This window comes from Plectrocnemia conspersa, unplaced genomic scaffold, assembly GCF_051122295.1.
Source record: "Plectrocnemia conspersa isolate PC_06_02 unplaced genomic scaffold, ASM5112229v1 ptg000007l, whole genome shotgun sequence".
Lineage (NCBI taxonomy): Eukaryota > Metazoa > Arthropoda > Insecta > Trichoptera > Polycentropodidae > Plectrocnemia > Plectrocnemia conspersa.
Genome location: NW_028277171.1, coordinates 4,346,245 through 4,634,602, shown reverse-complemented (window position 1 = coordinate 4,634,602; position 288,358 = coordinate 4,346,245). Strand labels below are relative to the sequence as shown.

Here is a 288,358-nt window from a genome sequence, read left to right as displayed (position 1 = left end):
AAACCCTTATCTTACACCAAGCAATATTTAAACAGCAGCGGAGACGAAGACAACGCAGAAGAAGACATAGACGTAGTGGCGAGTGATCAAGAAGAAAAAGCGTCCGTCGGAAGTGCCGAGAAGGATAATCCAGGAGGGAGGTTTTTGACAGAGCCGTCGGCGAACTCTCCGCAGGGTATCCAATATCCTCTACTCGGCGGCTGGGGTATGTTTCCTGGTTTAGCATTAGATCAAGCTTTAGTCGGAAGGTATTACGAACAATTGGCAGCTTCTCAACCCGTGAGGCGCGGCCCGCCCCTGTCGAGTCCCAATTTATCCGCGAGCGATCTGACAAACAACTCCGATTTATAGATTAATATATCATAGCAGTAGTGAGATTCTTTGTTCGAGCATATCCAAAAATTATATTTAAGATTTCGAGAGGACCACGAAGATAACCAAAAAAGTTTGAGAGTCGCGTATCGCATGGGTAGATTTTTATTTGCTGTGTAGATTTAACATTTAACTCGATACGCTTAATATGTTGTTGTTTGTTGAACTAATTGAAATTTTGAATGCTGTTATATACTCCCCATGTAGACTGCCATAAATTAAATGTGTATATATTATATATTATGAAATTAAATAAAATTGTAAATTGTAACAAGATATTAGTAATAAATTATTTAACATAGTTGAAACACTGATTTTATTTTTCATTGAGATATTAATACTATAAAAAATGTGTACCTATATCTACCACAATAACATAATGGACAGTTTGGACCACCGAGAGATAATCCACAAATCGGCTTAAGAGCATAAAGTTTAACACGTTCGTTCTATTATATATGCTACTGATGTTACTGACAATAGAAGAACAGATAGATGGACAGGCGTTTTGTATTGTAGATTTCAACAGAGATTAACTCACTTTATTGTGTAAATAAACATAATCCAGACGCCACCTTACTTGAAGTAAGTACATGTGTGAAACTAATAAATTTATATAAAACTTAAGATGAAATCTAAAGTAAATAAATACAATAAAATACAACATAAATAAAGTGCACCTAACGCTAATGCTAATTTAATAAAATAAAAAATAAATATCTTGTCTTAAAGCAAGAATTTTATAATAATCAATCTTTAATTATAAAATTTTAATTATATTTATAAAAACTCATATAACTATAAAAAAAAATACATTAAAGTAATCCTTTTAAGAACATTGTATATAAAATAAAAAGGGACAAACGATAAATGCAAAATAAGGGTAAGAAAAATAACTTTATATAAAGTATATATAATTGGCAATAATTTGTATAATTTTAACAGTTTTTGATTTTCATAGAATAAAAATTAAAATGATATCTGTCAATTAAAAATCTGATTAAAATAATATTTAGATATTTTACAAACAAACTAATTATTAAATCGCGGTAACACAAAAACTTTTGTATATTTTTTTTGTTTCGCACAATATTAGTCATTGTTTAAAGCTTAGCAATATAATTACCATTGTTTTGGATTTTCCTAATATGCGTAAATCTCTCGGTTCTTAAAAAAAAAAACCAAAAACGCAAAGACGAGCTTTCCATTGTCAAAACTCAAGAATGAATTTTGCCAAGTGAGTACACATTTTGTCCGAAACACTAATCCCTTCTCAAGACAGGAAGTTTGCTGCGAAAGGATTAACTCATTGTCGTCTGATGTAAACTTATAAACAAATAATATTTAGAAATAAATTACAACAACCGCAAATATTGGTTTAAAAAAGTCTCGAAACGATTTTTCAAAATGTTTGCGCCATCACAACAATTGACTTGTGCTAACAATAGATTCGAAAGGAATAAGTGTAGCGTATAAAGAATAGTTTATTAAAATAAACAATATGTTTCATTCAAACAGAAACATTGCTCCAGGGCGCGGCGAACAAGAGATTACGACGCTTCGGCGATTGTTCACACTTCATGTTCACGGAAGCGCAAGTTAGATTTGTTCGATTTCAATGCACCACAACACAGCACGCGCACACATGCTCGAATTCGATTCAGATACACATGTAAATAAAAATAAATTAATATGCTTTTGTGAGAGGTGAGAAATACAGTTTCAAAATAATACACATATAATTGAATATGTAATAATACATGTAAAATATTATGATTTTTTAATGTATTGCTTATTAAAATCATTCGCAATCATAAATAGCAAGAATAAAATATCAAGTTAAATTAAATTCAAATAAAGACAGAATCTCAGAAGTAATTTATTAAGGATAATAGAAATTTTAATAAATAGAAAAAAGATAATAAATAATGATATTAAATTAAATGTTTATAATGTTTCATTAGCTTTGATTTTTAATGACAAAATTTTAATTAAGTTTGTTCCTAAAGTATATATATATTTAAAATAATGAGTCAAGATATACTATATAATTTTTAGAAAATTTTAGTTGTAGAAAATACATACATATTGCTAAAAGTATTTTTAGAAATAAAATACATGAAAATTAGTCTACAAATATTTTTGAAAATTTCACATGTACCATTAGTAAAAAGGCATCAATCCTATTATCATTTTTTCAGTAGTTCTTCTACGATTATATATGTCATATGGAATATAAGAAATAATTAATTAAAATTACCATAAAGATTTTAAACAAAATTGAGTAATTATTAGAAATACTAATATTTTAAGAGAAACATTGATAAATATTTTCTGATACATTATACAGTTATTTGTAAAAGTATTATACTATATTATATAATTAAAATAAAATATATATATTATATAATTAAAATAACTAAAAGATTTTCTACTAACAATAAATTCCCTTTCTTAAATATGTTTAATCTGTAAACATTTAAATAAAGGAAAACCGAGTTCTAAAAATAAAAATATATTTTTTTTTTGGGAAATTCTTATACATATATTTTAATTAAATTGTCATTAAGCATATTACTAAAGCATTTTAAAGTTTTTTTATCTATTTTTTTCAGTAGTTCTTTTATGAATATTTCAAACAATTTTGATGTTTAAAACACTATTTCTTTAACATTTATAATTTTTAAAAACCCTTAAAAAGGAAATGCATTTTTAATAATACTGTTCTAAAATAGTAGATAGGTTCGTTAATAAAATAAATATCAAAACATGTTTTATTATAAAGCACAAAATACTTAATACTATAATATAAATTATAATATTAAATACCAAAAAATGTGAATAAAACATTAATAAAATAGTAATATGAATACATATATAATTATGTATGGCAGTACCTGCATTAAAAATATATAAGATAACAATTAATTAATTAATATTACAAAAAAGATTTTAAACAGATTTATTCGTAACAGATTATTATTAAGACTATAAATCTATCTATTTCAAAAGAACCATTGATAAAGATTTTCTGATTTAATATATAATTTGTTACACTGTTATTAGTAAAATTGTTATATATTTAATACCTAATATATTATTTACTTACAATAAATATTGTTTTAAATAATGTTTAAAATTGTTAACATATTTATCAAGTGTTTTAAAAATAAAAGGAATATTTTTTGGGAATTTTACATTAATTTTAAGTAAATAGTCATTAATCATTCAACTAAATATCTTAGTTTTTTATATATTTTTGGCAGTAGTTTATTTTTTAGCATTTTTTAAAACCGTTATTTAAAATGTATTTAACATATATAACCATTTAAAACCATTAAAAGTATATGAATTGTTATAATATTGTTTTAAATAAATAAGTAAATAGGCTATGTAATAAAATACAAATCCATAAATGTTTTATTATATAGCATAAAATACTTTCTCAAAAATGTAAATAAAACATTCATAATATAGTGAAATAAATAGATATATGATATATTGCAGTACATAAAAAGGTAAAGATTTCAAGAAAATTTAGTAAAAAAAATATACTTTTTATTTTAATAAAAAAAAAATATTTTCCGATTTATTATATGAATTTCCATACAGTTCTAAAGCATTAAATTTCATGATATATTCCAATTTGTTCTCAAGTCATCCGCATATTTCAAAAATCAGTAAAAAACTTTACACCGATACACAAATGGCCTGTATTTATTAGGTAAGTAGTTCGATTTTGGTTAGTAATTTAAATACATATTTAATATTTATTAAATTGTCTGATTTTTATAATAATGTTTTTAATTAAACGGTTATTTATATTTTGATCAAAATTTTCCAAAGATATTATTTTCTAAGTATAATATAAAATACGTTTATATAAAATGTCACATTTAATTCTTAAATAAGTAAAAAAAATAGTTATTTTTTTATATTAAATGTTATTTACTGTATCAATTTATTCATTTAATTTTTTGTTGTAATCGATATGTGTAAGCCCAATGCGTTACAACAGAACAAATCTGTACTAACTTTGTAAGATAATGAGATATAATAAATACCTACAAGTAAGTATTAACATCGAGACTGAAAGCCTGGGAATCAATAATATCTATATAATTAATTTAAAAATATTTGTGTGATATAATTGTTGAACAATACATGTAATTTTTAATCTAATGCCGGTTTTTAATAATAGCGCATTTTTATAAATAAAAATTTGAGTCTGCGGCCTCTAGGATACCAGTCCGAAACGTAAAGGACTGCACTATTCCGAAATTATGTTTTTAAATTTTACGCTTATTTATATTTTCACTAAAAAAATATAAAACATGTTTTATCTCCACGTCACTATAATCACAGTTGGTTATTATTACTGAATATTAATAATGATTAAACGACCATATAATAATATTATTAATACTAATTACCTAATTTGTTGCTAATAAAAATAACCATCCGAGTAACATCATATTTAAGAAAATAGTATTGTCTTAATTTGTAATACTTATAATAGCAACAAAATATATTTAAGATCATTGATAATAAAAGCTATTAAATAATTTGTATTTATTTATATGGGACACTGTGTAGATAATCGACACAAGTACACGCCGTCGGCATTGTTAGGGGTTAAAAAGAATAATAGGAGCCAATAAGGCGGATAAATAGAATCAAATTTGGCAACATTTTCCGATCGCAATTGGAGTGTAAGCTTGTTAAACGGTCGTCGAGTCCATATAGACGATCTCGAGAGGGTGGTTGGATAATTGAGTGTTGTCGAGGGTTGGTTGTTGTGGGACAGAACATGGGAATTTACCAAGTGGAAGGCGACACCATAATATGATGGCTGAAGATGAAAGCTCTATTCTATTGAAATTTATTATATTATGATTGTTTTACTTTGCTCTTTTCTACAACAACAAAATTCAATACATTATACAATAAAAATAATTTTAGTAATAAATTAAAATAATCATGGAAATGCTTTAATAATATTAATAAAACTTACTAGTTTTTTCTAAAAATATTTTCGGAAATTTAAGGCATAAATAACGTGGTCTATGGATTCGATTAATGCAGTAGAATTATATTTTTATTTGTAAATATAAACATAATTAGGATAGCGTTAAAATTATATGGCAACATTACAATAAATAGATAGAATATCCGTTATACTATTTAATGTATCATAAAAATTATAATAACATATTGTTTTTCTTGAAATTGATACCAATTTCTCAATAAATTTATACATGAAAAAATATATGTACAATGTGTATTTATATTATTACAAAATATTTTAATGATTTAATTTACAACAATTTAGGTTGTAAGTTAAATCAGTAAAAATATGTATAAAAATATAAACGAAAGCGAATAATAGTAAAACATATATTAAAACTTACGAGTTCATAACTGTCACATAATCGATTTATTTTAAATTATTATATGAGATAATATTATAATTCTGATTAAAATATTTAATACTTCTTTATTTATTAATAAATATATGTAAGTCAATAATATTATTATAACTAATAATAAAAATATAAACAAAAGCGAATAATAGTGAAAATATTTATTTAAACTTACGAGTATGTAAATATGACATTAATAATTTATTTCAAATTTATATATTCTTCTGACTAAAATATTCAAGACACTTGATATTTTCCATCGTATTTGGAAAAAATAACAATATTTTATCGTATGATTAATATAGCATTTACATGAAACCCTTGACTCTTGTTTAATTAAGTCATCGAACAAATCATTGCCAAAGGCTTAATAATATAATCATTCTTGAGATATTAATCCTAGCATTTTTAATATTATTATTGACCGGCAAATGTTTTAGGAAGAAATATTTGCTAATCGTAATTCCTATAGTCGGTCATAAAACTATTGTCAAACAATGATTTCGGAATTTCTGTTCCTTTTCGAATTTTTTGCTCTAAATGCAACTGTTAATCTATAGGATTAAAATTACTATTTATATGTAAAATATTTTTTAGAAGAAACACTATAAAAAATGTTTACTAAAGGAACCGTATTTCATATCCTAACAAAAAAATCTTTACCATGTTTAAGAGTATAAACATATGGTCTTATACTTCTAATAAACTGAGTGGAAATGTTGCTGGGGATCGCAAAATTAAACTACTTCTAATTTAAACTAGTGAAAACGCAAGGGTCTTAATAATTTTATTTTTTTATATGATGAGTATTGATGATTAAATTCATTTTTAGAGACTGGTTTAACATTTTTTCCAAGAGATAGAAAAATATTATTTTGGCAGATAATGCACCCTATGATAATATAAAATAAAAAGAACGTTCTTTTCTTCAAATATAACACACATTATTCAACTAACGGATCGATATGTAATATAAACAAAACGTCAATTCTGAAAGAGTATGACATTTATAAAGCTGTTAAAATAATGTCTAGAGTTAATTTTTTCTATATACGATAAGTAACAAAGAGTTAAAAAAATTCTTCAGTATATTATTGAAGATATATTTATATAGATGTGTAAAATATATACATGTTAAGTGCTGAAAGTAAGTGATAAGAAGTGGGCGTGCGGAACGCATGTAATACACGCTCTTATCTCTCACTCCCTCTCGTCACTTAACACGCGAGCGAGCGAAAGGGAATGTTTCTAATCGTACGGCCCTGCTTTTGAACTATATTAAAAACTTCAATGAAAGCATGCTTAATTCAAACATCTAGTACGGACCAATCCGTTCTTATGCAGCGATATAAAAAAAATCAACGGTTGTTAAATATTTAAAATATTCATTCAAATTTAATTTTTAGCAATGAAATGCTTTATAAATAATTTGATGAGAATTCTCAATATGTCATTTTTCTCGATAAATTCTTGAGAAGAAACGCTAGTTGACTTGTCATTAGCGAATTAGTCAAAATTTCAAAAATGACTTGTATTGGGGTTTTAAACAAACAAATATACATAGTATATACATATGTAGAATCATTTTATTTTCACAAATTCTTTGATTCTAACTATTATACATATATTTATTGAAAATTGCTCAAAATAAAACTAGAATTTTCAGTATAAAATAAATCAAATTTAAATAAATACAAATTCCATCTTTTAATAAATTTTAGAAGAAAATATTTTTACGTATCATACGATTTTTTTAAAATTTATTAATTAATTTTAAATTGCAGGAAATACAATGTAAGTTTTATTTTTTTAACGAACTCGTTGAGGAACTGGATGGTCTTAGTCAGAAAAGAGTTCTAATCAACACTATCACAATTTTAATACATATTCTATCATTTGATATTTAAAATAGGTATTTCAAATTGCAACACCTTCTACATATATAGCACTAACATCTACATAGATTCGTGTATGCATGTAATGACCGATCTGAACGTTTTCCGCCAACAATGGGCGGTACATTAGCAGAAATCGTTCATCGACGGCATTCACAACGTCGCAAATGTTGCCATTGACGGTCAGTCAAGTGGATTTATTTAATTGCGACGATTTTTTTCCGTTTCACCAGATCGCAGTCTCCCCCCGGTTCCGCTCCCGACGTCAGCCCCACGCGGAAAGACTTCCGAGCAAATTGCTGGGTTATTTGCACAGTTGGGGTGGTTGGTTGCCGAGGCTCCGCTTTCGCCTGTTTATATACTATACCCTATATATAAGACTAAACACTCCTAAACATAAAACTAAATACATATAAATAAATTGCCTAGTAAACTCATTGTCTTACAGTAGTTCATTAACCCCCTGAGAAGAATATGTATTATAAAAGGTATATTTGGAATAAATTGAAACAATGCTAAGAATACATTTTAATTTGGGGCTAAAATTATAATATAATGAATTAATGAAAAATAATTACTCCTTTCTACAAATTAAGTAATAGTATCTTAAAGAAAATTTTCCCTTCATCTCGCGTTCTTTACTCTTTCACTCAAAATATAATAAATCGGTGAAGGTGGAGAATTGTGAAATAGAAAAGTCTCCAAACTATCCATTCATTGGATCGTTTTTTTTAACCAGTATTCAGCTTAATAAACTACACTGTGTTTTAATGTTTATTGTTTAAGAACTCAATGATTTAATTAAATACAATTTGATTTTTGCAATTGTATTGTTACTCCAAATCGTTGTAATCTTTAACATTGCTATTTTTATTTTAGAGTTTTAGAATATGCTTAATTGTGTTATTTAAAAAAACGTATAAATGTAAAAGTCATAATGATTTAAAATGCTGATTATAAACTCTTCGCGCTGAATAATAGCCTCGATCCTATGAAAACATTGTCAGCTTAATATTGTTGTTACCAGGAAAACACAGATAATAGATGAAGATATGTGGAACTTATCCATTCAAGATGGAGGGTCTGCCCATCGATATTGGCATTCCCACACCTTGAATGTTATTATAGGCTCAAGGGTTGATTTTCGTTTTCAACAGGTATCCCAGATTTGGACCATAGAAATTTATGTAGAACAAATTCAGAAAATATGCTTCACTCTACATTTTTATATAATAATCATACTATATTGAATAAGAACTAAAACGTCGTGGAATTAAATTAAAAATAAGTTTATTTTTCCAAATTTATAATATGCTACTAAATGTTTCTCTCTGTGTTTAAGAATTAATATCAAGTTTTGTAAGCGGTTTGTGGATTTAATAACAGATTTTATAATAAGAGGTTCTGATTAAATAATATTGTAGTTGAAGAATGTATAATGATTTTCATTTAAATAAAACAACAATAGTGATAATATATTTAAGATGTCTTTAAAGTGCTTTGCACTTTAAAGACACCTACATATTACATATTATTTTAAGAAGAAGTTTTATAGTAAAATATGTAAAAAAATCTATACGCGGCTAATAAAGTAAATAAATTATATGAATTGCTTTTCTTAACTCTATCATTTCAAAAAAATATGATTTATTCTCACTTAATATTATTAAAAATACTAAATCTTTAAAAACCTAATCTGTGAAGATTGACCGGAATAATAATTTTATAATAATCACTAATTCTGATCTCCCAATTACAATAAGAATTAAAAACACAAAGGTTCATTTGAGATTCGAACCCAGGTATTTCGAGTATTAAGTCACCGACTATAACCAGTAAGTCATATAAAGTTTGAATCCTTTTCCACAGCATTTAACTATACCATTTTTATCATAAGTTGCAACTGCACAATATGCGAACTGATAAAAACTATATTTCTGTTTACACCTTCCGAGAATTCTTTTGATAGAAATTGCTGAAAAATATTTATACAACCATATTCTAAGCTCAACATATACATTAGTAATATTTACTTGAGATAAACTTTAAAAATTCACTTATCAATGTGAAAGATTTCATTGCCGCAAAATTAATTTAATTGTTAAAACACCACAATAACGTTGTCACAATCGGTATCTATTTAATCTTAATAATAAAAAATTACTATTTGTTCACTCTTAACAATTTTAATTATTATGTACAAGGTAATTGCTATAATTGAACGTGTAAAATGCTTTTAAAATATAGTAATCTAAGTAACGTTTCGATTGAATTTTCACAACTCATTTTATGATCATTTCGCAAGATATATGTATATAACAATATAAATACATACTCATTCAAGTAAGTTACATTAGATGACATCTACACAATGAATACGTTCTGTTTGTATTATTAACATAATGCGGTTTAGAATTGCATGCTTCAAACTGTGTAAATCCTTGTAAGATTGCATTATTAGCATTGTGTCATTTTACCCATTGTTGATATTATCGTCTTAAATCCTTTTGCAATAACGTGTGTTTCCTTCCCTGATTTTGAGATATGGTCACCCTAAAAAAATATTTAGATCAAGATTGCTTCGCACTTTTAGCAATGTTTGTTCACCTTCACGCACCATTTGTTCTATATTGGCAAATTGATATTGGTGTCGAATTCCAAAGTAGATTGTAAAAGTTATTTAGGTGGTCAGCCATTTTGGTACGAACAAACAATAATCAAACGCCACCGGGGATATGTTTGACTTCCATGCTTCAAGAGGGACTCATTTCAGGTTTCGTGGTTGACAAATAAACCCATAATGTGATACTATGGACCGAGAAACGAAGAAGCTTTGTAAACACCCTGCGTATGTGGAAATATGTGTTTGTTAGACGAAAAAATAATATTTATCATAAATTCATTATTTTTACGGTACTGCTCATCTAATAAAATACATTTGAAAGACGTTAAATAAGGAACACTTATTTTATAAACTAAAGTATTTAATGTTTAATGATGCATTATAATTTATTATATTTCCAAACAACATGTCTAATAATTTGTATTTTTGTTAAAAAACATTATTCATTGAAAAACGATACATGCGGATATTTTACAGAAAATTTTTTTATGTAAATTTAATCATTTATAAGGTATTATAGAATATATTTTCTTGACTTTAATATATATTTATTTAATACAAAAATTTTGCGAAAAATAAATTTTAGAGTTATAAAGTTTCATTGAGCTTTTAAAGAGCTTTTAAGTCAGAATGATATAATAGATAATATATTTTTTTTAAGACTTGCTTTTTTAATATGCTATAGTTTTGAAGAAAATAAAATACAATTTTTAATTGTTTCATCCATTTCATATGCAAAAATTATTGATCACCATATTGAGAATAAAAAAATATTATGTAAAGATTTTATGTTCGCTGAGACAGTCAGAATTTAAATCATTTTTAAATGTTACATTTACGGAAGCTTACGGAGCATATTATCCAGGGGCACAGACTCTCAGCGACGCGTCATCTAGGGTTCATTAGTAAGTGGAACGCGTTATTGAGGTCATCAATCTCAAGAAAACGAAGTGGCACAAACTCCTAGCTGGTTCGGTCTATGGATGCATGTTTGAGACTGCAGTCTCAAGAGGGCTCGATAAGGCGACCATGCAAATGATGAAAGTCTAACGTCGGGGTATTTGTTTTCTTTATTTAGTGTAGCTAGTCAAAAATAAAAGCTTGACAAATAGTCTAACAAAAAACTTTAAATTATTTTTAACGTTTATAGAAGCTCCGGTGTCAAGCCATTAAACTATAAGTAAAAACCCTCTACTCTGGCTGATGGCTCAAGATCAACTTCCTGGCATTACTCACAACTGTGGAAGCACACAGAAATGTGTAATTAATTTAAATTTCGGTTGATAATACAACGCTTTCTATTTTTTAGATTTTTTTCTTTCTTGAAATATATTTTCAAAGTAAGTCGAAAATCATTGGAAAACAAAAAATAAAATTTAATAGTTCTAAGAAACGTCGTTATTTTGTATTACGAACGGTCGCCACAATTACACTGTATACGACTTTTAAATTTTTTTGCTACAAGGATAAAATTACGTTTAAATTGTTGTATCCACAACATTATATCGATAAAGTTTTTGATCAATTTTATTTTTTTAAATATTGAGTTGTAAAATAATCGGTTTTTAATTAATTGTTTTTAATTTATTATGATATATTACTATATATAATATTTATTTAATTTTTAAAAGGTAAGTTTATTGCTTTTATAATTATGGAATTTTAAATTAAAAATCAATAAAATCACTACAAAAAAACGCTCAATATTTTTCATATACTTATAGTACACAAAAATTAAATTATATAAAAATAAATATAATATAAATATATTATAAAAATACAATTATAAATGCTTTGAATGTTTTCTATTATTCTATATTTAAAAAAAACAGTACTTCTGTTTAACTGATAAGATATATTTTTTTAATAATATATATTTATAAAAATTGTTAAGTATTTTGCTTAAAAGAAAAAATATACTATTGTATATATTTGCTTTTGAATTAAGGACAATGAATCAAATGTCTTATTAGTTATACTAAAAAATAATATAGGTGTAGTAGTTTCTCATGGGATGATATTATAGCAGCAAAATATTTATTTAAGTAATAAAAAAAATCTAATGTTGAATTTTAAAGATTAAGAGCCACGTTATAAAACAGTTTAATATTAAGATAACTGTAAAATGTAACAATGTTATTTGAACACTTTTTTAATAGCTTACAATGATAACGTGAGTACATGATAATTTTTATAAAGCTATAATAGAATCATGTTATGTTAAAAAAAATGATTTACCTCATTATTATTATTAAATTATAGTTTAATTTTAATTAGTAGTATAAATATACAAACAGAATTTAACATCGAATACTTAATTTGCTTTTCATTTATCATAATGAAATATTTCCTTCTTACATATGTTATCAATAATCAAGGAAACATTGCGCATAGCAAACTTATATTATCATATTGTATAATACGGAAAAAAAATGTCATTGCCTTGATACAAAATACACAAAAATTAACTGTCAATGCATTAAGTGTTAAACGCCGATGGTGTCCTGTTGCTCTTTGTTTACAAAGTAAATTTGTTTTGATTCGTTTCCCTCTCATGATACATCAAGGATCTGGCCGCGTGAAGTAGCATCACCTGCGTATCCCTTTTCACTTTTGAGGTATGTACAATGTATACATCACACAAATTCCATACTCTCCACACCACAAATAATTACACACATATGTTTCGAAGATAAATTAATTATCGGTTTCACAAAATACACATTTGGTGAATTGTTATCTTCGATCGCAGATAGCATCTCGCGGTCACACCTCGAATGAGGCAAAATTGCATTTCATTGAGTGTGTGCGTCCGCCTTTATAATATTTTTAAAAGGCCAACGCTGAAACGCAAACAAAAAGTGATGCAAAACTGGCGGTAATTGCCGTGTAATTACGATTTTTAATTAATCGAATTATGGCCCGCAATAAAACGATCATAACATGGAATAATGTTTAAATATCCATATTTGTGTGGCGTAAAAATCAATTATGAACGTTCGAATGCTCTTAAAAGCGATAATATTTTCTTTGGGAATTTTTTGTTTGAGAGGCGAACCAACTGTCGTTCAAATATTTCCAAAAAACACGCGACTGTTGTTTGAAAATATTTTAGAAATATGTGGCTGTGAGCTAAGGGCCCTCCACGAGCCCGGACGCCATTTTTAGAGACCCTCTTGGAATGACCAATGATTTTTATTTTTGTGTTTTATTTAGAACTTATATATTTCTATGATACCTAAATCTTAAATACAATTCCTTGAACAATACACAAATTGTATTATTATTTCTTAAATGATTTTAAAAATCTATGTTTTAAGTAAATTAAACCAGTCTGACCTGATTGTTAAAATTTTTACTCTGGTGTAATAAATTAATTAATAGATTAATAATTTGCTCGAAATCAGTACTGTATTCAATTCAAAATAAAATAAGTTTGACTCTAAAACATGTGAATTGACTTGTTTAATTCTTAGCAAACACTATCAAATTTAAGTTTGATGGTTCGAACATAATGATTTCGATTTCTCGATCAAAAAATGACTAAAAGGCTTGTGACTTTTATTAACATATGTTTAATCTTTGCAGAGATATAATAATAATATTTATATTTTTATATATAATATAGAGATACAATATTTCTAAACTCATTCTAAATAATGGATCAGTGGTGTAAATACAATAGATGACTATCACATGAAAGACCTAAGTTTGAATCCCACACGAGTCCTAACGTTTTTAAATTTATATCGTGCCTAATCTAAGAGATCCGAATGAGTAATTAATATAAAATAATTATTTGGGTTTCCTATCTTTTTCTAAGCCCACACATGAACATCGTAATTACTAACGTAACAATCTAGGTCGTGCATATGTATTTGGTTTCAAAAAGTTGCATTATGTAGCAATAAAATATGCACGCTAAGTCATGTCTCAAAACGAAATAAATAAGTGGGAGTCATTCTTTTCTGAGAAATTTTGCTTCTTAAAAAGCTGACAGGTGTATTAACGGATTAGAGCCACGCCATGGGCAGTGGAGTTTTAATCGTTAATGAGGAAGGACTGGGCATCAAAGAGAGATATTATATCCTCGGACTAGTTTTCAACTATTCGTATATTGAATAAAAAATTGATGAAGTATTCGAATATTCAAATATATTTGTAATTTTTTTATTGGTTTTTATCAATATTAATTTATTTAACCATTAAGTGCAAAAAATTAAAAAACAAATTGCCTGCAAAATAATATTTAATTAAAAAAAATATTGTTTTCTTCGACAAGCGTTAATCGATAATAAAAGATGCGTCTTTTCAACATTTTCCTTTGTTCAACAAGCGAATTCTGCGAATTTCAGTCATTTTAGACACCGCGACAAACATTCTATTCACAAATGTTTTAAGGCGTAAAAGCTAAAAATATAAATATAATATTTAAGCTGTAGTTAAAGTTTCCAAATATTTATCTTTTTTAACCAATAGAGTATAGAATAGAAAATATTTAATACTCGAGTACATTACATAAGATGAAAGAAATTCGAAAAATACAATTTTATTTATGAACATTGATACACACAATTATATGTTATAAAACAACAAAGAGTATCAAACTGTTTATATAGTACAATAGTTTTTAAAATATCAAAGCATTACTAAATGTTTTAAACTTCAAATCAGCAATAAGTTTCTTTTTAATTAAGCCTATCGCCATAAAGTCTACAACTCAGTATTCTTCAAAACTATTACAATAATAAATTAATTTCGACAGACTTATAATAAACCATTATTTGTATTGATTTAAAAAGAGACAAAAAAATTGAGAAATTTCACGGACTCACGATACTAACTCGTAAATATGAGTAATTTTTGGAATTTCGGCAATTAAAAAGTATTTTTTCTTATATCTTATTCTTGTTGGTTATTAGTTGTACATAAACATAAATATATCAATACAAATTTTACAAAATAAAAAAGGCAGAATTGGACTGTAGATAATGCAGCGATTCGTTGAAGAAAAAAGAACTACCTGCGTTGTTGTAAATAAAACACAACTGTCTCTAGTTTAATAATGTCTCTTTAATGTTTTAATTTTAAAGAGCACACAAAACTTATTTGAGTAAATAATATAATTATTTTTTGACAAAAATTATTTAACTTATTCATGCCTTGAAATCTGTATATATTATTTTTTATTCCTAATATATGTACGATTTTAAAATATTTTTCTAAGTATATGTAGCAACAAGCAACAGTTATGCCAAATAATGTAGAAGTCCATGAATACAAATTCTCGATTCAAAAGATGAAGCCAGTATTTACTTAATTGACAAGATGATTAACAAAAAAATAACTACAAAATGTCCAGTTGAATTCATAAATTCCTTAAAGCTGTACTAAATTACGAACATAAGTAAGATATATATAGCATGCTGCTAAGTAATTTGGACGCAGTGGTTAATGAAGGTTTTGAACAAATATGTGTTTTTTCCTATTGATTCATATAATATTGATTTTCAGCTTAATGTCACATGCGTCACCTTGCCTCCATCGTGATAATAAATATCTATACCGCTTTAAGCCACTTAATGAGCAAATTTATCAAAAAACATCCTCGATTAGCCTATGGCGAATCCAGATACGAAAGTCAGTTTTTTATGAAACGAGTAATAAGAGATGAAAAGTAGCCCTTGATCTCATGTTTATTAAATATATTTATAGTTCGAATAATTTTAATTGTTATTAAATAATTATTTATATTATAAAACATTACAATCCAATCGTTTTGATATAAAGAATAATTGTAATAAAATAGGTTTACTCTCTTTTTAATTTTAAGATGAAAGCAGACAATGTTATTTCTAGTTCTATTATAGTATTTATAAAACATATAATAAAAAAATCATTACATGGACTCAAACGTATGGGCTGTGGTTTTAGGATTCGTAAATAATACCACGTTAATTAAAAATTTGGGAAATTGGCAAAGATCTGGGTTCAAATCTATACAATTTCTATTGTATCTGAGAGATAAAAATTAATAACATTATATTATTAGAATTCTGATCAATGGTAATAAATAAGGTTTTCCTTGATTTTCCTAATCTTACGGATTAATATCATGATGATTAATTCAAATCGAGCTAGGCATTAAAATGTCTAATAATGAGCACCTTCAGCTCATATAAAATATATAATAAATAATTTTCTGTTAATCATATTAATGCCAACTTAACACCACTAAACCTTCTGCGAGTAACTGTGTGTATAAACGTAAGCGTGTATATTATATCTTTCATGGTGTAGCACGTGTTTAAAATACACAAACTAATTAGCTTTTGGTAGCTGGCAAAGTGCTTGTACACATTTACATAATTACTGGTTTGCTCAAAACTAACGGGCGCGACTGTTAACTCCATTTGGATATTTTTTTTTAGTAATGTATTTATTTTATGGAACAAATAATAATGAAAATACGGCGACAGACAAAAGACATTATCGACCGGCTGCAGTTCTTTTAGTGTGATTAAAATGTAATATACGTATTGTTCTCTGAAACTGGGGACAACCCTCCTGTGGTTTCAAAGCTGGGGAATTAACTTGTGGATTTGCAGTCGCTCGATTCGTTTATTAATTAAAAAATATATAAGAAATAATTTGCAATTAATTAAAATACTTTCAGAATCTATAAAATATTGGAAGCATGTATATGATTTAAGAAGCTTATATATACATAAAATATTATATAAAAAAAACTTTTTTAATAAGCTAATCGTATTATAGTTATTATCAGAACTATAATGGAAAACATATTACACATAGCTTACTGTAAAACTGTTATTTTTTACATATTAAATTTTAAATGTTTTTTTAATATAACACTAATCTATATACTCAAGCGCCATTTAAATGCATGCAACACAATTAGTTAGCAATTCAATTTAATTAAGCTATTTTGAAAATTTAACATAATTCAATCAGTTAAAAAATCACTTAGCCGCATCCTGCTTTTTGTAGCGCGATAATGCGCCTGTTTATTTATATTGATTTTATTTATTCTCTTCCGTCGTGTTTGTACGGAAAATAAATAATACGGGCTATTGCTTTAATTATTGTATTTCTTGGCCCACGCGACCGGTTGTTTTGTTTAGTCGGTGATGATCAAACATCCACTCATCAAGAGACTGAGATCACTCAGTCATCTCCGAAGACTTGGAGATGAACCTCTAGTGGCGTGTGGCATTTGACGAGAATCGTTTTTACTCTCACCAGTATGCATATGGTTCATACAAGAGAGGTATCGGAAAATGATATCATCGTTTTTTTATACATAAAAAATAATATGAAAAAAAATCAGGTATGATTAATGGCTTAGTTATAAGCTGATATGTATATATTTTATTAAAATGGCAATCAAAGAAGATGTGCGTGATAAACTAATTGCTATGAGCCCAAACATGTTAATAGATGTGGTTTATTATTTATACCAATATTATATTAAGATGTTATTAAATTTTCCAGCAGTTGAGAATATAATCGTCATTATAATCTAATAAATCAAAAAAAAAAAATTAAATAAAAATACCACTGTTATTAATATAAAAGGCGTTTCAAGATATTTAAAATTTTATCGATATTTTCATAATAACAAAAATACACTATTGAACTAAAGGTTGATGGTTTAAGATTTTATTAAAACAAATGGATATTATAAAATTACTGTCGGTACCTCACGACAGTGAGGTTCTATCTATTTTTAAATTTAATGGTTAAAATTTAGAATTTTTAATGATAGTCAAAATAGTTTAATCTATAAAACAGTACTTAAGATTTTCAATTTATTTAAAAATATATATTTATAACTTTTAATCCTCATACATACTAAAGATATTTTACACGTTCGCGTTTAAAACGTACCTGGTTTATTTGCAATTTAAGTAAATCTATTTAGTCAAATCCAACGTATATGTGCATTAAATCGGAAGCAATGATAATGTTTATGTATTGTAAAAGAAAAAACTCACTTTTCTGCCTCGGAGCCCGTCGCAGGAATTCAAAATTTGAAGATTTCATTATGATTGTCTATCTAGTTTAATCAATGTTTTATTAAAATCCTTACACACATTATGTATATATTTCATTTTAATAGTTATAACATACCTAGTTAGTTTGCAATCCGAATATTTGTATTCAGTCAAATCGAACAACGCACATGCCAAAATAAAGAAAATTATTGTCGCTTAGCAAAATTATTTACAACCGTTGTTACGTTACTGTCGGCCATCTTGTTTTATATTTGAATGCTTATTTTTCATTGGTCGACAACAAAAGAATCGAAAATCATCGTGCCAAGTCTATTTTTTTTTAAATAATTATAATTAAATATATTTCCTTTGTTTACATTGCCTAGTATTTTAGTTATATAGAAACGACTTTAATTAACCTCAACGATATTCATCCGTGAGCTCTGTAAAATCGAGGTAACCTGATCTTTGATGATCGATCAGAATTCTATTTATATAATAATAACTAACACGATAGAAACGAGAAATACTATGGTTCATAATTGTTTCGAAACCAGAAGTCAATAAAAAAATAGTTAAATGGAAAAATTAAGATAGTAATTAAATTAATAAATTATTATTAATTTACTCGACTTTCTTGTTATAAATCGAATGATTTAGTTGTAGTTACAACTAAATCATTATATAATGTCTTCTGTGAAAATAACATATTTAGTTTTAATATTTATTTATATAATATAAGAATCATGTATTTTTTTAGAATATAGATTAAACATAAATAAATGCATCTTTAACCTTTTACTACCTACTAATATAATTTTTGATCTTAAAAAGACATGAAATTATGTATTGTAGTTTGACATATTAATTTCATAAATTATATATTTGGCTTTTGTAGAGTATTTACTGTATGTATTTATTAAAAAAGCACACATTTCTTAATCTTGATGATATTGTAAATAATTTATAATAAAATGCCATGTTCTTACTTTGATGAAGTAAAATTATGAAAAAAAAAATTGACTATGAGGTAACAATTTTTTTGCTCGTTTTTGCACTATTTTATAAAAAAGCTGTTCATACTTAATTTGCCATTAATAAAGTAGCACTATGTTTACTTAATTTTAACATAGTTTATTTTGTAAAAAAAAATGTAGTTTAAGAAACATTTTATTTGTTTCTACTTAGAAATAAGTTGAAAATTAAAATTTTCAATACATTTTATTGCAAATTGTTATCCTTATATTTAATTTGGAATATTTTTTGTGAATAAATATGTGAGAAATAAGTTCTTTCTTAACTCGATGCTTAGTAGGTCGATGCGTTTTGTGAAGTGCGAAATGAAAATGAGAATTCTAATTTCTCGAGAAATGAAAAATATTGAAAAACTAAAATACTTAATTACAAATAAAGGTTCATTCAAAATGGCATATATGTCAATATAATAAAATAAACTACTTTCCAAATATTCCTTCAAATTTTAAAAGAAAATATTTAATGAATATGTAGTTACGTACATATATTTGTATACTATACGATGATGCATACTCGTCGTTTTTTATAAATCCCCATCGTCAAATTCGCATAATTAATTTGGTACGAAACACGATAGGTCCAGAATCCCTCTTCTCCCAGATGACGCGAGCCACCCTTTAATACTGGGGGATTAGCTGCGCAAAGCAAACATTAAATCCCCGAAATGCTCGCTTGAATTCCCTCTATCGTCACGTTTGAGAAAATGAAATAATGTTTTCTAAGGATTCGTTCAAAAGGACTTGTGCACAGATTACCGAGTGGATTTACAATGGTGCTAACGGACGGTGCACGATACACGCGACATAATGATATACATATATGATAATATTTTTATTATATACAAATTTTAATATACATAATATATTATTAATCCCTAAGCAATAAACATACATAATTGATATAAATTATTGGTATATCTTAGACTGTGATACATCAATAAAAAGTGTGTTTATTATTTATTTAACATTAACATTATTTTAATACTAATTAGCTAATTTGATTTTTGTGGTATACTATAAGTATTAATCTATATATGTTTTTAAAAATACTTATAAATATGACGCATAATATAGCGCAATTTCTTGTTATATAATTACATAAAATATATTGTTTATGACATGAAGCTATTTTTTATATATACTGCAACACAATGAACCATTTATAATGGCATAATAAAAGCAACCAAGGATGATGATTTCATACTGATTAATTTGATAAAAAAATATATGTTTACAGTTATCCAACTTTGTAAACAAATAATTCATTCATGGGTAATAAAAAGTAATGAGTCACACCTTACAATATCCATTTAATATATTTAAGATAAATTTTATTATAAAAAATATTAACAACTATTAGAAAGAGGAGTTGTCTCAAAAGACAGATGATACTATACTGTTTTGACTTATTTTCAATATTGCGCCATCAAACAAAATAAATTATTTTACTTTTCTTTTCGCACATCTTCATTTAACACGTATCAGAATAATAACAATGAGCGGCATTTAAGCTGTCACATCCGATACAATATTAATATTAACCATTTATCGAGTTGTGAAGCACAATGAGCTGTATTTTCAGTCGGTTCGATTTGACGGCGGTTCTTTCGAGGGTACTTCAACTGACATAATCTTTGACCGCGCTCATTCGAACCCACACTCGCATGAATTGTGTTTTTTGATTCGGATGATAATAGGAAAAAATATACACACAACAATATCAAAGCTGTGCGGTGCGAATCTCGACTTGAATATTTTATTTGTTAATTAAAAAAACATTGAACTCTGTACACTTACGGTTAGTTCATATTTATGATTTGGGTAGTATTTTTTTTATTTAGTGTCTATGTATAAAAGCTTCTTAAACAAAATCGAGTGGCTAAGGAAAGTTAGTAGATACAAATTGTGGTCGTGAGCTGAATTAAACGAGGAGATTGAGGAAAATGTATACTAATGGAGGATAAATAAATAATTACTTCTTATATGTTATATCACACCCGATCCAGACAGATGTAGAATCACGAAATATATTCACATTTTTTATAGTGATACAAAATATTAAAACAGTGCTATCTACAATATAAACTTTCATGCAAATCTTATCAGTAATATTTAAAAATGGGTGTAATTAATAAATAGGTTTGATTATTGGCACAATCTAGCTCTTCACATTTAGTTTAGATTTAAAACACTCCGTATGGGATTCGAACCCAGGTCTTTCAGGTCAATAGTCGGAGACTTATACAACTCGTCTATCGTGCTAATTAATTATGTAGATGTCACCAATTCTCAGACTAAAAAGTCTGATGGTTAATACTTACTTTTATGTATTCATTACATCAGATTGACTCATTAAGTTGGTACAGATCTACCTCGTTATATAGCTGATTGGGCTTACGAATAGAAAAACTCTAAAAAACGTATAACCAAGATGATATTAGTTGCACTCATCCTTAAGATTCTTTAGTTACAGCCGCTGAAAAATGAAAAATGTCTATGACAAGTCCTTTTCTGGTGTTGTTCCAAGGCGATACGATGGGGAGGTGTCATGGCTGACAGTCGGGGCTCTTGAAGCACCAATCGGCGGCAACAAAGGGCCGCATCAAACGATCCCCCAATAAAGCAAACATTTGTGAGGCCCCGCATTGTGAGGAGACCCTCATCAGGGCCGCGGCTGAAAAGGCACTAATTGTGTTTTGTTTGTGGCCAGACCGCGGCCCGCCAGTACAAACAAAGCCTACCTGGAAACGGTGTCGATCGGCCAATGGTGACTGTGAATCGACACAAAAAACTCAATGTTCGATACAAGCGTAAAAAAATATACGAGTTGATTTATAATCACTTATCGAGCATTTAATGTTTAATAAAATATTTGTGAACGATTCTACTGCGGAATAATTGTTTCGTTACCATAACAAAGACGCATAAATTTAACTTGTGGGTTAATTTAAATTTGATAGAGAATTGACCCTTGTCATTTCAAATAATCATATTTTGGTAAAGTAATGGATTAAATTAATTAATTCAATTCGTCAAGCTGTTGAATTACTTCTTCAATATTTGAATAAATATGTTTAAAAGTAAATGTCGAATTTCTCCCTTCTGTAGCATAATGTACCTACACCATGTTTGATTAATATATGTTGATAATAAGAACAAACATTTGACTCTATGGTGAAAATAATTGTATTTATTAAATTAAGTGATATTTACAACAGATTTTCACTTCATTCCGTCGCTAAGAAAAAATCATTTTCTATCTAAAATCTCTCTGTTAACAATTGAAATTGGACATAAAATGATAAAATTGGCAAAATAAATTTCATTTTTCGGTTTAAAATATTAAAAAACCAAGTAATATATATTAGAATTCAAAGTTGTTACTTTTCTGAAAAAATTTAATATTAAAGTCACAGAGATGCTACAACTGTGTATGCTGAACTATTTAGTTTATAGGTTAAATACTATATTTAAATTATCCATATTCACTTAATACTTAAATAACGTAAAAATATGTATAAGCCTTATAAATTTAATATTGAAAAAACTTTTCTTATGAAAAAATGCTACGATTTTTTTAACAACGACTTATTAAAGAAACTGATTAAAGTTCTAATAAAGAGGATATAAATGTTAAGGTTTGGTAACCCTAAGGGGTGTGACTTCGCAGCCACAAAGAAGCAGGTGGAAATTGATAATAATTTATTCGTTAAAAGTAAATATGTTGCGAGTTACTATGACGGGCGAGATCGTTAATCTCCTAGTGGTGGTGGAGAAGCTGGTGGAGGGATGATGCCAGTGGAAGATCCTTAGAGTTCTGATTGGTGTGGCAGCGACAGTATTGCAGAGGTTGATCCCTCTCTGCTGCGGTACCCGGAGTCCCTCTCAGGATGTAAGCGACCATGACCGTCTTCGAATCTGCCGGCGGGGCCGCGTCTGCCACCGGGGTGAATCTGATAGTGTCTGCTAGTGTCGGTTAGTATTCAGGGCTCCTTCCGATTATAAAATTGTGCAACGGGAATATTACGAGCCTTTTTTCTTGTCAGTGCGTTTTGTCTTCCGGTGATATATTGTTTCCCGTGACCGTTTCGTAACAAACAAATATTTATTCAATGCACCGGAGAATCCTTTTTTCTAGTGTTGTCTCATCCTTTACACTATTGTCTAGTTTATCTTTATTGGTGAATGCTTATTTTTGGTCACACTCATTAACGCGAGTTTCAAGAATAATATTGTAAAAAAGTTTATTGAATTTTAGCAAAATAAAATAATTAAAAGTTGACAAATCTTCAATTTTGATATTTATATAAAAAAAGTAATGTTTCTCCAAATTTCAATCTGAACAGAATCCTTAACTTTGATTTTTCCAAGCTGTGTAAATTGTCAAAATAGTTAAAATACTACAATTGTTGTTCTTATACATATTTTAATATATTTTTATATTATTTTTCTACTAACCTTTAATAGAATTTAAATCGTAATTTATGACACGATTGATGTCTTTAATCTTGATTTTAATGAAATATATGTATTTCGTTTAATTTAAATTTACTAATATTATAAAATAAACTTTTTAACCTTATTTCACACCTTGTGATACACTATTTACTATTTATAAATAATGTTTTTTGTCCTTTAAGTGAACGTTCAATCATGGCTACATTGTTGCAGTTATTTCAATAATCAATGTGTTTATTAAATCTCAACTCATTGGTTTTTGTTACCTTGACTAAAATTTGTTTTTAAACATTTATTGATAAGAAATAAATTTGGAATACACATTTAATATCTAAACAGTAAAAAATCGATAAACATTTTCATTGTTCAATCATCCCCATTTTTTTGTTTTATATGCAATGCAAACTGGCATAAATATATGTATATACGTCAACGCGTGCGATATGTGTGTATGTGTGTATGTTGAACCGATGACAGTTAACGTTCCTGTAACTTCGCATGTCGTGCCCGCTGGAAAAAATGGTAATTCTTTTACGATGTCACCCCTGGCAGCCCGCCGGGGTACGACTGAATACAAATGCGCCCCCGAAGTGGAAATGGAAGTGGAAAAGGGTGGTAAAATTCGCCCAAGGCTTCCGCCACCTTCGTTTCAATACACAAATCGTCTATTAGCGACGGCCGCCATTTTGTTTTCTCAGACTCGAAGGTTCGATTGATTGATTTGTTTGAGTGTTTTGCGAATCTTGTCTATTTATAGCATAAGTATATTAAATTTTACATTTAAAAAATCTTACAAGAATTTATTATATATTACAACTACATTTAGATATATATACTGTCTATCCTATTACAAAATAAAATCTAATAATTATAGTTGTTATTTCAGTACTCACAAGCCATCCAATTTTTGAGAAAAAATGTCTTTAAAAAATTAGTAATTTGTTAGTAATTTTTTTTATACAAATTTATAAATATGTTTGATGCAAAAATGTATCTCTTGTAGAATTACAATTTTCATATATAATAATAAAGAAGCTCACAATATGTTTTAGACGTATTAACCAGCACGATATATGAGTGGTATAAGTCGCTCACTATTAACCTGAAAGGCCTGGGTTCAAATATCAAATGGACCTTATTGTTTTTCAATTTTTATTGTATCCGACAGATCGGAAATAGTGATTATTATATAATTGTAATTCCGATCGATTTTGACAGATTTTTGTTTTGGGCTATTTTTTTGTCGTTGGACAAATCGCCTTTAATCACCTAAGATTGGTAAATAAATCGAGAAGATGAGGATCGGTATTTTTTAATATTACCTCGATCACCGCCATTAAAAAATCATTCATTTTAAGACTTTTCAAGTATCAGGCTTAAGCTCAGACCGTAACTCTCATCCAGTGGAGGTAACGCCGAATTAACACAGACGACAAATGTTTCAGAGAAAACGACTGTTTCAACAGCCACATGGAAGCTCTAAGAGTGTAACCTAATTTTTGAGATGACTTAACGAAGCAGGAGGTATATATATTTTACTATCCATTTATTGCACAAATTTAAAGGACGTATTTAAGCCATTGTTATTGAAATATAATTAATGAACTTTCGTAATTTGAACTTAAATTTAAAACGGTGGGTCAATAATAAACTATATATTATAATCTTTCTAGTTTTATTTATAAATAAGTATATATAAACTTTTCATCATTATTTTTATAATGATGTAGCATAAATAAATTAAAAAATAGCTAAATACATTAAAACAATATTACTACTTGTTAAAAATATAAAAACCATGATCCTTGCAAATGTAATCTACATATTTTTCCAATTTCCATACAAATTAAACGATTACAATTATATATATTTAGAAGCTATTCAAGAACTCAAAATTATATTTTATCACTTCTACGGTTTCAGTAATATACATGTTTACATTATAAAAATACATATACATACCTGTATCCCGCATTTGACATTCAAAAGGAAATTCGCTTTCCACATTTATACCTACATCTACAATAATATAACACATACACATCGCGAATTGTACGTAGATATGTGCGAAAGGGATTTTATGTGGGTGGTTCGTTTTTAGGTGTTTTCTCTACAGTGTACATACACGCCGAAGTACTGCCGCCAACCACCCTCGTTTCCACCCCTAGTAGACTCACACCAGCAGCTCTCAAACGCGGTGGCACGCGAGCGTGTATGCGAAATGTAATTTGCCGGATAGGAACGATGCGCGCTAGTGGCAGTACGTACTGTACATACGGGCATATAGATACTTTTTGGGAGGTTTTGTTTTTTTTCAGTAGGTGTGTGTGTTTGTGTGGAACCGCTGATTATAACGATGTTTTCGACGCTATGGGAAAATGGCGAATTTAGAATGCGAAAATTGTGGCCGCACCCTCCACCAAAACGTAAAGCTCGTTTACATAATACGGAAATGGTTAAAAATCAATCTTTAGCCCTCATCTCTTATTCCATATTAACTATATCACTCGGCTTCTTCTAGGGCAAACTTTTAACGTTTAACATTTGTTAAGATAAATTAGTTAAATATCCATTTTATTAGCTATTTTTATTATCGTAAAATAGGATGTAGTACTCTTTATAAATCACTGGAGTAGATTCTTTTACCAATGTATTTTTATTCCTGGTTCTTTCTTGTATATTGCAAATGTTATACAGAGCATGCAACGACTTTGGGTCCTTAAATTGAAAATCTTCTTAAAATCAGGCACAATATTAGAAAGCTGGTGTGGCGTTCATGCAGTATAATAAGAAAATCCTGTTTCACGTGAATATGTTGCAGTAAATGGAAGTAAAAAAATAATAGCATAGCTTGTTTGTGCTTTTCTGATAATCATTTGGTGACTGATTTTTGTATTTTGGTTTTAAAGTATAGTCACTTATTAAATAAAGTAGGTTTTTAAAACTAATTGCACTAAATTTTTCTGTCTTAGCTGTCACGTTAAATAGATTCCGAACCCAAAATCGTCCTATAAATACATTATAAACTTCTTTATCTACTATAACATTTAATTCAATTAAACATGTATGAGAAATCAATCAAAATTATTCTGATTCCTCCATATTTTATACACCGGTATGCTGAATTTCAGACGTATTTTAAAGCTGTTCTTCTTACTAGAATGAAAAATATGTATATACAAAAAAATAACAATTATATCATATTTCCCCATTTTACTTATTGTGCGACAATATTAGATATGTTTAATAAATTAGATTAATAAATGTTGTAAAAATTACAAAATAGGGCAATGAGAGTAATCTTAAATAAAAATAGATTAACTAGTTGTAGAAGTATGTGTGATAGATTGGAATGAGTAAATGTTCAATAAATATTGAAGATTATTGTTTTACTATTTATATATAAGTTAGAAAAAAAGATGTTACCTGAGTATTTTAATAAGTATTTAATAAGAAATAAAGATGTACATTAATTTAATACTAGAAATAGAGAAAATTTAAGGATAGATAGCTATAAGAATAGGAATTATATAAGGAGGTGTTAATTTGTATAATAATATTCCTAGGAAAATCCGCAAAAATAAAACTATAATGGATTTCCTAAATGGAATTAAAAAAACACCTTCGTGCATTAAGAAATAAATTATAATATTAGGTAATTTTTTATTTTATGTTTATGTTATATATTATATGTATGTTTAGTTAAAATTTGTTTGATGTAAAAATTAGCTATTAATCTAAATAAATAAATAAATAACAATGTGATGCAGCAACTACAAATTGTTGTGATCAAAAATATATTATAATTAAATTACTTTAAATAGACATATAATTATTAATCATTTGTATTGAATTAAAAGAGAATAAAAATCATAAACAGCCATTTAGAAAGTCCACAGCTACATAATAATAACTCGGAAATATGAATAATTTTGGAAATTTCGGCGATTACAAAGTGTTTTTTTAAAAAATTATAAGACTGCTTTTAGTAATAAAAACCGGCAAAAAGCAGTAATATAAAAATAAATGTTGCAAAGTAAAAAGGGCAAAATTGATTGTAAATACTTTAGCAGTATATGGTGAGAAAAACTGACTACACGAGTAGCATTATTTATCTAGAATGTAAAAATTTCAAAATATTTTACTACATACATATACAAATATTCAAATAAGAAATGGCTTAAAAAAGGGCAATATATTCAGGCACTGGACTATCCATTCGTCTATGCTCAGCAGCACTTTTTCAAAAATATTTTCTGAATAAATGTTAAATATCATAGGGGATATAATCAATATGGTCTCATCTTCGCTAGATTTTGATATCTATTTAAGACTTAAGTTTAATTAAAACCTAATTAATTTATTCAAACTAATATATTGGCTATGTTTAATAGGCAATACTCATTGTCATTCAAAATGGCAGATGAACATTTTTGCTTTTATTTTACTCATATTTTTAAATTAAATTATTTATTAAATATATAATCACACCAAGCGCTGAATCTCGCTAAAACCATTTTAACAATAAATTTTAAAAATGCGTATTTTACAAAATATATCATTTTTTATAAAAAAAATATTTTTCAACGAACCTTTTTTCGGCGCTCGTTATATTCATGAAATATTTCTGTTATTCATGTTATTTTTTCCAGCAGTGGAACCGAAGCTCGTTTTACTGAAAAGCGGCACTGGGGGGTGGATTTGCATTTGTAGATCTCTCAAACCGACCCACCCTCGTTCGGTGTAGGTTTTTCGCGTCTCCACCCCCGGCCTCTGTCCCTATCTACCGACGAGCGGGGTGGTTTCGGAGGTGGGCGAAACAGGAAGAAATGAAGCATCGCAGCGCAGCTAATTTCGGCTCACATCGAATCGCTGTGCACCGCATACAATTTGCTTTGAAATAACCGCACACATATATACATAGGCGTAACATAGGTACGTTATTATTATTTATTATTATATCATGCTACATCATAAATTCAAGCGTATTTAAAAAATATGTACTCAACACATAAAAACCTAGTTTAATAATTAATGATTTTTTTCCATATAGACTATGTAATAATAATACCTTGTTTTAAAAAGTCACACATGTTTTATAGTGTATTCATATAATTGTGAAACATATTTAATTTACATCAATTTTTAAACTACATATCCTTTTTATATGTTATATAACAACATACATAGTTTATTTTTCATAATATTTTCTGTGGACAAACTTATAGATTGCGGTGTATATATGTGTGTGTATGAACTCGATGAAGACGTCTTCGGCATCCATCAAAAATAAGACCGAGCTCTGTAATTATCTTAACACCGATACTTTGGACGGCTAAAAGCACATCTGTGCTGCTGCCATTCGCCGATTAAGGGTTTTCAATTTTTATTGTGAAGAAAATAGTATCGTGTGATAGAATGTGCAGCAATTAATTGGACATTAGTTTTAATTAAAACGCATGTGGACGTCATTCATGGTTAGAACTGTATCAAAATTCTAATAGATTTAGGGTTATTGATAATATTTGTACTGAATTTAAAACAAAAAGAGTATAAAACTAGTTTATATATTAAATATACTGTATCGTAATTTTGTTATAAAAAATACAACCTTGTGATTTTCCAGTTTTTATTTTATATATTTTGATTATTAGTCGTTTTTAGTAATAATTGCTTGATACATTTTAGCTTAAATTTAATTAATCAATCTTGATATTTATCAATGAGATGAAAAAAAATCTAAGAAAAACTTTATAAATAAATCTAAAAAGCTCATATGAATTATTCACGGCATTTAAAAATATTTTTAATACTATTTATTTGCAGTCAAAACAATAATATTTTGCCAAAATATGGTATATAACTTAGCATAATATAAGATGAAATCGATATTTTTATTGAAAACTCCAACAAAATATTAAAATAGACTATACATATAGACTATTGTAGTTAGTTTAAGGTCTAAAGGTATAACTCTGAATTTTACATATAAACAAAAAATTGCTACCATAACAAAATAATTAATATAGCTAAGCTTCAAAAATATTAAATCATCAAATATACTAGCAATAAATAATTTAAGCAATAGATTAAATGTATCACTACAATACCAAAAAATGAGAATTTATTCTAAATATATTATTTGAGCCTAAAAATATAACATACATATTTGTTGATGGAATGTATTATAAAAACAATGAATTTATAAAATTTATAAGCTGAGAGCTTTTAGATAAAAACTATTGAGGAATATTTAAATGAGCAATATATAACCACCAAAAACTATAATATGAGCTAAAACGAATAATATGTGCATTAAAATATATAAGATGTGCATTAGTGTAGGTGTAGTTTTCGCAACACAATAAATTGTAGTGTGTACTAAATCAAGTTATTTATGCATTCAAATAATAAAAAAAATAGTTTTAAAAAAAGTATTTTTAATAAAAATAAAAATAAATTGAGTAAATTTTATTTGTAGTGTGCATCTATTAGACTAATATAATAGTAGATTTAAGAAATATCAGTATATATAATAGTAAGAAAAAAATATATATATATACATTGTACATATATATTATTTTTTCTTAATTAGTTTTATAACTTTCATTAGGTTAGGTTTGAGTTTGAACAACAATTGTACGTTTCGCAACTGTTACAGTGTAGTAACATTTTCAATAATATAAATATAATTTATTACTCATTTTTAAATATTTTAATGCACATCAACAAATAAAATGCTGCTCAATCTAATATTTTATTGAACATAGATATAATTAATAAATTATATTATTGTAATTCAAAGACAATTCGTTTTATGGGACAAAGTATTTATTTGAATGCACATATCTCTTAAAATATTTCCCTGTTAAATCGCACCCAAAACTATTGCTACAAATAATATTAACGTGTAGTTCATATATAAATATTTGTGATAAAAAGTACAAAGGTGCATTGTTTTTAAATATATAGTTTAAAATATTTTTTAAAAGACAGCAATATTTTAAAAGTGTAATAATTAATTTGCACTTGAGCAAAAACTCTTTTTCATTTTATTTATTTGCACTGATTTATTTGCACTAATTTAAACTATTACTCTTAAAATAATTATAAAAAAAAACATTCCATTCGTGAGTGTGAACACCCTGGCTGTCAATAAAGTAAACGTGTCGGCGAGTTCCCACTGCGGCGCCGTAAGTGTTAGGATGACTTTCATGTTTTCATATTTTTGTTAATGTGTAAATAAAAAGATATCACATTTTGTTTAATGCAGATAACAATTTGTTGGACGTTCTTTCATTAGCGATAGACCGGCGGATTCAAAGCTGTGGCATCACAAATAATTCGGATCAATTTAAGATGACCGGTTCGCGTGTGAAACGTCTCACCTACAGCGTGTACCAAAAATCATATAAAGTGCATACAGTTTTAATACGAGTATGAACTAATAGATTACGGTAAATATACATTATTTCATTAGGTAATAGTAATGAAATATAAAGTAAATATGTGATATTGTAACATATTTGTATCCTCAAAAATAGTATAGAAACGACTTTAATGAATTATAGCTGATTAAACATTGTAATGTTTAAATTAGTCTATATTTTAAGACACAAAGACAAGAACAATTATTACCCGACCTAATTGTAGTTTCTTGATGTTTATAAAACACACGCTTTGAAACAAAGTTTACGGAGCACATTGTCTGTGAGCGCAAATCCTCAATGACATACTATCTAGTTTGAGAAAAGAATGACGCAGACTTCTGTCTGGCTTTTTAAGGGTCTCACTACATGGTTGGAGCTAAAAAGGCAGCCGCCTTGATGAAAAATGCCATATATATTACCTTATAAGGAGAGCCTCACTGCGAGAATGCAGCCTTTTTCAAGTCTAAAGCTAGGTGTCACACTATTTGAGGTGAAGTCTTCAATGGGGTTGCCGGCCAAAGACAAAGGCTTGGCGAATGGTGATGGTGACGGCTAAGATGCTCGGCTAAAACGGTCGTCGCAGCGTGTTAATTTGATTAGATTATCAGATTGTATAATAAATTAGAATTAGATTATTAAAATATAAAGATGAATATGAAAGTGATACTTGAAATTTGAGTAATGAAAATTAATCAATTAGAAATAGTATTTTACAAAAAAATAAAGTGAATGATTTAACATTTTTTAAATCAGATTAAAAAAATCACTCATTAATTTGATGATTAATTGTATAATATTAAGAAAATATACAATTTTAAATTATGAATTCACTGAAATATTGTTAAAATAACTATCGAATGTCAAACATAGAGAAGATTTTGATTATTTATGTGCAAAAGCAGTGCCTTATTTTTTTTAATTAGAAAGTATTGCTAGTGAAATGTGTACAGAGTTTATTACTGAAATTAAAAATAAAATTATCAATAATAAGGTTTTTTAAACCCCATATTAAAAAAGAAATATATACAGTTTAAAAAATATAACAACGAAAAAAATTAAACAGAATCTTTAGAAGATGCTATAATAATTCTGATTATATTAAAATCTAATTTAATATTGTAAATTTTCCGGTAGTCCCATGCGTTACAACAAGATAAACAACTTTAACGACTACTAAGTAAGTAGCGAGGTATCAAACTAAAATTAAATCAGTGACATTACTAAAATTCCTAAAATGATTAAAAAACAAAGATGCAAAATCTACGATTAGACTTAGATACAGCAAAATTGCACAACTTTTAATTTGTAACGATATTATCACAAAAAAAATAGGCCGATTCAATATTAAATACAATAATATACTGTATTTTAATATCACATATATTAAACCAAATAAACTAAATATTTTTATTTTATTCAAATTAATTTATTTCTGTAAAATTTATTTTCTCGTAAAATGAAAACTGTTGAGAAATCATAATCATTAATTGTATTTTAATGGAAAAACAAATATAAAAGAATGTGCCTTTTCTTCCAAAACTCATATAAAAACACTTGATCTGATCTCTCAAAATTTGGATCACTGAACTCATAAAGTGTTGTATCAGAAAAGAATAAAATTTAAATTTTGTTTATAATTAAATTTATGAATAATTATACTACACAGGGTACAGCTAGCTACAGTATTTGCATAATATGCTAAAATACACAATTTACAAATTCAACCCGACGATCTTTATCTCCGTCCATTTTCTATGGTGGCGTGGTTAGATGTAAAGATTTTTGTTAACATGAAACAAATGTAAATAACGGACCGTTCGGTGGAACTGTATGGTACGAAACGTTATGTCGTTATGTAATCCGTTTGTTGTTGAGCGTGTTACGCGTCATTCGTTACGTTTCGATAATGTTTCGTCCGGATTATTTTAAAATGAAACAATAGCGAAAATTGCAATTCATCGGTGTTTTTAGTAGCAGGTGTAGTCAACTTTACATATTTAAAATAGCTGAAATCAGTCAAAATATTTTGACTGTGAACTATTTGTGAAAAGTACTATTAAAACTGGTAATAAAAGTATTATTTAAAAATGAAAGACATAAATTATGCATACGAGAAATTCATGCTAGAAAAAATGCTCAAAATACGTAAATATATAAATAACTTATCAATCATTGAAAAGCTCTAGATCACTGAAAAACTGTGACAATTGAAACAGAAGCAAGAATAGCCTTAAAATCGCATTTTTAGTAATATATATATTAAATACACTGAACATAATTATATATGTAAAATAGTGTTGTTGTTTTTTGTTTGGTCAAGCTTTATTTTTATTAAGTTATACAACTTATATGCCAGAATCCTCAGACCCAACATTTTTACTCTTTACCGAAAACTAATTTAGTGTTCATGTATAGCTTTTAAAACAAATAACAAAAAGCTAAAATCAATCGATATTACTCTACTAGCATAATGCATTTAAAATTATAAGCAAGATTATTTTACAAGACTAATGATACAAATCAAGACGTATATACATGGCAGTGTCAGAATCGGGTGGCGGTGTCGAAATATTCAGTTGTACGATAGACTTTTGCGATACATTGTTCATTGAAATATTCAGGATATTATATATAAAGGTTGACTTCAACCAACTTCAGTTTCCAAACCAATTTAAGAAAACATACACAAATTTAAAGATATCTTCGGATTTTTTTTTATTATTCAAACATTTGATGTATTTTATTGCTTGAAATAATACAAATTAAATTACCGCTTCTGACCGATTCTTTTGATAAAATTTTCGATAACTTTTTCGTACATTTCGGGCGATATCTCGACTATAACTTGGTGGATGTAGATTTTTAGATGCTCCAATGGCAATAAATCGCATGATATTGGTGGCTAGTTGCCCCCCCCCTCACTTGAAATTAGCCAGAAAAACATATAATTTAATGAAATACTACGAATATTAATGAAATCGAAATATTAAAAAAATGACCACTGACCAAGCCAACTATCCCCCCCCCCCCTCCGTTGAAAAAGCTGAAATGACGTTCCTTATTCTAAACCAGAAATTCTCGGGCTGTCCCGCAAAAAAATATTCCAAAAATATTTTTTTAAATATGTCATTTCAGTGAAATTATATCGGAATTCTCATTTTCCCCGGTAGATATTTATTTTTACCAGTAAAAATATAATTTATCTGGCAGGTGCTAGTAAAATTATATGAATTCAACTTTTACATACGTAGTAATATATACATTTACAAGCTCATCATGCGATGTTACAGTGAAGTTATATTTTTACTTGTGAATTCCAAATTAGTTTTCACCAGTAGATATATATATTAATAGTAGCGTAAATTTAATTTATCTTATAGGCGCTAGTGAAATTATTTACTGCTCTAAAATGTCTATAAACCTTTATTTCATAGTTACGAATCGTCCATTTGCTGTTCAAACCCAGTTCTAAAACTAATTATACCGTTAGAACTTTCATTAGGTCAAGTCCAAAATATTTCTCTCAGGGTAAAATAAGAGAAGGAAAAGTATAATAGACATCGCATCTCGCATATTTCTTCATAGTATGTCTGCATTTCGATATTACACTATGTTTTAAAAATATGTTAGCTATCCTTTAAGATATTACTACGAACTTCTGATAAAAGAGTGCTGGAAAAAGTATAATCAAACCGAATTTTGGTCAATAAGAGAGCGCAAAAAAAAGTATTGCTTCTCAGAAGGCAAAAATCCACGTCAAAAGCAATAAAATCGCGTCAGCGCCGTTTCAGTGGAAACGCACGGTAACGAGCGTTCCCACTCAAATCTATGAAAAATAGTTATGTTACATTTTTTTATATTATATTTTTACTGCCGAGTTGACAACCCCTGAGAAGGTGTTGCGTGACTGTGTCATTAAAGTTATTTAGCCTCTACTATTTATAATTATTTACAAAACATGTTGCCGTATATTTTTTATGACTTTCCTTTATTGAATTTGCGGTCGTGAACCGAGCTCGATGCACACTCTTATCGCATTTCTAAAAGCATTCGCCATACAGCGACCGTTTGGAATGTGTCCGCGATCGTGTTAATGCGTCGGCAACACAAAATGTACCGAAAGCTTTCATGTCGGCCGCCTGTAATTAGGTTGTCAAGATTCGATCCAAGATTAGCTGTTTCTCATACATTTGCTTTTTATTTTTATTTATTTTTTTGTCGAAACGTAAAACTCATATTCATGTATGGAAATGGAAGGAAGGAAGAAGGCATTAGAGAGCGTCAAAAATTTTAGAATTTGCTTATTGGAAGTTACTGGAATCCTATAAATACATAAGTGAAACATTTTGATACTTTTTACAATATCAGAACGTGTATTTTTTTATATATGATATTTCTAAATGCTTTCAACTTATGGTTTTAAGAAAATAATTAATAATAATAACTTCTTCCGGAGCTTATTGCTGTTAGTTTGTTGAAAGCTAATAGATTCCTTCAAGTGGCACAGGGTAAATAAATAGGTATGGTTTAAAGTTGGGCTAATTTCACATTAAACATGTCGTATAAGTGAACACAGAGATGACTGTTCATTTTTCAAAGCTGTAATTACGGCAACAAATTGTATGAACATCCTGCCCTGAGGGTGAATATTAACCTCTATAGCGGAATGTAAATAACCAATTTGACTTACACAGTGTTTACTATGAGAATTTAAAAAATCATTTTAAATTAATATATGTATCTTAAATATTTACCCAAAAAAACTATTGTTTCACAAAGATTGTGTAGTACTAAATTTAAAAAATCGCTTGTCCAAAAAACATATACCTATCTGCTTTTAAAAAATCGAATTTTTCTTGAAAGATTTATTCGGTAGCGTAACGAAAATTTTACGAATTCTCTTATTTTTTTGTAAACAGAAATATTATATTTATGCCAAAATATACTAACATATAATTACAAAAAAATACTCATCAAATAAACAACTATAACACATAAAATTTTAGAAAGATATTATTTATGATAGCTAGCTGTAACTACATGAATTATATCTTATAATTTAATTTATAGACACTAGTGAAATTATATGTTTCTTTAAAATGTCTATGAAATTTAATTTGACAGTTGCGAAACGTACATTTTCTGTTCAAACCCAAAGCTAACATTGCCTTATTGAAAAATCTAAATTTTATTATAGTTTTAGAACCATCATTAGGTCAAGTCTAAAATACACACTAAGCCAACACAATTCTCAGGGGAAAATAATAAGTATTATACAGATAGACATATCTCGCACATTGCTTCATACTTTGTCTGCATTTCGACATTACATTATATTTTAAAAATATGATAGCAATCCTTACCGATATTACTATGGACTTAAATAAACGGAACACATATTTAACTACCGAATTATTGCATTAACTATGAGTATAAACTGTCATATTTTTTATGTATAAAGTCAAACGAAATATTTTATTTAAAATCATTTCAATGCTTAATGGTTTGCCCGTTTTTTGGTGTTTCACCATTACTAAAAAATATATTAGATATCCTTACCGATCAGTCATATTATGATGGTGATCGTGGCGATTTAATATGTTTATTTAAAGTATTGATCGAAGTATATTCAAACCAAATTTTGGTCAATAGGAGGGCACAAAAATAATTATCACTTCTCTGAAGTAAGAAATTCACGTCAAAAGCAATAAAATCGTGTCGGCGCCAGAAAAATGAATTTTATTTAATGAAATACTATGAATCTTAAAGAAATGGTAATATTTAAAAAAACGACCACAGACTGGTCAACATTTGCCCTTCCCCCCCCCCTGAAAAACCTGAAATGACGTTACTGCCCTGTATTACACAGTGAGATGTTATTTTTTTTAATTAGCTTTTTGATTTCTCTTTTTTCAATAATAATTATGAAGCCATCTTAAAATGATTTCACTTATGGTTATTATTTCAAAAGCTCTATTGAAATCAAGTAAACTTATTATATAATAATTTTGTTTGTACGACAATCATATTGAACTACCCTCATCTGGCTTTCGAAGGTTTCCTATCTACATCACAAATCAGAATTATATCGAATATGAAGCGACAAAGGCCCCGATGCGGATATATAACATTATAAAAGCTCCTCCTATTTACCCCTCCGACGCTTTGTAGCGATAAAACGCTGGAAATATAATAATAAAATAAAACAGGGGACATAGCACCTCCACGCATAGGTAGGTATAATGTATGAGAGAGTGTTAATGGCGCGCAAGTGAATTACGTATCACTTCGCTCCTAGCGTCGCTTTGTCGGCGTCACTTTGCGACGCCAAATATTGCACCTACAACTTTTACAAACACTAATTCGATTTGCGCGTCTCCTCTCCCATCCTATTCGGCGGCGTTCGCGAATCCGCGCGGCGATTTTTCACCGTTGGTCACACCGGCGGAGCGCCGCCATTTTGAAATGCGACCGGCGTTTGTGGCGGTCGCCTAATGGACTCACCTTTGACCATAATCCGCTCATGGTAATTAAATCGTGACCATTGCTCAAGTGACAAGTTCGATTAGTTAATACGTTTGGTCTGAAGTGACAACCAGCGGCCGTCTGAATATTGTCAATATTGCTTGGGTGAAGCTTTGATATACGTACTAATAAATACAGGGGAAGGAAAAATAAAATTTTACCTTTTAAGAAAATAAAGAAAACATTTTATAATATATAAATTACTGTCCAATAAATTATCTTGATATTCAATAATGAAGTTATATGATTGAGCAAAATTATAAAGAAGTATAATCGTTAACCCAATCTTTCAGACATTGTAGCAAATTAAAAACATACAAATGCAGTTTTAAATCTTAAACTCCGATTTCCAGTACTATGACATGTTTATGAGCGAAACGATTTTGCGATTGCTGACTAATTGCTCTTACTACTTCTGCATTTTCTGGATAATCATAATGGATCTAAGTCTGCATGTATTTTTTTCAGTGTGAATCTAGTTGCCAGAAGATTAACTATTCGTTTAATAATTGTTTGCCGAGCATATGAATTTTGGTCGAACGCGAAGCATGTACGGAACGTTCTTTATTTCGTTATCACAGAACGGTTGTTCTCATAATACGCTTGAACAACAAAACCTCGGTGTTCACCAGTGTATATTATAATATTATTGCAGACTGCTTTTTTCTTTACTGTTTTTAGAAATATTGACTTCATAAACGACTTTTTCAATTGAAGAAAATTTTGAATTTAATTCGAAACCAATTTTTAACAATTTTTGTTTATAAAAACATAGATTGAGTTATTATTTTGTGTAACTATAATATATTATGTTTTTTACAAAAGCAATTTTAATGCAGAGTGGGCCTCAAAACACTTGTCCTTTCTTTGATAAATCAGTAAAATATTTTTCTGTCAAATTTCAAGACCCTGTATATTTTTTATTAAATTAAAAAAATATCTCGAGCAAATTCCCAATCTGCCAAACTTTCGGCATGCCCTGTATCCGTATGTGCACACAGCAGACGTGACCCGGTGTTGGCGAAACAAAGTGCAAATGGATTGATTGGGCCAATTTGGCGTCACAAAGGGCGTCGAAAATCGCATTAAAAGCGTCAGCGCCAGCCACCGACGTCTGTCGACATAACGCAGTTATGTAAAGTGGCTGCTTTCAACCAGGAGTCAGGAGTCAGGAATTTTAGGGAAGAGGCCCTACCTCTCTGCGCGGCGCCTATGTACAACAAAGTCAACAAATATTTGGCGACGGGGACTCTGTCTGCAAATTGCTTTTAAGCTCAAATATAGAATCTTGTGATGTTTAGAAATTAATGCATAGCTTCATAATAATAACTAAAATTAATTTAGTATCACTTCTACTATTCTCTAAATAAACGAGAGAAAAAAAGAAAATATATATGATGTAATGAGTATAATTTATCGTGTGATCCAATAATAATCGTATTTTCCCATGTGCTATAAAATAACAACAAATAATACAGCAACTATTGTTATATTATATTCTTTTAAAATCTAAACAAAACAGTTATATTGCCATCAAAATATGACAAAAATATAATCATGAATCAAATAATTAAACCCCAGATTTTCATGAAATAAAGTGACAATTAATGAAGAAAATATCAATACCCCAAAATGTATATATGTATCTGTATTTTAAAACTAACACATTTACACGAATACAATTGAGGATGATATTAATTATTTTAAAACTGAGCAAACTAAAATATCTTCGTTCAGACGCGTAAACATACTTTTAATAAAATTGAATATGATAAATTAAAAATAAATTAGGGACCGCAACCAAAATCATTAATAAATAAATCGACACGATTTTCGCGTAAACCTCAAAATTCTAAATATGGCTGACAAATTCATTTGAAAATTAATAAAATAGTTTAAAAAAAAATACTTTTACCCCTGATTGTGGCTGTTTATTATTATAAACGAAATTAAAGCTATTAGCATATTAAATCAGAAAAATAAAATAAAAACGGAATTGCAAAAACAAATTAAGGGCCGCAATTAAAAACTTTGATAAATAAATTGCTACACTTTTCGTATAATCCTAAAAATTTGGCTGAAAATCCATTAATTTAAAAAATAGTTTTACCGTTAAAAGCATTAAGTAATATAGCAAAAACCAATCTAAAAATGGATGAAATGCTAGCCAGTGTTTTTTTTATGTCTATAATTTGACACAATATTACATATACTCTCAAACACGCACGTGACAAAATTTCACACGTGTGATTCGTAAAATGGGCAAACCGGTGATATATATTTTAACTATTAGCGTAATAAATCCGCTTATAATTCAGTCAAAATAAAAAACCCGGTAAAGAAGCATTCCAATCAATTATCCAAATCCCATTAACATATTACCTTCGCTTAGTAAAAAAATATGTATTTATTTTATAGATAATTGTTTACACACTAAACAAATATAAGCAAAACATACATATAAAAATAATTTATTTCTCTTAATGCATGAAAATGTGTCTTTCAAGAGAGCTTCTTCGAAACAATAGACAGAAGAATAAAGTTGAAGAAATTAGAGAATATCGGTATTTGATTAAAAAAAAGTATTCGATACAATGTAGACCACGTCGACTTGATAAATTATTTAAATATAAAACAGCTGGAATTTTACGCGGTATCGAGAGATAATTATTTAGCGAAACAGCATAGATTCGACCTATTGTGTACGAGAAATGTGTATAATATAATTATTACACACATAATATGCCCGTACCTAAAAGGTCAAAGCTATGTTGTTTCGCTAAATAATTATCTCTCAATACCCAGTAAAATTTTAGCTGAAGTCTAGCAGAGTAGTTTTCTCGGACGGATACTCTTCATTCCATATACTAATGATATTCCTATTTAAGAAATACTGACTTATCAACGTATGCTGACAACAGTCGTCATAACCAGTCCTTACAGTCTAAACCCAATTGAAATTAAGTTACAAAAATCTTCAGAAAACCTAAGTAATTAATTTATTTAATGGAAAATCAAAATAAACCAAGAGAAAACTGAAGAATAGTTTTTTACAACTCGCAGACAGCGAGTTGTAAAAAACTATTACTATTAAACTAAAACTATTAAACTGAATTAAATGGATGGCAAGCGTTTACCACCTAGGTATTCACGTGAATTTCTAGCTTAAATTTACTTAACATATTGCGGAAATCGGATCTAAAGGGCTTGCTGCTATTGCGACTCTAAAAATTATATTTGCGAAAAGAAGCGCATTAATAATAAAAATATTTTTGCATTAAATTAATGGTTATCGTAACCTTTTAATTCAATTTTGTAACTAATCGAAAGAAATTTTGATACTTAATTTGATTTATACTATAATACAAATATTGATTAACTCTATAATTTATATCAAATGCGACCCTACCTCAAATTATTCACGTCGAATTTCACCTGAGTGTATTTGGATTTTCTTCGGACGGAACTCGGCAGCCGTCTTTCTTTGATGTTTTCTTCGTTTCCGTTTCGGCTCACGTGTGGTGCCTGCCCGGTATAAAATAGTAAATTCTCAGCGGCCATTTTCTCGCGTTCTTTAACTCGCCAAACACGGTTAGAACGGCGTCGGGACGCTCTATTTGTAAACTGTATTCAAAGGCACACCGTCGATTTGCCGCCGTCCACAACTCAAAGCTGTTTGGCATTTCAAGTTTCTGAAGTCGGTACGTGACGCCCCCGCGGTGACGAGATGGAAGCTCAAAGTTTTCCTTCGGTAGCTTTGGGTCAACGGATTGTAAGGGGACTTTGTGTGGAAAAGCAAACGTCTAAGAAATAACATATATATATATATTTATTATTATCCGATGAAAAATTAATATTTTCTTAATTTTATGGTTTATTTTCAAATTCGTACCTATATTTTTTGCCTCTCACTTGAGTAGCGTATTCCATATTTCGTTCTTCTTGCCTTGATTTAGTTCACCATTTAATTTTGAAGGGTTGCGAAGTCAGTCTCACTACTCCTCTAAAATTTATTTTTGATCTGATTCTCAAGCCGTCATCATTTCTTGATCTTTAGAAATGCACAAAAGTCACCCATATAAAAAAATGAGAAATAGTGGGAAACTTTTTAATAAAAAAAATAACACTACATTATTTTCGAATGGAGATAAAAATATATAAATAGTAAAAAGAGTTTCGTGTATGCAATACCTGCTTTTGTTTTCACTTCGCCAGCCATTACTATCATAAAAAAAGTGTGCGGTCATTTCTCTCTTATTCTCTGTCACATAACAAAATTGCTGAGAACTGCTGGGTACCGTTATTTTTGCCTGTAATAAAGTAAATATATTATTTGTATGTTGACACATCACGCATATACAAAAATATCGAACATGTTACATTAAATTTAAAAAAATTATACCGAAATATCGGCCGATGGGATTTTTCACACATGTAGGGTGGATCGATATTTCGGCCCTATTGGACTAAAAGCGATAATATATTAAATTATTCTATTATTTATTATTCAAAGTTTCTTCAAAATTATTTAAATGCATTCGATTTGTTACAAGCTCCTTGTCTTTACATAGTGATTTAAATTCTCTATGGAGACGGGCTTCCGTCAACTGTCTGCCCTTTAGTGTCAGAAAACTTTCTCTATTCCGTTCGCCATAAAATTATTCTTACGATCTCGGTGGGAACGTTTTGCCTAAAGAAACTTCCACCAAAGATCTCGGGATCATTTTTCGGGTTTGTAATCACGTCACCTTCTGATATCTGATCGTGGGATGGTGCTGCTTCTCGTCTTGACGTTGGTCTTGTCTCTTTGTATGAGCGTCGTCTCGCCGCCAAACTGAATTGTCTCTCGTCTGATCACTGGATCGTCTCTCTGCGTAGTCAGACCTTTTGTACGGTTGATTTGGGACGTTCCCGGCGAATCACAACAATGCAAAGATCAGTCGACCAATTGTTGCGCTTGTATATTCGAGCAACAAAATTGAAAGAGCTAATTTTTTTTAGATAAGTCCATTCCGAAGATCGATATTGCAAATCGGTAATACTAAATAATGATGTTTTTGTCCGGGTGGCGTATTATTTGTGCAATCCATTGGCTATTGTTTGTGCAATGCCAATTTAAATTACATCATTGGCAATTCTAGCAGTTTTTTATTAGTTAAATAAATATGTATTAGACAATAATAAATAGTTTGTTTTTGAATCGAATCTTTGTATTGGACAGACTATCAAGAACTGAAAGGACTACGGACTTCCCCTAATTCTCAAAGACTCAAAAGTATATTTTGTACTGAACTCACTACTTGAAACTTCAATCACTTCGCTACTGACTTGGAGCAAACTAGAGTTTAGCCAAATTCGCACCAAATGGAACTAACAATACCATATTATCCCGATTTCCAAAATTATTTAAAAATAAATATTACAAAAAAATTCAGAAACGCTCTCTTTTCAATTGGGTTGATTTTATTCAGCGCACATCTCATCTTCTTATCCAGGAGGAGAGTTGGTGTGTATATTTTTAGACAAAGCAAGGCAAACTTGGCCGCTCGGACTCGGCGGCACGTGACCGAGGTACCAACGTGGCCCGCGGGGCCTTCCACATCCTTTTGAATACCAGAATCAATACGGCACGATTTGTTTTCAAAGCTCCTTGCTTGCCAAACCTTTGCTTAGGTGTTTTTAGGTGCCTTTGCAAAAGAAGTATCACTCTGACCGAGTAGCGTGTTTTTGAAAACATCACATGTAGTAGGTACCTGCAAACGGAAAAAATAGTTTAAATAAATTTATATATTTAATATAAAAAAACGTACGATATGTGAGAGTCCATCATCATATGAGTTATAAATAATATATAATAGTTTTAATTCACTTGGGAATAGTACAGTAATTCGGCACGTACAAAGTGAAATTGAGAAAGATCAGAAGTCGATTGAGTTATAAAACGATAGAATCGCTCGGGGGGTTGTATTGGATGTGTGTATAGTTTACAACCTTTTGTCAAACAGTGGTAAAGTCTTGAACGATAATTTCACACGTTCAAGTAATGTTTTTTAATATGATAGCGCTGGTCTTATCGTACGACCGTATAATGACATCATTTTGAATAATTAATTATTATATTTTGCCATCTACAACGATTCGATTGACTAAATTATTACTGTAAATCTACTGTTGTGACATGACAGGCACAAGTCTGATGTTCTACAGGGACCCCATTTGGGGGATACATTTGAATTTGGCCAGAAAAATGCATGACATTTAATGAAATACTATAAATTTTACTGAAATCGAAATATTAAAAAAACGACCACTGACTGGCTAACTTTTGCCCTCCTCCCTGGAAAAAACTAAAATGACGTTCCTGGTTCTTTAGCAGAAATTCTCGGGTTATTCCTCAAAAAAAATCTAAAAACACGGTCTCGAATCTATCCCAAAAATATATTTTAAGATATGTAATTTCAGTCAAATCATATCGGAATACATTTTCACCGGTAGTTATATATTTTTACTAGTGAAAATATAATTTATCTGACAGGTGCTAATAAAATTATAATATATGATTCAAACATTACCATACGTAATAATATATACATTTACATACTTATCATTATTAATTTAGTCTTAGAAAGTTAATAATTTTAAAATTAATGATAACATTTTCAATATGAGGTTTTTGCCAACTTTTTCTCTACTTAAACAAAGATAGCAAACTTAAAAACGTAACTATAACAAATTGTACATTCACATAATCAATGATATGATTTATACTAGATACAAATTTAATTGTATATCAATTGCACCTGTAAATAATATGTTAAATTAAGAAATTATTCATTTACATGGGATATTCAAATGTTACAATGAATGTGTATTTTTCAGTATAGTTACATTTTCTCTAGTGAAGTCCAAATACATTTTCAATATTAGATATACATTTCTATTTGCGAAAATATATTTTAACTGATATAGATAGTGAAAGTATAATATATGACAATTGCGAAACGCCCATTTACTGATAAAACCCAAACCTACTCTAATGAAAGTTCTAAAACTAACTATAAATTTAGAACTTTCTGATATAAGAGTACTGGTCAAAGTATATTTAAACCGAACTTTGATCAATAGGATTGCGCAAAAATGATTATCACTTCTCAGAAGTCAAAAATCCACGTCAAAAGCAATAAAATCGTGTCGGCACCGTCGCACAGTGGGAACGCTCGGTAACAAGCATTCCCACTGCGACGGCGATAAAAAAACGTGATTTTTCGAGTAATGTTCTAAATATTATTTTCTTCTCCCTTTATTCACCTAAATATATAAAGAAGAAAATAATATCGGTTTTTTGAACAACTTTTAAAAAAAGATTCAGGCATGAAGTGGTTAATCCGCCTATCGATTACGTCACCACAGTAAATTGTCCACTTACAAGTCACGAGTTACAATAATTAATTTTCGCCGTCTTAGTATTAGATTTTTAGGACAACCAAAGATTAAAAAATGTAATTCATCAAAAGTGCTTTAACCTTTGGACCTCATTAATGTACAATAAATAAGGCATATTACTAGCTGTTAAAAATATTATATAGTAGAAGTTTGTAATAATACAATTAGGTATCACTATTATACTTGTTTGTGTAACATATTTTTGTGACTAATATATGAATATCCAAAAATTCAGAATTTATATTACATGGGTCAGAATGTATATTAAGCGACCAGAATAAATATTAAAATATCAAAATTTATATCAACTGGTCGGAATTGTCAGAAACAGGAATTCATATTTAATGGTAAGAATTATTTTGAGAAATGGCCAGAATCATTTTTTAGTCAGCATTTATTACAGTTCATTGGTCAGTCTTTATAGAAAATTACCAGTATTTATACTATATGACCTGTATTTTAACCTTAAGGTTAATTGTGTGTTGACAAACGGTCAGAATAATAATATTTATATGGTTATTAGCAAGATATTTTAGGGCCAACTTACTTGATTGGGCTCACTACATTGTCAGATGTAAACACATGCCAAGCATTTCCCCGACGCCGTTCTGTCGTTATTCCCGCTTCGATGAGAGTTATTCATGGTGTGTTCAATGTTCTGACCAACGTTCACTCGCACCTAGGCTGTCCAACAATGTTAGTGCGACCGAGATATTTTTAAAACGAATCATTCATTGCCCATTTATGTTTATAAATGTTACAATTTTTTTTTAATTCACATTAATCGTCCTAAATTTTTATTTTGACCGTATGCTATTTTTATTTTAACCATTTGATATTTATTCTCACCTTGAATACTTTAGGTATAACCAGACTGTTAATAAAATTCTGAAATTTGATTTTTATTCTGACCCAAAGTTGACTTAGATTCTGACCATTTAATTGGTTGCCTTTTTGTACTACCTAGCTATTTTTCTATAAAAAAACTACCTACTGCAGAAGTTTTAAAGTCGCAACTTTCATAAAATCTCAATGCAATTATCTGACTATTACATAACCACCTGCAGGCAAAAATTTCAATCAATATATCCAAAGTTTTCAAAACCTTATAACATATTAATCAAGTTTATTTAAAAAAAAACTATTTTACGAGCTGAAATTCCTAATTTTGTGGCTAGTCAGATTTTTTTAATCTACCTTGGACAATGAACTTTAAATGCTAACGATTAAATTTTACAATTTCAGAATGTTCAGTACAAGAACAAGTATGGATGTGTCTTCAATGCGGTATAATGAGCTGTGGCCGATATATCATTGGACATGCAAAAACTCACACCGATACAACTCAACATCAATTGTGCATGAGCTGTGATTTGTATTCAGTTCATTGGTGAGATTACTCTCACAGAGCGGCAATTATCAATAGTAATCATATTTAATTGGAATTATCTTATTTTTTTCCATATTCAATAATAATCTGTATTCCTCACCTTCAGGACGATTACATACAGGACAGGATGAAAAATGAAATATCTTCTTCACTTCGTTAAATTTTAATCATTATAATCTTCAATGCAATTTCAAATCACAGTAGGTAAATTTCAACGCCATATTAACCTAAAAATATACATACATGATAGACAAATGAGCAAACATTAAGTATGCAGCGAATTTACTCTATTCACTCACTCTATTTAAAGCAAATTTATTTATATATAGTTAAACTTCACTCAAAATTGTAAAAACAATAAAATGACCGAACGCATAGTGTATCATGGCTCATCGATTATGCTACATAGTCAGATCATTCATTACATATCAAATCACAGGAAACGCGTTAAATCACAAATACATAAACAGGTGTGAGTTTTGAAGTGCAATAACTTTAGAGCATTCTCGTTTAACCTCTACCATATTTTAATGAACAATAGCAGTATTTTTTATTTAAATTTCACCTATTTAAAAAAAACACCATTTATAATAACTTGATTCAATAGTATGTACATCAATAAAATTTTGACAATTCAGAGCAACGATGAATATCGACGGGGATAAAACAGGAAGGCAGAGTTAAAGAAAAAACATATAAAAAATATAAAAGTGAAATAAGATTAATAATTGATATCGAGGAATGGTTTTAAATAGCGATAGATATACTTCAACAGGTACGACGCATGGGTGGAATGAAAAACGTATTATTTGATACATAGAAATTAAAATAAGGAATTAAAACTGAACACCGTCCATATGGTGTGTTTGATGATAAATGCGATTAATCAATGGAAAACAATACATATAAATAGGCATATTTCAAAATATGTAATGTACCAATTTTATATATCACATCTAAAATCATATGAATACATAATAGGGCATCAATCCTAGCACTATTGATTGTTTTTTTATAGTGTATTTCATATATTTATAATCATGATCATTATCGTTCATTAATTTGATATCAAATAAAATATAACGAATATTGTAAAAAATATAGTCGGAAAGGAACTGAGCGGTGATCTATCATATGCATGGGTAAATACAATATAATTAAAATAAACTTTACAATTATTCAGTAATGAAAGCTCGCGATGTAAACTACTTTCGTGAAACGAATATAATCATTTGTGAATATGTCACAATGATCCAATCGTCTAAATTACACTAGCCACTTTAATACTATCAGAAGTTTCACTTCAAGGACAGACCGCTCCTATATTTACCACTATAGTCAGATCCAGCAGTGAAGATTATATGATAGTCGACGAATTGTAATCAAAGTTATTACACCGGACTACCTATTCAACAAAATTTGACTATAAAATTCGTTTTTCGAATCTGACTTTAAACATAAAATAATGAGTTACTCTAAAAATAATAATTGAAAACGGATCCAGGATAGAAAATAACGTAATAGATAAGCGTATTTGCTTTCAGCAAAATGTACTTTTTAGTGACATATATTTGGCATGGACAGAGGTCTAAAAGAGGGAAATGTGAGCGAAAACCGACGGAGCCCCGCTCGAGTACGGTTTCATGATGCGATCAAATGTTGCGGCGTGTCAAAGCTCCAAGCGAAGCGGGCTTTACAACAGTCTTTTTGCAAAGAGCGCTCTAAATGTCAGTCGTTGAGGGCGGTGGGACCCCTCTTTGGCTTTCTGCGTCATGAGTCTTGATCCATGTTCTCTTCGGATTGAGCCGAGCCCCCGAATTGACTGGGCAGCGTAAACTCCCTTCGAATATAGAAGAGGATATACGCCTTGCAAGACGCAACAGTGCGGACGTCAGTAGGCCTCACGGTAGAATCGTTGAAGTGGAACCACTGACCGTCGTTGATGGCAAACGCTGTGTAGTGTCCGGAACCAGCTCTACAATAATAAAAATACAATTATAATCCAAGCTCGTATTTATAATCACGATAAAAATAAAATATTAACCCAGATCCATGATGTACGATAACCGCCGCCAAGTCGTACATATTGCTACCAGCTCCTGACCTCCGAGTCTCGGGCAAATTGCTTAAGACGAACTGAGACATGTCCAGACCCGTAATTGGAAAAGATATATTGGTGTCTATTTTTGTCCTAAAAAAGTTATTCCATCTAAATCGCTTAATATGCAGACATAGAACGTTTGGTAATCGTCTAATCCAAAATCGCTTCGTGGATTTCTGTTTGCTCTTGCAACTTCCACAAAAATAGAGTTCCGTATCGGCTAATTCTTCAACCTATAAACAAGATTTTAGATCAATATACATGGTAAAAAAAATATATTATTGTATTAAAATATAAATTACATACTTCTACAAAGCTCGTTAAACAATCAGTAATACTGCAAGCGGGCGTTGAATTTGGAGAAAGATTACCATCATCGTTGAGGGAGCCCAACTTTCTGGTTGTTACTCCGACAGTATTCGAAATTCTCTCAGGTATATCTAACGAAAGATCTAAAAACGGATCGTGCTTCTTACTTTCAGTCCCACACGCTAAGCATTTAACCTGAAAATAAAAAATTATCATTAACCAAAATTGTTAAATTTATAGCTACAGTAAATAATAAATAAACACTAACTTCGCTCTGGAGAGTTCCTCCAAAGACAGTCGTAACAATGGAGTTTCTTCCTCTCTGAGCTAACGAAAAATATCCTCCATCTTTCAAGCCGACATCGGAAGGCAACAATTGTAATAATTCAGTATGCAACCTATCCAACATATATCTAAGAAATTCGTGCGCATCCTGCTGCTGATACCCTCGAAATCTAGGAACCACTTTCCATATCACAAGAAATAAGCATTCGGGAGAAATAGCGCCTTTATTCCCGCACCCGCCGGTATTTAAATTAATTAAAACCTTCCTAAGTTCTTCCGCCATAACAACATCCTGAACTTCTTTATAGCTCCGCGAATGGTAGACTCGTCTCCCGTTATTTTTTCCTTCTAAGCACGGTAGAGTACTAAAGTAACAGCTAAACTCTTGTATATTACTCAAGCTCTGGAGAACAGCATTCATAAAACACGTATTCCCTAAATTTCTCAACCCGACAACTTTCTTCTCTCTCTGCTTTTCTAATTTGCCGTTTCCGTTTGGTGAATGAGGATTTTGCCTCTTTTGCATGCCGCCGCTGCCTGTTGACGAAGTAGAAGAATTCTCAGTGGAACTACTGTCTTCGGAGTGAGATCGCTTACGAGATCTAGGTCTTAAATTGCGCCCAGTATCTTCGGCTTTAGCTCCAGTTTTCCATTCGGAACTGGGTTCAACGTTCTCAGAGACCCTCGTCACAGCAACGCTCAAAGATGAAAAGCTTCTATGATCATTTTGCGATTTTCTACGTGGAGATATCTTAGTGGCGGCACTTTTAGGTGAAGACGGCTGTGCGTGTAAATCGTCGCACGTAATCGGAGACGGAGGATTATCGCTACCGCTGGTGGAATTTTCATTTTCGGGAATGTTGGTTATGTCCGGCTCGATGTCGCTATGAGACATGATAATGTCGGCTTGCGATATGTCCGAGTACTGTTTGCATAGCATCTGCCGTATTTTGTCGATCTGATTGTCCACGGTGTCGTTGACGACGTATTCATCGCATTTGTAGCTGAAACGATAAAAATTCCAATTGAAAATGATTGCTATTGATTATTGTTTGTCGCTCTGAGTGATAAATCTTACCAATAAACGGAATACAAATCACAGCTCATGCACAATTGATGTTGAGTTGTATCGGCGTGAGTTTTTGCATGTCCATTGATATATCGGCCACAGCTCATTATACCGCATTGAAGACACATCCATACTTGTTCTTGTACTGAACATTCTGAAATCGTAAAATTTAACCGTTAGTATTTTATAGTTTATTATCCAAGGTAGATTAAAAAACAATTTCGCGTGTAAAATATTTTTTTTTTAAATAAAGAACATTAAAGAACATTTTTTAAACTTAATAAATATGTTAAGGGTTTTGAAAACTAGATATATAAATTTAAAATTTGCCTGCAGGCGTTTTATTAATAGTTAAGAGTCTGCATTGAAATTTTATGAAAGTTGCAACTTTAAAACCTCTGCAGTAGGTAGTTTTTTACAGAAAAATACGTAATACAAAATAAATAGTCAGAATAAATATCAAATGGTCATGTGAATAAAAAAATTATAAATATAAATAACCAATAAATTATTTATTTTAGAAATATCTCGCTCGCACCTAAACTGTTCACTGTCAAAACCGTGAACACCCCCATAAATGACTCTTATCGAATCTATTTAATTGTATGCAGGACGCGAAGGTATTCGAGCGACAAACGAAACGGAAATTACGATAGAACGGCGGCGGAAAGCACGCTTGGCTTGTTGTTGACTTCTGACAATGTTGCGAGCCCACCAAACAAATTGGTCCTAAAAACCTTGATGACCATCTGTCAACATAAATCTGATCTTGAGGCTAGAATAAAGATCATATAATATATTTACTGGTTATTCATTATTAATACTGACTGATGAATTGTAATAATACTAAACTGAATAAATACTGACTGAAAAATATGTTACTGACCATCTGTTAAAATAATTCTACGGACCAATTAACCCTTTCACTGCGGATGGCTTCTATAGAAGTCATGAAGAAAATCGCCAATACTCATTGGGCACCCAAAGGTGCCATAAACCTTTGAACCTAATAATATGATTACTTAGCATAATTTAAGGCTGTAAATCACAGGAATATCTGCCCTCCACATATTAACAAATTTCGAAATGGCGCGCAAAAATATCAGCCACGGTTAAAGGGTTAATATAAATTTTGACCGCTTATATTCTGACCAATGTATTCAGATCTTTTAATATAAATTTTAACCCATGAATTATAAACTCTAAAATTCTGAACCAAAAAATCTGAGCCGTACAAAAAAGTAAATTATATGCCGCAAGAATTAGATACTATTTCTTTATATAAAAATGTGTAAAATAAAGTATTTTATTTTTATAGAATATTTTTACATTTTTTTTTTTGAATAGCCGCCATTTTGAAACATGCTATTGGCTGGATAATGAACTTAGCCGAGATAATAAATCAATTTTTAGTAAAACTATTAAAATTTATATTGCACAGAAATCGACAATAATTCAACATAATGGTTGTGATAAATAATTGAAAATAATAAAAAAAAATGAGGGCAAAACTACTTTGTTGACGTTTGGTTTAACACTTTGCTCAAGAGTATACTATTTTTTTTATAAACTAAGATAATACCTGGTTCTAAACTATGATAAAAATAATTTTTATTCAGAATAATCAATTTTTATATCATGTCTATATTATAATAATTTGTACATTATTAACATAGCTTTAACCTCTCGTAAGTGTTTTTGTACGAAAATATATTTCATACACTTATTTTAAATCAGTGGAAACAATATTATATGGTATAATTAAAAGTTAAATGAAAAGTAAATTATGCTAACTTAGACAAATAGGTGTTTTTAGCGATATCATCAAAGATTGCGAACAAAGCCAAACAATGACAGGTCATATTGATGCAAACCCAAGGTCAATGCGAATTTCATTCAAAATGGCGGACCAGAGCGTAATTTTGTCTTAGGAAAAAGATGGCCATTGTATGAACGCTACGATCCATCGATTAAAAAGTGACAATCGATAGGTTGCAGCAGCGTCCTTCGCCGAGCCGTCGGCGGTGCGACCGTCTCGTTCGAATGGTGCGTTTTGCGCGAAAATGAAAACAGACTGAAGTCAGCCATTTGAGGAGACGCGGTCCGCTGTTCCGCATCGCGCCGAATAAAGCGACCCGCGCACGCACGACGCGCACCGTAAAAATATTGCGCAATACCAGTTGCATCGAGACGGCAGCGTCCCGATCCATTTTCCAGCTGTTTGGACCAAATTTAAAAAAACAAAACCGAAAACCGGCATCCATGTTTTTCGTCGGTGCGCGTACGATAAACATAAGATGGCGCTGACCTGTGCGAAGTGCGAATATAAACACGTATATTTAGACGCTATTAGAAATGCGGATAGTGTGTGGGCGTCGGCCGCGTAACAGCTGATCGGCGCGGCTATCGATCGCGGATCGGGGGGGCGAAGCCCTACCTGAGCACTCGCGGCGCCCGAACGATCTGAAGCGCGCCCCGTCGACGGCGAGGCCGAGGCTGAGATTGCGGTCTAAGTGGGGACAGTCCATGTTTACGACCGAGACCGACGGCCATACCACGGCCACCGCACCGCTCGCCGATCGCGCGCACACTACGACGCCATCTTGCCCCACCGTGCAGGCGCGCGCAACCGACGGTCGGCGCTGCGCAAATTATTTACGCACTACTAACAAAAATCGTTTTTACGTTTACAATTAATTTCAGACAAATCTGCAACATTGGGGTTCATTGCTCAAATCTGGTTGCAAACTATTAATATTAAAAAAAAAATCCACGTTGTCCGAACAACGCCGGCGAACTATATGAAAATTGCAAGTTTTTTACAAAAAGCAAAATTTAAATTATGTTGCAACGAGTATTTCTCTCATTCTAGAGCATAGCTTCTTAACCGGTGGTCCGCGAAGACTTTTTGAATAAAATTAATTTCACTGATTTTACAATTGATTTTGTAATAAAATTAATTTCACATCTGTTTTGTATTCGCTTGTATTTGCGTAAGGGTTTTTTAGAAATCGTCTTATCGCAGGTAGTCTTATTTTTATTATTTCGATAAACAATCGAATTTTATGCTGTATTTTATGGATTTTTAAATTATATTTCTTGTTACTGACTGTTATAATACACTTAAATATGGTTATATCAGCATACTGTGTTGCAAAATTAATTGTTTTGAAAAAAAAAATCAATTATATAAATATTTATTATTTTATTCCAATGTTGATGGTCCACAAAACATTTTTTGATTTTTTTGGTGGTCCGTGGATGTAAAAAGGTTAAGAAACTATGTTCTAGAGTACTGCAGATATACACACCGAGTCCGTTGTTCTTCATTCGCTATCTTTACGAAAAACTTGGAGTCGCTGTGGAGGTGATCGATCAAATTCCGATCACACTGTTATATTTACTCTCCGTAAAGTTCGTGTAAATTTTCTTGTGTGAAATGAATGTGCCACAGCAAATAAAAAAAATCACTTGGAAAGTGCTTATATAAAATTTTAAATAATATTATATTTATAGCAAAATACAAAAGTATTAAAATGTCATTTACATTATTTTTTTCTAAAAGGTGCTTGTATGACTTATCTTAGCAAATTCTTGCCGCAACACATATATATTAATAGATTTGCTAATTATTTTATACTGAATGTTTGATCTCAGATCTAGATTAATTTTTATTTGGAAAAAAAATACATTTTCTTTAGCCACTGCAACGAGTGAAATACAATCGCTCTCTAAATTATTAAAAACACTTTTTCATTTAAAACAAAACTGCGAAAAATGGTTTTAATTTTTAACACTTTTCTAGCTCTGTACCAAAGCCGATTATTAAACCCACATATATTGTAAAGATTATTCACGAAATATATTTTTAAAAGGAATCTTCTCATTTCAACGCAACTTGATTATTTTTTAGTTAACAATTTACACACAGTAATATAATTGTATCACTATACCATCTGGAATCAAAACCAAAAACTGCGTTAACCATTGGTAGTTATTTGTAGTATGTCAGTTGGTAATGTCACATTTCTACGTGTTTGAAAAAAATATCCGTTGATTGTGTACACGTTTTAAAAAATGTAACGAGAAACATTGAATATTGCTAAGTAAAAATGAGAATATAGTGATTAATTTTACAATCGTTATCATATAATAAATGAGGTTTTCCATACATGTCATAATTATGTATGGCTATATATTTTCTCTTTTTGACAAAATGGTTCCAAACATTTTTTATTGACACAAATGTTTTCTTATCATACCTGATACAAGCGAAGGTGAGTATTAGTCAATTGTTTTAACGATAAAAATTCAAAAGCATAAAAAAGATCCATGCGGTAAGTAAGGGGTTAGAAATGCCAATGTACATTGATCGCACAACAAAAAATGATATTTACGAAAATATCAGTGTTTTACACAATAAAATGTCGGCCACGTTGTTAAAACTTTTTTAATAAATTTTATCGATTTTACTATAATTTTTTTTTTACGTTTTTAACGCAATGGGAAATCTTACAAAACAATCTCATTAACTGCTTGAAAATTACATTGTCATCTCATAAATACATTTTTGGGGAGTAATAAATTATATAAAAAAATTGCGTGTTAAGCAATACTTTTCTTAATTCCAACATATTTTTAACTTTTACATTGGATTGTAAAATCGAAAGCATGCTGATACAAGCAATGATTTTTTAGTATTCTATTCAACAGTATATTATTTAAATTTATAAGAAATACCGAAGTATTATATCAATACAGCTCCCAGACATTGCATTTTATTAATTTCTGGTTTCGCATAGCAGTGAATTCTTATTATAACAAAAAAAGAAGCAATTCAAAAGCTCAAGAGCGATATTTGCGACGAATTAATAAATTTGGGGCCTAAAATCTATTGAAAGTATCATGTTAAATAAAAATCTTATTTGTGCCACATGTTACTAAGTAATTGAAAGCTAGAACCAACTAAACGTGTGAATATTGAGTGTGATAATATCATATTTAACACTCGTACACCATAGCTTAAAAAATCTATACACCTGTTTATTGTTACATGTTTAGAACATATATTGCGAGGCTTAGAACAATTATATATAAATAAAAAAAAGTGTTTAAAATTCAATATTTAGATATGATAAAATAAAATTGTTACTTTACCAATTATTTTCTGTTGTATTTATATTTAACATTTAAAATCAGTCATTGAAAATATGTTTAAAAATATCGTTACAATGGCTCAAAAAAAATTGTAATTGCTATAAATCAAATCAGTTAATATATTTAATGTTATTGCAACTTGAATCAAGCATTAGTATAATAAAATATATTTGAACTTCTCCAATGGTTTGCGACCCCAAACTCAAACACACTTCTCTACATGATGCATTGTCACAAATATTTTTATAAACAAAAACATTATTCAAGTCACTATTTTATGAGATATCAGCTTAAATTATATGGGTAAGATTTACCAGGGAATTATTTTAAGATATGTGCATTAAAATAAATACTTTAATCCATAAAACAGATCCTTTGTGCATTTATGTTAGGTAATCTTCGGAAAATGATTCGTTGTAATTATTCATAGGGTGTTGTTCTAATCAATGCTCGCTCACCCAATCTGTCCAACATTAATGCACAAACAATCCGTTTTATGGAATAATTATCTTTAAATTATATTACTGGTAAAAGAGAATGAAACCCAGAAATTGGTGTATATAATTTTATTATAAAATTATTTCAGCATTATAATTTAGTTACGCCTATTGAAAGATTGTGGTTGTTGTGTTAGTTGAAGACCGGTGATGTTTCCGAAGTCGAGCATCTTCAACATCTCCTTGGTGTCAGGATCGACCTCGATGACATCTTCGATCTCAAGAGCGGACACTTCGGGTACGTAGTTGTCGCGACGCTCACGCTCTTCCTCCTGGAGCTTGACTGAGATACCTCCGACCTGAGAGTGTCTCAATCGTCTCATCAAATGGGTGACGAAACTGAAACAAAACACAACACATCAGCAAAACGAAAAAAAGGTGCTAATTAACCGCTAAATCGAGCTAATGTCAGACTGCCAAGGTGGATCACCATGAAACGTAAGATATTTACGAAACCATTGTAAATCAAAATCATCATAAAAGCCGTCCTTTCTATAAAATTGTTTTATAACTAGCATACTTTCACTATGAATCATTCATCTTGAACTAAATTTAGAAAAGTACGTCACAATAATATAAACAACACGGCTTAATCGGCTTCAAATTAACTTTAAGTAAGATAAATAATATTCACTTACCCGGCAATTTTATTCCTCAAGGGTTTGGTGGGAATGTTTGCAATTTCTTGACATAACCTCTTGTTGGTGTCAAAATCAAGGGTCAACTTCGAGTAGTACTTCTCGATGATGATCTTGGCGTTCTTTTTGATCGTCTTCGTCCTGACGCGACCCTGGAAAACAAATAATATGACACATGAAACATCGTATACAATTTTAGGTTAAGTATCAGATTTGATGCAATATCGAGGCGAGACGACTTCGCCATAGATCGCACATATAATAATACATCAAATTCGATAGATAAATGATATATAAAGTGTCCAATAGCAAAGGATTGCGACGGATTACAAATGCGAAACGTCGAACGTACCATCTTGACGAGGCGGCCTACGAGAAAGAACGGGAGGCGCCGCGGTGTTGCCAGTCGGTAAAATTCTCCGGTTTGACAGTATGCAAAATGAACAAAATTAAAGTTAAAATTAACACTCGAGATAAAAGAAATACAATATCAAACATATTTATTTAGTATTTAATAAAAACTATCAGTGATTATGCTATTTATTATTTCTGAATAAAAAATAGTTTGTATATTTATGTTAAGTAAAATTTATCTATTACTAAATTATCTAATTATAGAATTGATAACTGACTGGTAAATCTTTAATTTATATAAAGTGTAAGTCATTTATTTTTAGTGAAACAAATTAATAGATAAGTAATAAATTCATTAATTTTACACAAGTTTCAAGTAATATAAAAATCTTTTATTTGATAAAAATTGTAATTTAATTAATAAGAATAATATTTTTATGTCTCTCCTCCCTCCCTCCTCTTTAACACCTTGAAATTGATGGTTAATTAAATATTTAAACATATTTCAAGTTTTTTATATTCATCTTAAAGTAAGATTTATATTTTTCTTGTCGCAGTTAAAAATATATATTGTCATCGAACTTTTTTCTCATAGATTTATGTGTTATTTATTATATTCAACTTTAATATGCATAAGAAAGACATTAACTATATCTCAAACTGTCGGATGAGACCAGAGCCGTAGAAAAGGGGGGACAGTTAAACCCGGGCGTAAGATTGAGGAGGACGCCAAAACGAAGTTGGTAATAATCCATATTCAAATAATATATTTGTATTTATATTGTGAGGGCCTATTTATATATTCATTTATTTTATTATGGCCAAAACATGGCGGCACTCTTGTAATACGAACGTAACGGCGATACATTCTCTTCGTGGACTTCGACGGATAAACAGTGGCGGTGGGACCTCGTCTACCATTCACTTTCGTATTATTAATTTGTCAGAATAAGCTTAGCTTGCTGATTAATCGCTTACAACCTTTCAATTGGTATTGAAAAGCTAGTGCAATAGTTTAAAAAATCTAATGCCGTAGTTAAAAAATCTGCATTTCTGCTTAATAGTTTATCAACACAATAAACGAAACGACAACTTTAAATTCTTGTTATATAACGAAATCACTAAAACAACCAAACTCTACTATTCGAAAGTTAAGAACGAAATGACTGAAAAACACTTCCCGAAGAAAAAACCGTGTATGTATATGGATATTTCTTAAAAAAGGGCAATTTACTAAGAGAGTTTCTTGGCTTTTGTTACTAAAATGCAATAACGAAAACGTCGAATCGGAGAAGTTTAGATTTTAAAAATTCTCCGTTCTGTACGCTTGTTTGATTTTTTTGGAAAAAAAATTATGCAAAAATAACAAAGAAGAGAATTTTTAAAATAAAATATTTTGCCAGACAAATGGTGACGAGTAGCAATTAGACACAAATTAAGCCGCTGTAATAGTATTTTATAGAGATATTGTTTAAATATTATTAATAAGAAAGTGAACGGTAGACAAGGTCTCACTGCCACTGTCTATCCGTTGAAGTCCACCAAGAGAATGTATCGCCGTCACGTTCGTATTACCAGAGTGCCGCCAAGTTTTGGCCATAATAAACAATGATAGCGAATCTAAGAGACAAATCTAACCTCACCGGCGAACGGTTGATGATGCTCGATTTATATAAAGTTAAAAAATATAGAACAGTGTACCTATTCAATCAATGACCAGTATATATCAAGCTAAGTCGATTAACAGCGAACTTAATCTATGTATGATCGCCATTGGCGTTCTCTCCATACTGTTAATCTTTCAACAGCCGACTTCGCATCTTCCCCCCTCTTTAATTCGCATCAAATAGATATATTCTATTTAGGTTTTTATTGCTTTCCATCGAATAGCTAAGGTCAGCGCATCAGCGCTCAAATAATATCAGATTATATTATTTAACAATATTGTTTGATAATTTTAAATTAATATTGCGCCAATATATGATAGCATGGCGCCATAGGCGATCGTACTTGTACTACTGACTTCCGTACTGCGTGGACGCGGTGGCGAGGCTACGTATAATGATACTTAAAATTAAATACAACAAGTAAAATCACATTAAGTGTAGCAATTATGGCCCTTTGAGCCCCGGTAAGACAGCCTTTCCATGTTAAGGTCACACGCATGAGAAAAAAAAACACCGATTTCTCATTGAGGAGAGAAGTTAAATAATAGTTAATTTAGCTATGTAGAGATAAATTTCAATAAATATTGCTGTTTTGTGTTAGGTTTAAAGTATGTATTATTTTAGTTAAAAAGATAAATTCGCCAACCGCTCCGTTTTCCACTTATTTTATCACATTCTATTTTGCGCCGTGAATTGATAGACACCTCTTTATCATTTTCATAGGTGGCAACATTATTACTGAAGAATAAAACAATGCAAGCCTCGGTTCTTAATGTGGTTGCCATGGCTTGTTTAAATGTATTTTTTTTAAATTTATTTTCGTGTTTTGTTTATTTTCGTGTTTGTAGTGTTTTGATTCCATTTTTATTTTTGTAAAAAATATATTATTCTTGTTTAAATTGTATAGCGGCATCTCTTAGTAGTATTTGAAAAATAATATTTGATGCCATCTGTGATCGTATACATAAATTAATAATATTTTGCTACTGTTTGCATTCTAAGCTTGTTTTGAAAAAAGCTTAAATATTAATTCTAAAGATGTCCAAATTCTGGAGTAAGTTGCGCAGAAGCGATGACAAGTAAACAAATGTCATCTGTCACTAGAACGACTAGGTTATGAAACAGTGAGTATACATTCTATTGTCATTCTTATTGGAATTGAATGCAATCCGCGCATAATTAATTCTTAGCAAATCGAATGTTGCCATAACGCACTCGAGTGCGACATGTAAATTGCTATGTTATCGATAATTACATTTGTTGTTATATGTTTACATTCATTCAATATTGTGATGCAGCTTTTGGTTCAATTGTCACTAATGAAAGCTTATAAAATGGCTTTTGAGTGAATATTTTTGTACAAAGGGAGTAAATATTAATTAAAATGTACCAAATACATGTGTATGGATTTTGTGTATTGTGTGCGGATGTCACGTACTAAATAAATTAATATTTTAGGAGGTGCTTCTTATGCCAAATAAATTATTAAAAAAAAAACAATAATATTTTTTTGATACACATATGAAATTTATTTTCAGATGGTGTTGCAACGCAAAGAAAATGGCATCATCAGCATCGCACACGCCTCGGACGTGTTTATTATATCAATCTTATAGCGGTGTTGCGAAGGTTAAACATCATTCGCTCGCCGCGTTTCACATTTGTGTCGGAGGCGAAAGTGGGTTTGGTGTATTTCAGTCTGTCAGGCGAATTTGACTCGTGCGGTTCTTTGCTCAATCTCGTCTTGTGCGCTTCCGTTTCCGGCTCGCGAGTGCTGTGTCGTGTGTGAGTCCGGAGGACGCGACCTGTCCTTCCGGTGTCAGTGTTGGGTGCAGTGGGGAGTGAGGTACGCGGGGATCGTGTAAAACATGACCAACGTCAATAGATAACGACTACTTGATTTGCCATCTACAAGCAACGCCGACTAGTCTACATTGCAACGATTGACCACTTTAAGGTAAATAACGTTTATGTTTATAAAAGTTACTGGCGAAAAGGCGATGCACTCTTATAAAAATCAATTAGGCGTGTTGATCAACACGCGTTGTTTTATGACCATTAACATGGCCGTCAGCGGAAATTTCATATCAGCTGTTCGCGCGCAAAACAACCGGAAATCGATTACAGTTAAATTAACGTTCAAGATAATCATTATTTAAATCGGTGAACGTTTTTATACGATGCGATAACGTTATTATGTTATCCGTAACGTATTAAATAATAATAGTACTTAATAATTGTAGTAATTCGCGCGGAACCGATATAGGAAAACTTATGTATGAAATTCATCAATGAAAATATATTTATCAGAGTTCAATGAAAAAGCTGTTTATCTATACTATAAGAATTTGCGAGTTTGTTCTTGTTTACATTATGTCAAAATGTTATCAGAGTTAGATAATAGGCATTCATATTAAAAATATGTATTTATCAAAGCAATTGAAGACAAAACGGGACTTTATAAGTTGACCCTGAACTTTAAAAGCTTCTGTCCCAATTTCACAGTAACTTGATTGGTCGGATTTTAGACCTCATGCTGCTCTTATCCTCTTAAATTGTTAATATCAAAATATACGATCGGTTTATATGATTTATTTTAGACATCATACTTTTCCGAGTCGTTTGATACAAAGAAATAGCTTTTATGGTAGTATTTAATCGGTCGGAAAACAGTTATGTTATGTGAATATCATTATAGAGGGGTAAGATAGTTTTTAATTTGTATCTTTATACTAACTAATACTGTACTTAATATCTGAATTATTGTTATACGTTGCCAGTTCATGATCTTAAAATAGCCTTGATCATGCATGCACACACTTATGACGACATCGCTAAAATTTGCTCAGAGATCTTTGACGTTCTCTTAGTTTATCCAAATATTGCATGTACAAAATCGTAAAAAAATAAGCTTACACAAAAACGCTTCATTGACTCGTTACATTTTTAAACTAACGTAAACGTTTACGTTACAACCAAGCAGCGATAAAAAAAGAGCCCAGCCAAGTTATACTATATACCTAAACATTTCGTAACAAGGAACGTTTTTGTATTGATTTTCTATATTATTTTGAAAGTTTCAGAAGTGGTCCATAACAGTTACGACAATTTCGAGCAACCTTTGCGATTTCGCTTTATGACTCCTTTTTATCTACTTTTATATTTTACTATATATTATCCCCTTTCATTTGTGTTATGAAACCGCACATCAAATCCTTTCTATTCACGTTTTCGTGCTCACAAATGCTAAAAGGACAAGTTCGATCGTTGATCCGCTTAAATACTAGTTCTAAAATTAGTGCTTGATATTCGCATCATCATGTCGTGCCGTAATTATACGTATTTTAGCATATAATAATGTGTGTTATCGTTTCACGTCATGCAAAGACAGATGTTCTCAAACTACTAGGCACAATGGAATAATGAATAGGATCGCAACCACCGAACCGTGACGTTCGAGACACTTTCTATTATCACAAAAATAATATTAAACAGCGACCAGCGATACGCAATCTTTTGACGTAATGTGATTTTAAATAAAATCGAAAGTCGATCAAAAGTCGTGAATTGTAAAAAAAGCAAACAAGAATCGTATTAACCCAAATTGAAAACTGAAATTTAAAATGTTTCAAATTGGCGAATGAATAAATTAACATTTCTTTCGTTTTTTATATTAAATGAATAAATACAACTTAATAAATAACCAACTTAAGTTTAAAACATATTAGAAGTTAGATGTAATTGACAAATTTATTGCTTTAGTACAATGTGTTAACAACAGAGACGTCATTTTAGATTTTTCGTGCTGACGCCGACACGATTTTATTGCTTTTGACATGGATTTTTGACTTCTGAGAAGTGATAATTGTTTATGCGCCTTCCTATTGACTAAAATTCCCTTTGAATATACTTTTACCAACTCTTATATCATAATATCCAACTATGGAAAAATATACGAGATGCCACGTCTCTCTGTACTTCTTCTGCTTATACGTCAATGTTCGATTAATAAAAAAAATCCGATGATATTCTAAAATTTCTGTTTTTCTTTTTTAAAAATTTCGAAAACTGAAGTTGGACCAACCTTTATCAATAGATTCTTTTAAAAACTATTCATCATGATATTCATCTATAAGATTAGGAGAATCTAAGAATATTTGATCTGTGATGATCGATCGGAATTATTTTTATATATTATATTATCACTATTTTCTGTTTTTTAATTTCACACGATAGAAATTAAAAAAACATATGGAATTTAAAAACAGGACTTTCGGGTATTAGTTACTGATTTATACCACTGGTCTATCGTGCTATTATAGAAGCTTAAGAGGCTATGGTTTTAAAATAAACAAAAAGTATGATTTTTAGGGCGCTGGATGCGATAGCTAGTACTGACATTCTGGTTCTAACGCGTAACAGAAGAGGATGCGATCGTGACCCTCGAAGGAAATCCAGCACTCTACAGTAATTTTAACTATTAGCGGCATACAAATTTCTGTGAGAATTCAGCGAATCGAATCTAAACGCTCCTATAAGATAGGTGTTGGGATACAGAAACGGATAATAACCAAATATTCTCATATAAAAATATTTCAAGCTCCTTTTCAGAAATTTTTAGATTAAGATTAAGTATTTAGTTACTCTGGGATTCTAAATTATAAATCTCAATTCAAAAATGTTGCGATATATGTGATAGAGGTCGCGAATTACTGACAGATTATTAAAGTGAAACGCGTTCCTAATAACAAAACTAAGTATATTGGAAGATTTTTGCCAGACTTCGTTTACGTTTAGTAAGAACTTTCTCTTGCTCTCATATGCGATTCCTAGATCATAAATGAAAGTTTCTTTAGATTCTGATAGAAAAAAAGAATAGGACAATTTTATAGCATTTATTGACACTATAAAGCAGGTGGTTAATGGAAGCTCATTTCCACATATAAAAAAATCTGAAATTTCGAACTGCCATATTTATGTCGTTAATAACTATGTAAAATCTTATTAGATTATGTGCATAGTTTTGCAAGTCGTTTCAAACTCTTGGCTGCTATCTGGTGGCTGCGTGGCTCTCAATTCAATGATAATATTGTAGCTAGAGTAATTTTTTTTCTGAAGCGGAGTATTGGCTTTTGTTCTAAAAATCTCGCCATCCACTTAAATTAGTAAAAGTAGAAGCTTTTAGAGATTCGAAAGAGGGTAGAAGTCAAATCTGTCGAATTATTTTATTGTCACCGCTTTAATGAGTAGGTTCTTTAGCATTGTTCTTTGAGGTCTATATTATGCATTTTGCTAATGTAAATTTGTTCTCTAATTTTGTAAATCTCTATTTTTTATGATATTATTTGGGTCGATAATTAAACGCACTTATTTCAGGTTTTGAGGGCAAATGGGTGCGACCTTGCAGCCAAAATAGACACTAGAAAAACTGGTTACAATTTATTGTTAATAATTACAACTTATCACAAAGAAATAGTGTTAAGTTGTATTTCATAGACTGAGCGCTGATGGATAAATTATGTCCTCTGGATGATCCGCTATTGTCTCTCATATGGATGCGGCTCTCTCTTCGTTTGTCTCGAATGTCTGCTGTCTGATCTCGCTTCGAATTGTGTGATTGTTTCGTCCCAAATTGTGACAAAACGTCATATCCTTTATATTGTTGGTTTGAGACAACGCAGTCGAATCACATATGCGGCTGTTGGTGGCGCCATTGCATCTCTCGATTATTCAATTAACGATATATGTGGAACTGAAAGGTGAAATTTTAAAGACCGGGAATACAAGAAACCATAGCGGTTTTTACGCTGGAAGACGCATTGTCTATCGCACATAATCTAGGCACAAAATGATAGTTTTTATAGTGCTTACGAATTGGTAATGTTCTAGTAGGTAGTATGTGGTCTGTAAAACTATAATATTTATTATTCTTTTATTCTTATTTAGCCCTTTTATTAAAACATGTTAGTATTTCCATTTCATTATATTTTAAATGGTCGTTTGAATGACCTCAGCGTTAATGGTGCAGCTGATTGGATCTCCCACATTTATGTAAATATATTTTAAGTTCAAATTTATATTTTTTATCTTAATATGTATTTACAGTGACTAATCGATAAAATATCTGAGTTCAAAGTCCATATTACACCCTTCTATCGTGTCTAATAAGTGATGTCTATATAATTATAATTCCGATTGATCGTCACAGATAAGATTTTTTAATTTATATAACTTGATTTCAGTGGTTGAGTTTCTCCCGCTGTAACGCATTAGGCTAACGCCTCTCATGTTGTAGTGGAAGTATTTATACAATATTTTTTTAACTGAGTTATTATGAATAAAATCTCAAATCTTTCATGGTTATTAAATACATCGGTTTTTCAACGGGTTAAATCTCGATATTTTAGTCACAAAATCTCAAAGTCGTTTGCCACTCGAGATATAAAGATACTTTGGTGCTTTGTGTATATGTTTCAGTGAATGTGAATTTATCAGTGAAGTTTATTATTTTCACTAATAATATAATTATAATTTCACTTATTGTTTTAGTGAAATTATACTGGAATACATTTTCACTATATTTATATTAGAAAAAAGTTAACTGATGAAATGTCTATGAAACTCAATTTAAAAGTTGCGTAACGTCCATTTGCTGTTAAACTTCAACCTAAAATATATATGTACATCAGATTTGGGTTTGAACAGCAAATGGACGTTTCACTACTTTAAAATTTTTTTACCGGTGAAAATTTATTTAGATATAATTTCACTGAAAAGCCAGTGAAAATATAATATCACTGGTAATACATATTCACTTTAAAATATATGTTAACATTATTTTTCACAGAGTTTTAAAATATAGTATCATATATACCTGGTGAGAAATATATATTTTTAATTATAACAATGTTGACTGTAAGTTTATAAAAAGTAAAGACACTATCAAATTTCGGTGAAAACCTGTCATATATTATCTTTGTGTAGACATCTTTTATGCCAATGTCTGTATGGCTTTAAGTATGAGATTATATTTTTTATTAACAGTACATATGTTTTTCTTGTTTATTCTACACTTTTGATTATTCTCTACAATGTAGAGTTTACATTCAAGTATTTTTTTAAATTAATACAAATTGTATATCGAAATATAAAGTTTTAAGATAATGTATGAATTCTTAACATCATAAAAACTACACAGAAATTATACTGTTTGAAAGTCAAGGCTGTTTCGTCGCATTCATAAATTTAATCGTTTCAACGTCGCCAGTTTGGCATTTTAAACATTTTCGCACACTTTGAGAACATCTTTCGCTATGACTGCATAGCGCAAATCGACATTTCCCCGCGATTTGCTCAATGACCCGTGGCTTTGGGTGCATATGTTTAAAATGCCATCGCGGCCTTTGCATTTGTCACATGTCTCCGAATGTGAAATCGCTCAGGCGCCGTGAAATTTCCTCCCATTCTCCCCAGTTCTTTATTCCTTCGCCACTTCTGTTACTTTTTCTCTTTCCTCATCGTCACCCTGACTCGTTCACGTTCCGATTGGCATTGTCTGATCGCCTTAGCAGCACATCTCTCGCTTCTGGTCGCTTCCACTTAGAAAGTTGCCGACCGAGACTACCGGTTTGGTCGACATACTGAGACGCTTTGCGAATATCGAGATCTCCTCTCTTATCTATAGAGACTGGTCTCTCTAATCCGCGTTTTGACCTTTACGAGTGGTCTGATTTTGGCACCGACCTTGCCGAGTCTACTTTTTTATATTTTAAATAACCACCGCGTCGACCATAAAAAGAAATGGTAAAACTACTTTTTTCCTATTGAGTGCAGGCACACGGTTTATGACATCGTCAAAACGATACTTTATTTTATATGAGAGAATCGATTATTGTGTAGATAAAAATATTGTTTAAGGAAAATTGCTCGCTATTGAAGCTAATGGGTTAATTGTAGAATAATAAAACTGATTGATCGATTGAAATGGAACGATTGATTTCAATTATTTATTAATTGATTTGCACGTGTTCAATTCAATAGTGAAAAATGTGTCATTAGACTGAAAATCATATAAATAAATTTGTTTTTAATTAAGCGTATTACTTTTTCATGTTGGTATCACAGTCTGTAATGCGCAAATCAATTATCAGCTATATTCAACGCGTAGTTTGTGTTTGACAGCTTAGTTTTGTAGACCCATTTTGTCACGTTAGGAGATTCCTTTAATTTAAATATAACTGTTGTGTTGAAATGGTGCATTTAAAAAGGCTTTTGCCAAGAATCGTTTTTTAAAGCGAATGGTTTATGAATAGTACCAATCTTTCCATGAGGGCTGTCTTAGTACTTGGCTGACTACAGATTAAAATGTGAAACATTTTGGGAATGAAAAAGGTAGCAGCTAAATTTATTCAAAACTTAAATTAAACACAAATATATGAGCATAAATAAAATAATAAGCAATTTTTAAATGAATTCGCTGACAACACAGAACTGCTCTAATGTATTATCATAAATGTATAGTGAACACCATTGAACAAAAATCTAATAGTATCAATGTAAGTTCTAAACAGTAAAGAGCAAAAAAGAACGCGAAGTTCGATGAAATGTCAAGGTTTTCCTTTCTGTTTTCTTCGATTGTGATTGTGATCGAAGTCTTAATACAAGGTCATACGAATTAGGAGTATCACCTTGAATCATCATTTTTAAGTTAGCAATCTTTCACTGCTTATTTTTGAATTTTTGAAAACTTTAATACTTCTTTTTAATTTAATAAACAAAAACTTTATGGTTCCGCAGGTCGAATTAGCGTAGACTACTCTTGATTGGTAATATAGAAGCCGCGAGTTCGAACTACAGACTTTAATTTTTATTTTATATAAATGCGCTATTATAATATTAAAAACCGGCTCCAGCTGCAAAGTGGCATCTATTAATTGTAAATTATAATACCAAGGTGGTACAGATTTAGCGCGTTTTAACGCATTTGTCTTATGCCTGTAAGGTTACATTGGAAGATTTAATAAAAAATGGATAACAAATAAAATATGTCTCTCTGCTACCTTTTTCTGTTTTCGCAAATTTGTTTTGCGACTATATACATATATAGGAGATAAAATCAAAATCGCTATAAGGCAGAAACATGACCACAAAAAAATAAACATTAGCTGTACTGTCTGTCTGTTGGTTTCATTCTAAACTGAATTTGTTGTTAGTATTTGCTACCTTCTGCTATAACCGCATTTTAAACTATTATTTTATATTCATAGCGAGCAAAATCTACGAAAAGAAAATTCGAAAGTCGATTAGCAATTTGATTTCAGATGTTCTAAATCTGCCACGGATCAACTAAATAAAGTTGTGAGATATATTCAAAAAGGCTTTGATAGAAAAATTATTATAGGAGCAGTGTTTTTTGACATTGCTAAAGCTTTCGATCGCGTTTGGCATGCAGGTATTATATATACAGTTTTTAAATGGTGGAATCTTTCGAATTAAAATTGAATATTATTTGGCAACTTCTAGATCTTTATCTGTTTGAATCCCTTAAGGTGTAACATAAGAATTTCACAACTAAACCTCTATGGGAAAAATAAAAAAGGGTAAAAAAGTAAAAAAAGAAGCATAAAAAAACATTCAAAGGTTATTTTTGTCAATAGAATCATCCACTAAAAATGGATACACGCTTAAGAGAGACCATGGGCTGGGATCTGTAAAACACATTAGAGAGTATACATATATTGTTTAATCTCTCTCCTCGAAAAAAAGTCGGTTTTTTATTGTTCTTCGAACGATCTTATTGCTCGGGGGCCGAATAAATAGGTTTACCACCGTGTCCGCGTTGATTGGAAGCCAACAGTATAAAGACGATCGGGCGGGAGTTTCCCGCTCGGGACAAAAATCTCTTGGCTATAATGACATTTTTAAAGGCATGACCCAGATAAATCAGAACAATGGTATATTTCTATAAAAGTGTAACGAACTATATGATATACAGAGAGATTTATACTTTATGTTAAATATTTTTTTAATAAGACTATTTTTTAGTAAAACTAAACATAATTTATTTGATAATGTATTTTAGAACCAGTCACTTTGGAATTCCATTTCGAATTCAAACCATTAAGATCTTTTATCATTAAACAAATTATGTATACACTGCGCTATTGTTGGTTTGGATTAAATTTAAAATAGGCTTGCAAAGATATTAATATTTTATAACATAATATGATATGTACGTGTATGTATCATATGCTTAGAATTTTTAAAAGTGAAAGGATAAATAAACTGGAAGCTTTATAAATTTATATATACTTAGAAAATATAATTTATCTATAATGCATAATTTATAAAGTGAGATTATTAATAAAAAAATAATTATTTTGGTATATTTCTGATCTTGAGATTTTATTCTGCTGCTGACGTACAACAAAAGGCAAAGCCGAAGTCCTTGTAGTGAAGTAGTGGTTCAATATATGAGGAGTAGTAAAGTCAAATGTGTGTAGGCCTGTTTTGGTACTGCGTTATATACTTAGTCGTGTTGGTTAGCCGTATCCCCATCATGTACGTTGGTAAGGATCGGAAGATCGCGGGCACACGTCTCAACGGCTATTACTAGTTCAGACGTACGTGTGGCGTGCGTATCTTGGTTTACGTATCACAAATTGCTACACTTGTTATTAATTTCATGCATTACACTCGTATCTGAGTATTTCATTCTTAATGTAAATTGTATAAATACCCTTGAACCGAATGATGACGTGATCATTGACGTGCGTTTGAATAATACATAATTATGCTATACTCTATTCCTTATTAAAAATATTACTATGTTTAAAACTTTAACAATTGGTTACACAAAGAAATGAAAAATTACTATTAATTTGTTTTTGTAAAAACTATAAAAAAATTATAGAAATACGCAATTGAATAGTTTGAAATATTATTTAAGTCTTAGATAATAATTGCTACGCTGTTTTAAATAAATATTATATTATGTAAATATATTGTGATTTTAAAATTAAATCGTTTATTTTAAATACATTTATTTTATGTAAATATATAGTGGAATTTTATTTTGGCTATAAAAAAGCAATGAAAGTAAAATTAATGCCATTCTACGTTAAAATATTATGATAATAAAAAAACGTGGATATCCTTTTTTTTTAATGTGTCTTGCGAGTTTTGTGTTAATTAATTAACGAAAATATATATTAGCTTAACACTAAAAGGAATGTCTTCTCACAAAATAGAAGTTAAAGTCCGTACTGTGATAATATATTATACTAGTATTGAAGTTCAGGTTATGAGATCGATTTTATTAATTAAATGAAAAATAACACGTTTGGATTATAGCTGCATCCAATTCAGAAATAAGCTTTGTTGGGTTCATCAATTGAACCACGCTTTTATTAAAAAAAATAGGACACCATCGTGAAAAATCTTTTTACAGCTTAAGTCATAAAGTACATGCCATAAATCATAAATGATTTAAATACCCGTTCTCTTAAGAAATATTTTGTTTAAAAAATACAGCCTTTCATTATTGATCGTTTCATCGAAAAAGTATGTAAGAGGCCACCAATATAAATACTATTCATAAATTAAGAATATTCTCTTATCAATTCTCAATTGTTGCACATTATATTAAATATTTAATAACAAACTTAGTCTTAAAAAATAAACTTCCTTGACCTAAAAGTCAGGAAAATTTATTTAAACATGTATGCGCAACAATGAAATTAGCTAATGCTAAATGGAAATCAATTTACCATATACAATGATCTAAATTTTCAAGTAGAAACGATGGTTCGGAAATCAATTGTATAGTTTTACATGATTAATTCGACGTACGTCGCTAAGTTTGGCATTCCTCGAACTTTCCTCCCTGACGTCCCGAGTAATTTAGTCCAGGAAAGTCCGGGAATCTACCGACCCTGCGGTTTGAGAAGCCCATTACACACATCTCGAACGAAAATTTAAATCGTCCATTTCGCACATATAGATAAATCGCGTCGGAATTAGTCGAGTGTGAACGCTCCCTAATTTCGCGTAAGGGCCTCCATACATTATCAGCCGATTCGCGAACACCCCCTTAAAAAGTCGGTGGGGTTGGGGCTGAAACAAATGGCGGGCGGGAATTAATTGCGATAAGTTTTGTGGAGAATTTAAGAATCGCCAGCGGGAGAAGTGGAGCGTTTTGGACCGTCCATCATGCGCTAGACATTTGCATAATGGTCCGGCGAAGAAAGGGGTCGTGTTTATCGCGCGAAGGTGGAATGTGACCCGTAAATTTGGACCTCGGCCAGCCGTATCTTGTTAATTGACGATCGGAGTGCATCTAGATATGGGAGACGATGCTAATTGAATGAGGGGCATGTGTCTGTGATATTCGCATGCTTATGCTTGTGGCTGCATATATCAAGTTAATATGTATGATATGTCTGATTTCCTTAATTGTTAAATTCGAGACTTGTTATATATTTAATATCTAACTTTAGTATTTTCTATTTATTTATTGTGAATGCACATCATTACTCTTTCAAACGTATATTTTATTTTGTGATTTTTCACATACATTTTTGTAAAGCGATGGATGTATTTGAATAGTTTAGTTGTGAAACCAATGCGACGTAGACAGTTCAAAATGCGACGTCGTCTTTGGCAAGGATGTGGCTAATGAACGCACAGTACGTTAATGGTTTAAGAAGTTCTTGCGGTTTCAATATTGAAAATGAGACACGTGGGCGACCAATGTTGAGTTGGATAGTGATGAGTTTAAAACTGCAGTGAAAGTAGATTCATTCCAAACCAAACGCGCAATAGCAACAAGGTTACTGTTTCAACAATATTATAAGGAATTTGAAAGTATTTACCAAAGCATAGAAAGTGTAAAGATTGATATTCCTATACTTGAATATTCATATATCGAATATATTCGCCCGTTTTTTAAATATTCGTTCATATTTGTGGTGAAATATGACTGATGTTTCAACTCTTAAAATATTTAGCGTAGTTTCAACAACCCTTTTTTGTTTTGTCAAATTTATTTTTATATTATTTATAATAGCTAAAAGCCAACAAAAAGCGGCCTTATAAACAATATAAAAAAAATCTTTTTGTAATTGCCGAAATTTCAGAAATGACTCATATTTCGAAGTTATTATTATGCAGTTATAAAGTTTCTATTATTATTTATATTTTATTACTTTATTTAGTTTAATAGCTAATTTTTACATATTTTTTTTTAAACTAAACATACATATAATATAAAGTATTAACAGAAAATAAAAAAGACTTAATATTATAATATATAAATATATTTAATATATATTTATTTATTAATACACGAAAGTGTTTTTTTATTCCATTTAGGAAGCTTGTTATAGTTTTATTTTTGCGGATTGTCCTAGGAATATTATTATTGAAATTAACGCCTCCATACATAATTCCCCTAGCCGTACTCGTTTCCTCATACCTAACTATCATTAAATTTTCTCTATTTCTAGTATTAAATCAATGTAAATTATTTCTTATTAAATACTTATTAAAATACTCTGGTAACATATTATTTTCTAACTTATATATAAATACTAAAACATTCATCCTTAATATTTCTTGAACATTTAACCATTCCAATCTATCAATCATACTTCTATAACTAGTAAATTCATCTTTAAGACTACTCTTTTTGCAAGGGTTTTTTTTATCTAATTTATTAAACATATCTAATATTGTTGTACGATAAGTAAAATGAGGCAATATGATTTTTCATTCTAGATATTATAACTATTTTTTTTTAATATGTAATTACAATGTTCCTTAAAATTTAATTCTGTATCTACAATCACTCCTAAATATTTTAAATTATCAACTATTTATATGATAGAGTTATCTGTAACTATTTTTATATTATTATCTAACATATTTTAATAATTAATAAAAATACATTTAGTTTAAGTAGGTACAATATTTTTGAACCATATTTCTATTACATTTAATTCATTATTTAAATTATCTACAACTTAATTTTTATTATCACAAATGCAATACATTAATGTGTCATCTGCAAACATATGTATTTTACACTTTTTCAAAGTATCATTAATATATAATATAAATAACAATGGCCCAAATTTAGACCCCTGTGATACACCGTGAGATATTAATTTCTCTCTGGAATATGCATCATTTATTTTACCTTTTTATTTTCTTTTTCTTCAATAATTAATAAACCATCTTAAAACTATTTCACTTATACCGATACTCGTTACATTTCAAAAGCTCTCTTGAAATCCAAGAAAACTGCTTCAATGATTTTGTTCGTATCCTTTTTCATTTATCACTATTTATGCAGTCTCAGTGGAATATTTTTTCTCTGAATCTCGATAGTTGTTCACAAGGTCCAACTAAAGCAATTATTGTAAAAATTATGGAAATATTACTGCGTTATTGATATTTAAAAGGAGCGAACGTATGGTGATAGAGACAGGTCGCTCATCTCATAGTATGCATTATATAGTATGCATTGGAATAATCCAAAACCATGAGATAGATTATCGAAGCAGAATAGAATTTTTATTTGTAATAAAAACATCACAGATACTTTTAGTAATTGAAAGGTATTTTATATATAATAGTTTTGAAGTTATACACAGGTGTTGTTGCAATCGTATGTATTGATTATTACCCCATTTTGTGTTACAGCGATAGTTAATGCATTTTTTTATTAATTTGAAAGTGTTTAATTAAGTATGTTTAAATAGAATATGAAATTTTACACGGCAATTTGCCGCTGAATAAATTAATATTCGATTTGTAAGTTTAACCATAACAGATTTATGCTTTTAGTTTCGTTCTATAATATATTCAATAGCCAGTTAAAATTAACAACACTGTCGATATGATTAATTATTTCATTTACAAATACTATATGCAATTCTATTTAATTTCACAAATCAGAACATTGATTTTAAAATTATTAAAATACACGAATGTAATACATGAGTGTAATTTTGTGCACGTCATCATCGTTAAAATTTATACATGAAATTTATCTGCCAACTTTTGACAGTTAACGAGACTTTCTACGAGCGCTTCCTTTCAAGTTATCTCAGCCAGGAACTACCTATATCAGATTTCGCATTACGGTTTACTTTGTCCTTGTATTATTGTACAGCGTGTCCACGTTGTGGTTCAAATTAAAGGTGTGTGTATTTTGCAATTTACTCTATAAGCACTTAAGACGAGAAGTTAACGTCAGATTTAACTATGACCTATAATGATAATCTGATCACGTCACAACGCTTGGCTACGATGATGAATATTTTTGTACGTTGATTGCTTGATAGAGCATTTATTCAATAAGTAATAATACGTTTTTGATTGTACAATTGGAACTCCAAATTGCAAGTGTACTCGGAGCTTCCATTGACATGCAAAAAAGTGAAATCAATTTTGCACGCCCCTCAAATAAAATATATCTATTTAAAATGGCCAAGCGATTTCCAAACACGGAAGCCGGACAGAATACATAAAATATAGTCAAGTGTAGCAATGTTGTATTGAATCAAATTAAATCTTTGTAACAGCGACATTGAAAGTTTTTTAAATGCATTTTAATGAATGTAATTACAGTACTATTAAATTTGCAAGGATGACATATATATAATGCCAAGCAATGGAATAGTAATGATATGCTTCATTCATTCAAATTCCAGTTCATTTTTGTTCATTTGAAGTCATTGAGGTCACCTAGACTTCACGTGTCCGAATAACATTAATAAATTAATCGATTTGCTTGTGTTGTCGAGTTGTGCCACAGTTAGTAGTGTGCACCCTCTTTTATAAATTCATTCTTATAATATTTTTAACTCGCTCTTAATAATGATCATACATTGATAATGAACGTAGAGATAATGACGGGTTAATGATATAAGACTGAGGGGGTAATGTTATTCATAAGTAATAATCTTTTGACTAATGGATTCCTTTACCTATACCTACATCTATGATTTATTCAAATAAAACAAATATTTAAAATCAGTGGATAATTTATAAACAAATTTACTTTAAGGCATAGAAACATATTTTTATTGTTATAATCAAGGAATATTTTTTTTTAAATTCCGTTTGGTATTTTATTTAAATAAATAAATATAATATACAAAATGGCGATTTATTTAAATGTATTATGTTCTATGTTTTATTTTATTATTGATAAAATTTTATGTTTTATGTTAATCAAGCAGTTAAAGATTTTTTATGTTTCTTCGTAAAGCTTATAAAATATTAGTACTAAAAATACAAAGCGATCGTAAAAAATAAGTGCAACATTAATTCAATGTTTCAGGCTACTTTTAAATGCGCGATTTTTGCTTTTTTATTTATTAATTCTATATTATATAGTTAATTCTCAATATTTCAATTAAAATTGAAAAGTACATACAATTCAATAATATATGATTTCAAGCAAACTGATTAAATATAAAATACTATAAATATGCTAAATCTACTAAATTAATGCTAAATAATTTGCATATTTTTTATTTGTATTCTTACTAACTTTCCCTTTTTATTTGACATTTTACTTTTACGCTTCAGAAAAATTGTAAAACATTTCAAAATTACGTTATTAATGTTGATATTTTACATTTATTATTTAATATATTAGAAACGGCTATTTGATTTATATTTACTTTTCTTATTTATATATATAAGCTGTATTATATAAATATTCACAGTTTAATTCATTTTCAATAGGTTAAATATTATCAATACAATATGTTTAATATTTTAAGAAAATTGCAATATTTAGAACAGCAATCAAATAAAGAATACTCATGTACAAATAAAAATAAATATGCAAGGCTGTTTAAGTTTTTAAATATTTTTTAAAATTAGAATCTTCCGTCAAAACGTTCAACACAAATAACACCAAAAAAACATCTGATTATTCTTATACTATCAAATTTTAACTGCTGTTGTATAGAATATATGGCCTTCATCATATTATATTTAGAATTAATAAATGGTTTAAAAAAGATTTACGCGTTTGTGAATCACAGAGCTTAATAAAAAGTATATCCGTAGTGCAAGGTTAGTAGTTTCACACCCCATTGCTTCCGCGAGCCCCACTACTGGAGCAAGGTCGCTTACTCGCGCTTTTGAACAGTAAACGTAAACCAATTTTCGGGTATTGTTAAATTTTTATATTTTATATATGTAAATACATATATTAACAATTTTTTTTATGTTTAAAGTTATTTATATGTTAACTAAAATAAAATAAGTAAAAATGGCGCTTTCATACATGTCAAAGTCGTGTCCGAATATTATTATTGTGCGACCCAGTTATTTATGTACCAATTACAAAAATATAAATCATCTTTTATTTAACAACAGTTGTTTTTGCAATACATTACTATTAACACATATACATGTTGGTTAAGTCATGTTGATGCAAAGTGACGGTCTGGCTGAATCAAATCTGTCGATTATAGTGAAAAACTTGTCTTTTTCAGGACTTTGGTAGTGCTTTAATTCTACTGTTGATTAGTAGCGGTCAAAATAAAGCGATGAGCTAGTAATCAATTATAAAAATGTCATAAGTAGGTTGGAACCGACTTTCATTGCAAGGTTGAAAATGATTTTCTCATGGCAGCGTTCCAGCTTATATATTGTCAATAAAATGTAAAGCGATCGATCATTCTTCCATCTGGTCTATTTTTGACCAATCAACTGCGATTTAAGCGGTGCTAGTATTTCATTATTATAATATAAGACTCTTAACGCTTGCAGGTGTATTGTGTTTAAATATTTGCGTTACACTTGCATCGATGGTTTTGTGTTTCGCTACCTGCTCGAGAGAACGGGTTTTATTAGTTTTCTTAAAAGCGTTATTTAGTTATTGGAACAACACTAGACCGCAATAAATACTCGTTTTAAAAGCGTTAATTGCTCCGTTAAATTAATTTTAGTGTCATATCGCTAGTACATTGCCTTCAAAATTCTTAATGTTGTATTTTCATGTTCATCTTTTTATGATTTCCACCTTGGAAATATTTTCGGTAAGGATAGCTTTCATATTTAAAAATATGATTGCTATTCTTACTGATATTACTATAGACTTCTAATATAAGAAGGCTGATCAAAGTATTTTCAAATCGAATTTTACCCAATAGGAGAGCGCAAAAAACAATTATCCCTTCTCAAAAGTAAAAAATTCACGCCAAACGCAATAAAATCGTGCCGTCACCGTCGCAGTGGAAACGCTCGCTACCGAGCGTTCCCAATGCGACTTTATTGCTTTTAACGTGAATTTTTGCCTTCTGAGAAATGATAATTGTTTTCGCGCTTTCCAATTGACCAAAAGTCGGTTTAAAAATACTTTGATTAGCCTTCTTATATTAAAAGTCCATAGTAATATCGGTAAAGATAGCTATCATATTTTTAAAACATCGTATAATATCGGAATGTAGACAAACTGCGGAGCAATATGTAAGATTCGATGTGTGTCTGCATTTATTCTTTCGCTTTTTTACCCCTGCGAGATGAGTTGGCTTAGTCTGTATTTTGGAGTTGACCTAATGATAGTTCTAAAATAATAATTAATTTAAGAACTTTCGTTAGGTTAGGTTTGGGTTTGAACAGCAAATGGACGTTTCGCAACTGTCAAATTGAGTTTCATCGACATTTTAGAGCACCATATTAGCGCCTATCAGTTAAATTATATTTTCGCTAGTAGGAATATATATCTACTGGTGAATTAGCTAGTGAAAATATAACTTTATCAAAAAATTCGCTGTAATATTTATACATATTACTACATATAGAAAAGTTGAAATTATATAATTTTATTAGGACCTATAAATTATAAATTATATTTTTACAGGTAAAAATATATATCTACAGTGAAAATGTATTTCGATATGATTTTACTGAAATGACATATAATAAAAAAAAATCGGGATAGATTCGAGACTGTTTTTTCTAGATTTTCTTTTAGGAATAACCACATGAAACTGAGTGTATTACTTATTTATTTTTCTGCATTAAATCTAGTTGTTAAATTACCGATAATACAATCTATAAAAACATTAAATTTATATAATTAAGGTATTCGATCCAAATTTTTAGATTGTATACCTAAATTTACTACTACTAATTTACATTCGTTAAATATTTTCTCTCATGTCTAATATTTTTATATATATAACAAAAATACTTAATACTAATAAGTGGCGTTTAAAGTGTTTCATGCCTAAAAAATGACAGTTTAGAGCAGCATATAATTATACTAGCACCTATCAGGTAAATTCAATTTTCGCTAGTAAAAATATGTATCTACCGATGAAAATATATTCCGATATGATTTCATTGAAATGCTCATGAAAATATATTTGCACTGCTATTACACATTTACTGTAAAATATACATATAATACTATGTATCATAGATTATTACAACGATACATCGATTGATGATTTACAAACGTTTTATCAAAGCAAAAGTAAAAGTAATCGATGATATGTAAAAAATTAGATCATATAGAAAACTAAAAACTAATGATGCTGATTCTAATAGCTGCTAATAACTGATGATAAATACATACATATTTTTTTGAAATACAATACATTCAGGGTATTGATTCATGTAAATTTAATTATATAAATTATATTTTTATGACAAATATAAATAGAATATATAGTACAATTTGGTGGTTTTTCAACGGGTACAATATACAGTTGCATGTTATTAGAGTAGCTTTTATCACCAATTCGCGTGCCACTGTGTAATCGAAAGACTACACATTTTAAAGACAGTCGATCATAGGTAAGCAAAGCAAAGGTCGTGTCATCCGATAATGGCATCTGGCTAATCATATTTACCATCGCACACAGCACGTGTCAAAAAACCGGCTTGGGTCAATATTGACGTTTAAATCTGACCAAAAGTCCGGTCTGTGTAAATAGCTCGACATACGAGGGGCCGGGAAGGTCGGTATGGAGGATTTTAGCAATTTAACCTTTTTCGGCAAAACGTTTTTCTCATACGTTGCGCAACGCTTTCAATTTATAAATCTATGCAAAATCGCAATCGTATTATTATTATTATATATGCATTGTCCATAACAGAACGTTGTGCAATACCGGAATAGACAGTACGTAGTGTAGCGCACTTGCATAACAACCGTTTTAATTATTGTGAAGCGTGTGCCATTATTTAACGATGTTTGTTTTGACAAAGAAAATACTGAATGTCCACTAAGTTCGTGTCAGTATAACGAGGAAGTTTTTAATTGACGATATCTACTGTGCAATTTAAACCAGTGTGGTAAAGGAAAACTTAACTGATAGTGAGCGATATAGTGACATGACAAGCTTAACATAACAAGCATTATGTATTATATAAAATATACAAAAGTGATAATAAAAATTATTTTTTGTCTATATAAACATACAAAAATTAATTTTGATAAAGTAGTACACAATTGACAAAGTAATACACAGTTGTTTTACAATATTTTTGTTGCATAAAAATGATGCTAGCTAAATTTTGTAATTGCTCTAATCGATATATTATCAAACATGAAAAATTCAAACGTATTAGAAAATTATTGTATGACAAAAAAGATTTAGACCGGGTATTGCGGGCTTGGTATTTTTACTGGAACCCGGCGGGTCTAAGTCCGGGTAACCCAAAAACCGCTACAAATTTCATATGCCGTCCGGACGGCAGCAGTGAATGACGTCCGCACGGCGGCTGCTGTCACGTACAGCTGGCATACTTGCGCGTGATCGAAAAATGTGCCAAATAATCGCAATTTTTAAATTGTCATTTTATTAAGTTTGTGTGGGCACTCACCAATAATATATCAGTGAAAACTTTTCGGTCGTAAATAATCAATGCATAAAAATGATACTTCAGAATACGAATACCACATCTGTGACTATCATAGAATTTGTCGCTATCAATCTTTGAAAATCTTTGTCGGCTTTGTCTGATACTTTAGAATACGAACACCACACCTGTGACTATCCATCGACTCTAAATAAGAATTCGTTATGGTGTGACATTTATATAAACCGATCTAAAAAAATACATAAGGATATTCGAAACGATTTTTTTAACAAAATCAAGTATCACTAATTATTTTTTAATTATTTAATTTTATATGAAAAAAAATATAATAACGATATCTGTTAGAAGAATATACTATCAAAAATATATTTAATCCTTTTTGGTGCCCTAAAATATTCAAAAGTCAGTAAGAGTCTGTTGAAGTCCCCGATAAGAATGTGGTATTATAACTTGACCACGTGACCACGATGCAGCGCTCGTCATGCGTGTTAACCATAGGACGCCTACGCGCATACTGAAATTGAAGCGAGTTACTCGTTCTATCTCAGTTTGCGAAACATCATATCATTATCTCTCTCACTCTTATCACTTAACACGCGAGAGAACGAAAGGGGAAGTATCTCACTGCTCGCGCTCGAAAGAACAGCTCCGACTTCCGTCCCTTTGACTTTTGCCGACAATGTTCGGAAGCGCTCGAAGCTGGACAAGTCACTTTACCTCCCATTCTCGGTAGCCTCGGACAACTTCTGAGAGGTTTTAGAGCGGACAGAACCAAACTCGACCGAAGTAACCCACTATATTCTCCGTCCTTGGCCAACCTTGGCTAACTTCCAGAGAGTGTAGTGCAGGCATTAGAATCACTTTTAGGAACAAGTGAAGACGTAAACCACGTCTGTAAAAATCTTCTAAGATTCTCGGCTTTGCCGTCAGTTATTCGTGTCCTTTGTGATACTTTAGTTCGCAGTATTCTTAAATCGGGATCTATAATTTGAAATTCCAAATACTTCCTCTTAATCGAAAAAAATTAGAAAAGGTTTTTGAGACATCTTTATAAGAGAATATTTAGTTATGATACGTTCTTGTAGGCGCGTTAGGATACGAGTTCTCGCAGAAAGTTGCTATCACCATCCGGCTCCTTAAAACGCTCAGCTACTAAAAGCTAGTTCGTTTAATTTATTTATCATTTAAATATATTTTTTAAGATTTGTTTTCATTCTAACTATGTATTATTTTTTATTTAACTTTTTTGTGCATTGAAATAATACTATGCAGTGTTTTTAGACTATTTGTAAGGTCTCGATAGTTCTAATTTAATTTTAATATATAAATAAATAATGTAAATGTTTATTTGCAGACACATTTATAATTTAATTAAAATATTTTTTTTGTAATTAAATGTGCTGGTTTTAAAAGCTTAACAAGAATTTTGAGATATTTATACCTTTAAAAAATTCCATTTATTTTTATTCCAGTTCAACGATGTAGGTCAATGACTACACTTGAAAGGGACACCGATTCGAATCTCATATTACTTATATATAAGTATTTTAAAATTATTTATCGTGTTTGGGAAGTTGGAGTTGGTAATTATTTTATTATACGTATATTTTTTTAGAGATTGTGTTTTTATAATAGAAGTGCTTCTGTTCCTTAAGTATTTTTCAATTTTAAAAAAACACAACTGTACCTTATATAGTTTATAACATTTTTATGATTTGTATTTGACTCACAAAAAATTTCAGTTAACATGTTCTTTACATCTTTGAGTGTGCTGCACTGATTTTTATAGAAACATCAGAACATATTATTGCCTTGCATTCGTCTTATATAATTTTTAAACTATTCTTAATACAATCATACATGATCCATATAAAGTTTGCATATCCTAGAACCCTGTTCAAAAATATGTACATTCTTACATCTCCTTGACTCCTAACCTTCGTTGTAATTGTGTATTATATTAAAAATTATTTGTTAAATTATTAAATAATATTTTTATTACTGGAATATCATATTATCGATCCATATTTTATATTGCTACGTATCATATAAAATACATCCTTAAGATTATTTGCATTTTTCATAACAAATTTGTATTTAAATTATAAATATCAATCTATATAATTAATTGTTAAAATATACTTTCTTTAGAGCTATTAGTAAAATGTAAATATATGTAATTCAATGCACATTAAATATTGATACGTTTCAAAACTGAATTCTAAATTATTAAACGTTAATCAACATCGTTGGTAGCCAAGGGGTTAAAAGGTCGGTCCATAATGAGTTATATAAGAGTTTATTGTTCTATTTTTACATTTTCCCAAATTAAAAACCGGAAACGGGCAGTTAATGGAGGGCGCCCCTTTCATCTTTCGACGGCCAATTTTAATTCGCCGAGAGACACTTATTCTTCGCAAAAAGCCGGGGCCCCCTCGACACCGGCCGCCCGTCGCCATTGTTACGGGGCGTTTGCGTGTTAATTAAAAAATCCCACCAAACTTCCTGGCCGTGGAGGCTTTGAGCTTTCGCGTCGATTCATTAAACGAAAACCGGATGGAAGGATTCGCTGTTGATTTGTTATGCGGGCTGTTGAATATTTGCGGTCGGATTTAATTAATTAAATAACTTTGGGATCAATTGTTCTCAGAGTTTTTGTATGTGTACGTGAAAGGGATTTACCTGAGCACACAGGACCTTGTTTGTGGGTCAAGGGCCCGTGTGTGAGATTTGCACCGTTATGTGAGAGAGTAAAGAGCAGAAGGTAGACATACTACCCACGTGCTGACTGCAAAACCAGTTAGTTGGCATGACGTATTAAATAAATATTTATATGAGATAACAGTTATATTTTTATCGGTTAGGTTTTTAAAATGTTACTTTTATATAGGTTGTGCTAGGATACATAAATATACACGGAGTCGTGAAGTCGTTGTACAAAAGTTTGAGGAAAACTGGTTTGGCATGATGTCACTTTGCATACGATGATTGCGTTCTCCAGTTTATCAAACTGTGTGTACGTTATATAAATATGCTTAATATTCGTAGCTCAGAGGTATATTGTTGTAAATTGCATTTAAAAATAAGATAATATTTATTATTTTTTACATATATATATATTTGTATTAAAATCCATAATTATTACACAAAGTCATACTAATGCTAGACATACGCGTCTTTTATTTTAATTTAATTTTTTATTTTAAATATTATTATTATGACTTGATAGGTTTACCCAATGCGTCATGATAACATTACAAATAATAATTATACCATTAAATATTTATAAAAAAAAATACGGTGCACACCAAAAATAAATGAGCACCATGACACAGAAGCTTGTGTTTGGCAAGCTCGATGAAATGCTGGCTGGCTTATGCTAAAAAAGGGTCCTCAAGCGCTAATGTCCTGGCCGCCAGGGGTTAGAATAATGGACGCGATCGCGACTCTCTAGGGCACTCTAAAGATAGCAACTGAATATCGCTGAACATTGACGGATTGTCAATACCGCCCCTCACTCTTCATTGCGTAGACGCTACGCCTTGAATGCAATGAGTTATATACCAACGCTCCTAGCAAAAAAGTACTTGAATACAAATACGGACACAACCCGTATGTAGAAATATTTTAAAAATATAATTATCTTTAACAAGTAATTCGTTTCACTTGAATTCCAAACAATAGAATCATATTCGAGATGCTACAAAATAGCGCATCGTACAAAAGCGAATCAGCAATAAATTATTAAAGTAACACCCGGTCCGCATAAATAAGCCGAGCATCCGCAAGCATATCTTATATATTATTCCAAGTAGAAGCAGCTGCGTTTGTTTGGACTTCTGTGTCATCTGTATCGATTAATTGGGATCCACTAGTAGTAAAGAGTAGTAAATATATGTTGATGTGAATTGACATTCGGGGAAATGAGAAGAGATCAACGATCTTTTCCCTCCCCGATTCTTTGATCAATCATGAGTATTTTGGGGCGCAACTTAAATCTCTGTTTTTATATTAATATTTTTTCTTGCGCCGAAAACAAAATACATATTGTCTATTGTCTTGAAAATACATTTTAACCAGGCTGCTAAAACGCCTTAACGTAACGTAGATCTCTTATGAACTTTAAATTGATACTAATATATTATATTTTAATTTATTATTCAATGCTGAATTATATATATATATATTTTAAAACAAGCATTATACAATTACAGTTCACGAAATATGAAATCTTAGGTAATCTATTGTTTTAATTCCCTTTTTATATATATGTATAAAAAATGTTGAAATTGCAAACGGCTGACCTCAAATTAATTCAACGCTTCGTCGGTCGAATTTCTGCACAAAAAATATACGGGGCATTGACGAAAAATTTAAAAATGTCACCTCCCGTGCGATGACTGGTTTTGCGCAAAGGCGTCCGTGTTGTTGCCAACGGTGATTTTATTGCAAAATTTCGATCTCAAAATCTGCAACGGAATCTGGATACAGCGTAAGAGCATTGAATCGGACGAACGAATCTACCTTTCTCTTTAGCCTCAATATTACGGTGATATAAATATTGATGATTAATAAAAATCTCTGACCTTAAAATACTTATTCACTTTGTTTATTGTAAATGTAATTAGCTATGCTTAATAATATGTTTGATTAGTAAAGTTAGCGTGCAATGAAATATTTATTGTTCTGCCGTATAATTTATGGCTTTTGATATAAATCATCTTGTTCAGTAAATTATATTTTTTGCCACCTCTAATAAACGATTATGTTAATATTACTAGATGTCAAAAAGTGACGGTCTTTTTATATTTAAATGTATTTCTATAGTACAGTACTATTAATTAACGTGAGTTATAAACGAGTTTAGATTTGTCTCTATCCATCATAAATAATGCATGTCATTAGTGTAATAAATTATGATATGAATGAAATTTGTGTGCGTAGGCGTGCTTTTAATTTTCTGGTGGTTCAAAATATTCTCTCTTAGTTTTAAGTGTTAAAATCGAATATAAATAAATACATATATTAACATTTTATAAAGGTATTGTTGCTTGCAACCATATGGTAGATCTTTTACATCGTTACATTAATAGTTACACAGTAAGTTTACAAGAGAATGGAATACAATGTAATCATTTCCCATATTGCCTTTTAAGCAGGGAAGAATAAACAATATAATGAATTCTTAGAATCTTTTATGATAGTGTTTTCATTAGAAAAATATATTATTTATTTTGCAATTTTTTATTTTATCGTAGTATATGACAACCTAGCTCTACTTTTGATTAACTCTTTTGCTGCCGCCATTCGTGATGAATTAGTCTCTAAATCATCACAAATGGGGGCGGCAAAATGTTACTTTAATAATTAGAGTAACCTTTCAATTATTTATAAACAATGTTTTTTTTATTGTTATAAATTGGCGATTTTCAATAAATCAAAAGGATGCCATCAATTTGATGTTGTTATTTTACGTATCGTTGATAAATCCTGTTGTAAGAGCAGTGGGGTAGCTATGGGGGGCGGGCCGCCCCGGGCGGCACTTGCTTGGGGGCGGCATATTCGCGATGGGATCGTCTAGTGTGGTTCTTAACCCTGAATGCACTAAAACATATATAAATCCACGAATAACAAGGGCTTAATAATAACCAATTTATTAGTTTAAGAAATGCTGATTTTATGACCCTGCAAAAATGTATGGGGAGAGGGGGGGCGGCGTTTTAAATATTTTTATATATGTAACTTAGTAAATTATTTTGTCTAGTATAATATCTTATTAAATATAGTTTTGTGCGTATCTTTCAATTTTTATTGCTGCAGCCCCTCCACTACAAATTCTTACGGTCCGTCACTGGTCTTAAGTCTTCGACGAAACTCAGTGACTCCTTTCAGCTTCCAGATTCAAAGTTTATAGCAGAAGGTTTCAAGGAGGGTTTGAAGATTTCTAATTATATTCAACAATTTGATCCCCCAATAAAGATAATAAAACTGCAGGTATATTATGCGATAAGCTCGATACGCTTTTAGACATTTTTATACAGTGGTGAGAATCTGAATTGTATGCTATTAAATCTAAACCCTGCTGAAAAAGTCAGTCTCGGCATATGATATACAAAAATAGGGTTTGAACGTCTGAGATAAAAACGGGCTTTTTTATTAAAACGGGACACCACCGTGAGACAACTTTTTGCAGATTAAGTAAAAATTTCCGCCATGAATCATAAAATTAATCTGTAGCTGTTCGTAATCTGTTATTATTTTTGTAATTGGACGGCCTTCTTATGTGAAAGAGGCCATAGATATGTACATACAGAAATGCAAGCAATCGATCATTTTTTTTAAGCACTCCTTAAGAGACTTTCTCTGGCAATTTCCCAACACAAGGACGTGCATGTCTGTTTTGTATTACTATTAAAATTCTGTTGACAGGTGCATGTCTTATTTTAATTCCTCATGCAAGCGATCCAGCTGATCACAATATAAGCTTGCTGTTATTGTTTTCATAACACACATTTATTACCATATCTAGCATAAAAGCATAATGTGTTATATTTAATAAAAAATAACGTTGAACAATTGGGAATGATAAATACATGCTGACGTTTGACTCATATTTGCATTGTATTTTTTATATTCAAGTTCTACGAATCTCTTTGAAAAGAGTCATAAGTTATGAGTCATAAGATAATGTGTACAAATATTGAAAAATGGATATTTTTTTCTGATGCTCTTTTGTGTAATTATTTTATTACATTATTTACGAATGAACAATTTTTAAGGCGTCCTAATGCTCACTTAAATATGTCTTGCCACTAAGCATAAAAAATCACTCTCGCTCTTTCGAAATGTCGATTGCTCAAAGCATTATTTATTCGACATATATTGCCAAAAAAAATCATCAGTTGCCGAGTGCTTCTCACTCTTTGCTTTTTAGCACATTTCTGTTGTTTTTCACTATCCATTATTCGCATACAATCCGAGTAATTGCTCTAACTGTTATAGCGACAAACACGAGAGACGTTGGACCATTTTAGTTTTTTGCACGCATTACAATAAGTGGCTTTTTCTTTAAAACTAGTAAATAGGTTTAGATACGCCTATGAAGAAAATGCGTGAAATGTGTTTTTCAGTATAAATTACGCAAGTGTTTTTATTTTAGTTGGACCGATTCATTTTAACAAACACTTTTATGAACTGATAATTATTCCATGTTATTAAAATAAACATTTTCTTTGTTGTTGATTTGTTCGAAACCAAATTTTCTACATTTATTCCTATCCTTTTCTTTAAACTTTTTGCGACTTTATTTTCTCTGACCCCATTCTGCTGCCTTTTTGTCTTTATAAAGTTGCAGTTTCGAACCGCAAACATGCAACAAACGATACGTCAGCATGTTTCTACATTTCGAGATAACGTGACCGCTTAGCGGACCTTTGGCGCTAATGACATTTTTTTAGTCAAATCGCATTGTGTTTGTGACTGTAAAAAAATATGCACATAAATTACACAACTTCAGTATAGTTACTGGCAAAAATCAGCATTAATTTAATATTATTTTGTCTTGATTATGCCTTAATGTTATGGTTATTCGAAAGTCACACTTTCTAGTGCGATGCTAATTAATAACGGTTTTATCAACGGTAATAATCTTGCAAAAATTATATAATTTTTAAAAATGAAATTTTTAAATTCATGATTATTATTAAAATGTTTTATAAATATGGAAAGAAAGAAAGATTTTGCAAAAAGATAATATTTAATTACAGTCCGTTTCGGTAGTAAATAACTGCACATATACATGTACATATTTTGATTATTATTCTTCTTTTTGCGTCGTATATTCATCGCATTCATTATATAAATACTTGTCTTTTAATGTAGATTTTTTTCTTTATCTTAATCCTTTATATAATATTAAAACTATTTTTAATAAGAGTCCTTTTATTCATTTAGTTAGCAAGCGCTTACTTGCTTTTATATTAGGCTCACTTATTTTCCTCTCGCAGCAATTACATATGATATATAATCATTTGTAACATATAATTTTATATTAATAAAACTTTTTCTTAGAAGGATAATTCCAGTCTATAGGTTCTCATGGTTCAAGTTATTATTCCATATACAGGTAGCAGAATACCGCATACAAAAGATAAAATAATAACAAAAATACCCATTAATTTTAGTTCTTCCCTATAAGTCTTGTTATTTAAATATAATTTGTTCTCGAGAAAAATTGCTGATTTTTCAAAAATTTTCATAGAGCCTTTTTTGCTAAAAATTAAATTTGTATGAATAATTTTAAATGTTATACAAACGCTATTTTTTTACACTGTTGCATAAAAAAGGTTGGGTCTATGTCAGATGTTTAAATATATGCATGTTTAATTGGCAATAAATTGTTTACTATTTTTTCAAACTACTTTAATCGGACTTTTCTTTGCTTTGATAATATAATAATTACATTATTAGAAGCTTAGCTTAGAAACATATATAACAGAGGTATAACTACATAGAATCCATTGCGTGCATCATTACTATTACCGGAAATACGACCATACGGGTCCAACCCTTCGGGTGGGCACCCAGCTTGTGACGGCCGGATGAGCGTTTCCCTACCCCCCGTAGTATTAAATATATTATTGTATATATATTAGTTTTTCTTTAGAGAGCGCTTGGTTAAAATTACAACGTTTCAATTATTTAAATTTATAATATATAATATACATATATGGGTGATGTAGTAATGCGCCGTTGTCTTAAAAATTTGCATAGATTCTTGCCACTTTAAAACGGATAATTAGAGTTAAAGCGGCTGCTTTACTCTGTACTTCGAACGTGTAGTAAGCTCCGCTGGTTATGAGTTCAAAGCTAAACTCTGGTGCTAAGTAAGAAGTTCATGTGAAAATGTTTTATTCACTAGAAATGGTAGGTGATCAACCTCAACCTCATGAATGATTTAAAATATCTGTTTTTATTTCATTTAACCTTATAACTGATTAGCAGGTGTTTTAAGTAGATTACACCTGGCAAAAATTTAGTGAGTTTCACTACCCACTATTTGTTTAAAAAAACATTGTTCTGTCAACTTTTTTATACTTGAAGTAGCGGTGGGTTATATTTCAAATTTTTCATTACTTGTGACGTTTACAATAGATCTATTTTTAGCCAGATTGTGTCATTGTTAATAATTCTTTTGAACAGGGCTAACAAAACGCTGTTTTACCTCTACGTGTAACGTAACAAAAAATCCATTAGTTTAATGACTCGATTAGTGGATCTTGTATTATGTTTATTGCAACGCTACAATTGTGGTTGTATTTTTTTAATATTGAATTAATACAGAATTATAAATTAAATTTTAGTATTTTATTAAAGCACACGTGAACTTTTAACGTTTATTTAACTATTCAGGTATTAAAAATGCTACATTTTCTCAGTCCATAAAAAGCTTGTCCATTTCCATATGATTAGATTTATTAATGCTTATTCGTTTTTAAATATTATTTATTTAAATTATTCAGAGATCTCCATTCAGCATATATATCCGTGTCATCAGCATAACAAATGTTGTTAATTGTATCATTGTGAATTTAATTTCATTTTGTTCTTAAAATGCTTCTTTAAATATGGAACACATCCTTTTCTGACACATATGTTTGTTTTCCTTCGATGATTGATTCCAATACAGGTTTTTGAGAAGTCTTACGTTTCTTTCATCTTAGGCCCTTTATAAGATGATTGTGTTTTACGCAATTTAATGCTTTTTCATTTATTCAAAAGTTATGTACCGTAAGTTATTTTTTAATGAATTTTATGAATATGTTTCATTACAATAAAAATTCTACTGTATAGTTACAACAAAAACACAACTATAACTTACATAAAAAATTGACAATACTGAATGCCACAGAGAAAAAATATTACTTTCTGGATATAAAGTACATAAAATCATTATTTAGAGGACCATACAAAGCTATGATAAGTTGAAACGGGACCGCAGAAGTCTGAGTTAGAATTTGCTATAAAAATGTCAAAGAACAATAAGTGAATCGGACCTGATTCAATACCAGCAGAGTTTAAAAAATATCTAAACGTGGAAAACTGAAGCTTTTTCATGATATATGATTGTTTGAAGAATAGGGTATGCTTATAGTATTATACGTTATTCGTTGCATCTCGTCTCGTGTTAAATGTGACCCGAGCAACATTGACACTCGTCTCAAACACCCGTCTACTAGATTCATTCCTCCTATGTCTGTCTAAACTTCACAGTTTGCACTTTAAGGTTGTATGTATATACATGTATGTGTATTTTGACAGCCAAAATAAGGTTTGTGTGCTGAGCTCAGACATGTGTAACTCCGAGGAAAGCGTTGTTCGCGCCCCAAAAGCGGCATAAATCAACCGACTGACTGCACTTGGCGAAACGTAAATATGCTAATTGACTGAGCTGACTGACTGGCAAGTTCTCAGATGCCCCTCGACATGCAAATGACAACACTAGACTAGACATTACCCGTCGTTTATAGCATAACACGTGTTAGTAAATTATGGATCAAGTGCGGTCCTTAGTCAGACGCAAGGCCTGAAACTGCACTGTACACAATTTGCGGTGATAAACTCACGTTAAAACATTATAGACCTCCAAGGGGCGGATATGTGACGTTTCAGTGAAGGGAGAATGAGTAATTTACATTATTTATATTTAATGATGAACGATTATGTAACGCGTGGTTTACGATATATGTACATATTTCTACATATAGTGTGACTTATTTTATAATGCTCGTTTTAGAAATGTGTGTACATTCCTTAAGTGAGGACTATCAATCTTGTCTTGAACCATGGTTTAATCGATATTTAAAAAAAACGTTAATGAGTGACATATTTAAGCTACAAAAAACATTTATAATATGATACACACATTAATAAAGATTTACAGGCTGCAAAACTAGTATTTTATAAATTCACGTTTAACATTATATTAAAATTTTCCCAAAATTCAACTTTTAAGTAAATACAATTAAAAATATTCGCCCATATTTTGTTAATAAATTGCTATTTTTTTTTACGGATTATTTAATTAACAAAGTGTTTAATCAGGAAATCATTTGCATGCGAAGCGAATTTTTTTAGATATTTTATTTATAAAACAATTAACCAACAGTGTTATAAGTCTGACCAATACCTGCAAAAGCTGGGTTCAAATCCCACGTGTTTTTCTATTTCTATCGAGACTAGGAGATCGGAAATAATTTTATATGCTTATAATCGATCATCATAAATTTTTATAATTTTATGGATCCATATTTAATTAAGCTAGGCCGTATATTGATTGATTGTATGCTTTAATTATTATTTATAATTAATTAAATATATGACATTCACAGATTTGTGTGTTTCGCTACTTACTATTTTTTTTTTGGTTGTGCTTATTCCAATGTATAGATGCTGTAAAAAATACAGTTAATTAATCAATAAAAATTGTTACTTATGTCAAATTTTAGCTAGGTATGTTTTAAGTAAATTTTTTTATAACATAAACGGATACGATGCTATAGTACACACAAAGATTTTATTCAAATTGAGTAACCGAATATTTATAAAACCCTATGTAATATATTTATTAAAAAATCATATTAAAAATAATACTTAATTTTTAAAATTCAGTTCTTACATATATATATGTCAGGTGCGTACAGTGAGATAATTTTTTTTCGCTCGCTTGCGTTTCAAGTGATGAGAGTGAGTGAGAGATAAAGGCGTGCGTTACATACGTTTCGCACGCCCGCTTCTTCTCACTCACTCTCGTCACTTATCACGCGAGGGAGCGAAAGGGAACGTATCTCATGTACATGTAGATTATGTAATAAATACAATCACTGTTTAACAGTATTTAACATCTGGTGCCTCACTACTTATTTAGTAGTTGTTGATTGTGCTTACCCAATTAAAATCCCTTCGTCTAACGCTTGTTCTATTTAATGAAAAATATAAATTAAATTACCTTTTTCTCGAATAATACCTTAAAGTTAAATTATATTTTTGCAATTTATTACTATTTAAAGCAGGAAACCGCAACCATTTTTTACTTACGACACAATAAAGTTATTCTTAGAATTCTGCGGCATATAAACAAAAAATATATGAAAAATTCGAGTAATTGAGATCGTTTACAGAATTTTATTATTTTTAATTTTCCAAAATAAAAATGCTATAATAAAGCAAATTGGCGGATTGAAAATAATAAAATAAAAATATTTTATATCCAGTTTTTAATATATCATGTATACAATACTATTTAGTATAAAATTTGAAAACTGTAGCAATTGATTGCTAGAATAATTCCTAATTTTTTATTATTTTAGATAATTATTTTTGCTGATTATAAAAACAAAGGTTTTTATTATCAGCAAAAATAAAATATTATTCCTAATAAAATATTATTAGTTGAGTGGCAGTCAAGTAAATTTGCAGATAATTGCACTGATTTCTAAAATTACGGTTAAAGTAAGAAGAAATATTATTGGTTATTTTTTTTATTGCATTCCATATTATATTGTCTTCAATAATATTTTTAATCTCCATTTGAAATATGTTTTAAATTATCTAATAGCAAAATAATACACGACAATATAATTTCAAAGCAGCTTAAATTTTTAATTCTAAATGCATCTCTATGTTCTGTTTTATCGCTTTGTCAAACACACAGTTTTACTCCCGCAGGGTGTACAGTACTTCGTGGTTCACATCTTGGTCATTCCTGCTTTATATAATAATACACTGAAATGTATTATTCAAATACATTTCGTAACTGTTATGGATAAACTGTATTATGCACTGTAAAAGAAAGAGTTAAAGACATTACTTCCGAAGAAATCAATATGCAAAAATGTATAATTTCATCGGAATTTTCGAATATATTATAAAGAATAAACAATAACTTGTCATACTTTTTGCTTATTTTAAAAAAAAAACTTTCAGTACAATGCTAATTAAAAATCGTATTGTAAAGCAAATTTTAGATTGGCAAAGTTAACGAAAGAATTATGATATACTCATTAGATAAATGTCACGGATCCAAATAAATTGATTAACGGTCCTATTTATAAACTATCTACATATAAAGCCCCTGATTATATTATACACATAATATGCTTATAAAATCCAACTGGAATCCCTAAGGGTCGTTTTCTTGGGCCGCTCCTCTCTATTCAGTATAATAATGACATTCCTATTTTATTAAATACTGACTTAACATTGTAAGCTGAGGACACAACCGTCATAACTGCATAGTTCTTTTTGTTTTTTTTTACGAACTGTAATGAAGTTACAAATATCTCTTAAAAACATGAATAATTATTTGCAAAATGAAGCAAAATAAATTTGTAGACAGTCATATTTTTAATATGACGCAGGAATAAATTTATATTGAAGCGTATAAATCGTACGTAGTCACTGTGATATGATATGATGTTCATTCAATGGGCGAAGTAGAATACGTCCGTGGAGTGAAGTAATACTGTGGATTCTAGTGTGTCTAGTCCGGTTTTGTGCAGCGTTATATACACTGTCGTGCGCGTAAATCTTATGTTAGAGAGAATCACAAGAATGCGGGCGTACTTCTGCTGCTAGGTCTGCGGTCACGCTCGCGGGATTTCAGACGCGCATGTGTTGTATATAAGTCGCTACAATATTATTTCTAAAATATTCTAAATAAGAAATTATTTTTGCTTAGTAGTTGTGAATATAACAGGATCTTTATTGTGTGCTTTCTAAATCATAATAGATTCTTTTCATTAAAAATATTGTTTATTAAATTTAATCTAAAGTTAATATCATAGGTTATATTGCTGCAGCGTGAAACTAATATCACACGTGTAGAACGCACCAATGACCTGGATATAACGCGACATATTGATTCAAATTAGTTATCGTCCATCATCAAAGCCCGCTGGCAATCTACGGTTCGATTCTGTCTAATAGCTTGTGTCACTATCCAATATAATATGCATTAAATCCCAGAGTGCATTAGCGACTTATATAGGTTTTAGCGTGCACGATAATTGCATTAACGGTGTACAAATATACCACAATTTAAACTTTCAAAGCGCTATTGAAGTATAAATATATACATTTCATTACATTAAAATGTCACTCATTTTTCCTATTTGACATAAATATGTATATGGTACAATTAGTTGGAAATTAAAAATAACAACATCAATACCTTTAATAATTGGGATATTTATTAACAATAAACGTTAATGAAACCATTCGAAGATATTCGATACAAATTATATTATAGAACAATTAAGTATTGTATTAATGGGAGTGAAATCAATGGTGATTGTGCAGGAAGGAGCCATTGCCTTGCTTTAAGTATTAAAAACATCTTTAGAAACGCTAAATCTTGTCGATTAAGTTAATATCTGTGTTTAGCTAAGAGATGAGCGCATTTAAGATGATGAATGAGAGCAGATCTTGACTAAGCGAAGAAGTCAAAGCGTGGAGCCAATACGGAGCGTGATGGATTCGCTCCATGCACGAAGATACAAAAGGGAGTGTGGCATAATATAATTTATATTTCGTAATTTATAAAAGGAAACTTGTTAATTTCATGGTATTTAAAATGTACTTAGTTGTCTAAATTAGTATTGCCTGTTAATATTTGTACAGATACATATTAAATAGTGAGCTGGTCGATTAAAGATTTCTATTAAAAATAGATTAATCAGTGAAGAAGTGTAATAGTAGCTAAAGGTACATACTAGGTATTTCGGAATTAATTAATTTACATTTATTTATTGTAATAAAAATATTAATACGTATAGAGGATTTAGTGTCAGATATTAATTATCTAGTTTATAGTTTTTGATTTCAAAAGGTTGCGAAATCAGACTCATTTTCTTATAAAGTCGCGGTTGTCAATCTTTCTGTCCCCTCAGACCACTAAACTCAAAATTTTGTATCCCGTTGGCATCATAAGATTCCCTATCGAGCTCGACAGTTTTCCGTTGTATTCTAATTAGAATCCACTACTATTTGCCTCTCAGCCATACACCGTGGAGCTGTTACCTTGCGTTTCTAAAGAAATATTTACCATTTTATTTTTATTATATAATAATGCTCTTTTATTATAATAAATATAAATATTTTATTGCTTTTGGAAACAACAATAGTAGAAACATATTTAATTTTATTTATTTAAAAGATCGTTAAAATTCTGGGCAAAATTGAAAAAATCAGATACATAAGTAGCAAAATTATGGAATGAAGTTAGTGGTATTGTAGGTTAATCGAATTTATTCTTTTAACAATCCAGGACTGACGCCCAGCCCCTAGAAATAAAAATGGGAGTGGTGTCGCATGCAACGAAGAAAAAGATAAAGCATGCTATTTCGTGTAACGGTACTTCGTCCAGATGACATGGGAATCTTATGAAGCATCCCGTTGACCACTACCATGATTTTTTCATACAAGTAACATTCTAAATATTAAACGATCGCGTCTTATTCTTATGCCTATAAGCGCCAGTACGTCCACAATAATATCAATAGTATCACAATCATTTATAAAGTTATTTTTGCGAGTTTATTTAATTGTATTTTAATATTTCAACACACCTATTATTTGTATTAGTGTTGTCTTAAGTTTGCAAGTTTAATTATTGTACGGTATGTAGTTAAATGCGAATGACTGTTCACCATACATAATATAGTTTTCCCATGACACCAGTTAGATATTTAACAAAGCACAGTCGGTTCAATCAATGGACAAGTCAAAGAGAACTAATTACTGCTATACTAGCTAATATTCCGCCTTTGACGTTATTGTGAAATAAATAATTCATCAAGTATGACACGCAACCACTTATATACTTTACAACGGATAGAACTTGTTTATAGATAATAAAAAAGACGATCGCTTAGTTTTAGAAATTTACCAAATTATGTTGAAAAAAATTTACCTTTAAAATTTGGCAATTCCTCTTAATCGGTGTCCTATGTATTAGCATATATGTTCGGGTTTGTGTATGTTTAGTATGTAAATATTACATTAATTAACATACGCGATCCATGTTGACATTGTTACATATATTCATAAAGTGAAAGTGCTTATGATTAATTATGCAGCGTGGGATAATAATTATATTTCAATGATCTCATCTTGCGCATTAGGATTGAAACGTTTATCATAATTTATCATATATGATTTGTATTATGTTTTATGTGCTAACATGTCGTATGAATATGTAAGTTTAAAAACGAGAGTTTTGTTCTTGATTTTCCTTGAGATACAATTAGCATAATACATCGTTTACCAAACTTTTTAAGATCACATATTAATGTTTGTAACAGTTCACCTTAACATATTCAACAACTTTTACTTATTGATCAAAAACAGGACCGGCTCAAGGTATTTAAACGTCCAAGGCAACCTCTAATTTCCTTCCCTGTTCTCATTATGGTAATTCAAAAAAATGGTAACCATATTTAAATCATCTTTGTAAAAAAAAATTGGGCTTCAAACAAAATAAAATTTCATTGAGTTTTCTTGAATTGTAATATTTTACATTAAAAATCATTAATTTGGTTACAAAAAATATGTGTAAAATGACACTATTTTGATACTGATTTCAACTACATAATTTTTTTTATCTTGTTTCTTAGATACCGTAGATTATTTGTGAAAAATATTGTACTACTGGTGTATAATTGATTATGTTTAGGTTCATAAGAGATTTTTTTTTAAAAAAAGGGAAAATTTTCTGTCCAAATATTAATTTTCTTATTCTAATAATTTTATTTTATTATCAATTACGACAAATTGTTTTATTTTAAACTTTTATTCTATTTGCCAAAAAAAAATCAGACAATAACCACAATTACCAAATATTAGAATGTCTATTAAATCTTACTAATATCAAATATGATTTTTAAATCTAAACCAATAGGTTTAGATTGAAAAAGTCGAAATTACCATCTCTCTATATAAAGGTTTTTTTTATTAAAATTTTGGTATTTTATTATATTTTTTATTACAAATCAAACAATCATGTTTTGACATGTGTCATCATGCTCTTTATAAAAACAATAATAATAGCATTAAATTAAAAAAAATATTGTGCATACCTAAAATAGATGTGTACCAACTAGGGATTCTGAAGTCTCGGGTTTTTTCGATTCCCGGGACTCGAGACCCAAATTTTTAAAGTCCCGGGAATTCCCGGGACTCGAGACTTTGATTATTTTTCGTATAATCATGAAAAAAAATTATGTTAAAAAATTAACTTATTATTATTAACTTTATTTAACTTATTATTATTAACTTTAATTAATTTATTATTATTAACTTATATTATTTTTGTTATAGGTACGATAGGTGAAAATTTATTGAAACAATTTAAAAACACTTTATTCGATATTTATTTAAATTTAATTTATTACAATTTTTTTAATCGAAATATTTATATCAATATTAAGTTAAAACCTTTACTTTTGTAAGGAAAAATATGTTTTTAAAAACACCAAGGCGTTTAATGAGGAATCACATAGCCTGTTCCTGGTTTTTGTGGCAAATATTCCAGATGTAGAAAAAACTCTCTCGCTTTCTGTAGATGTTGGCTTAATTGTTAGCAATGATTTGAATAAAAGCTCTAGATTCGGAGTTCGCTTGATAGTTGAATCTTATATCTGAAACTCCTTTTTAAAGTTAAATATTTTATTTCTAGTCGTTGAAATATTTTGGTGGTTCGTGCGACAGAGTTGTGTTGATTTCAAATCTTTTTTTTTAAAGGAAATTACCAATAATTTCGGAAGTTAATAAAGTGGCATCTCGACGACTTAGAGCTTCAACTGCCAGTTTTATAGGAGTGAGTACTTCACAAATATTTTCCAATACGTGAATGTTCGATTCATTCCAAATTTGGCCGATGCCAAGATCAATTAATGATTTTCTAATGCAATTTCGTAACTTTCAAAATCTCGAGATTATGGGTAATAAGGAATTCCACCTTGTCATCATATCGAGAGATAAATTAAGCTCGACATCAAATTCGCTCTTTACATATTTTTGTAAAATTGCACTTCGGAAAGTCTCGAGTCCCGGGTTATTAATTTTTAAATTCCCGGGACTCGAGACAGCAAAAAATCTTTGAATTCTCGGGAATAAATTCTCAGGTTGTCTCGACACAGAATCCCTAGTACCAACCCACATATTTTTTCTATTTCCACATCACTGAAAGCATTTTCGTGTTTGGCAAGCTTGTAAAGAAGCTGGATGGCTTGTGCAAGAGAAGGGTTTTCGAGCTCTTATATCATATATAAGGATGTAATCGCGACTCTTAAAAAAACTTTAGACACCATCCTTTTGCGACTTGCAGAAGTGCTTAATTGATTGGACACTAAACCGATAATATTGTGAATTGTATCCCAAAGTTCATAGCAAAAAGGCACTAGGATACAAATACGAAAATGACAAGTAGAAGTATATGATATATTCATATTATTATTTTTTTGATGGCATGAATAAATTATAGTTGATATTTTGTTTTTAACGACTGTCTGTGATGCGTTAGTGGATTGATATATCATTATTTTACTGACATTTCTGTGGGGATCAATGATTGATAATTTACCAACATTATGATAAAATATTCTTGAGATCAAGGGATGAAATAATTACTCTCATCCTTGGTCTTTTGTCAGAGATAATAATAAGCGTGTGCAACAAAAACAGAGCAACAAAAGTTTACTGTCTTCCTGAATTTACTTAAACCAAAAATCATACGCAAAAAAATAACATTCTATTATCGATATACGTATATATATTTTCAACTAATATGATTAAAATATGCCTTGAAATGATTTATATATTAATAAAAAATGCCTTGAAAATATAGTTATTATTTTAAATGTATGTTGTAAATAACATACAACAATCATAATTTATAACAATAGCAAAAAATTACTATATGTAAATACCTGAAAATAAATTAAATAAATATAATGTTATACAATCTTGCAAATTAAATAATTAATGCACATTGCTACATGAAATAAAAAGTTGCATATTCTAGATAAATAAAACTATATTACTTTTGTTATGTATATTATACTTTTTGTATAAAAAGTATATAAATAAAAAATTTAACTACTTTACTGTACAAATCTGTAAATATTTGTACTTATATAAGCTTTTAATATTGAACCCAAAACTCGACTTTCGTAGAAATGAAAATTGCTCACAGAAAAAATTCGCAACAACAAAAATTCTGATCATAAATAATCATATACACATATAATGCATATTTAAGAATACGTATATATGTATATAAAAATAATGTTTGTATAGGTGGCAGATGTTAATATGTTTTTAATTTAAAAATATCATGTTTTAAAAATATTTTTCAATTATAATTACACAATTTTTTACTTAAAAATAGAGAAAAATAAATCAGGTAAAATTAAAAGTATTATATATTTGACAGTTAAATAATAACCTATATTCAGAATTTTTTCTGTGTGGAATTTTTGTGTGCGCAATAATGTGGTCACCTTAAATTTAAGTTAAAATTTGACATCTATTTTAACGAAAAATATATAAAGTCCATTATAACTACACATTGTAAAAATGCTATAAAATATATTTTTGATAACATTGCAGAATCAATAACTTTTCTTGATTTTTAAAGCCCAGTCGATTATATCTTAAAAACAATATCTTATAAGATATAGCTATGTTAATATAACATGTGTATTTACCTAGCTCTTGTGTTAAACATGTGATAGTAAGTTGCTTAATTATATTTGTTGTTCTACACAGTTTTATATGCTCATTGACTTCATTATTTCACAATTATAGATAACAAGATTTTAATCCGATATAAAAATTCATAATGCCGTTTTTGCATTCGCATGCTATAAATATAATCGTTCGTGACAATGCACAATTACTGTTGCTGAATTAATTCATTGCCCGCTTTTTATGATCGCCCGCTATATAAATACAGGTAATGAATTTTTAATCAAGCCTACTAATAAAACTAATAACAATGGCTTGGTTTAAAATTTAAATGAACCCCCCAACGTTTCGCGGTGTGGCTCTCCGAATTAATTCTGGCTTCAATGTAAACGTGAACGTCGATTAAGGTGGGACCGAAACCGTTAATAACGATTTAGGAGTATTGCGAATAATGTGGTACGTAAATAATTAGGTTCTGGTTTTGAGAAAAGAAAATAATATAATACAAGTAAAGGCAATTTAATTTAATAAATAGCTGCATTCAGCGAAATATATCGCTTAAATCGGAAATTAACACATATTTATTTATAATAAAATAATGAAAAAATGTGCTAATGCTTTTCAAAAGAAATATTATTACATGACGTAAATCGACGCGTTTATTCATTAAGATAATATATAAATTGAATCATCTGATTAACAGAATATTGCAAAGTTACAGTTAGATATATTATTATTGTGAATTTACAAGCTTTTATATCAAAACGAAACAATGTCTTTGAATGTATGTATAAATTTATCTCACATGTATGTATGTACATAAAGTTCGTAATTGTCATCTGTAATAGTTCAACGCATACAGTTCTACAAAGCTTTGTTATTACACTTGTCCAGTGTTATAAAACGTTTGTGTTGTTTCATTATATCATTTGATATAAAATATTAGTGTCAATTAACTAATTAAATTTAATTATGTAGATTTAATAATATCTGCATATTCAGGGATATTTATAACTAATTTTAACGCTAAGTCAAATATATTATAATATGCATATGTACACAGGTTTGAAACCTTTGCTTGGTACGCAAATGTAATGAAAGAGGAAATAGCTTCGAAAAGCATTATTCAAGACAGTCCATTTTAGTTATTTTTCTTGTCTTTTTTAAGTGATTAATAACTACGTTTTCAACTGATTTGAAATACAGTCAATGCATTTAGCACATAACTTAACATTATATTAAATTAAATATTTTACGTTTATAAATATTTTATTGAAATTCGGATTGATTTTACTGAAGTCATATTTTACAGTGTCTGTGCTTTCGAAGAGTTTAGAAACATTATTCGAGATCACACTAATCAATCGTGATCCAGAGAAAAAAACTACAGCTTGATAAAATTGTAAGGAACAGTCATACGAATTAATGCACAATCACAGATTCGCTGATTTTTGTTTCTTCTCGCGATGGCTTCGTTCAGGGTTGTAGTCAAATCTGAGGAGTTGTAGAGGTAGATCGGATCTTTGTGACGTCTTTTCTAATAAGCTAATGTCTAATTGTCTACGTCCACGTACTTGTTTGACAGTTTCGAAGGTAGAATCGATTCCAAAGCTAGGATCATCAGTCAGCGTCGATGTATCAACCCTCTTCTACTTGAAGGTCTCAGCTGTCTATATTAGCAAATTTGTGGTTTATTTGATAGAAATCGGATGAGCTGACTCTTGAAGTCGGTCGACAAGAAGATAATTCTCTTGTCAATCGACCGAGTTTTAGTTTTTGATAAGTCCAAATCTAGTAGTAGAATTGATAGAAAGATTTTGATAGGAAATCCACATCATTCAATGGTGAATTTTTTTCAAAATTATTGCGTAATCTTGTAATTTGTCGTACAATTAAGGGTGAAATAATTTATAGTAAAAATCAGAAAAAAGTTGATTTATTTTTCATTTTAGCGCAAAAATTATTTATTGATATCCAAAAACATATTTATTTTTTATTACATTATTACACTATTTTTTTACATATGCAGATGCACGCGTAGACAAAAGGTCAATTTGATATGTCTTCTTCGCTTGTTTCAAAATTATTGTTTTATTATATTATTAAACAATGATTGTAAATCGTTGGTTCTACAGATTTATATCATCAGAAAATATTCTTATTTTATTAAATATTGTACGTACTATATTTAATAAAATCTCTCTCTCTTTGTTTTTGTTGTTATATGTTTTGACTATCGATATTCAAGGATACCGATACTCGTAACAAAATTATTTATTTATCTGTTTTATTTTTACCTTACAAAGTAATTGAATTGTCCGGTAATTTATAATCTAACTGACAAATTTCAGTAAATGTTTCGCACCGCACGCTCAGTGGCGTGCGGTGGAAAACAATTTTTAATTTATTTTTTCTGTTCAATAATTTCGTTTTAAATAAAATTATAGTAAACGTGTTTGCTTTGTTTATATTTAATTATAAAAATACTCTTTTCTTATTTTATGATCTTAACAGCTTAAAGAAATCGTATTTACTCAAAACACAAATATAATTAATTTGATGGGTAAATCGAAAATCAGCTTAGCCAGCATAAACTTAAAACTAATATCCACTAAGTTGTTATAAACATTAAAAACGTAATTTTGTGTAATTTCATGATAAGCAAATCCCAGTTAGAGATAGTTATTGTTATTACAAAAAAATTTTTTATGTAAAAAAGACGTTACATAATTAAAAAAAACACGTTACAGTGTAATTTTTGCTGATTGTTTTAGGAATATTATTATACAAATTCACACCTTCGTATATAATTCCTTTTTTATACTTAACTATCATTAAATTTTCTCTATTTCTGTATTAATTCTATTTATATCTTTATTTTTATTAAATACATAAAAAAAACTCTGATCACTTATATTGTATATAAATATTTAAACCTTCATCTAAAATATTTCTTGAACTTAACATATTTTTCATTCTGGATCATATACCTATTTTTTTAATATGTAATTATAATGCTCCTTAAAATTTAATTTTGTAACTATAATTACTCCTAAATATTTTAAATTATCACATATTTCTATAATAGAGTTATCCCTAACTATTTTTATATTATTATCTAACATATTTTTTAATTAATAAAGATACATAGTTTGATTCTCATTAAGTATTGGTACATACTTTTTTAACCATACTTATATTATATTTAATTTATTATTTAAATTATCTGCAACTTCTTTAATATTATCATCAATGCAATACATTAATATGTCGTCTGCAAACATATGTATTTTACATTTTTTTACATTATTAACTATATCATTAATATATAATATACATAACACTGGGCCCAATATAGACACTTGTAGTACACCATGGATATTTATTTTTCTTTGGAATATGCATAATTTATTTTACCTTTTGGTTTTCTTTTTTTTAATAATTATTAAACCACCTTAAAACTATTTCACTTATACCGATATTCTCTAATTTCTTCAACATTATTTTTCTGTCGAAAGCTCTCTTGAAATCCAAGAAAACTGTTCCATTGATTTTGTTCATATCCTTGGCCAACAACCAATTATTTATCGCTACTTGTAATGCAGTCTCAGTGAAATGTTTTTCTCTGTATCCTGATTCTTCTCATTGGACGCCAGGATACATATCAAAATGTAATTACGTAATCCTTGTAATAAATATATATTTGTCGAATTTCTTTTGCACGAGTTACTTTCGTGGGATCGCAAAATATGGTTCGAAAATAGTTTTCTTGATTACACGCACGAAATTCTATGCAGTACAATATAATAATAAAAGGATATAAATCAAATTTAATATATAGATATGTGGATGATTCACGGAGTATCATAGACGTATATCATATTTTTATGTTGTTTTAAATATCATGCGTGCGTGCAAAAGAAGGACACAAACACGGGCTGCCGTGTGTCAAAAAAGCAACAAAGAAAACGTCAAGCGGCCAAAGTTTTGTCGCAAACGTTGTTACGAGAAGGCACAAAAGTTTAGCAATTGTTGTACGAAAATTCAAATATAAATTCGCAAGCGAAAATCAACAACGTAAACGTGATTATACGTGTACGTAGTACCCCCCGGTGCCAATATGCGATATGTGCGCCACGCTCACAATAGAACTTAAAGAACCAAGTTCCGATTGCGAGAAACTTCTGTAACCCGCACCCACCCACTCACACACACATACACACATACTATACAAACCTTTCAGCTTGGGACAAAATTTTAATTAGCAATTATGAAAGTTTCATCAGATCTGCGTGTTGTGTCTGAGGGTATAATACACAGTGGTGTAGTATTACTTATAGTTTATTATTGTATATTAGGCATCTGTCTTTTTGATCTAGCTATACATTTTAATATACAGTGAACTTTAGATTATCCGGGTGCAGATTATCTGTGCATAAGCATAGTTTCAATAAGTATATAAAAAAATACGAAATAGACATTTTTGTAGAATTATTCATATATATAATATACCACGTATGCATGTTTATTAAACGCATGAAAGTTTTAGTTACTGTAAAATAAAGTTATAGTTTAAAATGTAAAAAAATTAAAAATGGCAAAACAACAAAGCCTGTTTAAGTATATGGAGCTGATACCCAAACTGTTTCCAATATAATTAAACAAAAATAAAGTTGAACTAGTTCACAATAGATTATGATAATCATAAAACTCCTTTAATGAAATATTATTAAAATGTCATTACGTTTTTAAACGTATGCAAATTTATCAAATTTTTGAATCTCACTTAAATTTTTATTCTTGGTTCCGTAAAGCTTTGAATATTTATGATCTTTAGAAAAAATGTTTGCAAACTTCTGGCTTAAGGATTAAATATATATTGATATAGTTAGCGGCCTTTAACTTAGATAGAGGTTTGTCTTTAATATTAAAAAAAGCGGTGATCATTTTTTGCCAGAAAATAATAGCTTCTAAATTTGTTTGAAATATTTTTTTTGATTCAGTTTGCTGTGTCACAAATATATCCATTACGCTGGTGCATTACGCAATGCACACAATTTAATTTAGGAAATCTGCTTAATAATCTAGGTTGTAAGTATTATTTTTTGTGCTTTTTGGACTTTGTTGTCCGCTCAGTTTTTCGAACACAAGAAAAGGAAATAACAACTTGTCTGAATAAAATATCTAACACGAAAATAATAACAAATATTACAATTACGAAACTGGACAGACGCTCGCATTAACCAGAAAAAACTACTCTCTTGTGTATGCAATAAACAATGCATCTAACTTGCGTAAAAACCACCATTGTAATATACTCTACTAAGAACCGAGTCTCGGTACGAGAAAAAGTTCCCAGTGTAAACCTGACAAGTTGTGACTTCCGACGTCCGCCCCCGCCCGCCCCGGTCTTTGGAAGTTTCGCCGCAGATAAAAGGGTTATCGCACATCAAAGTGTACTTTGGTCTGGTACGCCCCAGAATAGGTTCATTTGGCAGTTGAAAGAATCCCGCCGACCGAAACTTCCCGCCCCGGGCGGGAAAAGGAGCCACCAGGGTAGGGATGAGAAACTTCTCGGCGACAATGCCATGTGATATTTCGCCGCCCGGCGAATTTATCTCGTAATCTGGACCAGAGTGTGCCCAATTTTGAACACACTTTCAACACAGGGGCGAAGAGGGGGGGGGCGAGTTGCAAAATACCCTTTTCCGGAAAACAACTTTAACGATTTTTCATTTACATCATGAAACTTACAAATGTGTGCGTGAATTAGTACCATTTGGATTTTCACACCCATCTGTTAAGTGTTGTTTCATATTTGAGCGTCCTTTACTTATATTATGTTATTATAATATTGCGCCTACACTATATTATAAAGATATAAAAAGGGTTTTCTTTTCGAAATAGCAACTTATTTAAGTGAATTATTTCAAAAATCCTTTTTTACATATGTTATATAGAGACAAGTCAAACTTGAGAGGATATGAACTATTAATTTGGTATGAATGACTTATTTTAACAAAAAATCTACGTATGTATAATATATTACATAAAGTTGTGAAAAGGGAATTAAAATTTTAACTACGCTTTTAGATGTAGTTAATCATTATATAATATTATACACAGAAAATTACAATTCTTGATTCTGGGACTAACGTTTATAGCATTTAAATTGTTGAGAATATTAAGAGTATACTTAATATATACATATGTCTTAAGATAACCGACTACAAAGTTATTGAAGTGTTTCAGAATATTAAGGGCCATCTAATTTATGGGTTTAATTACCATTTGCCAAGGTCAGGTTTTATATAGATACCACACATTTTGGGTTTGAATTTCTGAATTTTAAATAATTTTATATACTCGTTTGGAATAGAGATATATTCTGGAATCGACGTTTCATCATTTTATTTTTTGATAAAACATTATTTTAAATAAAAATACAACTTTGTTCAATTCGTTCTTAATATTCTGAATATCTTTGGAGTTATTATAAATCAGATTCCATTTAAATCATAGATTGAACTTTTGGACAAAATTTTTGTCTTGCACAAATTTTTCATCGCGCTCTTTTCAACCTTTATATTTTTCCTGTTTCACCTTCGGAAAACTCTATTTCTAACTTAATTAATAATGAATTACAAACGTAGCCAGTTTAAAAAAAAACAATTTAATAAAATAAATATAATGCTTTTATACAAGAGTTTCACCAATATTATTGCTTACTTACATATATCAAAAAAAGAGAATATATTTTTGCTATTTATACAGCGCTTCTTATAATATTAAAAATTATATTTATTTTTAATATTTGTCATTCATTATATATATTTGCTACTTATAAAACAATATTCGAAAAATTCTATTTATAAAAATAATATTCTAAAATAAAAAAATCAGAATATCCTAAAACGCATTATATTTTATGCAAAAGATATTTCAATATTATTAATATAAAATGTTTAAACATTTTTGCACAACATTATTTATTAAACCATAAACTTTTTGCACATTTTTCCATCGCCCTCCATACAATATGTAATGTGATTTAATAATATGTAACATAAAATATTTAATGTGACTTGATAACAAAGTATCCTAAATTTATTCAAAATTATTTATTAACAATTAGTATTTAGCAACAAAAGGCAACCATCGTAATTGCGCTCGTTTATTAATTTCGCTCAGTGTAATTCCGCGAAATTAAATTTCGTGGAATTTCAACAAATATCATGAAATATGTACATACAAAGGGTGCGAAAGCGGAAAAGCTACGCGGAACCGGTGCCATTTTTCGCTCATTACTGATTCGCAAGAGTGTGCACACGCGAATAAATAAGATGGCGGCTGCGCTAACTTATTTACGGCGAGAAAATAGTCTCGGTGCGAGGGTGGCGAATTTTCGATGCGGCCAAACCGAGGGGGCGACAAATGTCGCTAATCTCATACGAGACTTTCTATATACCTATTTTTCACGCTGTCCTGGCAAAGTTGGTATTCTAAACATAATTATAAAACAGAAAGTAATTCAATTTATTTCAGTAGCTTCCTAAATGCTTAAAGTTTACATTTCGAGGTAAAGTATACAATGTGTCGTTAACACCGTGCTCATTTTGGAGGTTTATCGATTAATATTTTACTAGTAAAAGCTCAAAAGTTAAATTGGGTGACAGTTAGTAAAGTAATAAATGTTGGTTAGACGTTAAATTAATTTTGCCGAAAGATAAATTTAACTTTATAATCTCGAGCTTGATTGTCAATCATAAATATGTAGATGGTAAATATTATTAAAAATCAAAAATCTAAATATTAAAAAAATGTTTATACAAAATAAAAAATAACTTATTTTTATTATAATACAAAAATCACTAGAAATAAATTAATGATATATTTCTGTATAGGAAAGTATGCAATACTAGCTGCGGTACCTCACGGCAGCGAGAAACCGACAACTAGTATAGTATATCGCAATGATTAAAAATTAAGTTTCTGGGTTATGGGACGTTTTGAAAACTCAATTCTCACTATTTTTTAGCAATATATTCAATTTTTGGATTTTTAGTTGTTTTTAGTTTTAAATTCTCTTATTTATAGTTGCTACTTTAAATATTTTTAGTTTTAGGTTCTCTTATTTATTGTTGCTACTTTAAATATATAAATATTACAATTATTAACTAACTAAATATTAAACCATATTAAATAGTACTGATTGATGAAAAAAAATACAATATATTAATTTATTTTATATATTTAAATATTTTTTTTATTAAATCAGTATAATAGACCACTGGTATAATTCGGTGACTAATGTTTTAGAGATATGGGTTAGAATCTCATATGGACGCTAGTGCTTATTATAATTTGAATTCCGATCGATATCACCGATTAGGTTTTCTAAGATTTTCCTAATCTTTCATATAAATATTGTAATTAAAAATAAAAATTAAAATCGAGCTTGGTCAAAATAATTTATAATTAATAAAATATATGTCACTGATTTGCAGATTTTGAGTCCAGCAAGGTATTTCACTACTTACTTGGTAGTTGCTTTAATTTTTATATATTTTTTTAACTAATATATTTAATTAATTATACATTTAACAAATTTATTTGAAACATACATATAAATATAATTTATTGCTTAATGCACGAAGGTTATTTTGGTTTTATTTTGTTAAGGAACACGCAACATTTTTATTTTTGCGGATTGTCCTAGGGATATATATATATATATATATATCCCTAGGACAATCCGCAAAAAGGTCCTAGGGATATATATATATATATATATATATATATATATATATATATATATATATATATATATATATATATATATATATATATATATATATATATATATATATATATATATATATATATATATATATATATATATATATATATATATATATATATATATATATATATATATATATATATATATATATATATATATATATATATATATATATATATATATATATATAAATAAATATATATATATATATATATATATATATATATATATATATATATATACACTTCCCTAGAATATTACCCTGGCCGTACTCGTTTTATTTTATAAAACTATCCTTACATTGTCTCTATTTTTAGTATTAAATCCAAAAAAATTATATCAAGGATATTAAAAAATTGTATATCTACAATGCAGCAATCTTTTAAACATCTGCTAGGTTCATGGACACAGTTCGTGAGACGCCAGACACGCATTTAGCGTGTCTTTTGACTAGTGTTGTATATGAACTGCTACACATATAAATCTTTGTGCAAAAATCTTGCTCCTTATTTGTATACATATTTTATAGATTTTTCGCGATTTCTGAAAAGGGGATGACATTCAAATATATAAATATATGTATTGCTGTGGCGCGAAATTCATAAATTTGGAATCTTGAAAGAGAGTTTTATGGCCACCGCGCGCATTACATATTCATATGCTTTGCACTCTTAAATTAGTATGGCGAAGGTGTGCAAAATTTCAAATATTACGACGCCCGTCATAAATATATCAAGTGTCAAAAATAAAGGAAACGCGAGTGTTTGCCCACTTTTTGTATAAATCACTCGTCTTGATCGAGTTATTGCGAGCAAAACAAAGAAGCATAACGATAAATATAAATATTCGAGCGCCAAGGACTCCCCCTCGGTTTTTATTTTCACAATGGCAACACCCAAAGTTGCCGGGTGGCGACGACGCCGGGAGTAAAAGGGGGCGCTTAAATCAGGCCGGCCAACTTTCCAACTGTCAAAAAATGTGCGGCGACAACCCCTTCCGTCGAAGCCTTCTCATCCCTTTTTAAAATCGTATATATCTATATTGAAAAACGACACGGGCAAAGCTGCTGTCCGTTTGCGTGCGACGTTTGACCGGGGTTACCAGGTGGCAAAAACAATATAACGTCACGTAGCGCGCTCGCGACAAACATTTTTATTAAATGTTATATCATTGACGACACGGGAACGGAGGGCGAACCGAAATTATTGTCAAAGAACATGGCGCGTGACTCGGTCTAACGAGCACGTGAATTTTCTATTTGCGTGTTTTATTTTCGTGTGAAAAATTACATCACCGTGTCTGTATAAAAATTAACTAAAATAAATGATAAAAGTATACATATATTTATTTTTATCACTTGTTAAAAATTAATTCAATTTAATATATAAAAACGTAATAATTCACCACGTACTTGATAATATTATTGTTTGTGCCACAGAGTTTATTTTTTATGTAAATAAAAGTTATTTAGTTATATTTTTTATTATTGTACAAAAAATATTTTAATAGGATTGATTGCGTCGTTACAATTCTGTTAAAAGTTTTAAGTATTTCGGACGTCGTAGCTTGACTAGGGTTGACGCAAAGAGGGAAGCGGCTGTCTTAGTCTTCTCGATCCTTGTCGGTGGTCAGTGTAAATTAACTCGGATGAACGCTATTGTTTCCTTAGTCGAGGATATCAGTAAAAATTTTCATTGAAGCGTTGTTAAAAGAAAATTTTGAACGGAAGTGAAGTATGAGCGCTATATATGCGCTTTTTCCCGGTTTGCATAAAAGGAGATTTATTATTTGCACACTTTTACTGCGACAGACAATTGCTAAGATGGGATTTGGAAAATCGGAAAATTTGCTTAACATTACCGTTGGAGATTCAGCAACCTAGCACTTGTCATTTCGCATTCAACCTGTTTTTGGTGCGTAAAGGCACCGAACGGCCGCTGAGGGATGTTTTTAGTTTTTCTCTCTGAATCTATTTTTTGCAATTAATTTAGCCATTTGTCGGCATAACGATGGCCTTAAAAGGTTAATATTATTTATATTTTTGTTTATTGCGTTTTTAACGCGTAATGTGCTTATATACGATATCAGTTTTTTCTTACAGTCTTGACAACTGTATACATAATTTTAATTATTTATTTTTGTTTTCTTGTTAATTTATATAACTATTGCTTATTAATGTTTATTATATAGTAAAAAATACTTGTTTTTTTAAAAGTGATCTATCTCATTGCAGTTTGCTACGTCTTTATTCAAGCATCGTCATCTTTTGAATTTATATCGTGGATGGTTTCACAATTAGTAATATCATTCAAAGAAATTAAGTAAGACGAGACATAAATAGAATTTCATTTAAAAAAATCTTTTGCAACATTTCCTTATAACATTATTTTGAATTACACTTAAGAGTTCTTGGTTGTGGATGTTCAATAGCAACTTCTAAATCATAATCTACGAGCATTAATTTTTTTGCTTTAGTCCGTGACGCCCCTATTGTTTTCACTGCAACCAGAATATTAAAAATCTTCCAGAAATATTTTACAGTAATTTCATTGCTGCATGAGCAAACAATCGTTGGATATAATAAACCTAACGTATTTAAATCACATCCTGGTTTATTATTTGAATCAAATTTGTGTTTGTATGCAAAATCACTACTTTCCATCAAAGTTGTTAATGGATGCCTTGAAGTATTGTTGACAAAGGGTAAACAAAACAGTACCATTAATCAATACTTTAGACGTGAGTTTTCATATTATTAGCAAATCCGCTTTGTCCTGGTTTCTCAGAAAATATATTAAATTCGCAATCACCGCTTTAAATCCAAGAAAATAGTTTTAACTTATTTGCTGTACATTTTATTTTAAGCAGATTTTCAGCTGCAATAAGCCTTTTTATCAAAACAATAAGTAGATATTTATAATTTATTTGATCACTAGTAGAGCTTTCTATTTAGAGCAGGTAAAGCAGCCTTTCTATTTCGACCGACAGATTTGGTTAGGATAAATCGTCATCTCTAATCGTCAAGAGTTATCTCGAGCCTTTTAAATTATTGTAATACTTTTTTTTATGTAAATATATTTTGATTTGTTATACTTGTGAAACATTTTGATTGTCATTTGAAAATGCACAAATAAACATAATAACACATATGCAATAGTTTTCCGGTTATTGTAGATTGACTTGAAATTTGTATAATAAAAAATACCCATTAATTCTGTCGATGGACCTCAAAGGGTTAGGATAACTTTTAAAAACACCCGATATCATTCCAGATGCGTTTTTGTTTTGTTCCTCAAATAATTGCTCCTCGCCCGGAATCCATTTGATCCGAGCTCTGGCATTCCTGTCGTGGCCTTTGTGGCAAACACAACACAAAAAATCGTTGGAATAAATCCGCATCGTATTTGTGCTCGGTGTGGGACAAATCCCAGGCCCTCAAACCACACAGGCCCGCGGTCTGGAGACAATGCAATTGCTTTTCAGCCAACTACCACCTGTCATGAGAGTGGTGACCCCCCGTGGGGGCACATTGCACCAATAGACGCCCGGATGGCTTTCACGCTGCCAAAGCGGAGGAATGGAGCGAATTTCATTGAAATTGGTCCCGAACTGGCGGGGGTTTCTCAAACGTTGTCCGAGGAAATAATTTAGCTATGTAAACTAGCAACTATTCAAGACTTTTTTAATTTGACGCGTCGCAACTCTACGGAGTCTGGTGCACTACGAGTAGTTGCTATCGAGAACAAGCTGAATATAAATGAAATTCAATTATTAAAATGGTGTGTCATCGTTCTTGGAATTACGATTTTAATTGCTTCTAAGAAATATGCTCGGATAAATTTGTTTTGTTAAAACAAACAAAACCGGAGCGCTTGGTACTTCTTTCAATTTATATGTTGTCATTATGTTCAGTGACACTATTTAACTTAAGTGGCGGTTTTTATTTGATGTGGATGTTAGTATTTTTTAATATATGCTGCACAATAATTACTTACTCCAATACCTACATAATGTTAGTGTTTTCAAGAAAAGTCTATATTTTAATGGACCACACAACAGTTTCATTGTTTCAATAAAACTGTTTTCTATTTTTTTTAATGCGATCAAAAATTAAGTTTTATTTTAAATATATTTTAAAGTCGAAAGTCCGTTAGTTCTAGTTCTAAATCAGAGGTCGCAGGTTCGAGCCAAGGCAGCAGACTCGAATTTTTATTTATAAAAAATGCGCTATTGTTAAAAATCAAAAAAATATTATAATTATTTATATATTGTATATGTATATACATATTTTATCGACCTACATATACATATTTTATCGATTCTAAAATTGAAAAGTTTGGTGGTTGATACTTACTTGTAAGTATTTAATACGTCTGTTTGATTTACCGATTTGGTACAGATTTATACCGATGTAACGCATTGGGCTTACGCCTGTAAGGCTACAGCAAATAACTTTAAAGACAAATATATATTCAGAGACACTTGCTGAACGTTAAAATGTCTCCATGGTTCTTCACATTTATAATTAACACAATGAGTAAGAGAGTCTCCTATGTTATGCGACTTTAAAAGAGCATTATTATTTTTGTGACACAATTCTTTCTTTATAATTCAATATGCAAGTAGCTGCGATAATTTATTCAATCTAAAAATATATTCTTAAATATATGATATAAGTCGGTGCTTTGACCTGTTGTATCATTTTTTGGTTTTAAAAGATCAATATGTGACAACAAAGACGTCACACCTAAGAGTTCTAAAATACGATTTATGTGGTCTAGGAAAGTTCACCGACCAGTAAATTTCTTGAATAGAAAATTCACCGACTCGCAATTCGTCGAACGGATTATTTATTAAAAACCACGAAACGTCAGTTAATGGATTTAATTTCTTCGTTTGTCATTTTATCTATCAAATACATATGATTTTTTTAAATATTTCCGTAACTATTGATCTAATTATGATAAAATTAAATAAGGGTTTAGGACGTTTCATCAGTTCATCGACAACTGATTATTTTTATCATCATTTTTTTTAAAACATAATTCTTTAAACGTTCTCGTTTTACCCTTTTATTGTTTAAAAAAATAATTGATCGAATTGCTTTGAAATATATAAGCTTTAATTTTCTCTCATAATAATGTAATGAAAAAAAATTGTGCATTGTGAATTGACAAAGCACATATCTCTTTTATGGCTAAATAGCACATTTAAATGGTTCCAGATATTTAGATAAATATATACTTAAATTACCTCAAAACCAAAGTTACAAATATTGCTATTGAAAATAATATCCTATTCAACTGACAACGATAGAATTGTATTATAAAATGTGTGGAGAATTTTTTTATCTGAAATGGGAATTTCATGAAAATTATATTTACCTAAAAAATAATTTAAAAATAAGCTAATCGAATGAAAATTATTAACTTTATTGCACTAGTTCACTTTTCATAACAAAAATAAAAAAAAGCGATTAAACTCGCGGTTCAGTGAGTGGAGTCGTCGCTTTTTTCCTTTTTACGGCGACCCATTGTCGCACGACAATAACAGCGAATTAGCCGACACAAATTGAGTTTTTTCTCGTCCGTTTCATATGCAAAATCAATATTGACGCCGCCGTCGACGAATCGGGCTAATTGGTCCGTAAAGGGTTACTTCATACGTGAAAACCGACTGTCTGCGCCTGTTTTAATTACACTTCGCAATTTGTAGCCGGAGCGCAAATTCGGACACGTTATCTGCTTTAGCCGTTTCAAAAGCGGCAAACGAACGTGAAAAATGATCGTCGAGATTATTTACACACGCTTATACTTATGTGTTTGTAATACGTATAAACATATGACGGTTTAATGAAGCAGTACGCTGAATAGATGTAGATAAAGCAACTTCTCTTTATGAAATTCGGGACGGCCATCTGATTTATAAAGCATGCTCAAATAAATCGGCAGGTGCATTAAAAGCATCTATCTATTTGAATCACTTGCAATTCTTCTTATATCTTACTTATACGTAGTCACAATGGTGAGAATCTTGTCTCACGTTTTAAGTTTTTTTTTGGTAATTTGGATAGCTTTTCCCCATTTGGAGCCTTTAATACCAGTATCAATAACACAACAAAATTGTGTTAAGAAGAATTTAAATAGTTTTAATTGGTGGCAAAAAAATATATTTTTTTATATAAATATACTGCTGTATATTATTGTTTTTTTATATAAATATACTGCAGTATATTATTGTTTTTTTTTATAAATATACTGCTGGATTTTTTGTACGCAATTTAATATTTTTTAATATTATTTTAGTAGTCTACGCATTATCTTCTAAATTGAACTTTTTAGTGATTGCCTGATTGATTATTTTTACCGTTTCAGACAATCGGAATATTATTGTTAATTTTATTTTTATGACATGTACGATTTAGACATTTCATTCAGGATGTGCTTCATACAGCATATTCATTCATTAAGATTATTATTCAGGACCAGATTATATCCCAGATTACATTCTGAGAAGATGCATACAGGCGGCCCTCGACTTTCGCACATAATTTTTTCCTAAAAATGTGTGCGAATGTCGAATGTACGAAAGTCGAAGGAATTAAAAAAAATTGAAACTGTGTGTATTTTAAAATATTAATTTATCAAGTAAATATAAGGTGTTTAAGAGGCGTTTATGAGACACGTTTAAGTGGGGTTTGCGGGTGTTTCCTTTGAAAAGTTATCCAGAGTTAACTGTTTTCCACTATTCTTTTTCTTTTCTTCATATAGTATTTTATAACATGCTATGTTTTTATTGATCGCCCCACGCACTTGAGATATGCGTTCTCCATTGGGATCACAATATTCCATAATATTTAAAAATTTGTCAAGGTGCGTGAAGGCTTCATTCATATTTTTCATTGTTAAAGAGTTTTCCAAAATAAACCTGTCTCATCTACATTAAATATTTGGCTAGAGGAATATTCTACATCTTCAATAATTATGGATAATTAGGAAATAAATTCTTTTGCAGCATCTGTATCCGCATCAGCCAATTCTCCAGTAAATTTAGTATTATGAAAAGAATACCTCATTTTAAAATTGTAAAACCAACCGTTACTTGCTCTAAAAACCGTGTTAAAATATTTTTTTAATCTATCATTCTAATCTTTGTGCAAACTAAGAGCTTCTGCTTGAATAATTGAAATACTCAGAGGGACATTTTTTTGATGTTGGTCATCGATCTAAGATGATAAAGATTTTCCATTTCATCCATGCTTTTTTTTTTGCTTTGTTTTTTTGGAAATATATCATTAAATATTGTGGAAATATATCTTTATTTTCCACAATTTTGAACGTATTCTTTAATTATATTTTTATTTTGCAAAATTGAACATATTGTAGACATGTTTATATCATATGAACATCCGAGTGAAGCAAAAGATTCACCGCTATCTAAACGTTTTTTAAAAAAAAAAATTAAATTTAAAAAAAATGTTTTTTTTTTTAAATGTGCGAAATAGCGAATTGTGCGAAAGTCGAACGTTCGAAAGTCGAGGGCCGCCTGTATCTAGTCTTTTAAATTTTTTTCGGTTTATGTTTAATTGAATTTTGAGAACCTTCTGTTTTCCAGAGTTGTGTAAACGCACTAAGGAAAAAAAACTATAAATGACCATATGCATATTAAACACAAGTCAATATTTTGCGTTTGATAATATATTGCTTAGAGCAATTACAAAATATAGCTCCATTCAAGAAAGTTTCAGAAACTCAGTTTATAAATTGCTCAAATATGTAAGGGACGTTATGAATTTAATTCATAATTTTTTAAGTAAGGAAAGTCAACAACGTATTATACCTGTTGACTGAACGAACGTGAAAAAGTAAAATATTTAATTATCAATGTACATAGATTAATCTTTGCTTAGTCAGAATTTTTAACTCATGCTTAGCTTCTCAGTTACTTGATAAAGTAGAACACAGTTCAAATGTGTTTAATATAGATTAAAAAAACATATTGTTGGATAAGCCAATTATGGTTGAGTTAAAAAAAATATCTGTGTTTGCGATGTACTTTACAAAAAATCAAAATTACGATGATTGCGATAAATTATATTTTTTTTATTAAAAAAAATGTTTTTTACAAGTATAGAAAAAACATATTTTTTTATGAATACTTCTAAAATCATTTTTGCTTAAGTCCTCTTTTTGCCTATGACAAAATATATACATAACCAATAGAAATGGTATTATTATTGTAAATATGTTGAAATAATTTATCTTGTCTTCTGCTGCAAAAATTAAAAAATATTATTCATATTATAATAAAATTCTGTACTACTTTATTTAATCTAATTTTGTAAGTTTATATACACGAAACAATTTATTTTATTATGACTTTTGTATATTTATAAAAATGTTATTTACGATACAAATTTTGTATGTATATACATACACATATATGTATATAAATAAACAATTAATGAATATGCACTTGTTTCATAAATGAGATGTATAGGGAAAAAAACAGAAAAGAAATTGGACCCAGACCCGTCGCGTCGGGTCCAAAAGACTCGGGTTTTCCTAAACCTTTAAAGCAAGGGTCTAACTTTGGCCTTTTCTATTGTTCATTAATGACATAGAGAAGGCAATAAATCACTCAATTTTTTATTATAAGCGGAAGACTTGAACATTTTTAAGAGAGTGTATATATTTTTAAATTGAAAATGCATATATATACTTTTAAATTGTTATATGTTTTATGCTTTTGGCCATTGTCATGAAAAGGTTAACCTTGCCAGGTTACAATAATATTATTATTATTAAATGAGTATGATCTAGTACATCATGATTGATGCAGTAAATACCAATCAAAGCAACTAAGCAATTTCAATTGCGTTCTAAACAAAGTTTTCTCACCTTTTTAACCTCGTAAACTGCGTTCGATCTGCGTTGTCTAGATCAAAAGTTGTCTCTTCGTTGATGAAACTGTCGAGGTATTTGAATTAGCGGTCCATTTCCACTGATTGGTTAACCAGCTGTATCTATTTCATTGAAATTAAATCACTACAAATAACCATATATTTATGTATATTATTTTCCAAACAACGATGCTCTAATCTAACGATAAAATTCTTCAGTCATGGGTACTGTGTCGTCTGCATATCTACTTAAACACTATATTTTAATAACATATTAAGATATAGTGTTTTTTTTCTTCACTTTCGGCTATACCAAAGAATAGATCTTTGTACTTTTAACGTAGACAGTGCTCAAGAACATTTTCATTTGTATCATTTACTTTTATTAGCAGTGGAATTTTAGCATAATTTCATATGAGTCGCTATAAAAGACTTTGAGGTCCACTTTAATTAATGAAAAAGTCTATTTAACCCATCCATAGTTTGTGGTTGTATGTAGTACAATCAAAAACTCACATTGTATAATCTAAGAACTGCGCTGCTGGTTAAAATAAACCTCGTCTAGCACGCAACGACTCAAACTTTAAACTACACGCCGTCCACGAAACCCAATCCTCTGCGTCGCAACTGCAAAACTTTCCATTATCCTGGTGCAGAAAAAAAACGACGAGCTGCAACTTCAAAACGTATGAGATAAATCAAAGAACACGTCTAGAGCCTCGGAACGGCGTCGAGTCACGAATTTGTGTTTTCAGACGCCGAAACGCGATACCACCCCTAGTTTCTTTCGGGGGGTGGGTTTTCCAAGTTTAACGTGTGCGGTTGTTGTTTTCTTTCGGTAAGACTTTTTGCGGTCTCGTTAAAAGGGTTCCGTACAATGCAGGTCAATCACGTTGTGTCGGTTCACATTTGAAACACAAAACTGAACCCAAATGAAGCACGCCATTATTTATGGCGCAGTGCGGTGATGAACTTGTACACGAGACGCCATTATCCGAAGCCGTTATAACGAAATTTTACAACCGTATCAATTTCAAACCCTTAATTGTTTCAGATGTTCTGTTTGGTCTGTACGTACGTATGTAACGGAACCCAGCAAATATTAATTTACGCGAATGATCAAAACAGTGCCAGTAACAGCAAATTCTATCGGGTGTCCAAAAACAATTTTAATAATCAAAAGTATTGAATATGAAATATTATAAAAAAAAAAAATTTAATAAGATATTTGTATGGCATAATTGAGTGTGAATGTCCGAGTAAGTTGATTTTTATTTATTTATTTACTATATAAACATACATAAAAAATATAATATAAACATAATAATTTATTTCTTAATACACAAAAGTGTTTCTATATTCCATTAAAGAAAACAGCTACATTTTTATTTTTGCGGATCGTCCTAGGAATATTATTAAATAAATTAACACCTCCGTACATTATTCCCCTAGCCGTACTCGTTTTCCTATACCTAACTATCCTTAAATTGTCTCTATTTCTAGTATTAAATCTATGTACGTCTTTATTTCTTATTAAATTTAAAATACTCTAATACCATATTATTTTCTAACTTATATATAAATACTTAAATAATCATTTTCAATATGTCTTGAACATTCAACCATTCTAATCTAACAATCATACTTATACAACTAGTAAATCTATTCTTATTTAAAACTACTCTCATTGCCTTATTTTGTAATTCTTGCAACATCGTTTTATCTAATTTATTAGGCATATATAATATTCTTGCATAATAATTAAAGTGTGGAAATATATTTCACATCCTAGATAATATACATATTTTTCTACTATTTTTCATCATGTAATTATAATGTTCCTTAAATTGATTTTTTTCTACAAATAGAGTTTTTTTATATTATTATTTACAATATATTTATAATTAATAAATATAAATTTAGTTTTATTCTCATTTAGGTACATTATTTTTAACCATATTTCTACTATACATAATTTATTATATAAATTAAATACAACTTCTTTAATGCCTGCACTACACTCTCTGGAAGTTGGCCAAGGGTGGCCAAGGACGGAGAATATAGTGGGTTACTTCGGTCGAGCTCGGTTCTGCCTGCTCTAAAATATCCGAGTTGTCCAAGGTAAAGTGGGAGTAATTCAGTCGACTTGGCCAGCTTCGAGCACTTCCGAACATTGTCGTGTTTTCCGAGTCAAAGGGACCGAAGTCGGAGCTGTTCTTTCGAGCCTGAGCGGTGAGACACTTCCCCTTTCGCTCTTTCACCCGTTAAGTGACGAGAGTGAGAGAGATAATGATATGGTGCTTCGCAAACTGAGATAAAACGAGTAACTCGGTTCAATTTCAGTATGCGCGTAGGCGACCTATGGTCAATACGCATGTTGAGCGCTGCAACGTAGTCACGTGGTCAAGTTATAATAGCACATGCTTATCGGGGACTTCAACAGACTCTCACTGACATCTTTGAGTATTTTAAGGCACCAAAAGGGATTAAATATATTTTTGATAGTATATTCTTATAACAGAAATCGTTATTATATTTTTTTTCATATAAAAATATATAATTAAAAAATAATTAGTGGTACTTGATTTTGTTAAAAAAAATCTTTTCCAATATTCTTATATATTTTCTTAGATCGGCTTATATAATTGTCACACCATAACGAATTCTTATTTAGAATCGGTGGCGACAAATTCTAGGATAGTCACACATGTGGTGTTCGTATTCTGAAGTATCATTTTTATGCCTTATGGCATTTTGCAAAAGCCGACAAAGATTTTGCGTAAATTGAATATTTACGCCCGAAAAGTTTTCATTAATATTGTATTGGTGAGTGCCCACACAAACTTTTATAATTATCAGTAGCATAATTTTAATTTTATGACAATCTAAAACTGCGATTATTTAGCACTTTCTTCGATCGCGCGCAAATATGCCGCCTGTACGTGACATCAGCCGCCGCCCGAACGCCATCCACGCCACGAAGCGCGCGGGCGTATGAGATCCGCGACATAACATTATCACCTATGTAAAAAATTAAAATGTCATCCGCAAACATATGTTTTTTTTTATGTTATTAATTATATCATTAATGCATATTAAAAAACAGCAATGGTCCTAATTTGAACCCCTGTGGTGCATCGTGAGATATTTTTTTTTTTTGGAATAAGCATAATTTATTTAACTTTTTGAAATAATTTTTAAATTATTTAAAGACTATTATGTATTAATATTTAATTTATTCAACATTATTTTTCTATCCATTGTTTCACATATGTGTTGCCTTACTTTCGAGATGTATGATCTTTCTTATGACACGGTTGTTAGCATTTTTCATTTTTTTCACTTAAGCCATCATTTTTAAATTTTGCAGGTAATTAAAACCCACATAGGCTCTTAATTTGCTAATAATTCGTTACCATTATAAAATGTAGTATTGCTTACATAACAAATATCAAGGATCACTCACTTAAGCCAAGTTTCTACTGTGTTAATAAAAAATAAGACAAGGACGTTTTAAATACAGTAAAATGGATTCTTGAATTTTATACTAAAATTAGAATAACTTTATGTTGACAGTAATAAAATAATTTAAAAAACTGTAGAATAAAACGTTTTAGTAGTCGTTAAACGACAAATAAAAAAATACATAATTCTGAATATATATTATAATAAATTGTTTTAAATTACTGTAGTATTATATAATAAAAAACATAGTCTTTATGCTTATAAAACACATGTTCAGGAAAAAGGACTTCATAGTCTTATTGGTATAAACTTAAATTATTTTGTAGCAAGAAATATATGTAGATATATGGTTTTACTGTCTTTTAAATAAATAAAAATTGTTTATGGTTTATTTATGATAAAAAACATATTTAGAAAAAAATAAAAATAACTAAAAATTTCTTCATTGACTTACAACTTATACAGTATAATATAAAACAAATAAGAAAAAGCTTAAATTATTTATAAAATGCATATAATAAGCAACTTTTTTTTCTGTTTCAGTTTGTCGATATTAATATCTGAAATCATCTATAAAGGTAAATATTTTATTATTATTAAAATTACATTGTTTTAGGTTATTTTGTGTGTTATTGATAATAATTTTGTCTAAAAAAGTTTACTAATGTCTTTTTAAATATGTATTCAAAAAATTGTAAAATATTATTTTACCACCAACGCGTAATAAAAAAATATATTAAAATTATATAACACATATCCAACGTTAATTAGAGATAGCATAAACATTAACAAAATGGGTTAATTCCTTCTTGATAATTTTATCCAAGCTTACTATTGTATTAGCAAAGATTTAAGATCTTTTAACAAAAAGCTAATTACAATAATGCACTGATAATATTGATATTAAAATGTAAGACGTGCTGCTGTATTATAATTAAATTGCAAACCAATTATTTGGAATAGTATATAGTATCCAAAAATATACATAATCATTTAGTATGTATTTTTTTCTTCGACATACATATTTTTTATTTGAAAATAGGATTGGAATTCCGACAAAGCGCTGGTTTATGCTAATACGATGTATATCACGGGAGCGAGGAATAGGATTTGATTTTATTCGAATGCAAGTGCAACAGGTTCCTCTCTCTTTTTCCGAAGTCAGTAATTTACGACAGGTTGCATATTCTCCCCAGGGAATTTCTATATCTGTCAGGGAAGAATTCAGAATAAATGGGCTTTACATTTCGTCGCGTTATTAACTATTTTATACGTTCGCTTACATTTGATATAATGTATGAACGTCTAATGCAATCTGAAATATACAAATATCGACCACATATTATCTTAGCGTGACTTTTTACTATAATTCATACCATAGCATCATTAAATCATCGCCACCACTAAGAGAAGTTTGGTAAACCGCAAAGAATTGCATTATAAATTATATTATAAACAGTGTTTTTTGCCGCAGAGTTACATTAACTTTTACGTTCAATCATTAATTATCTAAGGTTTGTATCTTAGATTAGTGACTAAAAATTATTTTTTAACATTTTATGTTAATAATTTCGATGAATTTTGGTTCGGTGATTAATGTTTATGTTTTTCCAAAAATCTGACACGATCATTTTGTGTTGTTTTGGGTGGTATTATTAACACAATTTCTCTCAAGCATTTTTTAACAATTGACGCTTTCAATGCAGGATCCTTTAAAAAAATAGATTAAACATATTTTTAAATGAGAATAAAACTAAATGTATGTTTATTAATTATAAAAATGTGTTAGATAATAGTACCAAAATAGTAATAAATAACTCTAGTATAGAAATAGTGGATAATATACAATATTTAGGAGTAATTGTTGATACAAAATTAAATTTTAAAGAACATTGTAATTACATATTAAAAAAAATTAGTAGAAAAATAGGTTTATTATCTAGATTAAGAAATATATTAAGTATAAATACAAAAAAAAATTATTTACAATAGTATAATATTGCCCCATTTTAATTATTGTGCAACACTGTTAAATATGTTAAATAAATTAGATAAACAAATGTTGCAAAAATTACAAAATAGGGCAATGAGAGTAATCTTAAATAAAAATAGATTAACTAATTGTAAAAGTATGATTGATAGATTAGAATGGTTGAATGTTCAAGAAATATTGAGTATGAATGTTTTAGTATTTATATATAAGTTAGAAAATAATATGTTACCAGAATATTTTAATAAGTATTTAATAAGAAATAAAGATGTACATAAATATAATACTAGAAATAGAGAAAATTTAAAGATAATTAAGTATAAGAAAACGAGTACGGCTAGGGGAATTATGTACGGAGGTTTTGATTTATATAATAGTCTTCCAAGAGAAATCCGAAACAGCAAAAATATAACGGGTTTCATAAATGGAATAAAAAAACACCTTCGTACATATAGAAATAAATTATAATATTAAGACTTTATTATTGTATATTTTTATTTTTTCTTTCTGTTATGTATTTTTTATATATTTTTCTATATGTTTACTAAATTTGTTAGATGTAAAGATTAGCTATTAAGCTAAATAAATTAATAAAATAAATAAATAAATAAATAATAAATAAATAATTATGATACACAGTATGTACATATTTAATTTATTTTTTGAAGTAAATTTATAAAAATATAAAACGAAATCTGTCTGTAAAAACACTTTGATTGTTATTGTTTTAATTTGTTTATTACCAGATTCAATGGAATGTGATCTGAAAAATCTGATTATATATTAGTAATCTGAAATTAATATAGCATTACCATTTTTTATAGCTTCATCCTATTGTCCCTTTTCTGGACCATGCGCTCAATATTGATTCAGGACCTTATCCTTATATCGCATGTCGTCTTATAAAGTTTTCTCAGACTTGTCAGGACTTAGCCCTCTTTTGTATACCGAGCAAGAGGACAGTGAGACCCTAAAGTTTGCCGCCCGAAGGCTCGACTATACCCGGATATATAAGGGCGAATTTTGCCGATATCTAATACGTTACACACTGTATCTAAAGTTAATCACAAACTTTCGTAGACGAAGTGATTTATATTTTTCTCCCGGACCCACCCTCAGTTATATCGATGGAGAATTAAGCGTTCGTAAAGTGCACAAATATTATTATAGAGTTCTCAAAGTTGTATACATTTAAAATAAAAAAATCAACATCAATATTTACTCAGATATTTTAAATATTAATATGAAAACTTTTCTTCCTTCAAAATTTCCTTCTAACCGAAGGATCTGCAGTACTATTATAATTTAACGTGAACATCAAATCATGACACACACATCGTGTGTTTCATAAATCACAACAGACGAGTATTCTTATTAAAAAATAAAATTATTCAATAAATATTTAATTTATTTCAAGCACAGATAATCTAGAGTATACTACTGTACTTTAATTTCATTGTTTAAATAGTAAAAAATTCCTAAGCTTCCAATCTTGCGTTCTAAATGTACAATAAAGTAAATATTTAATACATCTTATATGTCTGGTAATCCAGTTAGTTTGTAATACATAAATAAATAAATATAATTCAAGCCCACCTCGTAAATTTATTACATGCGTGAACAAACATGACCTGAAATTAATGTGTCACGCTTTTTCAGTAACGAAGATCGCTGTCAAATCGGCCCAAAACAATACACGCCACACACTGATTTGTAATTTCAATAATATTTATGGTGTGTATTTCTGCTTCGGCGGTCATTTTGGGTAATGAATGTTGGAAGTTGATTTATGGCAAGTTCGCCATTGCTATCCGTGTCCAAATTGCGTGTTCGATTTATTCACGTTTAACGTATTAACGTTGTTATGTAGGTATATACGTTATTTTTTACTGACTTTCAGTCTATCATTATTTCGTGTTGTGTGACACAAATTATATCATATATTGAACGGAAAATTTTTATGGTGGGATTTAAAAAGGTTCATAACTAATTCATAACAATATTTTAACCGCCTTAAAATATTTTGTTGATTTAATTTAATATTATGTTAATCAACTCGATAAAACCAATTCATGTGACAAAACTGATTGAGAGAAGTTAAAGAATTTAATTTAAATGACAAATTAATCAGCAAGGATGGAAAAATACCAATACGTAAATCGTATTATTTATAACTAGTGCTTTACTTGCTAAAAAAAACCTGAATAAAAAAATAAATCAATCGGGAAACAATTTTTTTCATTTCAAGCAATGCTACTATCAAATTAGTATGATTTAAGAATTCGATTACTTAATTTTTTAATTAATTATGAATTTATGTAAAGCTTTTATGTTAAATTTCATAAGCTTATACATCTCATGAATAATTAAGGTTTATTTTTCATATAATTAGAATAATTTTCAAGCACATTAACTAAATATACAAATTATATTTTAGTCGATTCATTCTCTATATTTTTTTATTCAGTTTTGTTAATATACTTAAATGTTCTATATGTTGTTCTTGCGGTAAAACTCAGATATTATACATTGATCTTATTTTATGTATTTTATCCCTTATAAATTTAAAGCAAAACTTAAAATACTCATTAATATACCTATCAGCTAAAATGATTATATACGTAGGTTTAAAATTAATGTTTGTGATAGGTCTCTACGTGGGTTTTTAACTGTTTAAAATTGGATCGGATGGTATAGCGGTATAAGGTTTTAGAAATTCTGCGGCGAAACCCCTTAAAGTTTGCGTAAAAAACTCGAGTCTACTTCTTCTACAAGCAACGGTTTGCTGAACACGAAAAAGCGTTTGAAAGATCATGGTAGACATTTTGTTCCGCCAATGTGGCATCTTGACATTTGTGTTTCTCTGAAAAGGTGTGCGCTCCGTTGCCAAGACGTGAAAGTTTTTAGAACTAAACGTATTTTAGATTGTCTGCTCGCGCATTATATAGTGGAACAATGATCGATGTAATTCAACATTAAAAGTTGTGATGTAGGTAAAACTTCACCGTAAAAGTTAAAATACTTTGATAATTTTGCTCCCAAGTCATTCATACAATATAATACTTTGATATTCTAAAGGTCACCGTCAAAATATACATACGAGCATTTATAATTTATTATATATAACTTGGTTAATTTTTATGTTCAAATGTCAGTATTTATAATCATATAATATGTACATATATTAGTATTGTTAATGTATATTATAAAAGGTTATTTATAATATATTTCAATAACGAATATCTTAATATACATTGAATAGACATATACATTTTTGATTTATAAACATTTTAATAATATACATCAAACCATTGAATTATTTTTACGTATAGGTAAAAATATTTTAATATGAAGGAATACATTTTTCAATTATAATTTTATTTAAATTGAACAAAAAAACAGTTATACAGTATACTGTATAACTGGTTTTTTACCTTTTTGAAAAAAACAATACCTTATTGTTTTAAGTTTAATCGTTTTTCTAAATTTTTGGCTTAAATATTCTAAATTATTTTAAACTTGAATGTTTTAAATTACACGGTATAACCATATTTTTGCCACAAAAATAAGCAAACTCAATTAGCATTGTAAATTACAAACTGCTTTCAGTCAGCATTATTTTTTTTTTAAATGTCTATATATCATTAATTTTATTTTTTTTCCAAAATTCCCAGTTTTAAAAAACTTTTCTCAGACTCAAGTCTCAACATTGTAATTATTATTTATAATATTTTTTTAGACTTGGTAGCTTTTAAGTTTTATTAAATATAAGATTTTTTAGCTGTATATTTAATTAAAAATAATATTTTTTATTTTATCAATCTAAAATTATAATCTAGACTCGAGACGTATTGAATTTTGAGCTTTTAATTAAAGCCTTAAAGAAAATATTGATTTTGATCGTTTTTAATTAAAAAAGGTAAATTTTAATGATTTAAAAAATGGCGCTTAAATCTACATATAAATAAGGCTATAAAGAAAATAATATTTTCGATCGTTATTAATTTAAAAATATGAATTTTATTGATTTAAAAAAAATAAAATAGCGCTTTATTCTACATATAAATAAGATTATTTTTATGGTATATATAACAATCTTTATATATTTTTTACTTGTTTATGCAAGTTGTGCTTTTGTATTTTATAAAAAATTTAGGGTGATCCAAAAATAATTATTGTTTTTAACCGAAAAAGACTAAAATTCCATTTTAAACCCTTTATAATTTATCATCATTATTTAAACCTTCTAAAATACTCTGAAATCAGTCTAAAATCTGCACTTATCAACTATGAATTGAAAATGATCATAAATTATCTATAGTGTACAAACAATTTCCAAAGATCTAGAAGGCCTTGTACAAATTGGAAAACATGGAGTAAAAAAATATATTTATCTGCAGCTTAGTAGTGTGGAGTAATCTCTTGGAGGAAATAGAGACAGCGTTAATAATTTACTATAAAAAATACATAACTGTTTCTATTGCTAGAAATCTAAAAAAAACTCCAAAAATACGCCATAATCATAATAAGTTATAAATAGCTTCGAAATAAATAATAATGCGCTGACATAATATAGATCAGTGGCTAGCAAAAATACTCTAATTGCAACAATTATATTTGCTAATATTAAAAATTATTTAGTAATTATTATAATAAAATACTAGCAATTCTGTACAAGAGATGTCTCTATTCATTTACATACATATTCCTTTTTCCAAAATATCCTACGAACAAAAATCTGGCGTAACAGGCAACGGAAAACAACGTAGATTTTACTCTTAGGAATCCAAATTGTTTCCTTTTAGTAAAGATATGTTTCCACCTTGTGAATCTTCTGTCCAGATAAAGTGTTCTTTTTGTTGTAATATTTGACCATTTAGCGAAACATTTGAGCAGGTATTTTTATTCAATGTGAACGTTACATGGGTTGATTTTGTTGTGTTTGCTTTCATTCTCCAAGTTTTTTATTATTCGACTCTCTGAAAGTTTTCTGACGCTTTCTTTAAGTAATGATGAGAGTCAATCATTGCTGTATCGTCCGCAAATGTCACTATTGTTGCATATAATCTTTGGAAGATTATCTGTATAAATTAGGTTAAGTGCCGGTCCCAATAAATTCCCTGTGAAACTCCAGATTTGATTTTATTCAGCTCCTTGCATTCCGCGTTGACTTTTACGTTAAATTATCTATCTCTTATGTAGGATTCTGATAGTTTAGGATTTTTTTTTGGCAGGTTCACTTTTATCTTATAAAGCAGTCCATCGTACTAGACTTTGTCAAAAGCCTGACTGATATCCATGAACGCAGTGGTACAGTATCATTTGCCCTCAAAATCGTAACTGATTTTTTTTTATAATCAAATAGATTTGCTATATAGTTCCGTGGTTATTTCTAAATCTAAATGTACTTAAAAAGTAAATTTCATTGCAATTAAAGCGCCAGGGCGGCGTCCTAACTAAAAAATTAATACTAGGGCGTCCACCACTAGTGAATCGTGCTGTTAAAATAATATTAAAATAACGTGTATGTTTTATGCGTCAAATAATTTTGGGAACCCTAGGGGGATTGACCTCGTGGCCAATGAGACTCAATGTAGAATCTAGTAAGACGTTACAAATGTACGATAGACGATGTTTCCTCCAAGCGGTGGTTAAGCTGGCGCAGGGGATGATGCCCGTGGACTATCCTCGGGGTTCTTGTAGCTGTCTGCAGTTAGTGTCAGAAGGCAGTTCTTCTTGCGGCGATGGTCGTTCGGGAGCTCCAGGACTCTGCTAGTCTCTTCGAGTGGCTGCTTGTGATTTATGACATCCTGACTCTGACTGCTTGTCTGCCTGACTGGATGACTATCTGACTCACCTCATCGGAGTCCGGGCTTATACATCCAGGGCTATAAGGCTTGCTGGCGAATTGCATATGTAGCAATTTTCCAGGCGTAGAACGGCGAAATAAGTTAACGCCTTTAGAAAGCGACGTTTGCTCGTTCAAGGTCGTATTGCATTTTCGGAAATGTTACGGATGTGGTGATTTATGATATCCATGACCGTTTGGCCACAAAGGAGTTCTCTTAATGAAGGATAATATTTACTGTAAGCTCGAGGTCTATGTGGTCCCCGAAATCCTATTGTGTTGTTTGTCTCAATTGTTAATGAATCATTTTTGGTCAAAATTTATTACTTCTCAAAACATAATATGTAAACAACAATCGGGATTCAGAGAAAAGCATTCTACTGAAACTGCATTAGAAGTAGTGATAAATGATTGGCTGTTGGCTAAGGATACAAACAAAATCATTGAAGCAGTTTTCTTGGATTTCAAGAGAGCCTTCGAAACAATAGACAGAAAAATAATGTTAAAGAAATTGGAGAGTATAGGTATAAGTGATATAGTTTTAAGATGGTTTAATAATTACTTATATAAAAGAAAACAAAAAGTTAAAATAAATAATGTATTTTCTGAAGAGAAATTAGTGTCTTATTAAGTACCACAAGGGTCTAAATTGGGACCATTGTTATTTGTTTTGTATATTAATGATATAGTTAATAACGTGAAAAAATGTAAAATTCATCTATTTGCGGATGACACATTAATGTATTGCATAGGTGATAACATTAAAGAAATTGTATATAATTTAAATAATGAATTAAGTTTATAAGAAATATGGTTAAAGAATAATGTACTTAAATTAAATGAGAATAAAACTAAATGTATGTTTATTAATTATAAAAATGTGTTAGATAATAGTACCAAAATAGTAATAAATAACTCTAGTATAGAAATAGTGGATAATATAAAATATTTAGGAGTAATTGTTGATACAAAATTCAATTTTAAAGAACATTGTAATAACATATTAAAAAAAAATAGTAGAAAAATAGGTTTATTATCTAGATTAAGAAATATATTAAGTATAAATACAAAAAAAAATATTTACAATAGTATAATATTGCCCCATTTTAATTATTGTGTAACACTATTAAATATGTTAAATAAATTAGATAAACAAATGTTGCAAAAATTACAAAATAGGGCAATGAGAGTAATCTTAAATAAAAATAGATTAACTAATTGTAAAAGTATGATTGATAGATTAGAATGGTTGAATGTTCAAGAAATATTGAGTATGAATGTTTTAGTATTTATATATAAGTTGGAAAATAATATGTTACCAGAATATTTTAATAAGTATTTAATAAGAAATAAAGATGTACATAAATATAATACTAGAAATAGAGAAAATTTAAAGATAATTAAGTATAAGAAAACGAGTACGGCTAGGGGAATTATGTACGGAGGGTTTGATTTATATAATAGTCTTCCAAGAGAAATTCGAAACAGCAAAAATATAACGGGTTTCATAAATGGAATAAAAAAACACCTTCGTACATATAGAAATAAATTATAATATTAAGACTTTATTATTGTATATTTTTATTTTTTCATTCTGTTATGTATTTTTTATATATTTTTATATATGTTTACTAAATTTGTTAGATGTAAAGATTAGCTATTAAGCTAAATAAATTAATAAAATAAAATAAATAATAATAAAGTCATTAACACGAGCTTAGGGTTTGAGACAATGATCCTTTCAAACATGATCAGCTGTGTGTGTTTGTTATATAATAAATAATACATAAAATCTATAAATTAATTTATTTCAAAAAATATTAGTATATATCTTTAGGCCGCAATAGCGGCAAAGCATTTAATTCAAATATGCTTGTGAAAAACAAGTTATTTAAAGCTTGTTTTTTTTGTCTCTTGTCCGCGCGCTTTTCCAGCCGCCTAAATTTTCCTCGCACATGGGGTGTTTTAATATGCGCATGCGCGATTTTCCGCCCGATTCGTGGCGCCCCTGGCGGTTGCATTCCGAACTTCGGCACAAACACTCGGCTCTCCGCTCAGTTCCTCTCCGCCGGTCGAGCGGGCGGCGCGCATCGTCGCCTGGCGTAACAACACTTCGCTACAGTTACGTCACTCGAAAGCGAAAAAGCATCGCTATCGTTCGAACGCGATGACCCGCGACCCGCGAACCTGACAGTCACGTGACAAGTCCCTCCGCGGCGTCGCTCTTTCGCGCCCTTTACGACGTGAAAACAACGTAGATCACTCACGTAAATAATTCACGTTAACGCTAATATTTTCGGAGGTAACCGAAAAATTACGGGAGAGTTTCTCACGTGGTTGACTTCTTCAACTTTGAAATCTAAAGCAGCATAAAATGAGTGGTTGGGTTTCAAAATTCAGACAAAAATTATGATGAAAACACGGCAGCAATTCATCGCAAATATATTATTGCAACTATTAGGCGATTGTTATGTATCGTATCGATAAGTTAGTAGCGCAAAAACCTATCTACATATGCATATTTTCAGGAGAGAGAAAACAAGTTATAAGATATTCTGAATGGATGTTAATAACCCATTTATATAATGGGTGAATCAACAAAAAAATGCATACTGTAAATTAGTGCCAATTTGAAGAGCTTATAATTTTTTTATAAAACGTTTTTGGTCAACAGTGTGTTGTAAGTTAGATAAAACAGCTGACTTCTAAAAAAACACGTGTGATGGAGAGAGCTGTTTTTTTATTATTAATATAACACATTTTCAAAATCTTTGATAAATAACCCTAAAAGCGTGTATATGTTTGAAATACTACAGCTGGACTATCTTAATAATTTAAAAATATCAGATATTACAAAAATTACCATTGCGTTATTTTTTACTGCTTAGTTTAAAATGATTGCTGGTCAAGTTAAAATAAACTATGACGATAAGAGTAGAGCCTAAACAGAATAAATATTATGTTTAACAAATTACCCAACGTACATTTTTAATGATACTATAATTAAGTGGTTTTACTTAAATATCTACAAATAGTTAATAACATACTACTTATTGACGTGCCTATAAATATTATTTTATATCAAATTGTTTATTTAAAAAACGTTAGTGATATTGACTTATATGATTTATATATAAATATTATTTTATTGCTCCTTTACAATTTTGCGTCTCGAAACACAACAACACATTTTTGCTTTAGAATTACAGATAAAAGTAAACAGAGCTTAACTAAAATATTTTTCGGTTACTTCTAATTCATGTTTTATTTTGTTTGTTTGTGTAAATGTGCTATTTATTTATCGTATAATATATGCCATCAGAATATAGTTAAAGTTATAAGGTCTTACATTACATTCAAGTAAAAATTATCCAAGGCTTCAAGCGAGAAAACAGCTGGCGGCATATATTTACAAGTGAAACGTCCCGGTGCGCGAAATTGTGTGCAAAATGTATATTCAGTGTTGTGACGAAGGTTTTATTGCAAATTTTTATTCTTAAATAACGTTTATCGATGCTCACGTAAGTACGAATATTTTAGTTATCAAATATCCATAACATTTTTATAGTGGTTTATATGATCTATCATTTTCAATGTCACGCGATAGTATAATATAATATTTTTTATTAAACAACATTTATTATTATATTAATTATTATTAATATCGTGTTTATATTATGACATCCATATTAACAGTAAATTGTTGTTACGAATATCGTAATTTCATTGTATATAATGAGTTACTTTTAAACACATCTACATATTCAATTTAACATTGTATTTTCATAATTGTATAAAACATGAATCTCTCGTAGATATTTTTTTATATTTTATTAAGCATTCTTATTTATAATTGGTTTCAATCAATCGGTTATTGAATTTTATGGTTTCCAATATTTTCCATTTATATTTTATTGAGTCGTTTATTAAATATAAAAGCGACCAATTAAATAATGTATACATATATTAAATCCATCTGCTTCGAGAGCGGTATTTTAAATTTTTATTTACAGGCAAAGTAATGTGATATTTCAGTAATAATATTGTAACACAATCACTAAAATAACATATTATAAATAAATATGCATATGTACCTTTAATTTTAATAGAAAGTTGTGTAGAAATTACCTGTGGCTAGTTCATCTATTATGTATCAGTTACAAGTACAATTTTATACAACAATATCTTGAGTCATAATATATTAAGCGGTTAAATTCAATTACGTAAAATAAATTAGGTATATATTTGATGTGCGTTTTACTACCTTATCCCGTTATAAATGTTGTTTTTAACGTTTTTAAAAATCACTTCTAAATGTTTATTTTAATTTGAATGATTCAAAAAAATAAAAAATATCTCACCTCTAGATCATTTTTTTAAATTCTATATTATATGTTAAAGGCTTTGATGCAAAATGTTCCTATAGCGAAATTATCTGCATTGTATCGATCAAAATAAATGGTAGTCAAAAAGAGCAAGGTCTGAAAAATAAGGTAAATGAAATTACCCCTTCCAAGTTCCTTCATTTTATAGAGAGTCAATTTCGCCGCATTTATTCGACTTATGTATGTTGACAACGCTAGGCATTTTATTTAATTCCTTATGAAAGCGATCCAGCTGATTACAATATAAGCTTGCTGTTATTGTTTTGCTATTTTTACAGTGAGTCCGGGGTTCGAGGAAGGTTTTGCTTCTTGACTTTTTGACAACAACTGTTTTCTACGATCTATTTAACATCGATAAAAGGCGACCAGCTTCAAAATCAAGTAGCTCTTTGGAAATGCGGATACGCGTCAAATTGTTTTCTTCGCTCAATTCGCGTGTCTCCAAGCCTTCCCAATATTCTTTATGTATCAATGCACAGTTAATGGATAGTTTGTGTATGATTTGCTTCTATTTCTGCAGATAGGATATCACCGTCAATCTTTGATGATTTTTCCACAACAATACTATATTTCATATCTTATATCCAATGAATCACTTACTACTTAATACATTTTTTTTAAATCTATAGTTGCGATTTTTTTAAGAAATTCATAGCAAATGCAATTTTGTATAAATTGTTAATTTAGTTAAAATTAAATTTTGAAGTGGCAAACTTTTTTTAAATATTGAAATTTGAACTCTAAATGTGAACCAACCTATATAATATATATTTAAAAAATTAAATATTTTTATCATTTATTATTTTTTTTAATTTACGTAATTATGAAAAATAATCACTCAGAATATCGGCTACAGAAAATCATGCCGACGGAGCGGCTAAAGCCAACTGCAGCGCGGGCGAGTTAGCTGGCCAGTCGATACGCGTGCGCCGTGAATTGCATATCGGAAATTGAATTGGTCGCGCATGCGTACTAGAACTTCAGCCACTACTCCCGTCATTAATCGTTCATGCGGTTGACGTTTTGAATCTGTCTATTTCTCCGGCTTTTCGGACTTCATGTCTCGCAGTGGGAGCTGCCAGCTTCCCATACCAATAGCCGGGCAAGTGTGAAATCTTTCGTACATCTTGACGAACATACATCGTGTTCTAAATTTAATTTTACAGATCTGTTTTTTATATCGCTTCAACGCTCGTATGGAATTTTGTTTAATTTTATAAGGTTGAAAAGTGAACTTATTTGAACTTGTTTTTATTATTTTCATTAGCAATTATGATTCAGTAGATCGGTATTGGAAACCCATTTTTGTGCTACATTTACATATAAATATGGATATCGGTTATATTATAGTATAACATCTATTAAAGAACTTTGTGTTAGGTTTAATTTAAAAATGATTAATATTAAAGTTATGATAAAAACTATGTCTAGTTCAAAGGTACACTATTGCAAGTCACGTCTTAAAAAATCAATCTTTGATTTGAGATAATATTTTCTTGTACCTTATAGAATATTGATTTTTCTTGATTTTTTATTTTTCTCGGCATTGCGATGTTGTATCAATATACAGCATATAATACACTAACAAGAAAAAAACCGCAATCTCTAAGTCACAGATTTATTGATGCGAAAAAGGTGTCTCGGTCTATTTTTAATAAAATATCATAGAATATTTCAAAGATTAACGCGATTGGTCGTACATTTTCAAAGCTCTCTCTTTTTTGTACAGTAATGTAATTTTTAGCGCACGTCACAAAAGTATCTGTCAAATTACGTGTATATTTTCGTGTTCGTGACCACCGAAGTGCCTCATTCGATTATGCGCCGTTCCTAGGCGTTTTCGATAATCACGTTATTGTGATCATTAATCTAATTCGTCCCCGGATCGGCCCCGGAACCGTCTCTTGTCTCCCGTTCCGGTCTGGGGAATAATCCATTAATTCGGCGCAAATATTTTCCTTCTTTGCCATCCACTTCTTATTTTCACAATCCATTTGTAATCGTTTAGGCGACAATCTATGCGGCGTGTATTTGCAAATCAAATTTAACTCTTGCATTAGGAAGAACAATAAGAAGGCGACCGAGAATAAAAGAAACATTGTAGTATTTGTTTTCGTTGAGAGGAAAATGAAATTGGAGAGGAAATTTATCGTATGATGACATGTGCTATTAATTCCTTTAGTATTTGTTCTAATTACGAGAGATATTTAAAAAGTATGGGTTATTATTATTTTACATAATATACCGTTTTTTCACCAGCATGATAGACTAATGCCTATAATAACAAATTTGAAATTTCTAAGCTTTGTGTCAAGGGTGTTTATTTTAGTTCTTAAGACAAATTTTGCTGCTCTTTAATTTATGTGCAATAATTGAAGTCAGCACGTACAGTTTGTATATGATATGTAAAAGTTTGTGTGGGTTCAAGTGTTCCTCTTGGGATCACACACAAAGCCCTCGTTACGAACAGAAAATCATATAAATAACACGAGTTTTGCTCTTACTGTCATTGCAAGAATATTTTTATGTTGCGAAACGGTCATGAATATAATAAATCACCGGGTCTACAGGATTCCCGTTGCAATGCAATACGACTTTGGACAATGCCCATCAAGCAAACGTCGTTTTATAAAGGCGTATACTTATTTCACCGTTCTAAGAAGCGACTGTAGAGATTGGCTGGATGATCGCTGCATAATTGCGACTGGCCAGCAAGCTTTGCAGCTTTGGATACTTAAACTTGCATTCCGATAAAAAAAAACAGTCACCAGCAGCCATTTAAAGACTCAGGCAGACACTGAAGAGACCAACAGATTCATCCCGCTTGGCAGACGCAAAGATACGACCTGAGACTCTCAAACACGATAATCGCAGCAAGAGAAATTGTCTCCAGACACTCGCTGTAGGCACCTACAAGACCTTCAAGGAATTCCCATGGACATCATCCCTGCGCCAGATTCTCCACCACCGCTCGGAGAAAACATCTCGCCATTCATCGTTTGACGCAAGCGTAATATAAATTAATATAAATTCTAGCTAGATTCCACTAAGCGTCTCACTGGCTACGAAATTATCACCTCCTAGGGTTTTCAAACCTTAAATCGTTAACAATTTTTCGTCATTTAAATCCTTCTGACCTCTATTAAAAGCTTCCTAGACAAGATGCATATTTTTAAACATCTAAAATAGACCCACCCTTTCTTATGCAGCTGTATAAAAAATGCAACAATTGTAAAACATTTAGAAATATTTGCGAAAATCTAGTTTTTAGCAAAAAAGATAGTATGAAAATTTTCGGGAAATCAGTAATTTTTTCTAGAAATAATTTTTTTTGATTTGTCAATTATTTGTAATTAAAAATAAAAATAAAAAAAAACACTACGATGGTTTAATTGTTAATTATTAGGGTGTTTTAATTAATGAGCCTGACAGACCTTGATGTTTTTTTTCCTATCGTATCTAGAAGATTGAAATTAGTGATTTTTATTTTATTATAATTCTGATTTCTCACTATTTAACAATTTGTTGATTGTGGTTTCTTCTTTGTAATACTTCTTGCTTCAAAAAAAGATTTACAATACATTATTAAATAAATATTGTAAGCTTAAGGGTTCTTGGTTTCGATGAAATATAAATAGTTTCTGATAACCTAATCTTTTGGGAACTGTCTTTCAAATATTGTAGGGACTTCTGTTTATAAAATAGATCAAAAGCTAAAAGTATTATATATTCCTGTTTTAATAATGCAAAGTAGTGTCAAAATAACGACAGTATTTATGACATAATTGCCATGAACAGCTCTTAGCGAAAAAAGCAGTGTTGCCATCCGGATAACAAAACGCTTCAATTTTGATTAGCCTTTTATCTTTACTTGCTGAATATTTCTCGTACATTCGTTTAGAAAATTAAATATATGCTAATTAAGTATCGATTTCGTCTCAGGTAAAATTGACATTTTATGTAATTTGATATTTAATAATGTTGTAACATCAATGAGAAATTTTGCTGTTAAATTTCCTTACATATACATGTGTATAATATTATTAATATTAATGAGATAAAATATAATAATGCATACTTTAAATCTCAATAGATAATATTATTGATTTAATTTTATGTAATACTATATAATAGCTATATTACCACAGCTTGCAACTATTAAAGTTTTACGTTTTAATATTTAAGCTCGCAATTCAGCTACGGCGTAGAGGTCCCTTATCGACGTAGCAATCGGAGCCGCTTAATTGCGAAAGACGCCGACTGCGAGAGCCCGACTCAAACTTCCAACTATTTTATATTCAAACGTGTTAAACGTCAGAGAGCTTATTTTCAATTGCGCACACAATGAGCAGCTTTAATTTCAGAAAGCTCGCTCTCGATGATGATGTTGTTCTCGTCGGCAATTTGCGATAAATAGCTCGTTTAATGGCAGACTATTAGTCAGATTTTGAAAGCTCCGAGGGTCAGAATCGAAGTTGGGGCGAACGAGGGAGTAAATTATCAAAGTTAGGTGTGGTCAATTTGATTGAACAAGTTCAACGGCAAATTCATTATTAATTTTTCAATTTTAATACATAGAGCTTTTAGGGAAGTAATTTCGGTAAAATGAAATAATTCAGATAAAATTTACTATATATAATATAGCAGTACAATATATGATTAGTGTACTTATTAATAGGGTTTTTATTATATATGAGAATATACATCGCTTTATCTTGATATTTTTTTATGTGATTAGATATTTTATAATTAGTTGCTCCAAGTGGTTTTATTAATAAAAAAAACTGTTTTATCTCTTCCAGATTATTTTTATCAATCTGTACCAAAATTATAGTTTAGCAATAGTAAAAATATTTTAGTATTAAAAGTATTATTTTATATCCCTACAGCTCTCTCTCTCTCTCTCTCTCACACACTCTCTACAGAGATATAATGAACAATACAAACTTTATAGCGTATCGTTGCACTTGTAAATATGAAACGTTTCATTAGTTCACGCTTTACAAAAAGCAATTTAACACCTACTTGACAGTTTGCTTTTATCAGTTTACCAATTAAATACTCTTTGTATATTTATTTTAACTTTACGTTGTACCTTTTTATGACAAACTTTAAACGAGACAGTACAAAGAACCATTGTCAAGTCCTGATTTTCATAGTTTTTTCGCGTTGCAAAAAATGCTTTTTATTGTCATTTGACAATCTCACTCCAAAGCACGTACTCGTTTAATCTCATTACAGTTTCGGTTCGAAATTGTTTTCGTCAAGCAAATCCCCAGACAATAAATTAAAGATGGATAATCGAGTTACGACAGAGTGACGGTTATATGTATGTAGCGGGTGTAGCGAGACGAGCGCGTCTAATTTAAAATTAGGGTATATTATAAGTAAATACGTAGAATGGCATTTAAAATGCCACCGAAGGCTTTTAGGCACGATACGATAACGTGAATTTGGAGCTTTGAAAAATGCTTTTCTTCTTATGTAATTAGGCGGGCGGAAAATATGCGAAAAGAATACGGCAGCAGGCGGAGGAAAGTCCGCAGAAACTAATTACGGAATTATTTGTAATTAATGAGGAAATCATGTTAATGCTTTTTTATTTATTTCTTACGAAATATACGAAATTTATCAAAAATACGCTCATTATATTTGTGATATTAATTTGCGTTATTTCAATTTTATTTTAGATTATATAATCATGAGTTAGTATGTTTGATTTTAAGATTATACTATGTATTTTTATTATAAATTTTATTTTTAATAAATAGTAGTTATAAATGAAAACAATTCAAAATATTGTTTTGTATCATAAAAAAGGATATTTGGAGGTGTGATAAATATTCCGATTATTCTGTAATATTTATTTTGTTTACTTCTTAAAGATAAAAGAAAATTAGAACCACAAAGAAGACAGGAATGGTATGATGAAGAATGCAAACAAGTTACTTTGAATAAAAACCAAGTATATAAATAGTTTCAAAAAATAAATTTTACGAGAAGAATATCGCGCTAAAATAAAAGAGAAAAATTCAGTTCATATAAGGAAATCATTGGATCGATTATAAATAATAAATAACAGAAATAAGAGTAGACTATTCTACTAAATCTAATATCTTTTCTGTGGGAACAGAAAAAAATCACGAAAAGCATAGTATGGATAATATGGTGTCTGAGGCATCACAACGGTGTCGTTTTTAACCAAAATTCATGAATTGGTTCAAACATTTATACCAAATTATGCCACTTTAAAAATAAATAAATCCTCAAGAGTGACAAGATATGGTTGATAATTAACATCAGCGCATTACAGTCTTGCATATTCCTGTATTGCAACATAAGGCTCTCTGCTTTTTTGGGGTTGAGTTATTTAATATAAAGTGCCAGATTTATTTATTTGCTATTGTGATAACGACTAAATAAATATAACTAGTAACTAAATATTAAATTAAAATATAACAATTCAAAACAATAAATATGATAGGACAGGTCGCATGTGGTTTGAAGGGTCTCAGGAAACCAGTAATTAAAACGTTATATATTTTTTATGTGACTTTGATAATCAATAAACACCTGTGCGAGCCATTCAGTCAAGGTATTTTTAACTGGTCGTAGCTTAGAAAATGTTAATTTTTATCAATACAGAAATATAAGTTAATTAATAGGTTTACATTTTAAATTGCATTTTCTTAAACTCATTTTAAATAATAAATATCAAATCGAGTTTTATGTATCTGCATAGATATGTTCAATAATTAAAAAATATCCATTTTAGTTAATTACTGTACATAAGCTAGTTACTAGTAGAATATTATTATTTAATTAATGGTATTAAGTTTATTAAATATATTAGTATTACTTGACTGATTTTATAAAAAACATTATTATTCTCACGGGGTAGATTTTGTTTTTATCATTTTTTTCCATATAAATTTAGGTTTATTTATGATGATTTAATTAATCCATTTTCCGTTAATTTTTTAACGAAATTATGAAATATTTGTATTCTGTTAGAATTAAGTCCAATTACGTAAATTTGCTAGATTCTATGTTTTTACTATATTGTAAAGCTTAGAAACATAATTTAAAAAATTGGTATGTTATAAAAAAAAAATGATATAATAATTAAGTTGGGATTATAATACGAAAGTGTAGTTTAGGATTCAATAATATCTCTTTTTGTAGTATTTTATGTGCAATATTTAATTTAGCCAAAAATATATTTTAAGTTATACTCATATTAAAGAATTTAATTTATATTTTTTTCTGACTTTTGCTTCTTCTGGCTTTAATTAAATTCATCAAAAATTGATTAACTTTTTCACAACTCATAAAATAATAATTTATCTCGCGACCAATCTCTGAAAAATTCTTATTGAAAAAAAAACTGAGCCGTAGATGGTCTCCGACGATAAATATACAACGGGCGCAATTTTTTCACTTTAAAAATTCTTAAATCAAGATTATTATATTCTTTTCGAAAATTTTAAAATTTAATCCTCGCTTTCGTTATTATCAGTTGGGCCGTCCAAAGGATCTATGATTCATTTTTATTTTACAACGTCCCGCTTTTAATGGAACGACACACTTTTTTTTATACTCTCGTCGCTAGGGTGGCACGAAATTAAGGCACGAACCCTCCGGCTCATAGTTTGAGATTTTATTGTGCTCGCCGAATTTATTCATTTCGCCTAGATGTAATCTGGTCACCCTTATCTTCGCGAGAAAACTCGCCCGCAAACTTTGACAGTATCGTTTATTAAAAACTTTTTTTCCGGCATTATTTTTTGTGAGCCTGCTCTTCGGCGGCCAATTCTAGCAAGTGCCATAGAGAATGTATTGAATTTTAAATAGGGGAAAACTTTTGATATTGGGTCGCATTTAACGGTGTTTTTCTGGAAGATGTCGATGTTAACTTTTACTGTTTTCAGTTTTCCCGATTGGGAGATATGGCATGATACAATTTGTATTATAGTTCGAGAACACGTAAAATGAACATCGTTTTAAAACGAACTGTAAACAAAATAAAAAAATTAAATTACACATACCAAATGTACGATAAAAAGTTGTGTCATATGCGTGTGTGATAATATAACATTTTAATGCAAATGAAGTCTACATACATTCGATTGTATTGTATTATGTGTGATATATAACACGTTTTCACTTTCTATAAAAAAATGTATGACGTTTGTGTAAAATAAAAAAAGTATATATCAAAAGTAAGCATATGTTTTTTATACTCTTAAAGTATCATAGCATAGATTTTTTAATAAAAAAGTTAGTAAAGTTTTAGATGATGTATATTTTAAAACTTTATATTTTCACTAAATGGGTATTTTATATATTAAAGTAGCATTATTGATTATCATGTTTTGATTCTGCTCATTGCTAGAATCAGAATACTTGTTTACTTTAGATGTTTCTTGGAAATTATGTATTAACGTATATTAATACAATATTGAAGGCAAACGATTTTGGTTCTCATTTTTATTTAAGTTGGTTGTCGAATGTAAATTAAGTTTTAATTGAAATCAAAGCATATCATTACATATATTATAATTAATACGTATCTGCTCATTATGTCAAATAAGCGTTATTTGTTTTTGTATCGAGTCAAAATATGATAGAGCTAGATAAACAATAAATATAATTACAAAACTTCAATGTCAATTAAGAAAGGTATTTGTACAATAACGTCAAATAAATTATTTACAGGGAAAAATATATCTTCGGCGCCTGTTACCGAATTTCCCGAGTTTCCGTTGCTTGGTTATCGCCGTATTATTTTCCGCTCCTCCTCTCGCTTTCGCGCATAAACAGATCAAAAGCTGCGACTTTCCAGCCGGGGGTCCGGCGGCGTCTCAATTAAAATTAAAATTGCCCACTTTTGACGTCTTCAGATTGAGTCTTGTCAGATGGAATTTTGCTAACTAATGGACCGGAACGTTTGGCGGATGTTTTCCGAGAGGGCTCTCTCTTCTCTTTTAGACTCCTCCCTCGAGAACTTTTAGCGCCGGAGCCCTTATATTACGAATGTCGTCGATTTGATTAATGTAATTCTTCTCCCTTTTCTGTGATGAAAAATAATATTTTCCTTATATTCAACTTTATCCGGCGCCGAAGAAATACAAAAAAAAGAGCATAAAGAAAATCGCCTCTCGCGAATCTTCTCTGTTTATGTGCGATGTTGACTCTCACATGTATTTTTTGTCTATCAAGTCGAATGTTTTTGTTAATATTATATATACACATATGATAAGTCGTATAAATATTTCGTCACAATAATAATTATTCAAATATTTATTATCCACTCACATATATGTATATGTTTTTTAATAATGATTTTAATAAATAAACGATCACGTAAATATATTTAATAATATTTTAAAGCATGGTCATCTGTAAATTAATCGTGTGCACATCGATCATTAAATTTTTCACTACTAAATTAACCAGTAATATTGTACACATAAACCAGTAAATAATTTTAATAAATTTAAAGAATGCTATAAATATTTAAAAATCTGACTCTATTTAAACCGGAATAGTAAACATATTTGTCTCCTATTCTTATTGCTAATAAAACTTGAATGCGTGACGTCACATCACGATGAATTAGGCCTAGGTATCGCGACGGTTCTAGTTTGACCCAACTTTGGATTAACACGTAAAACTACAAATTTGTCGTACACAGCGACAAGTTTCGGGCGGTTTGCAAGAACAAATATTAGCAGCCCATTGTAAAATGTTTAACCCTTGCTCCCCAAAACTGTCCGCTCATTCTTTGCTGGTCCTAGGGAAACAACGCTGAATTAGTTTCGACGTCAAACACAATTCGCCGAAACTAAATTGCTATTATGCCACTTTGCCAGCCGAACGAGTTTATTTATAAGGACATACCCAGATTAATATATTATTACACAACGCCATGACTACAATAACAACAACATGGGAAACAACAATAAAATAAACACTCTATTGTTTATTCTTGAATCGCTGGAAACTAATAACTAAGCAAAATCGTGTGTAAGTTAAACAGCCAATAGACATTCACCACTGTGTGCACACTAAGAAATTTGCGTTCGAGGCAAATTTGGTTTTGAATATTGTTGGGTCTGTATTGTTTATTATTATTATTATTCAAATAAAGACACATGCAAATAATAAAACAATATATTTATATGCTACATGCAATATTTTTTTTATGAATACCGCTAAAAATATAATGAAGAATGGTTAGCTATTTAATTTCGCTTACTATGAAAGTATATATTTTTAATTTAATTAACACTAGTATTAATGACATCAGTATTTAGATTCTAATGATTTTAAAAAAAGGTTCGCTTTTTAGGAATAATTTAGTTTAGGAGTCACAAATTTTGATTAAAAGATTAAAGAAATAGAGTTACAGTAATTTATATACTTTCTTAAAATAATTGTATCAATGTACTTAACTTTGGAAGATAAAAGTGCTCGTTTTTAGGGCGTAACTTCCCTTTTTATTTCTCGATGTAAACACGAAGCTTAAAATTTATTTTTTGAGTCGTTTTTAATTCGATCTTAGTTAAAAGATTGAATCGATACATAACTCGTATTTTATTTTTTTATATATTTATACATACTTATGTATTACAACATTATAAATATATTTTTAAAATTATTGTACTGAATATTTCGATTAACACAACAAGATTATTTTTTACCAGCATATAATTGATAGCAATAAAAATATTCGCAGCGATTTTTAAGTTATGAAAAACATAAAATCATTAGGCAAAAAAACCATGTCTACCTGATTCATCTTTATTTACTTATTACCGTAAAAGTAAGTGCAAAAAATCAATTTAATTGAATAATACACATAACATACGTTAACTTTAATAAAATATTTATATTAAATAAAAATATATATAAATAGAAAATTTAATAATTATATTAGTAAATCTTGTTTCATTGGTTTTATTTTGCCAGGTTGATTAAATCAAATCTTTAATGATACCACACTTAAATCGAATCTTTTCCATCCGTGATTTAAACTGGGCTAGATATAATAAATTTACTCTTAATAAGTCAATGTTTATAAAAGCTCTTAAATCAGATTTGATTATTTTAAGCACGGAAAATAAATACGCTTTAATGCACTCAAAATTATAAAAAAGAGTCGGAATCGGCTGATTTTTTACGACTCATAATTATGGAATAAGCTGTAGCTGGTTATTCTTTATCGCATTTGTTTTGTTGAAGTATACATATAATTTTCTGTTTAATTAAAGACACATATGTGAACGATTTCATCATGTCTTTACTCGTACAGATGCGAACTGTCTGCTTAGAGATCAAATAATACAGCGTTGGACGTAGCGGAAGCCAGGACCATTCGTTGACGTAGTGGTTTAACGCGAGTGTCTAACGCTGAGGCCAGTAAGCGGCGTGCTGATTGTGAGAGTCGGTCGACGAAGGAATCACCCGTCGAACGATTATTTAATTATCTGTTATTTAAAGTAGCTCATAATTTTATTACCATAAAAAAACGTTTTTATCTTAGTTTGATCATGCCACTATTAACATAACAAAAGAATTCCGTCAGTGGTGGGTTATTGTTGAATTATTTTAGCACTATTTTTAACAATGATAATCGAAAATAACGTTTTAAAACAAATGACGCTGATTATATAGTAAAGCTGTAAGATTTTATTAAAATACTTTTTTAACTAACAAACATTAAACTTTCGCCTGAAAAAAATTTTTATTGCTTCAGTTTTCAATGGCAGTCCATTGCGATAATAACCGACTTAAATAATGTGGTCAATTTTCTGTTCTGGCTGACAACTCAAACTCCACTGTCTGATTTGGCGCAAAACTCTTGATATCCCTTGCGCCTGGGAAAAAAGGAAGTTAATCGAAGCACAAAAAAATTTTTTAATCATGCTATGATAATCTTTCTCAAAAAGTAGTTTTAAAGTGGTTTTTAGAAACGTTGACGTATACTTCCAGAAAACGTATTTTTCTTGCCGAACGGTTGCCACAAGTATAATTAGCTCTTATAAAGAACCAAAGATAGATTTGAAACATAGGGTATTATGAATAAACGCGGGGCTCTTAACCAGTCTAAATCACCTCTAGATAGGCTCTGGTTATAGACCTTTTATGTTACAAAGATTGGCGCGTTTAATGGGAAGAAACCGATTTTATAAATTGGCAATTTTGTTTTTTGTTTCCGGAATTCTTAATGAGCAATACACGACTATATAAAGGAGAAAAAACGCTTTTAAAACGTTGGCCTCTCGGCAAATAAACCAAGGGAAATCGCCGCCTAACGACAGAGTCAAGGATCCGCTGAGATAACTTTACACAAAAAAGTCACTTCTTATGGCTATATTTCATATAAATGCGTTTTTATGTGTACGCTCATAAATATTTTTTGCGACATACCTCATAAAGTTACTGAGTAGATTTTAAATATACATGAGCATGTGTGGTTATTGAATAATAATGCAAATACAAATGACGTTTGTTAATTAAAAAGAGTCGATCGAAATAAGCTAATTGTCATTGAAATGGCGAACTAATTTATTCAATTTCAACTATCAGATGCTAGAAAAATAATTAAATTTATTGTAATTTATTACTAACTGACAGATTAAAATGCAGTAATTACATTACTGTTTTTTTCATGGTAAGTATTACGTGCTTTGTTAACTTTTTTCAATTTGTATTTGTATAAATTGTATTATTAAACAGTGTGAAATTATTTGCCTTATCGAAATATAAAAGATCATTATGCCCCAACCTGTATTAAAAATTGCTAACGTTATCTACAAAATCAAATTGTATCGATTCTAATCTGTACAACCTTGTCTTAAGATTAATTTTCCCAATTAAAAAAACACGAAAACTTACAATATAATGATCGACAGATTTTTTTCACACAACGAATCAGTTACAATAAAACAATTATACACGAACGATTGAATCGCGCACGCAAACCGCAGAAATTGCTTTTGGGCATTAGTTAATTGATTCGCGAACATGCTAGGAATCGATGGAAACATTTGCCATTATTACAGCATATAAAGCGACAAATTGTTTTTGCTGCTGAAACATTGTAACTAAATTCGTGGTTGATCGTTTTTATTAAATGTATGTGTATATATGTATTATATAATAATCATATAGAACCAACGTTTATTGTTATAGTTTCGGAGCGTTTCGATCACAATAATGTATGAACAATTTAATTAAATTTGTATTGGACCACGATAACGCTATTCATGATCTGATAATTTATATGCAAAGTTATCCATTGTTTGAGCGTGTGTATGGGGCTTTATTTATACGTGCCGAATGATATATTTGGATTATGCGGAGTTTGCTCAGTTTATTTACCGTAATGGTAAAGTAAAACATCACAAAGAAATAATCGTATTTCATGCATGTATAATATGCGTTGTTAGGCATTGCAACATAGGAGCTATACGACAATAAGCAGTCAGTGTTTTGCATTTTTTTGTATTATGCAGATTTTTATTTATAATTTGCAGTGACAAAATTATTTACAATTGCACCAAGCAATGTGTTTCAACGAATTGATTTAAATACTAGTGTAAGTTTTTTAATCGTGGCTTATAACAGTTTACTATTAGATAATCTCGAGGTGAATTTCATTATTTTATATTCATGTTTTAATAAAAAAATATGTATGAATTTATTGAAAAGAATACTAACTACGGTCACTAAAAAGATTTGTAAAGTCATGTGATTCATTAGATACTCGTACAATCAAAATTGCCGAAATTGGCTCTTGATAAAAATTAAGGAACTTTACTAGAACATTTTACCTCATATATATTTTTCTTTAAGCATTGCTCCTTCCAACTATCATCTATTGAGATCTATGCAACATTTCTTAGATTGAAAAAAATCCAAATTATAAACGACGTTGAAGGGGGTCGATCGGAAAATTTTATACCAATGGAATTAAAAAAAACCGAGAGAAGGTTATTAAAAAGGAAATTATATTTTGAAGCATAAAGGTAATGTTAGGTTGCATTAAAAAAAGAACATTCATTTCGCGATTATCTAATATAATAGTTAATTTACTTTTATTATTTTATAAATACCTTAGAAGCTCTTCAATTTTCTTTCTTAAATGAAGCCTTTCTAATGACACATTTTATTTTTTGGTGTGCAAAAATTAATGAAATGCAGAAAGAGCTGCGATGTTTTTGGTATAAACGCGATTATTAAAAACCAATATCACACAACAAAATATTACTGGGTCCATTTTAGATCATGTTATTTATAACTGCACTATAATTATTTTATCATTATTTATTTAATGTGACAGATGTATCATTATTTATTTAATATATTAACTAGATATTGGTTTAATTGTTTGCCTTTGAACACTTCCTTAAAAAAAATACAAATAAACTTTTTTTTAATTTGCATTAAAAAATATAAAAAAAGTTTTAATCAAAATTATTATACGTATAAATTAGAAAATTGTTTTAAAGTATTTTTTTATTCTATAACGATAAAACTATCTAAACTTAACTAGCAAAAAAGTGTATAGTACATCTGTTTGCGGACGACACAATAATGTATTGCATAAGTGATAATATTAATAAAGTTGTAGAAAATTTAAATAGTGTAATTAAGTATAATAGAAATATGGTTAAAAAAAATATTAATTATAAAACTAAAATAAATAAAAAACAATATCAAGTCTTTCTTTATTTTCTGGTTATTTTATATTATTTTTTAGGTGTAAAACTTAGCTATTAAGCTAAATAAATTAATAAAAATAGTGTGTACTTTCGGACTTCACGGACTACTAAACTCAAAATTTTGTATTCCGCGAACCTCTAACATGAATTTTTTCATACAATTAACATTCTAAATATGACATAGTGCTTTTTATGCACTCTAAGCTATTTAAATTTATATATTAATAATGAAATAATGTCTTAATGCAAAAATAACATTTTAAATTTAATTTTGTGTCAAGAATATTAATTTTGTTTATAATTGGTAAGTATGCATAAAATTGAGTCACAATCACGTAAAATTTTATAATTATATTAACTTACACGAAAAGAAATTTTATCTGTTTCTACGTTCGTAAGATTGTGACGCGAAGAGGGAAGCGGCTGATTTTTTGATTTCGTCTGTTGATGATCAGTGGCACTTTTTGGTTCAATTACGTACAAATTCTCGTATGTTCAGATTGGAAAGCTCAAGTAAAAGTTATTTAAGTGCTGTTAAAAGCATGTCACAACAGATTTTATACTCATGATTAGCCTGAGGGAGATGCAGTGCTAACCCATTTTTAGCTGCCATGATTAATTACGACGAGTTAGGTTTATGTACTAGATTTTTATAACCGTTACGTTGGAGTTTAAACATGTTACAGACTGTCATAGGAACAGTTTTTTCTGATCTCAGAGCCGTCGTTTATTATATGGTAATAGTACTTGTAGAAAGTGTCGAATGGCTATTGTGATCCTTTTAGGAATTCCGTCTATTGTCACGTACGGTTGGCACTGGCCGGCCTCTTGCTGTGCAAGAGGTTTTGCTCTTACAGTCAGTGCATTAATTTAAATTTAAATTGTTAAAACTGCCCTATATGGACTTTGATGAAAACGAAAATTTAATAAAATATGTTAAAAAATATTTTTAAATATTTTAATAAACACTAAATTGTAAATATAAAAAAAATTATCTGCAGATTAGCAAAATTCTCACGTAGATGATGGTCCACGGACTATCAGTTGACGACAACTGCTTTGAAGAATCGCAAAATTGATTATAGTAGTAGTAGTAGTATATTTTTTTTTTAACTTTAAAAAATCATAATTATAAAAGTGTCTTGAAACTTAAGTTTTAAGAAATTCAATGTATGTATTATACATAAATATGTATGTACAAATAAATGTACAATGTATTATATTATTATTAAGCCAAGCATTTTCATAATTAAAATCTATTGTCTAAATATAGACAATCTTAAAATGAAATTCCTAATACAGTTAAATTTAATTATCTTATCTTTGTTGCAAAATCGTGTTTGAAACAAGAAATAGATATGGTATACATAAACATTCTTCTAGACATATCTTGTATAAATTGTCAACATTAAAAGTGAATTATTGCAATTAGACCTTTTAAGCAAACATTAATCAATTAAATGTCAGGATTGGTAAACCGCAATGAAGTTAAGCAAAGAAATGCGATGATTTATTACTCAACTCAATATATAAAGATATTTTTGGAAAAGTTTTCCTAATGGTTAAAGTTTTACTAATTACGAAAAAATCGCGATGACTCAACCCAATACATTAGATACTTAGGAGTTTCCTAGGGAAAGTGTTCGGTCACTAATTCGATTTATTATATACTCTTTTACTTAATTAGGAATGTCTGTATATATATATTTAATTAAATTATGCATAGGATTGGACGTTATCAACGCACACAATCGAATCCTGAATAAAAACTGCTGACAAACAGTTTCAAAACAAATGGTCGTTGCGTGTTTACTCGGCGCAAATAATGTTATTGTCTCGTTTAATTCAATCTATTGTAAAGCGACCAATTTACGCTCGAATGTTTATTTTTATGTGATGTATATATTAACTGATTCAATTGAATTGTCACGAAAATCGTCATGGAAGTAATTATGTCAAACAATTAATGATCGCTATGTTTTTAAAATATGTTACGCAAATTAAGCATTTTTATAAAAATTAATTAAAAAGCAAAGGAAGCTAGAGATAACATGTTTTTATCATCAGGCTACTTTAAGATGCTCCACCTTCACGAAAAACCGATATTATTGAATTTTTTTATGTTGGAAGTTTATGGCCCGATCGACGTCCAACGCTCATAAAATTAATTGTCTTTCACCGAAAACATAGCTGGTTTTTGTGCTATTTGCGCAGAATACTCAGTAATTAAGTATAGATTTATTCGTCGGACCCTCATGTGTGTAGTATATATATATACACATGTATACATGCGTTGTAATGAAAAGGCGTATACGTCAACAAACAACAGTAGTATCCTTCCAGAGCTCCGTAAAGAATCGTTTCGCCTCTTGGCAGTGCGCCAATGTATTACGATTCACTCTCTTTACCTAGATACGACGAGCCTTTCGTACGCTAATGTACACATTTTCCCGGAAAATATGCTAGCCAACTCATATTTCACTATGGCGAAACCGGAATAAATTGAAAAACCCCCGCCGGTAATTCACGTTCGAACGGAACGATTTATTCCCCTCGAACATTTGCATAGGAAGCATTAAGAGGCAACAAATTATCTATAAAAAAATATTAATCGATTATGGCATTAATATTTTAATTATAATGTAATCACTGAAAAAGCACATAATTAGCGAAATGTGATATTGCAATTCAAGTACTGAGAATTATTTGCATTATGTATTTTTTCTTAGAATTTATTCATAAGTAGACATCAATCATGTTGGAAACTATTTAAATGCGTTACGGCAGATGATATATGATCTTTATAGATGGGTGCGAAAAAGGTTTGGATCACTTTTGCAAATGTAGTTTTGTAATGTAATGGATGGGAGTTTTTTTATGTATGAAAGTGTGTGGGGTTTAGTTTGAAATGCACCACTCAATGAATGATTAATGCATTATTATAAATGGTGTTCCAGACTAATATTTTTATCTTAGTATTATACGGATTAAGTGTAATCCCTAACTCATATTATTATATAATGGCTTTTGAACTCTATTTTTAGATTAGCGTTGAATGGATTAGGCATTGTTAATCCCTAACTTTACTTTCCATTAGTTCGGTGAATAATTTTGAGATAATATATGTACGGAACCTAACGGTGAAAGCCTTTATTTTTTATTAGTATAAAATACAGTTTTTATTTTAACTAATTTATATTACAACAATTTGAAAAATATTCGTACAATTTGAGCAATAATAAATAAAAGCTGCTTTCTTTGGCATATGAGGGTCGTCTCAGTTGATTCAGCGTACTTCCGCTTGGTGCCAATACAGCTAACCTCTTATTTATTTCATTTAAGTATATGAAAAGAGTGATTTATTACTTCAACGTCTAAGCTTATTTACCCTTGAGAATAATAGCAAATTCCGGCATATATTCCTAACCTTGCTTCTTTGACCAATGTCGTTGATTTTTTATTTGAACAAGACTTCTTGTTGTAGTCTAATACATCTTGTTAGATTGTAAAGTCGCTTAACGATAGATTCAAAGTCGTTAATATAATAAACATTGTCATTTTATAAGATCTTAAGGTTTGAGAACCCTACGGGGTAATGACTTCATAGCCAGTAAGACATTATATTTATATATGTATGTTGTGACATGTTTATAAATTTCGAGATATTTTCTACGAGCGGTATTTCTCTACATATTTTATCAATATTTAAAATTTATTACAATATATAGTAAAACTGTAACTTTGCCAAAACTAAAAAAAAACCAGTAATAAATTCTCTGCATTACTATGATGGCAAACAACTATGATTTTGTAATGAATAATATCTAGAAGGCATACCTAAACATTAAATCTTATGCCATATATAAGAATGTATCATAATAAATGTGTAAGAACTAATTATTGATAAAAAATTCACAAAGACAAAATTACTCCATCCCTAGCAATTTAAAACCATACAATTTTTTTGAATAAAAAAATATATTTTAAAAACAAGATACAATAAAAAAAAACTAATTACAGTCTTAATGACGAAAGTGTAATTTTATATCCAAATCGAATTATCTCACTTTTGAAGCAAAATCTTGTAATATTCAATAAGTAAAGATTTATCTTTTCGGTATTTTAGTCTAATATTTTAGGTGTTTCTATTATTTTAATAATTTATAACAATATTATTTTATTACAAAGTAGAGTATTTTCAGTGATCCTGAGATATTTTTTCGTTATGTTATTTAAAAATAAACGTTAAAACCTTGACATTGTTTAATTTTATATTATATTATGTTTACATAAAACACGTCCCTTCTTGTAAAAATGCTGAGGTTGCGAATTTTGTATCGCGCTAAATTAAAAACTACATATGTTTTTAAAATTAGGCGCTACCCCAATGCGTTACAACGGGGTAAACACACGCACCAGGCTGAAATCAATCTGTAAATAATCCATTTTACTAATTATAAATTATTATTATAGTTAACAATAAATATATGACACTATTCATGATATGTAATAACAGTTAATTTTCAATAATAATACTATGAATAACATTGCTTGAAAAAAGACGTCCTTAAATCTGATCCCACGAAAGGCCCAAGATTTTTTTGCGGTATTTCGCAATATTTATCAGACGACGCGTGGAAACGATCGAAATTAATGGCTCGTCCGCCTCCCACGTGCCGCCATATTTTCACATATATATTATATTTTTTCGCCATTTCATTTTTTACTCAACAACCGCTCGGGTAATGGTCGCGTTTTTGTGCTTTTGGTCTGCGCGCTTGCGCAAAAAGCCGCTTCAGTGGCGGCGCGTCGTCCTCGTTGCTATCGCGATGCTATCCGGACTTCATTTGAATATCCAATTTTTCCGGTTGACGCCGACGGGGAAAGCATAAATTCGCAGAGAGAGAGAGAGAGAGAGAGAGAAAGAGAGTCGGGTCAAAGCGGCAGACGTCATTTTTTACGCGGGCCACATAATAAGGAACCCCTCACCCAAATTGCGGAGCGGTGCGATGGTGTCAACTTGAAAAAGAGTGATGCGTGTACTTTTTCTAATTTAACAACTGCCACCGTAAAGGATACGTTTAAGGGCGCGTAAACGGCGTTGCCCCACGAGATCCAATCTGATTTTATCTTACTTTATGTGCTGCTTTTTTTATGAAAGCGCTTATTCATCGCGCAACGTTCTTTCTTAAGGCGCGTTCATAGTAAAGCAGCTAGAGGAAGATTTTGTTGTGGTTGTTGATATAATTAAACGTGATATTCTTAAGCTCATAGCATACCCACTAATAACCGTAGCGCAATGTAAATAAATCATAAATTTTCTTTGCTATCCGGGTACTTACAGTTCAATATACTGTATAATGATTATCTCTCTGCATATTAAGACAACCGAATCACATAATTATTTTTGATTTATACTATCAACAAGAAATAGTTTATTTATCTATTGTTAGATTTTTTGTCCCTTTTTAATATCTGCTATCGGCATTTTTTATGTAGTAAAATTTGGGTCAGTGTTTTATTTTATTTTTATCTCATTTTACTGATGATGACTTTTAATCAGAGTATTTTATTGAATATGCCAAGATAATATTATTTCTAAATTACACTGCCGGTGTATTGTAGAGGAAGTCTTATAGATAGGGCCAAAGTTATTTTTATGATCTCAGGCACTACATAATTTTTGCATCTCTTTTGTCATTAATGTTTTTACCACCAGTTTTCGCAAGCTCGTCTTTGAAAACAACGACTCCAAGTATTGAATAGTATATAAATATACTACGTATATATTAAAAACAATTTAATCTTTTTGCGATACAATATTCTAATACAGCTAAATATTTATTATTAGAGATGCCGGCTAAGGAATGCGAAGAATGAATTTGGGTCGGCCTCTTCTTTTTTGAAGTTTATACACAAAAAATTAATCCAAGCTAGAAAGCTCTTTGAAGTTATGATATATTGAAGTTCGAAATAGATATTTTAAGCGTAAGTTCTAAAAAAAAGTGTCATTGTAAGTAATCATTGATTGTTCACGTACCTGTATTATTATAAACTTTCCATAAGAATATCTCGTTTTTGTTCCCTTTAATTGCAATTGCCAATCACAGAGGCTCTAATGTGTACTTAGGTGTAAAATTTAGCACAGAGCAACACTTGTCGATGTTTTTCAAACAGATCATTTTATGGGCAGATGACCTGCCGATAATTATTGCTTAATATCGTAATTTTATCTAAAAGTATTTTTGACTAATCATTTTATATCACTTAAAAATAGCATTGTTTTACGAGCAGATATAATGGACTAAATGGTTAATTGAATTTAATTGATGAACCCAACAGTAACAAACGAAATGGGCATAAGCTGCGTCTGTATAATAATTCTGAGGCATCCAAATTGTTAAATGTTGCTGATAATATCAGAACACTGTGTTTCAACCATCTGGTATAGTCAAGTGAGATGGATTACGACGACATTATCAACGGATGACATTTTATCTGTGAGAAAAGTGATGATCAGTTTAAGAAAAAAATACCATAAAAAATGTGTCGCAGTAATTTTTTTTTATAAATGTATTTTTAATCAATAAAGTACTAGAATACTACTTTTAAAAATACAAGTTTAAGGGACACCATGCTTGCCATTTTATTCAGTAAAACATTTATACAAGGCACTTAGCTCAAGAGATTTAAATCCCCAACAAAATATTTGCTTAGATGGATAATTTTTGTATGTATATGGTAATGGGAGCTTAATTTGTATTTATTCTTTAGCGTATAAGGTGTTTAACATATAAATTTACATTAATATATTTAAATATACTCAAAATTTTTGCTGCATTTATTTTATAATATTTATTAAAGAAAAATCATAAATATTTTCAATATGTCATTCTTATCATTGCATATTCTCAAACAAATAACAAGTTATCAATAAGAATATTGAACTAAGTTCATACTGAAAAAATATTAATTTATAAAAGGAGTTATAGTTTACGTGTGTTTCAAGTGATACGCAAATGATAATCCGTTATAATAAAATCAATCAATTAAATAATAATTGGATATAGAGCGTTAACATAAAAGTATTTTATTGAATGAAGTCAGCAGTTAACAAAGCCAATAATGCAGAACCATCAATTGAGTTTAATTAGAACATAAAAAAATACACTCGTTACAAAACGCAAGACGGCGCGGCGCGTATCTTTTATATAATAAATGGCAGATGTTTAAATTACCCAAACCTCACGGTCACCTCTACCGCCAATTAAATCGATTTCCATTTCAACGGCCACCGCCATCGATCAATGTTGAATCCGAAATTCGGGAATCAGCGTTGCGGGAAACAAGATAGTCCATGTCGGGAAGAGTTTCCGGCCGTCCGGTTTCATCGCGGCCCAATCGGCGATATATCGTGTTTACGATTGAAATACGGCCCCCGTTTTGTTTTTTTCCGGCCAGCTCGGTTCGAATGCATCTGAAAATGGCAAAAAACATCGGGAAAAACAGAGAGTAGGACAATATTCCCGGGCGAACATCCTGTTTCCGCGGGCCGTACACGTCTAGCCGCCAATTTGCATTTCGATCTCTGGGCCATAAAAATGGCGCGCAAACACGATGCCGGACGGGGCCGCATTCAATGAAAAACTGGGGTAATTGTGCATTGGGAAAAAATAACGAGGGGAAAATAATGAAAAAAATGGTGGACGCTGTGTGTCGAATTCATAAATTGCACAAATCATTTTTGTAGTGGACATTTTTTGCGTTCATAGTATTATTTGTCATTTTTTAAATCATATATTTTAAGCCGCGTAGTATTTTTTTTTGGTAGAAACTGCTTTAGATTTATCTTTAAACTGCTTACCCAAAAATCATATTACTATCATATTTTTGATAGTTTTTAGATTAAACTGATTCTCAATTTTTTGATCTGATTTTTTTAAAAATATTATTTCATATAAAATATATTTTTGTTTGAAGGTTTATTGTATAATTAAATTAAAATTAATTAAAGACACCCATGTTTTAATCGTTCGTAGAAATTGTACGTTTTGCAATTAAGATTTATTATTCAAACAATTATAAACAGTTCCAAGAAAATTGTCGGCTTGTAAATATTATCGGTCATAATATTATATTATTATTATATACTATAAATATTATATTAAAACATAGACACTACATATATAAAATTATTAAAAATGCAAAAAATCAATAGTTTAATCATGATGACGTCACAAGAAAGGATGTACGCAATTATCTAGCACTGATAAAATAAAATTATTATATATTACTTATTAACCTCTAACCAAAGAAGGTCAAATGTCAATATTCTATCACGACTTTTTCCATTATAATTAAGATTATCTGTTGTACTGTCACGACCCACTGTTAATTAAATTAAGTACATTTATATTGCCGCATTTAAAAGTAGCCCAAAAAACAGCTTAATATTTTTTTAGTTAAAGTGCTAAACATGAATTTACTTTTATTATGCGTTATTAAAATACAATAATTTCAGGGCAGTTATTTATGAATATTATGTATTATAAATAAATTGTATTTTTTAAGGGTTGAAAATATATAAATTTTTGCTTGATTTATACTTCTTATATATTTCTATTTTTTATTCTGAAACGGATTTATTGTTATTTTATAATAATAATTTTAACATTAGCAAAATACGAATTTAAATTTTATTCATATTCGACAAAAAATTACTACACGGCAAAGTAATAAAATATTAAACGCCGAGTTTACAAAGTCGAGATAATCTCAAGGCTACTCAAAGGGGTACGATCTCAAGTGCGGCTTAAATTTTTTTGTTTATTATTTTTTATCTAAAAAAAGCACTTCCTATAGATAGAAGAAAGGGTCAAGCAAAGCTTTTCAACCCTTGGATTTTCATATCGGATATTTTATCTAAAAATGATTGGAACGGATTTTGTTAAGTAGATGTTTTTTGTTTAAGTATATAATAAAATAATGATATTTTATTTTATATTGTTACAAATGGAGAAAATCTTAATGTTAACAATATATAAATAATATAAACAATTAAGATTATTTTTAGTGTATCAATTTTTTCAACATATTATATTAGGTTTATTAATGTTAATTTCACGCGAATACATTACTATTATTGTAATAAATTTAAAGCTAAAACAAAAATTTAAGTAGTTTTTTTGGTTTTTGATAGCGTTTAAGAGTCTAGGTGGCAATTGTGCAATTCAGGGTGTTTTCATGCTTTGTTGTATTTTTCTAGACATAGTATTGTTGTTTCAATGATTTAATAAAGTTATTTTTAATCCCCACAGTACTAATCATACATATTCTTATATAACTAAGTAAAGCAAATTAAGAACCAATACCATTCATTTTTAATTATATTTCTAAGCCATTTACTTTAGTAAGAACTAATTTCGACACCCTACTTTATATACTTGAAAATGCCCACAATTTTATATTCTAAAAAACGTGAAATATAGAAAGAAATTAGCCAAATAATTTTACTAAAATTAAATGAACGAATAAAAACGCAAATTTGATTTAAATTAATAACTGAAAATATAGTAGTATGTAATATTTTTTTAAATATTAAATATGTACATTATGTGTTCAAAATATTTTTGATATATGATCCATTGATTTTGAAAGTGGGGCAAGTCTATATTAATATATGTAATTGTAGGATAATTAATGGTTTACATTTGAACTGATAGCGCTTTATCTTCTTGTAAGTCTTTTCTAGCTAGTTCAGCTTCTTTTAAATTAAGTTTTTTCTTCAATATTGCGTGACGTTTTAATTTGCATATTGGGCGAATCGCACTTTTGGCACGTGTCTATACGTGGCTGATGAAAGTGCAAATTAAATTCTCTTGCGTCATTTTTCTTACATTTATCAACGTATAAATTGTACATTTTTATTATATGCAATTCAAAGTTAAATAGTTTTTTTTTGGATTGTGAGACTTTGTATAATGGCTTTCTGATTGAGCAAAACTCTGTTCCTTCACGCGTTTGAATTCATTCTCATTGGTTTTCCGAGAGGAACTTTCTGTTCCACTACGAAAATATTCCCCAAAATTTATTTGGTACACTCTTTTTTTAGACATATTAAATGTGTCTAAAAAATGATTTTCCATACTCTAATAAAATTATTGCTTCTTTGGTATCTTAATATTATTTCAAACAGCGAGTTTCTTGTGTCCCCCTTTAATTTCTCGGTCGCATTCTTCTGTGTAAAACCATTAATCTGCAAAACACTAAAATTGTTCAAAATTATGGAAACTAATTAACACGCTTTTCAATTTTTATTAAAATTATTTTATTTTAGGTAGACTTGCCTCACTTTCAAAATCATCAAACAATTAATATCATTGATTAAAATAAATAAGTAGTAAAAATTTTACATTCATATTTATAGATATGATTGGCAATTGAATATAAACTATTATTTTTAATGAAAATTGGCTCTAACTCTTTTTTTAATAAAATGGACTTGCCCCACTTTCAAAATCAACATCTCGTATTTCTTGATAAAGAATATTTTTAAAATACTAATCTTAATAAGATCTTTTGAAGATTTAGATTTAAAAATATTTCTTGATCAAAAAGGTAATGATTAAATAATGAATTAAAAAATTAAATTTGAGTAATTGTGATTATATTATTGAAACTATTTAAAGGGTATTTTTTACACCAAAATTTTGATATGAATTTAAGCAATATTAATAAATCATAAACCTAATCAAAATTCTGAACGCTTTAAAATTGTCATTATCATCAACTAACTTCCCATATCTAAAATATTCAATAACTCGACTTTGATGGACGGAGATTAGACATTTGAGCTTATTTTGCTTTTAATAATTTAATACACACGGAAAATATGAGTTTACCCCTAATATTTTTATAGCTTTAAATACATTTTTTATTATATATTTATGATTATATGAGTAAATACATATATTACCTTTTATATAATTGTTCTAAGCCGCTCCCGGACGCACTCGCTTAAAAAATTGAAACACTAGGTTAGATTTGTAACTATAAATTGTAACGGTTTATAATAATACATTTGATTATAATTTATGAAAATAAAAATTAAATTTGCTTCATTGATTTCGAAACTCAGAGGTTTTGAACTCTTTTGTTTTTAATTAGAGGCACTGACTACCTGTAAAAAATCAATATTTTAATAATAAAACACGGTAGCCGGTAGCAACGTGTCAGTTGTTAATAAAAATAATTTTCAAGTGCGGTGTTTAATTTAACGGAATAAAATATTCCAATTGTAAATAACCGGAGTGCGTTTTTACTATAAAAATCAGCCTAAGCTTATCGCGTGTAGGGATTAAAAGTATAAATTGATTAAATTATCTAAACAAACATAGAGTATCTGGCCATATTAATAAAACCGTTTATTAAAGGCTCTGACTACCGTGAAAAATCAATATTTTAATAATAAAACACGGTAGCCTGTAGCAACGTGACATTTGTTTATAAAAACAATTTTCAAGTGCCTTGTTCGATTTAACGGAATAAAATATCCGAATTGTAAATAACCATAGTGCGTTTTTACTATAAAAATCAACATAAATATATGGCGTGTAGGGATTAAAAGTATACATAAAATAAATTATCTAAATAAACATATTAATAAACCCACTTATTAAAGCCGCTAAATACCGGTAAAAATCAATATTTTAATAATAAAACACAGTAGCCGATAGCAACGTGACGGTTGTTTATAAAAATAATTTTCAAGTGCGTTGTTCAATTTAACAGAATAAAATATTGCAATTGTAAATAACCATAGTGAGTTTTTACTATAAAAATCAACACAAATATATCGCGATTAAAAGTATACATTCAACAAATTATCTATGCAAACGTACAGTACCTGGCATATTGTAAACCCAAGCAAAATTTTGGATATTTTTTCCTTAATTGGTCTATATCATATATATATTTTTTAGACAGAAAGTGGTTTTTTGTACCACACCACACTCGCACCACATGCTCCTAAACATGTGGTGCGAGCTTCTTGACCATTGTTTTTATCATGCAGAAAAACGGTGATGCTCATAGATTTATAAGAAGGAGCACCATCGTCAATGAATATTGGTTCCTCGCTTCCACGAAGTCATTCTTCGAGTTGTGATATAAGGCGTGTCTCCAATACTTTTTTCTATTGGTCTTGACGCATCGTCTTCTCGACTATGTAAAGGCGGCCTTTTCCTATCCCAGAAATTACTGACCAAACTATGATTAAAGGTGGGTGCTTAAATACATTCTGAAATGTGTTTTGTGCCTGGCCTACGTTGCGCAAATTTTGTTTTCGCCATCAAAACTTAAAATATAGACTCATCTGAAAGGCACAATTTCAATTAAAAAAAATACGCTTAATTATTTTATTTATAACAAACTTAGTTGGCATAAAGCAGCACTTTTTTCAATCCTCAACAGTCAAATTCTTGTATTTATGAACCAGCGACTTACCAGTGCGTCATTTGTTGATTATTTTATTTTTAAAACAGATTAAATAATTATTTACAGATTGTGTTTTGTAAATTATTAAATATTATTTTACTAGCTTCATTTATCAGTAAAATAAATATTTTATATATATTTTTAGAAAGTGATTAGATTTGACCCGTGAATAAAAATAATAGATGACTCACTAAAAAGTCGCTGGGTTAAGCATTGTCGAAGTTTTGAATTTCGGGCCGGCTTACTCGCGACACACCCCCAATTCTACCAATCAACCTCCTCACAGTTTGCTGTGAAACTGTTATCTATTCATCGATTATGTTTTTAGTCAATAAACAAACTGGTAAATTTTGGTTTTAACACAAATATTGCGAATCTTCCTGTCAGTTCTAGGGGTTGTAATGCGGTGCCTTCCACAACCTTTTCTTCTTGGATCTACGGTGATCCCAGAGTCTAATTTTTGCTTGATATTCTTCACAGAACTTTTTGAGCCACCATCTGTCTTTGCAATTTTATATTGAGATAGAAGAAAAAATATCAAAAGTCCTGATATTTGTTTAACTTTCTTTGGTGTGTTTCCCCATTTTAATTAAAAAATATATATATTTATCCAATTTAAAATCGGCTACTAATTCACACATATCCATATATAATATAAAAACATGCACGCTTACCGTCTTATTAAAGAAATTATTGATTTATATTACGTTTCGGAGACTAATCGCAAATTCGAGTTTTTGGGTTATATTCGAACACAAATGCTCACGCCAGAAAAACGACAACAAATGACATATGTAGTTGCACTGCAAGTATGCAAATATACAGTGAATAATATTTTATTTCTTAGTTCCTTGGCATAAAGCCATTTACCTGGTTATTGATTTCTTCCTTTCTTCACCTTTTTTTATTTAAGAAATAAAAAAAAAATATTTTTCCACTTTATGATATAATATTATTTATTTATTAATTATTTGTTATTATTAATGTTTGAATTTAATTAGTAGTTTTTATATAAATTGTTTATTAACAGATTCGAGTGACATTTATCCTTTCGCGATGTTTGCTTTTTAGTTGATCGAATTGTCTATTTTTAAGTCCCAATGGATAATCGAGTTGTGGACAAACCAGTGAGCATTTGTCGCCATTCGTAACTAGATGTTTTGTTGGATTTGTAGCGTTTTTGCATATTTTCTATTATTAAGTATGTAGCCCCAAACGAGAGAGGGGGGGTATAAGAAATTACTGGTGGATGATCGATTTGTTAGAGGAACAGTTTATTTTAGTATTTAATTTTCTTTTTTTTAGATTTAACAGTTTTATCTAGGTGGGGTTTCCAAGTTAGTTTAGAATCCAGGGTACTTGGCTGATTTTTGCCAGTTGAGAGTTTTGTTATACATTTTTAGCTGGGGAAGTTTATTTGTGGCATAGGTGTTTTTTCTTGTATGCGTAAACATAAATGCAATACTTATATTGGGATTTGCTGCTACCAGCTATTTGTCAAACCATTTCTGAATGGTGTCGAATTTTTTTTGAAGGTGAAGTACTGTTCGGTGAAAATTTTTGTGGGAGTATAGTATGGCGGTATCGTCCGCAAATAGTGCAGTATTGACCATTTTGTTTTGTTTTGAAAGAAAATCGCCGGTAAAAATAGTAAATAACAGAGGTACTAGTATCGATCCCTGGGGAACGCCTGTCAGAATAGGTCTAGGACTAGATAAATAGTTTTCTAATTTAATATGAAATGTTCTGTTTTCGAGAAATGATTTTATAATTTTGACCAGTTCTAGTTGAAAATTAAATTTAATGAGCTTAAATAGTATCCCATAGTGGTAAGCTCTATCAAACACTTTTAGATATATCCAGAAATACGGCTCCTGTTGACATTTTTTTATCGAAGACCGTTTGTATGTGATCCACAACTCGATGTAGCTGTTGCGTAGCCGAATGCGCTCTTTAGGTAAAATATTATTATCGATCACGTGTCTTATTAATCTAGATTGAATTAGTTTTTCGAAAATTTTACACGAGACGAGTAAAAGACTAATCGGTCAATAGCTCACTGGAAGAGCTGGATTAGTACCCGGTTTACGTAGAACTATTACGTTTGCTTGTTTCCATGCCGTATTGAAATAGAAGCGATCAAATGCCGCGTTTATGATATTATTTAAATTATTTAAAAAAACTGATGGAAATTCGTGGAAGGAATTTGAATGCTTGATTAGGTATGGAATCATTTCCTAGGGCTTTACGATTGGGGAGTGTTCGAATAATGTTTTTAAGTACCGAGGGCAAGGTTGGTTCAATATTATCATGGGTTTTATTGAGATTACTTTTAATTGATCTTATTCTTAAAGTTATCGTTTGTTAGGGATAGATTAATTGTGCACTGATTTTTCAGGCTATCTGCGATTATTTCAGCTTTATCTTCTACTGTATATACTAAGACGATGGTGTTAAAATTTTTTGAATACTAATTTTTGACATATTCTAAAGCGAGTTGTCGTATGGGTTTAAATCTTTAAGCCTGTTTTCCCAAGTTTCGTTATTGTACTTAAAAATTTTGATTTTTATTTTAAATTGCAAGCGGTTTAGCTGTTTTTTGTCCGTTTTATTTTTAAATTGCTGCCATTTTCGTCTGGTTTGATTTTTTGCTTTAATTAATTCACGGATAGTTACCGGGAGAATAGCGTGATTATTAATTTTATTTTTAATTGTACATAGTTTTAAAGATGTATTTATTGAGTGAGCAAAAATATTAATTTTTTTATCGATTTCGATATCTTATTATTTTTTTTATTGGGGAGGGTTTGTTCTAGATAATAAAAATTAAATTCCCATAGTATCTTTTTAGAGTGCGAAATTATATTTTTATCTACATTTGTATTGACTGGAAAAAAAAATATAATTTAACCGGATTGTGATCTTCTATGTCGTATGCGGATAGATTTTTAGTTATTGCAATATCTAATATGTTCTATAGCCCTCGGGTAGAATAATGGGTTGGAGTTGATGGAATTTATAGATTAATTGTATTATTATTATTAACAAAGCTATTTAAAATTGGTGGCCCTGCAATTCCAGTCTTTATGTTTTGAGTTGAAATCTCCTGCAGCAAAAATAGGTTGCGCGTGAATAAATAGCTTAGGTAAATCTTTCACTGTGTAATTTGGTTTGGGAGGAGTGTACACAGAATATATTATAATGGGAGTATCAGTTTTAACTTGTATTGTCGTTACTTCTAGTTTATTGTATTCGTTTATTCGCGTTTCGTTGTATTCTACGTGTTTTTTTTTACGTATAATGCTGTTCCGCAACCAGCACCGATTAACATATCCGTTCGATAGGTTTTTATATTTGGCGAAGTTTACTTTTATCGATTATTTTAAATGTGTTTCGGAAACTAAATCAATATCTATATTATGATCTATTAGGAATTGGTTAAATTCTGTTTTTTTATCACGTAAACCATTAGAATTCCAAGCTTATATTTTTAAGTGTTCGCGGCGCGATTGTGGATCGGTTGTTTCCGTTCATTATGTAAATTTAGGTTAAATGTGTGAGGTGATAAAACTCATCTTATCTTGTAGTTCCTTTATCATAATGATAACGAGGTCACGATTAGAAATGTCATCAGTGCGGGTTTCCTTTTTAGTTTTTCGGCGAATGCAAATAAGTTACCAGTAATGCCAGTAAAAATAAACAACAAAATCATAGATAATAAAGATCGAGTTACGACATAATTGAGCTACCTTTACGTAAAAAACTTATGTATTCCGCTTGGGTCTAATAATTTAGCCTGGTACTGTATATGTAGTGTAATTTTTAAGTGTTGTGTTCTGTAGACGAATTTCAAGTGCAAAAAGTGAGTATTTGATTTTCATTACATAAACATTATCATTGCTTCTGAAAAATAATTAAAAATTATTAACATAAAGTAATATTATATTTTTATATGACGTTGAACGTGCGGGTATGATTTTATCATACTAACGTTATATGGGTCTATAGTGATCAAGCGTCATAACCAAATAGTATACAATTGCAAACATAATTTAAATTATTAATGCCCAATATCGAGTATTTCAAAATATCACATCCACGTTTAATAGTTTTGTTTTTTGCGATTATTTTTTATAAAGAATGACAAAATTCGAGTTGTTCACTTTGAGCAAAATTAGTAAAGCAAGATACTTACTGGTAATATGAAAAATAAAGTACATAGTTAGTAAATATCATATATTGGCATAAGATAAATATTTGAATGTCGTATGAAACTTAAATACTTGAATCGTCAATTAAAAAACCTAATTTGGTATAAGTAACTTAATTTTCCTGATAGCATATAATAAAATCTTTATCGTATATACATATTTGAAAGATTTTCATTATATTTTTCATATTGTCATTTTTTCTATAGAACGCCCAAATTCACAATGCTTAGTAATAATTTAAATCGAGGTGTTACTGGCATTGTAAAATCAACCGATAATCAACGACAAAATCTGTTTTAACTTTTGTGTTGCGGGTAATATCACATATAATATACAAAATCTTAAACATATTAAATGTGATAACTCGGCGTGTATGGCCAAGCGTGTGCGGCTGATATTCATATACATGTTTATTTACTTAACCGTCTGAGTTTTTATAGATATTACTTCATTAATTAATTATTTTCTAAAAATCCTACAATATATAAAAATGCGATTTCTATTCAAAAGCTTTTTTTTACAAAAAATATTACGATATACTTACAGACTAAATACTAAGTAAAAATAAATTTAAAGATACTTTCAATGTTCTCCATTTCTATTTACCATTTCTTTTTTATTAATTACAAGCTAATTTTTAATTTTCTGTATTTTTGCGCAGTATTGATTAAAAAGGTTTATAAATATTTATTGTAAATATTCCATTGCAACATGAGTGGCATTAGCCCAATACGTTACAACGAAATAATTTTATAATTTTTATTATTTTAAGTCATTTTCTAATACATACTACAAAATACTTACTAGTGTACTAATTATTGAAAGTTTTGCTTATATTATCTTTAAATTAAGTGCTATATTATTTTGCATATTCTTCAACTATTTCAATGGGATAAAAAAATTGTCCTCTGTTTATTTCATATAATTTATCATAACTTTTTGCGGTTCGTTGTCATTGTGACAGCTATTGCCAGCTTTGTTTGTTTTTTATAGAAGTCATCAAGAAAACCGCCAGTATGCATTATACACCTAAAGGTGTCATGAACCATTGAGCCTTGTAATATGTTTTTTTTTGTATAATTTAAGTTTGTTCTAAAGTAATGGCTTAAGCAATAGTTTTAAGCTTGTGCTTAAATTTTCAAGTTTGATGAATAAATACTAAAACTAAATTAAAAAAAAAAATAGAATGAAACAAAAAATTAATAAGTTGCGGGTCCGGTATTCATACATTAACTAGCTGCGGTACCTCACGATAGTGAGTGACCGTAGTAATTATAAATATTCTTACATTTTTTTAGTGCATCTTGATTAGGATGAAAATATATATTTTTATTATTAATATAAAAACCTGCGTAGCTGCCGACAATCGTTTCGATTGTTTTTATTGTAAATAAATCTTTTGATCCCGGTGTAACGTATTGCCACAATTCAACTTCTTAAGCCTATATTTGTTTGAGTTTCGTCGTATATAAGAGTAATTTGTTAAATTTGTTGTATATGCAACTGATGTTTTAATTAGTTCCATCCCGAACCAGTATTGGCACGGCACGAGCTTTTAACTTCTTTTTATTACCATAATTCCCCCCGCAGTGCGAATAATAAGACCATTATCCTAGATTAAACTAAGGCCCGTCATCTCTCTATTTTTAACGGTTCAACGCACCCGGTAATCTGTTTTGGATAACGACCGCGATTTACCTGCGATTTAGCCCATCCTCGGCTGGGGCTAATGTTCGATCCTGGCGCTAGCGATTAATGTCGCATGGCATCGCATGGCACGGGTGTAAGTAGCATAGCGGGGCACGGCTTATATAGCTAGTCCCGGCCGAGCGATAATCTCGGCTCTCCGGGCTGATAAATTTGCGTGTAAGACGCCTTCCGCTCTTACGCGCCGCGCACTATTATAAACGTGTCTGTGTATGCTTGGTTTGTATATCTTGATGTATTCGAGCTGCTTGGTGGTTATCGTTAATGTTTATGCACAATTGCCTCGTTAACCGTTTGACCCACTTGCCCCTTAATAAGAGAAATTTCTCAATTATCCCGGTCGGTGTAAAGGCGCGTTCGCAGGACGAGCGGCGGCGGGTGGCACTGGTTATGCCCTTATCTGGATGCCCATCGTCGTTGACGACTCGATTCATATTATACTTACAAGGTTACAAGCATAGAAGTATAATTTACAATATTACATCTCGAATTGGTAGAGATTTCTAATTGTACAATGTACAATAATAAATATAATCTGATAACGCTTAAAGATAACAGTATATTCGACAAAAATACTATGCTAAGAACAAATTGTAATTCAAACAATCACGTCATGTAAATTCTAAAGCGGCAGTTAAACATACCTCTCAAATCATAGTAGACTTGATGAGCACATAGTAGGTATCTGACATACCATAAGAGCCAATTCAAAAATATATCTATTCATGCCGTATATTAGTTTGCTATAAACCTTTTATAAAAATATGTTTTGTAAGCATGCAGTTCAAGTTGGCAAAAAAAAATGGTGGAGATTCGTGTATATTATCCAATACTGTGAATCAAACAGGCATTTGCAGTATACGATTTAAGATTTTTAATTTTCAATTATGAAACTGTATATATTCAGTTTTTTTATTAATCAAAGTAGAGGTATTATTTTCGATACAATGAAAGAATAAATTATTAAATCAAATACTCGCTGCTTCTCCGCTTCAATGCACTGGCTTTCACCGCAGCATCAGCGTTTATTTCTTATAGTCTAAAATGTTTACTATGGTGGCCTTCTTACGAATGGGAAGCACGAGGTTATAATCGCGTATTAGGTGGTCTATACCACTCTTATATTGAATGGTCTAGTTTTTTTTCAATTGAGATTAATTAAAAATTATATTATTTGAAAAGAGCATCGCGACAGGCATACTGAATATTCACCTCTAACCTATACCAAAAGCGTCACGTGCACGCGTCACATAAGCAAAGACAAAAATTTAGGGTCGAAATTGTTGAAATTTTTGTTTTAGACATTTTAAACGTTGACACGCCATATACAAAGTAGTTTTTTTTTACCTTTGTTTCGTTTCATAACTCTGTAAACCATGTTTGGTGATGAAAATATTTTTATTTTATATCCTTTACTCAGAGTTATAAATCATTGTTTCACTTTTATTTTTTATATGCGTAGTATAAAAAGGTATTGGATTTGTTTTAAATTTTTTTCGATAGAAAGTTGTGATGTTATTTTATGTGCAGATGATATTGTATATCACAAAATTCATTTCCGCGACTATTTAAACACTCAATCTGATTTGTTTTACGTATTCAGAAAGTTTTTAATTGTTCCGTATACAACAATAGTACATATTTTTTTTATTTGCCAATGTTTATACAGTTTAATTACATTGATTCGATTTAGTTGAAGCGTTTATAACAGTATCGTGATAATTTACAATATACAATTATCGAACCATACACTTTTAATGCTCTTATCGTAATTCAAGGTCGGCAGTTAAAAAGTTTGTAAACATTTATTTCCTTCGCACATTTTCCATTTTCATTAATCTTCTTACAGACTTTCTTTCACAATCACTCCAACTCTTTGTCGGTTACTTTTGTAAGTATTTCGGTTCCTGGTACTGTTTGTTTGACTTCTAATAATTATTAATGATGCTACAAGAAAAACATATTTAAGGTGTGGCAATTTAACTCTTTGATTGGCTTATGCGAAAAATGTTTTAATTTTTACTTAAATATATATTTATTAAAACAATCTGTATTTTTCCTTGTATTTTCTGCGTCTTTCATAGATTTAATTTTAAAAACAGCTAAAGTTTAGATAGAAAAGTATTAAGTTATATTATATTGCAGAACAAATCCAATATTTTCATTTAAAAATTGTTCAATAGTATTTAGTGTTTCATTTGGCAATTTTTTCAGAATTTCAAAAAGTTTTGCAGTACATTTTTTAATGCTCAAGTTTATTATTATTGCAACACAAATACCACTCATACATTAGCACTATTTTAGACACTATCATTATGCATATAATAAAAATTGCTAATTGTTAAATTTTTGTTTGAGCAGCTATTGATAAAATAGTGATATAAAATTTTTTGTTTTGAGGCCGTTGAGGTTTTGAGGTTATGACACCGCAGCCAAATAGAAACCGGAAAAGCTGCTAGCAGTTTAATTTTAAACATATAAAAATGATCACATATACATATATAAAGTGGAGTTAAAACGCTAGGTCTTTGGTGGCGTGTCGAGTTCTATTATTGTCGGCTGTGATTTTATTGACCACTTGTTATCGTAATGATGTTGGATGTATCCGCTGACGTGTCTCGTGTTCATGAGCTGTCTTTGCTTGTGCTATGATATATTTTATATTGCTTGTTCGAGACAGCTCTGGCGAATTACAGTTGAGCGTATTTGCTGACCAATTGCATCGCTTCTTGGACACGCCTTAAAAGAGAAATGATTTAGACGGTCACTCTAGCAATAACAATATAATTATGTGCAGGGTAGAAATTTTTGTCTAGCACACTTCTGTCAAATAATATAGTTTTTTTTAACTATATTTATTATGTATAATTATTATTACCGCAATTCCTTGGTCACGAGATCTCCAGTGAAATACTGTGTGTGGCCTTATTTTCGAGACTTTTAATTTATTTTTTTATTTGTTATGTATAATTATTATTAACGCAATTCCTTGGTCACGAGATCTCCAGTGAAATACTGTGTGTGGCCTTATTTTCGAGACTTTTAATTTATTTTTTTATTTGTTCGAAATTATCGCTAGAATGAATTCTTAATTATTAAAAATGTGCAGGTAGTTAAACTCCCTCAAATATGTGCTGCTTTATCTTTGATATCATTTAACGTTACTTTAGTGCTGCAACGTGAGTCCGGAAATTATAATGCTACAACATATATTTGTGTACAGATATTTTATTTTAGTTTTGCATAGTTTTATTTTCTGTCGCTGACTCATTACTTACACAAACAATCTTAAATATATGTTATAGATATTATGTGCGAAAATTTTATCCTAGAAAATCCTCAATGCTCTAAAAAAAATAAAAGCGCTCAATGTCTATTATTCGGTCCTCTCCCAAATCGATCCACCTTAATAAATAAATAAAAATTATTAACACACCAGCATATCCAGATACGTAAAATATATCGTTTATTAGACACTAGAGCATTTATAAGTATGTACGTGAATATTTTGCGTTTTTGTTTGAGTAAATATTCAATGGTGTGCGAAAATTTCCGAGAAACCCACTCGGTATTCTAATGAGCGAATTATACAAATATAAAACGGTCTCCCGGTTGAATATTAAGAAAAATCTCAGAGGCCCCTGCACATAAATACATAATTTCTGGGTTTAATCGCGCGTTTATCTCCCTCGCCGCGGATATAAATAAGTGCAGGGAGATTAAGAGCCAGAGCAGTACTTTGGCCGAGGGAAAAACGTGACTTTGTAAACGCTTTAATGGCGCGCGTTCAAAGCGTGTTGCGAAACAATCGTACAACTCCTAAGTATCGACTTAGGCACTTTTAAAAACCTCCGAACGCAATTTGCAAATGCTAAACGCCCGACTGTCTAGAGACTTTCGACCGCGAAGACCTTGGTGTAAAGCAAAACCAAGAGATATACCTGTACAAATTGTCTTGGGAAAACTTTTCCTTTCAATTTAAAGTTTTAAACTATAGAGTGAACCATTAAACATATAAATAAATTTATTTACATGTGTATATTTTTATGAAATATAAAATATCGAGGATCTAAATCTACAATCACCATTTTGCTAGATTAATAATATAAATGATTTTTCAATAACCAATATATAATAATAAACAATATAATAATATGTTTAAAATGGTTGTCAAATTGAATAGATAGATTAGATTTTACTAATTTAATCAAAATTATATTTTAGAAATAGAAAAATAAATTGTGCTAAAAATATTTATTTTGCGGCTATTGAAATTAGTTTATAAATATCTGTTATTTTCAACAATATTCTGTACGAATAGTGAACAATATATTTGTGAAATTATGATGGATATAAAAATTTAGTTTAAATATTGTGTATAGGTACACACATTTGTAAGGTTACAATAAAAGTAATTAGGACAATTAATAGTTTTGATGTTGAAAATTTAAAATCAGTATTTTATTTTAATTATTATAGCTGCCAAAAACCCTCATTAAATTGATGTTAATATGGGGTTTATTGTCAGCAGTGTGTTATATAGTATTTTAAATTATTCGGTTCTTTTGTATATTTATTTTAATATATAAAATTGTTTTTTATTTATTTTTTAACCTTTTACCTGCAATACAATTTTTTGCAAAAGTGTTTCAGCAACTTTAAGCTATTTTAAATAAATTCGTTAATAATTATGTTTAAGGTATATACAATATAAGAAAGTTTTAATAAATATTTATTTCACAATAAATTAAGTAGTGTGATAATTTGGAAAATCAGATATTTTTTTACAAGCTTCCCAATAATACGTATTTTTTTGTGTTACTTTTCATGCCTAAATTCTGATAGGGATTTAACATTGAGTATATCTTAAATAACCCAACAGATTTTAAAAACCTTAACGGAAAGTTATATAATTTACAAAAATGCTTTTTACTAAATGGGAATAGCTTCCATATTAAAAAATAAATATTTCCTATATTACCACGTTAAGCAATGCTATCATAAAATAAAATAAAAAATATGTTCTATTTATAACACGTTATTATTAAAATATTAAAAAATTGTCTTATTTTATTAAAAACAATAGCTATATATGAAACTATTCTAGATACAGATTGTTTTGAATAAAGCATTATTAGTGTTTTATTTATTTATCGATATTCTATTTTTCTGGAAAAAGTTAAATTTTACAAAAAAGTTCAGAAAAGTTCTTATGAAAATTTAAAAAATAGTATACGGTCTCAAAATTATAAAAATTGATAATTTAAAATAAAGGCAGATATTATTTAGACTATGTACTTATAACACACTTTTTTATTTTATAAAAAAAAAAACATTATTATTTTCACGCGTTTTAATCTTTCAAAATTAGATAGAGGTGGTTTTGAATATAGCATTATTATTTTTTTTATTTATCAACAGTAAATTTTAAAATAAAGTATAACTGTAAATTTTGATACATAAAAATTAAATTGAAAAAATTAGAATGAAAAATTTAAATATAAAGATTAAATGTCAATGAATTTTAGCATATGAATATAAGCTTTTTTTCAATTGAAAAAAATTATATCTGTTTGTTTTTTCAATTGTAAAGAATGATGATTTTTGTTGTAATTACTAGAGATAGGTATGTTAGAGAAAATTACATTTTAAAAGATTTCTTTAGACACACGTGAAGTAAATAATTATTTACAATCATTTAAGTACACAGCTGCAGAATATTAACCCGGAAATATTAGTTATTTCTGGAATTTCAGCAACTAAAATATGCGTTTTTGCAATAGTTTGTATGCAAATTTAGCTGAATTATAAAACATTTTTAAAAAAAAAATCTGCAGCTGTACATCTGGAAATATAATTTACTACCTCGTTATTTAACGCACTGTGTTTTTAAAGTTAGTGAAATAGAAATATTTTTTTTAATATTTCACTATAGATGTTTTAATAATGAATAGTTTAATAAATTGGTAAATATATATTAGAATATTAGTTTTGTAGTCCCTTATTGCCATAATAAGCTTTTGTGAATGTAATTATATTTTAACATTTGTGGAAAAATGTGAATATTAAAATAGCTATTATATAAATAAATATATATGTATATGGAATTCTCAAGACGCTCCGCAGATTTCAGTTAGCTGTAGGCGCTTAGTATTTTTACTTATTCAGTCCATTTAGCGAAAAATATTCTCTTTCCTATTGCTCTTTTGACAAACTAAGTTACCACAAATCTATCCATTTTGTAGCCTTTTTTGAAACACTTAATAACATTCATGTTGCAGTATTTTTTCATTTCAAGTCTTTACTGTATACTATACGCTTTTTAAAATAGGGTATGTGAGTTTTTCCCTCGCTCAAAGTTTAAGTCAATACAATGATTTAAGCATGGTAACAAAGAGTCTTACTTTATAATACGTATTTAAAACAGGCTCTTGATGTAGCACTAGTTTCGTATTGAAAAAGCTATATGGGCTTTCAGGAGATCCAGAAAAAATATATCAATCAACGAAATATTAAAGGGTTGAAAAACTTATGATAAATAATATATTGTTTCATGGATATATACCAAATCTGTAATCACAGAAATCAATTATAGCAATCACAGAAATCAATAGAAGTGTGCAACTTCGTGATTACCACAAATTTTTGATTACATATTCTATTCTCAAATTTAAAATATATCTTTGTGGGTAATATATAATATTTCATCACCGAATGCGATGTACTTGTTAATACGTTTTGTCTCAGCAGATATTTTTCTGCTGATTTTTGCAGATATTATATTTAAATTTATGCATAAATATTATAAAACCTTAGCCTGCTGAAGCCGTCGTTTATTGCTCCAGTTTATATCTGTTCCTTTTGCTGTCGTTTTCATTGCTCCCGTTTTGTGTCAACTACGAATTTCATTCAGTCGTTATAAACATTTTACTTTAAAATGCTCTCTTTTTATATTTTACTACGTTTACTCGGATGTGTTTGGACAAAGAAAATGTATAATTAAAACGCAGTTAAATTTATTCGCAGCCGGCTGTAAAAGCACAACGACAATAATTTAATGTAATATACATAATTTTAACAATGATAAGAAAGCAAATGGAAAATAAATTTTAATATTAAATAATAAAATAATAATGAAAAAGATTCGTATCTTACAATTAAATGTATAAGAAATATAGCTTTAATTATTTTATTTTACTTGATTATAAACGATAGCATCGTTAAAAACTAGTTTAAAACTCGAAGTTTTAACAACAAAAAAACCGAGAGATTTATTTCTTCCCGCACAAGGAGTAACATTTATTACATTTTTTAAGAATTCTAATTATAATTTATCACGGTATGATCAAGTTAAAAAGTTCGTTTAAGACAGGTGTGTTTTTTTTCTGCTTGCAGGTGTCTCTTCTATAAAGTTTCTGCTTCATCGGCTGCTGCTCGCTCAAACTCTCAATTTTCACTCTCCGCGAACTCTTCAGATTTTATTTGCACCTGCTTCTACAGTAATAAAAATCTTTTAAAACTTCGTTATCTACTCCGCTATAGTAACCGACCCGTTTTCAACCCGGAGGAAAAGGATAACATATAATAAATAATTTAATAATATGGGCCAAAACAAATTACACCACCAAACGATCTCGTATATTAAATGTTAGATATATTTTCTATGTAAATAATAATAATAATAATAATAGTAATTTTATAGATATTTTATTTATAATAAAAAATAAAAATAAACAGTGAATCGAGTGATAGTACGTTGCGACTTTAAATATAATTTTTAACTAGCCGTTAAATAAAATTGTGTATAATGCGATCGAGATGCACGGCACAGTGCCACAGTGCCATGGTCAGGATTGTGTTCTTAGTGATCTTTGTGATTGGTCTCGTACCTGGAAAAGAGTGTTTAAGGCGAGATAGTGTCATATACCACAACCAGTTTGCCGTACACATACCCAGCGGGAAGGATGCTGCTGACAAGATTGCAGAGAAATACGGATTCGTCAATATTGGCAAGGTGAGTCTTTTATATTTATTTATTTATAGAATAATAATTGAGCCACGATTAAGGTGTATATAAAATCAGTGATTGTTAAACAAAAAATCTTACGATTCACGTCTATTATCTAGTGTATTAAGTATTTATTTATTTATGTTTATTAAAAAAACACATTTTCATCTAGCGTGAAATGTGTATCGTCAACGCATTCGGAAACTGATTAAATTTTATTAAATCGTCTAGTTTTGGATTAGAATTTGTTTATTAGTACTTTCACCTTATTCAATTCTAGGATCTTATTTTCTTAAGTACCTTAATGAGTTCCAAAACACTGTGTGATATATTCCTACTTTTAAATTTTATAACATTATTTGTAAGATGTATTTTAGTAATTGTTTTATTTTGTTAAAAGGCAAAATACTTGACCAGTAATGTGAGAGACTTTTTGTTTTTTTTTGTGATTATGTTGCCACTTTACATGATTATTTCGATTGTAAGGTTTTTATCCAACTCGTGTATAATTGGGTGTTTTGTGCTTCAGCTTTTTCAGTAAGCGAAAAATACACCTCACAAAATTTTTAAAATAAAAAAATAAGATTTATGAACAAAATTACACGTGTGTACAAAATTAACTGTATATAATTAATTAAATTAAAAACCAAAGAGTATGAAAATGTAATATGCATAAACGATGTGTGAAGATTAAGAGTAAACGATTATAAAACGCGACTTTTTTGAGCGGCTTAAATGAATAAAATCGTTCCTCAGATGTTATCTTTTAAGCATGCGATTGTTAAATTATAGAAAATAGGTTATTCTCATTTAGTGGTTAATCACTAAAATACTTTTCTTTCCAATGTGTCAAAATATTTTTCACGCAATACTATAACTTTATTTTTAGAACAATTAAAATTTAAATATTAAGTTAAAATGAACTTAGCATTTTTTCTTATAAAATAAAATATTTACATATATTGAATGTTATAAATAAAAAAAGTAAAAGTTTAAATTCAATGGGTTAAATATTCATTTCCCAAAAATACAGCTATAAAATGCGACAATAAAAAAACCCATTATATATGGTTATGCATCGCAAAAACTTAATAGCAATTTTTATTTCTTATACTTTTTAACGTACAATATTTAAGTACATATTATTTTTTAATATATTACCCTTTCGCATTTTAAGTCAGAAAGGGTGTGACTTTGCTGCCATATAGACGCCAGAAAATCTGGTTATTGTTATTATATGTATATTATATAAACATACATAGGTGTATAGTATGTTACTAAAATACATAATTTTTCACATATATATTAAGAAATATAAATGTCACTATTAGATGCTAGAATTCTAATGGCAGGTCTTTAAAGTCTAATCTTTAGTCCTCACTGGCGTGTCGATTAGTATTATTGTCGGTTATGATTTTGGTAAAGTGGCTGGGATTATCGTAATGTGTTCTCGCAATGCTCTTTGGACGATCTTCTGATGTTTGCCGTGTCGATGCGGACTCTTGATTTGTCTGTTTATGTGACATACACTGCTATGAATGAGTCTTTATACTGTCAATTCTGCTTTGTTTGATAACTAATCGATTTGATGATAACTTTGTTGATAACTAATCGATAAAAATGATATTTAAATAAATAAAAATGCCATTATTTGGTCACATTTACGTTTAATATAAATAAATTTACTTATAAACCACATTAAAAATAAAAATAAAACTTGATGTCTAGTGTGCCCCCATTTAGCGCGCACTGTTTCTAAAATATGTATTTTTAGCACATTATTTTTTTAGCATTTTCCACAGATATTCCTTATTTGTTGGGCGTCTTTTTGTTTTTTTTTTATTGTTTAAATATTCCCAATGGGGGGCAATTAAATTAAAATTGAGACTCTGGGTCACCCAATCAAACATATCAAGACTCTAAATTTTTTTAATATTTTTTTCTGTATTCTTGGGGTCATTGTCTTGCAATCAAATGACATCCAGATGGAATAGTATATTGCCTTAACATTTTCATGTAGCCACATGCCTTCAGTCTTATGAATTCTGATTAAAGGTCCAACCCCATCCGCCTTAAAGCACCTCCAAACCATTATAGAACATCTCCGTGGGCAACTGTTGAAGCCAAACACTTTTCTTTATATTGTTCTTAATGGCATCTGCGAACGAATTGGAGGCGATTAGCTCAGAAAATTTCGAAATTGGATTCATTTGTCCAGAGGACACTTTTCCACTATTTTGTCATAAACTATATCAAAGCAACCGTCTTGCACCAAACTCAAGATGCAAATATTAAAAAACAATAGGGTGTTGAATATAAAACCATTTTTTAGGTAAAAACGAAAACAAAATGTTGTGACAATTGAACTTTTGCCAACTCTCTTAATTGTTTTTTAACCCATGAATGTTGTAGAAACGTCAAATAAAATTTTATGACTCCTACAATGAATGAAAAACCCCGACAAAAAAAGGTGACACCATATAGATAACCAAACGATAGTATTATGCGTAGGTTAGAAAGTATTGTATAGCGCGCGTCTTTTCCAAACAATGAGTAGTTTTCGGCGGTACTTATGGATGATTAATGTCTCGGGACGTATGTGCTATTAGGTGGTTTGTGCAATATTTACAATTTTTAACGCGATTGTGTGGTCAGGAGATATTTTTTTCATTCTTTTGAAAGTACTGTGTGTGGTGCGACTTGTGAGATTTTAGATTTCTAATGGTCGTTAGAATGACCTCTGAATTATAAAAATTGTGTATGTGATTGAAATATCTACAATCATGTTAAAAGTGCTATTGTTACTTTTAAATGTGGTTATTATAATTTATTTTAATAAATAATTCTATATATGTATAATACTAATATGTTTATTTATTAAATATTACTACTTTATAAATCTCGTTTGATATTTACTTTAGAGTATCTAGAAGATTTGAAATAATATTATTATTTTTATAATTTAAATTAAGTTTCACTAGCTTTATCTGTAAATAGGTCATGCATACATACATATATGCTATTAAAAATTCTCTAACAAAAATCTAAATGTAGCTCATCATATTTTATAAATGTTTGTCTAGAATGCTATATTGTTATGATATCACATTCACCATAAAATCTTTTTATCTTCATTTAATATTTAAAACAATGCTACATTGGATGAATGGAAAACGATTCAATACAAAGGAAGAGGCATCATAGAAATATTTTTACCGCAAAAAAAGTATTGAATAGAGAGAAGAGCAGTGTGTGAAGGAGTACCGTCATTGTAAAGAAATCATTGACACATTTTCTCACATTTTTCTATGGTTTTTATCTCTTATTTTCCACTGACGCACCGTCATAAAAAACGCGGTTGCCTTTTCCATTTAGCACAAATTCTACATAAACAATACTATAGTGTAGAACCATATTTGCGCATTAATATTGTAGAATATATCGAAGAAAGCAATGCTTTTGTCATGTTTTCTCCCTATGTTTTTTTTAATAAATCAGAATTCGTTCGAGCGTCGTACAAAATTTACGACGAGATATGATGAAAATCCCATATTGTGATCGTGCCAAAAATCAGCACAATAGTAATATTCGCTCCTTACATAACGTTCGCAACGCTGTATAACAAAATACATAAATACACGTGTAAAATAGCGCTTAAAAGGTAGAACATGTGTATAAATTCTCGCCGTATCAAACGTCTGCTTAATTAGGTGTAACGTATTTCATAATGTACGTAAATTTGTAATATATAAATGCTTGCTCTTTAATAACACGTGTCTATATTAGGCTAAATATATTTTATTTAAAATATTTTTCTCAGTAATTTTAATATTGCATTAATTGAATTTGATATTGTGCTTTACTAAAATACAATAACAAACACGTCTTTGATAAAAAAATATATATAAATCCATTGTTATCGTATGATTATATTGGACGCTGTTTGTTATGAAGGAAATTTTATAGGTTGATACAATACCAAGACTGTTCATATTGAGAAAAGATACTTGTACTTTCATTTTGGAAAATATAGCATATAACGCACGTTGTATGATGTTTCAGACGGAATTTATTAATTTGCTTGGAATTGCTTGAAAGGCTTGTTATGTACGGTATATGCGCACAAATTTGCACACAAATATATTTATATAAATATTAGAGCGTACGTACAAATATATATATATATAATATATCCTTATGGCTCGTTCACACGACACCAAATCATATTTGTATATGATAATAAATATATGAACTAATCATTTTTAAATTTGATTTGTGTGGTAGCTAATGGTTAACGATTTTTTAATTTTAATTTATTTATAAATTTACCGTATAAGTTACTTCTTACAGAGCCTCCAAGTCGTCTATAGGATCAGCTTGAATTCTTGTGTGTCTTAGTTTTATAAGACTCGTTTTGGTGTGGTTTGGCTGAATTTGTTATATACAAATAGCATATTCTTGATGAAAGGTCCTGGTGGAAGATTATTCTTGCCATAATTAAAAACAGGACAGCTGTGTTCGAGTTTATATATTCTTGAACATGAGAGGAAGTCCATGTCAATTACAGTTTTCGATCGCCTGTCCATTGCATGATTCAGGGCGAAACAGACTACTTATTATTGTCTTATAAATATTTATTTACGTAACGGCCGTTAAAATTCAGTAAATTAAAAATAAAATAAAATGTGTATTCTTGAGGGTCACAGACTATTTGGAGTGATTTTATTCAGGGGTATAAATTATTTAGGTTAATAAAAATCTTATGAAAATAAAAAGTTGCAAATAAATCAGATAGTTTTATAGACCCTTAAAATTTTTTTGCAACAGATCATGTCGCAACTACCTCGGATGGTATAGACGGATTTACCTATTTTTTTCTAAGGTATACTCGTAAATAATATTTATATTTAAAAAACATTATGTGCATTGAAAATTATATTGTACTATATTATTAAAAGTTTTTCGTTATTATCAGTGCAGTTTGCAATATCATACCTTACTTGGATTTTTTTGTGGTTTAACTGTCACACTTAACTATTATATATAACATAATACATAAAGCATATTTTTGCTACAAAATTTAGTTGTTTTTAAAAATAGTTGATAGAAGTAATGACATATTTTAAATCAATGAATTATCTTGTGCATAAATCAAATCATTTTTTTTATATAAGGAAAAAGCTAAGTTGTAATAAATTGTAAGCTTTTTTGATCTTGAAAATCTGTAATTATAAAATTCTTGCGTATAAAGCTCAATTTAAATTAATTAAATATATATTATCTTTCATAATTATTTACAAGAAATCATGAAATTTCAATTAAAAAAATATTAAAACCTGTGCTTAGAATTTTTCTGTTATTATTGAATAAAAAATAAATTAAATCTACAAAGGAAAACATATGGGAAAATAATAATTCTGTGTTGTAAATCAACTTTTAATTTTATTTATAAATTGATTAATCATTTATTTGTGTTATTTCGCAATATCTGTATAATTTTATATGTATATTAAAATTATATTAATAATTATATCTGTATAATATTATATGTATATTATCCGTAATTTATAGTTATTTTTGGAAATTTAGCTGTAAACTTGCAATTTAATTCTTATCGAAAAAACACAATGTTTTTATTTAGATTTAAAATTTTAGTATGACTAAATCAATATGTGGATTTTAAATACTAATAATATCGCTAATATGATTTCACAAACTTTTTATTATTAACTTAATCACATAGCAATATCTAATTTATAATGTTGGTAAAAAATTAAGGTGATAACTTAGGTTACATACTTGTTTTAAGAATTATGTGAAATTAAAAGATTTTTTTGCGATAAGGAAAAACGAAACTTGCCTTTTTATATATCTCAAGAATTAAGCAGAGTTCATGGTGTTCATATATTTTATTTTAGCTATTTTCATATTTAACGTGAGTGACATAAATCAAATACAAATAAATGAAATGAAAATCTGCCAATATAGGAAAATTTACACTTTTTATTAAAAAGTTACCTATAATAACTTTAGCAAATATTGTCGTTGAGTACTTCTGTACAATTTTATAAAATGTCAATATTAGCTTTCATCTATTTGAAGGCCATTTAAAAATAAGTTTTTAAATTTAAATTAAAATCTCAAATCCAGAGGGATTTCTAAGAGTGTTTTACCTTTCATAATTTTGATTGAGAAATTCTGGGACAGGATTCTATATACATTTTCATTCAAAGGTATATATGTTTTTATTCGTTTTGGCATACACAAGCAATTCCATACATTTCATTTCATCACCAGAACTTGAATCGATAAATTCACAAATATAAGCGATCGTTTGTCCCGATTTTATTCAACTCAATCCAATGTACACCCAATCGTCCAAAAACAACCCACTGACCCAGTTTCTATAACGAATAACCCATCATTATTAACATAGTCTGTGATAATAATACTTAGAACCATCTGTGTACTTGCGCCATTTCCCAAGCGGCCGATTAGGAAGCGAGTTGTGTTTTTTTTAATAAAATAATATTATATATTACGTTGTGTTATTTTGATAGCGTTTACAAATTTTCCGGAATTAAATCGACTTACATTTGAGTCGCGAACGAAAGCGGCGATGTGTGAAAATCATTTCCATAAAGTACAAAATTTTACTTACTGAATTTACTGAACCGGCAAAATTACGCAATTTTCAACATTGAAAACAGTTATATAATGTAAATCGGCACACTTCTCATGTTAAGCATTAAACATGAGCTACTACTATAAGTGCATTATGTCAGTAATGGCGTGTAATAAAATCCGACATCGCATCTAATCGGTTGACATGATCTTAATGCTTTGTAACGCTGTGAGAAAGTATGCGACAATAATGATAAATGGTAAACACATTATTGTATACTATTCAATATGATTGTATATTAATTATATATCAATGAATCATTGGTTCAACATTAATATATTATAATTTGACGGTATTTGGGCTTAGTTCGGTTTTGATTTTTTTAAAAGAATTAGTGTACACAGTAAGAGTTCATTATTGTTTTTATTATGTATTATCATTTGCCCTCATTTTTATCATGAATGTGTGTATGACAAATAATGAAAAATTGTTATGAAGTCGTCTTGTCAGCATCTCCTCGGTTCATTAGTTACGTGCACGTTTGGGATTTAGACATTTCCCCGGGATATCGCTGCGGATTTTCGCCGACTAAACTTTGCCGGTTGCAGATCATATCTTAATGCAGTCTAGGAGCATCCAGAGATTCGCCAATGAGCGGTTACCTTGGCAACCTGAGGAAATTTTCTGAAAGTTGGTCGGCAAATGAGCTGGCTCCGAGCCGCATCTGCCTCTTTTATCTCCGCGAGCACTCAGCTTACTCGGTTTTATGGTTATATTTTCGTGCTGGCAAAACTAGCATCGCCTTATTGCACGCAAGAATTTATTTTTTGGATTTTAGACACATGAGACATGTTTATAAATGGTATTTATTTATTTTATGAATATATATGTGAAGTACCTAACAGTTTAATGGCAACGCCACGTGAATATATTTGTTTTTACTATTTTATATATAAAATACACGATATCGTACTTAAAATAAAACAAATCGATTATATTGGTTGGTTGGTTATGCAGTTGAGTAAATGTAAGTATGTGTAAAAATGCATACTTACTGATAAAATTGATTATAAAAAATAGCACTTGCTCCATGGGACTGCAAATATTAAAAAAACACTTTTTCATAGTATATTTTTGATTGTAAATAATTATATTATTGTATATATTTAATGCATTGCAGATCCAATACAATAATAAGTAACCACACTTTTTTATCATCAGTTATTTTTACGATTAGTTAAATATATTAGTACCTAAAACGTCATAAGTCACCAATGAATGATCTGGGATTATTTCGTATGACATGACATTTTCGGTAATCGTCAGATTCTGCAATGAACGATGCATATTGTGCTTTCTAAGACTCTATAGACCTATAAATACTCTTGTAGGGAGCCTATCTTTATGTATTTATTTAGGTTTATTGTAGCCAAATTCGAATTCTCTCCACTGGCAACCTTCGGCGCGTTCGAACGCGCGTCGTTGCGGGCTCGTGCCCCGTATTTTGTAAACAACATTCAATAAACATACTACTGCAGCGGCTCAATCTGTGTCTTATTGCCACCCGTCACATCTTTTCGGCAAACTCTTTTATACCGTTTATCGTTGTCGTCGTTAATAAATTATTATTATTAAAAATCAAAAAAAGTCACAAAAAATCCATTCTTAGAAGGCACGTTTTTCTGAAAATATTTACATTACAACTAATAAATGACACGAGAAAGAAATAAATGTTCTATTTTTTTACACTTTTTTTTGGCAAAGCTTAAATTTTTTAACCCTTGCCATTTTTCATTCGCACATACATTTATTGCATTGGTTTTAAGTTGTGTTAGGAGCTCTAAATTGTATTAATATATTTTAAAATCGAATAAAAAATTATGTTATAAAAATTGCATAAGCTTATTTTAGTTAATATTTTTATTGAGCGTATTATTGTCTATATAAGTCTTATAAATAAATATTAGAGGCAAAGGGATTATTATCATGTTCAGTTTTGATTATTATAGTATATTCTTGATGTTTCCGTAGCCCTGTCTGCGTGTAAATAATTTAATCGTCTCCGAAGATTGCGTTGATTTTTGGATTATAGATGTTGTACGTGAAGAGAGAAGCGTTTTTTTTTATTTAATCGAAAGAAAGCGTAGCTCCACTTAATGCGATATTGGGTAATCTTATGTTCTATGTCAGGAATAAGACATAACAAATGCTGATGGAAGTGAATCAGTATGGAAGTGGCTGTGTGGCACTCTTGCATAATTCCGCATTTATTTTTAAATTTGTTTATCTTTCGTTGTTACCTACCAGGTGTAAGCCCAGTGCGTTAAAAACAAGGTAAATCTGTACCAACTGGGCATGTCAATCATACATAATGTATTAACCACTAACTAAAAATATACGAATCGATGGTGGCTGTTTAATTAGTTATAAATTATTAGGTGCTTATATATTATAATTAAAATATGTCACGATACAGCCTAGGCCGTTTTTTTTAATAATATATTTCGGACTACGCTATTCCGAGCTTAAATTTAATTTGTTCGTCAGTATAAACATTTTTGTGCGTGTGTTAAGATACCGAATGTTATGCTTCTTTTAGAAAAATATTCTATTGTCACGTACGGTATGCACTAGTATACATAACAAAAGCCGACGTGTCGTAAAGACAAAGGGCATTTAGTTTATGGCGCTTTTAACGCGGTTTTTTACCGATTCTTTGCTTTTGTTCTACTTTGTACATATCATAAAATTAATAATAGTAATAGTCTCCACATGTGTGAATCCGTTATTATTAATTTAAGATAAAATTAAGTAAAATATGTCACTCGTTACCATGACTATTGTCTATTCATTTTAATTTTATCATCTGCACTGTTGTTTCTAAGTACAACTCTAGTAGAAACTCCTATGGAAATGCAAGCACAGCTAAATAATTAATCCCAAATTGTATGAGTTGTATTTTTTTTACTAATATATGTAGATTTATAAAGCACATTTCTTAGTGCATAATTTCACGAACAATAAAAATAAACGGTATATTAGTTTACTCATAAATAAAAACGTATTCTGGAAATTTCTTTTTAACTTTCTCTTTCAAAGAGATTCAGTTGTATTATTTTGAAATTAGACGCTTATTTGATATACAAGACGCATAATGTACTCGAGGTCCTAAGTTGATAAGAAAAGCTAAAAATAAATTTGAGTATTTTCTTATTGGTTTATATTTATATAAAATAATTAAAATCAAGTATAAAGTATTTTAGGAAATATTTTATATGAAGTAATTTGTTATCCATTACAAAATCTCAACCCAGTGGTATTTCTTAATATAGTAACAATATACATGTATTTAATTTTATTAAATATTATATACATACATATATAAATAAAAATCAATTCATCTTTTACACGATTGTTAGATAATTTATGTTCAAATATGAGACGTTGCATATCATTAACATTTAACCCGTCGAGTACTGGTTTTCCTGTTATTTTTATTGATTCCCATCGATATCTGATCTCATCGCGAAAATTTTATGCATATATTGACTTTGGAATGTACACGTCACCTTGAACTAACCGGCTTAGAAAGTTATTCAATGCGTCACATAACGCTTAAGAATTTTTTCTCACTCTCACTCGATCCGATTCTGTACTTGATTTTTTTCCCGAAGCATTAGAGAATTTTCCGGTCGAGAAAAAAGTATTTGGCACGTTTTTTACGCGGATTTTTGTATAATTGAGTTTGTCGTGTGAATTGGGTTTGTAGTAAAAAATAATTGACAAGAACATTTAATCCGTTTACAAATAAAGACTCTTTGTTGCTATGGCTACAAACGATATTTAGAAACCGTCACGATGAAGGTTTGCAGAGCTTTAACTGTAGATTAATATTATAGTTACATTGATTCTCGTTTTTATGACCCTGCGGCTATAAAATTGTAATAGAAATTATCTTAAAGTTACTTTAAATTAAATAAATAAGTAAATGTTAATTACTAAAGTATTGAAATAGCTATACATTTTTTTTAGGCTCTTGATTTAAAATATATTACTTTTTATTTAGAAATTTTAATTGTATATTTTAAAAAAAATTCAGAATATTGTAGTATATTTCGTATGATGCAATATATCGTTCAGATAATACACGATTCATTTTATATGGTTTTTAAATAATTTTTTTAACTTGCAGGATTTTTGTATCAATTTGTTGATAGTGCAAAATTAGCTCCTATTTTGGTTTTCAAGCCTTCCCAATCTTCTTTATGTATCTATGCACTATTAAATCGGCATATTGATGGATAGTTTGAATAGGATTTGTTTCTATTTCTACAGTCAAGACATCATCTATTTTTGCTGGTCTTCCATATCTAAGACTATACTCTAAATCGTTATATCCCGTTCTATTTAACACCATTTTGCTATTTACGAATATCTAACAAATCACGTATAACTTTATAAATTTTTAGTAGCCCTAGTTGCCGATTATTTTAAGAACTTCATATAAATTGTTCCTTTCTGCCATAGTAAATTTGGCCAATCGTAATTATTCAGCGATCATCCAGTCAATCGATGCAGTCGCTTCTTGGAATGGTGAAAGGTATACACATTAGGAAAGCGACGTTCGTTTGATGGGCATTGTCCATGGTCATATTGCATTGTAATAAGAGTGTGTGTGGTCGTTACAATTCTTATCATAGCTGTTTACTTTTTGTGTGTCTGATCTGCCGTCAAGCACTAGTTAACCATTATCAAATACACAAATAGAATAACAAATAGATTTACACTCTTCTTTCAAAGTCATTCTAAATTAGCCTAATTGTATAATATGCTTGCATCTGATTTGGTTTTATGAGTTTTCCTAATATTACGGATGAATATTAAGGTGAGCAATTCGAGTTAAAACGTCATGTAAAGGTTCTATTAATGAGCTAAACATATTTGTGGAGTACTTTATTTTTTTAGGCAATCTGTCACATAAATGAACTTACAGTGATAATTATTTAATTGAACGAGATTCTATGCGGTCGAAAACAACCAACTTTAGGCTGTACGATACACATTATATTAACGTTACTTGTAGCTGGTTAGGGTGGACTCGCTTACGAGAATTTAATAGTTAAACCCACTTTTCGGCACTACGACGCGTGATACATACATACATATATACACACACTGAACGCGGAAAACGAGGAAATTCGCGAGGAAAAGCCTTTTTGCTTTCCTTATGTAGTGGGCGTTAACGCACTATTAAATAATTTTCACGACACTAAATTGGTCTACGCAAGAAATGTTGTTAAACAAAACCGGTAGTGTTAGTGACCGTTTATGTACATGTGAGAATGCGTACAAGATACAGATACGACATTTATTACAAGTTGTCTTTGATTTATGATCGTGTAAGTTATCTCATAACTTACGCCGTGGAATTGTATCTGATTTTGGAGTTTGCGATGAAGGCCGATCTCTCTGGGTGCTTTTAATGCCGTGCTAAATTATAATATATTACTCGCGCACATATTATGGGTGTGTATGTGGCTTATTGCGGTGGTCTTATATCATGTGTGATATTATTGTGTACGTGGAAATGCTTTGAGATGAAAGAATTTCTTATTGCCTGTGAAATATTGCCGAGCGAGAAGTTCAACGGTGACGACGAAATAATTTAATCTGACATTTGGGTCATAGTCAATGATATGGATTATCATTATTAATTTGCATACTAAAAATTGGTTCATTAAAAATATTATTTTATTAGATTTTTAAGGTTTGAGAACCCTAGTTAGATTTTTATTATATTATATTACAATTGTGCAAGCGAAAAATCGCGAGATTTTTTTTCCAAGCGGTGGTGGAGAAGCTGGCGCAGGGATGATGTCCATGAGAATCGTGGCAGCGAGTGTACAGCGAAAGTTGCTCCCTTCCTGCTATGGTGGTGCTCGTATGGAGAAGTTCCTCGGGCGTCTGTTGGTCTCTTCGAGTGGCTGTTGGTCACTGCCTTCTCCTCATCCCAGTCCAGGCTTAAGTATGCAAAGCTTGCTGATCAATCACAACTATGCAGCAATCATCCAGCCAATCGCTGCAGTCGCTTCTTAGAACGGCAAAAATACCTTTAAAAAGCGGCATACACTCGATGGGCATTGTCCAAGGTCGTATTGCATTGCAACGGGAATCTTGTAGATCCGGTGATTAATTGTACCCGTGACCATTTCGCAACAAAGAAATATTCTCTCAATGACAGAGAAAATTTACAGCAAGAACAAAAAACATGTTATTTATGTGATTTTCTGGTCGTAACGAGGGCTTTGTGTGTGATCTCATCCTTTACGCAATTGTCTTGTTTCCTTGTTGATGGATGATAATTAACGTTACATTTTTAAAAGTAGGCATATGTGTATGATCACCACAGATTTTTACCCGTTGGTTGAATGTTATTTCAATATTTAATGTGTGGTGGAAGTGAAGCGCAATTTAATCCTTAAAATAATATTTATTTATTATAGATTAAGCTTTATTTTTATGTACATATATATATATGCGCAGCTCTTTTGCTGTTGCGATATGTATTGTGTAAAAATATAATAGCTATATTAAGCTAAATAAATAAATAAATTTGATTATTCATGGTCGTGCACTCCTCTATAACGATTTGAAGTGCGAGACACGCTCTCTTTTTAGACTCGAATGGCCAAAATAGAAGATCTGGCATTGTAGTAGACTTTTATGTCCGTCCTCGTGAGCAATTAAACTGCTTTTGCAATTAGGATTACCTGTTTTGTACTTGTTTTGTTTTGTAGAGAGAGTGTTGGGAAACGGAATTTGAACGTTTGTGTAACAAATAAATTTTTCCGTCGATTAGTCATCCCTTATCTTGCTACTTAACTATTTTAGTTTTTATTTTTCCATCTGTGTGACACATGACAGACGCCACTAAATATTGCTTATACATAACACTAATAAGTCATGTGTAAAAAAATAACACCAGCAACAAACTAAATGACCAGTTTTTTTAAGAACAAAAGTTCAGTAACGTTTAAATAAAATGGCTAGAAGTAATATTTACACATAAGCAAAATTCATTTTTTTTTACATAAATTCATAATTCTATTTAAAGGATTAGAAGTGATTTTTGTGTAGCACGGAAAATTAATAAATAAGAGATACATGTGTTCTATTGTATTTTTAGTTGATAAAAGTAAGAGCTATAAGAAATAATTTTAAAATCAGAAGTGTAAACGTAAAATCATGTGATTATTTAGGGTCGAGTTTAATTTTGTGGTAAATTGAATTTTATATATTATAGTACATATAAAAAATTTAAATATATATAATAAAAAAACTAATGTATAAATTATCCTCCTTCTTCCATTTATACTTCTACTCTAGATTGCCGACACGTGTATTTTTATAGATGCTATGTTTCCAAATGTTGTAAACCGAGACTGTGCGTATTTATTGATCCCTAAATATTTTAAACTCTTGGAACGATTAAAATATGTGTGGTACATTTATTCTTAAATCTGGGATTTAAGTTAAGAGAGTTTTTATTTTGGAAATACATATATAAAATAGACACTTAACCTCTTAAAGAAATTAATTTATCATTAAAAAATTTTTTTATTGTAAAATTTGTGAAGGATTTAATAAGTAAAATGTGGGAATTTTGAAAAAATAGGGCCTATTATTTGGTGCATTATTATTAATTGCCTGCCGTATTAGAAAAACTGTAATAAATTATTTTTGACTGCAACATGTATTAAATATTATAATTTGACAAAATACAAACTATTTTGATCAGTAAATAATATTTTATGCAAAAATCTGTTTTATGTTACTTTTAGCCAAAGATTGATAAAATTATTTAAAAACAAATAAATAAATATTGAGATGGAAGTAGTTCTAGGGTTAAAATTTGCTTTTAGTTATATTAGTATTCATATTTTTTTACGGTACAAACATACAGTATTCTATAATATTATGTATTTTTAATATACACAAACGTTATTCATTGCTCATAATCCAGCCATTCGCGTAAAGGTCAAACTGTTATATTTTACAGGAGGCTACGGTCTCACGAGAACTTCCTCACGAACTGAGCTCAGTTATATTTAATACACAATAAATTACGGGACCCTCGCATATAAAATACAATACGCACGAAAATAATAGCACATGATCATTTCCGTTGACATTCAGAGCGTTTATCGCGACACCATTTTCCCAAAAAGCGGTAGGGTAACACCGCCTCCATGGTGGTTGGAATTTTTGTTCCGAATCGTCGAAATGGACGCAAAATTGTCGAAAAGTGTTCCGCTGGCCCGATTCGGAGACGTTGATTGAATGTAATACGTGGGTCTGCAATAAACGCGAGTCTCCGGCTCACGTACTGCGCGAGGATACGCAAATTCCCTAACGAAAGCACGACCCAGTGGCGTGTCGATGGGGGGCAAAAAGAATTCAAAGGGCGCACTTTCATTCTTGGATTCGTTTTGTGATTCGAATTATGTAAGCTTGACATAAACGAGTGGCGCTTCGGCCTGGTTGATTTTAACTCAGTTCATACATGCTTTGGAGTGCTACAAGGATAAATCTTGGTGTACTGCTGTTTTTGTATTTAATTATACAATGCTAATGATTTAAAAATAATAAAATCCTACAGCATCTAGATTCGTTTCGATAAATCGATTACCATTCAGCTTTACTATATGTTATGTAACATTTAGAAAGCTAGACCCTGCGAGTTTTCTCTAGCAACTCAAAGGAATTCTTATTAAATTGGAAAGTTAATAAGAATTTTGTTTTACATCTCGCATGGCATCAGCAATTATAGATTACGCAATGAAGTGTCACTTTGTATTTATGATGCATTAAGGTGGTGAGGTAGGCCTTGCTACAGTAAAGTGGGCTTTGTCCTTATCTAAGATTGCCCTTCATCTCACACAAAATCAGACGAACTGGAATATACTTGACAAAAACAAAAAAAAAAATTCATGACCTCCGTGGTCAATAGTGAAGTATTTTTTATACTATATATGTATATATATATTTTTTTTTATTACTAGCATATAATTCATTAATACTGAATAAAGCGTAAAGATTTCTCCCATTTTAAAAAATAATAGAGGCTTAAAAACCATAAATATAGTATAGTCAAGGTTTTACTTAGCTTATATGTTTGACCTCCTACCTGGTCTGTCGCGAATAACAGCTGCGATCTGGTAACTCAATGCAAAACTTTTTTTTAAGACATCGTCTTGTTTGTCTCAATTTTTAATTTCATTTAGCCAGCACATTGCAGAGACTCATAGCAAATCCTTAAAAGTGCTCGGTTTTATCTTGAGAAATGCGCGTTACTTCAGGAATACTTTAGTATTGCGCACTCTTTATGATACTCTAGTCCGCAGCATACTAGAAACTAGCTCCATCATTTGGATCCCAGGCGTAATGAATCAATGTAATGAATTGAAGCTGGAAAAAGTACAACGTAAATTTCTTCGATATTTATACTTGAAGGAATACGGGTATTATCCGTTCTTGTTTCCTAGTGCTTTTATTTTAGGAGCCCTGGGATACGTTTCCTTGTCGACTCGCAGAAGTGTTTATGTAATTAAACACTTCTGGAAATTGCTCAAGGGCATCGTAGACAATCCTTCAGTGCTCGAGCAGCTTTAAATGTGGGCTCCTGAAGGTGGTTATAGTTCTCGGTCGCGTCCACTATTCTTGCCTGTAAAGTCTAGAACTGGAGCACTTGCCAACTCTTCTCTGGCTAAGGCTATTCATCTGCTCAATTCTGTCCATAGAAATATTGACATTTTCTCTTGCACATATGGAGTTTTGGTTCAGTTCGTATGGGACAATGCACACCTGTTGAGGTGATTTGTGTCTGTTGTTTTGTCTTGTTTATATTTGTATGTATTATGATGTATTAGTACTTTTGACTATCGTGACGCATTAGGTTTGCCTGTCAGGTCACGATGGTTATAATTTTAATAAATAAATAAATAAATAAATAAATTTTCTTGTTGCTAAAGATTGTAGTGCCTTAAAAGCTTACAGCTGATAATGTTAATTTCATCGCTAGTTATTTTTAGTCTCAGATTTTCAATGGCTGAAATTTAAGTCCTAAATGAATCTTGCAGATGTATACATATATTCGAAATAATATTTTATGAATTCAGTATAATTTATATCAACAGCAGGTTCATCAAGTTAATATTATCTATTAATATCATCGATACTTTCTATTCAATTTTTTTTACGGATTATCGAATTCGTCGAAATTTTGGAATAATGTCAGTTACTGTTTAATCTTGACTGACAGAAAAAGTTAATCCTAAGTGATTAATCTTTTAATTAAAAGAAACTCATGCGAAATTTAACTTTTTAAATATTCTATTCCCTATTAAAGTTGATTTTCTTACTTTAATAACATTTCAATTAATGTGAAAACGATCATCTTTACTTTTTTTATTTTAAATTTAGAGTTTGAAACACTATGAATTTGAGTATATTAAATATTATATAAGCAAGGAATTCATTATTAAAACTATTAATACATATTGTAAATTAAAAGTAATTGAGATAAAAAAAAACGTAAGTCAAGCAGCAATTATTGTAAATATAATTCTGTAATTCTACGAATTTCATTTTTAAATTTAATGATATAATTCACTTAAATATTTATTTTTTCACTATATTTTCTTAATAAACTACACATTTGAATTGTAAAGTGCGTGGGTAATTCAGTTAAATAAAGTCAGAGTCAAAGTTAAACTTAAAACTTTAATAATTAAATTTATTGCTTTTATTTTAGCAGCAAGTAAGGGATTCGATAAATAATAAATCATTATATCATATATATTTTTCTCTGGAGTATCTATATAATGCTATGAACATGTTTTAATTTTCTTTGTCCAGGAGATCTTTTATTTTAAAAAGTAGTACGGTGTAATATTTATTAAAAAGGTTAAAAAAATATTATTATTCTGACAAATTGGGGTGATGCATAAGTTTTGACATTTTTTATGATGATTTTTTTTTTCTAAATTGATAAACAACCTCTGTTTTTACACTATTTATTTGTACAAGGGATCCTTGCTACTTTCTGTTCATATTTGGCTTGGGTAGTAGAGGGCCATAACATTTTTTTAAAATGTCTGCCGAAAAATTCAATATACGACACTGTTAAGGTACTCCTGCAACTGTGCCAAACAAAAACATTTGCGACATGTAAGGGGAAAATGTCATTAAAATTAAACTGACACAAGGGTGGTTAAAAAAAAATTGTTTCAAAGATTTTTTATTGGTAAATAAATGCCATACTCAGCGAACTTTGAATGATGTTGACAAGTTGAATCTCATAATTGCTTTACTTCAAAATATTAAGGTAAAAATCAACCAGTTAACTGGCGTGAGACATTTGCATTGCATAAGAATATTTCTTTTACGAAGTTCTGACTCCTCTCCAATTGTTAGCCGCCAATCAATTGGACTGTGCTTCAACCTGTGTCTTTTTGCATCGATTGTTAACCGAACATTAAATATGGGTTTTCTACAATAATGTGACATGAAAAAGACATTGAGCTATACACGGGTAAACCCCATTAACCACCCCGAAAGCAGAAATCCATGCAAAAAGGTAATGCTTTGTGTATGGTGGAATTGCAAGTTCTGTGTATTATGAACTTTTGGAACGTAACCAAACGTAATTGAAATTATTTAACAAAATTAAACACCGTTCTTAAAAAGGTTAGACCTCAATTGGCAAACAAAAAGGGGATAATTTTTCACTATGACAATTCGCGACCTCATTTGGCAACGATGACCTAACACAAGCTAAAATAATTAAATTTGGATGTTATTATGCACCAACCATAATCTCCTGACCTTGATCCTTTTTATTATAATTTGTATAAGGCATTTAAAAACTGTTTAGATAATAAAAAAATTGCAATAATATAAAAAAAATATCGTATTGCATCAAAGTTACAAAAAATATATTATTAGAAAAAAATATAAGCACTAAAAATATTATATAATTGTTAAAATTATTAAATAAATCTGAAAAATGGGAAAAATTTAATAAAAACTATACTAAAAAATATAAATATGAGATGCGTCCAATCTAGACTCATCTTGATGGAAGTGTTATGCATATTAGAAACTCATTTTCTCTGTTATATCTGCCTCTTTTACTAGACTGTATTTGTATTCCTTGATCCTGAGATAATAGAAACATATTTTTGGAACTATTATGTGTTTCGTTGAATAATACTATAAAAAGTCAGAGTGTGCCGTTAGGCATATATAAACTTTTCAATATGGACAAGTCTTTAGATATGAAGCAAAACTCCTCCGTGTCGCTTGGTTGCCAAAGTTGTAGGATAGGGGTGAATTAGTATTATATAAAATAAGTAGAGCTGAACATTTTTCGTGATTGCCAAAAACGCTTTGATACGTACGCCTCTGTCTGCGCCGTTCCGCGCGAATCTCGGCCATTCCGATCACGTCGCGGTCTGAATAAAGAATGACGCTAATGTAATGTAAATAAAGGTTGTATAAAAAGGAGGACCCTCCGCTTTAAAAGGAGCGTCCTGATTACGCGGGCCGCAGATACGGGTCATTAGGGGGTCGCCCGCGGGGCAAAATCTTCGCCGCTCAAAAGACCAAGGAAAGACTCAAAGGTCCGAGGAAACACGCAGGAGAAGACGAGCTGCAAATTATCCCCAGGGGGACCGCCGACCAAAAGGCAGGGGGACGGCGATGTTTTGCAAACATTAAACGGCGATAAATACGCTTGTGGAATGCGAAAACAAACCGCGGAGAATTAGGGCTTGTTTTCGCACAACCCCTTGCCGCCACGCCCTTTCAGCCGATTTTTTAGGGAAGATTGAGGGGCGGTGTCTTTTATTTCTAGGTGGTAGAATTTCCTTTGAAGCGTCAAACCTAAGCATCCTTTATGAGTTTTAAATTGGACATTATGACAGTATAGGGTGTCGTAAAGTCTTAAATGTTACTCTTTTGATGCTATCGGATAATTTATATTTTTATTAATTATAAAGCATTGACAAGTCTAAGAAAATTTTGATTTTTTCAATTTAAAATATTAACAAGATTATTTGAAATTAGTCCTGTTGATATTTTAAATTGTGAGTCACTTTGATTTTAACAAATTATGAAAATTAGCGACGAAATAAAATACGTCATTGCAGTGGTTTAATTAATTACAATTCTACATATTGCGATATAATATCCATATTGATATGTCTTTTACCTATTCTATCGCATAGAACTGCTTCAGTACCTACCATACGCACTACATCTCATTAAGATTTCAATAGTGTCTTCGCGAATTTCGTCCGGCGCCGACTCCGACAAATCAAAGTAGACTCTGAGAGCATATCCCAGGAGATTTCTTTTCCAGGAATCGCGAGTGACAGTGAGACATTTCTGCTTTCTTTCTTTCTTCCCTTCTCCCTTTTCTCTTCTTGTGTCTCTTCGCGCGCGGCTGTCACCGCAAAAGCGGCTGTCATTTACAGACTTTACAATTTGCGGCGCGGCGACGTAATGAATGTCTTTAACACGGTCATTTCGTCGTCACGCGTTGTGTGAGATGATAACGATAATAAACACACGACATACGGGGACCACCATCCGGCGATTATTGTTGTTGTTGGCGAATTTGAGTTTTTGCCGATCGAGGTCAGCCATCAACAAGTCGGCCTAAAAAAACAATCAATGGTTTAGATTTGAGATGGGTTATATACAAAATCAGACATATGTATATTAGATCAGATGATTTATTAAACTTTCTATTAAAATTGTTTAATTCTAAACAGCATATTTTTTGCCTTGCTGTCTTCAATCAGGTTTTCATTTAATAAAAATCTGTTTATTTTTGTGTGCTTCATATCTTGAAGTGTGACTTTGTAGCCAAAAATATATCAAAAAAGTTAGTTTATTTTTATTATGTACGATTTACCACGTGAAAGAAATTTTGTCGCATCTCAAATGCGGTTTTTGGAAGTCAGGATGTTTTAGCTGGCTTGTCAAGCAGAGTGCTAATCAGGATCTTTTTCGGACCGTCTCTTGCCTCAAATCGTCTACCGATGCGGCAAATGTCACATATTTTATATTATTGATTCGAGACAGCTCTAGCGAATCACAGATGAAGATGTTGGTGGTTCAATTGCATCGCTTTATGCTACAGCCAACAAAATAAGTTTACGCTACAAGGTGAAACAATATTGGTTTAGGTATACGCATTGTCTATCGCACATATTTTACGCTTAAAAAAGAGAGTTTTCTGGTACTTATGAGTAGTACGCTTTGAAATGAATTGGGTAGCCAAGTGGTCCGCGATTTTTTTTAAATATTACGCAAGTGTTAAGGATTGAGTTATCTTATCTATTGATAGGCCATTTATCTCTCGAGTTGGTATTTCATTTTTATTGGTTTGAAGTGGTCGTTTGAATGACCTCAGAGTTTTACCCAACAATATTAATTAGCAAACGTAAAAACTTTTCACAATGTATTTGACATTTTCATAAGTTAACTGATACAATGTGAAAGGTTCTTTCACTATATAATTATTATGTAACGTTTGAAGACTCATTTTATCACCAGATGGTCTGTATATCAAGAAAAATAAATTGATCAATTACTATATATTTTTTAGTGTAAAAATGATATGGTGAGATTCACATATGCTTTATTAAAATATCAGTAAAATAAAATTATTTACCTTTGCTTCGATTAAACTGTATTTTTTTAAAAGGGTTTTATTAAATTTTTGATCGTGTTGAACTGTATACTTAGTATATTTTAATTCTACATACAGGCTTAGCGATAATCGTAGGGCACCCCAATAAATCTTAAAAAATAGTAAAAATATAAATAAAAATTGATCGAAGTTGCTTTAAGTTTTACGCGTATTTTTAATATTTAGTAGGCCCACTCTTTTTGCCATACTGTAAGCTAATGACTTGCAGGTGGACGGAGACAATTTTCTATATCCGATCTACAATTTCTCTAGCAAAATTTTATCTTTTCTAGCAAAAGTTAATCAATGAATTTATTTGTTTAATAAATTTAATTTATTAAAAAGAGAAGAAAAAACATATGGCATACTTATAAACAGTGAATCCTTTTTATATTTGTGGTGTAATTTTAATTACCAATAATTAGTAATTATTGTCGATTTATAAAAAGCTTTGCTCTTAAAATATTTATTTTTATTGCAATAATACAGCTTCTGTTAATAGATAATAATAACTTATTTATTTGTTATAAAATTAATATAATATTATATTAGAACATACATTTTATTTTATAAATTTTCTTGACTAGTATAATTTTAAAATATCGAACGTTAATTACATATTAGATGTTCAGCCTATTGATATATTTTTTTTAAAATTAATTGTGTAATTATTACAGATATTAAACTGATATATACAAATTAGGTTTGTTTAATATATACAGCTTTTATTATAAATAATTAGCTAAACTACTTAAATATAAACTTTACCCTATGTGGACTATACGGTTCTAAATGATTTAAGAATATACTAAAAAAATATGCTTAATGATTTGATAACATTTATGTTTGAAGATATATATTTAAATTTCTTAATTTAACCATATATGAGTGGGAATTGTAATAAAACCATTCATATAAATAGAAAAAATCTGGGAAAATGCGCAAAATATAAAACACAACTGCGTCAAAGCAGAAACGGCTTCATTCAAGCCATAGGGACGGAACCGATTCGGACAAAATTGCGTTACATTTGATGAATCTCCACCCACATTATCGATGTGTAAGAAAATAGACGTCCTTGATCGACTCTATGTACATACATATATGTATATATGTATGTATGTATATACCCGATTCATTCCATTATTACCGTGAGTGACATATCCTGTGACTGGTATGGGGATAATGATCGTTATGCTTATAAATTATTCCATTATATTTCATCGTTTGAAAGCCAATTTAGTTTTTACCCCAATAGAAAAAAATCATGTAGACTGTAAAGAAATGCTCTATAAAATGTTTGATACGTCTTAACCTTGTAACTGTTGAAATTTAACTTATTGTCACATGTGGTATACAAACAATAACTTCTAATAAAAAAGTAGTCTACTATTTTGTTCATTATTTTGCTTTTAATGTATTCTTTTTCAAGATTTTTAATTAAATATTTTTCTTCTTCAAATAATAATATAAATTTTTAAGTAGAATGATTATATACAGCAGATAAATAAAAATTATTTTATTTATATATTAATGTATATATATAAAATATATACCTCTTTTATTTTAAACGGATACAATACTTCTTTTGCATTAGTTGCATATTATTGATTAGATAATAAAATAACTATATTTACGTCCCTAGTGATGTAATAGTTTTTATAATACGAAGCAAAACAACTTTAATAAGTTTTGCACGATATGTATTGCTGTTGAAATAACGATGATTGTCCATGACTAAGCCTCAATCATAATTTAGTTAAACATAGTGTAAGAAGCATTGAAGGTAACAAAACATATTCATATACATATATTTTTTGCCAGAAAAATTTAATAGCATTAATTTTATTTTTACATTTTATTAGAAAATAATACGCGAAATTAGAAAATAATAAAATAATAAATACAATTTTATCATAAAATACTATTCTTTAGATATGAAATGCTGTAAAAATATTTTTATTAGAAATTATAAAAAAAGTAATTCATTGTTGGATTGGAGTAAATTATAATTATTTGGAGCTTAAGTGGTAACTTAATACAAATGTTTAACTTTTCATATATTTATGATACAACACCTAATGTGTTTTTTAATTTAATTTATTATCTTCAGATTTTTGAAAGAGCATTTAATTTTCATAACTTATATTTTTTGCTGCTCTATTTTAAAGCATATTTAGTATAACAATATATTTATTAAGTATGCATACTACTTATTCAAAAAATAATACCTAAAAGTAAAAATAAGATATTATAAAATAATCATATGTAGATTTGCAATTAATTAAAGTTTACTTGTTAATATAATTCATAATATTTGTACTACTGATGAGATGTTTTCATAATATTTATATAATATAATCACTACAAAAAAACACTGTGTTAGGGTGGCCAAAAATATTTACGTTTTTTCAAAATACATTTTTTGAAAATAGTCAACTTCGGATTGTTAAGTAATAAACACTTATTTTATTTTTTGTGTGGCCGTTGTCCTTTGTTTAATAAGAAATAAAAAACAATTTTATCTGGTTAGGAAATAATGAGAGAAATTTGCCTTTAAAAAAAATATATAGAGCTGCATATTATATGAGTTTCATATGATTATAAATGCAACGGTCTTATATTCGATGTCAGACAATATCCGAGATGGCTTAAAAAATTAGGTGTTTTTGATTTATGGATTAGCCTTGAGGTGGACCATACAACTTGAGAGATAAAATTGTTTTAGGAGCTGAAACTGAAGCATATATAACGGTAACCATTAAATAATTATCAAACAAGGTCAGATGGTTAAAAAATATTGGCAAGAAAGAGGGTGTTAGGTTTCCCCATGAATTATCCAGTCACTACAGAACAACGAGGATCAATACATGTTCTCTTTTCCAAAAAAAGTAACAATAAAAGCCATTACTCTAAAATCACATCACTGGGGACGAAAATGAGTCCTGATAAAAACAGTGTCTATCTAACGCAAAAAGAGCAGTATCAACCCCTAAATTAAAATTGCATTATAAATGTATTTTTTTTTGTGTATAGTTTAGGATTGTCAATAGAATATTCGAATTCTTTGTTTGATTTTAGACTACATAAATATTCTAATTATTGATCAAATATTCGTTTATAACTATTTCGAATAAAATTAAAAAAAAATCGCAAAATGAAACAATTTGTATTCTTTTTTCTCTCTGTGTCGCTCAAAAATTCATGGTCCTTTATGTGCCTTTATTTTGTTTCGAAATGCTTGACAATGAGACGCTTCGTAAAATGTTTGCGAATAGAATTTTTATCGTGTGCCTACTATGACCGAAATACGTATAATTCGTTCGTTGAACGAAACAAAATATTTATCTCAAAAAACAGATGTGCTTCGCAAGTTTTTGTAAAGTTCGTTTTACGTTTTTCTTTTTGTTTCTGATAATTATTTTTTAGTTAAATAATGTTTTACAAGCAATTAATTGATGTTTTGCCTTGATTAATTAAATAAAAAAAATATAACTAAAAACCGAGAAACAATAATAAATATACTCGAATATTCGAATACTTCATCCATTTTTTATTCAATATTCAAATAGTTGTAAATTATAAATTAAACTATGAAAAGTAAACTTGTAACTCGATTGAGTATTGTAGTGCGTGAAAAAAGGCCATCCTTAGTGAATAGGCAAAAACATATTCTTCAACATTCCAACACACTGCTAGATTGACTTGGTTAAGAAGTTTTATTGTCGCCTCCATATTCAATGGATTCAGCCCCGTATGACTACTATTTGTTTCTTTCAATGAAACATTTTTTTTTGGGAAAAAAAATTCGACAAATCGGCTCTAATTGATTGTTTTAATTCTAAATCAAAAAAATATTACAGATAATGCAGTTGTAATTCATTAGGGTTGTGTAAAATGATATTATATTGAAAAAATAAAAAATACTGAAAAATGTAATCTGAGTTATATTGATAAAAATGTTATTACGTTTATGCCTGTTTGAATGCCATTAGCTTGTAGTCTTTATTTATAAAAATAAATCCCGATTTCCTGTCATGCGTTTATTAAAACGTTTTAAAATTAACTGCAGAGGCTTAATTTATATATTTATTCTTTAAATTACAAATTTACATAATCATAGTGAGTTGTGACAGTCATGGCTTACCACTTGCATCAGTGTCAAGATATTGTTGTCAAAGTATTGTTAATTACTACAGTTCGTATAATTAGTTTAAAACTATACAACTGATCTATTTTCTAATAAACTTTCTATTTTTCTCAGCATAAATCTTGTATTCCAAATTTAAACAAAAGACTTTCTACGCTCGCATAAGCTGCAAAAAGTGTTTCTTGCAAATGACCCAGTCACGATTGCTAATATTGAATAAATTTAACCACTGCCACAACCTCCGCATTCTAATGGGACACTTTTATACACCCGCCGAAAAAAAAGATTAACATTCAAGTCGCGCCACCTCGGATTAGTACTACTGTACCGCTGTTTTATTTTATTTTTACTCGTCGTTTTTCTCTTTCTTTCTCTCTCTCTCTCGCTATATATATCTTTGTTTTTACCGTTCATCAGCTGGGAAGAGAAGTCCCGCGCAGTAAAAGGTAAAAATATTCAATGATCATTGAAGCATGAAAAATGATTCGAAACGGCGAAATGAAATATGGCTGACTGCGCCGGCGGATTTACATCTTAATGAATCGCTCCGCCGTTTTAGCTAATTAAACAAAGGGCGCTCGTGTCCTTTCAAGATCCTATCTCTCTTTCTCTCTCTCGGTCTCTCCGTTCTGCGAGAGATCCTTTGTGAGGGCGCGGCGGAAAAAATATTCTCTCTTCATGAATATTCACATTTTCAACGAAAAACGATCTGCATTTTACGTTGTTGAGAGTTCGCTCGATTGGAACCGCCGTTTCTGCGAATTGATAAAACGGTGAAACGTGGAATATGAAAAACTCTTTTTATTAGCCAAGTTAGGGAAACCTTCGTCTTTATAGTAGTAGTCCTGTTGGAGTTTATACAATTTATGCAAGAATTCGATGGGCGAACTTTACCTAGAATACAGCACTTAAGTGTATTTCTTAAATGTATGTATAAGGTTCTCACAAGAAAAGTATTTTAGGACGTAGGAGATATTGAAGAAAATGTAGCCACCGAATTGAAAGCAGTTTATTGGGAACTTTTAAAAATGTAACTGAAATCGGTATTGTAATTCTTAAAAAGTTGGTTGCTTGTCTCACTAAAATGTTTGTTTCAGAAATATTCTTAGTGTGAAAATTCTTGATCTTGACTAGATAGTATTATTAAGCTATGTTACTGAACCAACAAAACCGCTCATATGTACTGGCACAGAATAATTTATTAAAAATAGCAATTGTTAAAAAATTAGATATACTTAGGCATTTTGGTCTCTAGCTCTTTTTAATATTTTTAAAAATAATTCTTATTTTCACCTCGATTTTCTGGAGAATTCTCGAGAAATATATGTAATTAAAATAATACAATATTATTGGTGATCGTTGAAGAAAAAAAAATTTCAATAGGGACAAATTTTTTCTATGCAGCGGTTGTAAAACATTTAAAAATATTCATAAAAATTTATTTTTTTATTATTATTATTATTTATTTATTTTATTAATTTATTTAGCTTAATAGCTAATCTTTACATCTAACAAATTTAGTAAACATATATAAAAATATATAAAAAATACATAACAGAAAGAAAAAATAAAAATATACAATAATAAAGACTTAATATTATAATTTATTTCTATATGTACGAAGGTGTTTTTTTATTCCATTTATGAAACCCGTTATATTTTTGCTGTTTCGGATTTCTCTTAGAAGACTATTATATAAATCAAAACCTCCGTAAATAACTCCTCTAGCCGTACTCGTTTTCTTATACTTAATTATCTTTAAATTTTCTCTATTTCTAGTATTATATTTATGTACATCTTTATTTCTTATTAAATACTTATTAAAATATTCTAGTAACATATTATTTTCTAACTTATATATATATATATATACTAAAACATTCATACTCAATATTTCTTGAACATTCAACCATTCTAATCTATCAATCATACTTTTACAATTAGTTAATCTATTTTTATTTAAGATTACTCTCATTGCCCTTTTATTGCCAATTTATTTAACATATTTAATAGTGTTGCACAATAATTAAAATGGGGCAATATTATACTATTGTAAATTTTTTTTTTGTATTTATACTTAATATATTGCTTAATCTAGATTATAAACCTATTTTTCTTCTAATTTTTTTTAATATGTAAAACAATGTTCTTTAAAATTTAATTTTGTATCAACAATTACTCCTAAATATTTTATATTATCCACTATTTCTATACTAGAGTTATTTATTACTATTTTGGTACTATTATCTAACACATTTTTATAATTAATAAACATACATTTAGTTTTATTCTCATTTAATTTAAGTACATTATTCTTTAACCATATTTCTAATATACTTAATTCATTATTGAAATTATTTACAATTTCTTTAATGTTATCACCTATGCAATACATTAATGTGTCATCTGCAAATAGATGAATTTTACATTTTTTTACGTTATTAACTATATCATTAATATACAAAACAAATAACAATGGTCCCAATTTAGACCCTTGTGGTACTCCATAAGACACTAATTTCTCTTCAGAATATACATTATTTATTTTAACTTTTTGTTTTCTTTTATATAAATAATTATTAAACCATCTTAAAACTATATATATTTTGCAAAAGAAAATTTTCGAGATATCAGCAAATTTCTCGAGAAATGAAAATTCGACATTTTTATTAATAAATAAAATACTATATATACCTAAAAGTATATATATGAAAATATTTATAATAAAAAATTAAAATGTATTTTTTTAAATATATGTTTTAATTGTTAATTATTTTAGTATTTTAATTAATCACTTATTATTGTATTAATTATACAAATTAATTAATAAGCGTTGCTCAGCAACAAAATAAATACCCAGAAATATTATATTTGTAGGTATGATTTTATGTGCCCCCAAACCATCGACGTAAATCCCGCTAAATAATACGGAAGCAATACAAATGATCAAACTCTGTTCAAAATTCATTTTCACGTGATTTATGCGTCATAGGTCGTTAAAGTCAAGATTAATGCTTTATTAATAAATATTATTTCACGTATTCAGGCGAAAATATTTATTTACGTAATTGACTTTTGAACGGATTCGCCGAGCAGGGCAACCGTTTCATTGTGAGGCTTCATGTTTTAATTTCTCACGTTATTAGTACACCTGGAAACAAAAGTATACTGCTGATGTGTAAATCTTTCTATATTTTTTCTCCTAAATACAGGATCGTTCGTTTTTAGAAGAAAAACACAAAAAAGCCATTTAAATTCGAACGTAACACTATATACAAAAATAATTTTAGTTAAATTCTAAACCAATTATCATTTGTTATTAAAAATTACGTTTCTTATATTACAAAGACGCAAGTAACTAGTGGTAACCTTGAAGATGTTGAACAGAAGCGCTTAGCTATTTTTAAGACGGTTATTCAAGTAGTAATACTTTTTAAGGTTTCTCCATAAATTACTTTATATATATAAATACTTTTGTAATATTATTTCGTAGCTTAAGTAAGATATTTTGTAAGTGCCCTGTATGTGGCTCTTGGCATTACGGTCGCGTAGCGACAGAGCCCCGTATGTGGCGCGTGGCATTAGAACGGCTTCTGGCTTATCGATGGAGGCTCTGAGTCCAATAAATGTAGGCGTTAACTCCTGGCTGATACTCTAAAAAGGTCGTGCTTTGTAAATGCAGCTTTAGAGACTGCATTTTTGAGGGTCTTCGATGAGAAGGTGTCTTAAATAGAGCCCAATCCGGCAAAGTCAAAAGCTAGGACATACTTAATTGAGGAATAAAACTTACTTATTGACAGTTCATGGTGTTGCCTTTTTAAAATACCTTCAATAAGAGACTTAAAAAGCCAAGGGTTGAATAAGCATGGCGTCTGTTTTTCGTGGTTTAAGAAGCCTAAGAAGTTTCTTTTAAACGAAAATTTTTCTGAAGCGCAAATTTTTTTTATTTCCTAAAAAATCTTATTCACATTCATATATTTTTCATAAAGCGGTTTTTAAGTGGTTCTAAAGAACGTTGTTATATTGTTTGGAGAACGGTCGCCACGAATATTTTGGCATTGTTCTGTAGAGAATGACTGTTAATAAGCTTATTAAATGTTTTTTTTTTTGTAAAATGACACTATAAAAATAATAAAAACAGTATTTAAAACACACTTGATTCTAAAATAAAAAATTTACAGAATTTTATTACATGTTACATTTAATTGGATATCAGTACAAAAAGGTTTATATATGATTTTATCACTAAACAAATTTTAAAAGTACTCCTGTGTAATTAAATTTATTGATCTTTTAAATTCTGTGCTTAAGCTTAAAACTGTGCTTAAGCAATGAAATACATCTGAAATAATTTTATTATTATAATTTATTTCGTTCGCTTTTCAAGCTATTTTAGAAACTGATTCTTAAGAACCTTAAAAAAATTGTTTTCCTGAGTTTGTCTACGATGTTTTTTCTTTTGAAGAAAAATATTTCTGAACTTGAGCCTTTTATGAGGTGTGATACATAATGATGTAATTTAAAATCAGAAATCCTTTTTCTAAATATCATATGTGTTTATTTATTGGTAATTTTATTTCCGAGTCACATTCATGACCGTAAGAAAGATAAAGTAGAGTGTTGGATTTTGCGATAGAGTGGCTATATTTATATTTAAAAACAATAACATATTCCAACTATAAACTGAGTCTATATTAGCACGATCTTCAACGTGAAGTTGCGATGAAAAAAACAGGTGGAATCTAAACGTAAACAACTAAATTACTGTTATTTTTAAATTGAATCGGCTTCATTAGAAAAATACATATTCAATCAAAGCTTTGTTTTTTAATTAAAGTGCCGCGATAATATAAAACAGACTCTAACTGGACATAATAACAATAAAGACTGTCGAGATTTAGCATAGGAATTTAGAATCAGCAATATAACTAAAGCTTTCTGTCAACACGAGACTAATACTGAGTAGGACTACAGTATTCCATGAACTAAACTAATTTAGAACAATGAACCTTGTCTAGCGAGAATTGACTTATAGATAACATTTTCATAACAATGCGTTGATATTTGTGAAAAAGTATAAAAAGCTTACCAATTGTGTATGTATAGGTATATTATGCGTGAGTTCCATGTACAAATGTGGTAGTGCATACCTACTACACATTCGCATAATCTTTTCTTTGGCGTTATCACCGATCGTCTCGCTGCCGCTTGTCGTTGAATATTCAAATTTTCCGTTTTCCTATCCATTGTTCGGTAATTTGCTGACTTAATGTTTTTCTTAGACAGCCAGCTAGAGAACCATTATTCAAACGGGAAACGAGAACTAGCATTATCTAGTATATTTATCGTATTGTTCAATGTCGTTGGCACCAGCGTCCAAAATTATTATCTAATTGTTGCAGGCGTATTCAGATTGTTAAACTTATTTTTTTTGATATTCTAATACTTTACTTAAATACAAACCTTATATAATACTTTCATATTATACATAAAACAGTAATACATTGCTTAGCTATTTTTATTGCATTATGCAGTGTGGTGAAGTTCTATTAATGAAGGCCCAAAGATTTTCAATCAGATTTAAATCTGTTTTTTTCAGGTATGTTTATGTACTGATATTAAAAATTGATTTCACACCATAACTTAAGGTTTGTGCTGCATTTCATTTTCTGATCTTCTGAGAACGTCCTGGCTTTGAAATATGTGATTTAGAATATAAATTCATATGTGTTTTGGGCTTAGCATATTAAATTTGACACTCGTATAATCTTAAGGTATCCAGTATATATTTTTTTAAAGTTAAGCTTGCAACCTTCAAGTTCCATTAATATACTCTGTTCATTTCCTTTCCTTTCTCTTTTCTATCAAGGATTAGAGAAGCAATAAACCGCCTTCTTAGGCAGTTATTATCAGTTCCTAGTCTAGACTTATAATTAACGATTTTATGCTGACGTATTTTGGTGAACGTGACTTTGACAATTATTTAAATTACTAGCTTTTCTGAATAAATCGTTGCTAGACTAATAAATTCCAATATATACGTTATTTGTATTATATTTTTAAAATGTTTATATATTATAATATTTTTAGAAAAAGGTAATACATTAATTAGTTAATGGCGAATTTAAATCAATATTATATTAATGACATTGTTGGATTATGTTTAGTTCTGAATATTATTGGTATGGTCAGCTATATGATATTTTTTTTTAATATATTTTATCCGTGTCTCTTTTTTATCGCCATGTATTAACGCTTGTCGTGTGTGCAGTTTATTATAAAGTGAACGTATGTTTGACATGAGAGATAACATCGCACATGGTTGCATATGATACATCATACAGTAGATGCATTGTCCTTGGAGAGTGACGTCATCATAGAACCAATCGTTGCACCATACTTGGCTAGGAAATGGCGAATCCATTGTTGTGGAAATGGCTGAAGTTTTATTATTGATATATACATTGATGTATATAAGTAATAAGGCGATTTTTTTTAAAAACATTAATTGACGTCAAAGTGATTTAATTTTATTTTACTTTATTATTAGTTTTTTTGTATAGAATGACTATATTTTTTATTATTACTTAATAAAATTGTTAAAAATCAGTACCAATTATGTATTTCAAGTACCCTCTCACAACCCAAATTACATTATTTGCGGATTAAAGTTATTCCGACTAATTAGCTCTGGTTAAACACAACCACCAAATGGTCCGTGAAAACGAATCGCAATAGTGTCTTAATAATGTCTTTTTTTAATCCCCCATTCTCTCAACTCCATAAAAAGACTACAAAACCTTCCATGCGATAATCGTCCGAAGTTTTGGACAGCTCTGCCATTGTTAAAGTCGCTAAATTCGGAAAGAGTATCGGCGAGGTTTAAATATAGACACATAACGCATGCGTAATTATTGTTCAAAGGCAGATCACTTTCCATTTAATAAGATAAAGCCTAAGATTAATTAATATTAGATGCACACAAAGCGAGCATACTAGTTTAACCCGATAATCCCGTTTATGTAGCGAAATCGTGCTTTAACCGCTGAAAGTAATATAGCGGAAAATATTGAGGTTACCGCTCGTGCGCGTAATCTTATTAATTCTTAATGGGTTGATCGATAAATCGTGCTATTGTCTTGTACGGACGCGGTTAAAGGTTAAGGTGTTGTAATGTTGAAATTTAAATTAGAAACATAATACAGTGTGCTATTAAAAGACTTGAGTCCACTTGTGCGGCATGCGTCACGGCAATAAATGAGCTCCTAAAGCGCCGCGAGACACGTACGAAAGAATGGTCTGAAACACAGAATACTTTATTGATTTTTGCGTATTTTCAAAAATGCAACGATATGTAAGCAGTATCATATTATTATATTTTAAAAATATAAAAAAATCAGCATTTTTTTAAAATATATATTGTAATTTTTATTATTAATATTATTAAGACATATGCTTTATAATTAAAGGCTGATGATAAAAATATACTTAATAATATTATTATGTTTGTGCAATAATTTGTTAGATAATTTAATCTGTGTAGTGTTCAAATCAAAATATGATTGTTAAAAAATATATTCATGCGCCCTTTCTTTAACCATTGATACAGTAACGTCGATAAGTCAAACAGGAACGTACATATGTGTTATTAACGGCGCGAAATAGCCGACATTGCAGCAAGGACATTTGTTGTGTTCACATATTGCAAGCAAAACGTGGCCGTATTTATATTATAATGACACCACTATCCCTTTTATAAAACTTCCCCTAAGCAATAATGACACGACGTTAGAAACACATGTATTTTTACAGTGGCGTATTCTGAAAAAGTAATATAGAAAATATATTATAATATAACCAATAAATATAAATCTATAATGCTGAAGAGAATGCTCTGAGATAAAAATATAAAATAGAATAAGGAGGAAAATTAAATTGACTAAACTGGGTCGATTTTGTACTAAATGACCCGGTGTGTACATAAAAGGATTTTGTATTGCAGTTGGGAATAACCCGAAAACAAGTTTCCAATCGATTACGCGAAATGAAAACGACCCTTCACACAGGGAAAGGTATTCGCCCAGTTAAATTGCTGAATGAAAATGTCAGGTCTCATGAGGCTAAATGCCTAAGGACGCGTGTTTGCTATTTGGCTAGTATGTTTAAGTGTAATTTGGATATAGAACCTAATATTTAGGTTAAATCTGTAGTACACCTTAGCGATTAGAACTAAATATTTAGTAGTTAAAAATGAGAAGCAGCAGTGTGACATTTGTTCAAATTTAAAAAAGGCCTGATTCTTTTACACTATAACGTATCTGAGAAATTAAATTAAATATCAACAATATAAATGTAAAATAATTATGACTTCATTACATTGAATTAATACGAGTATATTTATTAAAAATTATTATTAAAATGATGTGAATTTTAAAAATTATATAAAACTGCACTTCAGTTTGCTTCAGTTTTTGTTATAAATATATTATAAAAAGAGTATTGTACAAATTATATTTTTTATATAATCAATACAATATAATTTAAGTAAAACCTTTTACCTAATTTATGAATATTTTCTCTGATAGATAGCTTTTGCTATTATATATTAAATCTATATATGTATAATATAAGGATTTTTTATGCATACTATGGCATATCGTAGTAATATTACATTCAATACAAATAAAAAACGACAATATCTAGTATTGGATGTAAATATAAAGTCACTTTTATTACCATATATAGTGTCTAATATTTTATTTCCCAGTTCCTTGGCATGAAACATTAACCTGGGTAACTATTTATTTATTTAATTATTCTCCTTTTTATTTTTTAAGGGCAAAAAAACCCGTGTTTCAATCATTAACTAGCAGTTTTTTTTAATGGTATTTTTATATACATTTAATATATTAAAAGCCATATAATTTATTTGTATTTTGCTAAGACATAAACGCCCAGGTTAAAACCGTTAAAGTCGTTTACTACTGACCTAAACGACCTGTGCTTGAATCTTTTATGGACTTTATTGTTTTTCAATTACTATAATAATTTTCGATCGATAATCACATTATATGTTTACATTATTTTTTTTTAAATTTCACGAATAAATATCGTGATGATTAAATAAAATCTATCTATGTTGTATATACTTTGTATTAAAAATTCCCTAATAATGAGCTAGAAAATATAGAAAATATTTTATACCTATTCACCAAAAAATAAAAATAGTACTGTGGTCAATGTTTATATAGCCATTTATTACGCCTGAACAATATAAATACTAGTGTTAAAAATTTGTTTTAAAAAGTCATGCTAAAGATTCGCATTCTAAATTTCACCAATCTTTATAAAAAATCACGTGCCTGATATTAAGAGACAGTGATTGATCACAATGTTTAATATGTTAAAATAAACACATTTACGATTTGTTAAGGCCGCTAGAAAAAAAAAGTAAAAGCGTCAGTATCACCTCTACAAGATTAGCTCTTATACGACTATTATGATTCATACTATTACCCGATATTGATTTATATCTGTATATTGTGCAGTTAAATATATACGTCTCACTGCCTGACAAAGTTATATTAACTGGGTTCTATTCCCCGACAATATTACACTCTAGACTAATTGTTTAAATGCTTTTGAGATTAGTAGCGCTGGAAAAGCAAATAAAAGTATATTATGCAAAATATATAATTTATTCAAATTCTGTACAAAAAAATGTAGATGTCAGTAAAGATCGGCGTAGTCGAATTTTCCAAGTCTTTAGTGTGTCGAGTGATCGCAGGCTCAAAACTCTCGGTTGTTTTCAGTGGTCTGAGAGTAGGTACTGTAGTCGTCATTGATTACTGGTAATCTGATTGAGTGTCATATTTGTTATAATGATCTTTCGAGCTTTGTAAAATAGGATATAATCGCATTGGAGTCTAACCCTACTTCTAAAATATACTTTAATGTGGCCTTTTGCTTGCGCGATCCTTACTAAATGTAATTTAAACCATACGTATTTAATGCTAGACCATCATTGTTCACTAAACCTGTTTCGAAACGTATGTATCATAGAAATATACTTACTGAGTTTTTGTGGTTTTTATTATTATTTGAGGACTTTATAATTAGAATCTGCATGACTATTGTACAATTTTGGATGTCATTATTACAATACCTACAAATCTATATTGTATAATTTGTTATTCGCTAATACATACAATCTTAATTTAATATAAAAATATTCAATTGCTTTTTTGATTGGTATTCAAGGTACAAAAATATGATTTTATAGAGTTCGTTATATGTAATTATTAATGAATTAAAATTAAAGGCAGTCAATAGAATTGCCTTTAATTTTTAAAACATAATATTCAGTATATTTTTACTATTTTTGTTGCAATTCGATAAGTACGCGTTTTTATGAATGAAATTCAGTAAATTTTTAATAGCGTAAGGCGAAGAATTTCATAAAACATTTTAACGCAGGGTAGCATGGTTTATAAGCTTGTTTTTACGAAATTCCCTAACTAGCTTCTATCCAGCCAATTTACATCTCGTTAGTTTACAAAGTTTACCATCACCAGATTTATTATTATTTCCACTCGGCATATGTTTTGCATTTAGCATATTTTTTGAAAATATTTTTCAGAACGCGAATATATTATGTATAGCTATTGTATGTTAGAGTTATGATTTGTTAAAAGTAACTCGGACTCTCAGACAGCCAGATAGGCAGACAAAGCGAAGGTTTGAGTTTATTATTTTTAAAAAAAGTTTGCAGTAAGTACATCTTTGTAGTCTATTTATTTCACCGCACAAGGGTGCACCGATGCGAGACGAATAGGAATGAATAAAAATTGATTCTGTAGTGATTGGAACGAGATATTTTCCCGGTTCTTTAGAGAATATTACTCCTTTGATATTATTTATAATAAGTCATTGAGTTTTCATATTTTAAACCTAAATATATAATTATACTATAGGTGAGCGTGTCACACTTAAACTTAGTCACGTAACTCTTTGTATTTTGTATAACTTCTTAAATATTTTTAGCGTAGCAAATAAAAAATGCGATTAATTGTTTAGATAAATATGGTTTTTGTCTTAGATAAGTATAAACTGTACAAAAGGTTGTTTATAAATGGAATAAAATGATTTACATATTTATTTCGAGTCTAATATTTTTTCATCGAAAGAAAAATTCTGTAGAATATCATAGGTTGAGAATCTCTCGCTTAATCAAAAATAAACAGCACAGATAAACCGAAAATTTCGATGACTTAATTGTCATCCAAACGTAAAGATGTACTTAAGAAAGTTGTCCTAATAATTCTGGTAGAGTCGTGCCACGTTTTGTGTTTATCACCCAGAAGTGGAAACGTTAGCGGCTCAAAGCGGGCCGCTACTTCATTTGCGGCCAAAGGGTTGGGGTTGAAAATACTACGCGAACATCCATAAAAGTTGGTCGTCGCTGATTTTACAAGCAAAAATAAGCGAGTTACGTGTCGTTGCAAAGGAGGTCGGAAAATTTCGCGGAAAAATTGAGAGCTCGCGAATTTATATATACTCGCGGGTATATTACGCTCTATGTAGTATTTATGTATGTACATTTTCGCTCATAGAAATTCGACGCGTGCGAGTGTAGTGATGTGATATAATCTAATGCGATTCCCCTTGTGTGACCAAATAGGGCCTTGAATAAAAAATAAGGTATTGCCGACGCAAAGAGAGTTCGCAGTAAAGTGGTGTATGTATGTATTATTGATGAATGAAATATTCAATTCAGCGTCGGAATTTTTTCTTTCGCCCCTATATGACTCGTTTGAAGCATGTGATTTTCCACACGCCAGTTTATAGAATATTTATTGCTACAATACGTATTTATATGCGAAAAAAATATGAAACACGCAGTTAATTGTGGTTGGAGTTTGTTGAGCAAACTATGTTTGCATTGCTCTTGTTAGCATCATAAAATGTAAATGAAATTTAGAATCTAAAAGAGTATACAACAATAATTCCAAGCGAGATTTAAATTACTTATTATGGCAATCCTTAACTAAGGTGTCCGAACAACTAAATGAGTCACTGTTAGTGGTTATTGTGCACTACTGGGTGTCCAGCACGATTTATATATCCATTGTTAATGCCAAACCAATTATCGTATTTATATTCTTTTTTATAGTGGTAATAGCCAACAACTGTCTTTTGCGTGCTTTATAAATTTATAATGGATCACAAACTTGTTGTTTTCAAGATCTGTATTTGGTTGTTGAAAGCCTTTTGTCGTTTCTTGAATCTTTAAGTTGATTATTGCATCTCCACGTAACTAAAAGTTACGCTGCCTGAGGCTTAATTGTAGGTAGAGTCTCCAATTCGAGTAATCGAGTACTCGATACTCGAGTATTTTTGTCTATTTTTCAAGTACTTGATAATCGAGTATTTTGAAAATTACTCGATTAATACTCGAAATTAAAAAAATTTGAAATATTTCAGAAACAAAAATAACTTTAACTCGCTCATGTAAAGGTTAACGTCTTGCTTTTATTTGGCGTTTATGCCCGAAGTCCCGAGTTAGAGCGGTTACTATCAGGTATAATTTTTTCATAGTTCCATAGTTGCATAGTTCCGGTCGTCGGCTATGTTAGTGGGTACGACGGAGAAATTTCTTTTGTGTTTTCTGTTCGACAGTCCCGACTTATCTAATTTATGGCAATGAACAAAATGAAATATCAACAAAAAAATTTTTAGGTTTTATGACTATGCAGTTGTAGCGTAAAGTGTTGTCAATTGTTTATACTGATCCCTCAGCTTAAAATATAAATCAAAACAATTGTGTGTTTTAAAGGCATTTAAAGTAAAGTCAGTTCTTTGCGAACCGTTTAGCTCTAGAGTGAAAGGGATTCACCCAAATACATCTTCGAAGGATATAGATTTAAATTCTTCGCATCAATCAAAAGAAGTAGAATATTGTATATTGTTAAGAAAAAAAATCTATTCAAGAAGAATTACAAAATACTATTTTGTCAATAGTCGAAGGAAATAAGATAAAAGCAGAGAAGGGAATGAAAGAAGAGAACATAAAAAGAGAGTTCAAAAAATTTTATATCTATAAAAAGCGAACAGATATAAATTAGAAACCTTATCCAACGCGTTAATGACAATAAGACCAACATCAACAGCAACGGAAAGGTTTTTTTCCATAACGGGAATAATAAAACCAAAGGTTAGCAGTAATATTAAATTCGAGACACTTTTTGCATTATTGTTTTTAAAAAGTATGTTCGTGAAGTTAAAATAATTGTAAAAATTAACATACCAAGTATTTTATTTATTTATTTATATGTGCACGAATTTGAATAATAGCTATTTTAGTACATTTGGTGAATACTCGAAAGTACTCGAGTACTCGAGTATTTTAAAATTTTAATATTCGATACTCGAATAGTTGATGGTTCGAGTAATTGGAGACTCTAATTGTAGGGCACCTCAAGATATGTGTTATATATTAAGAAATCGTCTAAATATAAATAAAAAACGGATCGAGGTTCCTATAAGTTTTAGTAGGCCTACCCTTAGCTTTAATTACAGCTGCAACTCTTTTGGGCATACTAATGTATTGCAAGTAGATGGAGACAATTTTCTCTATTCCATCTGCAATTTTTCTCACAGCTCAATTTGCAATATTGTTGGGCAATCTTTCCTTTAATTTTTGCGCATAAATGCTCTATAGGATATAGGGGTGGTAACTGTGAAGACCATTCTAAAAGCATTAAACTCTTCGACGCAAATCAACCCCTGCTTTTTGCGAAGTATGGTCTGTGATTGGAAATATTTTTCTATAGGATTTAATTAAAGTGATTTCCAACATTGAAATATAAACGTCACTATTCATATTACCCCTGCTGCTACCATGAACTCCAGAACAAACCGCTTCCGCCATTATATTTGACTTTGGGTACTACGCAATCAGCTATATATTTTTATTTTACAATAAATTTTTAAATTAAAAAAATTTTTAGAGGCCGAAATTACGCGACTAAATATAATGGTCGCATAAGTGAGACTATGCAATAAGATCTGCAATTGCATTTTAAAATTCAAGTGAGCAATTACTTTGTTTAGTTTTAAAAATTACGCTTAAAACTACATGATAAAATGTATCGGTCAGACTATGCACTTGTAAAGTGTTACACACCTTTTTAAGGGGTGCCCCATAATTATTGCCAAGGCTGTATATGTATTGTTTGTAAAACTATTTTTTATTAGGTTTTATCGCATGGTGGAATGTATCTCATTTATATGCAAGTATGAAAGCGTTTATTTATAGAAATTTTAATTGTGCGTGTTTTAACTGCGTCTTTGACTAATGACACGCGCATTATTAATTACCCGGGACAGTTCAATTACAGTAATGCATTCACTCCTAGACGTAATGAATAGATGATTATCAGACATAATGGAGTCACATGTGTTTGGATACGGTGTCATATCATCATGACACAATTATGTTCTAGTTAATAATATAATCGTGCATTATGAATGCTATTAAATGCATAGTATATTTCCTTTCACAAAAAAATAATAACATGTTGACACAACAGAAAATCACTGCAAAAGTATAAATTTATATTTTATTGTATTATATAAAAAAATATTTTATAATGATTATGAAAATTACCAGTCATTCTCAAAGTATAATTTAAATATTAAATTTAACATGGATGTAAATTGCCGCACTACATTCATCGGACGATTACGTTTCCTTCGTCGGCGAAGACGTTTCGCGACAAAAAGCTGATATGCAATAACCCCTGCGCGACATCTCGAGTGGATAATGCAGACTTTGCACGTTATGATCTCGCATCTCACGCGAGATAATACAAAACTCCTTCAACAACAACAACACATGCATATACACACACATACGTGATGGTATTAATCCAACGTGTTTCTTATATCCGGGCTCAGCCGTTTTCCGCTCTGCAAAGTTGATTACAACTTCGTCCTCCGTGATTAACAAGTTTCCCAACAATTTCGAATTAAAATGCCAACATCACGAGGGCCGTAAATTCAAAGTGTTGGGGGCCCGAAGGAGGTCGCAGACCCAAGACTTATATGGATGTATGTAGATCTCGCGATGTTTCCCACAAAGCCGAAACAATATTAGCCCGATTCACCCTATCAATCATCCATTAACATTGCCCCAACTATGACGTACACATACGTATATGGCGTTTCTCAAATGTTCCATAGTAATATATTATTTTGTTTGCACAACAAATACGCTAACAATATCAGTCATAGTAATATTATACATTTATTATTATTTCAATCTTCTTAGTGGGCATCGTCAATGTTCCACTGTTAATCTGCAAACTATCGTTTAATCGGTTGATTTACAAGAGTATCTAAACTTAATAATCATGTACTTATGTCCTTAGATTTTTAGGAGCTATGGGTAATTGACCTCGCGGCCAATGAGACTCGATGTGGATCTAGTAAAACTTTTTATTGCAATATTTACATGAGTGCGACGGACGGTGATGATGCCAGTGGATGCTCCTCATGGTTCTTGTGGCTGTCTGCAGTGAGTGTCAGGAGATAGTTCTTCTTGCGGCGATGGTCGTTCGGGAGTTACAGGTCGTCTCATCGCGTTTGTCGGTGGGGGCGCGTTTGCTAGTCTCTTTGGGTGGCTGCTGGTGACTCTGACTTTGTGTCTCCTGACTGGGTGACTGTCTCACTCTCTGACTATCTCTTTTCATCGGAGTCCGGGCTTATATATGTACTTCATGACTTGCTAGCCAATCGCATATGTGCAGCGATCTTGCAACCAATCGCTGCAGTCGCTTTGTAGAACGGCGAAATACGTCTACGCTTTTAGAAAGCGACGTTCGCTCGTTTAAGGTAATATTGCATTTTTCGAAAATGTCACGGATGTGGTGATTTATGATATTTTTGATCATATCGCCACAAAGGGACTCTCTTAACGACGAAAAATATTTACAGTGAACTTGTATTCCGTGTGGTTCCCTATTATGTTTGTCTTCATTGGTAATACATGATCGTTTTTGGTCTCATAATAATTTCTTGGTAAACCTGTCGTTTTTTATACGTTTGAACAACAAAATCTTACGTTTGAACAACAAAACCTTAAAGCACTACATTTAAAATTATCAAATATATGTATATCTATACTGATACTACCTACTTAAAAAACTTAATATATTAATAAATTCAAGTGCTAATAAAAATATATTATACAAATTACTATGTTAATAATAAGTTGATTGCTCTTGTTTATTATTTACTATTTTTATTTTGATGACAAATATAACCATTGTGACTTTTTCACAATTCGTACTGCACACAAAAAGTAGATGTTAGGTTCATACTATGATCATTTTATACCTGATTTTCTCGGTTTAAGATATATTCATTCAGAAATCTCTGATCGTATAAATAAATATTTTATTAGTTCCGTTCTCATTTAAGTGTACAGAAAAATTGCTTTACATGTATTTTACATACTGTGATGTACACTCGGTGTACATCTCATTTTAACAAGTAAATATTTTTATAAATATACTGAATAAAATGTTCATATTTAAGGTATTTTTGGGTGACGTATTTGCATATTAAATAATATAATACATAATATAAATAAATATCAAGAATTGACCAAAATATTTTTTTTGTTAACAAACTTTTGTATAAATTCACTAATACAGTGTTGTCAGTCAGACTATTTGATTCAGTAGTAGTAGAAGTTCTTAACTCGATTTTTCAATATTATTTTTGTAAATAAAAGTTTTGTTGGTTAAATTTATGCATTTAAACAAAGTAATTGAGATTTCTTATGTATTATAACGTTTTCAGCACTTATATTATATATTTTTTTACGACTTGTTGAATTGTGTTGATTTGGACTATATATAATTTTTATAAATATTTTCTTTTTCTAATATATTGAATTTTTAATTTCTAATTTTTACATGTACATGTAAAGATATGAGCTATTCAAAAAACTGCGATTCTTCAATATATTTATTAAATCGTGGTTGCTGGTCACTTTTTTTTACAAGATTTTAAATGAATAATCAAGAAAAAACATTGTGCTTATTATTTCTCGAAAAACATTATTAATCGATCATTAAAAATTCTTATGTAAAATATTATTTTAGTTCTGATTAAAATATTTATTGCAAGTTTGATTAACGGTCATTTTTTATCACATGATATTTATCTTGAATCTTGAAAAAAATGACAACATCTTATTGTATGAATTTAATTTTTATAAAAAATATCTTCTTCAAGAATTCACGAGAAATTTTTCAATTTCTCAAGAAAAAATTGTATTTTAAATTTCTATCAAAAAAAAATAAATGCATAATTTATTGTTTATTAAAACATGTTAATAACTAAAAATATTCAAAATTATTTTCTACTATATCTCAAAAAAAATCGGTATTTTTAATAAAACATCGATATAATAATTAAGATAATACTATTGAAAAAATGGTAGGAATGCTAAGCTATTTTTAGTATGTATATTAGGGCTTTCAATAGCATTATATTTAGAGTTGACGTATATTCTTCAATCGTTATTATTCTTAAATATTTATATTATTATTTTTTAAGATTATTCGAATTATCTTTTTTCTATGGCAGATCTTGTTGTGTAGTGTAACTATAGCATTTTTTGTCGTTTATTCTAATATTTCGCGAGAATTGCCACAGTTTGGAAAACGCCACGTTATAACAACGGTCTGCGAATAGTGAAACGTAGATTAACGTGTCGCCATGGCCTTATCAATCATGGGTTTGGGACATACTGTGATGCCGTATATTTTTTGACATATCACATTGGACGTTATCGCGCGAGTGGATCGTTTTAATTGATTTGTATAAAAAATGCATCCTCTGTACGTGTGACATATGATCTTTCCTATTATTAATGGATGCGTGCTTTTTGATTGGAAAAATATATAAAAAATGCTTCAACAAAGCTCATATAATATTGACGATGTTCATTTCACATGGTGTAAAAATTTTTTAGGTGATTTTTATTTTAAATTTATTCATAATTTTTATCATGACGTTGGTTTTTCAACTTAAATTTAAATCAATATAATATATAGCTGAATCTATCGTTAAATATATTTATAGAAACCAGGCCGCCTTTATAGAGCTTATTTGGATTAATTTTTGCTGGATACCCTCTGTAACAATCAGATTATAGGCACTGTTATATAAATACTAATGAAAGCTTTCATATGTGTATTATCTGGCAAAATTCAATTAGGCGTACGCTATTTTACGTTTGACCATTTCAATTAAATTATCTAGTTTCGTAACTCCATTTTATTCTAAGCGCATAGTCAGCGCGAAGCACAATAATTATTACAAATATGCTGTGTTTGGTTTTGGTAATTGTGTTTGGCCAGTGGTCGTTTTGTGTACGTACGATGATATATTAGAAATATCAGCTCTGCGGTTTGTGTTCGTTTTGTTGTTCAGCGGCGAAATGGCCGACCAGTGAATTAAACGTGGTCTGATAACTTTGGTATAACTTTAATATAACAATAAAATAAAAATTATGAGCATAAACAGATGCGCTTTATGCGATTGAATATCGTGTTATTATTTTGGTGTACAAGGTATAATTACGTGTACATAAATAATATTTGAAACGTTAAGTTTTACGATGCATTGTTAAGTCGGCGCGAGCTCCGTTATAAATTAATTCATATCTGTATTTTAAAAGTTTAATTTTTAACTGCCATTTTAACGAGGCAATTGCTTATAAAATAAATCATTAAAAAATAAATTATATGGTTTATGTGTAAGTTTTATGATTATTATGTTGAGGTTGCAATCATAACAAAAAAATAATTATATGAATGATATTTATTGAAAAATATTAATAATTCAAGTATAATAATATGTTTTAATTCATATTCAGGAATGTTTGATTATATATAGTTTGATTGGGAATAATTTAATTTTAAAGTACACATATTTACGGCAGCCGGTCAAAAGAGCGTGCGTCAAATGAGCGCCGTCATATAAGCGCTGCATTATAAGCGCTGCGTCATAAGAGCGTTGACCAAAGTAGCGCTGTAACAAAATAGCGTGCGTCAAATGCGCAGAGAGTCATATGAGCGCTTTAAAAAAGAGCGCACGTCATAAGAGCGCAAAAATAATGAATATTTTAGGAATTAGGTATATAAAATATGAGTAAATTGTGAGAAATTTACAAAGAATTAAAATTCGCGAGATATAGGCGGTAAAATTAGTATTTTATGTGCCAGAGCGTAATGACGATTAAAATGATTAGTCAACGACAACATTATTATTTATTAATTATTACGTACATTCGAAATTATGGCTTCCCATCCCCATACGTACGATATACATATATTTTGTACTAAAATGAAACGCTGATTTTAAATTTATAATTAGATTTGTTCGGTAGTGTTTCATTAAATTGACAAATATATATCTACTCTACCTGCAATGAATGCATAAAGTTTAAGGCAGGTATAGACCTTTTTTTTTGCTATTTGACGCCATACCTTTTTTTGCTATTTGACGATAAACAGTTGGTTGGTTTTTGGGTATATATTTTATACGACTACACTCTATCTTGAATAACGACTGAGTACGAATATTATATAATATATTTCAGTTAATTAAACGATTATTGTTTTATATATTAAACTGTAAGAACATTAATCTATCATTAATCATACACATATGACATATATTTGTATATCGAAAATTTAGGTTAATTTAGTATTTTAATGAATTATTGTGTTTAGTATAAATACATACTATAGAGACAATTCAATTCGTCAAAATGGGCAATGGTCTTTTGGGCGATACAATAAAAATGCATTACAAATAAATGTGATGCAAATCATGATCTTATAATTAATTAAATAATTATCATAATTTAATACATATTAAAATATATATAATAACCAATAAATAGCGCTGATAAATGTTTATCGTGGATTTGGCCCTTATCGCGAAATTTTTATATGTTTTGAGCCTTGGAAATTAGTGTGAGAATAAACTTTGGGAGTGTACAAAAATCGCATATTTTATAGTTATCAATTTTTTTTTTTTTTTTTTTTTTTTTTTTTTTTAATACAATTTAAAGTTAAAGATGAAAAATAAAAACGTATACATTAGAAAGTATAATAAACATATTTAAAAACTGATCAAAATAATAAGTATAACAAATTATACCAATGTATATACACATATACATACATACATACATATACATAAAATATACATACATAAACATATACACACATTTTTCTATGAATTTAAAAACACAAGTTCTATGAATTTTTTTAAAAAATATTAATATTTTTAAATTAGATAGGATAAGCTTAGATAAATATAATAACCCAGAACTAGGGCTGATAAGTGTTTGTTTTTTACTTATACAATTTACAATTTACTTATATTTTATATACCTAGTTCCTAAAATATTCATTACTTGATATTATCCAAGTATTTTTGCGCTCTTATGACGTGCTCTCTTTTGTCAAACGCTCATATGGCTGTCTGCGCATTTGACGCACGCTATTTTGTTACAGCGCTACTTTGGTAAACGCTCTTATGACGCAGCGCTTATAAGGCAGCGCTCTTTTGACGCACGCCCATTTGTCCGCGCTCATTAGTGACGTTGCCCATATTTACAGTCGATTGAACAAATATTGTGAATAGTGTTGTGCTCAAATCATTCTTTAATCTGCAGATGATGTTCTACCCATCAAAATAAAAGTTGATGGATATTTATAAATATTTAAACATTTATTTGGTGCTAGTTAAACAATTAAAAGCATTCTGTAAATATGTAGATGTAGAAGATAAAAAAGTTCTTTAACCTTTCCTTTACGGTGCTAAAAATTCCGCGCGTTTCGGCGATATGTATTTTGTACATCTTAGGCGATATGTATTTTGTACAAACGAAATAGTGCTTTAAAAATCGCAAAAGAATGAATAATCATAAATATTATTTCTATTGATTATAATTAAATTTAAAATATAGTAATTTTTGTAATATTAGCGCTAAATAGTCTAAAAACGAGACAGCATCGCAAAAAGTCGGCTAGCCACCACAGCGGATGACTCACGCATGTATACGCATGCAGGCAAAAACACGCGCCGGAAATCGATCAGTGGTTATAAATCTCTTAATAATATTTTTTTGAATAAAAAGACAGAATGCACGCGAACACCACAAGTATGTAAATACATTTATTAAATAATAAACAAAAATACATATAAATAAATTGAAATATAAAATAAAATATGAAACTAAAAATTAAAAAGGTGTAAAGACAATATATGTATAAAAACAATGTAATTGACATATGTACATAAATAAAATACAAAATTATACTAAATTTAAATGAAATGTCTAGTTTGCGTTCGTTCTTTCACAATTAGGACATGAAATTATTTTTTTTCTGTGTGTTGTACACACAGATTTCTTGCAAATATTGCAAACTAGCGTGCTCTTTTTTTTTGATGGATAAGGGCAAAATCTACAATTTCTCACTGATGCTCGAGATGCTGTAGATATTGATGCTGGTGAATCCGGTAAATTGCTTGTTACTATTTCACTAGTTTCGGGTGAATTTTTTTGGTAGTATGACATTGCGATGTCAATCGCATCTTGTTGGGGCTTGTGAAATTTTATTGTGCTAGTTTTTCTTTTTGTAATATTATGTTCGGTCAAATCCAAACTGAGTTCTCTAATGAAGCATTTTCGGCGACTTCTATTGTTTTTCTGCCACTCAGGATACTTTAGAGTCCACAGTAGATATGCATTTAAAGCTGCAATATCTAATATCTCCATGAAGATCCGAAAAGGCCATCTTCTGGTCGACCTTACGCACGAATACTCAGCCGTCATCTTGTCACCCGTGTCTACGGCACCTTTAGTTTTATTATAGTGCAATATAATCTCTGGCTTTTTTTCATGATGTTCACTTATTTCACCATCATGAAATTGGGTGCTTAAAAGTAACACCGCTTTGTTGATCTTCGGCACGTATGAGCCGAGGGTTGTGGTGGGCGTAAAGCCAAAAATGCTACTGTGTAGTTCCCGATGGCGAGATGGCAAAAAAACTTTAGGGATTTCTCTTTTGTTTTTTCTAAGTGTACCGGTCAGTGTCAATTTTTTTTCTAATAAATTATCCGATAATAGCACCGACGTAAAAAAATTATCTGTTGTTATCCCTCTATTAGTGCCGTATTGTGGTCGAACTAAGTCCATAACCACTCGATTTCCCTGATTTATTTCCCTACGATTGTTAATCATTCCTGCATAAATTTGTAGATTAGTAATATATGATGTAGAAGAATCAGCCGCCACCCAAATTTTAATTCCATATCTCCCAGGTTTTGATTTAATATATACACGAAATGGACAATTTCCCCTAAATGCGGCCAAACGTTCGTCTACGGTTAAATTTGTAGTTGGTGAGTAATTTTTTTGACACGCAACTACAAATTTGTCAAAAATTGACTTTATCGGTTCTAATTTGTCCATAGAGATGTTAAATCTCTCTTGCCTCGTTTCTCTATCGTCGAACCGAATATGGCTATATATGGTGATAAACCTATCTCGAGACATTGCTGCCGTGAAAAATGGTTGAGTAAAAAGACCGTCAGTACTCCATAGTTCATGTAAACTCTGTTTTCGTGATCTATTTCTACCCGATGCAAGCATTATTCCAACAAAAGAGTATAATTCCTCTTCAGAAATCGGCTCCTTTTTATTTTCAGGTAAACGATTTATTTGAATGTTTGTTTCATGACATATTTCTTTTATCATATCCGGAGTTACAAACAGTCCAAACATTTCTTTCATTGTTTTCATATTGGCACTACTATTTATAAGGCCAGAATTCTCTGTGACGATATTATGCACCCGACGTCTTGAGGGTGGTGGTGGTAGTGAATTCCATTCATATCCATTTTGCGATCTAAATACAAGACTTTCGTCTTCATTCTCAGTATCTTCTTCGTCTTCATTATCACTGGTTTCTCCATCACCATTCTCATGAACATTGTCAAGATCTTCAACGATGTCTTCAGTGTCTGATATATTCTCATTAATTTCAAACTCGACATCGCTATCATAGTTCTCCTCATTCGTAAATTTACTTCCTTCCATTTTATTTTTTTCTGTATTGGGAAGAATTTGAATATATAAATAAAATTGAATACAAATAATACACAATAATATATATAAAAAAACATACCAATTACGTGTTACGAGAAATAATAATATTCACTAATCGCTTAAGAGCCCCTGCAGATCGGTCACTACGCACACAATCAACTCCGCCTGAGTAAACAATACAACTGAACTGATTTCATAACGGCATACACTCACGCGCACACAGATGGGTCCGATGACAAATATTTCTGTGTATTGGTGAATCTACACCCGATTTTTCGACAAATCATTTTTTTCCGTCACTCCAGATAAATAATTACATATTATTATAATTGGATGTACTTCATAATAATATAACGGAGGAATACATAAATTCTGAACCGCATATCTATTATTTTTCATATAGATATTCACATTTTTAGTGTCGAATACCAGTAAATACATATCACAGTAAGGGAAAGGTTAATAGGACAACACCCGGTTTCTTTCGCTATTCCTTGCTATTGACAGAATACTTGAAATCTTTGAATGAGTGAGATCATATATTATTACACAATAACACTGATAATAAAACAGTTGTTTGAAAATAATATGCGAAGTACAAATGTGAGTGCAACTGATATATATATTAAAATAAAAATATTGAGGTATGGCGTGATACTAAATCTTTACCTCAAGAAGCAAAAAATTGTTTTATATTAGTACTGGAAATTAAAGAAAATATTAATATTACAAATATTTTATGACCAATGTATTTTTTATATTGAGCTATGAAAAAATAGTTTTGGTAGTACAAAATATTTTAATTGGATATACAACAATAAATTGACTTGGTCTGAAATTGAAACTTCGGGTGAAAAAATTAGTGAAACTTTGTGATTGTAAAATATTTTTGATCGACTAAATATGACACTTGGAAAGATACAAGTTGCGAATAAAAATGAATAGAACTAGTGTTTATTCTCGAGAAAAATAGCAAATCAAGAATTCTCATCCTTATATGCATACTTCTTGGAAGGCTTTTAGTAGGAGTCTAAGAATGACTAATAATTGCTTAAGTAATAAAATAAGACACTCAGATTAAAAACGATTTTTAAGGTGTTCATGTCAGATGTTTAAAAATATGCATAGTTTCTCGGAAGATCGAAAGTATTTGAATGACCAACAATATTTTTGGGATTTTATATTTTTCTAACCAGCTGGTGGTTTATTTTTTTTTTGGTCATCCAAAAATCCGCTCTGATAAGAATAAATTACGCGGAATACAAAACGATTTCGAGCTATTTTTCTTTATCGATAATCTAAAAAGTTTTTTATATTGTAAAGTAACAACAGCTATTATTGACAATCTTACGATTATCATTGACAACTTAACAAAAATCAAAACAATTGGAAAATATAGATTTTAAGCTGAGCTTAAATTTTTAACGGGTAATTAAAAATAAATTTTATAATCGAAGAAACCAGACATTGACGACTTGAATTCTATACATTTGCAAAATCCAGAATCTTTTACCAGTTAAAAAAAAATGACTTCTTTAAAAGAAGAAATTTGTAAAATGGGTGGAGAAATTATTCGCAGATTATTTAAAGGCTTGTCGAATTCTAAGGACCGTAATGACTATATTTAATCATTAGAATTCATTGAAGAAATTGAAAATTTATCATTGGCGCAACAATTGGAGACAGAAATTTCTTTCAGCCTTAGAGTAGTGAAAAAAAACCAACATCCCATTGATTATTTGAAAAAGGATTCATAATATTTAAATCGATGGGCAAGTGAACAAATAATTTACAGTGCCTATTTAAAGCCATGTTGTCGATTAAAGCAACATCTACACAAAACGAGAAGAATTATTTTACGTTCGATTTTTTTTTAACAAAAAAAAGAACGAGGATGTTTGATTTTACTTTAAATAGAATGTGTTTTTTAAAGGGTAATTTTAATAATAATATGTAATGCTGTATTGAATACATTTTTTTATTCATAAAAAATTATCGAGAATTCTTGAGAAATTTGAGAATTGAAATCGAGAATTCTTATTTCACTATAGAGAGAATTATTAATAGTTATTCAAAGAAAAGAAAAACGCCAAATCTTGCCCAAAATAATAGAATATATTTTTAACCTGCCAGGCACATCTGCACTTGTTGAAAGAATAAGTACAATAATGAATAACATTTGCTTCAAAGAAAGAGGTAGAATGGGTGAATCAACAATAAAAGCTTATTAATGAAGTTTTCGTCGCGATTAAAATAACAATGAATACATAAAAATAGTTAAAGCTGGTTATGAATTTGTTCAGTTAAGAGTAATTACAAATTATTACTACGTACTTATTGCTTTTGGTTAATCACTCTATTGTTTTGTCCCATTACTTAAATAAGTACTTAAACAAGGAGACGATACTTTATGTTTTGAGCAAACTCCAAAAATTATCCCGCTTTGAGAAAAAAATACTATGGACAATCTATTTATATATACTATTTGATGTACATATGTATGCCTATTTATTGACTTATATTATAATTAAAATTTACTCTTCCCTCTCCTATGATATTTAAAAAATTTAATTCTGCCTTAGAATGTAATTAGCCTTTAATTATTAAACTTAATGCATATATGCATATACATTTAAGTTATAGTTTCTCTAGAGAAGTTGTATAATATTATATATAAAAATTATTTATGTATTTTAAAATAGTTTTGTGTTTTACATTTAGCGTTTTTTTTTATTTTTTAGTACCTTAATAAAAATATAGTCACTCTACAACCCACGTATCACAATATGACTATACATACATTATTCATCTTTACCACCTGCGCAAAACTAAGAATAAGGCTAAAAAACAACATATAATTCGAGCCTAATAAAAAAACAAATACATAGTTAATGTTCACGCTTTGACTTTTGTATTTTTACAGAATCGTCATATTACACATGTCAACATATGTATGTTTGTATATCAATAATGGCACATTAGAATCGATCACAAATTTATTTAGCTAAAATTTATCCTCAGTATGGAACACTAGATCTATTATATATAGAGGTACGTTTATGGTGTATATAGTAATTAGATATATCAATTAAATATCGTATCCATCTTATGTGCCTCTGAAAGCATACTAATAGGCTAGAGAGATACTATGTTTGCTCTACCATATACTTAACATTTTAAAGATACGCTTATAAGTCGATATCATTATATTTTTATGAGTTTATATTATTTAGGCTTAAATGCCATTGATAGTGAATTCTTTTTTTGTATAGCAATATATATATATATATATATATATATATATATATATATATATATATATATATATATATATATATATATATATATATATATATATATATATATATATATATATATATATATATATATATATATATATATATATATATATATATATATATATATATGTATATATATATATGGTGTTATTATTGGGCGGCCGTGTCAAATGCGGAAATATCCAGGTCAATTAAAATATTTTTGGGAGTAGTGGCCGTAAATAAAATAATTGATGTCGATTATTATTTAATTTATTTTGCTTAATAGCTAATTTTTTAATGGCATTCTGAATACGCGTGTAAGTTTTTTTATCTGTTTCCTAAAGTAAGAAAGTGTTGAAAAAAATAGGCTTATCTAGAGTAATTATAGAAAACTATACCTCTCATGTACTCTAATGTATTTTCACTTTAATATAACATGCGTATTTATTCTGGGTACTTCTATAAACGAAACTATTGTGCTTGCTTCGCAATTGCCAAAAAAAATCCGATGAAGATGAAATAGCACGATAAATGAGTAGTATAAGTCGCTGACTATTGACCTGCAAGACCTGTAAAGTGTTTTTTGATTTCTATCGTGTCTGGAAGATCGAAATTATTGATTATTATATAATTAAAATTCTGATCGATCATCACAGATTAAGTTTAACTAGATTTTTTTAATCTCACGGATAAATATTGTAATGCTGATTAAAATCGAGCTAGGTCGTACATATTTGGATATTCGATCTGAATTTTCAGATCGAATTTACTGCTACTAATTGACATTCGTTGAATATTTCCTTTCTTGTCTAATATTTTTTTAACGTCCAAAAAGCAATTAAGTCAACAAAAATTTGCAAACAAATTTTAACAAAAATGAAGCCCTTTGAATAATAATGTTTATTGTGAAATTACTACCTGGAAAGTGGATGCTTTTGAAGGCAATGTTCCGCTTCTTTTATTTTTTGTATAATATGTATAAAAAAAGACTAAAGGAATTTATACCTGAAATACATCAGTATATAGTTATATCTTAAACAACCGTAGTTAAGTTCAGATTTATTATTTGAGGTTGCGAATTTGTCTGCTTTCCTCCTCCCTCTTGGCAGGCCTGTCTACAAGGCAATTTTCTATCGATTTTTTTGTAGTTATCCAAATTTATTATATTTTTTAAAAGGTTGTATTTAAAAAAATAGAAGACCACGTCGTCCTAAGAAACTGCTTTTAATACGAGTGTTATATAATATGTGCTTAAAAGAGAACCTCCTTTTTTGGAGGCAGTTTTCTCCTTAATGAAAGATTATTCAAAATGCTAGTGTTAAGTCAAGTAAATACTATAGATTATGGTTGAATGATTAATTATTCATTAAACACATTTTCTTATCCCTAATCTACAAGTATTTGATGAGTGTGCTGAAGCAGCAATCTAAAGATTTAGTATTGCTATTCTCGTAAAATATTTAGTTTTGACTTTTCGATGATTGTGCCGTGTCTCAAAATGATTGCATGCTCATGGAAAAGGTGTGGGTGAAAATATCATGACTGTGGAGAATAAAAGGAATATTTTCCTGGCATTCGATATGGTAATATGCGGAATCGGGTATATTTCACTTTTAACCCGCGGGCACTATCTTAAACGTTGATGTATAACACTATTTTTCGAGATATCGCATCCCGTGTATGCGGTCTCCCGAAGCCATTGTTCATGATTGATACGCTAGTTTACATATTTATTGAATTTCCACAAAAGGTATAGGCGCGACTTTCGCCCTATCATTACGCGGGCGAGATGGTTGCCCGATTAGCATAATGTGCCATTTCTGGCCTTCGTTCCTATGCGAGAAATGCACACAGAGAGAGGTTATAGACGAACGTATATTTTAAATATTTATACGAATTAATAACGGATATTTTAGGACTCTTACTATGATTCTAAGTCTTTCCATGCTGTTGTTTTAGAGAACGTTTTCCTTGTACAAGCATGTACGCGCACGGTCGCCTGCAGGGGTCACCGGCAACTACACAAACATGAGCGAAGTGCATTGATTCAAATGAACAGTTTTAGTTTGAAAACAACGAGTTTTGGCTTGGTTTAACGTTTCTGAAATACAAACAGCATTTGAGTAGTTCGTTTTATACTGTTATGTTTTAGGACTAACTTACCACAGAAATTCAATCTGACTTCTCAGTTATTTTTAATCTTTGTGAACGACATACTTGCGGTAATTAAAACTTGTGAAAATGTATTATACGCTGATCACTAAAAAGCGTTTCAGAATATTTGCACATTAATTAATATTAATTCTTTTCAGTATCACAAAGTGTCACATTGTCATATTTTTTAAATCATTTTTTCTGGCCTAGTTCTTTTATAATTTAAGCGGAGATTTTTTAAGCATAAGTGACGTTCAACAAAGATAAAGATTTATGTATGCACATCGCCAAAGTTTGCGATGATACTCGGTTTCGTTATGTGGAGCGCGTGTCACTTTATTTATTTATTGCTGATTATCCTTCTGTAGAATACGCTAGTTCGTAGCGAAGTGCATTTAAGTACTCCTTGTTATTGAAGATAATTCAAAAATAAATCCTAAAATATCTTTATAAAAGAGAGTACGGGTTGTATCTGTATTTGTATCCTAGTCCCTTATTGCTACGAGCATTGGGATGCAATTCATTTGATTCTTGACATAGCATCTGAAGCGCTTTTTAAGATTGCTAAAGAGCGGTGTCGACAATTCGTTAGTACTTGGCGACTTTTAGCTGTGAGCTTTAGAGTCCAATAGAGAGTCGCGATTCCGTCCCTTATTCTTGTCCATCGCGGCCAGGACGTCAGCACTTGAAAACGCTCATCTTGCACAAGCATTCTTAATAAGTTTGCCAAGCACAATGATGTTTTCGGCGATTGAAAAAAGGAGCTGGAAAAAATATGTAAGATGGTGCTCATATATTTTTGCTCTGCAACATTATCGTTTTTTTTTTTAATATTTAACGAGATAATTATTGTATATATATTTGCCATCATAACACATTAGATAAATCTGTCAATTCCTAATGGTCAAATTTGCCATAAAATATAATACGAAGTCATGGAAGGTCATATTTTTCTAAATTATTTTAATGCATAACGCTTTATTATTTTACATTAAAGAAAAGTATAAAAATACTAATAAATATACTACATTTTATACTTTATTATTGAATTTATTTTTTAAATTTTTTGTTGTTTTGAGATGTGTATGTATAAATATTTTATTAGTAGATCTTTATTTAAATCATTATTTTTACGCATATTATAAAATAACGTTTTCTGGTAGTTGCTTAGGATTATATTATTATTTTATTATTTTATTAATTTATTTAGCTTAATGGCTAATCTTTACATCTAACAAATTTAGTAAACATATATAAAAATATATAAAAAATACATAACAGAAAGAAAAAATAAAAATATACAATAATAAAGACTTAATATTATAATTTATTTCTATATGTACGAAGGTGTTTTTTTATTCCATTTATGAAACCCGTTATATTTTTGCTGTTTCGGATTTCTCTTGGAAGACTATTATATAAATCAAAACCTCCGTACATAACTCCCCTAGCCGTACTCGTTTTCTTATACTTAATTATCTTTAAATTTTCTCTATTTCTAGTATTATATTTATGTACATCTTTATTTCTTATTAAATACTTATTAAAATATTCTGGTAACATATTATTTTCTAACTTATATATATATATACTAAAACATTCATACTCAATATTTCTTGAACATTCAACCATTCTAATCTATCAATCATACTTTTACAATTAGTTAATCTATTTTTATTTAAGATTACTCTCATTGCCCTATTTTGTAATTTTTGCAACATTTGTTTGTCTAATTTATTTAACATATTAAATAGTGTTGCACAATAATTAAAATAGGGCAATATTATACTATTGTAAATTATTTTTTTTGTATTTATACTTAATATATTTCTTAATCTAGATAATAAACCTATTTTTCTACTAATTTTTTTTAATATGTAATTACAATGTTCTTTAAAATTTAATTTTGTATCAACAATTACTCCTAAATATTTTATATTATCCACTATTTCTATACTAGAGTTATTTATTACTATTTTGGTACTATTATCTAACATATTTTTATAATTAATAAACATACATTTAGTTTTATTCTCATTTAATTTAAGTACATTATTCTTTAATCATATTTCTAATATACTTAATTCATTATTTAAATTATTTACAATTTCTTTAATGTTATCACCTATGCAATACATTAATGTGTCATCCGCAAATAGATGAATTTTACATTTTTTCACGTTATTAACTATATCATTAATATACAAAACAAATAACAATGGTCCCAATTTAGACCCTTGTGGTACTCCATAAGACACTAATTTCTCTTAAGAATATACATTATTTATTTTAACTTTTTGTTTTCTTTTATATAAGTAATTATTAAGCCATCTTAAAACTATATATATCACTTATACCTATACTCTCCAATAATGGTACTCTTATATTATTTTTACTGTTTTTATGAATTTCCTGAATTTTTCAACTAATGCGATTCATGTGTATATTAATTAAAATAATAAATATAATTTATTTAAAGCATTATCAATCATTTACATATCCTTATTAATATTTTTAACATATTAATAAAGATTCTTCATAAGGATATTTCAATCTGATTCTGAAACTGAAATAAATATATAACCCTTTTAATTAACACTTTAGGGTTTATTTTGATTATGTTATTACACGTTAATGAAATTTAAATTACTCCTCGAAAGGGTTGTTTAAATATTTATTAACCCTAAACGAGCGTAAATTAATTCTCATAGAATCCCTTATGTGTTTTTTGATTGATATTAAATTTTGCTACGTTCAGTTTCAAATGAATATATGTTAAAATAACGCTCTTTTTATGTACAAATATACCCTCGAACGTAGAACGTAACATAACCGACATGGCACGTCATATAATGCGATGGAGTTACGTTATTACGTCGGTGATCCTATACATTGGCGATGGACAATAAATATTTTACGGCGGAAAATTTTGTGGATCGTATAATTTACGATTTTTTGATAAAAATATATCATACGACTTTATATTGATATCCATAGCTAGCGTTTTTAATCAAAATATTGCGAAATATCCTTGAAAGTTATTAAAAAATGTAATAAAAAATTCAATTAATTTATTTAAAAAACATAGTAAAAATAAGAGCATTTATTATTAAAAAATATTTCATTACAAAAATGTATTTTATTATTGCTTGTATTATGTCGGCTTATAATTGATAATAGAAAAAAAATGTTATTTCAACCTTAATATATTATTTTAAAACAGTATATAAAAAACATCATCTAATTAGTGTAACGTTGGGTTTTGATGATGTTAAAACATACTTCACTATGTTTTTTGTATATACTCGTCCGATATATATATATATATTATACTTCATATTACACGATTTCTACAATACGCTTCATTACCCGCAGGTAACTATTATCGAGCATAAAAACAGGCGAACGTTACTGAGGGGGGTTGAAATTTTCATATATATTTTTTACTTTATTTACACGAACGTTAACGTTATGTGGAAAATATGATAATACAGGATGATGCCCAGAGCTTTTTTCGGCAAACATTTATTGCGCTTTCATTTTGAATATTATGCAAATTGCTAGATTAGCGGATAAGCTTATGTTTCTTTTCGTTGGGTGTACGTATTGCGTGTGTTGAAAAAAACGTATCCACCTTATGGTATTTGTTCATGGAAATCCACGTGATCATTATGATATTTTTGTTCATGCGTAAAAGTTTATACAAATATACAGTGTCCCATAATATTATGCATTGTACACATTGCATATTTACATATAGTATTTTTTATTTTATATTAAAATAATATTAATGGGTAAATAGTATTATACATTCAAAGTAAAATGTTTGGAGTAATTTTATAGAATAACTTTATAATTATTATTTAGAAATAGATACAATAATTAAATAACCATTATTGTTAGTTATAAAATAAGTTAGTGCTAATTAGAGTCTCCAATTCGAGTAATCGAGTACTCGATACTCGAGTATTTTTGTCTATTTTACAAGTACTTGATAATCGAGTATTTTGAAAATTACTCGATTAATACTCGAAATTAAAAAAATTTGAAATATTTCAGAAACAAAAATAACTTTAACTCGGTCCGGCAAAGGTTAACGTCTTGCTTTTATTTGGCGTTTATGCCCGAAGTCCCGAGCTAGAGCGGTTACTATCAGGTATAATTTTTTCATAGTTCCATAGTTGCATAGTTCCGGTCGTCGGCTATGTTAGTGGGTACGACGGAGAAATTTCTTTTGTGTTTTCTGTTCGACAGTCCCGACTTATCTAATTTATGGCAATGAACAATATGAAATACCAACAAAAAATTTTTTAGGTTTTATGACTATGCAGTTGTAGCGTAAAGTGTTGTTAATTGTTTATACTGATCCCTCAGCTTAAAATTTAAATCAAAACAATTGTGTGTTTTAAAGGCATTTAAAGTAAAGTCAGTTCTTTGCGAACCGTTTAGCTCTAGAGTGAAAGGGATTCACCCAAATACATCTTCGAAGGATATAGATTTAAATTCTTCGCATTAATCAGAAGGAGTAGAATATTGTATATTGTTAAGAAAAAAAATCTATTCAAGAAGAATTACAAAATGCTATTTTGTCAATAGTCGAAGGAAATAAGAGAAAAGCAGAGAAGGGAATGAAAGAAGAGAACATAAAAAGAGAGTTCAAAAAATTTTATATCTATAAAAAGCGAACAGATATAAATTAGAAGCCTTATCCAACGCGTAAATGACAATAAGACCAACATCAACACCAACGGAAAGGGTTTTTTCCATAACGGGAATAATAAAACCAAAGGTTAGCAGTAATATTAAATTCGAGACACTTTTTGCATTATTGTTTTTAAAAAGTATGTTCGTGAAGATAAAATAATTGTAAAAATTAACATACTAAGTATTTTATTTATTTATTTATATGTGCACGAATTTGAATAATAGCTATTTTGGTACATTTGGTAAATACTCGAAAGTACTCGAGTACTCGAGTATTTTAAAATTTTAATATTCGATACTCGAGTAGTTGATGGTTCGAGTAATTGGAGACTCTAGTGCTAATCCAACAGTTTGAGAAATGTGTTTTAAAAATGAATGTTTTTTAATAAAATCTTTTGATATTTTTAAAGGTTTTAAACCTAGTCAATCAGTCAGTTTTTTATGATTCTGTATGGTATATATTTTTTATTGCACAATTAATATATGTATACAAATATATTAATCAGGTGTTAGTATCGGGTGACGGCATGATTATTTTTCATAGTTATGTCTTTGAAAAGGTCTTGTTAACGTCGTATGTTCACTGTTTACTGTTATAATTTATATTAATAAAAATTTTAGTTAGTTTTAATTTCGAGTTAATTCGTAAAGCGCCTTTTTAATTTGGAATAATGTAGGATATCATGATGTTTTTTTTTCTTTCTTATAGCTTCTCTAAAATAGTAGTATGTTTTGATTTAGTAAATATTGTAATGACCTAAATAATATTACTCACCTTTATCAAAGCTTCTTTATTCTATATACTGTACAATTTTTAATGCTTTTATGCTTGCTTATTGGTTTTTCATATAAAGTTTTTTAATTTAATAAAATTTTATGATATTTAGAATAAAAAACAAGGTTAAGAGTTTTAATTGCTGTAAAAAACATAAGATGTGTAATTTCTAAGAGAATGAATTAATTTTGTATTTTTTTTACAACACACTTTTGAAGCGACTTATTATTAAATTTTTTTAGAATTAGTCTTTAGCATATTGTCATTCTTTAGTTACAAAAATGCTTATGTTTAGTCTATAGATAAATAAAATTTATTGTAACACAGCATTTATATTACTATTACTTGTTTCAGTAAACAACATTAAATTTGTGAAAAAATCTATACCATATTACAAATATATTTTTTCTACTGTAATTAAATTATTTATAAAAAAGTAAATAAATGTATTATCCATTTTTTAGGACTTTCTAAACTATAGTGATATTTCATCACGTGCTTCCATTGGCAGTGAATTTCCGCGCAGATAATGTCGATTCAATCCCATCATTTTTCAGCAAATTCATTATTAAGGAGTGTATGGTAACGGGCTACGAAATGTATCATAAATCATCGTTTTGTGATTGAAACGTTTCGATTCTAGCCTGGGTTGATATGGATGTGTATTTATAAATGTGTGTGGGTGTGTGATTTCAATTATTTTTGGCACTCTATTTTTGCGAGAGCGTTTCGCGTTTCCATGGTGTTATATTAAATGTCTTTCATCCAGGTGAGCGTTATTGAAAATTTGAGTTCTTCGCTGGGGCGAGAGTTGGGGACGATTGTCTCATAAAGCTAAGATTGAATTTTGCTCTTTTTTGATGTACCCGAGAACGAGATGCGCTAAGGGAACAATTGGAAATACGACAATTCGAAAATATCGATAATAGTATATGCACTTAATTATTAGTAGCCAGTTAAAGTAACAGTATAAATTCAATAATTTCATATACTAAAAAGATTCATATCAAATCGTAACATAAAGATGGGTTTGAATGTTTAAATAATGATGGAAAGCTACTATATGAAATACACATATTTAAAAATACTTAATTCGGTAATAAAAAAGGTTGAAAACGGCAAAATTTAAAATAGATTGAGCTGTAAATTAAGATTCTCATCTAATGTTATTGTAATGGAAAGAAACAGCGGACACTAAAAGCAGTTAAGCAAACTGGTTATTATGCAAACAGACTAAATCAATATAAGAAAATAATTTATAATTTAATTACATTTTTTGAAAGTCTAAAACTGAATTGCAATAAAAATCTAAATAAATATAAAAAATCAGGTACGAATCTTTTATAATATAATTTGCATAAATTGGTGTTTCGATAGATATAATGATAATATAATTGATACAATAAATTAACATCATTGACCAAAATATAGTACTAGTAAAAAAATACACTGTTTATAGAAATGATTGTGAATTGATTAAAAACAGAAATTTTATGATAATTCTTTTTTTAGTAAAATGGATTTGCCCCACTTTCAAAATTAACGACTCATATATTGATTGTAGATTTATTAAAAATATATGATTACATGCAATTAAATTTAATTAGTATGTAAAATTTTTAATAATGGATAAAATACCTTTATAATCCATTTATAAATTCACTTCGTTCAACCCTTGCCTATTGTTTCCTAATTATATATGCATGTACGATGCGCACACGAAATACCCATGATTCATATATGAATCGATGTATGTTCTTGGAACATCATATTTGATATATAATTATTTAATTTTTTACTGTAATAATATATTAAATTCCGCAGCAATTGGGACATGACGCAATTTCGATTTAGGCCAACGTTAATAAAATCGCCTTATAATGTACCGCACCGTGCAATTTTTTTTCGGTAATAGACGACGAAGGTTAACAGCTGTAACCTGTTCGTAATAAAACTTTTAATGAATGGGCCTTAGTAAAAAGTAACGGCCCTGGCGAAGTTGCCCGGGGGGTCGGACCCCGGAATGGGTGTTTTGAAAGGAATAAATTCACTCGTGCTCCCGGATTGTATTCATGCCCGCCGAAAAAGGGGCGAATCCATTAGGACGAACACACGTATAAATTTGTTCGGATCGCGCGGAAAATTTGTATCACCCTCCAGGTGGTGGGGTAGTTACGGCCGCATAATTTATTGAAATTAAGGGATAGCAAATCACCGATGAGACGTGTTTTTTTCCGCGCGAGATGCGTAATTCGAACTGATGGTACTGTTTTTTTAAGTGTATTTTAGCTAGTTCAGCTTAGTCGGATATTAAAGTATGAAAATAATAAAATATGGTTGATGCATTATAACTAATTTGTAATCAATCGAAAAAATTATATTATTATTTTTAAAATGTAAAAAAACACATTTTGCTCATATTCTAATAGAGATTGTATTTAACGTTAGAAGCAGTTTCGTCGGATCCGTGATGGTAATTACTACTATATTTCTCTTATTTGCTTAAATAAGTGCCTAGTGATTAACTTCTATATATAGAATTAAAATAAAATTATTCAAGGTATTTACAGTCGCTTAATAAAGTACAAAAATTATGTATAAGTGGATCAATAATACTTTACAAAAGTTTTTTGAAGTGGGTTCAAAAATTGAGGTTATTTATTATTTTTAAGAAATTTATTAAGATTTAAATTATTTTTTGTACGTCTTATGTACAAATGATTTTTGTGAATAAAGATACATCCAAGTACATATTGTCTTTCTAGGAGCTGAATTAGGTAGCATTTGCTTACTGATAGGCTTTTCGAGAGTTTGTTTTTTTGTGGATAACAATATCAAATTTAAGTCTTACATACTTCTCAATGGTATACATATATTTAAAAGAATACTTTAAAATCTTCCGCGATAAGTAAAAAATTCAGATTATAAATAAATTCATTACCAAAAATGTGGCAATGTTTACAGACTCGCGTAACACATGTTTAACATTTTGATGACAATTTGAAAAGTACGATCATTTATGTTTAAAACCTATTTTTAGGACTAAGACATGACAAACTTTATGAAAAGCCTTCTACAAATCAGTGTAGATGACATCTATTTGTTTGCTTATGTCAAGATTTTTTGTCATAAAATTAAAGAAAATAACAGTTTAATTACAGCTGATCTTGATACACAAAAACCATGTTGTTTTTGGGTGTTAAGTAATTAAAGCTTAGTTTCTTTCGATTCAATATTACTCAAGACTTTATGTAGTACATAAAGAGTCTGTTTTTAGAGAAATTAAATAAATACCAAAATATTATGAAAACCGAATAGAAAAAAAAAGTTTTAAAATATTATTGTAGAGAATATTTTAAATATTTTGCAAAAGTATTAGAAGCTTTAAGTGTTGTTTTATATTTAGCTAATAAGCAGAATAATCCTAATATTAATTATAAATACATAATAAACATAAGTTAATGTGTTGTAACAGTAAGTAACGGTTTTATTTTAAGTTATTATTAAATTAACGTTTATATTGTAAATACGTGTTGCTCTATAATGTATGTATTATGTTTATTTAATATTTTGCTTCAGTGAATAATGTTCAAAGAAAGCATGTTATTTTTAGTACTTACAATGTACAAAATTTGCGATACGTGTCAAAACGTTTGTAAATAAAAACAAAATACGTTACACCATCAAAATATACGTTTTTAGCTTAGCATTGTCAATTGTTTACGCAGCGACAACAGATAACACACGTTTCGTTTGCATTGTACGTTTTTTTCGCATTGTTACATCAAAAACAATTTTTCCCATGGTGATTTATCGCGAATTTCCATACATCATCGTCATCATTATCATCATCATAACCGGCATTGTAGTCGAAATTATCATCCGACATCGTCATCGTCCACAAAACGCCGGAAAAACTCGTTGGTGTGATAATTTAAAAAAAAAACTTTTCTCTCTCATCATAATATTAAAGTTTACGCACGATTAGGTCCCCAGTCTCATTATCATCTTTACACAAGTGAGTGAGGGATATTAGAATTTGAAATTTGAAAAGTTTCGTCCGCACATTGTATTGTATGCTCTGTGTAACGGTTGAGGGGACGATGATTGAATTATTCATGGCGGTTTAATTACATTACAGTCATTAATCAACCGCGTGTTTTATATGACGAAAAACGTCACGAATTGATTGAGCATTGTTTAAATTTCGCCATAATTAATTTGTTCGTCTGTGGCTTTTTGGCGATATTTTCACGGTTCTGTTAGCTTTTCGCCCTTTTTCCAAAGGGAGGGAAGTAATAAAAAAGTTTAATATACGAGGCAATCTAGCCAATCTTTTCTCTTTGACTGGAGTGCCACACTGGAAACTTGAGCGCTAACACTCGAAAAACGTCTTCATAACCGGAAAAAAAAGTTTTGGCAATATGGTTGTTAGACCCATGATTGTACGCTATAGATTTTTGGAGAGAAAATATTCCTTAACTTATTTTATAGCCTAAAAATCTTTTTAGAGCAACTCAATAATAAAGGGGTTCTGACGATATTAGAATAACATTTTATTATTGCGGTCTATTAATGTCTTCTAATAATTATTTTATTTAATTTTACTTAAAAATGTGTTTAATGAAATTTAATGGAATTTTAGTGTTTTCTAAGAACTCAGATATTGATGTTAAAAGAAAATGTTTTTGAGAGTATTGAATAAGATTGACAATTAAAATATTTAAATAGTCATTTTATAATGCATACCTTAAAAATAAACTGGTTATTTATTACTGTTAAAAGTGTTTTTGCATAATGAAAGAATAACTAGAATAATATGTAAAAGTAAAATATTTCAGCTGTATATTTTAATAACAATTTTATTTTTATTTTTTGCGTAGTTTATCGTAACATTCGTTATTACAAAATACTTTATTATTAATTTTATTCGTATTTATAATTTAAGTATTATTCTTATATTGTTGAAATAAAAATTGTTTTTTTTTAAAATATTTTTGCTATAATATATCAGTGGAATACAGAGTATTTTTGTAGTTAATATTTTAATTATTATGTAAAAATTTACTAAATTTTACATTTAATCATGTATTATTTAGCTGCTTATCAATTATGCTAATCAACAATTAAAGCTTAAATAAGTTTTATTCATATGCAATAAAGTTATTATATTACTTAAATTAATTATACAAGTAGCTCGAAAAATATTTTAAATATAAAAGTACATTAAAAACATCTGTATTTTTGTTAAAAAAATACTAAGCATTGTTTTTGTAGTAAAACTTTTACATATTATTATTTTTTACTATGTCTATGTCATAATAAATCAGCCTTTAAATATTTTTTGGGTTTAGAGGTCGAAGGTGTGTGACTTAGTAGCCAAATAGACGCCGGGAAATGAGTAATAGTTTATTTTATAAATATATATATAAATTAATGTAAATGCTGCTATCAGGCACTGGATTTAAAATGGCAGGTCTAAAAAGTCAGAGTTTTTACTGGCGTGTCGAGTTGTATTATTGTCGGCTGTGATGTTTGTAATGCAGCTGGATGAAGATTCTTCATGATGTTTTCTAATATCAACGCTGTCTCTTCTGCGTCATTCTGTGACATTCTGTCACATCTTTAGACAGCTCTGACAAATCGCAGATAATGATGTTTGCTGGTCAATTGCATCGCTTCATCAACACACATTTTTCGAAATATGTATGTTTAAACTTTAAAAGAGAAACGGTCCATATGGCCATTCTAGCGAATATGGTAGAACTTATTGTCTAGCGCACCTCTTTTCTAAACAAAGTGTAGTTTTTTCAGCTATACTTTTAAGTGCTTGATGTTTTGGGAAGGATGTACTATTAGGTGATTTAGAAATTTTAACGCAATTGCTTGGTCATAAGATCGTCTTACATTGTTGTGTGAAATAATGTATGTGTCTCTTTTTATTAGTTTAAAATGGTCGCTAGAATGCTTTCTACATTATAAAAATCCGCAGCTAGTTGAATTTTATTAAATTAAAATTAAATCGATTACAAAACGAGACTTTATTGAAAAATTATTAAATTATACTACTGTAAAACTTGTTTAAAAAATGCAATCAGCTAGAAACTAATTTTGTATTATTTGTTTCAGGTTGGTGAATCATTGATTCTTCACACATTATGATTGTAATTTACTATCTATTGGTAAGTTCATAACATTTGTTCCGTCGGTTTAATGTATTTAATTATGGCAATGTGCATGTTTAGTATGATTAATGAGCTTATACCGCACTCGGTTATGACCTAGTAATGCACACCTTACACATACCATTTGGCCTGCACACAAAGTGTTTAATTATCCGTAGGTCCACGCTAATGCCGCGATAAAAGCCAGTTTTACGGCCCAATGTGAGTTTTCGGGATTAGCGCATCGCCCGGTTTTATTGTCTTGGTTGAACCGAACGAACGGGTTCACTTGTTGATGGTCAAAGTTGTCCGGACGCTCGATTAACCAGCCTCGATTCGCGGGACGACGAAGACTTTCCGGTATTTGGGTCGTTCGCATCGATTCTCTCTTGGTGCCGAACCGGAAATAGAAAGGAACAATTGCACTTGTGGAAGATCGCGTGGGGAATACTTGGCTGCTCCGAAAGCTCTCATTGAAACTTAATTGCTATTGTAATTTGTTTTGAAATCGTAAAATGGGGATTATTTTTCAAGAGGATGAAAGATCCATTAGCATATTAAAATGCCACTTAACAGAATGGCATTGTACGCAATGCATAATTCTTCATCTGTGCTGAGGGTCGTGACCTTTTCCTTTAATATTTCCTATTCACATGACTCTTTACTATGAGCTGGTTTAATCTAAGCTTTTCAATACCACTATTCAAATCCGTGTTAAATAAAAAAAGTGTTTCTCAAATTTTACTTATACACCCATACCTCGCTTTACGGCCTAGATACGTTCCATGAAACTTGGCCGCAAAGCGAAAAGCCGTAAAACGAATCAATTATTCTAATACAAATTCATACAAATTCAATAGGATCGGTTCCAAATTTGTTAAATATGTAACATGGCTTATCATTTAAAATGCATTTTAACTTTTTATTTCATTGAAATCAAAAATACATACATAACAAACCAACAATAATCCATAAACAAAAATGAAACAACTTCATGTTACATAAAATATGTGTATGAATACATACATAATTTTTTTTAAAATGGCTTAAAGCTGAAGACGATGAAGAAATGGTAATCTGCAGATCACTGTCGTTCTCATTTTTCGCTGGTAAGGATGGGCCTGGCTTAAAAAAATTGTCCAACGTTGTTTGTCTTGCCTTTTTGTCTCTTTCGTTCTTCAGTGATTAATACCAGCTAATGGCTGAGTTAATTCCTCGAGAAACTTTAGCGCTACGTTCGAAGTCAGGATCGTTTTTAAGAAAGATGTTTATTCCTTGTTCGAAATAGGAAAAAGCTTTTGACAATTTTTTTGATGTTAGCTGCTTGAATACAACAGACTATGTCTCTTCATCAAATGCCGGTTCTGCTTGCAACTGAATGAGTTCCTTATATGAAAAGGGTTCCCAATCAGCTTCAAGTAGATCAAGCACATCACGTTCGTTCAAACCTTCAAAGCCGAGATCATGTGCTAGATCCAAAATGTTTTGCCTAATTTCAGGAAGGCAATTAAGTTCTGCACCAGTACTTTTTACACATTCTGGCCATATTTTTTCCAAACATGGTTCATTGTTGTTAATTTTAATTCCTTCCATGATTCACTGATGCTGTCAACAGCATCCTTGATGTTATAGTTTTTCCAAAATGTTTTAATTGAAGATTTACCATCGGTTTCCCTTATAAGTTGTCGGAAAGTTCGGCGTAGGTAATATGCCTTAAAAGTGGCTATTGCACCCTGATCCATTGGTTGGATCAGAGCTGTTGTATTTTTCGGAAGGTACTCAATCATGACATCTTCAGATAGTTCGGATAAATTAGTAGGATGCCCTGGTGCATTATCCAAAATGAGCAAAGCCTTGTTGCTTAAGTTATTGTCTCGCATATATTTTTTTCTTTTCTGTGCAAAAGTGATTTTTGAACCAATCCTCTAAAGTAGCTTTAGTCATCCAAGCTTTCTTGTTGGATCTCCATATGACGGGTAATTGATTTTTATTTAGTCCTTAAAGAGGCCTTGGATTTTCGGACAAATATATTAAAAGTGGTTTTAGCTTAAAATCACCCGCGGCATTTACACCAAGTAGCAAAGTTAATCCTTCTTTAGACACCTTATAACCAGGCGCAGATTTTTCGGTTTTTGAAATGTACGTGCAATCAGGCATTCGCTTTCAATAAAGCCCTGTTTCATCTACGTTAAGCACTTGTTCAGGCTTATAAGCACCTCTTTCAATAATTCCCTTTAAAATGTTGGGATATTCCTTAGATGCGGCCTCATCGGCGCTAGCTTTTTCACCTTTCGTTTTAAAATTATGCAAATTAAATCTATTTTTAATTTTTTTTTAAAATCGACATCGAAAAATAGTTTTTTTCCGTTATAGCGAAACATTTTAGGCCGTAAATCGAAAACGTGCCTTAATTGAAGAGGGCCGTTATAGCGAAACGCCGTATAAAGAGCGGCCGTATAGCGAGGTATGGGTGTATTTATCAGCCTTTAAAACATATTTTTTATCGACAAACAACACTATTTAGTTTTTATTGTGTTTGCTTTCGTCTTTATTTAATGTCCAATGCTTATTTTTTTATTATCAGTAATGATAAAAATGTTGTTTCATATTGATATGTTGTCGCATAATGAATTAAATTATCCGGTTTCATATTAATTAATTATTTATTATTAAGCTAGTCAAGCGATATAATCATATCGTAACTATTTACTTTTGGTTCTTATTTGAGTTTCAATTGAGCATTACTCATTTAAGTCAAAAATAATCATAGCTGGTTAGGAACTTATATATAAATATATACAATAAAACATGTTTATGCTACAAAGTTATTTTTTTGTATAGTATAACAATTTTTAAATCACTTATGATTTGTGCAATAGTATAAGCACGTGTTGCTATTATAGTCCTGTAAGCATCTTGTAGTCGTCTCGAGAAAACCCGAAAGTTTGTTCCCAAAGCAAAAGTTCTTTACTTAAAAAAAATTGGAAGCCATCTTTAGTGACCTAAGCGAAAGAATCCGTCTAGCGTTACTCTTCCAAATATTTTCCTTCGTATCCATGATATTGAGGTCCTTGCCTTCGATTTTGAACCTAACGTGAAGCTCGTTTCTTTCGTCATGTCCGCAAAGGAAAATTGCGACGTTTAAATAGGATTAGATGGTATTGTCACTTAATAGCAACCAAGAACTACCGCAGCTCTAATATTTATTAATTCAAAGAGAGCAAATCCAGTCTCATAGTGAATTTGTTCCATCGGCGTAGCACGAGGTCATTATTTTCAAAGGAGCTTCTTAAGCCCGTACATATCCGCACTTAAATATGGATTCTATGATTTGCCGCCGAGGCGATTCAGCTCTCCTAATTTTTATATGATACAGTAAAATCTTTATTAACCAAATCCATACATATTTTGACGTACAATTTTATATTGTATTAATTTTACAGCTAGATATATGCGACTCTGTGTGAAAAGTTTAATGCATGAAAGCACTGAATTATTTAAATTTTCTGATCCCTACTAACTTGGGTGGTGGGGATACGTCGGGCGGGACCTAAAAACTAAATAAATCGAATCGACTATACTTTGAGGCTCAGATCACTATTTCATTTCAATGATTCTTCGACTTCTCTTGACACGCGTCGAGGTCAAGCTTTAATGCATATAAGAACTACCGAATCATAGTGATTACGACTTGTACGCTTTAGAAAGATGCCAATTAACTGTTTAACATACTTTTTGCCAGTAAATGCAGATCATGTAAATTCCATTTAATCATTTGCCGGTAATTTTAATAAAAAATTAAAACATTAAATCTTTAACCAAAATACGTCGTGGATTAACATTCGCAAACATTTTGTTTTCAGTGCGGAAGTTATTAAAAAAACTCATTAATATTTATTAGAAATAAAATATGATCGTGAAAAAGTAGCATAAATTTTTTATGACTTAATGAAAATCTTATTTTTGTATATATTTTTACTGACGTGTATAAAATGCAATAAAGTCACACTCTTTTGAGATATCAATAAATAACTTTTAAGTAAAAATCACACATTAATTTATTTTCAAGACACATTTAATACTTTAATCATACTATTTATTGAAGGCGAGTTGACGTATAGGTTGTAAATAGTTTATTTGTAGTATTGTGGCTTAATCCCTATTTACTTTCTAAAAACAACCTGTATATTACTGCAATTCATTGTGGTAAAAAAGATTTTAAATTGTTGACAATTAAAAGTATTGTATTTCAAGTTTTTAAGCGGACCAGTTCGTTGTGGTTTACATAAGTAATTGTTAATTTTTTACTGACATTTTTTCTAAGATTTAAAATTTCAATTTAATTTGATTTATTAGATTAAAAGAGTTATATTGTAAGTACAGATATTTATGATAAAAACTTAATTTTATTATAAATTTAGTGTGTATACATAATTTCATAACCTCGGTGGTTAAACATCTTAAAAGATTATATATACTTTTGAGGCATTTCGTATATAGCACCAAAGTAAACTCAGTTCTACACGCACATATTACATAATAAACTTCTATGTAGTATAACTCTCTTTTGGGCTTTTTGACTCTACCCGTTCGTTGCATGAATAGAAAAGGAATTATACGAAAATGTTATTTGCTGGACAAATGGAGTAGTAGTAGAAGTACGTCGAACTAACAATGGCGAAAATAGCTAACAACTGCTGGAAAGCAAGAAAGGGATTGGACGTGTTAAGTGGAGGAAAAGCTTCATTGTTATAATTCTGATACACCCACTACTAGTGTATCTGCCCGATATATATTTTTCTCAAGAAATCAGACTATTTTTCGAATTATTCTTAGAACAAATTGTATTATAAAAATATCAAAGAAGAGTTTGAATATATTGATAAAGATTAGTGTTTTTTTATACGTAAATATCTGTATTTTATTTTAATTAAAATTCTTATAATTTTAATGATATGTAAGATTATACAATCATAACTTGTTTTTGAATATATTAGTTAATTTCTTATGCAACTTACATATTACTAAAACCATACACAGACACTTGTATTTTTTTAAAAACTTTACGTTAATTTGTCGCAAATAAAGAAGCAGTTTTTTATTTGCAAAACTCGAAATTACTCGGAGCCGGCGTAATAATGTTTATGTAAAACATTCCCTGGGCCGTCCCTTATTAACCGTTCTCACTCGTTATTATGCTAATGGCTCGCTTTTGGAAAAGTTTGACAAATTTTTACTCTCGGCAACAATAACATAGAGACGATTAGAGGCAAAAACACAACACAACGAATCGCGGTCCCCGAGAGGCCCATAAATATTCCCATCTTATCTCGTGCGCCTTCCTGACCGGGTTTCGAAACCGGTCCCGGAATTAGTACGAGCTCATTATTATTATACACTAACATCAGCCCAGTATGTTTTATGCCAGTTACATATTCCAGACGCGTGCTCCGCCAAGTTAAATGACATTGCACATTGGCTTATGCGTGTTCGTCTTTATGGTTTGGTGGTTTCGCGCGGATTAAACCCCGAGCTTGTGCGTGACGCACACCGGTGCGGTTAACTTTGTTTGCCCGACTAGGAGTATTACCTATTTTATTATGTTATGTTTGTGCGGCCTTAAGTATTCATTAGGGCGGCCTTTATTTCAAGAATTTTCGAATTTCTTCTCAGACGTCCATATAAATATGCCACTTGATAATAAAAGTTTCAAATTAATCGTGAGTCAGTAATGATATAATAAAAAGTTTTAACAAATATAATATTTTAGGGAGTTATGATTGACCTCTTGGTCAATGAGACTCAATGTGGAATCTAGCAAGATTTGTTATTGCAATATTTACATGTGTGTGTGTTCTTGTGACTGTCTACAGCGAGTGTCAGGAAGCAGTTCCTCTTGCGGGGTTGTTCGTTTGGGAGTTTCTTCGCTTCTGTCGGTAGGAGCGCATCTGCTGGTCTCTACGAGTGGCTGCTGGTGACTCTGACTTCGTGTCTCCTCACTGGGTCACTGTCTCACTCTCCGAATGTCTGACTCCCTTTACCGGAGTCCTTGCTTATATATCCAGGGCTATAAGGCTTGCTGGCCAATTAGCCAATGTGCAGCGACCTTCCAGCCAATCGCTGCAGTCACTTCGCAGAACGGAAAAATAAGTCTACGCCTTTAGAAAGCGACGCTCGCTCGCCAATTTGCCATATTGCATTTTCAGAAATGTCACGGATGTAGTAATTTATGATATCCGTGACCGTTTCGCCACAAAAAAATTTTCTTAATGACGGAGAATATTTACTGAGAACTCTTGTTTTGTGTGGTCCCCCAAATCTTGTACGCTACTATGTTTGTCTCCATTGTTAATAATGATCGTTTTTGGCCAGTCATTAACACGAGTTGTGTGTTTGAGAAAATGATCCATTTGAAAGTGGTTATCTGTGTGTTCTCGCTACAATATAATTTAAAGTATGTATATGTAAATTTATTTGCATATTTATTTTTCTATATGCTTGATTTTTTTATTAAAAATTTTGCCTTCAACAAGGTATTAAACTAAAACGTACATGCCGTACATGATAGCCGTATACCCACCGTGTAAGTTGGATAGGGATTGTAAGAATGTGGCCATACTTCTTAACGGCTGCTAGGTCCACGGGCACCGTTCGCGGGACTTAAGACGCACGTTTGCGTCTTAATTTTTGATTGGTAATAGGTTAAAATCGCTATTAAGCAAATATTAACAGCGCCATTTTTAGTTTTATCATCTGTTGCTTAGCTTAAAACAAGCAAATACTATAACACTGAATAATATGTAGTTTTAGTAATTTACAACATAGTGACCATATTTCTAAAAATTTTATGCGCAATATTCAATTAATTATTTTGTTAAAACGATAGAGGTGCATAACATATATTCGCGAGATCATTCTCTAAATCAGGGATCCTCAAGCTTTATAGGCCAAGGGGCAAATATTTAGGAGCCAGTTCGGTGCAAAGTTATTAAAATACATATTTTTAAACTAATTTGAATACATAAAAAAATTAAATCTAGCAATAAGCACAATAAATGTTATTAAAAATAAAATATACGTATGCAAATATTTATATATATATAGTATATTTTTATCAAAAATTACTATTTTTTGCTTGCAACCTTACGTAAGCTAAATTATTGGAAGTAACGTTACACGTGTTTGGATATTTTCAGTTCTTAAAAGCTTTATTCTATCTACCTTTGTCCTATATTCAAGTAAATTTTGTGAAAAAGAATCTATGTTTAAGTTTAAGAAAACACGTGGGTTAAATTACAACAAGGTGGTTAAAAAACATATTTAACATGTTTTTTTGGGTTCTTCAGGCAAAAACTTTGTTTTAATATCATAAGTTTGATTCGTCGCCTGTTATGTGACTCTTTTTGTTACAAATGCGACAGTTTTGAGACAATGTTTACTACTCGTTTCATTCTTAAAATGGTACAAAATACCGATATTTACTAATTTTATTTTTCAAGCACGATGTACTTGATGTGTTTTGATTTACCTTTGTCATATTTGACATCTTTGCGGCCTTCTTGTAACGTTTGTATTATTATTAAATCCTTTGATTCGACATAGCATCCTAACCTTCTTCTTTATTTGCACTAGCTTATTGAACTTTTTTACCCAAAAAATGAAAACATATTCTATGTTCCTTAATTTCAAAACAAAAAAATAGCCGAGCGTAACAGAATGCGTCGTCAATACTTGTTTGTTAAGCACAAACCACGCTTTCAATATAGATGACAAATTATTGTATATAGACAGTACAGCCAATGTGAGAAAAAATATATGCTTAGTCGAAAATGATATCAAATAGTGTCGGTATTTTTTAATCATACCTCATATTGTTTTATAGCTAATTTGAAAAAAATAGTAACTTTAAAACTACATATTTAATACAATGAAACTAGCATTAAAATATAAATAAAAATTGTTCAAGAACAATTATGAAAGCCTAAAATTATCAATAAAATGAAAGGGATATTATTTATTTTAAACTTTACAATATACTATTTATTTTGTGTAATTGGTTATGTTATGTATAGTTTTAGACAGTTTTCTATAAGATTTCTAGGGTGTTAGTGTCAGATTAGTGTGATATTGAGATTGATTAAAAGCTGGAAAAGCTGATAACAGTTTATTGTTCAAAATATACCAGTTTTATGTACTAAGTTCCTCCATCAATAATTTTAGTTAGTCACCTGAGGTGCCTTAAAGTTTGGCCACCCCTGATGTATAAATATCATACTATATATTGCGTTGAGTTATAGGTGTGATTTGAGCTCTATAAAAATTATATATAGTAAGAAAAATTTAAATTATTGATATTCAAAGTACTATAATAATTAAATTTGTATCTAATTATATTATAAAGAATATTTTTGCCTAATATCTGATTTTATTATTTATTATTATTATTAATATTCCTACCCGGCTTATATGTATTCTTGTTTTTTGATTTATATGGTGTGTTTATATATTTTTTAGGCTCTGAATTTAACCATTTTTTACACTGTCAACATGGTATTACATAATTAAAATTAATGACAAGATTTGTTAGGTTAAGAGTAGTCATATGTCTTATTTTAAAATATTGAAAAGGTAATATATTTTTAATGCTATTTATTTAAAATAAATTACTTAATAAAAAAAATAATAACCTAAGGGTGTCATCGGTCTGTTTAGTGGTAGTAGTTTTGGGCAGGGGCGGCATATCCGTGGTAGGCTATTGGAGCGGCGATTTTAGCGATCACTGGAGTGGCGATCTTGGCAATGATTGGTGTCGCGACCTTGATCACTGGTTTGTAGGCTGCGTGTTGGGCTGGCTCGTTGTGCACTACGGCGTTGAATCCATTATGTTCATCGGCGGTGTATTCTACAATACGGCGAGAACCATCAGCTTCGATGAGGGAGTAAGATCCGACGACATTGTCTCCGTGACGTTCTTCCTTCTGACTCTTGATGTCTCCGGTAGTCTCATCATGGACCGAGTATTCGAAGTTGTATTCGGCTGGGGCGTATTGTTCGACTGGTACGGCGTATTTCTGGACAACTGGGGCGTAATGGTCCACTGGAGCGATAACTGCAGCTGAAGCCACAGCCACGAAGCAGGATACGAGGAAGAACTGGAATATATCACAATACAAATTAATATATAATCACAATTAAAAACACTTTGGATCACTGAACATACTTTGAACGCCATTTCTTTGCTGTTGGTTGCGTTTGAGATAAACTGTGTCTTTTGAGTTGATCTCTGCAGCTTATATACTGGTTGTTAACTACCCTACCACCGAATCTGTCATTATTGGGCAATTTTTGGTGTCCAGTTTTTGTATGTGCTACTACATATTCGAATGTCCCTATTACGAGGTACTGAAAAAAAAAACACTATGGCGACACATACTGGATCGCCTACTTTAAGTCATTATCGTGTCAATCTGTTGCATAGATTAATTTGATTTGGCATTGATCTAAAGAATGTTACATTGATCCAGAAAATTTGAATATGTCATAACCTTTAATTATTCATTAAGTACTATTACCGCGCGATATAAAAATATGTAGCAGAATTCAATGAATAGATAGTTAAGAAATGTTTACTTTATTAAGTATTTTAATTCAGTAGATATTTTATTATTAATGATTTGAAACAGGATACATAAATTTAATGCATTTATTTTGGATATAATTCATAAACGACATGCTTAGGCAAATTTTATATATGAATGGTTAATTAGATTATTTGTTAAGCAATTTGCAAATAGCAAATTCAAGTAACATAGATTTATAAACGTTTAAATTATAAATCTTATAAGTAGAAAAAGTTACTTAATAAGTATTTTATGCTTATGTATACCATTAAAATTGGCGTCTTGTGAAGTTTATTTATTTAAGGTTTTTAAATAATCAAATTTTATTATTTACCTTGTAATTATTGAAGCATAAAATACAATGTATTAAATTGTAGGGTATACTAATTAGAAATATATGAATATACATACATATGTATATGTAGTATATAGTTTCTTTACTTTGATTAAAAATATTATTTACAGAATCATTAAATTTATTTTATACATATATATCGAATTCAATTAAAATCTATGTTTTATGTAGATGTAAATTTTAAGAGAAACAAATTTATTATTTTTTGATATTTTTTAGAAAATTAATATATATTTATTCCGATACGTTTCTACAAAAAATTCTAGTGCTTTTGTTCACAGATTTTTTGCTGTCAACTTATTCTTATTTCAAGTTATGCAAATTCAATGTAGATTTAATCACCGTTTTTAATTTTTTTTATATTCTGTTTTTTTTTAATATAATAAATTTTATTTTAAATAAATTTATAATCTTTGTACCTTTACCCATAAACATTTCAATGGGCAATTTTATTTACTTACATATTTTGTTTATATTTAGTGCATTGTATTTATTTTTTCATGTCTTTTATTGTTTAAGAAAATGTGGTTCTACAAAAAAATTAAATTTTGCCCAATAATGCTATTATGTATATATTTCTATGTACATATATTTAATTATCTAAATTCCTACATTATTATTATTTATATCTAATATTTAAATTAAGAGGGATTTTTAAAATTTCAAATTTTATCAATATATACATATTTTTAATAACTAAAGATATAATATTAGGCACTCTTGAATTATAACGTTTACACTTTTTTAATTTTTTTTTTTTCTATTTAATAATAAGGTTATTGTTAGATTAGTGCAGTCCGCAATGTCTCAGACTAGTAACGTTGAGGTTTTGAGTTCGAGCCCCAGCGGCAGCAGATTCGAATTTTAATTTATAAAATTCCAGGCTCAAGTTGGAAAATGAAATCTATTGATTATATATTTTAATACACATAATAATTTATAATTAATAATATAGTTGTCACCGATTCTCAGACTTTTGGTATGGTGGTTAAAACTTACTTGTAGGTATTCATTATATCTGATTGAGTTTTTCAATCGGTACAGATTTATCTTGTTGTAACACATTGGGCTTTACGCCTGTCAGGTTACAACAGAAAATTTTATTAAAAAATAAAATTAAGCTCCTACCAAATGTGTCATTTACAATTTCTAGTATAATACATCCATAACATCATTTATATAAAAGAAAACATAATGAGGAAACTTAGGTCTTTTTGTTTCTCCAGTTTATATCAAAATTTATTTTTAAGTTTTTATCTATATATAGAATATTTTTAGCTTTCAAATAAAAAAATGCTTTCAACTCATTTTAAATTACAAAAAATCTATAAACATATGTAATACATATGAACTTTTAAAAAAAGCCCCGTTGAAATCTAGAAATAGAATTTGACTTAAAAATATTTTCTATATTTATATTTCTTCAATCTTTTTATTGGTTTAGTAATCACTATTTTTTTAATTTTATTTCATATTATTTTGTGTATTTTTTCTAGCGAATTTTCTCATTTTGTTTTTGTTGAATACTTTCTTAGTCATTACTTCATTATTTTTTTAGTTTTTTAACTGACAACTCACCGTCTAATTTAGATTTTTTGTTATTCACGGCATATTTATCTTATTTCTTCATATTTGAGTGTTTCTGTTATTTTTTAGAATAGGTATATAACTTTGAAATATTGATCTAATAATTATCATTTAATTGCTATTTTATCGGCATCTTCGTTCCAAATTTAGATTTTATTTTATATATTTTAGCTAATTACAAAAAATGAATGTATGTATGATATGTTCACCTATATTTTTTTTAAATTTATTTTATATTTTTGTGGTCAAGTTGAGAGCTGTAAATTTATTAAAAACTTTTTCCCAATTCATAGATATGGCAAGTTTTTCTATTAATATTATTTCATAACACTACATTTACATGTTAGAAACGGGATTGTAATATAAAATTGATAATGAAAAATACTTCAATAATTCATTGACAATCTTTATAGTTGAAAAAAATGCAATCTGGTTTACTTTCTGCAAAATTAATCTATATACAATATTATATCATATTTAATTTCTTTAGATGTTATTGGTTTGTAATAATTATCATGTTTACTATTTGTTATTTGCTCCAGTTTGATAAAAATAAGAATATAAAATAAAACAAAGGTGGTAATGATTTTAGAATAAAAAATAATAAAATAATAATAAATTAGATGATAATTTGATATTATATTTGCTCAAAGATCTTAAACTATTGATATGTTGTCTTTTTTCTCTGAAGCAATAAGTGCTTGTATTTTAATTTAAGGTTGTTTTTATCGTAGTCACCGATAAAATGATTAATGGGATAGCTTAATTTCACGAAATATTTCTATAATATTTTCTGATTTAAAAATGACAGTGTTCTTCAAAAATTGTCTTTTAAAGCATTTTTTAAAAATTAGAATATAAAAGTGTATTGTATATATAGTATATATATTTAAAAATATACCACATAAAACTAATTTTCTAATATATTAGCATTATTATTAATTTAGGATTCATATCAAAAAATCCGTAAATATAATCTATCTATAATCATAATAAATTTATAATACAGGATAAGATAAAAATGATTTGAAAAATTTAATCAAACCAAGAGCATAAATGAATTTGGTCAAATTTATTAAAAAACAAATCAACAATATCTTTATATAAAATTAAACACATTGAGGTTTAAATTAATATAAATTGCTAATACTTTTAACGTTTTTATTCTTACCAATTATTGTTGATTTATAAATAATTCAAGTCCCATTTGCCACATGTTTCTGTTGTTATCGATTTTGTTACCAAGTGTGTACGTAAATGTATTAGGTGTATGTGATTATACATACATATATGTATAAGTAATATTTTTTAATCCATATTGAGTAATAACACACTCCAGTAACATTGTCAGGTCATTACGTTAAGAATAATCAATATAAATAACTCGTGGTCTTGGGTTTTATATCTTATTTTTTTCGACTTGAGTTTGTCCAGATCTTCTTATCGCTTCCTCGAACGCGTTTTCTCTTTCCTTCAACATCCATTTTGTTAATTAAGACATGCTTGCACCCTTGTACTGCCTAGCTCACGAGTTTGTATGTATAAATATACTTTTTGTGTTAAAATTAAAGGCATTAGAATTAATTTTATATATAATTATATATTTAAAAAAATTCAGAAATCCATTCATTACATAAAAATGATCAACATTCGACATAGTTCAAGATCTATATACATAGTACTTAAAAAGTATGATATATAGTTTAAGATAACCTAATAAAATTTAATTAAAAACATTTTATAATGATTCTAATAACTATTCTTGCGACAATGCTACCGCTTTTTAATATTTAATCAGAGCGGAATTTATCTCTGAAAGTTTTTATCGCATTATTCTGTGTATAACGAAGTACACCTTAAGTATATTACACAAGACAAGTGTATTAAATTTTCATAACGCATTTATTAACAAACATACATATAAACTTAACTTAACCATCGTCTCAGCGTTAATTGCATTCGAAATCCATAAGCCTCTCACTAAAAGCACTTAATTTAATTGCTTTTGCTCGGTAACATAATAAAATATGAATAAAACTTACTCTACGCGTCCCGGAGAAAATACAATTTATTAGTAATATATAATATGAAACTGTGTCCGAGACCGAATAAGGGAGTGAAAAGACGTTAAAAGAAAACTATTCTCCTATTATATTTCACGACCGTTAATTACGTAGCATGTTTATTATTGTTTTTTTGATATTATCATATTTCCTTGGAAAACGCCTGAAACAAAACCGCAAACAAACCGTCGTTGTTGTACTTGGACAAATGTAAATACAAACACGGGATATTTGATTTGATTTTTCCAAACAATTAACAATATTTACGTAATACAAATAAAGCAAATTAATATTTAGAACATCGGGGGAAGATATACTCACATAATCATATCTTAATAATTATTAAATACAAATTTATTTTTAAATGCGATCATTATAATCAATCTGCTGTTTTAGTTTAATAATGAAAGTCACTATTTTTCATTGTTTATGTTGTGTGGAAGATCAAGGTTATAAAAAAAAATGTTATAAATAAATCCGATCAACAATATTAGATGAGATTTTTATAATTTATCCGAAACTCACATATGAATATGGATGATTTGCAACAAAACTATTTTTTTATTTATCTATTATTAAATCAGCACGTTGCTCGCACAATACATTAATTAATTACAACTCAGTAGCTTACCTGTCATACCTGTCACAATTTCTCACGTGAATTATATCAGTTCATACATTACGTTGACAAGTATGCATTTATTGCCCAAGCGATTCGATTTTCACGGGATTTTCCCTGCCTCTGTCTAGATATCGCGGTCAGCACGCTCTGATAATTACTTAGTGGAAATAGCAATAAAAAAAAAACAGCTCCATTGTATCGAGAGAGACGGATGGCGTAACCCTTTCGCGTCCGTGACATCGATTTAACGGTTACGTAGTACAGACATCGATAGACTTTCACTCGTTGATTGTTTATCCGTCTATCGTGGAAAATTTTCCGACCGCGTACTTTTCCGGCCTCGAGAAAACTTCGCCCGGGAGTGTGTTGTTATTCCTTCGGGATAAACGTTCTGAGTTTAGCGACGACTTTGGTAACGAGCGCCAGACTCTCGCCCGTTAATGACGCACTTCCGCGTTGCAAATATGAAAAATATTTATTATGCACCCCGGGCTCTGAGTAAATTGTGTGTATCTGGGACGAGATTGAACTTCCCCTCCAATCATGGAATATTGTCATTAGTAAACTTTGAAGGCGATCGATGGAAGTTAATATTAACAAACTAATCAATAACTGAACTGTAAGTGCTGTTTTGCATATTTAAATAACATAAGGTGTAATAATATGCTAATTGAATTTAGCCAATAAAATGATTATTCATAAAATATGTCCCTAAGTAGGTTTGGCTGTAATAGTTTATTTTAATTAAATTTTATCATTAATACTTTTAAGATTGTGAGCGTCAATGAAACAGACGCCATTTAAGGCATTGTATAACTGAGCATAAATTAGTAAAATTTTTAATTATTATAATATTATTAAAAAAAACTATTATTAAAACGCACAGCGCCTTTTTCAGAAGATATCTTAAATGAAGCAGAGTCTTCGATGGGGGTGACCGGCTAAGGGCGAAAGCTTAATGTATCTAGCGTGGCTCATAACTTCATGTAGTTATCCTTGGTGCTTAGAAATAACGAAGTATCCGGGATACATTCATTAATATTTATTAAGCTAACGATTTATATTAAAAAATCTTATCGTGCTTGATTATCCCTCCCAAAAAGTGGGTTGAAAGTGATTCAATCATCAATAAATATTTGATTTATTAAAAAAAAATGCATCGACTTGCTTATAAAATTATACATCTGCTATAAGTACCGCAAAAACTATTATTTATGAATAATAACGCGCGCTATACAATACATTCTATCCTGCACACATTATCTTTGTTATTTTACCCTTTGTGTGGCCATCTAGACTGTTTCTGTTTTAAAGCATTGAAAAAATATTAGTAGATCCATCTGCTCCACCGATATCACAGCCGACAATAATACAACTCGACATGCCAGCAAATACTCTATGACTTCCAATATCTACTATTTCATCTTCACCGCCTGATAGTGGCTATTTTATATCTATTTTGCTGCAAAGTAACATCCTTTCGGCCTCAAAACTTGAAATAAATTTATTATTTAAATTGACAGTAACTTTAAAAAACTATAATGGTAACAATTTATTACGTTATATCATATGTATTTTGTAATGTAAAATGAATGACCGTAAAATATATTAAACCTAAAACGTATATTGTTGGAAAATGTATGAACATTTAAAGACTTATTTTATTTAATTATTTCACAACTTTTATAAAATAAAGTTCATTGAACATAGTCTGCATTATTTATTTTCTATAGCATTTTATATAAATAAGTGCAGGACAGAAGATAAGGACGATACAAATAAATATCTTCTTACTTTTTATTGTATTTATAGATTTTAAAATGACATTAAAAAAAAAATAAGTTAGTTCTTAAAATTTTTGTGCATAGAAAAATGTATAAAATCGCAAATCAGGAATCGTCAATTTTTCCCATGAATAGGTGTTTTTTTAATTTATTGGTTTAATATACATGTTCGACTATCATTATTAATGAACAATATATCCGCCGAATTATATTAAAATAACAAATCTTTTCTTAACGAGTAAATTGATTTTCGATGTCAATAAAAGTTTTGTGACACTTTGAAAACCCCAAAGGTCAACTTTATTTTAAGAATGAGAGTCAAGTGTCGCTTTTAAAGTTTTGGAGGACACTTTCATTTCTTATACCTACATTATAAAGTAATGTCCACCAAGTTTTATCTGTGTTAGAATCACAATAGCTATGTAAACACATTGTATAAATTATTTCAACTTTATACTCATATAATACATTGAGATAGTAGAAGATTAGCATACAGATCTTGACAAATACGTACACACAAAGCCTGATTAATGAGTTTTCGGACTGAATTAGTCCGAGGGGGGTAAAACTGAAAAATTATACATAAATCTATCCACCTCCCAGACGTCGTTTGTATTGGGTTCCCTCGCAAAAGTTTGGCAATCACAATCTGTCAAAAAATGCTTGATAAATTTTTATACAAAGTTTTTTTTCCTCTGTGCCGTTTATCGGTTATTTATTCGCGTTCGACGTGCACTCTTGACGCTTTGAAGTTGTTGGGTTTTATTTTTTTGTGCTTGAATATACTCGCATTGTTTATAAGCGAGAGGAGTATCGCAAAAGTTTGTTCGCGAAGAGGAAATTGCCATAAAGTCTGACGTTACGTTGTTACGACGAATGTTTTCCAAATTTTACTTTTATGTTGTTACCATACGAATGTTTATGTTTATGTATTTTCTCGAGAGCGATACAAATGAAAATCTTAAATATTTTTCTTGCGTTATTTATTAAAAAAAATGACACATAAATTTAATATTTTTTCACTTCGAATCCATTGCAAAGTGTATGAAATTATAGAGAGAAATAAATAAAGGCTTTGCTCCTTTTGATGTTGTATCCCCAGGGGAAAATCTGGTAAGTATGTATATCATACTTGTAAGATTATCAAAGTTCTTTACTACTGCAATCTATTCATTTACAGATTTTTTTATTCTACAAGTATATTTCTTGCATTACCGTATTTATTCTTTATTACCATTAACTTTATACACAAGCATAACTTGATGGACAGTGACTTAGTTTTGGGGAGAAGCGTTTTCTATAAAATTTTAGCCAAAAAGGCGATGCGTGATATTATCAGGTGGTTATAGTATATTTTCATCGCGAAAATGGAGTGCAACTGAGCAATATTTGGAATGGATGCTATTTAACTCTTTGAGCAGTGAGTTAATTTATACAAATTTGTTAATTTGAGATTGAGATTAACACCTGAGATTGTTATTTGTTTGTTATTATTTTATATTGCATTTATAGTAAATAATATAAAAAAAAACAATGTTTTTCAACATTTTATTGCTTTGATTTATTTTGGAACTTTTATGTACAAGCTTGTCTTATTTTAACACTTTTCTATTATTAAATTTATTTTATATTATTCGGAATTAATAATGAAATTTTTTATAGCAATAGAGAGATTTTTATTATTTTTTTTTAAATTAACGTAAAATATTTTTTGCAATGTTTTATTTATTGGTAATATTTTCTACATAAATCATTTATAATAATTTAAATTTAAAAAATATTTTGAAGATTAGGTTTGCGTTTTAACAGCATAATACAGTGAGTCATTATTTTCAATGATGTTGTATTTTTACAATTATATATTTAATTTCACTAAATAGGGTAGTTCAACTGTATTAAAATTTTAAATATTATTTTCACTCATAAATATCAGTGAAACTGTATTTATTCACTGGGCAGATGATCCACGTCGCACTATTATTTTTTGCAAATAAATTTGTTGGTAGTACAAAATTTAACATATCGTGTTCATAACTGCTTTTTTTACACATCATTTCACGCATGTGAATAATAGTTTAAAACAGCATATAATGTCACTGTTAGCTTTTAAATAAATTATATTTTTACTGATAGTAAAAATGTATTTTGATAAGTTTTCATTAAAATTTCAGTAAAAATATATTTTTAATGATATACATTTAGTGTTACACAAATATAAAAAAATAATGTTAAGGAATAAATAAACTCTAGCTGTACGGTATAAACACGTTAAAATAAATTAAAAAAATGAAGAAATACCATATAACAGTAATTATTTTGGCCATAATAAAATATAAAACTTTCATATAGATTCATGAATATTCCATGTGTGATCTTGGCTAGATTTAATTTACCAATTATAGTTGTTTTTTTACAAACTTGAATAGCATTGACTTAAGGTTCTAAGAATATACTAGGCTTATTTGGTGTTTATTTGGCGTGAGCTCCACTTGTAGCGAGATCAGGGCTGAATTATTGTGTGTGAAATTAGGGGAAATATGTGATTTTTTAATATTGAAATAGTTGTCTTTACTTTAAAATATCTTATTATATTTTTATAGCTGATATAGATTCATTGCGCCTGAATATTTGTGTTAGATATGCAACGATGGTTTTTTGATTTTTTGAGTTCAATGGTCGTTTATTTCATAATTATATATTATTTGGTTACTTAAACCATATCAAGCCACTTAAGATTCTAATTAATTTATTTTTTATGGCAACACATTCAAATGTATCAATTCATGACTTATTTGAAATAATTTGTTCAACTGTGTTAAGGGATACTTAAGAAGCTCAAATACGATACCCGTGTTTTGGGGTATAACATTACGTCAGTTGAAATATAGAATGCCAAAATCCATTGCAAGATGAACTTTGCAACATAAAAAAAACATACACGCGGCTTCACCTCGATAATGCACCGGCTCACACTGAGCACGCGCGATGGATTTTATTATCTACCTTTATCCGTATTTCTCTCATTCTCCAACACGAATAATGAAATTTTTAGTCTAGTAAAGGGGCAATTGCATTGTAAAACGAGGGCACTTCGTGAGTTGCTAAAGAAAATTTGCTTGTGTGGAAACCTTGCAAACATGTAATGATATGCAAACTTCAATAGGATCTATATCTTTGGGTCGGTTAAGAAGATAAGCTTACGGTATCTTTGGGAAGTATGGCTATTGGACGGTATGTTAATTCGGTTAAGTTTGCACGGGCGCGTGGGCGCGCGACAAAAACGTCAGTTGCCGACAATGAAGTGGTGTTTGCCTGCCGTGTGTCGGTGGGCGGCGAAAGCGCCCGCCCTGACAGATTTCGCCGACGTGCTGACGCGCGAAATCCCCCAATTAACACGTGCCGCGCCGTTTTATTGGGCGGCGGTTGAATATTCGGCCGGCACGTGGACGTGTACGTGACGAGCGCGAAACAATGTGTGGGGGCGCTAACAGCGCCCAAATCTACGGAATTCCGTAAACGTCGGCAAAAAACTGTCATCAGCCGCCCTGTCGCAACGCTATCGGCCGCGGGAATGTAAAAGGGAAATCGCGACGGATCGGTTAGATTTTTTTAAGGGCGTACACAAGGTCACATTCTTGGACCTTTGTAGAAAAGCTTTGGAAATACCATATGTAGTGTGATTCGTTTTGTTTGTCTCCATCACTATAATTTCAAATAAAATCAACGTTGAGGAATTTTGCTCCATCAAAATTAAATACAGTTGTATATCATTACGGGATTGATATTGAATCATATTTTAAGCTAAAGATGTTATATTTTGATCCTAAATACTTCACTGAAAACTACGACATAACTAAAAGCTTGTTAAATATAAAGGCAAAGGCTATATGTTTATTTCGTGTCAATCTTTTCTCTATTCAGCTTTGCTGTGTCAAATTTTCGAAGCTGATGAGTAACGCTTATATAAAATGATAATGAAACTTATTACTCGCTGTGTGTGTCTAAATGTGCTGACATAAATGTGTATTCTCTGCTATGTTTGTCATATGTCACTGGGAAACATTTTCATTCACAAATTTTATACGAAAACGGCAGTTTTTTATCTCATTCAAGCGCGTGCAAGATTTATTAAATTGATTGCCGCTTATTGCCGAGCGATAAAATTTATAGTGGCCAAAGTTGGCAAGAATCTTCCCCCGGCAATCGATTAGAAAACTATGGTGCGTGATGAAACGAAACAATTTCCGCAACGTAAACTTTTGCCGGCTTTGATGAGACATGCCGATATTGGGTCATTAACTCAATTTGTTCTGTTCGAATGTCGAAAATTCGCACTGCTGATACAACAAGTTCGACGCCAAAGAGACTACTCGTACCAAGGTATGATACAAAACATGTTTGGCACATGTACATTGATAGGCTGATGGTAGAGTTCAAAAACTTTTATAATTTAAGTTAACTTTTTCAATCCTTTATTGTGACTTGGATTGCGTTTATCATACGTCTCTATGCTTGTAGATCTTTAAATATACTAATTTTCTTGTTATTACAGCATATCAAAAATATATGAGTATTATTTTACGGCATATTTTTATTGTATAGAGGACTTCTTAGATTGTTAGTTGGTTAGAGTATCTCGCAAATCATGAAATCCGTATCATTTGACGACCATAACATATGTTTTTTAAAGCAAAGCTGTGTAGAAATTGAAATATTTCGCACGTGGCAACCGTAATCAAAAAACATGGGGTTCTTTGTTAAAATGGGATACCACCGTGAGATACATTTTAACAGCTTAAGTTGTTAGGGTACGTGGCATAACCCAGAAATAATTAAAATATAATCATCACATTGACCGCGTATATTCGGAATTTCATCACAAACGGTCTTTCATAATCTGCTCTAGTGGCCAATGGCAGTTTGTTTTAAGTAAACATAAATGTGCTTAGCTATCTGCAATTCATATTTATTAGTATTCGTTGTCCTTTTGCAGCCCTGCTTTCTCATTATCGAGTGATTTTTTTTAAATTACTAGGTGTAAGCCTAATGCATTACAATTGAGTAAATCAGTATCAACTAGATACATCAATCGAACGTAATGAGTACTTACAATTAGGTATAAACCAGCAAACTTTTGGCCTAAAAATCAGTGCCATCTAAATAATTAAGAAAACTTTGCAGCTAAGGTTTTAATAACAGTGCATTTTTTTTGCAAATATTATAGTCTGCTGCCGTAGCTCTAACTTGTAGCCTCTGAGAAACCAGTCTAGACCCTTTAGTCTACGCTATTCAAGCTATTAAATTTATCAATAATATATTTTTTTAATTTATTAAACCAGAACTACTGTTATTTTATTGTATTTAATTTTTTTAATTGTCTCAAAAAACCTTTTTTTTGTCTAAGATCATATTTAAATGCCGTGGTTTAAGAATTCGTGTATCATTAAATATGTTTGTAGAGTACGCTCGGGATAAGGATGCCAGTTTGTTATTGTGTGAGTGTACATGTATATGAGAGGGAGAAGCGATGTAGCGTGTACTTCGTTGTCTCGCTTTCTCTTTTAAGGACAGTCGCTGATTCGTCAACGATGGTATTCGTCATTAAAGTGCAGTGTGGCACAAAATTTCGATCTTCTCTAGTGATTTATTTTAAATAAATTTGTGTTGATATTGGTTTAACCCAGATATGCCCACTGTCCCACGGGTAGATCAGTAAACTCGTGCCACTGTTTTTTATTTATAAATTCACTTTTAAGGGAACAAAATTTCTTGGGCATATCTGGGTTAATTAATATCAAGGCTTCAAATATACACTGTAAGTTATTTGTTCTCTTACCCGTGGAATAAAATATTTTAATTATTTTACCATTAATCCGTACGTTGTTGGTTTTTTACACTATTCTCTGTAAGGCTTAAAAAAGTTATTATTCTTATCGTTGCGCCAATGATAATTTTTTAATTTATTCAATAGATTCTAATGATTTAATAAAGTCGTCGAGTCATTAAACAATCTGCGAATAATTTCTTTCCCCATTTTATTTTTTTTTTGCTTTTGAAGAATAGCTATTTTTTTGACTAGTGAAAGATTTTGAATTTTGCAAATATTTAATTAATGACATCAATGTCTGGTTTATTCGATTATATAATATATTTTAAATTGTCTGTATGTGAAATAAACATATATTTTGTTTTAAAATAAAAAAATTAAATATTCTGAGCGAAATTGTTTTGAGCCACACAGTTCACGCACACAATAACAAACCGGAATTCTTATCCCGAGCGTACTCTATTGTTATATAAACTATACAATGAATTTCTAAAATGTAGACTTTTGGAATGAAATTATTGATTCCAAAAATATTTTTCTAATTTTTTTATTATAAAATTAAGAATATACATTTATATTATATTTCACAGTAATTAAAGATTAGGTATAGACAAAATATTTGAGTATTTTGCATTAAATATTCAATATTTCTTAGATTAAATACTGAAGTGCAATGTGAAAGTTTTAAATCATATTCTAATAAACTGATATTTTATATAGAAAAATATGTCGAGATTCTAATTATAGTATGTTTTGTTAATAGTATTAGCATACTATTAGAAAAACATATGCAGGATTTTATTTTATGAACTTTTTTTTAATGATTTACAAAAGGTAATTGGTAAGGAAGATATTGCTCTTATCAATTGCTGTTTTATTAAGAAAGTGCAGAGTATTAGGCATTTACTCATAAATTACATTAGTATTTATGTGAAATTTTGATCTTTTTGTACAATAAGAACATGCTTAAAATATAGATTTCAAAATTGATATTTATATACTAGTACTTACTATCTGGCTTTGCATGGTTTTTATTTATAGTTTATATTGTTTTGAAAAATCGTGTCAGACCTTTGACAGTTAAATTAATATTTTACAATGGACTTTTTTGATGCTTCAAATAACAGCTTTTATGTTAAATAGTTTATTCCCCATGTCTATCCAATATATTACTTTTTTATATCTAAATAAACTTCTGTGTACTTACATTAAGAATAAAACTAGGCGTGATGTCTATAAAGAGTAGATGAGTTGAAAAGTGTAAATAGCTTCAAAGCTTAAAAAAATATTTTTATATTATATATTATATAAACGTTTATTATGAGTTCAGGAGTACCGGATACATATTGTTAAATAAAGTACTTTTTAAATAAGTTACTGCTCTATAACTATTTTTTTGTTTATAAATGGAATATTAAATTACGAAAAAATAATTGTAGATAATATTATTTGAGGAAATAAACTTCAATAGGATAATAGTATATAAATGATTCAAATGGTAGCTTCGTTTCTTATGTAATTAAATGAACTATAGCTGTTTTTTTCGATAGTGGGAAAATACTAAAAATAAGTAACTCAGCATCAAAGCCATTTGTATGGCTTTGATGTTAAGTTAAATATTTCTATTCTTTCTAAAAAATATTTTTATAGGGTATGTATACAAATGAATCAACAATGGCTCTCTGTTTTACGTCCGATTTAAAAAATATATTTGTGGCTACTTAATAGTATTAAAAGCAATGTAAATTAACAGTTGATACTGTTGTACCTAACTTAAAATAAATATAAAGTGAAAGTTTAAATATGTTTTGATCAGCCCTCGTACGTTAATATTGCACATACATATGTACCGCGACATGGGAATACAAAATTTCCAATTGGAGTTGTTCTGTCAAAATGACCGACGATGCCATACTGCGGCAGTAATTTTTTTACTGCTGCATTCGATGATTTCTATCGTGGCAATTCTTAATTTGAGCGTGTCGTATAACAAGTCACGCTACGGTTTGTATTATTATACACCGTGTGTGACATGTGCTCCGTACTACTACAATGGTTCAACTTTTAAATTATAGACCGCAGCATATGTTAAGGAACAATTATATGACTTCATCTACTACTGCTGTACGTTTATGACTGAGCCATTAATTCAGCGGAAAGCGAATCGATGCTTGTGTGTATGTAATAAACTATCGTTTATTTTTACGAGACGTTTATATAAACACAGAACAAGTGTAGTACGAGCGCTTCAAATTTCCCACGGGGATGTGTTAAATTTTAGAAATTGTTGCACGAAAACGTTATCGTATAATACCTATGTATTGTACACCACTCTTACGTATTGTAATTTAAATTTAAAATGGATGTGGTACTATGGGAAAAATAACATTTTGTTAAGTATAACTCGAAGTATAAAAGTGGCACTCAATGAATTTTTATTAAATATTTTTTAATGTAGTTGTTCATATTTTTATTAAAAAATATATTATTATTACTTTTTTTTAAAATTATATAGATAATTTAAAATATGTATTTGAACGGTTTTAAATATTAAAATTATTAAGTGCGTGTAATAAAATTAAACGACCCATTAATATTTTGAGAAACGATTTCACATCGAACCTTTTCCTTTCATTGTCCACATTATTAACAAGTATTTCCATTCCGCATACATTTAATATACGTAGTACATATAAACACATAAACCTAAAGAGAAATGGTAACGCTTGACCACAAAACATTATTACAAATAATAACTAGACACAAGCGATGATAACGTGTCGCGATAACGTAATAATGTAAGCAACTTTCACGATATTGACCCAGCGTCTCGTTAAGGGGTCAATTTTTTTCGTGTTTACGTTTCGGTGTCGATTCGATCGTCATTTTTTATATAAACACGTATCAAATTGACCTGAAAAAATTGACGACGATGATTACTCGACTGGGAATTTCGATAAAATTATATTTAAATATTTGTTCCGGATCGCGAGCGATGTAAAGTAAGTGGGTCAATTCCTTTTTTCGCTCTCGCTTCGTTTGGGGTTAATTTCGCCCCCTTTTTAAATTTATGTTGCTTAATTGTTTCCCATTAGGGGGAAATATGGACAAGATAACATCGGGTTTTAAGTGTTGTAATAAAATTGTTAAATTTCAACACCCGCTGCGTGTATCTCTACATTACGACGTGCTGTTTTATTTTAATCTCAAGTTGTTTTATTAGCTGTCCGATTGTTTGATATAAATGTATGATTATGTAATCTATAAAAATGTATTCCGCAGAACAGTTATTGATTTTGTTGGGACTACAATGTAAAGCAGGTAGCTCAAACAAATAAAACATATTAAAGTTGTGCTTTAGCTTCAAATAAATAATTAGGGTTATTATTATTATACTGATTCTCGCAAGAGGAATGAAAATAGCGTATTGAACTTTTGACTAAATTTACAGTGTGTATTTCTTTAACTAATTAATTATTATTTACAGTATTTTAGAAATGTTACTTGTAGAGTCATTAGTTTTGTTCATTTTATATTTAAAGTATTCATTAAAACGTTCAACTGTAATATGCTGAGACGATACTGATTGTGGACTTGATGATGGTAAAAGGTGTAACAGTAAATGAGGGGTCTTTGGTGAATGATAAATCTGATTGTGATGGTGATGCAGATTTGTTTCTTGTGTATCATTTTTATCTGCGGCTTCTATTTCTTTAGTTTGGTAAAAATTAAGTAGGTAAACTGCCAAATATCGTTCTACTTGTTTTTAAAAACGGTGTTGAAAACTGCATTGCATCTGTCAAGTAATATTTTTTTCTTTCTAACGACCAGCTTGGTAGTGGCTTTAAGTTTTGTACGAAAACAGAGTGAAGATTCTTTCACTTTTCTTTTGCTTAAAGTGCTGTAAAAAAATTCATGCATTATTTCTGTTTTAGTTCAACATTTACATAAATTTCTTAATATTTTGCTCGAAGATTGTACATTATCAAAAATTGTCAAAAATTATTATTATATGGGATGCCTTAAAAGATACATATAAAAATCAATAGAATTTGTTAGCACAACGCTATAATTTGGTATAGAATCTGCCAAATTTTTAGGTGCTCTAGACTGAAAGCACGTAAGAATAGAAAAGTTACATAGCTTAAGATCAAGTAACTTTAATTAAAAGTCATTCCATTCTATTTATTTTCATTGAAGCATGATTTGCTGACAGAAATAGTAATATTAGTTAATGTCATTCTTCAGCAATCAAACATTTTATTGAATGAGACAGCCTTGACATTTTATTTTATTTTGTAGAAGATAAAGCATTTCCCTTGTTACATTATATCTTAAGACCTTATCCAGTTCTTGATAATACGAACCTAATAGTTAACTATTAAGTAAGGAAAGAAAAACTGTCGAATGTGCTTTTGACATATTGACTGAGAAATTTCAAGTTTTAAGTTCCTCTATTAAATGTCACGACAATGAGAAAATTATTAATATTGTAAAGTCTGTGTGCATATTGCATAACTATTTTCGAAAAGGTTAAGGCATTCCATATCGTATATATGAAGAAAATTCCACTAGTACACGTGATGTCATCGTACATCCTCGGCAAAATATTAATGCACTAAATAACATTAAAAACTATCCAGTTTAAAACTTTCTGAAACCTAAGGCAGCACTTTCATGCCAAAATAATTGTACTGTGTAAGTCAAGTCGTGCCTGGTTTTAGTGCACATTCCCAAACATCATGTTTTATTTTATAATTTAAATTCTGACATATTTTATATAATTGTTAGATTATAACAGCTGTTTGTTAAAATAATTCTTTTATTAGAATAAAAAATAAATAATTCAACACATTAATTGGCTCAGTCTTACTCCCGCGGCCTACCTAAATTTCTTTACGGTGGATGTCATACATGTATCATATTATTAACTATAGGTTCTTATTTATATCTTAAGTACGATTTTAAAATCTTTTTCATAAAAACTTGAACAATAAAAAATGAAAAAACCGAATGCAACTCTCTTGTAAAACAGTTTTACATAGATAAAAAAATACCGCGACAGCTTTGCCAATCATGCGAACATGCAATAACGTTAATGCTAATGCCACTAATGGACTCCTTTTGTGAATTTAGGTGGTTGTACTGGGATGAGTTTTCAAAGTTTTGAAATTTACTGCGTGGGTTGTGCAGTTTTCCAAGTCACTTTTGGACGAGATAAATTTTAGTGAGAGGAAGGGGGTGAGCGACCCGGATTTTAAATAACGACAGCATGGTCGCATTAATCCAAACTAATTTATGGACAGGTTCTAGGGTTGGTGATTTGTTCCGACTGGCGGCGGGGTAGAATTAATGTTATCGGGGTCCAAGGCTAATGATAGTCTACAAATTTCACGTATGAATAAATTTCATACAAAAAAACAACGTTGGAAGCTGAAAATAATGTCTTAATAATAAAGGTACTGAACAGTAAGCAATTTCACTAAAGGTAATTTTTAATTTATGCATTATTCATAACCATTAATATTTGATCGAAAATTTTAGTAAAAAAGTAGCTTAGTGGAAACTAATATAAAATATAAGTATGTTTCATTAAAATAATTGGTATAATATAAGGTTTATATAAATTCGACTTAAATTAAAAAAATAATTGTATTTATCCAATTAGATATTTATAATATTTTTATTTTTAAATTAAAGCTTAAAAATACATATTATAATATAATTAGTTCATAGAGGATAAAGGTGAACATACCTCTATATTATATCAGCACAATAGTCGTCTAATATATAATATATATTTTAATTTTATTTTATTAAAATAAAATCTGTCTACCTAGACAATGAATATTTTTAATAAGATATGTATATATTTTCTTATCTCTTTATTTCTTGGCTTTATATTATTATGTTTAATATTTTTTCCATCTAAAGAAGTGCATTAAAAAAACTTCCTTGGGAAATATTAAAATTGACGCTATAAACTAGTGTTTTTTTATATAAAAGTCCTGGGTTTGAACACTAGTGTTTTTGAATTTAGATCACATAACAAATATATTGTTGTTGATTGTGAAGATATTGATCCTGATTATTTAAGTAGCAATTTTCTGTGCCTTAATAATGACATTTAAAAATTCATATGGACTTAAATTTAAAGTGTGACAGGTATTGATTAGCTTAATTAATGCTAATTTTTTAGACACAATTTTAATTGATATTGTAGGAAGCAGAATAGTTTTAAATTATTCATATGAATTTTGTAATGGCTCCATAACCCTCCTACTTTTCTAGGTTTAGTTACATAATGAATTTTATAATTTGAAAGTATAAATTACATTATATATTATATCATCACTCATTACACATATTTTCACCCTGATTGAATAATATGAAGAACAAGACTCACGCTTACTAAACATATAATAGCGATACGATCTCGACCCGGGGAGCGGGTTAAAAGGCTGTGTAGCGATGTTATCGCGCGTTGAATAGGTTGAAAAAAAGAAAGAAAGGTAGGGTGAAAAAAAATACGAGCGAAAAAGAATTATGCATCGCATGCAAAAACGAGTCGAAATTATAACTTTAGATTATGATATCTTCTGACCTACATAGATTTAGCGCGATTGAAATATTACCATACCGTGGCAAGGGGAAAATTTAGCACTTCTGAATGTGACTCTATAATATTTCCGACACTTTTAAGTCTTGAAATTATGGACCAATTAAATTTCGAATCCCGGCTCAGCCTGCGAAAAAGGGTTACGGAATCGTAAATTATTCATAATTACGCCGTATTAATAAGTATGAATCTTTAGAGAAGTTTTTCTCGGAGGAGTAAAAAAATCCCATGCCACTGCTGCTACTGCTGTTGTAATAAGTTTAAAGCGTAATAAAACTTTCGAGCCAAGGAATTTCGCACGTTTTAACCCTCTAGGAGAGATATTGGGGTAGGATATTGCTCCCCTCTTTCAGAATTTGAAAATCGCATCCACTAACATCGCAAATTCGATTACAGTAGGGACTAGATGACTCAATTAACTTCGATGGGAAACGATCGTAATTAATGCGCGAGAAAATTACCATTTTTTGCTGATAGGTCGGCCGTTTCATAATATGGCGTGACGCATTTTGCGGTCCATATTTTTCCGGTTAAGTTTTTTTAAAGAGGTCTTGATGAATATTTATATAATTCGACCGTAAATATTTTAACAGTAATTAAGTCACATTTTTTATTATAATTAATTTAAGACGTAAGTCTACCACTTTAACATTATTTCAATATTATGAATAAATTTACATATAAACATGCTGTTACCAACCATTTTCACGTGTACAATTTTCTTATATAAATACAACATAATGAAAAATAAAAATACAGTTATTATTTTAATTCAATCTCAATTTAAAATCAAGTAGTTTTATGAGCAAAATAATATATAATGCGAATGTAAAACTATAATTTAAAAAGTCAAACGAGCTCATTGTATAATTTTACATTTTCTTATCTTTGTAACAAAAATCTTGTTCTACTTTGTTATTATATTTCAAGATATGTAGTTAGCATTAAAATATTTGTTATAGAATATCTTGTTTATATATTAAAGCAGTCTCGTAGCTTGTCAAAGGCTCTATTGATATTGTAAATCATCTTAAACCTAATTTTTTACAAAAAAAAAACATTTTCTCGAAACAAAATATTAAATTATTTTGGAAAATAAAAATTATCATTTTGCATTTTTATCAATATATTCTTAAAAAAAAAACAATACCTATTTTTTTTTTAAATTATTTGACCTATGATTTAAATATTATTTATATTATTTTTGTGACCTAAAGAAATTTTTTTGTATGTAATGTTGTAAGCTTATAATTTTTCCAAATGTCTTTTTTGAATGTATTCTGATTGAGTAATTTTAAGCGTTAAATAACGTATTTTTTTATTATTGCATGTCTTAAAAGAATTAGAGTTTTATATTGTTTTTAGAAAAATATGTCTAAATCTTTAATTTAAAAATATTTGCGGCCTAATATTGACTTAAAATAACATTATATTGAATTAAATTAAAAACATTTTTGGTTAAAAATATTATTTTTTAACAAAAAAAACTTTTTTGTTAGAGCTAAAAAATAATTAAAATCCTTCGCAGAGACGGATTGTTGCAAACACATTTTTATCGCTTCCTTATGGGTAATTATTTTAGCGTTATTATCTAACTTCACATTTTAAAATCACGTGTTCATTGTTTCCCTTCTGTTATTTGTCTAATATTTTATACAAGAACTTTAAAATTAATGATTTTTACGTAATGAAAACCTTGTTAACGGCGCGCCAAAGTATTCTCGATTAAGCTCAAACTTTCGAGCTTTACGCTCGGATTTCTCCGTGGAAAATCGCCGTCATAAATAAAAGCGTAATCTTGAAGAGTTTTTTCTTTTTCATATTATTTTGCGAAGAAAACACTCTCACTCATCACAAGGACAATTACACGACTTGTTTGAATTATGGCCCTCGTCTCGGTCGATCCTCTTTCAATCGAGTCGAGTGGCGTTGTCCGATCGGAAATGGATTATCTGCCCGCGGGGATGTGAAATATGACAATATTTTACGCGGAACGACTTTTTTAAAATCTCATTATGCAAATTGCGCGAAAGTTTTATTTTCTCGGCCCTTTTCGTCGAATATTTCGCGCATATTTTATTCATACCGCACGCGGGCAGGGCCCGGCGATAAATCAGCGCGTAACTCAATAGCGCGTTTCATAGCGCCATCTGTTTTCTCTATGAAAAATACAAAAAATATCTATCTATAAGCTGAAATATGGAAAAAGTGTGAGGTGACACTCTGGGGTGGTCGAACACGGGAAAAAGTGGAAGAAGATGGAAGCAATCGACTAAGTGATGCTTCGGAAAGTCGGCGCCATTTACATTAAGCTCGTCCGCTACTGCGAGCGGAATTCAATTTTTTAAAACTGACTTCCGCAAACAAGATTCCATTAGCCAGCGGACTTTTGGATCACTGGATAGTATAGATTCTTAAATAAGGAAATTATATTACAATATCTTCTTTCCGTGAATTTACTAGCAAAATCCCTATACAAATGTTTGGATTGGCGCACTAGAGTATTTACGTTAAAATAAATTATATTTTATGTACCAGTATAGTTAGTGAATAATACCTGGAAGACATGGGTTGAAATAATATATAAATTCTGGTGTTTTTTATTTGTGTCGTGAATGGTAGATCGGAATTAGTAATTATTATATAATTATAATTCTAATCGAACACTATAGATTCGGATTATATAGATTTTCCTAATATCAATGAAGAATATCGTGATATATAATTAAAATAAAATAAAATTTGGTAGTTTATAGTGTCCTTTATTAAACAATAGATTGAATACAAATAGACCTCTAATTTACAAACTGATTTCAATCCGATTGATTGTTTTGATCGTGCTTAATTTATTTTAACGCGTTGGGATAACGTCTGTTATGTTACTAAAAGATTAACAATTAATAATAAAAATGTATTTTAAATGATAAGGTTCTAAACGTTATTATAATTAAAAATATATTTAAAAATGAGGCCTAAGAATCTATAAAATTATATAAAATATAATTTTTTATTAAAACTACTCAATTGTAAAAAATCTACACAATGTTTTTGCTTAAAAACTATGTAAGGTTTACACTATTTAGTCCAAAAAGTAAGTTAATTACTCTAAAATAAAAAGTAAAAAGCTAGGGTTTTTATTTATTATTATTATTTAATATAAAATTTTGCGATCATCTACTTATATTATATATAGAAAATAGTGTATATAATTCTAAATCCCAAATTTTTATTAAAAACATATAATTCTATGGCTGAAAAAAATCCAGTTCTCAACTATATCTAGATTAACTAAAAATGTTTTTTTCTTCATTATAATGCTTATTAAAAAATATTAAACATATATAGCATATACTTAAATTTAGTATTATTACTACACGAGTATAAAATATAACGTATTTAAATAAAAACTAATCTTACAAATTAAATTGAAATTAATAATATGAATTTTCTGTGGAAAATTTATATTTAATTATATTTTCATTTAAACGGATCGATTTTAAATCGTATTAAGAATGAAAAATGCAATCTTGATTTAAATGACGATTTTAATACAAACTCTTTAGACAGATTTAGATTAATTCTGTTTTGAAGTTTTTTATACTTAAAAATTCTAAGGAGTTTTGCAATATTTATGAATATTTTCAAAATATTTCTTATACTCAAATCATTAATATGTTTTTATAAATATCTCATAACGTCTTACTTGGATATATATTAACTAAAAACGATCGATAATTAGTATAACTATATAGTAAAAATTATTATAAATGTGTAGAAAAATTGAAACGGTGTTAATTTAATAGTTTTACTCAGCGCGAAAATAATATTAGTTTAAAGTAAATAGTTATGTAGTGCAAATTAAAAATTTAGCTCGACGATATAAAATAACTTACGTTACAAGTTTTATAATACAAGGGATGAAAGTATGTTTTATATAAAAGTTAATTAAAGTAGTTAAAGTTCTGCAGAGTAATGTTGTTCTTTTATGTATATAAAAAATAAGTGTTTGATTTTATATTACATAATTTTCAAAATAACTTAATAATATATGTGAAATGATTAAAAACATCCCTTTTTCTTACATTATCAATTTACATTTTTAATAATTTAGTAATGCAAATGAATGACAAAATTTACTATCTTACCAGTACACGGTACAATCGTAATTGAAGGCTTACAATCTGTTACGTATGATTTAATAGCATAATAATAGCATGATAAATACGATAATTATGAAATAAAAATGCCATCGATTTATACAACAAGGTTTTCTAACTATGTAATTATTTTTTAATAAAGGTATAATTTTAATTATATTTTCTTCTCAATTACTAACAAGGTCATATACATTTTTGTGATTAAAAAGTGATTTTAGAATGTCTCTATATAAAATCAACCTTGGCTTACAAATTATTATATGTTTTAGTGTAATAGTATTACGTCAGATTTAAGACCAGTATCGTATCTGTTAAAAAAAATTCTATATCTAGTACTCATAAAAATATAATTAGATTCAAATTGTTATTGTTTAATCATATTTATATAATAATTTGAGCAATGTTTGAACATTTTCTGTACTATACAATTTATAATATAAAAACTGTTTAAAATGCATGAGTTTTATATCATCTGGTTTATTATTTTTGCATACATTGCAGTAAAATACTATGAAAATACAAGTAAAAACAACTACTTGTAAATACAAAAAATCTAGTCTAAAACAATATTTTCACAACATTATTCTACATTTTTAATAGTCTAATGAAAAATCTGTCGTTTCTTACTAACGGTACTATTCAATTTGATTATGTATATTTATTATTTTTAATACCAAATTGATTATGATAAATGATATTATCTTATTTAACTAATAAAATACTAAATCCAAGATTTAGAAAATAAAATGATATTTAATTTTCACATGGATCTGGATGTTACAAATGAAACGAGTCACTGTGGTAAATTGTCTTTAATTTATCATAATTATTTATTGATTTATTACCGCAAAATTTTATTTTAATATTTTTAGGTATACTATATATATAAAAAAGCGATTTTGATCATTAACAATTATAGAAAAATATTAAATAAAAAGTGCTTAAAAATTTGACATCATCTGAATAATTGTAGACATACACACAAAAGAGACGATTAACCTTCGTTTATATATACAAAGAAAAATGTAATAACCCATGCCTTCCTAAAAGGCAATTTTTTTTAATTTTCCAACTAAAGAAAATGGGTGGAACGCGGATTTTCTCTCGCAGCGAGCGGTCAACAGGTCGAGCGTGACGTCACGCCGCAGATATGATAAGTTAAACAACCCTTTTCGGCCCTAATTATGACCCTTTTTATAGCCGACCAGATTGAGCCGGCTAGATTTACGTGCGCCGTGACGAAGAGAAAAATGTGTATGTACGTATGTGTGTGTGTGTGTACGAAGGGTCGAAACTTCAGGTCGGTCAACCTCCCGTTCGTACCTAGCAAGGGTCGGATTTAATGTTTTTACATTAGTTACGTGCTTACTGCTTGGTACAGTTGACCCTGCGGCTCGAAGGAACCCTTTAAGAATAAATGCGATCAGCCCTTGTCGAGACCGGTCCGTCCAAATCCTTGTTGAACGAAATGATTTGTTGCCCCAGACGCAGGGATTTGTATGCGATTGTCTCTGCATAATTCTATGTATGTTTGGTTGCGAATGGAATATTTGAGAGAAACGATGTTTTGAATTTGTATATTTATACATGTAAATATAATAGCTCTGTTTCTTGTTACATCAATTAAGAAGATTTACCACATGTCAATGTAGCTTTTAAATTAGCAATGTTGATTAAATTAATAAGAGCATATCAAAATTCCAATGATTGTAATGTACTATTATATATAAGTATAAAAACGCTATAGGGTTACAAATAAATAAGATGGATCTACTGTATTTTATTTTTAAATTACTATATAATTTATAATAGTACTTAAAAAATCGTTCAACAAACCCTTGAAATAAACCAATGTCAAATTTAATGCGGCTTAATTTACAGCTATATTACAAAGTTAATCGTTTGTATGCAAGTTAAATATAATTTAACACTACACTATATCATTGTGAAGGTCATAAAATGAGCAAATTAAATGATACTGTAACGATAACATTTTTATAAATTATGCGCTATTGTATTTTCTAGCACGAAATGTCGTTGAAATGTTATGTACAGTATTGTTTCGTTTAATTAAATAATAATATATAATGAATTTCTCATATAAGGTATTATAATTCATTTTTATTCCACCAAACCACAAACTCCTGTAAAGTTACTGGTTTATAATTTTATTTTCAATTATATAATATTTTTTAATTATTACAAAAAGTTTTATTGCTTACAAATGTAAAGTTTCGATTATGTTTTGCTTTAATATTTTATGAAGTATATATTGTACATATGTAAATGAAAAAATCTTATATAATTTAAGAAACAACATCATTCATAATTTAACATTAATTATATCGGCGTAATATTGCATTGCTATTTCTTAAACTAAGTAAGTACTAAACTATTTTGTTTTAATCAACACATTTAATATCCATTTATTTCTTAGAATATTTTTACAGATTATATTATGTTTATCTTCAAAATACGTATCTTTGCTTTTATGCAAAACTAGCAATATATTTTTTTTATCTCTGGTTAAGCAAAGTAATATTTCACAGTGTTGTATGTGGTCTATTATAGAAACAATTATATTTTTATTGATTATGTGTATTTTTGTCTATTAAAATCTTTTAATAAATATTAAAAATATTGCAATACATTTCCCACAAACTCTTTGTAGTTACCTCTATTTTGTCAAAAACGTATTTAAATAAAGTTTAAAGAAAAAAAATATCTTGACAAATTTATCGCCACATTCTTTGTTCGATAAGCTCAAAGTTAATGCGTTACATACGGTACGATATATTATGTAAAAAAACCTTTTTCTGTTCCATAACAGGTGACCGTCATATGGTCGGCTTTTCTGGGTCAAAACACGTCAGAAACAAAGAAAGAAAGTACAATACAAAAACAGTCGATATTTTATACGGCGAATAGTAGATAAAACAACAGGTTGCGTTGTCGGTCGTTTGACTGTTGTTTTGTTCAAACTAGTGAAAGCTTTGATTGCCATTTAACACGCGATAGACGTCTCGTTAAAAAGGCAATTTTTATAAAAATCTGCTTTGAGTTTGACATTGTAAATTTCAAAAAAAACCCACGCATCTATAGACACAAAGTATTTTTTTTGTTGCCTCAATTTCCGGCTTGTCGTTGTGCTCACGTCACTCAATCGATTTCAACTTTTTTCGCTTTCTTTTGTAAAACCTTTTCTGTATGTATATATATATATATATATATTCTCACCTGTGTATCTACATTCAAATGTGCTTATATTTGATTACAAAAGAGAGCAAAACATGGTATACTGTTAGAATAAAGTGAGAGTTTCCATACGCAAAACTAATATTATTTAATTTTGTTTCAGGTATGACGCTTCTCAGTTATAAACCTTATTATAATATATATGGATATTGCTGTAGGGTGAGTTTTAATAAAACACGTTTATTAATTAACTTAAAAGTTTAATAGTGTACAAAATTAATATACCGCGGTTGTGTCACTTTTCCGACGCTGGTTATTAATTCTACGCGTCTAGTTAAATTTAAAGCGTACGTGTTGTTTGCGCTGGTTGTTAATTGTTGTGAAGCTTTTGGAGCTACTTTTTAAATGTTGCGAATATGAAAATCGTATAGTTTATTTCTTGACAATTAAATTGTATTATTATCACTTTGACCTTTGACCCTTCTGAACATTCTTCTGGCTCGAATAGGGAAACATCTCGTTGGACTTGTTTGGCTTTGAAGAGTCACATTTAATATACATCAAAGAAAGGTCGCATTTGAAAAAAAACTCGGAAATGAAATTCATTTTTATTTTATCTCTGCGTTTAAAAGCAAATACTGCATTCTCTCATTCTCAACTGAAATTTAAACTAAAAAGTATCATGATTTACTATTATATTATATATATGAAACACTTTTGTGTTTATCAATTGAAGATTGTTAGTGCTGTTTTTTTCTATTAACGCGTTTGAAGATTACATTTTCGCGTGCAAACACCATATTATTCCGCATTTTTATCCACATTGTGTTTTTTGGCGTTTTTTAATGACACTAATGATAAAATAATATACATTTTATCAAATGAACTAAAAATAAGATTATTTTTATTATTAGAATTCACATCAAGTTGACCGTTTTTTATGACTTGTTACAAAGCATTGAATTTAATATTATAAAACCGCCCAAAAGTGTTTGATATTAAATATTTTTATAATTTAGTTAAAAAATATGCAGTAAAACAATAAACTTGAATATATGATTTTCTGTTCCTTAAAAATGTTTTATATTCAATTTTTGTATTTGAAGCAGTAAGTAAATATTAAAACTTACTTAATTGTTTTTTAGTCCCACATTATTTCCTCACTTTTTAAAGCAATAATAATTACATTGTTGAATTTTTCGCTTGCTGTTTTATTTAATTTTCACCCATAGTATATTTTTTTCTATATCACTGATAGTAGATATACCAATTTATCGTATTAATTTATAAGCAATATGTCTAGTATTATTTATTTTTAAGGAATTATAAATTATTTTTATATAATATTTATATTGAAACACTGGTTTTAATATAAAAATTGTATTTATTTTAATTCAATAAAAGTTTATCTAAAATAATCTCTTATCCAATTTAATTTAGTTTTTATAGAGGGGTTTATAAATGTAGTTCTTTATAGGGAAGATTTTTAGAAGTATTCCTTCTCTCTAAGAGACACCAGTAGTATTTTTATTTACTACTCTAAATAAACCTACTTCAAGATTTTAAATCTTCTTAATATATTTAAAACATATTCATTGTTATTATTAAGGTTTATAACTAATTTTTAAATATTATAGTTAATATATATATAAACACTAATTATAATATTTTCGTTTAAATATCCCACTGTATTTATTTAATTTCACGTAAAAGCTTACGTACAATAATCCCTTATCCAATTTTTTTCATTTTTTATAGAAAGGATTTATACATATACTACTTTATAAAAAATACGTTTACTAGAACTTTCTTTTTCCAAGAGACACCAAGAGATTTTTTTAGTACTTATATTTTGAATAAATCTGTTTCTAGCACATATAATATAATTTATACATATTCACTGTTATTATAATGGCTTATAAATTATTTTATATGATTTTTATGTAGAAACACTGCGTATATTATTTTACTTTAATATTTAACCATATATATTTCAATTAACGTAAAATTTTATTTAAAATTATTCTTTATCCAATATTTTTTTTAAGAAGGGTTTATAATATACATTTAAATGTTAATTTTCCTATAAGGTATGTTTTAAATATCGTCAATTTATTTTCTTTGTAAAATTGATATTTTAAAAGTATAGTTCTGCAGTTAAATTTTCTTTAATATAAATTTTAAACCTGTGATTTATGTGTGTTTCGAAACAGCTCTGGTAAATTGCAGATGAGAATGTTTGAGAGCCAAGGATTGGATTCTCACAAGACATATTTATGCTTTTAAAGAAAAACAGTACAGATGGTCACTCCGGTGAAAGGTTTTATGTGCAGGTTAGAACTTATTGTCCAGAGGATATTCTTTCCAAACATAGCATAATCTTTTCAACTGTACTTTTGAGTAATTATCGTCGCGATATGAATATATATATTATTAGGTAGTCCGTTAGATAACGCAAATGTTTGGTCACGAGATCTCTTTTCCATTGTTGCGTGAAATACAGTTTATATCTCGTTTTGTTTGTTCAAAATGGTTGTTAGAATGACCTCTAAATCATAAAAAAATGTGCAGATAGTTGAAATCCACACAATTCAAAATAAAAATTCAGAAGAATGTTTTGGTCGAAGTAAATTTGTTTAACTAGTGAGCGTCTTCTCCAAACATATTTAGTTATTTTAGTGGTTCTTATGGACAGATGTGATCGTGTGATGGTTTGGTCACAAGACCGTTCTTCTCTTGTTGTGATAAATACAGTTCGTGGCATACTTTCGAGACGTATTTTAGTTTGTTCGAAATAGTCATTAGAATGACTTCAGTATACAGATTTTTTAAATCCATATATAATATTAAAACATATATAATATTGATTATATATTATAGAAACACCAAAATTTAAATAATATATAATTTAACACTGCGCGACATTAATAAAATGGCTAATTAAAACTAAATACTAAAAAAGTAATATGATGTAATATAATAGAAAAAATTTAATTTATAAATAATGATTTTGTAGCGGTTTTTATTTACAAATTATTTAGTGCGATTTTATGTCAATATTAGCTTAATTTATTTTATAAATCTATGAATGTAATATAGCAATGGACGAAAAACCCACTTTATTTTTTTAAAGCACTAATATTAATTTTAAATGTTTTGTACATTCTGCATGAACAAAACTGAGACAATGATTTATCCCAATTTTTAAAGACAATTTATTTTTAACTGTCACAATATTAAGATTTTTTATTATTTTGAATCAATATATTACACATAAATATATGAGAAAAATTTCTGTACTCATCATTGTTGATATTTAAAGAATTCAAGTAATTTACACGACATAATAACATTCACTAATAATCTTGAAATTTTAACATTAAATTGTAATTTTAATAATGCATCTTAAAAAAATTAAAAAATATGTTTATATTTACCCATAGAATTTATTAACGAGAGTTATGTGAATATTTAATTGAAATTTTGTATTTTTGGAAATTCGAATGCTTTATGTAAACTATCATAAAAAAATCAAATCAATGCCAGTTTTGATATTGCCTTTTTGCCCTGTCGGTTATTCTTTTTATTTTGACATATGAATTGACCTTTTATAATCGTAAATAGAATATGATACATTTTATATTTATGGTGAATGTAAGGAAAGAAATCAGCCAAATATAAATATCCACACGTTCGCGGTTCCAACAAAGAGGCGCTGTCACGCAAAAGAGCGATTTTTATTTCTCTCATTCGGAAAACTCGTTTCGAGTAAGTTTAATGAGAAAATGTTGGCTTATCCGATCCGGTTTCAAAGGAAAAACTAATGTCTTTTCAGAGAGCTACGGTGGCCAGTCAGTGTGTCTGTGTGTTTGTATGTGTCGCGTATTTTTACTTTGCCCGCAAAAACGTCCTGCAACTCTTCCTGTCGCTGACAGAAACCCTGACTGGAACAATGACGTTAAGATATGTCGGGCTTTTGAGAGCGCTTTCGCTATTGTAAATTATAATGCGAGACTCGAAAGCTTCGAAAGTCTAGACTGGCGCACGGCTTACGCTGTACGAACAAATTAAGTAAATTGATTATTATTTCTATGAAAATATCGCTAATTTTAAAAAATGGTAGCAAGGATCAAACGAGAAGTACAATATATAGAGATAATAAAAATGTATATAAACTGATCAGTTACATTTTGTATTTGCGAGATTCGGAAGTTATGTTGAGTGTTACAGTAAGTTTACGATCATTATAAATAAAAACTTAGTCACACTATCAATAATACTTTTTGTGACAATTTATTGTATGTTAGTAAAATTTATTGAAACTGTTAATATATATTTTTATTTTAATTTAATAATGACCAAATATTCCATTATTTGTCTAATACGGAAGCAATATTTTTTTGTATGTTAATAATAATATACAAACTATATGTATGTGGCTTAACTGCTTCATTAGATTGTTGAATTCGCCTCATACTCTGTATGGCACATATCTTTCAGTTAACAATTTTTGATGCTGTTTAGTATAAGAAAATATTTAATAGATTATATTTATTTTCATAAACGTTGAAGGTCAATTTATGCAAAATGTGTATTTAAATATATATTAATACAAGTGTCAATGATAGTTAAGCTTTACTAAGCCATTCCTAAATTGAAGCTATAGAAACGTAAGGATATAGTACGAATCTTGTGTGAAAGTTTACCTGAACAAATAAATGCTATAAATCTTTACATCGGCAAAAGTGAATTTAAATAGTAAATTTGTGGTGTAACATTAGACATATGTGTTTGCTATTTATAAATGTATTTTCTTAAAATCGTGTCGTATTTATAATATAATTATTATGATAAGTTTTTAGAATAAATCCACGATATTTAGCTTATGTTTAGTTAAAGCGGAAAATTAAAATTGTCAATTTTTTAATTGTTTTTTACATCATAATTAAGTGAAATGTTTTGACATAATTTTAGCGTGCCCCTAATTTATTATCGATACACAAAACCAAGTCCCCTAAACACTCGAACCCGTTCGTTCGCTCGTGTGATTTCAAGAATCCGATTTTGCCCCGGGAAATCTTCTTTGTTTTCGGCGTACGGCAAACTTTTCCGGAGTTTGCGGCAATCGAATCGGCTATACAAACTATAACTCGCAATAATAACGCGACTCGGATCCTTTGATAATTTCGGCATTTTTTCTTTTCCTTTCGCCCCTCCGAGCTATACAATAATAATACGACGGGGGGAGAAACTTTCGCGAATTTGTATGCGCTCTGGCCGAATAAAAAAATTTGCATTAAACACGAAAAACTTTTGCCCCACATTCACGGAACGTGCCGTGATATCTTTATTATACGGAGAATCGTGAAAACGTATTCAATATTAAATACCCAAATATATATAAACAATGAGGATTATTTAATAACAAGGTTAAGCAACTTTTAAATTTTCGTACATAAAAAAAATAAAAGTTTAATTAGTTTTTCTATGTATATTATTATTTTGCTTTTTGAAGTCAAGTATGTAATTTCAAATTCAAATGGACACATATAAGGATAAAAATAATTTATTTTATAAGCATACATATGTATATAAATTACTACATAAATAGAAAAACGAAGATGCCGCGGTGATTGAAAGTTAGCGAGTCTTCGCTGGCGTGTCGCGGTGTATTATTGTTGCCTATGATTTCATTATTGCCAATAATTCATTTCGAAGTTTATAAAGTCTTAATAGTACTTTTCCTCTGGATAGCCATCTCACTTCAGTATGTAATAAAAGTGCTTCGTGTTCACTACCCATTTTATCGCACAAAATTTTAAATAATCTGGATTGAAGTGGTCTAGACTTTACATAGTTTATCATTTTCACAGCTACTTCATAACATTTTTTAAATTTGTGGAAATTTTTTTAGTCAACAGTGCATGCCTATGCAAAATACAGTGACTGCTAGTAGCATATGTAGTCACATAAATAAAATTCGTATAACAAGCACTAATATCGTGTCATTAATTAACAAAAAAAATATTGTTTAAATACGATCAAATTTTAAAGTTAAAAAAAAACAACACCGACTTATGAAACTTTTCCCTCCAGATTTTATACACATCAATGTTGAATATTTAACACATATTTTCAAGCTTTTTTATCAGATTTATGAACAATTTTTATGTATTAGCAAGACTAACAATTTTTTTAATCTACTCTAAATTTTTGTGAAATATCTATTTAGGCTCCGCGGAACACCTATTTTGGAACACCAGTGTTCCGCGGAACATAGTTTGGGAAACCATGGTCTATATCATTCGTAAAAATATTTTAATATTATAAAGCGGTAAAATATAGTAGATTTTGCCGAAAAAAACAACGCAACTGAAAAAATTTGAAGTTATTAATCAAATATTACAATTACCTCTATTTAAATCGAACATAGATTTTTATTTTAATAAGTCTGTTTTATTTATCATGACTCAAAATTGTCTTTTTATCACATCATTCATATCAAATTTGTTTTAAATATAATATACATAGCATACTCAGAGTTAAAAATAAATACTAAATATCTACATATATAATATGTAGTATGATAGTTTAAACTGAAGTTATGATAACACAAAACTTTATTAATTTGAACCAAAGCTCTGAATAGCTGGTTTGAGCTTTGTTTTAATTTCTTTATTTATCTTCCAAGTTTAGTCATGATAATAAGCTAGATATTCCCATAATTTACCATAGTAACTGAACTTTGGCAGTCTATTTAATTATTTAAGATGTATTATAAATATTAATACAATTTTATAGACCAGTTATTTCGCAATCCAAATAAGAGGGTTTTATTTTTTTCCGGTTATTGGAAAGAACCCTCATTTCAACCTCGCTAATTAATCATACAACAATAATATCAACAATAATGCCTCTCGCCCTTTTCAGCCTTAGCGCGCAGGTTTCTCGAGTTTCACCCCCCAGGGGCGAATCCCGTTATTGCGGTCGCGGTGTTAATTTTTAATTTCCACCCCCTAGCGCCTACCCCGTGGCGATAATGCCCCGCTTATATTTTCATATTAGAGCCTTCGCCGCCAATTTTGCTCGTTTCTTGTGTCTGAAAAAAAAACCTTTTTCCGACCAGGGTCGAACTGGTCGTCGTGGGACGTAGATAGGAATATGTGTGCGTGCGATACGATTTGTATTTAACATGTATAATATTTTTTTGCTCTGAATAGTGGCTTTGTGGAAAATATTTGGATACGTTTGGTTATTGCGTTAGGGTCGCCTTTTTGTACCGAACTTATTGTTTTTAATGCTTTTGTAGGCGATAGAGATTTTTTGTATTGGGTAATACGATTTTTTATTTGATAATAATTTGAAAAGGCGAAGGATATTGCTTGGACTGGAATAAAATTGAATTGAATTATAGCTGAATAGCTTTGTGGAACAAAATACCAATCTAAAGTGACTTGTATTTTGTTTATCGCATAAAAATACAAATGGACAGCAATACAATTTAAATGGAGGATTGGCTCTTCTATATTACCATTTGTGCTTTATCTATGTATTCTGAATTGTATTTTAATATTGAACGCTAAGTTATGCTACAAAAAAAATAATAAAATATAGTCTATCCGAGCTAGATAATAATCTTTTTAGAATTATAGTAAAATTTTAATATCAATAGTAAGTTTTATAGTATGCTATACTATAAATCGTTACATATTTACTGATTTACTCCGTTATAAAGCATTATGCTTAAGTCTGTCAGGTTACAACGAAAGATTTAATAAAAAATAACTTTAATAAATATATTTATTTGCTTTTCAACCCTCTAAAATATCTCATTCGTGAACATCACAAGTTCCGTTCGGATTACTGAAAAGCGGATATCCGTTGCAGCGGCTGTCGTCTCTTCCTGAAAAACAACATATTCCTGAGAAGTCTATTATTTAAGAACATAATACGTATAAGCTTTCCATGTGAAGTGACAGGAAAAATGTGATATGTCAAGCGAAAAAAAAATAACAAAGCATTTATACAACGGAGCGATGAGGTCGTAACGCACAGTTATACATATTTTTGTGAACGGAATAATGGATTTTTTTTAATAAACTTCAAAACGGTCTCTTAAAGTATACAGCGTTACTATATAACTGATTGTTTTCTCTATGTACACGTTAGCTCACGTACTTAGATTTTATTCTCAATTTTATCGTATCCTTAAACCTTTGACCATGAATTTTATTAGTGCTTATCATATGTTCACAATGAGAGAAGGATTCATCTCTAAAGTTAAGTCACTAAGAACCGACGGAATTCTAAGGATAAGGCCAGTTAAAATTTTGCTTCTATAGGATATATATTTAATATCAACCTTATTCCATTGCATTGTATTTTGTGCCTTGGTAATCCACTTGTATTTATATAATTGTGGAATTAAAATAAGTCATTATAATATTTTTATTAAATTTAGTTCAATATTGATTGCCGAATGTATAGTTCGTATGTATTCAAAAAAATATTTACATTACGTTCTAAAACATATTTCAGAATTTAATATGATCAGTATTTAGTAAAATAGATTATATTAAATATAGTTCATATTTAAAAATCGCAAATAAAAATACTAAATTAATTTTATTGAGTGTAATATTATACAAATAAATATCTGCGGTACTTAGATTTGATGGTCGAAGTTAAAGCGGCTATTTTTCTGTGTTATATGTGTCGATTTAGCATCAGCTTCGCCGGATGCAGGTTCAGGCTAAACTTCTGTATAATTTTTAGTCAAAAGCGCAGTCTAAATGTTCAGAGATGGCAGCGTTCTAGATTATATGAGATTTAAAAAAATAGGAGATCAACATTTCTTTTAATTTCTAAATATTTTACCAACATTTAAATTTAATCTGATCATATTTTAGTTGTTTAACTTATGTATTGCAAATATGGCAACAATAATATTTTTAAGGACCCGCTATCTTCTCAAACAAAATTGTTTGCCTTATTTTTTCTGTTAGATAAAGCTCAGTTTTCTTTCAAATAAATCTTATTTTATTGCTAATTGAGCCTTAGTAACATAGATCGCTAGTTCATTGTTTATTATTCTTTTTTACCAGTCGCTAAAACGCCGTTTCATTTATACGTGTATAGGACAAAAACAATTTTTTAACGAATTAAGTTTTATTAAATTAGCGAACGCCAGGATTATATGTTGTCTTTTAACAATAGGACACGCCTAAAACTTAATGTAAGAATTAAAATATAATCCTATATATTTGACTCGTAGACTGTAATTGTCAAAAATACATTTGTTTTGGGTTTTATATTTTTTTAACTATGATTTACATTAGATAAATTGTCTTAGCTTAACTATCTGCATTATATGTTAATTTAATTGATAATTATTAAAATGCTCTTTTTCATTATAAGGGTTTACTTGTAGCGATAATTTTGGATTTTATTTTTTTTTTATTTTACTTTAGGTGTATTTTTTTTATTAACAAAATACCTAAATGTTTAATTAATTGCGCAGTAAAAATGCCTTTGTGAATTTTACTTAATTAATTCAGTAGCCAATAAATGTTGCGCCTGGATTATCTAAATTATTTTTATGCTCAATTCACCCGTTGAAGGAATTAAAAAGCTTTACAAGTTCATTAATTTATTTTATTATTTATCCAGCTGCTTGTTGGTATTTACACTGTAGTAGTCTTTACTAATGATTAAATGTAAATCATTCATTAATAACCTAATTAAAAATTTGGCTATAAATAAGATTTGTAAATCTTTACATGTTGGTCTAATATTTAACTTAAACGTTATGTCATTGCTTCAACCATAACCAAAACATACATACATCTAAATATTTTAATTATTGTACCTTTTTATTAATTAAACTTAAATAAAATTTTTCAGTATTTTCAATTTTTTGTATATAATGTAATTTTAATCGTTTTACATAATCTTTTACGAATATGTAAAACGATTATTTTGCGATTTTTGTAATATTTTTCTGGTTTAGAATTAAAACAATAAAAAAAAACGATTTCACTTCTTTTAGTAAATTAAATATTTTTTTCTTGAAAAAACGTTTCATTGAAAAAATAAAGTAGTAGTCAGAAAGAACTAAGCCCGGTTAATATGTACACTCTCTACAATATATTTTTAACATCTTTGGGTAGTAGATTACGAAATACCGACGTTGTCTATTTTTTATTTGTTGGTTATCGCTGGAAATGGTCTAATTATATCTCGTAGTGTATTCCATTTCAAAGCTCGTCCATAAAATCAAAAACAACATTTTTTTTAAAACCATCTATCATTGACTGACATCTAACATATTGCCACAAAGTGCACAGATATATTTTGTAGCAGCTGTTGCATTTATTTATATATAAAATTCATACAATAAGAAGCAATGTAAAAAATAATTTTATTGGCAAATTTCTACTTTTATTCCCATATAAAATAAAGATGTAAATATTATTTGTGATGTGTGATGTGTGAATGATCAATTGAGGCACAACACAAAAACTTAGAAATACGTTTTTACAATAAAACAGTCTGAAGTTTACTATGTATGTATGTTAAAAAATGTCGTTATATTGTAAATGAATAATTTGTTTAAAATATAAAATTTCTTCGCGATCGACGTGTTGGCAATCCTTGGTTAAAATAGTCAATCAGTCTGATACATACTCTTGCATGTATCCCGAAAAAAACCCTTCTTTATGTAAATCCACACGCGGGTTTATATCACATTACGAAATTATTTATACGGGTTATGCATATATTATTATATTGTAGATGTATATAACGATTCCGATCTCATTTTACTGGGTGGCCATAAAGGCGAAATTGGATTTTACCGCGTATCCGGTTTCGGAAGGATTTCTGCGGAAGCAACTTGCGCCAACAATAAAATCTGAGAACTTATGGACATACTAAAAACCTATCTGGAGAAGCCCTTTCGGCCCGAGGTGAGCCCGGGCTGGAGACACCTGCGTACTAAGGATGAATAACAAAAATATTTACCAAGGCACGCATGTACAAATATCGCATATACCAGCTACTGGGGAGCTTCTGCTGCTAAATTCAGACTTTTGAGTTACGGATATTTTTTGCCCGCTTTTTATATTATATATTACAAGTTTGAGATATTACTTCTACTTTCATAATACTTTTATTTTTTTAATATTTATAAACCATGCCGAGAGTGCTTGTTTACTCTTATAATGTACCATAATTTTGCGCACCAAGTATGCAGCAATCGTCAACAAACTAATAGAAATTTAAATTAAATTAACACGTGTTAGTGATGATTATTATGTTCGTTTGAAGTTTGAACTGAAACTATTTTTTGATATATAAAAATATATTTAATTTGCAAAAAACGAAAAATATTTTTTTAAATTATTACTGTTTGTATTTTGAAGCACTTTAATTTTTGAGCCATGCGTTAAAATTGGGTTAATCAATAATACTTACTTATTATTATTTTAAAGCTCTGTCTGTATCATTTTAAATGTAGTAGTTAAAAGACAAACCAATACAAAAATACCTCCGAAAATGAAAAATGTAGTTTACTTGTCGAGTAAAAACATTTTAATTACTAGTAGAATTCTGTCATAATCGATAGTTTAAGATAAAACTTAAAAATATAGGCAAGGAATTTAGATTCTGTATGACCTTTTTGCAAAGGCATCTGATTATCGCTTCAGTTCCAATATGATACTATTCCATTTTTAAAAGGGATTATTACTTGTAATGAGAAGTGGATCGTGTAAAACAATTTAAAATATAAAAGCGGTGACTTTATTCAAAATAACTGGACCAGCAATGATCCTAAATTTCAATTGTATGATTTTATAAAAAAACAGAAAATCTACTATATTTTGGTTAATATTTATTTATTATTTATTTATTTATTAAAATTATAACCATCGTGACCTGACAGGCAAACCCAATGCGTCACGATAGTCAAAAGTACAAATACATTATAATACATAAAAATATAAACAAGACAGAACAACAGACACAAATCACTTCAACAGGTGTGCATTGTCCCATACGAACTGAACCAAAACTCCATATGTGCAAGAGAAAATGTCAATATTTCTATGGACAAAATTGAGCAGATAAATAGCCTTGGCCAGAGAACAGTTGGCAAGTGCTCCAGTTCTAGACTTAACAGGCAAGAATAGTGGACGCGACCGAAAACTATAACCACCTTCAGGAGCCCACATTTGAAGCTGCTCGAGCACTGAAGGATTGTCTACGATGCCCTTGAGCAATTTCCAGAAGTGTTTAATCACATAAACACTTCTGCGAGTCGACAAAGAAACGTATTCCAGGGCTCCCAAAATAAAAGCACTGGGAAACAAGAACGGATAATACCAGTATTTCTTCAAGTATAAATATCGAAGAAATTTACGTTGTACTTTTTCCAGCTTCAATTCATTACATTGATTCATTACGCCTGGGATCCAAATGATGGAGCTAGTTTCTAGTATGCAGCGGACTAGAGTATCATAAAGAGTGCGCAATACTAAAGTATTCCTGAAGTAACGCGCATTTCTCAAGATAAAACCGAGCATTTTTAAGGATTTGCTATGAGTCTTTGCAATGTGCTGGCTAAATTTCCAACGTTCTTCGAAAGTCACTCCTAAATCCTTAGTTGAAGAAAACCTTTCCAGAAAATATCCGCTTAGATGGTATGAATATTTTGCCGGCGTTAATGACCTTGAAAATGAAATTGTGTGACATTTCTTTACACTGAAAGGCAATTGGTTATAGCAAGCCCATTTCCATATAGAGTTGAGATCCTCCTGTGAGTCGAGGGAATCAGAAATCGAATGCATTTTCTTGTAAATTTTCAAGTCATCT

The 288,358-nt window shown here is 29.5% G+C and overlaps 4 protein-coding genes and 2 long non-coding RNA genes across 10 annotated transcripts in view; 2 read left to right on the top strand and 4 right to left on the bottom strand.

Annotated features, from left to right (window-relative positions):
* The window catches only part of fd102C (forkhead domain 102C), a 1,551-nt gene extending 871 nt beyond the window's left edge, over positions 1 to 680 (top strand). The window contains exon 1 of the mRNA XM_088188779.1: positions 1 to 680. This exon is cut by the window's left edge and continues 871 nt beyond it. Coding sequence (XP_088044905.1) covers positions 1 to 351 — 351 coding nt within the window. The 3' untranslated portion in view covers positions 352 to 680.
* A 46,078-nt stretch (positions 681 to 46,758) lies between these two features.
* On the bottom strand, positions 46,759 to 52,967 carry LOC148233702 (ubiquitin carboxyl-terminal hydrolase 3-like). Of its 3 annotated transcripts, none has more exons than XM_088188856.1 (6): positions 52,813 to 52,967; positions 50,385 to 50,529; positions 49,290 to 50,310; positions 49,019 to 49,216; positions 48,656 to 48,945; positions 46,759 to 48,586 (listed from the first exon to the last, which is right to left on the bottom strand). In XM_088188856.1, the coding sequence occupies exons 1-6, from the start codon at positions 52,901 to 52,903 to the stop codon at positions 48,382 to 48,384; spliced, it is 1,950 nt and encodes a 649-aa protein (XP_088044982.1). In that variant the 5' UTR covers positions 52,904 to 52,967; the 3' UTR covers positions 46,759 to 48,381. The 3 variants fall into 3 exon arrangements, with proteins under 3 accessions (XP_088044982.1, XP_088044983.1, XP_088044984.1); XM_088188857.1 differs by lacking the exon at positions 52,813 to 52,967 and adding an exon at positions 52,170 to 52,502; XM_088188858.1 differs by lacking the exon at positions 52,813 to 52,967 and adding an exon at positions 52,250 to 52,451.
* A 3,116-nt stretch (positions 52,968 to 56,083) lies between these two features.
* Positions 56,084 to 57,065, bottom strand: RpS17 (ribosomal protein S17). The gene is made up of 3 exons (XM_088188877.1): positions 57,020 to 57,065; positions 56,668 to 56,819; positions 56,084 to 56,368 (listed from the first exon to the last, which is right to left on the bottom strand). Exons 1-3 carry the CDS (start codon positions 57,020 to 57,022, stop codon positions 56,128 to 56,130), a joined length of 396 nt encoding a protein of 131 aa, XP_088045003.1. The 5' UTR covers positions 57,023 to 57,065; the 3' UTR covers positions 56,084 to 56,127.
* Positions 57,066 to 59,757: 2,692 nt separating this feature from the next.
* LOC148233700 (uncharacterized) lies at positions 59,758 to 173,543 on the top strand. Of its 3 annotated transcripts, XR_015810222.1 has the most exons (4): positions 59,758 to 59,812; positions 60,227 to 60,645; positions 121,007 to 121,041; positions 173,227 to 173,543. It is a non-coding gene; the product is annotated as an uncharacterized LOC148233700 (long non-coding RNA). The 3 variants fall into 3 exon arrangements; XR_015810224.1 differs by lacking the exon at positions 121,007 to 121,041; XR_015810223.1 differs by lacking the exons at positions 59,758 to 59,812; positions 60,227 to 60,645; positions 121,007 to 121,041 and adding an exon at positions 130,359 to 130,568.
* A 47,552-nt stretch (positions 173,544 to 221,095) lies between these two features.
* Positions 221,096 to 223,041, bottom strand: LOC148233699 (uncharacterized). Its single transcript, XR_015810272.1, has 2 exons — positions 222,658 to 223,041; positions 221,096 to 222,580 (listed from the first exon to the last, which is right to left on the bottom strand). It is a non-coding gene; the product is annotated as an uncharacterized LOC148233699 (long non-coding RNA).
* Positions 223,042 to 248,349: 25,308 nt separating this feature from the next.
* LOC148233698 (larval cuticle protein A2B-like) lies at positions 248,350 to 248,888 on the bottom strand. The gene is made up of 2 exons (XM_088188643.1): positions 248,877 to 248,888; positions 248,350 to 248,808 (listed from the first exon to the last, which is right to left on the bottom strand). The coding sequence occupies exons 1-2, from the start codon at positions 248,886 to 248,888 to the stop codon at positions 248,365 to 248,367; spliced, it is 456 nt and encodes a 151-aa protein (XP_088044769.1). The 3' UTR covers positions 248,350 to 248,364.
* Between the last annotated feature and the right edge of the window lie 39,470 nt (positions 248,889 to 288,358).

Bases quoted from the DNA above. Each gene is read 5' to 3' on its own strand.
- LOC148233702 (XM_088188856.1), bottom strand. From the start codon at position 52,903: ATGGACTGTCCCCACTTAGACCGCAATCTCAGCCTCGGCCTCGCCGTC. The intron at 50,530-52,812 runs GTAGGGCTTCGC...TTACGATTTCAG, and splicing joins CGGGCGCCGCGAGTGCTCAG to AATGTTCAGTACAAGAACAA. The intron at 48,946-49,018 runs GTATGTAATTTA...TCTTGTTTATAG, and splicing joins GTTTAACGAGCTTTGTAGAA to GTTGAAGAATTAGCCGATAC.
- RpS17 (XM_088188877.1), bottom strand. The intron at 56,369-56,667 runs GTAAGTGAATAT...GTTTTGTTTCAG, and splicing joins TTGAGGAATAAAATTGCCGG to TTTCGTCACCCATTTGATGA.